Source organism: Cyprinus carpio, chromosome B17 (genome assembly GCF_018340385.1).
Source record: "Cyprinus carpio isolate SPL01 chromosome B17, ASM1834038v1, whole genome shotgun sequence".
NCBI classification, from domain to species: Eukaryota; Metazoa; Chordata; class Actinopteri; order Cypriniformes; family Cyprinidae; genus Cyprinus; species Cyprinus carpio.
In genome coordinates this window covers 7,132,866-7,419,063 of record NC_056613.1, presented here as the reverse complement: position 1 = coordinate 7,419,063, position 286,198 = coordinate 7,132,866, and the positions used below count along the sequence as shown (strand labels likewise).

Sequence of the window (286,198 nt, the reverse complement as noted above, 5' to 3'; positions counted from 1 at the left end):
TATCCCACAGTGCAATGTGGTTGACATGACTTTCTTTTAATGGATGAGTGGGACAAAATATCCACACAATCTTTTGTGTTATGATTGAATATTTGATTGAAATTACAAGAGATATTTATATACAAGTATATACCTGCTCTCTAACTGCTCGATCTCTGAGCTTACGCTCTCTCCTCTCCTGGACTGTGGTCAGATAGTTGACTGCTGCATACTCCAAGACAGACAGGAACACAAACACAAAACTGACCCACAGGTAAATGTCCACAGCTTTGATGTAGGAGACTCTGGGCATGGAGGCATTCACCCCAGTGATGATGGTGGACATGGTGAGCACCGTGGTGATACCTTGATAAAATCAGCACATCCTGTTAAAATCTGCAGGTGCGTAACTTAACATAGGAAGCAACAGTGACGCCTGAGGCAAAAATTTTGATTTGTGATAATCTTACCTAATGAAACTCTGGCTGGAACAGCCCTGCGATCAATCCAGAACGATACCCATGACAACATAACCATAAGAGTGGCAGGGAAATAAGTCTGCAGCAGGAAGAAGAAAATGTGGCGGCGAAGAGTAAAGTTTATATACAGGCGGTTGTACCACCCTAAAGAGAGAGAGATAAAAATACAGATGGAGTCAAATATTAACCTAGTACAGGGTTTTTCAAATACAGGATTCTTTGATTAATAGAAAGTACAGCATTTATTTTAAACAGAAATTACTACATTACAACAAATCTATCAAAAGTCTTACTGACTCTAAACTTTTGAACAGTACTATATTTTAAAACAAGACAGCACAAGCTATATATATAAATATTATATATATGAATATAATTTATATAGTATATATATATATCATATCTATATATAATATATATATATCTATGTATATGTATATGTATATGTGTGTATATATATATATATATATCTGATAAACCAGTGGCACCAGTTGATTAAATGTTACTGCAAAACCAGCTCAGAGAATTAAAGCTAGTTCTGAGGAAAGCATCATATGCTTGCAGTGAGATGCCACTTGCTTTGATATTTAATGTAATACCATTCATAAACTTTTAAGTGTGACTTAAGTGTCCAAATCTGTCTTGGGGCCACACTACTTGAAATAAATCAACTTGACAAATAATCCCCCAATACCTGTGCTGCTGTAGAAAGCCAGCCGAGAGGTAGTGTGAAACTTCTGTATGAGGAACTGAGAGAGAGATATTTTGTCATCTATACTCACCGAATGGGTACGTGTTTTATTCACTCAAGACCAATTTCTCCACTTTTTTCCAAGTAAAAATACAGCATACAGTTTTAACCCAGATCTGTCTCATTTTTACCGTAGTTATGTGTAGGCGTCTAGAAAAATACTAATGGACAATTCTTCTAATCTGGTCTTCTTCATCATCACCTTCTAGAGACTATGATCCATGTTCAGGAAAAACTAACTATGGCAGAGTGGGTGAAACTATGAAGCAATGTGCAAGACGCACTTAATATAATATTAAGTATGTATATTCATTCTAAATACAAGTCACTCCATAACATTAAAAACAAAAAAAAAAAAACAAAAAAAAACTCATAACATTATCATTTTAAAATAAAAAATAAAAAAACACGCATTCAGGGACGGGCATTTATTGTGGCCTGATTTTCTAGATGCCCTTTTGTGATTAGTTTATTGTATCTAAAAACGGCTGAAGGTCTCATGTATCAAGCACAAACTGCTGTAACGTCCTGTATGTGACAAGGTGGTTGACAGACTTTCTTTTAGTCCCTGAGTGGACAAACTATCCACCAGAGATGTGTTATGAAGAAGGAGCACAAAATAATCTTAACACTTGATGTATAACGGATAGGACTGAAAGATACAAATCTGAAAATCACCCACTCGGGCAGTCTATAGATCTTTAAGACCTTTCATCATATCAGTAACTTACTCCTCACAGATGCCTTACATAATGAAACTCTTTCACGCCCTGCGATCACTTTTGTCAAACCCAAAGGGAAATAAGTTCATGGAATATCAGGCGGTTGTACTTTCAAGAGAGATATGTGGTATTCAAGTGCATTAAACCTAGTTTTAGGTAACTGAGTTTCAAGAAAGTACAGCATTTATTTAAACGAATAGTTTACCCAAATCTACAAAAATGAAAATTCTGTCATCATTTTCTCACCTTTATATGTATTATTATCATATATATTAATATACTTGTATGACTTGTAGGGCTGGGCAATATGTCCAAAAATTATCACAATATTTTTTTCATATCATACATTGATATTTATCATAAATCTTAATTTACAGTTACTAAAAAAAAAAATGCTTTCCATATGTTTGTTAAACCTTAAGAATGAATGTAACAAACTCCACAGAGTAAGACGCCTTTTAATTTAGAGCCCGCGCTTCGTGAAACATTTGAATCTCAAAGCGCGCTCCCCCGGCGCGGGCGTGGTCGCATATAGAAGATAATGAAGAGAGACGTGAAAAACCAGGACATCGCGTTGTTTTCATATGGATTACTTATCACAGAATATTTGTTTTTCAGCAGCACTTGTTTTTAGTTTTAACGTAGACATGTCAGTCTTTCTATAGATTTCTCTCATGTCTCTTCGTTGATGTATATTCACTGAGTTGCAGTTCATTTTAATAATGACTCATTTGTATCTTAAGATCAGCGCAGACAAAGGCTGCAGACAGCACTCCTTGTTGTATTATCTTTATTTTAATAAGTGCACAAAGTTTTTGTTGTTATTATGGTCTGTATAACAAAAAAAAGTCGAACCCCTTTAACAGATTCGATCGTGATGTATTGCACCTTACATCTGTACGATCAAAACTGTTAAAACAATAATCAAAAATTTAAAAAAAAAAAAAAAAAAAAAAAAATAAATAATAAAAAATAAAAAATATTCTTTGTCAATTAAAATGTAATTAAATGAAAATAAAATAATTAATTTATAATAAAAAATATTCTTTGTCAAATAAGGTGCTGCACTATAGAACTATATAAATTAAAACATGGAAAAAAAAATATGTTGGCTGTATGATATTTCTTTAAAAAATAATATCAATATTAGTATTACTTTAAGAAGTACATTTTAGCACACAATAGCAATATGTTTCTTCATAATTTCAAATTACACCAAACATTTATTTTGGGGGTTTTGAGTTTCAGTGTTTTTGATGGTAGTTTTGTGAAACGCAAGTAGTTTCTAGCAGAGTGTCCAAGCTGCTCTTTTCCATACAATGGACGTAAAACAGCAGCTTGTACATTCTGCTAAACATCTCCTTTTATGTTCCACAAAAAAGAGAAAGTCGCATGGGCTTGGAATGACAGTAGCTTTGGTAAGAAAGCTTCTGCTAAGAATAAAAATGTAAATGTGATGTAAATGTGCTTAGTAATGCTAGTCAAGAATGGTACACTAGCTCCATTTACTGAACTGACACTAAGGCCATCTCATTTTTCGCTCCGTATTTCTCTCCTCTGTTCTCTACAGTGGTGTCCATCATTTGTCGGACAACGGAAATAATCTGGGCCAGTCCCATCAATAATGACACTTTCCCTGGAGCCAGAACAGTGTCTGAAATTTGACTTTGAACTCAGCGCTAGCCCTTGATTATAGCCTGCACGCAGGTAGCTTGGCCTAATTTTTAACTCACAGCACAAAAGACACAGCAAAAACATCACAGGCCAGAAGCGTCGTTCTAATTTTAACACCGCAGCAATATGCAAATGCTTAAGCCCAGCGACATGCTTTTGTTTTCAAACCACATTTAAATGAAACCACATGCAGTAGTTGAGTTGCTTGAAGGTGAAATGTAGTAACAGCTGAACAGCTGAAAAAATATTAACTTTTTCTTACATTGTACAAAATAAACAGGAATTATAATAAATATGTATAAGTACATTTACATAAATACATTTAAACTCAATACATATATACATAACTTACAAATAATTGGAATTATAATGGCTCACTTAAAAGTCAGAAATGCCGGTGTAGATAATCTGCTTTTTTACCTCAGGCTGTAAAGAACGTGACCATCAGGGAACACTCTCAGCATGATATTTTCTGTGGTGGTGTCATGAATAAAAGATCTTTTAGAGTGGACGAAGAAGACGTCAGGAACCCAGATCTTCTTCACCAAACGCCCGTCGAAAGTCATGCTTTTATTTGTGGTGCTGGTGAAAGACAAGCGCTCATCCTTCCAGTAGTGTCTCAGGTATAATGTCATAGTGAAGTCCTATACAGATTAAGAAAAATAAAATTTTCACAGTTTTTAGTTAAAGCACAATGACGTTTAGAGGATGTTCTATCATTCTTGTTTTTTGAACTGTTTAAACGTTTGGGATAAATTTTTCAAAGAAATTAATACTTATATTCAGCAAGGATGCATTAAATTGATCAACACTGACAATGAAGACATTTATAATGTTACAAACATTTCTATTTCAAATAAATTATGTTCTTTTAAACAGTATATTTGGGATAATCTCGTGGGAACTTGACACATTTGACCCCGAAATCATAGAAAAAAAGTAATAAATTATTTTTTACATTAATAAGATAAAGCCTTTTAATGATCATTAAGATTTTGTTTGATTAGGACATTATCTTGAGGCAAAATAAACATATCTCCCTCAAAGCCTCTAACTGTGAGGTGAAAAATATTTGATTCTTATGCATGTAATGTGGAAGAAAAATATATGATTTTAAAGGAATAGTTTATCAGAAATTAAAATTCTGTCGTCATTTACACATGTTATTTACTCATGTTTTGATCAAGTCATTCTCACCTTGTTCATGCTGTTATTCCAAACCTGTATGAATGCCTTTTTCCTTGGAACACAAAATGAGACATTTGGAGACTGTGCATGTCACAAGAACTAGAACTTCTGTGCCCTTTTTGAAGTATCATAAAAGTGTTTCCCTATCTGTCAGTCACTACGAGTTATGTTGTGACAACATAGGGGGGTTTACTTGAGAGTCCCAATCCGCTCTGACTTTCAGAGAAAACGCCAATGAATTTTGGCTAGTGGATTTTGCATACCTGAGCCACTCCCCATGCATACGGGTATAAATAGGCAACAGGTGCATCCACTCATTCAGATTTTTGCTTCGGAGCTGAGTGGGTGAATGATTTCTTCTGCACAAAGCCTTTTTGTTCTGACTGGAAGAAAGAAGCTGTTCCTGGTTAGCATGACGGCACAAACAGGATTCCACTTAGCTGTCATGGCTGTCATCCGAAAAGAGCAAAGTGGGGAAATGCGCCAGGTTCCAAAACAACAGGCCAGGTGTGAAAGCAACCTAAAAGAAAAGTTTCTCATCATGGACAGCTCGCGTCTTTTTAAAGATGCCATTCCGTCCATGTTCTCTTGGTTGCAGTTGTTACCTGTCCTCTGTCGAAGGCCACAAGCGTTGCCTTCAGTGTCTGGGCATCCAACACGCTGAAGCTGCGTTCGTGGATGACTCATGCATTCATTGCAAGCGTATGAGCATGGCTTCACTGCGATCTTTCCTCTCTTTCCTCACAGGGAACGGAGCTGCACCCTCTGTTTCTACCCATCCCGGTTTCCCTGGCAGGAGCAGGGGACCACCGGGTAGAGCTCTTGGAGATCTGAAGGTCACAGTGAGAGCTTCTGAGGTCGTCCACGTGGACCTCTCACCCCTCCCGCAGTGAATTTCCCATGCAGCTCCCAAGTGATTTTGCTTGCCCAGCTCGTGACAGTCCCAGCATTTCATTCGGTGCATCATAATAATTGGGAGATGGGCTATCGTCCTTAGAGGTGCATAAAGAGCTGATGAAGTCGGGAACAGCCCCTTTTTCGGCCAGAAGCCGCTCGTCTCCCTCCTCTGTCCTCACTAAGCAGCTGGGGGTACGTAGACATTCCCCAGGTGGAGAGAGCGGTTGTGGTGCACCTGTGCCCGCAAAACGCCACCACTTGGAGGAATCATCCATGTCTCCCATCCAAAGCCTGTAAGCTGTCGGCTGCTCTCGCGGCCAAAGCTGACAGTGCTGCAGGCCAGGCCGCCTCTGCCCTGCATGCCATGGCTATCCTGCAGGTCCACCAAGCCAAGGCACTCAAACAAATGCATGAGGGTAGTTTCGACCCGGAGTTGATGAAGGAACTACGCATGGCGACAGACTTCACCCTCTGTCGTGGCCCTTACAGCCCTTACTTCATCGTGCCCAAGAAATCGGTGGCCTTCAGCCAATCCTGGATCTGCGAGTCTTGAGTCGGGCCCTTCACAAGCTTCCGTTCAAGATGTCGCCGCTCATTCAGCCCCTGGACAGACCTTGCCTTTCTACGGGCCAGGTTGACTTGAGAACAAGTGTCCCGGCATGTGGTTGTCACAATGGATGCTTCTTGTATGGGCTGGAGCACTACATGCAATGGCCAGGCAGCCTCAGGGCTCTGGACGGGGCCTCGACTGCTTTGGCACATCAACTGCCTAGAGCTGTTGGCAGTGCATCTTGCCTTACAGCAGTTCTGGCCACTGCTAGAGGACAAGCCTGTATTGGTCCACACAAACAACACTGCGGCTGTGACTTACATCAACCGGCAGGACAGTCTACGGTCACGTCGCATGTTACAGCTCGCCCGTCATCTCCTCCTCTGGAGTCATACACGGCTCAAGTTGCTGCACACCATCCGCATTCCAGGGAAGCTCAATTGTGCAGCTGATGCGCTCTCACGACAGCTCACATTCCCTGGGGGTCTGGAGTCTGGAGTCGATTTGGGGAAGCCAAGGTAGACCTGTTTGCTTCCTGCGAGTCCTCCCACTGCCAACTATACTACTCCCTGACCGAGGCCCCCTCAGAACAGACACGCTGGCACACAGCTGGCATCGGGCTCTACGCAAGTATGCATTTCCCCAAGTGAGCCTTCTCGCACAGACACTGTACAAGGTCAGGGAGGACGAGGAACAGGTCTTTCTGGTTGCGCTGTACTGGCCCACCTGGGACCTGGTTTTCAGAATTCATGGTCCTCACAACAGCCCCTCCCTGGCGCATCCCTCTGAGGTCCCTGGGAAAGCACAATCTCATTGTCAGGTTCCTGAGAGGTGCCAGAAGGTTAAATCCTCCTAGGCCATCCCTGGTGCCCTCCTGGGGTCTCTCTACCTTTAGAGGGCTCTCTTTGAGCCACTGGACACAGTTGAGCTTAAGTTCCTGTATGCTAAGACAGTGTTCCTGACCACGCTCACTTCCATCAAGAGAGTGGGGGACCTCCAAGCAGTTTTGGTGAGCAAAGAGTGTCACTGTTTTCAGGCCGGCCTACTCTCACATTGTCCTGAGACCCCCGCCTGGATACGTGCCCAAGGTTCCCACCACACCTTTTCGCAATCAGGTGGTGAACCTTTAAGCACTGCCTTCAGAGGAGGCAGATCCAGCCTTGGCATTGCTGTGTCCCGTAAGGTCGTTGTGCATATGTGTGGACCGCACCCAGAGCTTCAGAAGCTCTGAGCATCTCTTTGTCTGCTATGGAAGTCAGCAAAAAGGGAAGGCTGTCTCCAAGCAGAGGTTGGTCCACTGGATGGTGGATGCCATCGCCTTGGTGTACCAATCCCAAGGCGAGCTGTGCCCCCTGGGGGTGATGGCTCACTCCACACAGAATTCGTTGGTGTTTTTTCTGAAAGTCAAAGCGGATTAGGGATTTTAAATAAACCCCCTATGTGGTCACGACATAACGTCTCCGTTCCCTCCATCAGGGAACGAGGGTTACGTATGTAACCGAGACGTTCATATGACTTGTGTGGAATATCCCAAATCTTAAGGCCTCTGAAGACAGAAGAACATAGCGCACAAGTCATATGAACCACTTTAATGGGTATCCTTTTGAAGCTTGAAAGCTTTTGTGATCCAAGGAAGGAACTCTTTGTGTTTGCAACAACATAAATTATGGCATTAATAATATTTATAGTAATTAGAATGGGATATTCTTTGGATTACAGTAATAAGAATTGAGAGGTGGGGATATGATCAATGGTCATGAAAATAATGCCCAATGATAAAAACATTACGTAGGCTTTATTTCCTAAGCAAAATATAGTTTCTTTCGTTTGATGTCAGGGTGAAATGAGCTAGACATGTTCTTCAAAGGTTATGTGACAATACTGGAATGTACACACTGCAAAGTTTTGGGAGTGGCAACTGTTTTATTGCTGCAGCAAGTTCAAGGCCAATTTCACATCTTACATGAATTCCTTACAAGTCTCTTCTTTGCAGTTTGTTTTAAATACAAAGTCGATGTAACTCTCAATCCTCCATATGATGCCTCTCTAAATCACTCAAGCAGATCATCCCTTCTCTTTTCTTTCTTTTGGTTATATAACCATAAACATTTCAAATGGCCAGCAATTATATGGTCAATAAAAGCACCACACAGTTTCTTTGTTGCATCGCACAAAGGCTTCTACCAAAACCCAAAACATGAGAACAGAATGGCAGAATGGGTGTCACATTCTGTTAAAACAAAAGTAAAAAGAAGATCCATGATCAAAGTTTTTGACATCAGAGACGCAGCAGCTCTTTTTTAGGAATACCCTTGTGGGACTCAGTAACTGCAAAACAGCCAGTAATAAATGGGCAAAAAGCTAGAGAATTATGAAATTGAGAGTGATTCTTACAAAACTTGTCTAGAACATGTCAAAGTCATTTTTTATCAAAATCAAAAGAAATAAATTAGATATAAGAATTAATGTTTTATTATAATAAATATTTTGTTTCTTATTTTTCTTATTATAAATCTTATTTTCTTAATATTTGTCTTATAAATAAAAAAAAATAGTAATATATTTTACATCGTGGTAGTTCTTTTTTACTGGATTTGTTTTTATTGTATTTAAATCTATTTTTTTTATATTTAAATTTAATCAAAAATTTCAAAAGACATCTGGACGTATCCGAAAATTTGAGGACGAAATGTACTAAACTGTAGTGAAAATAATGTCACAATGCCAAAAATCCTAAAAATGGGCTTCATTTTTGTCAAATTAAAATTCAACCTTTAATGTGTCCTCATATGTTGTATAATTTAGAGTCAAATTGTTATGTAAAACAACACATGTGACAAGCAACTGTTTAGGATTACCTACCATGTCTACTTCTGAAATACTGTCCAAGCTTTCCACTTGTACATCAACTCCCACTGGAATAGCAGGACCTGCAAAAAAAAAAAAAAATGAATCCATTAATACAACATATACAACTGTGTTTGTCAACTGAATTACACTATCTCCTCCATCCCATTGCTATATGACCTCTTTTGTCTATGCCATGCATTAATTTTTCATAATACTCATTGTTTACTGCATTCTGACAGCTACCAGTGCAATTAGCAGGGTGTTCGCTAAGACTTCTGTGAGCATCATTAAATACGTCCTCACGGCCAGATCTGGATCTGTTTGCTTTCCACCAGATCTGTTCACAAAAGGCTTAGCATCTGCTTTGACATCTGATGGATTGTAAGCCGTCAAAGGATGGGCCTTCAACCGGAACTGCAGCTTTGATATCCTACATGGAGCTGCACTTGTAAGGTCTTTTGTAGCAAATCTAAAGCCTCGCTCTTTCCCAGGATTAGTGTAATAGGGCTATCTGTCACTCAGAAGGTAAGACATTTAGGTAAATGGGCAGTGGGTGGCCTGTACATATGGCCAGGGATCATGTAGTAACGCCAGACAGATTCAAAATGAGATTTTCAGTGCATCCCATCAGCCACTCCTAGTCCTAGTAATCCGACGAGATTATTGAAAATGGTGGATTAAACTTTGATGCTCAAAATGATACTGACACTGACTAAAACTTGCCATTATGTGTCACTTAATGTATCGCTCATAAAAACCCTTCATGAAAAGCACAAGCATTACTTTATATGCTGCAGAAAATGCATTTGAGTCCTGAAGATAAATAACTGCCAACTGTGGAGATGACTTTTACAAATTTGCTTATGTAATCCAGATTCTCATAAGTAAACTATCGCCTTGCAACACCCACTGGACCATCCTGTCAATTTCCCTGTCATGTACCATCAAGGCTTTTCATATCACACAAATAAGCCTGAATAAGGACACAGCTCCTAGGTAAAATCAATTTGTCCAAACTAATCAACCGCCCTGCTATCAGTTTGAGTCTGAAACCATTAGAATGACCTTGAGTTCAGATGTCCTATTTCTCAATAGTAGTTACCACTTGGAGGTGGGTACTTGTGTTTTTCTCATAAAAAAACAAATTTAAAGACCTCTGTGATAACTGGATATCATTAAAGGGACAGTTCATGCAAAAAAAACAAAACAAAAAAAAAACAATTTTGTTCACACAAATTGTTCCAAATCCATACGAATGTTTATCTCTCTTAAAATTAATTTTTAAAAAAATCTCCTTTTGTGTTCCACAGAAAAAAGAAAGTAAGTTTGGAACAACATGATTATGTTCCTTAAAGGGATTTCGTCATAAATAAATAAACTCTCATTGTTTACACACTCTCGTGATGTTCCAAACTCATATTACTGTTTATTGTCCTAAAATTCACTTAAAATTAAATAAAAAAGTAAAGAGAAGAAAAAAAGTAAAACGGGTTTGGAACAACATAATGATTACAATAAAATGTTCATTTAAGTTATAAAGGTATAAATGTACAGTGACAGTTAGTAAAAAAATAAATAAAAGAAACAAATAAAGAATTATTATTCATACACTCTCATGTTGTTTTAAACCCATTTGACATTTTATCTTGTTAAAATTCATTAAAAAAAATCTCCTTTTGTGTTCCACAGAAGAAAAAAAGTCATAGATGTTTAAAACAAAAGAAAGATGACGAAAAAAATTCATGAAAGCCATAGTTCGCCAATAAATAAATAAATAAATATTCAGTTTTTATCAAGTTGTTCCAAACCCATATGACTTTTTATACTTATATATATATATATATATATATATATATATATATATATATATATATATATATATATATATATATATATCATTATATATAATGACATATATCATATAGGTTTGAAATGACATAATATTGTTTATTTTAAGGTGAAGTACTTAAAATGATCAAATCATCCCTTTCCAGGGTTGATTTTATTAATAGCCCTTTTCTTTCAAAGTTCCTGAGACTATGACATTGAGCTGGTGATTGCTGGTTGATGTTTGGCCAGTGGGCGGTCTTTAAACCAGCTGTCTGCGGGGCAGGGCAGGCTGGGATTGTTGCATGTGCTAATCCATGGGTTGGCTGACCGGCCGATCAGTACAAACTTCTGCCAGATTAATCTCGTCACCAGCACCATAGCGCCTCAGTCCATAGAAGATCAAGTGATCCTCCAGATGGACCGACCCAAGTTTTTAACGGACAGATAAAAAAGTGAGAGAGGCAACAAAATGTAATGTGATTACAATAGTCCTTAGTTTTTTTATGCAGCTCGTAAGACTAACTGATCCTTTCGCCGAATGTCAGAATTCAGCCCATTTTGGCTGTACGAATAACACATAAAACGCCGCTGGCTTCGAGACATGTGGCATCCTGGCATGGAGATGTTACTTGATATCTTTTGATCTTTCATTTCATTTCGTATCTGGTTTTCAGGCGCTGCTGGCCCAGCTGGCCCAAACATTAGTATTGAAAGCAGCATTGTGCATATGCAAATCTGCAGACAGAAGTAAACAGGGATGTGTGTCATCTACAACATGATACCAATCTTTAATATGTCTAATCCTTCACATCAAGAAACACATACTGCCCTGTAATGACCCATAAACACACAGTGAGCACTATATGTTCTGTGTACATCAATGATACTCCCCTTGTGGAAGATTAGGCATAAGTTTAATGCACCATCAGATAGCCGTCTCTGAATTTAAACCAGACTGCAGTCATGCATTAGCAATTCTCTTTTGCTTCCGAAGTAAATCTCAATTATGCAGTACACAACGCACATTATACCTGCACTACCTTTTACTAATCATTGCATAGGATACTGCAACTGGTCGATGAAAGGCATGCTAAAAAGGATTGTTTAATATGATAGGATACAAGGATAGAGGCCAATGTCATTTTTCCTGGTGCAAAGTGCAGGATTTTATTCATTTATTAATAATTATTGCATATCGACTGAGCTGTGAAAAGAAATGGTTCTACAAAGCCATGGAAATACATTTGATACAGTATTATATTTTTGAGTAACATCTAAAAGCAAAACAACCCCTTGTTCTGAACCAGCCTGTTTAGTCACTGGGTAATTCACAACCTATTAAGTGTATTTTGAGAACTGTTTCTCAATTATTTTGGTTTTAATACAGTCTGGTCCATCAGGTGTTATAGAGTATTTTTGAACTGCAATGTCAGTATAGGCATATTTCACAAATGTGCTATTCATTTTTAAAGGGATAGCTCACCCAAAAATGAAAATTCTGTCATTAATTACTCACCCTCATGTCATTCCAAATCCATAAGACCTTCGTTCATCTTCAGGACACAAGTTAAGCATTTTTTGATAAAATCTGAGAGCTTTCTGACCCATAAACAGCAACGTTCAGTAGAACCACTGATGTCACATGACTATTTTAGCAATGTCCTTACTACCTTTCTGGGCCTTGAATGTAGTTGCATTGCTGTCTATGCTGCAAAAAGCGCTCAGATTTCATCAAAAATATCTTAATTTGTGTTCCTAAAATGAACAAAGGTCTTACGGGTTTGGAACGAAATGAGGGCGAGTAATTCATGACAGAATTTTAATTTTTGGGTGAACTATCCCTTTAATCCCAGAATCCTTCGAATTTACTGAAAAAAACATGACTTAATTACCTTAAAACCAATTATTACTGTTGTTAATATTATTATAAAGTATGTTATAATAGCTTGTTGCAAAATTCTACATTTTAAAATAATTTTTGAAAATTACTTAATATTGACAGAGCACGATATTTGCAGATATTCTGCAAGATATTTTTAAGAAATGACTACATGCAAAATAACCTCTTGTTCTGAACCAACCTCTTTATTTAATCACTGATATTTCATTACATTTCAGTATTTTAAAAAGGGTTTCTCAGTAATTTTGGTTTTAGTACAGTCTGGCACATATGATACAGACTTCAGTTCCAGTCCCCGGGTACCCCTGCTCTGCACATTTTGTATTTCTCTCTTATCTGACTCCCTTGATTCAGTTCATGGATCTCTCTCTTAATGAGCTGATTATCTGAATCAGGTGCCTTAAAAAAGGAAAACATACAAAAGGTGCAGAGCAGTGGTACCCCAGGACTGGAATTGAGAACCGCTGGTATAGTCATATGCACAGTCACTTCACACGTCCTTCACAACAAATCTATTGTCTCTAATAAAGGGGATAAAAAAATGAAATAATAATAATAATAATACATCTTCGTCCTTCGCCACCTCAGTGTGTTAGTGGCATTTTTTCAGTCTTTGATTTTTCATGGGCAGCTTTTAGAACCTTACTGTAGGAAGCTATTTACACCCAAAAATATCCTTTTACTTATATGACATTTACTGAAAAACGTACACACACACACACACACACACACACACACACACACACACACACACACACACACACACACACACACATATATATATATATAACATACTTTTGTTAAAGTAGCTTATTGCATAATTCTACATTTTAAAATGACTTCTTTTTTGATTGATTGCTATTTTGTGTTTTGAAAGAAAAGCAAATGAAAGTGGCATTTAACCCCTTGGTGAAAATCTATAATACTATGAGTCAATGACACTGGATGACAGTTGTGAACTCATTACATCATGTTTTGAACTAGCAGTGAGGTTTTCACCGTCAAGCAGATGCAACAATGCATCACTGTCAGAGCTGACAGATCTGTGTATGCGTCTCAGGGGTTGAATATGTTTGGGCTATTTCCATTCCCTTTGCTGTGACCCCCTGCTGAACAAAGAGCAATTCCCAAACGTACGCAGAGTCAGAGCATCCAAATGAGTGACTTTTTAGATACTCTATTCATAGGAGGAACAGCATCAAACACGGGAGTGTTTTTTTTTCTTTGCCCTATATAGGAACACATTATTAAAAAAAGAAAAGGGGGACTATATGGACTAGTAGGAGAACTTTCATTAGTTTTTAGCCTTTACTGTCATACACTTAAAGAGAAGCCTTGAGCTTCCCCTTGTATCATCCTTGAATAACATTCTAGCCATGGTAGAAAAGTCTCTTCATTAAAGAACTAGATCAAAAATGAAAATTCTGACATGATTTACTCACCTTCCAGTCATCCCAAACCCTTATGCTGGTATTTTTGTCCATAGATCACAAAAGGAAGAGTTTTTGAATGTTTAAACCATTGCAGTGACAGTTCATAGTGACCAAAAAAAGACATGAAAATAAAACCAATAAAAATAAAAAGCACCATATAAGTCTTCTGAAGCCATAAGAAGTCATTAGTCCTTAATAATCTTACATTATTGCATATCAAAAATGGCAGGTCATGTTTGTAAACAAACATTTTTCTGTTGACATGCCATTTTTGAATCTGGACGTGTTTGTATCATATTACTATGACAAAATGACTATGACTATCACTGAAATCCACTGAAAATATTACAGTATATAGATTATAAACGAAATGAGAGTGAATAAATAATGTAAATGTGCATTTTTTGTAGGGCTGCACGATTATGACAAAAATCATAATTGTCGATTATTCACTTGAACATGTAATTGCCATTAATAATTACGATTATCACAATTTACATTAAATGATGTTTATACCATTGTTTGATGCAACTGCATGCCATATTTTAATGTGAAAGTAAACAAGCTGAAAACACTCTAACTGAAAAACTTTTAGTGCTTTTCTATAGTATTAAGCCTCAAATGTCAACTATACATCGGATTGGTTTCTTCTTTAAATTAAAAAAAAAAAAATAATATATATATATATATATATATATATATATATATATATATAATATATATATATATATATATATATATATATATATATATATATATAAATGGTATATATATATATATATATATATATATATAAATGGTATTATAATGTTATAATAAAACAAAAATTAAAATAATGGGAAAAACCCTTACGATAACATGTAGAAAGAAAAAAATGCACCTTAAGCACGCAGAATAATTGCTGCTTTGAACGATTACGTAATTGTGGCATTCATAATTGTAATCACGATTAGAAATTCGATTAATTGTGCAACCCTAATTTTTTGGATAAATTATTCCTATTTTATATTCTCATCTTCCCAGAGGATCAGTCTGCACACACATCCAGCTGTTTCTATGTGATCTGATTGACTGTTAACTCTCCTAACAGTGACAATCTTATTAAAACTTCTGTAAAAAGCTTGAGTAAAGTGTACAAGGCTCCATCTGCCGAGCTAAAAGCTTAAAAAATGTCTCAATGCAATTGATCTGAACAAGTTTAATAAGATACTGCTTTGTAAAAGAAATATGTGAAATCAAGGTTTTTCAAGGCACGCTGACTTATTTCTAGAAAAAAAAAACTTCCATTATTATTCTTAACATGAAATAACAGACCAATTATATTATCACCTTAGCAATTCAAGTAGAATATTTACATGAAAAATAAGCATGAATTTCAGAAAGTAATTGGTTTCTGTCCCTTTGCCTCAATGACAGCTCTTGAACTGCACAAAACCTGATGATTATATTCTCCACTTGTGCCTCAATGGAAGCAAAAACTTATGACTATCTGTACAGAGAATCACATGATCAATAACAAAAAAAAAATTGACTGTCTTTGATTAGTGATCTATAAATAGTTTTCAGTTTCAGAATCATAAAACTTTACATTTCCGGTTTTAAATAAAAACTGATTTGGTTTCAGACTTTCTAGAATTTCATATTTAATGAATTTTAAATTCTATGTAAAATAATTGTTTGGAGAATATGCTACACAATGCAGTCAACTTTTTGGCTTAAAGGGGTCATATGATGTGATTTCAAGTTTTCCTTTCTCTTTGGAGTGTTACAAGCTGTTCGTGAATAGATAAGATCCCTAAAGTCTCAAACCCAAAGAGATATTCTTTATAAAAGTTAAGACCTGTCCACACCCTCCTAAAATGCCTTGTTTAAACACGCCCCCACATGTCTACATCATGATGTGGAAAGATTTGCAAAATGCTGCCCAAATGTTCATGCAAAGAACGAAGGCGTAACTTTTTTGCAGCTGCCACCGCCGCCATGTTCTGAAGATGCTGTGTTTTTCGTTGTGAAAGCGAAAATACTTTCTTTGGCCTTCCAAAAGAGGACACGACTAGAAATCAGTGGTTAAGTCATATTTACAACACTGTTCCAGAACAGTTCAACCCAAATATTCAGATGTATGCAGTGCATTTTATGGAGGACTGTTTCCTGATCCTGGGAGAGAAGACTACAATGCCAGCTGTTCATACACACAGTCTGTAAGTACATTTTCATATGTAAAGGATTTGCCACTGATGATTCAAACACGAGTAATGAGTAGTGTAGAGTAGCACTTGTTGTTTGTCATTTCTCTGATCACAAATGCAGACATGGTTTTATGTTTTCCTGGCGCGATGCAACAAATGCCTCGTTTATGATGGGTTTTAATGTCTCGTCGCTCCGGTCAGGACACACGGCATCACAGTATGTTAAGGGGCGTAACATTTCCGTCACACGCTTGAGGTATTCAGCCAATCACAACGCACTGGATAGCTGGCCAATCAGAACACACCTCGCTTTTCAGACCAATGAGCTTTGTAAAAATCAACACGTTTCAGAAGGCGGGGCATAGAGGAGAAACAATAATGTACAGTTTGTGGAAAATAATGTGTTTTTTGAATCTTAAACCACATAAACATTTCATTACTCCAAATACACAAAATAATGTTCTTTTTAGCAACATCATATGACCCCTTTAATATCAAATAATAATGGCTAAATTCACCTGCCTATTAAAATGCACATTAAAAACTCCAATTTTCAAAACCATATGAACTCCAGTAAAAATGAAATCCCAGTCTTAATTACCGGCCACAGCAGTGCTTAATAGTGAGGCTGTTTACCCCTCTAGAGGGAGCCAATGTAGATTTAATGCCTGCTGGAAAAATAACTGACCTGAATGTTCTCATACTGTGCATACTAAATATGTGCAATCTGTACATGAGATCAAAACAATGCAACTAAAAAAATTGTGGATTAGGTAACTAATGGAGTGAAGACATCATAATAGCACTTTATAAGCTCTGTCAACAGGACTTATGTCTTTTTTTAGACTCAAGCTAAGAATATGTGCCTTATTTTTGTCTAATCTTCAGAGGGTGTTAACATTAAACCTTTAACATTACACATACTATACATGATGTTTTTGAAGAGTTTTAAAAAAATAGGCTCCCGAGTGAGGTTGTGGCTTATAAATTAAGGCAAAAAAAAAAAAAATTACATTTACAACACAGAAGTATGATGAACTAACCTCCAAACGCGGGCCTCATGGTGAAGTCATGGTCGTCCACTTTCAACAACTGCTCTGTTTTCAGTCGCCGTGATTTTGTCACATCCGGTGGCTTCTTTGCCAGGGAGCTGCGGGTTTCAAATTCCCAAAAATCTCAGATCAGCCTCTTATATCACAAATTTAGACAATGTGCACTATTGCTATGTGGAATCTACCAGAGGTTACATGAACAATTCAGCCTGAACCCTCAAAGTCAATGGCGTTTACATAATTTCTGTGAAAATGCAGCCGCAAAAGTGTAATGATGGATTAAGATTATGCACTACGCTTGTATCAACAAATTGTTAAGGCAGCGGTAAACTAGCCGCAGCAGCCGGATCTGTTTCAAATTACAGGAGATCTAATCGACGGACGATCAGATGACTCCCGAACACTGGATTCATGAACTGTGATTGTTCTAGTCAAACAATGCATATAATTAACTCTTTATGTGACAACATAATCACTGACAGTGACTCAAAAAGTATCCAGTTAGAAGTAGACTGCCTTGTTCCTCTCAGCTTCTTGCCATTTGTAATTTATTTCCTGTTGTGAATATGAGACAGAAGGGAGCTTGCCATGACTGGCACTGTCTGCAGCGATACTGCTGGTGTTTTTAATGCAAATTTGTACTCTAACAACATGTTAATTCTGCAGATTGCATGTTTGTTTTAATTTTACAGACCCATGGAGCTGGACCCTTGTCAGCTGTTTGTCAGGACAGCTTTGTGCCAACATACTGTCCTTGGCAGATGGGCAAAATGTGCCTGTGACACGTGGCTGTTTGTCTGAGTAAGAAGCACCAGTTCGAGCACGCCAGTGATACATGTTCGGTTCAGTGGCGGTATCATCTGTCTGGGTCACGTTAATTGCGCCCCGGCCCACGGCCTCATTTATGGCACTCTGCTGTCATATAGAAATCAGGCTAATGAAGGTGGTCGAAAAATGAGTCTGCGAAAAACATCAATGAATGAATTCACACCATCACCTCAGCTCTTATGTGCAGCACTGTCATCTCTGAACACATATATCAGATGCATTATCATCAAATGTTTGTAATAAGCAACATACCGACAAAGAAATGATACATTGAAACTTTAGTTTGAAACAATTTTCACTTAGAAATTTCCAGTAAATTTCACAAATAACTACTAAGAAATGCAATTGAATTAAACATGAAATTTTAAAGTAAAAAGAATGAAATAGTATTATACTCCATAATCCTATCTACAAAAAATTATTTTTTATGGTGCATATAATACTTGACCATATGGAGAATTGGCTGATAAATGGCCACTTGATCGATTAACAGAATTGTCATACATTTTTAATGAATTTCTTGACGTTTTTTGTAATAAGTTTCCATTCAACCCTAAAATACAAATACCTTTCCCCCATAAAATTCGTATATGTGGTAAAAATGCACAGAATTATATGGATAAACTATATAACACTACTTGTTTTGTTAATAAAATTTTTTTTAATTAAAATTCAGACTTAATTGAGGCATTCCTTAATTTTCAGATGAAAAGCCCACAAGTAAAGCAAAAACTGTCACCCAGACACATGCATTTAAGGTTAATTTCTACAATTTTGTATATCTCAGTTGCTATATTTAAACTGTAATAACTGCCAATCTGCTCTGTAAATATCAGCATCGCAGACTACCCACTAAACCTTGAATTGAATTGCTGCCTTAGGTCTTTACATGCAGTGATAGAAAATCCAGTTGAACCTCAGTAGAAATCACAGTAGTTCTGTGACTAGTTAATTAGATGGAAACAAAGATGTTGCGTGTAGCCTACTTTCTGACATACATCTTCAATCATCTTCAAGTTGATAACTGCTATTCATCATCACCACAATAGTCATCAACATCAGCATTTTTTCATAATCTTTTGTGAATCCACATTATCAGCAGCATGACATGTCAATCCAAGTTCAGCTGTCAAAGACTGAAATGCCACTTACGTCCCATGCTTCTGAGTTTCCACAGCTCCTGTCCACCTCCTCTCTCTCGTGCCGTGTTTACTCCGGCATTCCCCAAACAAGCCCAGGAAGAGCACTAAAATCATGTACTGTCTCAGATAAGGCATTATGCAGCGCAGGTGAAAAATCTACAGGTGTGTCCTGAAATCCAGCTTAATCCATGAACGCGGCTGCTCGGGGAAGGCAGCATCTTTCCGTTCTCAGCGCAGAAACCGCTGCAGCTCGCATCTCTGGCATGCGCGATGTGTGGATGGTTTAAATATCAGGCTGCAGCCTCGCGCGGCGTTTTCTGCCTGTCATTGGTTATCAACTGCACAGCTGCTTTGACCACATGGCATCAGCGGTGGGCATATGCGCGTTTCCCACAGCTGTGTGTACGGTTTGAGGAAAAGACGGATTAAAAAAGACCCATATGACCTGAAAAAGCTCTGCATCCGAAACTATGCATGCTTTCAAATCTAATGCACGAGTGAAATGCATCCGCTAAATGCCAAAACATCCTCGACGGAATTCCACATAATTCTCGTGGGATCAATGCACTGCAGTTTGATTCACCTCCGATTTTACGGTTAATATTTTTGCTTACAGTAGCTACTATGTATTACATAAGCGTGGCATTTACCAGCCTATTTTTATTAAACTTTAAGACAATAAACCGAACTGAAACCAGTAAATTATTTAAGTTGCAATCTGCACGATACAGTAACGCAACTTTCTATCACTAACGCAGACAAAGCGAGAGTCATATTAACGTCATTTGTAGACGGCAGCGGTCTATGGAAGCCCATTTCCGCCACTGAATAAAAAATAAAAAAAGGTAATTGCGACTTTTTATCTCACAATTCTGACTTATTTTCTCATAATTGAGTGATACAAACTCACAATTCTGACTTTTTTTTCTCATAATTGAGTGATACAAACTCACAATTCTGACTTTTTTTTTCTCATAATTGAGTGATACAAACTCACAATTCTGACTTTTTTTCTCAATTGATATGATAAAAATTGTGAGACATAAAGTCGCAATTCTGAGAAATAAAGTCAGAACTGCGAGATATAAATGCACAATTTTTTCTCGCAATTGTGAGTTTATATCTCTTAGAATTTATCTCTTATGAGTTTATTTTTCTTAGCATTTCTTAGAATTGTGAGATATAAACTAATTTTATTAATTTATAGCTCACAATTGTGAGGTTTTTTTTTTTCAGTGATGGAAATGAGCTTCCATAGGTTCCAGTTATTTTAGTTGCACAAAACAGCTCTTTATGCATACTGGCATTTCTTATCATATCATTTAAATGTATTTTCATATTTCTAAACACATGCACTGGTCTGTAGCACAAATAGTTTTACTGTTTACTGCACACTTCTTCTAGTTATAGGCCCAATTGTAACAAATAAGGTGGATAAGGATTTATAATTCCCTTTTGAAAGTCATGACATTTGCCAAGTATGGTAACCCATACTCGGAATTGGTGCTCTGCATTTAACCCATCCAAGTGCACACACACAGCAGTGAGAAGTGAACACACCATGAACACACACCCGGAGCAGTGGGCAGCTATATCCAGCGCCCAGGGAGCAACTGGGGGTTCAGTGCCTTGATCAAGGTCACTTCAGCCATGGGTATTGAGGGTGGAAGAGAGCGCTGTTCATTAACTCCCTCCCACCTACAACTCCTGCCAGCACCGAGACTCCAACCTGCGACCTTCAGGTTACAAGTCCAACTCTCTAACCATTAGGCCACAGCTGCCCCAGTAGTTGTAGTCCTTATTTAATAACTTGTTAGCAAGTTACATAAAAAAGTTTTATCAAGTAATGTTAACCACAGACCTTTTTACTCACAAATCCAAAACCACCATTCTAAAAATACCTAAGACAATCCCAAGGGAACCCATGGCTTGAAAAAGCTTAGTCTGTTCCGGATTTTAGGACTACAACATAACAGCTCTGTTGGGTAGAAATTATTGTGCCAAGTTAAACGCAACAAAATGATGAATAGATTTTTATAGCATGCAGAATGACTGCACAACTTCTGAAAATCTACTGATATGATATTCAGTCTCTTGGTTTCAATTGCTTAAAAATGTCTTTTGAAAATCATAAACATTACATAAACCCTTCTATGAATTGCTCTTCTTACAGTCTTACAAGCATCATAATGAACTATTTATTTAATGTTATAATAAGCTCTGACAGGAACAACCTAGAGAATGAAAAAGAATCAAACAATGGTAGTCAGCATCTTTTCCCACTGTTTCTTTCCACTTGTAATTTATTTCCTTTTGAGAGAACATCAGACAGAAGGCAGTTTGCCATGACTGGCACCCTATAGTAATACTGCTGGATTTTCCTTTGTTAATTTGCATGCTTTTTGCATCCGCAACAAGACAAACTGCATCCTCTGAGTAATGGCCGCAATTCCAAATGTTTCTCTTTGAATGGTAATGATGCAGTTTAGGAATGACAAATGTTGGTATAACAACATGTAAATAATGTTGGTAAACATGCATAATGTCAGTACACCAGTAAGTATTTGGTTGCAATTATCCATTACTATAAGGTCTTATTTCTTAATGTTAGTTAATACATTGACCAAGGAGCAATGCATTTGCAGTACTTACATTACAAAGACACAATTGATGGCTTATTTGTGGATTGTTGTTTTAGCAGCTGTTTTGAGTCTCATTCTGAGTGACGTAATGCTAAAGAACTCATCTACTGTACATCTTGAACAGGCTGAGGGTGATATTTTCATCAAATTTTCATTTTTTGGGGTGAATTGCTCCTTCAATCAGTGCTTTATAAGTATTTTTCTTTAGTTCTTCACGTTAACTAAGGTAGCTCACCAATAACAAATTGAATCTCATTGTAAATCTACAAATCTGATATCAAACCAAATGGCATAGCCCATTTCACAAAAAGTCTTTGTGATGTAAAAATGACTTTGACACCAGTTGCTCAAAAGTCTGTGCAAAAACAGCATGTAAAATTGAAGTTACTTCTGAGAAAAATTTTATTTTGTTATCTAATGCAACTGAAATCTTTTCAATCTCATGAAGATTTCACAAACCCCTGGCTTTTTCTTGGTTGGGGGTGGGGGGTGTTTGGAGTGGTGTTCTCCATCCAGGGGCTTGCCTGTAGGTCTGCCTTCGTGCCACTGTCGCAGCTGCAGATGGTAAGGCTCTTTTTTTTCATGCATTTGTCCTCCCACTCACTCAGCTCCGGCTCTACTGCCACTGAAACTCAGCTTATCTAGGATTTCACAGCAATTCTGTGCTGCCACGCCCCAGCTCCGTATCCACTTGATGCCTGCCACTGAGCTGGAGCATCGCCAGTGTGTCACTAAAGGATCCGTTATGTAAAAGTTTGTCAGGCCTCTCATATTAAAGGGATAAATCTGTCCCCTGCACAGCCAGGGCTTTTGTGTTGCAGTGTTTGCAAATCAAAATGGAGAAATTCAATTGGAAATATAAACAAAGCTATCCTTGGACCTTTGTGTAAAGACGTGACTGATGGCATGTAGGAGGCTTTCCAAACGTGCCGTGTCAACCTCATGATATCCAGCCCTAACTGTGTCCAAATGAGCGCTGCCACATTGGTTCTGCGCTAACAGCCAAGTGACAAAGATTGGCAATCTGAGTGACTCTGATTGGAGGTTAGCGCTCATGCAGACAGGCGAGATCTTTTGAAGTGCGGAGCAAAGCACTGTAGGGCTCTTTTGCGTTAAATTTGCTCATCTCCTCCCTAGATGATGGGTGCTGGAATCATTCTCGCCATTCAAACTGCTGGGAACCTCAAATTGCGGACTAATGTTGCATGCATCGGTCTTACAGATTTAGATATTTAAAGCAGAGTGACAACCATGTTGTGTCTTTTTCATAGTATTCATATATAAAAATGTACATTAAAAAAGGAACATGATATATTGATTTCAATTATTGACTTAAAACTATTTTATTACGTAAAAAAAAGACCATATGGTGATGAAAGAGCTAAATAGAAAATAATTTTCCTGCATGGGAAATCAGTCAATTATGCAAAAATATTTGAATGCCATGATTTTGATTAGGATTTCTCATAGGTGAAATACGGCAAGTATAAATAAGTAAAATTAAATATATATTATGGATTTATGATGTAAGAAAAGAAAAGACCATAAGGTGACAAGATATATGGAATTTCTTGTGTAGAAAATCATTTGCTTTAGACAACTGTCAATTCTGCAAAAAACATTTGAATGTCATGATTGGCCAGTCATAATCATGTACAGTGCTCTCCACTAATATTGGCACTCTTGTTAAATATGAGCAAAGGCGGCTGTGAAAATAAATCTGCATTGTTTATCCTTTTGATTTTTTTCATTCAAAAAATTATATCATTTAAGTACACCAATTGAAAATGGTGGGGGGCTCATTGTGAAATAAATACTTCCTCTAGTACATCTTGGCCACAATTATTGGCACCCAATTATTGCAACATCCTTTTTCCCAAGATAACAGCTCTGACTTTTCTCCTATAATGCATGAATACTTTGGAGAACACCTGTTAAGAGATCAGAGACCATTACTTTATCCAGAATCTCTTCAGATTCACAGCTCCATGTTGGTGCTTCTCCTCCTCAGTTCACTGAATTCATTATAAAATTTCTAACAGAGGCAGTCAGGTTTAGATTCTTTATCTGTTGATAGAATCCATGCTTCTGAACAAGATGTCCAGGACCTCTGGCAGAAAAACAGGCCCACAACATTAAAGATCCAGCTTTTTATCCCTGTTTGTACTAAACCCATCTGGTGGGTTTGCTGCCAAAAAAGCTCTTTTTTTTAGTTTTATCTGACCATAGAAAACAGTGCCATTTGAAGTTCCAGTCATGTCTGACAACTGAATATGCTGGAGTTTGTTTTTGGATGAGTGAGGAGAATTTTTCTCCGAACATGTGGTGATGTAGAGGCTGTTTTTAGGCTTTCTGACCCAAGATTGAACTAATTTCTGCAATTCTCTAGCTGTGATCCTTGGAGAGTCTTTGGCCACTCAAATTCTCCTCCTCACTGATATATATACACACACACGTCCTCTTCCAGGCAGATTTGTACCATCTTTAGTTTATCACAACCTCTTAATTATTGGCCTGATGGTGGAAACGGGGATTCTCAATGCTTTAGCTCTTTTCTTACAGCCATTTTCTATTTTGTGAAGCTCAATAATCTTGTTCTGCACATCAGAACTATTTCTTTGGTTTTACTCCTTGTGATGGATGATTAAGGAAATTTGGCCTTTGTGTTACTCATATTTATAATCCTGTGGAACAGGAAGTCATGGCTGGACAATTTCATGCTTCTATACCCTAGTGTGCTAAAAAATTTAAATATGAATGGGAATACACTCCAGAGATATTTTACTCATAAGAATTTCTAGGGGTAACAATAATTTTGGCCAACATGCATTGGAGAAAAACATTTATTTCATCATGAGATTTTATCCCCACTTTTAATTGTTTTACTTCAATGAAAGGTTAGAATTTTTTTTTTTAATATGAAAGATCAAAAAGATCAACGATGCAGATTTATTTTCACAGCTGCCTTTGCTCATATTTACCAAGGGTGCCAGTATAAGTGGTGGGGACTGTATTCCAGAGCCATGTTGTTATAATATACATTTTGCTATGTTTTCACAGACTTGAAATAAAGTAGATATAAATAAATTACATGGAAAATTGATTTGAGTTGAAATTATTTTATTATGTAAGAAAGAAGGCCATAAGGTGATCAGAGATATGAAATTTGCTATACAGACAATCAGTTGCCTTGGTCTACAGTCAATTATGTAAAAATATTTGACTGCCTTCGGCTAATCAGAATCATAAATTCCAGAGAGCCGTGAGAAAAATTATTGTAATATTCATTTTGCTATGATTTCTCATACTTGAAATACAGTAAATAGATAAATGACATTAAATATTGATTTGAGGTAAAATTATTTTATGTGGGAAAAAAAGACCATACGATATGAGAGATATTAAACTAGCTCTGTAGAAAATCAGTTGACTGAGAAAACAGTCAATTATAAAAAAATATTTGAATGTCACGATTCTCATAACATAAAAGGTCCTAGCCTCAAAGATGATTTTAATTACAAATCAAACATTGGAGTGATGATAGATTATTAAATATGTGGGAAATGACTGCAAGCTCAGCACATTACAACCAAGACCAAAGATATACCAGTTCTAAAACTATTATTGAATACTATGGGTTAATTATTAATTCATAATTATTTCCAACTCAAGTCAAGCAAACAGACTGTTTTAAAGTACACTGAAGCCCAGTATATTGAGATTATATATTTAGTATGAAAACATTTACGTGAGTGTAATCAAACCAGCAAGCACAGCTTAATTATAAGCAATCTTGGACTTGCTGCTGGCTCAGTTGCATTAATAAATGTAATGTAGATATTTTTAGAGTGAATAGTGCATTCAAACTATTCAAAAGTTTGAAATTCCCAATATTAATAAAAAAATCTGAAATAATAAAAAATGTAACACTGCATAGTGTTTAAGCGCTGCTGCAATTCACAGAGCCAATGACACATATTGTAGGCTTAGAGAACATTTTATGTGCAGAAATCTGGACATAAGTTTTTATGTGAGCCTTTAACAAATGTTTTTTGGTGAAGAAATACGTGACATACAGTATAAGTGACTTTAATGTGTTGTTCCTCTTGAAACGCTTTAAACACTAAGAAATGAAGGAGAAACATGCAATTTTGCACAGAGCTTTATAAAGTTGCATTAAAAAAAAATTGTTCATTATTGAAGGTTAAATATAGACAAGCAATCTTTGATAGGATGTGCAGTCTGTAACGATTCACTGAAGAAAAGCCCACGTGACATATTTGTATCCGAGCTTGTTGTTTTGTGCCACATAAATGATTACTGATCTGATATTTATTCTGAACTCCAGAAACATGTGACATGCAGCATAACTAAAGAGAATAAAAAAGTAAAACATCTGTTGTCATTAACCTTTAACATTACGGCATGAAACATATGCAATCTGAAGTGAAAATGAGGCCTGTTGTTATCATTGCCAATACAAGGGAATATAAAAATGTAATTTAAAATGTACATAATTATTTTTTAATGTTTTCATCACATTTAAAAACCATTTGTTCATTTATTTATGCATACTGAACTGTTTTTTAGTGCGACCTTCATTTCCTTTTTGTGGGGTTGCAAACAAATAGTGGTATTTGAAATTTGAAAATAGGTCACAAAAATAAGATTAAATTCTTAAATTGTTAATTTATCATAAAATTGAATGTTTTCCTCAGTTCCTGAAAAATTGAAATGGTTCTTAGATTTGCTGGATGCTGTGAGCCTAAATTATAAGTTATCTTAAATGAGACACTTCTGAATTGTTAATAATAATATTCAGGCTGCATATTCAAGTGTCAGCGGGAGGTAAATTCACAAGTCAGATCTGCTGTTTTTCCTCCAACTTTTTCATTCGGTTGGGGAAATAGCGAGGTCAAAGGAACGCAGGCTGGATGCTGGGCTGTCCTCACTCGTCACAGAATCTGGGGCTGGTGATCAGGGCCAATAGTTATGCAACAACAAAGATTACTTTTAAGAGAGGTTGAAACTGAAGAGACTTCTTCTGGACTTCAGATCATCTCTTGAGACATATCTGCTCTCTCTGACTTTCATCTGAAATCTGAAATTCAAATCAACTAAAAGATCTAGTTAGTTAAGATTGTGCAAGTGGCTTTTTTAAGAAAAAAAAAATATATATATATATATATATATATAAAAATAGATAGATAGATAGATAGATAGATAGATAGATAGATAGATAGATAGATATAGTCGAGGGCATTCAAAGTGTTAGGAATGTTGTTAAACTTTTATTTATATTTTAATGACATTATTGTTCAATACAATAAAGCCTTATGATTCCCTTTTAAAAAATGGAGAAAACTAGCATTACGTCAATTGCCCGCCAATTAATCCTCTGCAGTGAATGGGTGCCGTCAGAATGAGAGTTCAAACAGCTAATAAAAACATCACAATAATCCACATGACTCCAGTCCATCAATTAATGTCTTGTGAAGCGAAAAGTTGCAAAACAGATTCAGCATTAAAACATTTTATTTTTAACCCGTCACTTCTGGTTAAAGTAATTCGGTCTGTAATTCAATATACCACTTACTCCAGTGAAAAAGTTAATCCCCCATTGTCCTCCCTCATTAAAATCCACCAGCATATTTGTTTAGAAATGTTTTAGACTTCTTTTTGCTTGTAAACAGTGCTTGATCTGTGTGTATTTCTCTCCTGATTAAGACAAGATTACTTTTTCGCTGGAGAAAGCAAGGACTCATATTTTAACCGGAAGCATTGTAACTTAAAACATGCAACTTTTCACTTCACAAGAAATTCATTGACAGACTGGAGTACTTGTGGATTATTGTGATGTTTTTATAAGCCGTTTGGACTCTCATTCTGACGGCACCCATTCACTGCAGAGGATCCATTGGTTAACAAGTGATGTAAAGCTAAATTTCTCCAAATCTGTTCCGATGAAGAAACAAACTCATTTACATCTTGGATGGCCCGAGGGTGAGTAAATTTTCAACAAATTTTAAATTTTGCGTGAACTGTTTCTTTAACAAATGAACTATTATTGTAAAGTTTTACAAAACAAACTAAAACAAAATTGTTTAAATCATGTTGCACAATAAAAAGCAATACACAAAGTAAACTAAGAAGCTTAAATATACATTGAAAATCTGTCAATTGTGTATATGTACTAGGATAAGTGAGAGCAGAAGTATCTGGATAAGTTGACATTTGTCTGATGTGTACTTCATGTCTGACATCATGAGTTACATGAAGACTGCTCTCTTTTCACCCAATCACTGAAGACCTTGTGAAGAGCCCATAAAGCCTTTTCTTAATGTGGAGTGACAGCTTAAGTCTTGAAGCTATCTAATCCTCTATGACAGCCTCTGATTGGTACGTTCACTATAGCAGCTGACTAGTTGTGACTGAGAACTACGGCTGATAGATTTAAATTACACTCGGTTTGACATGGCAACAGCAGTGCTATTTAAAATGCTGCTAGAAAAGAGTCCTTCTTAGATTCTAATATATTCACACTAAGAGAGAGAGCTTCAAGTTCAAGTTCTTCACTTCACCCATGTGCCTAAACAACACATAAGCACAAAAGGAAAAGCCCTCAGTCACAGATGCGTGCGTCCCTGCTCTCCCCGAGTAAATAGCGTTTGGCCCGCTGATAGAGATTATAATACTAAACATGAAATTGTCTTACATAACACATTGTAGTTTCACTACGGATGATTTAGTGTCCATCCAGAGAGGAGCAGCTCTTGCGTAAGCGGCTCTGACCACATGAGATTTACCCATCAGCCTTCATTGCCGAAGCAAAGGTATCCCCTGGGATTAGCGCTGGTGCTCTAACACTTCCACTGCACACGCATTACAAACCTGGCAACACACACCAACCACTAAAAATCAGTCACATGATATTAGCGCCGGGGTGAAGGCGGGACCTTGTACTTCCTGTGACGCCAAGGAAGTTAATTGTTCCTTGAGGCAAAAGCTAAGTGAGGATGGCCTAGAAAGGGAAAAGTGTTTGTGAGTCAATCAACACTTCTTGCATTTGGTTAAATGTGAGAATAAGAATCATTTTGGCAACAAGAAATTTTAAAATCTGAAATACGTCTAATATAAAGTTAGTTACGTGGTAGTGAAATAAAAAATAATATTTTTATATAGTTGTGAGTGATAAAGAAAGAGACTTTTTTTTAACAAAAGCACTTTCATTTTTTTAAACAATATAAATAAATAAATAAATAAATATGCTGAAAATTAGCATACATTTTTATGCTTAAAATGTATACAAATGTATACTGTGTATGCCAGAGGTTCTCAACCTTTTTGACTTGAAGGCCAACATATTTTTATATACAATATTTTTTTCTCCAGTATTTTTGCTATAATTAAGACAAAGATGCTTGTTTTTAATCTTTTTTAAAACAGAAACTATCAATAGTTACTGAGGGGGAAAATAATAAAATAGCACTAGTTGATTAATTATAATATTAATATTATTTTTTTATAATAATAATTCATTTGAATTATTTTAAGCCTGTTAAGAAGTTTGCTGAGGCCCTCTAATGGGTCCCGGCTCCTTGATTGAGAACCACTGGTATGTGCAAAACAACCAATCATATGCTTGTACTGTATGTTAACTTAATGTTAACTTAAATTACAATTTTAAGGAAATAAAAAGACAAAAAAAAAAATTCATGAGATCAAATAAGATCAAAAATCAAATGCAGGGGTAAATAATTATGAATTAAAAGGGGAAATTACATTTTAATTTTAAGCAATTAATTTTTATTAATATTTTTTTTTTTTTTACAAAAAAAAAAATCTTATTTTACAATGAATAAAAAAGATAATGTTTGTGCTCTAAATGTGACAAAAGTATGATCTTGCACTTGTAACTTTTAGCACAGATTTTTCTAAGGTAAAAAAATATTATTGAAAATAAAAAAAGAAAGAAGTTAGTTGTGCAATATATTTCATGTATTGCCGTCAAGCGATTTATCGCATCCAAAATAAAAGTTTTTGTTCTAATAATATATCTGTGTGTACTGTGTATTTATTTTGTATATATAAATACACACACATACAGTATATATTTTGAAAATATTTACATGTATATATTTATATTCATATAATTTATATTATATATAAATATTTTTAATATATAAACATAACACTTTTTTCTTAAATACATACATGCATCTGTGTGTATTTATATACACATAATAAATATAAATATAACACTCATATATGTTATGTAAACAAAAACTTTTATTTTGGATGCGATTAATCCCTGAAAAGGTTGCTGACAAACTTAAGTAAAGTAAATAAAGTTAAGTAAGTAATAAAGAAAAAAATATGTGAAACTGAATAGCTATTTAACCATAAATAACAAAGTAAAATCTGCAGGGGTAATAAAATAAATAATTATGGACTAAAGAGGGGAATTAATTTTTAATTTTAAGCAATTAAAATGAATTAAAAAAAAATAATTACTTTCTTGTTCTACAATGCATTTTGAAGATAAATGAGATGTTTGTGCCCTACTGTAAAAATGACAAAATTACTGTATGATCTTGCACTTGTACTTGCACTTTGGAAATGGCTTTTACCATGTATTTTGTGAGAAACAGAAGCCCAGTTGATTGATTTTGAGTAAAAAATATTATTGAAAACAACAAAAAAATTGCTTACTTTACAACTTTGCATGGACAGCTAAGTTAGCCATGCAAGATATTTAATGCACAACGGAATCTATATCACCATTTTGGATTGCTAAAGAGCAACAAGTGGCCCTGAAGAAGATTCAAAGCACAAGCGAAGTCTGTGTAAAGACTTCACTCTGGAGTCACTGTAATAGGCCAGGGAGCTTTCAATACTCTTCAGTGAGGATGCACCTGAGTCCCGTTTGGCACAGTCTGCCTGCTCCACCTCCTCTGGCTCAGAAGCTTCCGACTCCTCTGCACTTTCAAGCGCACGTCAAACACCTCCTCTATGGCTTTCTTGAAACAGTGGAAATTGTAGTCGATAAGTCCTGCATGAGCAAAGACAAGCGTAATTAGCCTGCGGGATTTTTTGACCCATTCCAAAATTGGATCACTGCATAAATGCACTTTGAATTAAGATTACGACACACATAAGATATGTCATTTAGCTTTGATCCAGAGAAAGAAAGAAAAAAATCTACATAAAACATTTACTAACACCTACATACAGATATACTTTGAAAGCTAGATGTAAAACATACAGTACCGCTTCAACTGAGGCTTTATGAAAACACAAATTAAATATTAAATTTGAACAGAAAAAAAGAACCAGCTTCCCTAGCGATTTACCTTTTTATAATTGTGTTAAAATATTAATAAGTTCAGTTAAATATAGTGTGAAAAATTGAATAAAATATATATTTCTTTATGATGCAGAACATTTATGTCATCCTACGCCTTTATAAAATGCCTTGTTTTCCCCGCTGACTAACATGATTGCTCATGATACTCTCCCTAACCCCCTTAGTAATTCCTAGCATGAATATTTCAATCTTCATTAGCCTCCCAAGGATTCCACTAATTATCCCATTCTCTCGAGTTAGTGCCGCTTTACACCAGCAGGTTCTTTTCTGACCGATTTCAGACAAATGTAGTGTAGCAGTAATTGCTAAAAACAGCTTGTAGGCAAAAGCTGATCTTTATGTCTTTATTGTAGTCCCTATTGAATCCACATGTGCTGCATGAGGATTACTAGTGGGTATTGTTAATCGTTAATAAACATTTTGCATTAAAAAGTATAGTTAATCTTACAGTTGTCACACATTTTTTACTTTTGTAAATATTTAGATTTTATTTTTTCAATTTCTGTATAGGAACAAACCTTAAAGTGTTGGCTGCAAAAAGCAACTGCCAATGGAAAAGAGATTTACTCCATTAAACACATGTGCATTTACACTACTGTTTAAAATTTTGGGATTGATGAGCTTTAGGTTTTTCAAGTCTCATATGGTCACCAAAGCTGTATTTATTTGATCAAAAACATTTTAGAATGCATTTTATTTCTGATGACAAAGCTGAATTTTCAGCATCATTACTCCAGTCTTCTGTGTCACATGATCCTTCAGAAATCATTCTAATATGCTGATCTGCTGCTCAAGAAATATTTATTATTCAGTGTTGAAAACACCAAGTGATATATTTTTTCTGAATTCTTTGATGAATAGAAAGTTCAAAAGAAGAGCATTTATTTGAAATAGTATTTTTTCTGTAACAATGTCTTAACTGCCAGTTTTGATCAAATCAATGCATCCTTACTGAGTAAAAGTATTAATAATAATAATAAAAAAAAAAAAAAAAAAAAACTTTCCAACCCCAAACTTTTGAACAGTAGTATAAACCATATTAAACAAACCAATTTCAAAACTAGATGATGGAAACCAACATACAAAACTGCTGCTAGAGAAAACAGCTATTTTATAATTGCACTTTAATAATTGACTCCAAAGTTATACTGAGACCCTATATCCCAAGCTGAAAATACATCTGCATGTGACAACAAGCCCTGGAAAAAGACAGATATAAACAATTATATCACAATAAACACTTTTGCATGATGTCCAGAAAGCTTACCTTTCCTCTCAAAACTCTCTTCCCTGAGGAAACACACCAAGGCAAGAAATTTGGTGACCTCTTTTAGGTACATGACCGTAGTGTTGTTCAAGTGGATTATGGCCATGGATTCTTTATCATACGGAGTTCCTGCCTCATCTCCAGTCAACCTATATGAAAAACCACAACTATAAAAACAAAGCACAACCATCTCTCATCATGTCTTCCCTGTTCTCTGCAGTTCCAGAGACATCTCAGCTATTTTTGTATTTTTTTTTTTGCACTTGTCCTTCAATTTGTATGATGAATGCACATAATAAACATGTCCCTGACGGGCAGCTTCCTCTGAGCATCCTGAATTACTGCTCCATCAGGAAGACACTTTCCCAATTCAGCTTAAGAACAGACTGCATACAGCTGAAAAATTGTGCAGTGTGGAACAGATGTTGATTCATATCATAATTATCAAACTGAACAGATGCCCTGTCATAATCCCCCGCTTTTATAACAAATTTATGCTTTTATGCATGGATGTTACAAATATATAAATATTTTCACACAAAAAAGAAAGTATGGAAAAGATGATGAACAAATTGAGGCGGCATAATAAAGCATGTAATTTGGAGCTTCCTGAAATGGAGAACACGAATCAATGTCAATATGATGAATAGGGAACAAATAAGCGACTTATTCATTTCAATGAGTTACAAACAAGGCTTGCGGAAATTAATTCCACAGCAGCTCGCCAAATCAAAATAAAAGCCATATACTACAAATTAATGCACAAGCTGTCAAGCCGAAATGGGCTGAACTGACATGACCATCTTGTAGCTTACAGGAATAGTTCACCCGAAAATGAACATTTTTATGATTATTTACCCCCAAGCCATTTAAGATGTGTATGACTTTCTTTCTTCATTCAAAGAGGAATTAAGGTTTTGGAGGACAACATTCCAGGATTTTTCTCCATCTAATGCAAGTGAACATGGCTCATTGTAGACCATTTTTGAATGGTCCAAAAACCATATTTAGACAGCAAGTAATCTATATGAAAAATAAGGGTCTCTAATAAAACGTTTAGTCATTTCCATTAAATAAATGAATGAATGAATGAATGAAAATGTCATACTTTTTAACTACAAATGTCTGTAGCTCGGTTTAAAATGAACCTGCAAAGATTACGTCCAGCACCCTTCACACTGTAATAAAGTCCAAAACAACTACAATATGTTGGACAATTTTGAAGTTGGAGGAGAAGAAGAGATGAAGTTTCAGACCGTTTTCGATGGTCCAAAATCCATATTCAGGCAGCTTCAAAGTAATCCACACAACCCCAGCTGACAAATAATGGCCTTCTCAAAAGTTGAACGGTCGCTGCTGTATAATAAATGTCAGTTTGTTGTTTAAAATGATTCCATGCATGTGTGTATTCTATCTTATGAGGGTCGTGCTGCCATGTCATCTTCCTCTATCATCTATGTACTCATGATCAAAGAGGTAGGGTTGAGCGATCTCTTCTTCTCCTCTAACTTCAAAATCATCTGAAATAGTTGGTTTGGCCTATTTTACAGTGTGAAGGACGCTCGACATGTAGTCTTTGAACGTTTCTCTTAAACCAAGCTGGACAAAGGCGCACATTTATAGTTAAAAAGTATGTAATTTTAAATTTTTCCTGAAAATGACTGATCGTTTCGCTAGAGAAGAGGCTTATTTGTCATGTGGATTACTTTGAAGCTGCCTAAATATGGATTTTTAATCGACAAAAATGGTCTACGATGTTGCGCAGTTCACTTGCATTAGATGTAGAAAAATCTTGAAATGATTTCCTCCAAAACCTTCCCTTCTGTTTGGCTGAAAAATAGAATTAATAATAAGTAAATAATCAGGAAATATAAATTTTTGGGTAAACTATTACAGTCCTCTCAGTTACAGACTAAGGCTACAATTTCACAGGGTTAACTGTCCTGCCTGCTCTCCTATTTATCAGAAAGTGATGAGGTGTCCCATCTGCTCTTGCAGGCCACCGCGAACTGACATATGTGGGGCCCCGGGTCAGGCCTGCATTCCTGTACCTACCCAGACCGCTGTGTCCCGTCAAATTACAGGACAAATTGGGTCAATGGCGCTGGAGGTGCCACTCTCTGCCCTTCCAATGTTTACAGCCGGTGTTTACATATCCCCTGAGTTATATACTACTAATCCACAAAAGATTAAATCCCAGTCAACAACGGCTATAGGGAAACAAAGTGGTTGCATGTGGAATGTTGCATTTTATTGTGTATTTTTTTGGATGTACTGTATGGCACGAATGAATTATAGTGGGAGAAGATGCAAGACTTGCCATTCTGCTTCATGTCTACAGGATAAGAACATGTTCTGTAGTGTAAAGTGACTGTGGAGCGATTGTCACTTGGTGTCACTCACCCATAGATGCACGAGATGTCGATAACCACATCTATCATATCACAGCACAATTCATAGGTCTGCATATCCACCGGGCTGCTGTCAGTTGCTATGTAAATCTTACTGACCACATCAAAGAGAAAAGCCTTTTCAATCCCTGAATTCTGCAATGAGAGCAAAGGACGGGGTTAGGGGTCAGCTGTTATTCTTAAGAAATGCAGCGTAACAGGACATCCTATCTAAGAACACTTTGAAGTGGAAATGAATTGCACAACCAAGTAATCAACTACATTGTAAGTATTGTTGTTAGAAAATGCATCTAATTCTATAAAAGCTGTTGAAAGACTAGAAAGCCGCTTCCCAAGTTATGTGACTCTTCCTATGGGAATTTTTCAACTGCTATTTTTAAAACATTAACAGTGTAAAAGTTTTAAATTGCAATTATATTCAATAATATTTGTACTTTTTATAAATTATTTTACAATTACATTTATTCATTTAGAAGACACTAAATGATAAATGATTAAAAAACACAACTGTTTTAAACACACATTTGAATTTATACTGTACACTACTGTACTGTTCAAAAGTTTTTTTTAATGGTCTTGAAAAAAATTATCTTATGCCCACCAAGGCTTGTTTTATTTGATTACAATACAGTAAAAACAATAATATTGTGATATATTATTACAAATTGAAGTAACTGTTTTATATTTGAAAATATATATTTTTTACTGTGATGGCAAAGCTGTCATTACTCCAGTCTTCAGTGTCACATGATACTTCAGAAATCATTTAAATATCCTGATTTGGTGCTGAAGAAAAAAATTTCTTATGATTCTCAATGTTGAAAACTGCTCAATATTTTTGTGAAAACGATGATTATTATTATTTTATTCTTTTTAGGAAATATTTTGTAACATTATAAATGTCTTTACATATCAAATTAAAACATCCTTAAACAACATAAATTCTTTTTAAATTAATTCTTACATTAATCCAAACATTTATCTAAATATATTTACCGTATAGGGACACAGATCAAGAGTAAATCTGAATCAATCTATGAAATCAGACAATGCATAAAAACAGATTAAAATCACAATGCATTGAATGGCAGATGGTTAAGAGATTTCAATCATCATAATATAAATTGCTCAGTTATTGTACTCATGTAGCAGTCTTTGTACCACGTCAATTTACCCTCTGCTACCACCTGCTGGCTAATGTAAAAAAGTATTTACGATTCTGCTAAATGTAATTACTTTCCTAATCAACATAATACATGAGCACCATAAAATTATATTATGTCTGAGAGAGATCATAATAAATAATAATGGATTTTTTGATCATAATGTTTGTAGGAATATTATTTCCATTATACCTCACTGGAAGCGCAAATCACAGGCCAGTGCTAATGTACCTATGCTAATGGCTGAATGTGACCAGATATAATTCTTAACAGGCAGAATATTATGTTTTCTGGTTTTGCATGTTTACATGAAAATAAATACCACAAAACATCAAATTTAACATTATTTTAACATGCTCTTGCATGATAGTGAGAACTCTTTTCAAGTTATTCATTATTACTGTGCCTTTAATTCTAAAGATAACTTTCCATGCATCATCGATTGCAACCCATGACATCTTAATTTAAGTATCACTACCTGAGCTCAAAAAATATTTGGATTACTAGAAATTGCTAAGTTCTAAATGATCAGTCATTGAGCAAGAACATAATTAATTCAACACTAAGTACTGATCAGAGATTCACTTTGGTTATCCATGCTGAAAATAAGAGAAAAGATATAAAGAGGTGCAGGGGTCACACAGTTAACTATTACGATTACATTTACTCACAGATATGAAAATGTTGAGCAGATTCTCAAGGGTGGGAAGTTGAGGGATGAGTTTCTGCACAACTTTACTGAAGGCCTCAAAGATTGAATGATCATAGATGCTTGTCAAGTAGAAGCTGAAAGAAATAATACATTTCACATCACAAATCTAACATCTGATGTTTTCAAAAATGCCACATAAGATCCAATCTGTTATGATACCAACCTTAAGTGTATTCTTTCTAAACCAGCATCAGCTAGATCATCATTGGCTCGTTTGTGTATGTCCCTCTGCTTCTCAATTTTGTGGTCATCTGAAAGCCCATCGACCTTGTGGATGAACACTTCGAAGTTGATGTCAGGATTGACCTTGTAGGCTCGTGTCACGGTGAGGTGAAGTCTGCTCAATGCCTCCACATAATCATCCTACACAGTAACATATTTGTAGAGTGTTTTTAGAAAACAGACAGACAGATTGATAGACAGACAGACGGACATTTCACCTGAGAGTCTATGACAAAGATGAGAGCCCCTGTGCCACGAAATATCATCTCATAGTCGAATGTGGGGTCGAAGAAATCAATCTGACCAGGAAAGTCCCAGATTTGGAAGCTGACAAAGGAACTATTGGAAACATCCTCTCGACAAATCTTATTAGTGCTCTCCAGAAAGAGAGTCTCGTTGGGTGACATCTTGTGGAATACAACTTTCTGAATGGAAGACTTGCCGCTTCGCCTCAGGCCCATGAGCAGGATCCGGGGTTTCACCTCACTGCTGAACGGATCACTGAAGCCCAGCACTGTACAACAGCCAAACACAGAAACACTGCTTGAGAATCATAAATCACCATACGCAAGCCATATTTGGTTAATGGTAAACCAAACTTAGCATTCAAACAAACTGCTAGTGACAGGTATAATAGAACTTGCACTATTGTTCAAAAGTTTAGAGTATATATATATGTATATGTATATATATATATATATATATATATATATATATATATATATATATATATACATACACACACACACACACACTATATATGATTCTATTCAGTCTCTCTGGTTGTCTTGAATGTATGTCACATCTGTCAGGTGGTTAGCAACTACCAGTAACCAGCACATTGTGCCCTCGAGAGCGGCATGTCCTGCAGGTACTGACTACAGAGGTACACAATAACACCTGATTAACATGTCGTCATCAGCCAACAAAAATTATTAATCACTTTATTCAGTGTGCTGCAGATTTGGACAAAACAGTTAGATGTGAGGTCCCACCCTTGAAAAGAAAAATCATGTGTTCAACTGAATAATAACTAGCCTAGTCCAAAATTAAAGTACACCTAATGTTTAATAGAAGGAGCGCTGCATGAGGTCTCTTCTAAATGGAACAGCTCTGATGTTTACTGAAAATAATTGCAGCTGGCGCTAATGTTTACACAAACCTGAAAATGTCATTTAAATGACAACAAAAATGATGGCTAAACAAGTTTTTTCTTTCATATGAGACAGAACATTTTGACATAAAATGTCATAAGGGAAGCTTTAGAATAACTCATTTTTATTTAATTTCAAAGCAGTATCATTCTACGTCAATGTATTGTACATACTTTAACATCTAAAAGAGGTATGAACATGGCCACAGACTTCCATGTTACAAGTTCATATACTTCCAATTAGACATGTAGCAAAGTGTAAAAGAGAAATGGCTTACTAATCCCCTCGGTTTGAATCGTATTACCAGTATGTCTGCTGGAGAGCATGAGTGTGGAGTTGTGGGCAAAGCCTACGCTGGCATTCCACTCCTTCATATCACATGCTGCAGCTGATTTGATGACTGTGACCTTGCTAGCTCTCAGCTGAGGAATGTCAACTGCTTTTGGTGAGACTGAGGGACACTTCTAGTCTCAAAATATAGCTTCAGGAATCCTGCAGTGTTTATCGAAGTGTCCAACCGCGGCACCACAGAGTGAAGGAATACTAGTGTGTTTGTTAAACTGGTAAACAATGGTAAAAAATCGAGTCAAGGAAAACTTCAGTTGACAAGTTGACAATCATAGATTGTGTCGAAACAATGAGCTGTAAGCAACGCCTAACTTATAAATCTACCCGCTTTTTAAGAAATCTTGCCGTAAGGTGAATCTTGAAGGTACTATGAAAGTCAAATAGCCATTGTAAAAGCCACAAATCCATACAGACTTATATATCTTTTAGACATTTTTAAATAAAACCAAATGTGTGCACCCTTATTAATAAACCCCTTGTAAATTTTACAATAGTATTTCCACCAAACGTACAGTTTCCAAAGTACCATACTTTAAAAACCGTAACTGTTTTCAAGTAGCTGTATTTTTATGATATTGGTGGCTATTGGCAAGTTGGCAAAGTTTTACTGTACCATTATTAATAAATCCCTCATAAATATTTACCAGTTTCCACCAAAACACCTTAGTTCCCAAAGTTATCAGTGTTACTTTCAAAACCATAATACATTTTATGAGTTCTCAGAATATTTCATTGAATATTTACTTGTATTTATTTATTAATGACACTGGCGGACATACAGTTACAACAGTTTATTAATAAATCCCTCATAAATCAACGGAGTTTCCAACCAAAAACTTAAATTATTGAGGTTACTTTCAAAACCATAATAAATTGATATCGGATCTCAAACAGTGTAAGAAGCTTATATAATTTAATGGAATATTTTGTTACACTTTATTTTAAGGTGTTCATGTTACAGTGTAATTTTACATTTAAGTACTGAGTAATATTAATTAACTAGCCTAACTTACATGTACTTACTAACGTTATAACGTTAGGGTAACTTTTATGTAATTATGCCAATTTACTGTTATTATAAGTACATGTAACGTGTAACAAGGACACTTTAAAATAAAGTGTTACCGAAAATGTATTTATGACATTGCTGGCTATCAAGTTACCACAGTTTTGTTGTAAGTTAGTTACAAATTTACTTTTTTAAGTCTATTTTAAGAGGAAACCGCGGTTACCATGGTAATTGTTTTTGCAACGGATTTATACTTTGCGCTCATTCAGAAACATGTAAAATACGCACAAGCCCTTATTTATGGGTGATAAATTAAAACAACCCCCTAACCTCCTTCATCACAGCCGCAGTCTCCGTCAGTGAATGTGTCGAAAACATCATCATCGTCATAATAATCGAACGACAGCGCTTCGTTTTCTCCGTCCGCTTCATTGTATTTCCGTTCGCTTGTCATTCTCCGAGTTTGAGAAATTTAATCTGAGGCGGCAGCCAAACTTTTCCACATTGTCACCTGATATGGCCAAGCCATGGTGAACTTTCACCTCCCCCCTCGCTCTTCAGCTCTGTGACACACACACAGCAGCCGCCTGCGTGAGGAATCACAGCACACTGTGACTATTCATCGCTATCATCACAGAACGAAGAGCTGCGCTGCAGAAGAACTTCGTGAGAGAAGAAGACGCCTCCCTTCCCCAAACAAACAGGCCATGCATGGACTCCAGCGCGGGCTGTGGATCTCGGGAGATGTAGTCTTTTGTTCGCATAAGGACTCATTTAGAGAACGTTATCTATCTATAATAGACATTAAAAGCTCAATTGAACAAAATAGTAATTGATAATGATGATGATAATAATAACACTTTGCTATATATTATAATATTTTTCTTATTTATAAAATGTAAATAATTTATGATAGTCATTTAGCATACACTTTTATTCAAAGCGACTTACAAATGATGGCAATGATATATGTAAGTGCTGTGACAAGTCTCGGTTAGTCCAATGCAGTACACGAAGCAAGTTATATATATACACACACACACACATATATATATATATATATATATATATATATATATATATATATATATATATATATATATATATATATACTTGTTTCCTTTTAATAATTTTGCTATTATAATTATGTTAAAATGAATTTAAATTATTTTAAAATTATTTAATTATTATCAAAAATGTTCTGTGACCTTAATTGATATTTTATTTAATTCAAATATTGATTTTGTAGCCAAGATGACCTCCTACGTTTAAGTAAAAGCTGGAATATATATATATATCTGTCCGCGCCGCTGGATGGCGCTGTAAGGTCTGTTATGTTAGCACTCTATTCATAGAGAAGATTAAAGCACGATTATGAGAGAGGAGTCTAATTTTCTCTTCATTTTCATTTCATTTTCATTATATATATATATATATATATATATATATATATATATATATATATATATATATATATATATATATATATATATATATATATATCGTACTCTGCATTTAACCCATCCAAAGTGCACACACACAGCAGTGAACACACACACACCGTGAACACACACCCGGAGCAGTGGGCAGCTATTTATGCTGCTGCACCCGGGGAGCAGTTGGGGGTTCAATGCCTTGCTCAAGGGCACCTCAGTCGTGGTACTGCCGGCCCGAGACTCGAACCCACAACCTTAGGGTTAGGAGTCAAACTCTCTAACCACTATTTCTCAGGGTCATAAACAGTCTGTTTATTTTCAAAGGATTAACTGACTCTTTTTTTTTTTACAGCCAATAATCTGAAAATGTTTAAGATCTTCTCATCAGAGAGTTTGTATGCAGGTTTGAAGTTTGAAAACTCAAAGATGCTTCAAAGGCAAAATAAAGAACAGGTAAACATACAGTGACTGCAGTTTGAACTCAAGCTAATCTTCTCTTGATAGCCGTCGTATTGTGGTCTCACAGGATTTGGCCTACTGCAATACCTCTGCTTCTGTGCAGCCACAAAGCCAGCAGACTCTTCTGGGATCACAGTCGGTGAGTGTGGTGTAGTACAGATTAGTGTGTGCACTGCTGTAAGTGTGTGAACCTCTAAAAAGGTAATATATACATTTTATTATTATCATTAAATCATCTTTGATCACCTTATTATTTGTAATTTAAAAATGTAAAAATTATCATTTTAAAAACATTTTTGTTAATGCCCACAACTACACACAACTAAACTACATAAATATAAACTATATTGCACTGGTACAGTATATTATACTCGGAGCCTATTGAAATAAATTAATGTAGACCTGCTGTTGTCAGATGCTATTGTTGCTTAGTGACATCCAATTATTGAGTGATTTCAACAGCCTGATTTGAATGTGCTATATTTTGTTTTGTTCTTAGCAGAATGTGGTTCAGTTTAAGCTTGGAGATCAGTTGATCATTTTAATAAAGATCAGCTTAGAAATTATCCACGAGACTCGAGTTATAAGCAGAAAGACTCAATAACAGGAGCTTTACATCTGTATTGATTCTAATTTATATATAAAATAAGATATAATATACTATAAAAGAACTACAATATATGCTGAAACAATACATTGATTTATTAAATGCTGCATTAAAATAATAATAATAATATATTAAAATGACACAAAATGTTGAGTTAAACATTTATTATTCTTATTATTGGAATGTCTGGAGAGCATTTCCTGGTTGTGTTCCTTAGATGAGCACAGATTGTATATTCTTGTGAATTATTTCATGATACCTAATATGGATCCACCCACCTGGCCTTCAAACACTTTTCATTTTTGTGTTATTTTAATTTCCCTGTGGACGGAGTAATGCAATATTCATGAAACCACATGAAGAATGTGGCCTTGATGACAAACTGCATAAGCAGAACACAGATCCAGAAATGCTGTATTTTTGTGATTGCATGCAACATTTCGACCCACTTTAAAATCCCAGATGTTGCTTTTACATTTTTCATGATGACTTCAAAGGAGATACATTGATAGTAGAAGGCCATTAATACAGCACTGCTGTGTTGAGAGTCGATGTCTTTATTCTAGGATCTGAGAGAAGTTGAAGATATTGACATCTCTGTCTTCTTGACATCCAGACTTAATCAGATTATTTTATCGTAAAAGATTTCTGTTCCCAATTTATGGCTTCTTTTTCGAATGCAATAATAAGCCTTCCTAAAACACCTGCTTTATTTTGCGTAAAGGAGCAGATTTAGAGAAATTTAAATCTGCATTACATCATTTACTCACCAATGGATCCTCTTTATTTAATTGTAATTTGTGAGCTATTTCTGATATGGACCATTTCAAAACAGTCTCATAACTTTATTTTTTATATATATATATATTTAAGTACAAAGGTTTTACAATGCAGCATACCATTTATAATTCATGAACTTGACTAAAAGAGGTTATCAGAACCAAGAGTTTCATGAACTGCTGAGCAGCATGCAACAGTAGTATCGCTTTTTCTATATGACTAGTAAAAGAGACACCGGAGCTCTTTTCCATCTGTGCTACTATGTCCCAGCTGTAGCTTTTAGGACTCACATCTGGAACATCTTGCTAAACCCATGAGATCAAACTCTGCAACTCTTCAATCTTGCTCTCTAGCACATTTGGTCCAGGCTATTAATGTGTCCTTTGTTTAATGCATATTTGTAAGCTGTTTTCACCAATCTCTCTAATGCCTCAATGTTGCTGTATGCAATCGAAATAACTCTTCAGCTCTTTTCTGAGAAATACTGAAGCCAATTCAATTCAGAGAATCAGTGCTGATTCTTGAGACATGGTACAAAAAGGATTCATTTTCATTTTGTTATTATACACTATTATAGCATTTATAATTTTTATAGCATTATTATTTTTACATATTCAGTTTTCATTTTAATTTAGTTGCAAGTTTTAGTAATTTTGTTATTTTTTATATCTAGCTTCCATTTTTATTTTACAGTTTTAGTTATTTTAGTACTTCAAGTTATTTCAGTTCTAATGTGTGTGTGTGTGTGTGTATAATTTTATTTCAGCTTTTCAATTAAGTCATTTTTAATAGTTTAGTGAATTTAGTAAAATTTTTTATTTTTTTTATTTTACAATAACAACTAATAAGAGATGACCACTATAGGTTTATTTTATTGAAGATTTAAATAAAAAAAAACTCCATTAATGACCACTAATTAATGCAGATTAATATATATTGAATAAAAATAAGAAATATCAAGTAATCATCATTGCCATCATTCTAATATATATATTAGAAAGGAAACAAATAGACAGAATAGAGAATGGTAGTGTTAGAGGGTCACAATATTTTACTAACACAACCATAATTATAATACTGCAGTAGCCTATAGAGAGAAAGAGAAAGAGAGAGAGAGGGAGAGAGGCTATATATTTATACATATTTATTACATATTGTATATGTAATACAAATAATAGACATCCAACACTAACAAAATAATTGACAATAATAATGATAATAATAATTTTGCTATTATAATTATGTAAAAATGAAATTAAATTATTTTAAAATTATTTAATGATTATCAAAACTGTTCTGTGACCTTAATTGATATTTTATTTAATATATTGAATAAATATAAGAAATATCAAGTAATCATCATTGCCAGGCATTTATAAAAAATATTACTATAAATATAATAAAACTTATATTTATAAAAATCTGGTAATCTCAGAGTCAGCTTTTTGATGATTAGATTATTAGTCTTTAGTCAAAGATTTTCAGTTGGACTGTGGTGAAAATTCAATATATGGAGCTAAAAATCTGTTTATTACCATCCTGTAGTCTCAATATTTTTTTTAATTAGGCAAATGCTTGGGTTGCAATTATTTACTATATTTTACATTACCATACACATTATCTTCCTGCTGTGTTGACACTAAAAGACAGAAACTAAAAACATACATTTAGTGAAAAAACTGAAGAAAATAATGTATATTTTCTCAATTCTACCTATTTTTTTGTCCTTATTTAACCATTCGGTTCTTAATTGGCTTTATAAAAGAGAAGCATATTGCCACACACAAAATTTACAGAGACAGGCCAGAAATCAAAGCAAGAGCTTAAAACACAGAGATCTTAAGTTTCATTCTTATCCAGAAATATTCCCTCTTATGCTAGACCTATGGAAAGACTACAATGAATCTCTCTCTGTTCCTGTGCGAGGGATTACCCACGTCACTCTTTTAATGTCAGTAAAGCCAGCTGGTCCTACGCTCTTGGTCTGTAAGTCCCTGTGTGCGGGATTGTGCTGCATCTGCGTGTGATTTCTTTTTTGTGAGCATGCGTGCCTTTTTTTTGCAAAGCACAGTTGCAGTGAGTTCACCTGGTCTCACATAACAGTCACACAGAGGCAGGGGCCGGACGGCGGTTACAACAGTGGCCTGGAAGATGTAAACTCATGGTCTATCTCTTTTACTTTTCGTTTTGACTATTACTCCCTTGAGCGAATAATAAGAAGGCTTAAGCCAATATTCTTGAGATTTTTGCCAAGGCCACAATTTGTAATCTTCTAGGAAAGTTTTTTATGTGGCTGATGTATGACCTCTGGTGGCCTTTGAGCTTAGATTGAACATAAAGCCAAACAGCAGTGCTAATGGATGTGTTTTTGTTTTTTCCAGGGTCATCAGACAGCCCTGCACCGGGCAGCTGTTGTGGGAAACCATGACGCCATCTCTGCCCTCATCCATGGAGGCTGTGCACTTGATTTACAAGACAAGGTCTGTTCATTTGCATTACAAAAATCCTTATGTTGTTTCCTAATAATCATTATAATATCAGAATTGTTATAATTTATATGAATCAAGATTCAGATGTAAAAATCCAGGCTATTGTTCATATCACTGCACAGGGAAGGATTTGTTTTGTTAACTGAAAACTGGTAAAATCAATGCTATAGAATCTGATCTTTTTTTCATCAGGAAGGAAACACTGCTTTGCATGAGGTATCATGGCATGGATTCAGTTCATGTGTAAAGCTACTGGTCAAAGCTGGGGCAAATGTCCAAGTGAAGAACAAAGTAAGACATTTTCATGTGCATTATTTTCCATTTACTTTGAGATTAAACCAGATTTTTTTTATAATATATAAATATATCTATAACATTTCTTACAAAAGAAGTTTCTTTAAAGACCCCAACAAATATTTTGAAAAGAAAAGTTTTCTTTCTTGTCTTTAAGTATTTCATTTTGAAGCAGGAGATTCAAAAGCTATCAGTTTTGATTTAAATTATTATTTAAAAAAACTTTTAATGGGCTTATCATTTAAAAATGTACATGCCCATATAATAGTTTATAGGCATTATATGGAGAAAAAAAAAGTGAAAATTTTTTTATGCATTTTCCAGGATTTTTCTTTCTTAAAAAATGCATATATCATCTAAATGTTTGTCAGTTTGCTGTAGATAAACTGAAAGCTAACAGATATGGACTAAAACCCTCTAAAACCCAACATTTTCAAAACTGGCGATGTTCTGTTAAATTTAGAAACTCTGCTTTAGTGAATTCTGATGAATGATCCTTGCAATCAGTTTCTATTCCATTATTTAAACTGTATTTTTGTTTTATTTTTTTAAGCAGGAAACACACCTCTACATCTAGCATGTCAGAATGGACATTCCCAGACTGCTCGAGTACTACTACTAGGTGGAGCGATGTCTGACAGCAAAAACAATGCACGTGCACTCGTCTAAAGTCATTACAATCTATTTTAAATGATTATATTAATTGCAAACGGAAAGTAAAACATTTTTGAGATTTATAACCGTAATTTTAAATCCTGAAAAAGAAGTGCAATCATTTCTTTCCTTCCAGGCAGGGGACACATGTTTAAACATTGCTGCACGCTACAATAACTTGTCCATAATTAAGATCCTCTTGGCTTCTTTCTGCTCTGTGGCTGAGAAAAACCAGGCCAGACCCTCATTCTGATTGTTTTGAATCCAGCACCAATGTGGTTTATTTTTTGTGTCACTGCTGTGTCCTAGTTTCTAAATTATTTTGTCTAGACAATTATGCTATAAACTGCCAAAAGAAAACAAAACTACATAATTAATTATGGCTTGATAGTGTATTATTTTACACTTCAACAAACCATACTAAAGTGGCACACAATGAAAAATTCAGAGACAATTAAACAAAATTAAAATGGTCTTAGTCTGCTTTAAATTGCTAGATTGTGGTTTAGATTACAGCATCTTTTCCTGGTAATTGCTAACAATTACAGTTTATTGTGGTCATGATCTTGTGGATAATCAACATATTTTACAGATAGGAGACACTGCTCTCCATGTCGCTGCTGCCCTAAATCACAAGAAAACTGTTAATGTGTTACTGGAAGCGGGAGCTGACGCAAACATCAAAAACAATGTAAGACATGTAATCTCATGATATGCCTCTATCTCTTTATGAATGTATAGTTATTATGAAGGTAAGTTGTAATGGGGGCTGGGGTTGGATGATGCTATATAGCTCAACCTACAGTAGGCTGCACAAATTGGACTGTAAAAATGACAGCGTCTGCTAAATGAAAATTTATTTACACACTTAATCTATCAACAGACAGGCCACACTGCTCTTGATAAAGCCCGGGACAATAACAACCGAGATTTGGCTCTTCTTTTAGCAAAATCCAATCAGGTAAGTTTTCATTTAGAAGCAGTTAATTTTCCTGCTCTTTCTAGCAAAGCATTAGTAAAGCATATAAAATAAAAGTTCAAAGTTTTTAAAATTATTTTATTTCAGTTGACTTTTTTAAGGAACTATTTATTTATTGAGTTAGTTAGTTATTTACATGTATCCTGCTGTAGTTACAGAATCTACCAGCAGGTGCTAAATGAAATAACCATCCAATGGTCGATGCTTATTTTATCAGTAGCATAATTTAGGTTCTATGTCCCTGCTTAGGTGCAGCGGTTCGCTCGTGGAAGAACTGTGAGAAAACGAAGAGATGTCTTGCGGGCCCAGAGGAGAACTCAGTCCCTCCCCAGAGTTCATTCCTCCCGAGAGAAGGTGGAAATTTCTGATAAGATTCACCCATCTAGAACGACATCTGCGCTGTTGCAGATTCATCATTTGTAATATGATTGGGGTCTAGGGGCCAGTGAGAAGAAAATGTCACATGACTACTAAGCTTCCATAACCCTAAAAGAGATCAGAGGTCATGTGATTGTTTTTGCCTAAATATCCCTCTCATGCTAAGCACTCCCATCATTGTGCAGGACTATACTGAAGTGGCAGAAGACATAAACAACAGTGATCAAGTGCATCAATCTGAACGAAAAACAGCAACTCTGAGCCCCGGCACGAGGAGAAAGATCAGGAGCCCAAGAAGACAGGTAGTGATATTAAATTTATATCATTATTAATTAATACCTATTACAATATTTTATACTGTAATATTATTCTATATACCAATATACTGTGATGTACAGAGTTAATGTATTTAGAGGGTTTATTCTGCAGTAATGACATGTTGAATGCATTATTCTGCTTATTAGATGGCTTAATACCTTATAATAAATAAGATAAATAAAATAAATAAATAAATAAATAAGAACTATTGATTTATTTATTAATTTAATATTAATAAAGTAAATTTTAAAAATATTGATATTAAAACAATTTACCGATTGTTACAAAAATTTCAGAGCAACATATTAACTTGTATCCACAAAAAATAAATAAATAAATATATATATATATAAAATTAGGTAGACTCAACAATATGATTTTTTCATCTTAAATTAATTTAGATGTTAACACATTTTTAGGTGGCAATTTTTTTTAAATTATCCTTTAAATTATCCTATTATTTTGCAATAATAAAATGATGACTGTACATTATTATGCTTATTAGTAGGCTTAATAACTTAAGTTAAACTTAATAAAATCTTAATCTTAATAACAAATCTTTATAAATTATACCATTAAAGCAATTTAGCGATCATTACATGTATGTATTAAACTATATCCATTATAAATAGAAAAAAGTTTTTTTTTTTAATCATCTGAATTATAATCAGGTAAACTCATTAATTATTTTTGTCTTAAATAAAACAAGTTCATTTAGATGTTATGATGTTATGTTTATGTGAGACATTTTTTTCCTCCTAATGTGGCCTATGCTCTAATAATTCCTGCTCTAGCATGTACATTTATAAAAGTACTCTGTTCAATAATTCTAAATATGTTTTTGGTGTTAAAAGTTGGAACATGTGTTCCGGAGAGAGTATCAGCTACATGAAAGAGGATCTCCATCCCAGAAAATAATACACAGCAGCCCCAGCTCTCAGGAAAAAGAGGAAGCTCCTGGAAAAGCCTATCAGCTTTATACACTATACAGGGATAAAGATGGACAGATAAAGCAGGTAAACTCTACATTAGAGTTAGTGCAATGCATTTGTTTGTTTTAAACCTCTTAACCAGTGTCTGCAAACAGGCTCCTGTGAATGACTGTCGTTGTAAGCCCCTCATTAAAACTCTGGAGAATAAGCTGAAAGCTGCAAAGATGGAGATGCGGTCAGAAATTCACACTGTCCAAGAGGAGATCAACTGCAGGCTGGGCAGAATAGAGCAAAAAAACAAGCACCAGGTTTGTCGTCAGTGTGATATTGCAACTTTTTTGTTTAAAATTTCCTTCATGACTGAACAGAATACCTATCTAACCTCTAGATTTGGAGATGAAACCCATAATGTACATTACTTTTAAAATTTGGTCAATTTTTTACAAATATTTTTATAAAATTTCTAAGACTATTTGAAATATAAATCTTTTGTAACATTGTCTTTACTGTCACTTTTGATCAATTTTATGAATGAAAGTAGTGTTTTTCAAAAAAAAAAAAAAAATCTAAATGACCCTGAACTTTTGAATGGTAGTATAATATAAATAAAAAATAAGTTAATTTGATTATTAATAAATTTGGCATTTTAGGAATTTGAATGAAAAATGTATTTGAAAAATTTATATGAATATAAATAGTACCATTAAATAACTTTCAAGAAGAAAGAATGACTCCATAATCCCTATGGATAAAATAAATTGGAAAATCACTTTCAAAACCAATGGCAGTGAAAATGTGGGTGTTAGAGACTCATATCTCTTTATGTTCAGATAAAAGTTCTTGAGGAACTCACACAGGAGCGTGTGTCGGCTGAGAGGATGGAGTGTCATTATCGAATCAATCAGAGAGCCACCCTGGAATGCATGGAGGGCGAGAGAAAACAGGTACAACACCATAAGAGAAGAGATGCACGACCACAATCGCATCAGACTAGACATGATCGATCAAACTTATGTTGCTCTGTTTATATCTTTCAACAGGTAGCTGCTACCAATGCTGTGAAAAGCTGGTGCATGTCTAAGATTCAGGATCTTGAAGTGCGAATGCCTGCAGAGACACAAAAATACAAACTTCTGCGCTCTCCATCCGTGGATCAGTCTCTGGTGGATTCAGACCCCGAGGGTCTCCCGCTGCTGTCGCTCATCTCTGAGGAGAGCTCCAGCTCGCTGGCCACTTACGTCAATGTGTTACCCAGCCCAGGAGCAGGTCCTAACAACGGCGGGAAAAGTCTTGAATTTCGGGACTCACGTGGGAGGAGATATTTTGAGATGAAGCTGAACGGTTCTTCAGGTTTGGAAAAATGCACTGAATTTTTTTTATCAGTATTGTTATTTCCAGTAAAAATATCTAAACATCCTTAAAACAAGATGTACATTTAGCTAAAAAGCTTATTAAATACATAAGATATTAATATTAGACTTATTTTTAGAAAATGTATCTTGAAAAAAACGTATTATATATATATATATATATATATATATATATATATATATATATTTTTTTTTTTCTTCATGAGAAACAAGAACTGAACTGACCTCCCCGACCTATTTGAATGCCATAATGTGCCATATTTCTGTGTGAAATGGGATATTTAAAAAGAAGAAAGCTGAATGGTTCTTCAGGTAAAAAAAAATAAAAATAAAAATAAAATAAAAAAACCTTAAAAATTTATTTTATCAGTATCATTATTTCTAGTAAAAATAACTAAACATCCTTGAAACAGGATGTACATTTAAATAAGTATATTATTATATTAATATATTAGGTCCTGTTTTTAGAAATATCTTGACTACAATGTATTTTTATTATATTCATAATATTTCTAAATATTTTTTCACTCACGTTAAAGTGTGTGTGGGTGTGTGTGTGTGTGTGTGTGTAAATATCTAAAAATTTACTGGTACATTTAAATAAGAAGTAAATTATAAATATACGTTAAGCTGTTAAGACTTGTTTTTAGAAAATTTATATCGAATACAATGTATTTTTATTTAATTTATATTATTTTTAAGTATATTTGTTTCACTTATGTTAAAGTGAACCCATTTTATTGCCATAATGTGACATACTGTATTTCTGAGTGAACCGGGATACTCAGAATTAAGAATCACTGATTAATTGTTCATAAAGACTAAACAAAATATTTTAAGAAAGTAAATAGGGCTTGTTTTTTATTTCATGTTGACTTTTAAGTACTTTTTTATTATGTTTACTTTTTTATTATATTAATTTAAGTGATTTTTTTGTTTTTATTATGCTATACTCTAAAATAAGACCTGATTTAAATGAGTAAAATATATTTAATGAGAGTACATAATTGTATTTTTTTTTTAAATGTTTTGTTCTTCTAAAATATCTTACTACATTCACACAGGGGAATATCATAACCTGACAGCTCCTTCAATAGTCAAACACAAACCTCTATCACGGAAGCTGGCGACTGCTGACCCCAAGTGGCACCGAGCAGAAGTGCAGGAGGTTAATGTCTCAAAGTCCTGGTCAGACAAAGGGGATGAACTCTGTGACAGCAGTGGCAGCAGCAGCCTGTCAACATCCAGCAAGCGTTTCAACCACAGCAATACAGAACCAGCAAACGGCCCGGCCTGGAAACACAGCAGGCACCTGAAGGACAGGATTAAAGCATATCACGCTCAAACCCAGCAGAGCAACACCATGAAGACCCGGGAGGTGTTTTCCCAGCGGCCCGTAGAGGCCACCTTCACCCAAGAGCGGCCAAACTTGCACGCCATGGAGGTGACACAGCGTTTCTTTGAGACGGTCTCCGCACAGCTGGAACGCTGGTACGAGAGGAAGATCCAGGAAGTGCAGAAGGTGGCAGAACAGGAAGCTCTGCAGGACAGAGCCAGTCTACTGGAGAGGATCAACATTCTGGAGGAAGAGCTACAGAAGCTTCGCACTAACACTAATACAAACTCTTGACACATACCTTGCCCAGATACCTTGATTCCACCTAATATGAAAAGCATGGCCATATAAATGAGATTGGAGATTTGTAAACACTATAGTAAAACACTACAGTAAAGTTTCATTTTGAATGGCAGCAATTATTATATTTACGTTGAGGTTAAGCTAATGGTACAATGCTTATGCTATGTTAGCGAACTGAGTACTTCTTTGCTCAATGATAAGTGACCCATGGAATAGTTCACCCATGAAATTATAATTGTCATCATTTACTCACCATCTTGTCTTTCAAACAAGTTTGAGAAATATTAAGAATCGAAAATCTAGTTTCCTTACGTTGAGCTGGAATGTGAATTGAATTCGCCAGACCCTACAGGAAGTTCAACTGTAATTTGAATTGGAATGACAGGAAGAGGAATTTGCTGAACAGTGATTCAAAGAAATTCAAAACAGGCAATGCATTCTGGGAAAAGAAGTGTTGTCCCATTATTGTGAAATACATAAAATGAATACTTTGAATATTTGTTAAAACTTTAGTAAAGGGACCAATTCTCACTACTAAGTAATTGCTTATTAACATGCTAATTATTAACATATTAGCTGTATATTAGTACTTATAAAGCACATTCTGCATGACCATATTCTACATCCCTAATCCTACCCAATCTTAAACTTAACAATTATCTTACTAACTATTACTAATAACTATAACGATTACTAGCAGCAAATTAGGAGTTTATTAAGGCAAAAGTCATAGTGAGGTAATATTTTGTTTTCTATACTATAGTCAAAGTTAATGAAGACTGGTCTATCAAAATAAATACAAAATAAAATGATCATGTGACACTTAGGACTTGAGCAATGAATACTAAAAATTCAGCTTAGCATCACAGGAATAAATGATATATTTTTTAATGTATTAAAATAGAAAACCATTATGTTATATCATAATATTATTTCACAATATTAACAATTTCCCCCGTTTTTAATTACTTTTTTGATGATTTTTTTATACATGTCATTTTTTCCTAAATAACAGGAAAAATTCCTTTGTGTTCAATGGAAGAAAAACATACAATTTGGAACCGCATCATAGTAAGAACTGACAGAATTTGTATATTTTTTATAAACTATTACTTTAAATGTGAATAAAATATCTTCACTCCAACAATATGGAGTTAGCTTTTGTGGATTGAAATATTGTAAATTAGGTGATTTTCAGTCAGTCAGTTATTATTGACAAGATGAATAGTAAAGACCTTTCTTTTAATCCTAGATGGAATTACTTTAAGTTACATAGTTCTGTTCTTGTTACTGTAAAATATCTAATATATTGTTTGGTTTTTCAGTCTGTGTACCTGTACAAAATATAATTAAAATGTTTTAATTATATTGCAATTATAGTTGCTCAACTTGAGAACGAAGAGAACTGTTTAAAATGCATGCAAGAATGCTGTTTTGTTGTGATTGATAGTACATGAGAATTCATGCAATACATGTGAAATCTATTAAAAGTTTGATGAGTCAAATGTTGTATAACACTCAGTTCATGACCCACCATAATCGCTGCAGCACAGCATTTCTGTTTTTGCAGGGGTCTAAGAGGTCAGATGCATCATTCTGTATATACAGTGTCAGATTTCATTAGTGAATCATATCTTTTTAAACTATTTATATCCACTAAATGATTAATGATCATGTTAACTACTAAGTTGAAAACTATCTAATACTTTGAAACTCAAGCACAAGGTTAAAATAATTAAACTAAAAAATGCAGTCGTCAAAGTCTTAACATTATTTTTAGATGTTTTCAAGGGAATGCTTTCATGCTCTGTTCTTTACCCCGTTCACACCCTAAACCTCTTCTCAGTAAATATCCGCAGGCGTGCTGGAATCTCATTATCTCTAGAGTCAGATCAGGGCTGCACGAGTCTGTATTGATTGAAATGGATCAGCGTGAAGTAATCTATCAGCATGGTGGACATCCATCACACTGCCTCCATCCATTTTCGAACTCCCGCCCCAAACAACAAAATGTTTCTACACTACAACAAAAACAAAAGGCTGTTGCAGTGGCTAGAGTACTTTATCTGTAATACATTACTAAAGATTGAAATATTGCGATTTTTTTTTTTTTTTTTTGCAGTGATTTTTAGATAGTATTTAAATTGGTAGTAAGAATAAAACGGAAAAAAAAAAAAATATATATATATATATATATATGATTGGCACCGTAGGCTAATAGCTAAGCCTAGTAACCTATTATGTAAACATAAACCCACATAAACTTTTCTTTTTAGACAAGTTCCAGGAATGTGTCATTAAATATGTTTAATAGGAATGAATTTGTATTTAATGTGATTACAACTTGAAAAACGTTGTAAGTTACTAATAAGGCTTTCACTGCCACCATTATTCAAACAGCGAATAAATGATAGCAGATTTCAGTCTAGCACAAGTTTGCACTCTCAAAAATACTTTTGTTATAATAAATGAAGCTGTCTACTCAATTAAGTGGATCTCTTACAATACGTACATTTGCAGTTTGTTTGTTGTTTACGACTTTGTTCATGATGCTAGATTTCGCAAAAGTTCAGAATTTAGTCAGAGACTGCGCGCATTGAACATAACTCCGGTGTTTCAGCGATGAATCATTTGAACACCTCTGATTGGCCACTGCGTTTATAAGATCAAAAGAATCATGCACAGGATTAAGGCCCTGTCCCAAATGGCACACTCCAGACTTGTGGAGTCCACACTTTGGTGACGGCATGTAGTTTAGACCTATAGGGCCCTTGGCGCGAGTCCACGAGGGCGCATTGAGAGGTATTTTTGGGACAGACTCGATCATCACGCCGGAAATAACGATCTGGGGTGCGTTTCCCAAAACCATAGTTTAACAATTTCCCAAAAGCATCGTAATCCTAAATAGATTGTAGAACCAATTGTCACCAATGGAGCTACGATCAATTTAGGATTACGATGCTCTTGGGAAACGCAGCCCTGGACAACTAGTTGTCTGGCATGTCACACATTGCGAGAGCCGCTCCACCACTGTGTGAATAGGACATTTATATACTCACATCTAAAAGTAAAGCACTGACAGTGTGAACAGCTTATATCAGAGCATTGTGCCTGCTAACCAGTCTTTCACAATGTGATAGCTTTATCTCTTGTATAACTGTGCATTGACCTTTTTCTCATATAAGTAAAACTCAAATCAGTATTTAATGTAAATTTATTTACTTGGTGAACAGCCACATAACAAGTGGAATAATACAGTCCACCACTCATTACTGTAAAATAAACCCCTTCACAATGGTATAAAACTGACAGGATTTATTTTGGGATAATGACCATGTAGTTTTCAGCACATGTAGCCTATATGACTGTTTTTGCACTTGAAGTATAATTTCCCAAAGTTGCAATACCCTGTGACCTGTTCCTCAGTGCACATTTTGGCCCTAACCAAGGCAATTAGATAAAATCTAACACCGCAGAAGAAAGACCAATAGATGGTTTTTTACCATCCGCTTGGTACGGTATGAACTCATTATGTAATACGACGTCCCTGATGTGACTTCTGGCATTTGCAGTTCAAGCATCTGCAAGGGAAAATCAAATCAATCTCCCATTGACTCTGTCAGCATGTGATGGAAAGCTAATTAAAGGCCCTGAGGGAAGGCTGGTCATTTTATGAACATGTAGTGTGATTGGTGAGATGATCCAGTTGTGCAATGCCTGAAAGGTTCGTGCAGGGACGAATCAGGATAACAAAATCACGTGCATGTGCTGATTGGTGGATCACGGCTTGCCTCGTTCTTCCCAGTTGTTTTAATATAAAACCATGTTTTTTTAATTAATTGCTATTGGATTTATCGGGTAAATGCACAATATTGTGCAAATATGCTTTTAATTAGATTTGTGCCACATAAAACTAGAAAAAAGAAGATGCTAAACAAATCACTGCAGTATTGATGGATTGAGTTTAGGAGGGGGGGCCTGATGCAATCGAGTGCAAGGTCTTTCATTTGACATTGAGTGCTTGCAAACGTAAACAACATGGAAAGCTTCAGCACAAACTCAAAGAGGAACACAAAGGAAAACGGTGAAATAGAGTTGATAAATTCCACATGCATCGTTTTGTTCTAGGCACAGGGTTAGATAAAAAGATCAGCTTTTGAAAACTCCATCTAACAGACTGGGCTTGAATTGACTAGAATTATAATTACACAAAAGATGTATGGTTAAATAGGATGGACATGCATGCTTACAAAAGTTTGAAACCCATTTTCTTGTTCGAGTCAACATGGTAGTACTGGGTTTGCTTAAAAACAGTTTGCTGGAGAGCAAAATCATGAAATTTTGTGTGGCAGAATATTGTATTGACTGCATCAGGGGCATTTGGTTGGTTGGCATTGCGGGTAACTTTTTATGCGTGTGGGGGTGCTGTTTTCAGCAAATTGCTTGATAAGATCTGCCATGGGGCATTGTCCCGTCAGTTTCTGATCAATTTCTACATCCTGTGAACTCACTGCATGCAACAACTGTGGGGAGCATTCACTGTAGCCAACATTATGCAGAGAGACTGGCTGCGCTTTAATGTGCAAACTCCATGGCTGTAAAATGAAGGAATGATGTTCCTTATCAGGGAAAACATGCTTGTGTATATTCCAAGGAAACTAGACAGCAAATCCCACTGAAATGTAAGTTGATTTTATTTTGGTTTGTGCTTACAAACTATAATTTGGGCAAAATTATATAGGAACTGTTTGTGTATGACTTTCTAAACTTGAAATTTGTCAAACATGCTTTTTTGTTTGTCGAATGCATGCAAAATGCATAATAACTAATGCATGAATGCAGAAAAATAAGATTGAACCAACTTGAACAGTAGAATCAAGTTTGTTGTTCCATGTGCATGACTTTCTAGACTTGGAATTTTATGTCAAACACCGTTTTTTGCTTGTTGAATGCATGCAAAAATTTGAATGCATGAATACTGAAATCTAAATGATGTTTTATTAACAAGGTTCGGGAGGAGCACGTCAGATACTTAGCCTAATTAGCACAGGTGGAGCTCACTTAAGATAATCAACACTAGGGTATAAATACAGCTGACTTACTCCTATCCATTGACGGTTTACCAGCATCCCCCCTCCACCCCATCTCCTCCACTTAGAGTTCATTTTACACTTATGTAGGGGGGGGGTACTCTAGGTTCGGGCCATTCCCGAGCTCGGAGCCCTTCCCCGGACAGCACGCCAAATATGCATTATATACTTCAGCTAATTATATGTAAGTGTGAACTCGTGAAAGAATAAAACAACTTGAACGTTAGGCTAAACTCCTTTTTTTTGTCTTTTTTTTTAAGCACGGACATGTGGCGGTGAAGATGGGGGACTGGAACTTGTTGGGGAGCATTTTAGAGGAGGTTCATATTCACTCCACCATCGTGGGTAAAATCTGGCTGACCATCCTGTTCATATTCCGGATGTTGGTTCTCGGCGTGGCAGCCGAGGATGTTTGGGTGGATGAGCAAAGTGAGTTTGTCTGCAACACGGACCAGCCGGGATGCAAGAACGTTTGCTATGACCAAGCGTTCCCGATATCGCTCATTCGATTTTGGGTACTGCAGATCATTTTCGTTTCCTCGCCTTCGCTGGTATACATGGGACATGCTCTGTACCGACTGAGGGCTTTGGAGAAAGAACGGCACAGGAGGAAAATTCAGCTGAGAGCCGAGCTGGAAGAGACGGAAGGCCTCTTGGAGGAGCACAAGAAGTTGGAGAAGGAACTGAGGAAGCTAGAAGAGCAGAAGAAAATTAGGAAGGCTCCTCTGAGGGGCTCCTTGCTGCGCACATATATAATTCATATCCTTACCAGATCAGTGGTGGAAGTGGCGTTCATTGTAGGACAGTATATCTTATATGGGATTGGACTGGATCCTTTGTACAAGTGCGAGAGGGTGCCTTGCCCAAACAGCGTGGACTGCTACATCTCCAGGCCGACAGAGAAGACCATCTTCATGGTTTTCATGATTGTCATCGGAGGGGTTTCGTTGTTTCTGAACCTCTTAGAAATATCCCACCTGGGGGTTAGAAAAATTAAACAGACTCTAAGCGGTCTCCAGCTTGTCGAGGATGACAGTCTTTGCAAAACCAAGCACTCGACCATTCAGCAACTGTGTGTAATGACGAATATCTCGCCCCACAAAAACCCGCAGTTGAAAACTTTTATTCCGCAGGGGCAAACGGACCCTCCGTTGTTCTTAACCAGTGCTTACATTGGCTCGAGCGACAACATGCTGCGGCACAACAGTTTTGCTGCGGCCACCCTCCCGGTGTCCTGCATAACCCAGCAGCCCCGGCAAATGCGCCAGCCTAGCCAGGGAATGATCCATGAACTGCACTCCCAAGGGTCCATGGAGTTACTAGAGGACCGGGAAAACCATGACAAGCATCTAGAGAGCAGTGACGGCTCGGAGAGGGATGTCAGGCCTTTAAACTTGGGTCATCTGGGTCCTGAGGGTCATACGGAAATACCAGCCTGCCTTCGCAATCCTCTGCACAGGCCCAGCCGTGTGCCAGACCTGGGAGACGATGCTGTGGAGTCCTCCGAGAGCGACTTCTGTCCGCCCAACAGGAAAGCCAGTTTCATGGTCCGTATGCCCTCAGACAGTATTTCCGGGAGTCCGTCATGTCCCTCCACAAGGAGTTCAGAGTCCGAGCTAGGTTCCCTCAACGACCTGCCCATGAATCCACCACCAGGGGGAGGACGACGGATGTCCATGGCAAGTAGATGCAAACGACACCCAGCTACTGAGCTGGTCATATGAAAGCTTCCTTATCCAAAATTACTTTTGGGAATTTTATTGTGGATCAGAATTTTTTATATTTTTTTGAAGATGAGATTCTGCCAGCTCCATTCAAGAAATTTAATTTTATTGATTATAATAAATAATAATTGGAAAAACAATCAATGATCTTAATATATAAATAATCAATAAGATTTTATGTTTATATTTACACATTTTATGTTAATATTACGAGTAGTGAATATTGATGGATGTTGATAATTAATATAATTATATTTCATATGTGTGCCTAATTTGTAAACTGATATGAAAAATGTCTTATTTACAGAGTGTATTCTTGGATATCTCTTCCATCATGAAAAAGTGAAAGTAAGAAGGACAGAAGGACAACAGGAATGTAACAGGCCGTTCATGAGCAGAAATGAATGGAGATATCAGTGACAAAGGGTTTCCACTCTGATCGGCTCGGCTTGGAAAGCACTGGTCTAACGCAGCTTCATTGTGGTATAAGTAGTGCTGTTTTGTACTGTAAATTTTTTTATTGTAAGCACCTTCATTTACCAGTAAAGCACGGTATACATTTCCATGTCTAATTATGGAAGCCAAAAGACATCTGTGCATATTTATAAAAGCTTCAGACAGCTGGCAAAAAAGAACATTTTTAAATAATTTAGCTTGCATCCATAAAATGTGATGCAAGCTGATGGACTCTTACATCAAATTCTGAAGAAAATAAAAGTTTTCTTATTTCCAACAGTGTTTGTGTTTGAATTCAGGGTGAATACGGATCATGCAAATTTTATACTCCTCAGAGCAAATGATGCAAAACACATTCAATCTGCATAAAACATGCTCGGCAATTTATTTAACATCCTAGTAGACAAATTCAATGTGGACACATTCAAGAAATGTAACAAATACAGATTATGAACAATGAGGTCACAACTTTTCAAGATTGGATTAACAAAAGAAAGCAAAAACAATCATTTTCAAAGAATCCCACAAATATCTATAAACAGAATATGTACAATACATACAAAATCTACATAAAAGAAACGACTGTAAAACGTCTTTTAAAAAGGTTGTAAACCAGTTCTGCTACAGACCTTGTCCGAGACGAGAGGTATATCGATTTTACAGGTAGATCTGTGAATGTCAAAACTCTCCCTACTGCATGTAAACTAATAACCAATATTCATTTTTGCCCTTATTACAATGTTCATATCACAACTGTGGTGCATCATATAACAAAGGCATGATGCCTGATTTATCCAAATCCGTACTCAAAGGTCATGAGAATAAAAACACAGAATATGCACAGAATTCTGAAGAATTTACATTATGAAGACATGTTTGAAGTCTTGACAGTCAATTTTATGAGAGTCAGCTTTTATGGGGTACAAATTAACCTACATGACTATATGAGATTTTTGATTGATTTTTCCCAGTATGAACTTACTATGTGCTAACATGTTCGATCAGATTCCCAAAACTTTTGGTAAAACAAAATATTAAAAAGTCTTACATTTTATTGAAATCATGCAGTACACGATAATTTAAAGTAAACAGACTAAATTAATTAAAACATTAAAACATATACCCCATCTCACCTTTGAACTTAATTGTGTCAGTGCACATACAGTATGAGTGGCTCCTACACGCAGTAGCTTAAAGCAACAACAATGTTAGAAACAAAAATAGAAATCCAGCATTAAGCTTTTCCAACTGTTTTTACCTTAAGGCTTGAATTTTCACCATGCTATTAAAGCAAACATGTAAAAGTGTTATAAGACTAGCGGAAATTACACCGAACTGACTGAGGGAGTGAACTGAGAACTTTTAAAAGTGAAAATATTAGGACCAGAGTGGACTGTGGATAAGTATACAAACTTTTTAACATTTAAAAAATGATTAAGGTCTGCAAACCCCCCCCCCCCCCCCCTCCAAAAAATTTAAAAATTTGCTTTGATTTCTGACCCCAGTAAAATTATAATGTGCATAACACCCTGAAGTAATCAAATCAGATCTAAGAGATCTAAGTATGAGCTGCCAAAATGAACCAAGTTATATGTATAATAACTTAATTTACTAAAGTTTGCTTGGAGGGTTTTATATACAACAAACATCCCTGATCAATCATTTTAACAGTCTAGAAAACTGAGCATCCCAAAAAAAATATATGAAATTGCTTCCATATCAAATGATGCTTCATCAAAAAATGCTTGAGGGAACATTTAGGCAGCTAATCATCATTGCTTCATCATCTATTTTGTAGAAGAGCTCTCCATTGTACTATTTCAGAAAGAGATCAGATGTTGATTTTTCCATGTTGACAACCAGATTGCTTGGCTTCTTGCAAATTCAGGTGAGCAGCTGTTTAGTTTCTCCATTATTACATTTTGTAAGGAATGCTTAAATGTACAATAGATACAAAACACTTCCACCACTCAATATCACATTTGCATATGCTGATTGATTAACAATTACCAAAAAAAAAAAAAAATCCTGCAATTCCTGAGATAAATCTGAGAACCAGATACCATATAATGAATATGAAAAAAAACAAAAATGTAATGTTATAAAAACAAAATGACTTTAGCATCCTATACAACATGTATGAGAACAAATCCATAAGCACACACAAACAAAAACACATCAGGTGATGCACCATGGGCGTAACAACAGAACAGTCCCCTAAAGCAGTGACAAACAAAACTTAACACTGGCAAAAAAAACAAAAAAACAACCGTAACATTTGAGCACACAGAACCACTTGTCATGATAAAAGATATGAATGCAGTTTACCGTACTCAGTTTCTCTCAGGCAGCTCTTCTGTCGTACACTTCTCGGTCATTTCCAGGCAGAAATCAGTCGTCACACTTGAGCTGCCCATATGGGAAGGTTCTGACCTCTCAGAGGTGACAGTGTCTTGGGGTGGCACAGCCTCTCTGTCCACTCTGAGGTGTGAGTGTGGTGGTTCGACTATGGCCTGGCAGTCATTTAAGCCTGGGGACGACACCACGTTGTTGTGTGAGGTGAGAGTGATGTCTATACTGGTGGGATTGGGAGAGATTCGAGGGTCTGGACCAGGTGAAACTGGGTCTGGGTGTAAATTATACAGTGATTGAGACTGTCCTGGACTCAGCTGTTCTTCCCTACAGACCTCCTGAGACAAAAAGGAGAAGTTTTCCCACAGCTCCCCCATGCAGATCTTCAGCTGGCTGCGTTCGGTTAGGAGCTTCTGTCTCTCACAGACCTAGCAGAGGAGAAACACATGCAATAATGAAGGTGACTTAGAAAAATCTAGATTCTTGTGATGCATGCAAGCAAACGCTCTAAGGTTGTTGGCGCAGCCTACCAGTTTGTGAATCTCATGCTCCAGGTTCTGGATGCAGTCCAGCTTTCTTTTCCTGCAGCGTTGAGCTGCGACGCGGTTTTTACTGCGGCGTCTCATGTTGTGGATGAAGTCTAGCTGATCTGAGGTCAGCGTATACATCTTTATCATCAGCTGAAAGTCATTGCGTGGAAGCTCTGTGATCTGGTCTATTGAGAAAGGCAGTTTCACCTGAAAGTTTACAGCATATTAGAGTTAAGATGTATTTTTTACATATACAGGAAGAAACTTAATATTAACAAACCACAATTATATATATATATATACTTACAGTATGTATATGAGTATATTCTGCAAATTTCACACAACCTTCACAGAAAATATGGAACTTCACCACTAGATGACACTGCCGTCTAACTTGTATGAAATGTTTTATTTATTTGCATTCAGTCTTAAACTAGAAAACGAAACTTCAAAACTCATCAAATATAAAACAAATAAACAACTTAATTTTCAGTAAAAGAATAATTTTTTTTTTGTAATATTTTATATGCATATATCACACACATATATACACACACACATATATAGTTGGAGATGATAGATAGATAGATAGATAGATAGATAGATAGATAGATAGATAGATAGATAGATAGATAGATAGATAGATAGATAGATAGATAGATAGATAGATAGATAGATAGATAGATAGATAGTGCAGTATCAGATCAGTCATTCTGTCAAAATGTTTAATCGTACACAGTTTAAGATGAAAAATTAAGACTTTTATTCAGCAAGGATACTCTAAAGTCAGAGTACAGACATTTATGATAAATAAATGTTGTTCTTTTGAACTTTCAATTATTTTCTAATTCATTAATAGAAATATTAATTTCTATTTTTCTAAATTGGTCATTTCTGATGGATCATGTGGCACTGAAAACTGGAGAAATTGCTGCTGAAAATTCAGCTTTGCTATCACAGGAATAAATAATATTTTAAAAGATATTAAAATAGAAAAGTTATTTTTAAATAGGTATCAAAATATTACTGCTTTTGCTGTATTTTTTGATCAAATACATGCATAAATTCTTGACAGATTCCATAAAATTCTATATGGTATGATTATTTAAAACCAACGTAAATTTTAATTTCCTTACAGATCAGCCACTGGGTATGAACGTTGTTCTTTAACACATGCTGAAGGATTTTAGGTGGGTTGGTAATATATGCTTGTAATAAACTACTGCAAAGATCTTCAGTTTAATGTCTTTATATTGTTCAACTAATCACAGCACAGCTCTGAAAATGTCATGCAAATGAAGATGAGCACAGGACACATTATGGATCAATTACAAATTCTGCTAATAGAGTCACCGTATTCTCATTTCCATGCAATGACAAAGATGAAACCTGACTTAAAACTGCCGAGAGAGCTGGTCATAGTGATCACCATGACGAATACTCCCTCTCTCTGCTGTGACCTTGTGCCACTGCTCAGTCTGTGTAAAATGGAGGTCTATATTTAACCGCTCTACTACAGAGAGCTCTGTAATAAGGCTAGAATGACAGATTAGGCTTCCAGCAGCACAGGCACGTTTTCTCCTCTCCTTCTCTCTGAAGTCAGGTCGTTTCTGGGAGAAGGCACTCATACTGTGAAGTAGGGCTCATCTGTTAGCCAGTGAGGTGAAGCGGCCCATCATCAGATGGGAGCCTGGGGGCCGCTGCCCCACTTCTGTCTGGGGACCTGCAGCTGGGAGCTTTAAACTCAGGCAGAGTGAAGGGCAAAATAAAGACAACTATAGAAAGATTGTTTCTGAAGAGATTTCTACACTATATTGGGTTCTAATTTAGCTTTTTTTTCAGAACCAATTTTTTTTTTCTTAAATTTGTGACATAAAATAGCATGGTATTACCATGGTGCTTTGGACGTGTACTATTGTATTCTTAGAAGTCCCATCTAAAAACCATGGTTCCTTTTTTGCCATCAAATACTGTTTTCCAGTTAATATATAAAATACCTGAAACTAGATGAATGTACTTAAACGGACAGTCCACCCAAAAATGAAAATGTTCATGATTTACTCATCCTCATGTTATTCCAAACCTGTATGAGTTTCCATAGTATCTGAACTTCCCTAAAAATACTACAGTATTTTTTTCCCCTCCTATAGAACTTTCCTTTCTATGGAAGCCAATGGAGACCAGAAACGTTTTGAAGAAAGAAATCCATGCAGGTTTGTAACAATATGAGAGTGACAGAATTTTCATATTTGGGTGAACTACCACTTTCAGAAGCAATACTCCATAAGATTTTAAAAGTAGTTTTCAGAGAATGCATATATAGTACATATAATCCTACTTGTAGATGTTTTCATTTTTCTAGTACAAACAAGTTAAAAACACATTTTAAAATATCTGCCACTGCAGTTAGACAGAATATATGTTTAGACAAGATGAAATTAAGTAAGTTAAGTTTATCTTGTTTTATGTATTTTAAGAAAACAAACAAAAAGAAATAAGTAATTTTGCAGAACATTAGCCTAAGTATAATGTTTACAGTCATCAGGCAATGCAGCAACTTGATACATCATGTTCGGTCACAGGTGTGCGTATATCAGCTATTTTACAACAGAAGGAAACTCATCCAATCAGACTGTAGAATCTAAAGCTATCAGTTTCATAATGTTGCTGTGAAATATCTGGCTTTTTATGGATCTGCCTTCAAAACACATTCTAAGAATCTCACAAAAAAAATTATCTTTGTAGTCATTTGTACACTGACAACAACTCAAATGGGTCATCAAGAAAAAAAAAAAAAAAAAAAAAAAAAATCAAACGACTAAATGAGACTGATTCTTGAAGATGCAATGTGTCAGTGTTGTCAGGAGGAGGAACAATTCTATCATTGGGACCTTAGGAAGAAGAACAGCTCAGAGCTTATTGCCATGGCAACCCTCCAGTGTTTGCCAAGTTACTGCAGCTTGATTCTCAATCTCAGAAGCCTGGGAATCAAATGTGGGAATGTGTTGTAATGATAATATTTTTCATAATTATTTACGGGGATTTAGCTTTTTAATGGGATCAAGAATAGTATCAGAAAATAAACCTATAAAAATACAAAATATCTACAAAAAATAAAAAAAACAATAAAAATAACAATAATAATAACAAGAACAATAATAATAATAATAATAATAATAATAATAATAATAATAATAATAATAATAATAATAATAATAATAATAATAATAATAATAATAAATAAAATAAAAAAGTTTTTTCTGATAAAAATTGTGATTGCTATATAAAGTATTTTTTTTAAAAGCTCCAGGGTTGCTGTGCTTGTCTGTAGGGATGCACAATTTGGCAAAAAGGCTGTGATTATATATGACTATAATATAATAAATAATAAAAATTTAATTACAAATTAAAATAAGAAATACTACTATTGTAATATTTTACTGACAAACAAAATAGAATTGAAAAAAAAATTACATTTTATTTTACAGTACAACTGTTAAATTACAATACAAATAATATTTTTGGACTCATAATTTCTTCTCATAATTTCATTTTCAATCATTCAAACCACTGGGCTTTGATGTTCAGGTATAGAAAACACAGTTCTTCTCATTTCAAGTCTGGGAAGATGGTTGGCATGTGGAGGTGACCGAATGAAGCTGCTGAAAACACTGGCTGGATCATGAGCTACTCACGTGTAAATGAACACAGTGCCATGCTACACTCTGAAACATGCAGCACTGACATAAATATTTATGTAATTAAATCAAAGTCTTTGTAATATGATAATTTTAATAAGCCATACCTCGATTTCAGCTTTGCTTTGATTAATCATGCAGTGCTACACTGCAAGTTTTAATATCAACTTTGTTATTTGTTTGGGATAAATAATGTGCAACCTTCTGTATCCCAAATATCAGTGCAACTAATATTTCCAAACATATACCAACCTCTTGAGTGTGCTCTTTGGTGGGAAAGGATTCGCTATCTCCATCGGAAAAAGATTCAGATTCGTCACTGGAATTGGTGTCGTACGACTTCTCGCACTTGATCTTTGGTGGCCCTGACATGCTATGCTCCTGGTGTTCAAGGGCCAGGCATCGTGCCATGGTGGAACAAGGAGAGGTAGAGAGCTCAAACTGGGGCAGGCTGGAAGGAGATCCTCCACTGCCATCCTCAGCGTAGGAGTAGGAAGAGCAAGAGCTGGAGGTTCTGATGTGGCTCTCGGCACGAGATGAACGGGGACACATTTTAATGGGCACCGGACAGCTGCTCTTTGGCCGGCGGCGGTAGGGCAATGTGGGCTCTTGAGAGACAGAAGTTGGGGACAGTGCTTGGGAGCAGGGGAACGACTGGCTGGAACCTGCCCATAAGTCATCTGGGGTCTCCTGGCCCAAACAGCTCTCACCCGGATAAGAGTGTGCGGGTGCCGCCAGATGGTAAGGGGCTTGAGAGGAGAAGATAACACTTCTTCTGTCACTCTCCCGTTCAGATTCTTGGGAACAGATCCTCTCAAAGGAAAGTGACTTGAGTGACATACCATCGGTTAATTTCTCAGCCGTCTTTGAGGCGGTCACTCCAAGTCCCCCAACGAAGGCCTGATAGTCTTTTTGGAAGTCATTTGGAGCAACTTGTGGTTCTTGAAGTGGAGAGGTTCTGCTGGTGAGTTGCAGATCAGCGGTAAGACAATGATCTGAAGATGTGACTTCCTTTTTAACAAGGGAGCGCAGGCACACTGGTGATCGCTTGCTCACAGCCAATTCGATGGGTGTTGAACTAAGTTGTCTTCCTTCAAACTCCATTTCCATCTCCATCTCACTCCCTTTACCCCCAACCAGACCGTCCTGCTCCAACTTGGACAAGTCTAGAGGCACACATTCTTCCCCACTTGCTGGTTCTGCTTTAACCTTGGAAAGATTAAGGCCCTGGGCATCGCTGCTGGTGACGGTATCCTGCAGGGAGCCATGTAAGCTTGAGGTACTGCTGTGAGAGGAGGTGGTTGTGTTGTGCTTAGCAAGAACCTGATGGTACTTTCTATATTTGGGATAACGAGGGAGGTCAAAAGCTGGGGCTTGGTCTGATTGATGCAGGTTGGTGGTGACTTTTAATTGCTCAGTTTCAGGGTGCAGCCTTGATCCAGGCAGTGGTGGTTTGGAGTCATTTGGCTGCACATTTGCATCCTCTAATCCATTATCATGATGGTTCTGAACCAGACTCTGAGGTGATGGTGGATTCTGGCTGGTCTGCATGCCATCAGCCTCACTTTTCATCTGGGCCTGTAGGAAGCGGAAGCAGGAGTCTTCGAGGTTGTGCATTCCCAGGAATTCAGCACAACACATGACATCCTGGATGTTGTCCCTGTTGAGCAGCAGCTTGGCTGTGTAAGCAAACTGCAACAGTGGGGTAAAGCCTTTCTCCGTGATCTATAAAAAGAAAACAAAACAAGCTGATATTTCAGGGTCATTAGTGGTATTTTAATCAAATTAAAGTGGCACTTTGTGATATTTTATTTGTTTCCCCAAAAACCACTTATATTGTTACTCAAGGTTTCCTGCCATCATTTTTATACATGTTCTACCTCCTTTATGAAAATTACAAAGGGCTGTTTTACTACTGTAACTTTAAGACTTGGGTAATAGTGATGAACTTATATTTCTTATTAGAAATAGACAATAAAATTTGATACTACTGTCAGTGCCAATAGCCTCATGGTTAGTGTGGCGACCTGAGTTTGAAAACCCTTTTTGTGGTCCTTTGCTGATCCCGCTCCCGCTCAACCCAATGCTTTCCTGTCTACTCTATGCTGCTCAATTCCGATCTACTCCTGTCCAAATAAAGCCATAAAATAGCCCATAAATAAAATAAAATAAAATAAAAATAATGTGTGTGTATATATATATATATATATATATATATATATATATATATATATATATATATATATATACACACACTACTTTGTCTAAATAAATAAAAAAGGACACAAAAAATGAAAATAATTTTAAACAAGTGAATTCAGTTATAACATTAATGTACAGTATGTAAAAAATGTATGTTTATTTTGATATTTGCCAACAATGACATTTAGCAGGGTTATTAAATTATTAACATTTTTAAAGATTAAGTGAGTTTTAGATGACAAATGTCATTTTAAAGTAAAAATGTATAGAAAATTAATATAGAAATATTTATATAGAAAAAAGTAATAAAGAAATAGAATTAATATAGAAAAAGAATTCACATAAAAAAACAAATTAAATCAAAATCAAATGATATATAGATGCACATAACCGTTCAAAACTTTGAGGTCAGTAAGAATTTAAAAAGTTTGTGAAGGAAGTCAAGGCTTACCAAGGCTGCATTTATTTGATCAAAGGTTTTCTATTTGATTTTTTTTTTTTTTAAAGGCAATTCATTCCAGTGATAGTAGAGCTTAATTTTCAGTTGCCTTTACTCCAGTCTTTAGTCTCACATGATCCTTCAGAAATCATTCTAATATGTTGATTTTGCGCTCAAAAAACATTTGTTCTGGTTAATATTTTTGTGAAAACAGTGACCACAAATGACTGAGAATAATCAGCTGATCCTCAAAACACATTTTATAAATCATGCTATAAAAAAACTGCATCTATGCTACAAAGTATCTGAGCTTCCTATTCAATGTCTCACAAGCTTTACGTCAAGTAATAAAATGAAGTGAACTGCATAGTGTCAAGAACAAAAATAAACCACCCTTCTCATCACTTTCAATCACTCTATCGCTCTCGCAGGTATCCATGAATGCTCGGGGCAGCGCAACCACATCAAGAACATCACCTTTAAAATAGAAAGTCATCCTTCTGAAAATACAGCTCCCCCAGACATTCAGTCAGTCCTCCCAGAGCTGCCAATAAATAGAAAAGCTAGGGGGGAAAATGCTGAGCATTCTGTGGATCTATTTTCAGCTGGCATCAGCAGCTGCCGCCTGCAGAAGCATTTCTTTATGGAAGCCAAGCGCCATATGAGACTCCTTTAATGTTATAACCAGCAATCCTAATGAGGGCAGCAGGCAGGGACGCATGTACACACACAAAGCAGAAAGCAGAGACTCCACACAATAAAGCAAGAGGGAAGCAGCTCAGCAGGGCTCTGAGGAGAGAATGAGATATGAAGCCAATTTCCTGGTCACTCCAGAATACAATTTGACATTAAGTGTTTTGAAGATGAACGATAATTAATATATAAGCAGAGGCAAATGGAGGCCTTCTGACATATCTGGGATATTGTAATATAACTTTGAGCTTTGAGATCGCAAAGCACCTAAAGTATTACAACACAGAGAATCAGCCATGAATAAATCATACTTCCTCAAGCACAGTGAAGTTCTGAGAGGGAACTCTGCTAACACTTCTGGTAAACAACATAAGCAATTATGCCAACTCAAAGCTGCAGATGATGAACATGTTTGCTTCACTGACACATTCCTGTCGGACTTCTCTAGCAACAAGCACATTTCTTGTTGTTAGAACACAATATTCCTAAAATGAAAATATTTTTATCAAAAATACAGTAAAACAGCTATAGATTACAACAGTGCTGAGTGATATACGAGTTTGATCTGCAAAGATCGCCAGCGGCCTCAAATTATTTTTGTTTCACATTCACATTATGTTCTCAAGCTCTCGTTCAGCCTGTCTGTTGTTTTTCTTTTATGCAGATACGTTTTAAGTAGTATAGTTTCACAAAGCTTAAGCCAGACCATTCTGTTTTTGCTTTAAATTGTGAAATTATTACACAATCCAATTTCATGTATTCTGATTCATATAAAAGCCCCAGTTAGGGAAAAACCATGATTAAAAAAAAAAAAAAAAAAAAAAAAAAAAAAATTGATACAGATTTTTGATCAAACCACACCACTTCACATAGCAGAAATATTATTGAAATATTATTAACATTTTTAATAATATAACATTTATATTATAGATGTCCTTAACATCACTTTAGATCAATTTAATGTGTCCTTCTTAAAATTACCTTTATAATTTCTTTCAAAACAATCTTATCTTTATAACATTTCTTATTTTTATTAATGTTAAAACAGTTTAATATTTATAGTATAAACTGCTTAATATTTTTGTGGACACTGGGAAACACTGGGAAACAAAAATAAGGGTGTTTATATGCAGTAAATGCAATTTCAGAGATCTCCCCTCTTCTGACACAGCTGGGATTTTTGTGAGGTTTTCAGTGCAGGTCATTCAGGTGCATCCTTGCAGGTTGTTAATGTATGCTGAATCTGTACCCCTGCCAAATGAGGACACTCACCTTCTGTGGCAGGTTGATGACCGGCTCATTTTCCGTCTGGCTCCTGAGCAGCAGGGAGAAATACTGGCTACAAGCTGCCAGCACTGCCCTGTGGGCACGGATCTCCCTCCCCTCCACCAGCACTGTCACATCACACAGGACGTCCTGCTTTCGCTGTTCATTCAGGCACAGGAGGATATTGGCACAATGCACTGTCGACTCATAGACATACATGGGAGCTTCAGGCTTCTCCTCCGTAGACATTCCTTGCTCAGAGCCTGTGGACGAAAGTGACATGACATGACTGCTCCACATTATTCAGGTTTCAAAAAATATTTATTGCACATGTTTGATGGAAAGCTAGTTTAAAGGGGAAAAAATATGCTATTCATCTCAATAGGAGTTCTTCAAAACCAATAATGGACAATTGCTGATGCGAATCGCACAGATGTCTCAATTTGAGCCGATGGCCAATTAGCAGCATGTGTCAGCTTCAAAAGTGGGCTGATAATTAGGACTTTGATATGTGAATTTTCGAAGCGACACTAGTAGAGCTTCCAAGAGGCTGTAGTCCACATAAACAGCAAAAGTTTTAACATACAGTATCATGGGTATTGGTCTCAAAAATAAATGTGTCAAATTTAACTATTATTAACAAACACTATTCCTGCCGTTCCCATTTTCAAGATGATAATAACATCCCCAGCGCTTAAAAAAAACTGATGACAGAAGACCTGATCCAGATTTATTTTGCGATAATGATCAGTTGACCGTGCATCATCCCTCACATATACTTCTACAACACAAGATGTGTTTTCTACTCTATTATGTTCATTCCTAGAGGCAGTGAAAAGCTGAAAGGAACTAGTAAGGGGGATACTCCAATTATTTTGAACCAGTCTAGTGAAGATGAGCTGTTGAATAGCAATTGCTCACTCTAACACACGGCATTTCAGCATCTTGGCTTTGGTAATCTCAGCATCAGCTCGTGAATCATTAACACATCTCCCAAAAAAGGACATACAGAGCCACTCACACTGACAGAGAAATGTCTTATAGCAGCTGTCACTCGCTTGCTCTACCCACACTAATGAGATAACACCAGCATGTCAATTCATTCAGAGATGCTGCTCTGAAAAAAAAAAATACTATGCAAATAAACAGAGGGAATTACAGCATGTTTCATCATCAACACTGATGCATGACTATGTCAGACAACCATGACCATAACGCAGATGAGCATCATTACAATGGCATTTGAAATATTGTGTACTGTGAGTGTTGCACATGCAGTACAATGAACTGGGTTATCAAAAGACAAATTACTCTGAGAAAAGTGATCCACTGAAAACTCATTCAAGTGCAAAACTAGGCTTAACTGTTCGGTTGCTGTGGAAACAAACCTACTACAGAACTAGCCTATTCTGTTTCTGTTCCTCCAGGACTGAATGGAAATATAATTAGAAAGCATTTGTTAAAATGTCCACGATGCGGACCAACCCTGCAGTCTTGCTAATTTATGAATCCCTTAATTCCCCGACCTAAATCCATTGCCAACACCAATATGGCTTTATATGGAGGAGTAATAATTCCTTTGATGGAAAAGAGACTGCAATAAGCATGTACACACTCTAGTTACAAATTATAATTAGATAAATTGCATTGAACATATATACAATGTATAATTCATGATAATTAAGCTTAATTTAGCATAAACAGACATTACATATCATTTATTTTCAGCACAATTGTTTTTTTTTTAATTTTTACATTTTCTAAAGAAAATGTGAGTGAAAATGAAAAATGAAATATTCTTTATTTTTAAAAAAAAAAAAAAATTTATACAAAATTTTTAATTCTGTTATCATTTATACACCACCAAGCTGTTCAAAACCTGTATGAATTTCTTTCTTCTGTTGAACATTAAAGAAGATATTTTGAAGAATGTTGCTAACTAAATAGTTGCTGGCCCACACTGAATTCCATAGTATGGAAAAAATGATATGGAAGTCAATGGGGACCAGAAACTGTTTGGTTACCCACATTCTTTAAATATTTTCTTTAATGTTCAACAGAAAAAAGAAAAAAAAAAACTCATATAATTTTTCGGTTAACTATACCATTAAAGTTAGTTTAAACTCCTTTAAACTCAACAAAAATGTCAAAAAAAGAAGTCCATTAGATCCCACATGGACAAACATTAAATAATTGATTACACAGCACAAATGCAGTGACCCCATTTTTAACACAGTCACCAAGACATTAATTAAAAAGTACATATAATTCAAGGCCTCCTACTTCAGAGTGTAATATGGCCGTTATGACCACCAAGAGAAGCCTGGCCTAATTTCATACTGACCTGATTACAGCAGCTCTTCTTTCAGTTCCAACCACTGAAGAGCTTTCTGAGAATAAAAGTGTGCTGTATTTTAAAAGAAGCTTAAGTGAGATGGTTTAACATGCTAATAAGGAGAGACTATTAGTCAACAACTTAAATAATAAGATGAAAATAAATGTAATTTCCATGACATTTATAGAGACTGCTATAGTCCAGATTTCCATTTGTATTTCAGATATTTTTTTATATATATATATATATATATATATATATATATATATATATATATATATATATATATATGAGAGAGAGAAAGAGAGAGAGAGAGAGAGAGAGAGAGAGAGAGAGAGAAGATATATAGAGATAGATAGATAGACTACCAAACCTATATTAAATTAAAAATTATATTTGAAGAAAGAAAGAAAAAAATTAGTTAACCACTATACCACACCACTATAACTGTCATTGACCTACACATGAACTCTACGCCTGCCTAATGCTCTGGTTGTGAGAACAGTTGATGAGCATATCCTCGTAAAATATATAGTCTAACCGCTATCTTCAGATTCCATGAGCTCATGGTTTGTGTTGCAGGATGTGGCAGGCTGCTGGAGCGGTGATCCAGTGCTGCCTGATGCTTTAAGCCTGCAGGTCAAGAGAGAAAACCACACACAACCAAACAGAATGACACAACACACCTTAGATAAGAGCTCCTCTTGGGGGGATTTTCCAGCAGGAAACTCGACAATGACATCATTAGTTTCGACAATGAACTATTGTGCTCAAAATAAGGTTAGCTGTCTCTCTTTCAGAGGGTCACTGTCATATTCACAAGCCGGTATAAAGGATGTGAACAAATGGTGTTTGAAAGAATGGATCCCTTTGAAAAATGCAAGCTATTTTTTGGTACTCTGTGGGAACTGTCCCACAATGCATTCACGATGGCATTCACATCTAGCTCGCCGGACACAAAAATGGCAATGTAAATTGAACCAGTTCACTTATTCATATGAATTACAGTTCTACAAATTAGTGTTGTGTAATCAAAGGCAATCAGGTGTTAGCTAAACAGCTGAAATATCACTCCTCAAGTCAATCAGGGCATTCCTAAGCAGACTTTCCAATGTAAAGATAGGGGGTGACTCCATGCCAGAGTATTTTGGGCGCTGGTTGCTGAAACAGAGCTTGAATGAATCATGGTTTCCCAGAGACTAAAGTGAGAAGTGACTCATAACTGTCTTTAATATGGGCAGAGGCAACCGTGACACAAAAACACTGCAAGCAAGCTATAAATATACACAGAAGCTCACAGTGAGCTGGATAAACATACTTCAGTACAAGCAGTACGCTACATAATACAATCAGCAGATGGTGAGACATTAAAAACATATATTATGGATATTTTAGACTAAATTCACAAGAGAATGGGTTGATACAGTAGTGTGGGATGTCCATAGTTACATTAGATTAACTTTGAGATTAAATGTTAAAAGTCTTTTGCTCACCAAAGCTGCATTTATTTGATCAACAGTAAAAACTGAAATATTATGAAATATAAATTACATATTATTATTACAATACAAAATAATTGTTTTCTATTGAATATATTTTAAAATGTTTTTTTTTTCCCTGTGACACAAAGCTGCATTTTCAGTCTTCAATGTCACATGATCCTTCATAAATCATTTAATATGCTGATTTGTTGCTCAAGAAACATTTCTTATGGTTATCAATGTTAAAGTCATTTGTGCTGCTTAATATTTTTGTGGAAACTGTGCTAAGGTTTTTTTTAGGATTAATAGGAAAGAACAGCATTTTGACATGACAAATGTCTATACCATAATTTTGCCTTTGATCCATTTAATGCTAAAAAAAAAGTATTATTTTGCTAAATAAAAATTTTAATCTTACCATAAACCATTGATTGTTTTTTGCTTTTTGCACAAAAATATTTTATGACAAGAAAACTGTCATAAGGAATATGATGATGCAAAATTAATAACTGAAGCATTTTATTGAAGGAGATAGTTTATGCAGATTAAATGCAATTACATTAATTTGCTTTGCTATTGAAGTTTAAATTTAAGACACTATTAAATATCTTATCTTATTTTATAATCCCATACTCACAAATTGTAAGACATTGTCAAAATATTCTAATGACACAGCCCTTAAGAAACTAGCAAAATACACAAAAAGACATTAAATACATCGCAATATTGACACTGTTGCCTCCATTTTTTGCCATCAGCATAGAAGAGTTTCTGAAGTGAAGAGATTAAACAGCTGAACTGTTTTTCTCATTGCCTTTTAGAACTTATCTGCACTTGAGTATTGCCTGACAACACAACAAAACTAGAGCACTTCCGATATAATCAACGAAGCTGCCTACATTTTGTGTGCATTGCAGTTTGACTTTAAATTGTTGTGGTCTATACAGCTTGCTTGATTAAAACTGGAGCATGCTAGTTTTGTCACGTCATGTCGCCTGCGTGTAGTGTAGATGGGATGTCAGCATGACCAAGGCCTGGACATCCTTCCTAAGCAGATGGTAATTGAGGCCAGCATGGGAGGCAGTAACCGTCTGAGGGTGACTGATGATTCAGCCAGCAGGTTGCACCTGATTTTCACCATACAGTAAAATATCATGAATTTCAAATGAATATCACACAAGTACTGTGGACTCAAATAGCTTGGAAGAAATGATTAACATAATCAACTAGGAAACACTGAAAAGCTTTGAAGATCTCATTCTGCTGTGATCTCACAAACCGATTGCAAAACATCAAAAAGAAGGAATGCAAAAAAAGCGAATGCTGAAAGGTTTGAGCGCTTATTATAATTTCATCATGCTCTACAAATTTGAAGCAGAACATAAATACACATTTGAAGACAGTTTATTACTTTTTATCTATGTAAGACAACCTAAGACATGAACGAAGGCATGTCAGGACAACAAACAGTTGAGAAACGCTAAAAAGCATCTGTTATTTTGGTGGCAAGACCTCTTTCTGTACTAATGAATGGCATTTGACAAGGAAGAAACATTTGCAAGAATGATACCTCAAACCATGTTAGGTAGTTTCCTAAAAATGTATTCTGATTCTGTTGACTAATTAGGCAAAACTGTTTGATTAATTAAGGCCTTGATTTATGAGAAAGTCCTGGTTGCAGTCTCAGTTCTTGACACATTCAATTATTCTCCTTAAACTGCGGAAAGCAATATTACAATGACATTTAGAATCACCGCCCTGAAGTTGAGCTGAAGTTCACTGTTGTCATTTCAATAGATCTTTCCTAAAATAAGTACAGGTATTTCAATCCACTGGGAATGACCTTTCTTTTCTGTCACTCCATTTTCTAGGACGTTGTCTATACCTCTCTTATTTCAGCTGAACCACTGACATCACATCTCGCCTGAGGTATGTTTCCTCGGTCTTCAGCGAGAGTATAACTGGACCACTCATTTGAACTCAGTCAAAGCAAAATATAGCAACAAAAGAGGTAACCAAATTCAGTGAAATCTAGGATATTCATGGTCAAATTACACAGAGTAGAGATCCTCTACAGTAAATGGGTGCCGTCAGAATGAGAGCTCAAACTGCTGTTAAAAACACACAATAATCCACAAGTAATCCCCACCTCTTTAGTCCATCAAATGTCTTGTGAAGAGGAAAGCTGCATGTTAGAAATAAACAAATTCAAACCATTGTTTCTGGCTAAAACAAGTCTTCTATCCATTATATTGCTTTCACTAGTGAAAAAGTAATCTCGTCTGAAACGAGAGAAACATCCACAGATCAAGCAATAGAAAACAGTCTAAAACAGCTCTAAACAAATACGTTGGTGGATTTTTATGTGAGAGGACAACAAGGCATGGACTTTTTTGGAAGCATTATTACGGACTCATATTTTTACCAAAAGCAATGGTTTAAAGTAGGGATGTCAGTCAATTAAAATTTTTAATCTAATTAATTACATGGTGCGGCGATTAATTAATCTAATTAATCGCAAACTAAATTTGCCTGTGAAAATACCCACAAAAGATTAACACTATTATTGTGTTAAATGAGAAAGTATCAAATAGACATAACAAATATTAACTTTAGAAAGAAATATTTTATGATTCAACATAAAAGTTATCACACATAGGCCTAAATGTTTCTGCTACAACGGCCTACATAAGACTAACATAAACTATGAAACATAGAAGATAAACCAAAACAACTTTGTTACCAATAGTCTTCAAAATAGCGTCTTTTATCTTGCGCAAAAGTTGTGCATATTTGTCAGCAGTCAACTGTATGAAATATAAGATGATGTACAAGTCTGTGTTAAAATATTTTAACCGCATTATTTTTTCATAACTAATTCATTAAGTTAACACGTTAAACTGACAGCCCTAGTTTAAAGTTAAAATGCCTTAAATTATATAATTGTTTATTACAAAGATGCAGGTTTTAACTACACAAGATGTTAATTTATGTTTTTATCAGCTGTTTGGACTCTCTTTCTGACGGCACCCATTCACTGCAGAGGAAGCAAGTGATGTGATGCTAAATTTCTCCAATCTGTTCTGATGAAGAAACAAACTCATCTACATCTTTGATGGCCTAAGAGTGAGTACATTTCAACAAACTTTCATTTTTGGGTGAACTATTACTTTAACAATGTCCTTTAGCTGTGACTACATTCACACTACTGTATCTTGTACCTTAACTGAACTACTATTGAAACTAGAAATAAAAGCATGAACCGCATGTGTCATAGAGAGCGTGACCAAAGACCAATGTATCAGGGTTAAATGTAACCCAAATGTCATACTGAAACCCTTACGCATTTACTGCTTACTACGCAGCTGGTTTCCTGCATTCATATTCAGCTGGGTTACTTTTACCTAAGTCAGCTGATGACCTACTTCAAATAGAGGATGAGAGTCACAGCACCTCTTTCATCTGTCCGTCAAAGCAGAAGATTCCGGTAAAATACAAAAACCACAGCGGTAAGCATCATGACACTTATATTCAAAGAAATAATACCAGAATGGGGGTGTAGCTGGAGATTTGTGCAAGCTACTTCAGCATGAATGCATCTTGAGGCTATACATTTGGGTTTGCAGACTGAAGCTGCAATGGCTGAGATATGCATAATTTCATAAAACGCATGGTAACATATAAAACCGTCTTGGGAATTTTTATTGTCAAATATGCAAAATTGCACAGTCTTGAAACGTGATTCTAGCAGCTTCATCCTGCACTACTAAAATGTAACTCATACTACATAAAATACATTAACGATTTTATATATATATATATATATATATATATATATATATATATATATATATATATATATATATATATATATATATATATATATATATTTTTTTTTTTTTTTTTTTTTGACAAAATATAACTATTTTTATACTTGTTTCTACATAACTAATAACATAATAATTTAGGAATAAATCAAATTTATTTGTAAATGAAATAAAATAAAATAAATAGTATTTTTACATTATTTTCAAAGGTGACATTTTGATTGTTCAGGCCAGTCATTACAGCAACATTTCCCTTATCAGACAGTCCTTAAAAACAGTAAAAATGTCCTTCACCACTAAGGAAATCTTTTAATGGCCCCATTAGCTGTGTTTGTATTCTCTTGGATTGTGTCAATGTCTCAGACTAACTCTTCTCTAGCTGTCCAACAGGAAGTGAACCAGTACTCAACGGGTTCATCAAGTCCACATAGTTAATAAATGACAGCTGTGGCCAAGTGCATTCCAGCTCCGTTTCTCTCACCCTTTGGCCTATCTGTGGGCATTAGAGACATTTGTATCATTATATCATGACCTGGCACTTCATTATTAGTTTTAATCACAATATGTTTGTGTATAGAGGGGGTATAGAAATGACTTTGCAATATTGTGGTAAAAAAAATAAATCAAATCCTCAGTCAGCCGAACTGAAACTAAATGAGCAAAAACAAAACTCTGAACACATCAGTCAGTGATTTTATGGTGCAGAGATTGAATAAAATTGACATGCACATATACTATTGCAGTGTTTGGGCTTATTAGTGTTTGCAGCAAGCAACACTGTGTTATTAATGCTCATACTATGGGTTAGAGGTTTACATAAATGTGAACATTAAGCTACAGACATGAATTATATCTCAAATTATGACTAAGAAAAAGGTTGCCATTTCTTTTCAAAGCAACTGAACAAAATGCACTAACATGTCTCAAAGACACTGAAGGAAGTGTTTTTAAATTGGGCCAGTAACCAAATCCAGCAACTGTACGCTAAAAACACACTGAGAATACAATAGACATTGTAAAGCAGGTTAAAGCAATAATTTGGTTTCTAAAATATGCTGATGTTGATATACGTTTAGTGCAGCTCTTACATTGACAAATAAATCAGCTGCCACTGCTGAACATTAAGGTCACACATATTGTGACTCAACCACTTCATGACAGAAACAATTCAATTTGCTTCATCAAACAACTGTATTACAGAAGCAGTTTTCAGCCAATGAAGAAACATCTGTTGTGTTGCAAACACAAGCATAAGACAAACAACTGTTTCTCAACCAGCGATAAGCGACAAACCCACAACTGCTGACAAAACAGGTGCTTTCATCAGAAGAACAAACCACTGTTACATGACTAAGGAGATGTTTCTGCACAGTCCATAGTGAAGACGAAGCATTGATTACTCACAGGCCAATGATTTGACCTGCTAAACACTTTTTGAAGATAAAATCAGATTGAACACTAAAGCAGACACAAGTCGCAAGTCAAATCTTTTATGAAAAAGATCCTGAGAGCAGTGAACATCTGTAATCACTACCGCAGTGCAGTTGAACCTCATTATCACATTCAGACCATGATATTACCACACTAAGGTCACATCTCTAAATAAAGATGCATGTAAGATGTTCAAAAGTGTTAAAGAAACAACAAATTTAAGTTAAAAGGTAAATATGGATTTTCTATCTGTAATCAATATGAATATTTCTACAATGAGCACAGGAAACTTAGCTTCTCTATATGCTGCACCACAAAGACCTGTGAACATCTCATCTCACAGGATGTAAACCACAAACACCTCATCCACCCATTAACCGTATCTTTACCTTCCCTGCTTAATCTAAAACACATCAAATCTGGGTCTGTGGTGCAACGCAACTGGTTTCATAAACAGTAATAAAACAGAGAGGATAACGATGATATTTCAGAAGAGATTTTGTAGTTTTTTTAAACTGGTCCAATTCAAAATATAGTAATAAGAAAGCAACAAACACAAGCTAAATTTGGCAGGGTGACTTTAAAGATTCACAAAGCCACCAACCAATGCCCTCTCACACTTCTTCTTTCATTACAACATAGTGCTGCAATTCCTCTACTTTTTTTTTTTCTATGTTTCAACATCCCTACTTTGAAACAAATTCCAAATATAAAGAAACTTTTAGGAACAATTAAGTCTATTATTTCTAGATTTATGTTTTCATTGTGCCAAAAGCTTGGTTATCGGTTGATCTTTGGCAGCTTTACTTCCTCCAAAGTCATCACACCTCTATTTAAAGACCTGAGCATTTCTAGATAATTCATGGTTTTATAATGTCAGCATTAGCCCACTTTTAAACACAGTTTATTACTAGGCAAGTGGTCGGGCAAAACTCCTACAAAGTCAAAACTGAGTAACAACACCAACACTGAGAAAAATGACTTTTAAACTCTTTGATTGAATAATTATTGACTTAAATTTCCAGTCGTTTTTCTATGAATTTATATTTAGTGTATTGTCTAAGATGATAGCTAGATATATACTATTATAGTTTTTATTAATATATTACATTTTAAAAAATATTTATTTTGCTATATATGTATATTAATCAAAACAACTGATTTTTAATTATTTTAGATATATTAGGAGGACATCAAGATAAAGAATATGAAAATGAGAGGTATGGCCTTGGTAGTTAAGTGGTTTATATATATATATATATATATATATATATATATATATATATATATATATATATATATATATATATATATATAGTACTTTAGTTAATGCCCACTTTATTTCTAAGTAAAAAATGTTTGTGTTTTTATTTTTTCATTTTGCCTTTGCTAATTAGAATACAGATAAATAGATAGATTTTTGAGAGAAATTAACACACAAAGGCATTTAATATCGTCTTGCTGAAAACTGTTTCCCATTGTCTCAGTCAGAGTGCATCCGGTCCGACCCATAATTGTACCTGCCATCTACAGTACCAGAGCCTAAATGCAGCACTAACCTGCAGACCTAAAAATGTACAGTCAGTCAGAGGAGCTGCACTGACATCCAAAAACGTTGACGTAAGCGTTCTGTCTGCTGAGACATTGCCTCTTCTGCGCGAGGCATACAACTTACACAAACAACAAGACGTAACAACACACATAAACTGTAACGAGCGGCACCTCAGGCGGCTTGGTCACTCACCTAAACTTTCACTCGTTCCCGCACGAAGATGTTCTGCAAGACGCCTTCACATGGTCTCTTTCTTCGCGCTTCGCTAGCAGCTGGAGGAGCGTGCAGGGTTATTGTTGTCTATGAAGCCGGAGGAACGGCGGGTTCAGTCTCCGTCTGTGTTGAGTTACATTCGAGACCGCGTGCTTTTGCTTTGCTCTTTGCTGATTGTGGCATTTCCAGCACGCGCCTCCTCTAAATTGCTACATTGTTGACATTGGGGCGATGACGTCATGGCGATGCGCCCATAGTAAAGAGGGAAAAAATAGCACGAACCATTCAGTGGTTTCACAATTTGTCAGTCTAACGATCTAGCGAACTAACATCTTCACACCTGTAAATTAATCACCCTCTGAAGTGTATGAGCGGACAGGAGAGCTAATGATTTCATAGATAACGGGGTTTTGACACCTCATGCAGCATTGCCCTCTAGAAAAAAATAATTAAATAGTTTATTAAATTATGTATTATAATTTTAAATAATTTATTCTGGTTATTTTTAATTATTAATTTAATAAATCTATTTAATTTTACTAGCTGTAATAAAAATTTGTCATTCATTTAAATCCCTTTCCCTTACAGAAAAACTGTAGCAGTAACCTATTGGAAGTATTCATGTTAATATATTTTTAGTATTCATTCTGATTTATATTTATTTAGTGTCCTTTTTTGATTATTCATGTATAAATTAATTTAACTGTATTATTTTTTTTTTTAAATTGATGTCATTTATTTAAGTCCCTTTTCCACCTTTCGCAAGAAAGAAAATCTGTAACAGTAACCTATTGCAAGTTATTCAAATAAATAATCGGTTTAATTGTATTGTTTATTAAATTATTCATTATAATTTTTTATTATTTGTATTAAATTTAATGAAAATAAACCTAATTTAATTAATTTTATATTATAACCTACAGTATATTGTAAGTTATTCATGTTGCATAAAAATAATTAAATATTATAATAATTCAAATATTAATAAATTAATATTATGTGTTGGACAACATGCATCCAGTCTGTGACAATATCTAATCAGTTATATCTAATAACCTTTATTATTAATTTTTAAGTTCCAAATAAAATTAATTAATATTTTTATTTATTTTACATGTTTGTTTGTTTTTTAAAGTGCAACAGTATAACTGTAGCCTATATGGTACCAAACATTTTGAAAATGCTTTGCAACCACAGTTAAGGTTATTCATATAATAAAACTGGATAAATCAGAATAAACCGATCCAATTTTATAGAGGTTGTATGTATATTTAGATTAGAGCTAGGCTAGAGTAAGCATAACAGCACTTAATCTCACTGTACCCCAAAGGAGCTGGCAAGCAATTATATGAATTATCGGGCTGTCGCAGACGGCTCTTGCTTCTCCTTTGATTCCGATCCAAACGAGCCATAATTTCACTGTTAGGTTCAAAAATAACTGTGACAGATTCTCAAAGGCACAGAGTGGCACTGACATCAAAGTCTTCTTTATCGCAGAAAATGGAGACCTTAAGATGCGAAAAATGCCTCAGCTCTGCATTCGTCCTCACAAAGCATCAGTGCAACCTGTCACAGTGTGTGTGCATGGTGCACTTTAGAAATGATTGCTTTCCAGCTTTGTTTGAGTCACTGAAGTCATTTCAAACACCAGGGATTGATTGTCAGTTCTACAGCAGCTCACAACACCGTATATATATGTATATATATATATATATATATATATATATATATATATATATATATATATATAGTCTAAACTGCTTCCAATAAGCTAGATTTAAAAGTGGGATTGTCTAGAATGTATTGTTCCTTTTGTTTTTGAGGTGTGCAGACCCCAAAATCCATCATTTTAATTTGACTTATTAGCCAAATATTATTTTATTTCATGTTATTGATGCCATCTTGTGGAAATTTACGAGCAAGGCTGTCCTTATGTATATGCTCAATATGAACATATCAGTTTTCAAGTATGCATTCAGAAAACTGCATAAACACATCATGTAGCCCTGTAGTCTTCCAGGCGCTTCCCTCCCAAGCCGTTCATTTTAATGCAAACAGTGCCCCCTCATGGCTGCGAATGAAAATGCGACTATTGAAAATGTCAAACATCAAATTAGGCTAATTTTAATTAATAAAAATGACAAACACGAAAATTACTGTGTGTAGGGGTAAAACTACAAAGATATATTGCTGTAGGCATTTCTGTAACATATTATTCTATATGTGACAATACATGTAAGCCGCAATTGAACTTTAGGCTATATCGCGCTTATATATTTTGCTCTCAAAGAAAACGTGAGAGTAAATGAAATTTGAACTTAGCTGATGCAAACTGTAACAGACAATGACTGAAAGATGCGATGGATTACTATCAACCGCAGTCTGACAGCTGTCAGGGAGGGTTGTTTTTCACCGCTCTCCGATCTACTAAGTTACGAACGCTACTACGGAGAATGCCTGGCTCATGAATATTAATCAGGATTCGTGATTGGCCGTTCGCCGAGGAGCGTAAACGCTACCTTATTATTATTCATGAGTTGAGCCTTCGTCATAGTAGGATGTGTAAATTCGCCTCCCGTCCAGTAGATCGCAGTAAAACTCGCCCATATCTACAATTGCCGAATAAACAAGACAGAAGAAAATACTAGTCACTGATACTTCCGCGTTAGATTAAAGTGTCAGTTTTCATACAAAAGATGTGCCTATTGATGTCTTTCAACAGAGGTATGATGTTGCATATTTTTTTTGCAATAATGCAATAATTATACAGTGATGTGAATGTTTAATTTCAGTCTCAGTTACTCATGTGTCAGTGCTAAATAACTGTACCATGTACCTCTTTTCCATCAGATGTTGTGATGTGTTCAATGGTTGTCGTTTAAGCTCTAAAATTATTTGTAACAACAGTTTATTGTTTTTTATGCATAATGTGTTGATTATTTTAATAGGTTCCTTTTAATAGGTAACTATTTAAATGCTTTGTTGACTGTTTAAATAGATTCTAGCCAAAAGCAATAACAAACAATTAAGACTGACCTTTTATCTTACTGCACGTGTACTTAGTGTAAAAAGCAACGTAGCCTTAAAGTTAATGGTTAGTATAAAGTTGTGCAACTGAATGGATGTTTATTTTTTGTTTATATAAACAAATACTAGCAATATATAAAAGGCTCTCTAAAATATTATCTATTTATTTAAGTGAGCTATTTATTTATTTATTTTCTACAGCTATTCTAGTAGAAGCTTGAAGATGAAGAATGAACCTTGAGGGTTTCATTTAACACCATTATTTGTTCCACCATTGACTGAACATCTTTGGTGGAATGGACTTTAACCAACCTCCAGGGTAATGGCACGGTTTAGGCGGAAGTCATGTTGTGCACTTATTGCTTTAGCCTTGGCTGTGTTTATTATAACAGTCATCCTAAAGTCTCTGAGCCCTGAGGATAATAATTTTGGCAGTCAGTTTGCATTAAGGCTTATTCCACCTTCAAGACAAATGGAACAAGATAACAAAGCTGTTGTATCCGCTAAACCTGCGCAGATGATACCAGCAGAGAAAGCTGATAGAATGGAGAACGAAATGCAAGGTTTTCCTGAGCCAAATTACAATGTGCACGCTTTCTACTATGTGTGGTATGGGAACCCGCAGTTTAATGGAAAATATGTTCACTGGGATCATTTACTCTTACCACACTGGGACCCCAAAGTGGCCTCAGGTTATCCATCCGGACGACACCAGCCTCCTGATGACATCGGGGCCAATTTCTACCCTGCACTAGGTCCATACAGCTCCAGAGATCCAATGGTTTTAGAGGAACACATGCGACAGCTGAGAACAGCTGCTGTTGGTAAGAAGCCTCTTTAAAACATATATATTATTTTTCTCCAGCTACTGAAATATTTTTTGCCTGTTTCAGGTGTTCTAGCTGTTTCGTGGTATCCACGTAGTATGAAGGACGACAATGGTGAAGAAATTGATAATTTGCTGCCTTTGGTTCTGGATGCAGCTGACAAATATCAGTTGAAGGTGGTATAGATATAGATGGAGGCTTGAAATTCATAGTCTTTGCTTTTGTGTCTCATGCATTTTTATTGTCTCTGACAGGTTGTTTTTCATATTGAACCATACAAAGGACGAGATGATGCAAATATGCGTGAAAATATTAAATATATTGTGGAGCGGTATGTTTGGTGCCATTCATTAATCTCTTGCTATTCATACTTACAAAATATAAAAAAGAAATAACACTTTCAGTTTCTTAAGATTAGTTAAAAGTAATGTGTTTCAGCTAACAATGACTACTTTTACAACATTTATAAATTTAGATTAACATTAAAGGAATATTTCATACAAAAATTTAAATTTGCTGACAATGTACTTAACCCCAGGCCATCCAAAATGTGGATGCATTTGTTTCTTCATAAGAACAGGTTTAGCATTACATCACATGCTAATGATATGTTTAATAGCACTTATTGTTCATTGTATTTTACAGATATGGAAACCATCCTGCTTTTTATAGATACAAAACAAGCAATGGCAAATTTCTTCCCCTGTATTATGTATATGACTCCTACTTGCAAACTCCAGATGTTTGGGCACAACTTCTAAAGCCAAATGGTTTATCGACAATCAGGAACACACCGTATGATGGCATCTTCATTGCTCTTCTTGTGGAAGAAAGGCATAAGAAGGACATACAGACTGCTGGATTTGATGGACTCTACACGTATTTTGCGACCAACGGCTTTACTTATGGCTCCTCACATCACAACTGGAGATCCATTAAAACCTTCTGTGACTATAATGACTTGGTATTTGTTCCAAGTGTAGGGCCAGGTTATATCGACACTAGCATTAGACCCTGGAACTCCCAGAATACAAGGAACCGCATTAATGGCAAGTATTACGAGACCTCTTTTAATGCGGCTGTGGAGGCAAGGCCACAGATCATCTCTATAACTTCATTCAATGAATGGCATGAAGGAACCCAAATCGAAGAGGCCATCCCAAAGACATGGGGTAAAACTGTGTATCTTGACTACCTTCCTCATAAACCTACAGTTTATTTAGAGATAACACAAAAATGGGCTAGAAAATTCAGTGAGGAGCAGAAAAAATGGCTGGAGTAAAGAAAAGTTAATTACTTTATTGTTAATCCTGAAAAAGCAACGCTGCCCTAAGAAGTGCTTACAAGGACCATGATTTGTTTTTTTTTGTTCTGTTTGAGTTGTGTGCAGTTTGTATTACTTACCTTTTACCACTGTATATGACAACTTGACTGATTAAACTCGTCAAATATTAATGCTAAAATGCAATCAGAAATATTCTGCCTAGAAGCTGTAAATAAAACAGCTTTACTTTATACTAGGTGTTTTTAAATACACTGAATAAAATAATGTAGAAACAGTCTTTTACTCTGAAATTGCTAGTAAATAAATTAAAAAAATTATTTTTTGCAAATATGCATTTTAAACTACAGTTTGATGAAAAGTCTTTCAAGATTCACATATGGTATTCATAGACGGTCTTTCTCAGAATAACACAATAACACACCGAGCCATATGCTTTAAATTTTAATTAAATGCATAACATATAAAGACACCTAATATAAAGTTTGACCAACATAATTGCCTATGGTTGCTCTGGCATCACAACTGTTTAATTAATTGCTTGATTATTTATTATATTAATAGAAGTTATTAAATTAACAATAAATTATTTAAATGAAAAACATTGTGTTCTGCATTTTAATTCAACATATATGCATATATGTTAACAATATATTAAACATTTTTCCATGGAATGCAATGGATTCGAGCAGCAACAAGGAATATAAAATTTGGTCACAGTTTATTTTGTTGTTTTTGAATTGCATTTCTATCATGACAACCCTCTGAAGTTTTTACCATGGTAATGGATATGACAATGTTAATGTATTTGGTCTTTGCGGAATAGACCTGCCCACACTGCTGCTGCTGTTGGTTTCTGCTGTAGTTGTAGATTATTGCTGCTACAAGCAAGTTCAGAAACTTGCTGCTGCCAATACATATGGCATTACATGTTGTGAGTGTTTAAGACATACTGCTGCTGCATAAATATATAAAATAACCCGTAGCAGATCTACACAGGTGGAGCTGGGGAAGGTGGAAGGTTTCAAAAGGAACTCTGAAAACGTGCTGGGAAATGCTGGAGTGAATGCTAACTAGCCATTTAAACATAAAGCAGCAAACTCATTTGCTGCGTATGCAGCAAGAACCAATCAGCATATGCCAAGTCGTTTAACGATCAGTTACCCATCAGTCTGCGCCATCTAAAGTTTCATGAAGGAACTAGGCATTTTCTTTACTTGCATGCCTTTGTACTTCTTTATATGAAAATATAAATTAAAATATATAAGTCTACTGACTTATTAAACTCAACAAATTGCATTCAGAGATAAGCAAATAAGCAAATTTCCTGTGGTAATCATTTTCTCAAATAGCCTAATTGATCATATAATTGCTTATTTACTAATCTCTGAATGTGTGAATTATTGTATTAAACAGATTTTTGAAGGAAATTCATATTTATTATTTGAACCACGTTTTTTTCCCATACATCCCATGCATTTATTTATACATAACACACATCTGACTATCAAAGGCTGTAAACCACTGAATTCAGACAGCAATGATGAACAAAGGAATAATCCATGAGTAAAAACATAATCCAGTCTAACGCCACTGATATATTTTATTTCCCATTCCATGCATTGCTTTGCATTCTTGCATTTGCATGTATTAACTGCACACCCATACTCTAAATCTATGATTGCGTCCATGCATATGAACAGCACGGACACTGGAAAGGTATCCGAGCGCATGTGGGGAGGGGACATTATTCTACATCACATCACACGGCGTTACATGGCGTCCCTTCCAGCGACGCACTTGCTCGCGTTCTCCGTTTCTGACCCATAGGATCTTACATGTTTTGACTTGCAAGCACTGATTTGAGTCTGTCATCATTGCGGACACATTGCAACATGCAGTGATGCACTGACGCGAAGGCTATGGGTTCAGGTGCATCCTCTCCGAATATTGCCATCATCGGAGATTTTTTTGCACCATTCCGATATGCTAGGTGTGTGGGACGTAAATAAAAGAAGCGCATGATGTCGCTTTCCTTCGAGGATGTTTGCTGATGTACAGGTGAGACAAACGATTTACTGATATGAAGGTTACCTGTATGCTCTGCATATATTGTATGACACGAGTTCAGGCTTTAAATATCACGCACTGCGTGCATTATCATTTTTTCATTCATCTCTTGGGGGATTTTTGAGTTATAATAATTAAACATGGCACGAGCGCAGGGACGATCATTCTCGTGGGATGCTTCATGCGTCCTTTTTGGATGCGATGCGGTTTTGCTTAAAATAGACAAAGCAGTCAAGATGTTAGAGAGAGGGAGCGTGTCATATTTAAGGAATAGCCATATTTCGTGTAGTAATATGTCAGATGCGTGTGACAGTCTGTTTTAAGATGACCTTCATCATCACTGGCGAAAGCACAACACCTTGCACGATATCACGTTAATTTATGTTTTTATGAACGATTTTAGATGTGTGTTTATTAAATATATTGCCATCATGTCACTGATGGGACATACACGGATTCGTAAAGCCTGCTAAATTAACTAGACAAATGCTTCATATTTAATGCTTCTTCTTTTCATCTTCCTTTATCCACATCTTCTATTTATTAGACGTGAACACCAAAGCCAACGACCAGCATGCAACTCTGTGTCCCAAATACATCACAATACATTTAAAACAAGAAGCCTCTCTTTTCAAAGACTCCCAGAGAGACAAAAGCATGCAACATTCATCAACCTTTGTTTACTTTAATAAAATCATGCATCATATGTGTATTGCTGGCCAAAAATATAAAGTTGCCAAACACTTGCTAATTAAGAGACCCTCCCCTCAGGACCTTTAAACAGCCCGAAGTTTGTAAACCTTGAAAAATCTATCATGCATTAGCATCTTTTATATTCAGTTATGTACTGGATGTAAACAATGTTTGCTTTAGCGGGTGTATAATCTATTTCCCTGAAGCCTCATCTGTGTCCGTCTCTCTTACAGAGCTTTGCTTTGATATAAGATGATTGAGTCTCAAATGCACTGATAAACCTTTTAAACAGCTCTTTCATGTGGATTAATAGCAAATGGACACTGTAGAGATGAAACGAAGCTCATTTCTCAACCATCAGTGTTGTAGTGTAACGTGTGCGTAATCTCACTTCATTTCATTATAGACAGAAAAAATCACATTTATATTTCAAAATTCCTTCCTTCCCCCTTTTACACTCTGCATACCTGCACATGTAAAAGTGGAAACACTTCACAATAAGGTCCCAACTAATATTAACTAACCATGAGCAATGCATTTGTTCTAGTATCTATTAATCCCTGTTAAAATTACAACTATTCATTGTTAGTTCATTAAAGCTCAAGTCCATGACAATATTAACATATACAACTTTTGATGTTATTAAGTAGAAGTATTTTTCATTGTTAATTTGTTATCTAACAAATGGAACCTTACTGTGAAGTGTTACTGTCAAAGTTAATGAATGTGAAAGATATGTGGCTCACTGGTTTGTTAACTGATTTCTTCAACTGTTCATTTCTTATGTGTGAGACAAGCACATCCAGTTAAACAGAAAAGGATGTTATTAAGTGGAAGCCGTAAAAAAAAAAAAAAATTATCGGCAGATGTCTGTGTGAAATTGTACAGTTAATTGAGCTCTTTATTCAGTCCATTGAAGTTTATTGAATAAGTCAATTGAATGTTTATTTGGTATATTTTGATACTAATGGTTTTTAATAGCCTCTTGAAGTCATTGGTCTGCTTTTGAAACATTTGCATGGAATGAACAGTTTGGAATGCAGTTTTAAGAAAGACCCTTAGGAAAATAGAAATGATTACATCATTTTCAATGAAAAAAAGAAAAATAGATTAAAGAAAAAGAAAAAAGATTATGGATTCTGTTCTGGGAATGTATACAGCAGACAAAATCTAGCGCTTCTAGATCCCAAAACTGTTCACTCATTTTAACATCTTGTCATGGTGGAAATTTGGTGTAAATAGGCCTTTTGGTTCTATTATCTGTTGACATCCTGAAGATGGCAGTGTTCCCATGTGTAAAACTGATTGTCTGAATGTTCTTGGTAATGATCCAGAATTATTTTTGAGGATACAATCCTACAACAGGCCCAGGACTACCAGAAACACTGAGGGAAGCTTATCTCCCCTTATATTCTGAACAGTGATAAAATAATATTAAGTGTTCACTAACAAAATATTAAACTTCCTCATTTGGTTCCCCAGTCTAAAATGTTTGTTTCCACCCTACACAAAGTGTTATTTAATATTCAGTTTTATAGTCAGTCTGCAGCTTTAATCCTTAAAATGCTTGACATCTACCAGCTGATATTGATTGTACAGTGATGTCATCTATTTTCTGTCTTTTTCTCCGCATGAGAAGACCTATGATTTTAAGACTGACATTCTTCTGGTAATAAAGAGAAGAAACTGGGACATACAATCATTTTACCTTCTGGATATCAGCAAATTTGTCAGGTGAATTTTTAAGATGAATTACTTTGCATTTATGTTGGATTTCTCTGTGCTTGTGATTAGTTGATTAATTATACACACACACACACACACACACACACACACATTCTACTGTCTTAATAAATCGCATGACTTCAATGTGTAACCCAGCCAGCATTTTAATATCTGAAGTGTCCTTGTACAGTCAAACGTCCTAGACATGTACATGCTTCTCTATAATAAAGTCTTGGATTTTATGTTCATCTTCATTACAGCAGCATACATATAATCAGCTGATGGATGAGACACCTCAACATATGTATTGCAAAATGTCAAAGTGCTCATTCTGAAATCTGAAAAGAGATTTATGCTTTTTTAGGGCTGCGCAAACAAATTATTTCGCCTTGAATAGTCATTAACTCTCATTATGTAAATGTAATTTGTTAGATTTGTTATTAGCACAGTAATTTACTGTACATGATTTTTTTTTTTCATTTTGTAAAGAGCATGTGCTGAAAGCAGTTAAGATTACCAGCTTCAATGTCTGTCAAATTAATAGCAATACACACAACAGTTAATTCCTAAGCTAACTGATTTGCTAGTAATATAATATAATATAATATAAAGACATGCTTACATTTTTCAGTTTTTCATAATGCTGGCTATTGCATATTTACAAGCATTTATACTGTTGTTCTGAGCAAAATGAGGCATGGTATAAAACCTTTTTTTAATGCAATATATTAATATTTCCTGCATATTTATGTACATACTATATTTTGTGTTGTCATTCACCTGTGTTGGCAGTGCACTGTAGACACACCCATCATGCACAGTTACAATTAATTTACAGAAATATACCCTGTACGACTGAAACGTTGCACATACCAGGTCATTTTAGGTCAAAGAACTGTCTTTTAATGGTGGAGCCAGTGTATCGTTATTTAGCTTTAGATGGCACAGTGCAGTTCATCAGAATTTAAAGACTGAAGAATCTTAAAGAAATGACTTTAAACTGATCATGTAATTTTTGCCAACTCACAACAGTAGATTTTGTCTACTGAAAGTCTTTTTGTAAAGACATTTCATCAACCGAACAGTCGGTATGTTGTTAAACAACAGAACAATCCATTGAGTGCACTGTAATTCTGTCCGTCATAGCCTCGTTTTCATTCCTATCAAAAATTAAATATAGCTCTACCTAATAAATAACTGTTTCATGTAATGACTCATAACCTTTTTTTTATTTTTTGCCTTTCGATCTTTATCTATTTCCTTTAAAGGCCAGAGTATGCCATCTGCACCAACTTACAGAATCCTACGACCCCTCCTGCTTGGTATCTTTTTGTTAGGATGCTTTGTGACTTTGTTTTTAATGTACATCAAACCATCTACGAGCTGGTTGTCAGGCCCGGTCGAGTCAGAAACATCCACGGCCCGAGTGAAGAGCCTCCTTTCCACCCGAAGTGAGCAGAACCAGACCACCATCCTGGTCTGGCTTTGGCCTTTCGGTGAAACCTACGACCTGAACGTCTGCAGCTCTTTGTTCAGCATCGATGGCTGCTTCATCACCGCCGACCGAAACCTTTACAACAAATCTGACGCCGTGGTCATACATCACAGGGACATCACCAGCGACCTGTCCAACATGCCTTCAGCATATCGGCCCACGTTGCAGAGATGGATTTGGATGAACTTCGAATCACCTTCCCATTCATCTCAGTTACCTGGAATTGAAAACTTGTTTAATTTAACTCTAAACTATCGGCAGGATGCTGATATAGAAGTGCCTTATGGATCGATTGTCGCAGCCCAAGGAGAGGAGGACTTTGTGCCGCCAAGCAAGAACAAGCTGATTTGTTGGATCGTCAGCAATTGGAACCCAGACCACGTCAGAGTGAAATACTACAATGAACTCTACAAGCACATCGAGGTTCATGCATACGGACAAGCATTTGGTGAGTACATTTCCGACCAGGACTATTTCCCTACAATTGCAAGCTGTAAATTTTATTTGGCATTTGAGAACTCGATTCACAAAGACTATATCACTGAGAAATTGTACAACCCGCTTTCGGTTGGCACCGTTCCCATTGTGCTCGGACCACCAAGGGAGAACTATCAGAACTTTGTGCAGGGAAATGCTTTCATCCACATTGATGACTTCCCGTCTCCGAAGGAGCTGGCTGATTATCTCCTGTTCCTTGATAAAAACGAGGAGCTTTACCTGAAGTACTTTGACTGGCGTAAACACTTCAAGGTGAAAAAGGCGTATTTCTGGGCCGAGCACACGTGTCTGGCTTGTGATTACGTCAGAAGGCACAATGAGTACAAAGCAATTAACAATCTTGACAAATGGTATTGGGGTTGATTCACAACTGAACCACTGGACCAGATTAATGAAAGTGGCTTGACAATAAGACCTTCATATAACTTAATTTCAATGAGGGTCTGTTGTGAGCACTTGCAGACTTTTATTTTTGTAAAATGTCCCAAAGTAGATGTACATTTATTTCGTGTTCGGTTTCATGCGTTTATTAATCTGGATGCAAATTATGCAGTTTAGAGTTTAGTATGTATTTATTTGGAAAGCTGATTTTGACCAAAATGCATTTAAAGGGATAGTTCACTCAAAAATGAAAGTTCTGTCATCATTTGCGGACCGTCTTGTTGTTCCAACTCTGTATGACTTTCTTTCTTCCGTGGAACAGAAGTAAATTATATTTTGGATTCAAATCATGCATTTCAGAGTTAACATGGAAGGACATAAAAGGAGATATTTTGAAGAGTGTTTCAACTGTTTTTTTTTTTTTGTTTTTTTTTTTTTTTTTTTTGTTTTTTAGGGAATCCTGTTTCTACCATGGAATAAAAAAAAAAAAAATGTAACTGCAACTTTTTATGTCAAAGTTCAGAGAAGTCATAAGATACAAACTTGTAATTGCAAGGGGAAAATTCATACTTGTGAGATAAAAAAACAAACAGTTGAGAAAAAGTCAGTTTTATGTCGTGCTGAGAAACCAAGGCAGAATTGTGAGGGTTTTTTAATTCAGTGGAAATGGGCTTCCATAGTTTTTACCAATACAACAAACGTCAATAGGATCCAGAATAACACACAAAAGTAATTTTTCAAAATCTTAATTTCTGTTCTGCAGAAGAAAGTAAGTCATACAGATTTGAAATGATATGAGGTTGACTAAATGAGATAATTGTAATTTTTGTGTGAAATATCGCTTTAAAGTTCAGTTTTGGTGTTTTCATACACCTAACTACACATTATACAGGAAATCTGTTTATTTGATGAGAACCGAGCAGTTTCTGAAACTAAGATTTTTATGCTTTATTTATATCATTAGTTATTGTGTAAATGTTAGTGCTAGAGTCATCTATGCAGTGTTTACAGAACTTATGTTGTGCAAAATGTCCATGTACTGTAAATGTAATGTGTATGTATTTTGAGACAACCTGCCTTTCATTTCCATGGTTTTGGATGTTGTTTTGCGCATTCATATTTTACCATGCCATAATGGACACCTTAGTGACCAACATTGCATTTGCTACTGAAAAACAAACATGCCAGAAGTGCGTCATTGCTGATAATGTTTTACTGTACTGAATAACTGCTGATAATATCACTGTTAAGTATCTTACATGGCTTGAATATGTGATACTGTGAAGTATCAATGTGTACTGTGAAGTTCTGTCTTTGAAATATTTAAATGTCACTTTTGTTTAACAGTAAAGTGATGAATCGAGAGCAGGAGGCTAATATACATACACTCATGTGGGTGGTGCCATATTCACAGGAATGCAGAAGACTTTTTTCCAAATGTTGCCAAATGTTTAGACACGCTTTGGTGTACGAGACAAATGAAATCATAATGTGAGAAGCATAATGACTCGCTTTTCCAGATGCAAGCTTAGAACATTTGTTTGCTGCCAAAGTTTTCTTTCTGAAATATGATGCTGATCTGATATCTCTGGGATTCACATCATCCCATTTCTCAGATCGGCTTTCATTTCATGGTGAAGGACTGTTTTAGATGTGCTTACATACATGTAGTCAGTCTAATATTAGATGAGGGTGAAGAACTCTATTATTGATCAATGAGAACAGTTTCAACTGTGGATCACAGACTGAGCTGATAATACTGTCACTGCGCAAAAAAAAAAAAAGGTTATTGAAAGCTACAGTATTTTGTCTTGTTTCCAGTAGTTAAAAATTTAAACATCCTTAGATCAACATATTTTTACCTGAGAAGAAATAGTGTATGAAAATATATGATTATAGTTTTAAGCATAAATCAAGCATTATTTTGAGAAGTTAATGTTTAAAGGTGTAGTTCACCCAATAATTAAAATTTTATCATCATTTATTCACCCTCATGTCTTTCGAATTTTACATTTTAGGGTGAACTGTACCTTTAACATATTTTTCCTAATTTTTAGCATAAACTTAACTGAATTTTGCTAGCTTTATCCTTAAAGCAAAATAAATAATAATAACAAAATTAATAATTAACTGAAAAATAATTAAATAAATAAATAAATAAATAAGCATGCACTTAAGCAAGCCAATGGGTAACAAAAAAGTGAATTTATTTATATTGATGTATTTTACATTAATTTAAGGTATACATTTTATCCTGGGATTTGAACCCCTGGCTCTGTCATTGCAAACAGCATGCACTACTGTTTCAGCTAACAGAATGCATTTGGTATCTTAAAAAACTATTATATTGTCACTGAAACAGGTCTTATTTACATAAACAATTATGTATCTCAAGCAGTGCTGGGTAGTAACTGATTACATGTAATCTGGATTACACAATCAGATTCAAAAAATTAAGTACTTGTAATTAGATTATATTATGTTTTAAAATGCTCATAATCAGATTACAGTTACTTTTTATGGATTACATGATTACACATTATTCACTGTAATGTAATGTTTAATGCATCTCATGATGTCGATAACAAAGAATGGAATATATTTTCTTTCTCTTTGTTTTGTTTGTTTCTCTTTATATCAGTTTGGTACACAATAATCCCATTAAATCTATGTGATAAACAAGTTAGATCAAAAGCAATCTAAAAGTAATTCAAAAAGTAGTCAGACTAATTTATATAATATATGTAATCTGGATTATGTTTCTAACTACAATATTTCTCATGTAATTTGTAATCAGTAATGTATTACAATTTGTAAGTAATCTACCCAGCCCTGGATGTTTACATATTTTTACTGGAAACCAAGACAAAAGCAATTATGACATTGATTTTTGCTCTGCTAATATGAAAAAGCTTGGAAAAAGCACACTTTGATATTTGTGGTAAACGTTTTGTTTATAAGAATGATAATTTCCAGGCCCAGGCACTTACAAGTCATGAATCACATATATTCTTCTTGTTTTTATGCCTGAAGCACACATGATTGTGAGTTATTGTTGTTGTTGTGTTGCAGTGTCTGTCAAATTGAGCATACTGTATGAACAGTAACACCGTCATCAGCGGTTAAATAATTCATGCCTGGGATTTTAACTTTTGTATTCATGAGGGACCATCAGTTTTGAAAAAAAAGTGTGCTATTTTAACAACGTCCATCTGTATATTACTCAAAAGTGTGCACAAAGAGACAGACTTTTTTTATATGAACTCTGATGAAAATTGAGATGACGTGTAGTAACACAAGCTCCACTACACATCTCAGATCAGTGTTTGTCGAAGAGAATCGGTTTGCCGTGAATGTTCTTTATGCATTGTAAATAGCTGTATTGTTGGACGATTTCAATCCTGTAGCGAATGCCATGAGGATGAAGTGCTGAAATGAGACGGACAAAATAAGCCCTTTCTGAGCCTTTACACAGAGAAAGAAAAGTCTCCTGCTGAAGACAAAGATGGCAGTGTTACGGAGAGGCCATTTTCTGTCCCTAAAGCATCTTTTTGGGATTAGGAACTAGTCTTCTGAACACTGTTGAACTGGAAAACTTTAAAACCTAAAAGCTTCTCTCATTCTCAAGTGTGATTTATTGAACTGATGACAGTACAAAGATGTATTGTGACGAAAAATGTGAACTGTGAAAATATAATGAACTTTATGGTTTCATCTTGCTGTACAAAGTGAATCAGAGATTGCTTATTTACTTACTGAGCATAATTACTGACTTGTATTGATTTGTGGTCTCTCTCTCTCTCCCTCTCTTCACCTCTGTGTATTTATCTCCTGTGCACAAATGTTGGCTGTGAGCTCTTGGTACCCTTTAAAACAGCCTTTGCATTATGAGTGTGTTAGCGGTGTCTGACTCAGAGCCCCTGCTGACTCACACATGTAGGCTGGTCGCACTGACGCCGGCATGGAGTATGATATCTCCTCTATGCATTATGGACTCAAATGCGAAATGACCCACATTCCTATTGTGCTGAGGAACTTGAGGGTGTATAGAACTGTTCATTGCAACGTTAATTGCCAAAACATTGTTATTTGCCAAATAATTTACTGTAGATGTCTGTTAGTAAAATAAAGAGCTGAAAATAAAAATACGTTCACAGAACATTTTGCTTCGCATCTTGACTTCAAGTGTGGAAAAAAAAGTAGGAATATTTCAACAAAAATTATTTACTCACCCATACATTAAATTAATTGTTACATTTTTCTAAAACTATATATTTGCCTTTACATGAACCCATGTTTCATTGTGATTAAGACATACATAAGTAGCCTACATACAGTATAATACATAGGCCTACATAAAATACCATAAAAGACTTGTATAAATGTCTGCAAAGTCATCTGAATCCATACTATCAAAATTTAAGTTATTCTCTGGCCCTGAAATCAGTGCAACTCAAAATTAAAAAATGTAACTATAAAAGAAAAAAAGCGAGATATACACATTTGCTAAAGCAACCATGTCATTTTAGCTTTAGTCTATGAGCTGTTTGGTGTGTTCCACTGAACTCATACCAGGTGGATTACCGAGCAAGTTTACTGTCTTGGAAAAGCCATACATATGTGGCTGGTTATGTTATGCAAACAATAAGGGCCAGATTTACTAACAGCTTGCACTAGTGCAAACCGTCTTTTGGCATTAAAATAGTACGGTCAGGATTTACTAAAGATGTGCAGTGAAGAATTAGCGCAGGACAGTTATTTTTGCACCTGACCTAATTATATATTTATTTGTAGGAGTTTTCCTTTCAGACGTAAAATTTATGAGGAGAGTATTAAAATGAATCATGCAACACGATTTACTAATGTTTGCGCTCATCAGATTGCTGTTATTTGCACCATTATTTAACGACCAAAAAAACATGGCTTAAACTATTTTGCGCCTGTGTCGCAAGTAGATCACCCACACCTGATGAGCATCGGCTCTGCTTATTTGCGCCTATGCTAATTTATGCTGCGCTTGGTATATAGTGTTGGTCGATATGTAAATTAGATGTTGCATCTGTGTTCTTTATTTTGCACGCTGTCAGTAAATCACCTGCAGAAATTTCCACGCCCATCGGAGCTGTTTAGGAATTGCGGTCTCGCGCTAGTTTAGTAAATCTGGCCCTAAATGTCTTAGTTTACAAATCATGCGAGTGTTTAGCATTAATGCTTTGTATCAGGGTGTAAATACTACTTTTGTGCTCCACTAAACAAATTAACAGCAAATAGGTTTGAAAAAACAATTAAGATTAGTAAAAAATATTGGTCAACGGTTTCTTTAAAACACAACTGCAAGCCTACAAAATTGCACCACCAGCATTAGTCAAACTGCAACTTGCTTTTTCAGCAACACATCTCAGGCTGGTAAAAATAGCCCACCAAATCCACTGTACACTGAATGATGACACCAAAGGGGCAGTTTGGTGTGCAGGCCATCAAATCCCTCGCTGTTGTTGTGACCTCTCTGTGTTTATACTCTGGCATTTGGAGTTATCCTTCTGAACCCAATACGGTGATGCTGTCTTATCCTGTTCCTCAAAGCAAAAGGACTGACAGTTGTTCAGGCTATTTGCCAAATGAGGTGGTTAAGTTCATCTGGTTACTACATATTTCAGTATTAAGTTGAAGAGGGAATGTGTATGTTTCTTTGTGTGTGTGTGTGTGTATTTGCGTGGGCATATACAGAGAACCAGAATATAATCAGTGTGTAAATCCATATAGGACAGAGCTTAAGAATTAAATTCTATTCTGGACTGGGATATTTAAAGATCTGATCAACAAAATCCACGAAGAGGGAAAATAATGTAGATCACCGAGCAGATTTTAAACCATCTGACATACTGCTGCCATAGTGCATTGAAAATTACACAAAAAATAAAAGCTATTTTATTTCTCTAGAGGATCATAGAGAAGGCATATTCATGGGGAATTCATAAATAAAATAAATGTTTGATTTATCTAGACAACTGCTTCAGGCTCCTCCAAAAACACCAATTAAAAAAATTAACTAAACTAAACTAAACTAAAATAAAGGATTTCAACTGTCAGGTATTTTCAAATAATAACTGGTATCAACACAAACTAGATATTAACATAGAAACTATATATATATATATATATATATATATATATATATATAATGTTAATATATAGGTAATAGATAATACATCAACATTTCATGTCCACGTAGTTATTTATTTGGTGAGTAGCCATGTAATTTGGGCACTATGTTCATTAGCTATTCATTACCATTTTGTGTTTTTATTAATATTTTGAATTTAAATATTTGGAATAGTTATCAAATTTTATTTCAGTTTTAGTTTTAGTTATGTTGGTACATATGTTAAACTAAACAAAAAGTTTATGGTTCTAGTTTCATTAAATATAATAACCCAGCTCAAAAATAAACAAATGATACCTGAAATCATGTGGCTTATAAAACAGTCAAAAACCTGACCCAAACCTAGAGACCAGAATATTATAAAGACTTTGGGTGGGTTAAATCAGCTTTTATGGCACGTCTTGTCACCTTGTCTCGCCATTCCCGCCTGGGCATCGCTGAGATAGCGTCTCAGAATCCCTGAAGGGGTGTACGGTTCTGCAAGATCATAGGGTTTGGATTTTGCCTCTTTGTCTCTTTGTCCACCAAACCTATCTTATTTCCATCTGAGAGCTCTGCGTATCCTCGCCTGCTCAGGGCAGCTGTGAAAGGCAATCGTCAACTCTGAGAAACTGAATGGTGTGAGACCACTTATTACTGTGAAGGCCACCTGATCTCCACCCAATGACTCCACTTATGCTGTCAACACTTTGTTAAGCATCTTAGTCCTGAGTAGAATGTGTGAGAATGAAGTAGCCGAAGAGATGCCTTCCCATAATCAGTGTCAGATCAGCAGATTTTACAGCAGATATGTCACAGCAGATTATATAGACAGTTGGTAAGTATGATTGTAAGATATGGTTATTGTTTCTGCCATTTGTAAAGGAAAAGAAGCACATGTGCCAGAGACACAACAGCAGGCATGAATATTTGGCCAATTCATTGGAAGTGCACTATTCTGTTGTACACACAAGTGAGAGACCATTACTGAAAAAGCTTATATTTTGCTTTTTTTTTTTTCATTTAATAAAAAAATTTAATTGTATTATATATACTTTTTATTTCTTTTAATATATTTTTAAATATCAGATTTTCAATGTGGTCTCAGACTTGTGGACCAAACTGTCAGCATTGTTTTTGTTAACTAAAACTAAAACCAACTGTTTTTATTTATCGAAATGAAGCTGAAATAAAATATTAGATTAAAAAACGGAAACATAAGATACATATTAGCTAAAAACCTGAAACAAAATATTAGATAAAAACTTGAAATCAAAATTAAAAATGTTACCTTGGGAACTAAATTAAATAAGTTGAAGTACTAAAATAAGTAAAACTGAACTAAAAATAAAGCTAAGCAGTTGGCAGTTTTATTGGAGTATTTATTAATATACTGAATAAGTTTAATTTTTATATTTTTATTTTTCACATTAATTTTAGTTTACATTTTAGTAATTGTGTAATATATATATAAGTGTAAATTTAAATTAACATGAAAAATAAAAATATAAAAATTAAAGCTCATTCAGTGCATTAATAAATACTTAAATTACACTGCTAACTATGTTATTGCATTACTGTGACAGTAACAAACTTACTCAAAGGGCAGTAGAATTCAGTTAAAATATTTCTTCTATTAAATTGGATATGCCAATATTCAGGTAACTAGGTACAAATGTTGGGAGGCCCCGGGCTGCCCTCCTGGGAAGGTTGTAAAGGGCAACCGGAAGTACTGTGCTTTTTGTTTGTTCTGAGACGAGCTAGCTAGCTGTGCAGTTGAACTTAATCAAGTGGTCGCAACACAGGCCTCATACATTCCAAACTCTAGCATCGGTCCATGTTACAGCCTGTAAGAGGAACGAAAAGACAGACATGAATGGCTTAGGACAGATAATGAAAATACATGCTGTCGGAAGTTATGGTAGTGTGGGCCACGCCGGGTTCGCCACCGTCAACTTTTGGCATCCGACCGTCACGTTTATGCTACACTTTTGAAGAATATGACGAACTGACCTGTCAAACTGCAATAAACTGCCAAGCAATGAATAGTGTTTGTATTTTTTTTCCTCAAGTTTAAGATTCATGCCAGAAAAACTAAGGATATCATTGATCAACTACTTTCGTTTATAACTGACCCTCCCCTTTGCGCAGCGCATGATGCATAACCAACCCAACCTCATCTTCTGACTATTTTTTGCCGGAGTCATTTCACGTATCCTCTTCTAATGAATATGACTAGAACTCAGACTCTCTTTTATTCTGGATGCAATCTCCAGTGTCAGGTACATCTGCAACACATAGTTCTTTACAGTTTGAGATGGAGAGAAATTTGTGAAGTTATAAAAGAGTTTGACCTTGTGAAGAGTAGAAGGCCTTATTCTTACATTTAATTTAAACAAAACTTTTCCACCTGATACCAGTGCATTGCTGCAGTGATGAGGTTTTCTTTTCTTCATTGGTTTTTTTGAAATGTGTAATAAGCACTTACACAATTTTGTTTATCATAAGTGTTCACGAAATAAGCTAAACTTTTTTAGACTAACACCCATGGTCAAATGCATTGGATCTTTTATTTTTTATTAAAGAAAAAAAATAAAAGTTTTACGTTATAATAGGACAAGGCTTCTGTAGTCGATACCTTGGTTAGCCATTGTAGACAAAACATCTGTAGGTTAGATGTTTGTTTTGCTTCGCAACAACATTTTTCAAGACCAGTTAAAATCGTTAAAAAAGATCTCAAAGGAGTATTTACTGATCTGTGTTGTATGATTGAGAATAAAACGTGGAAAATATTGTGGAGGATTGTGTTTAAGGCATTTAAAAATCAAATGACCTATTTAAACAAAAAAAAACTCATCAACTTTGATGGAACCCCCAGAGTTTAAATGCTCGACTCTTTTCCTGGTTTTGGCCTATGGCATCCCTCCCTTGCAAGCATAATATCTCAGCTAAACACAAAAGTTACTAGGAAAGGTTTGCTAACGTTCCCCCCCATTGAGTTATCAAAAACGTTATTATGAATGTTGCTCTAAAACGGTTTCTAGAAATGTTAAAAATGATTCTTAGGGAACAGGTCCTATTTTTTATATTTTGAAAACATTATTGGGAACTTTACTTCTGATGGCTCTTTGAAGGTTCTGAAACACTTAGTAACAGTTAAAAATATATAGATTAACATCCAACCTAAAACATTTTCAGAACAAAAAAATTTAATTTTGAAAAAATGGTTCGTTTTGGAAAATTTATTTTTTGTAATAGTTTGCTGAATGTTCAAACATACCATTTTTTAGTGACTGCCTAGCATAGCAATGGTAGGAGAAAGCCATTGTTGGCTGTATGATTGGACCCAGTGATGTAGGGTATATGTAGAAGAGGGGACGGTCGAAGAACTGTCCCTTGAGGAACCCCATCGCTCAGTTGAGGTTCCTTTGAGCTACCCCATGAGTAGAATCCCATGTGATGCCCAGTGGAGGAGAGGGCAATAGGAGGATCTGATTGGATTGACACATTGTCAAAAAGCAGGCAGGATAGATCCCGCAGAAAATAAGTAATCTCTGATTTGGAAATCAGCTTTGTTGCAATCCGCAAAAGCTTGCGTTACAACCGATAAGCGCCATCATTCAGTTTGAAATGACCACTCCTGACACTGACTGCGTTCAGGGTCCAAATTGTTTGTTCTGTAAAAAAGAAAGAAAAACCATACAGCCGGCGGAATCACACACTCCTTCGCGGGTTTTTTGGCGAATGAATGGAAAGGCCGAGAGACAGAGTGCTGTAGGCGTATATGTTACGTGAAAGTGTTTAATGTAGTTTTTTGGAGCCAGTGGAATTGACCTAAGATGCTTGCATGCAGTGGGGGAAAGTGACTCTGAGGAGATATGTGTTGATGATGTGTGTGAGGTGGTGGTTAAAAGTGGTAGGCGAGATTGCCTTGGTGAAAGGTTAGTGAGCGGGACTGATTGGTATAGTGGGCCTATGTTGTACGATTGCTGCAGAGGAGAAGTGTATTTGGATACTTCGTGCCTCAGTGGAGGGGGACAGAAGGAGCGAAAGTGGAAAGTTGTACCATGGGTTTGTTGGGTTTGAATGTCCTTCTGTGTGGGGGTCTGAGAATGGGACTACTGATTGTTCTAGGTTTATGTCTGTGAGAAATGTGGCCGACAAATCATCAGCTGGTTATAGACATGGTGGGCGGTGGGTGGAGGGGGACAGGGGGGACAGAGAATAGAGAATTTAATGTTGTTTGCAGAGATTTATTGTGTGTCTGGGAGCTCGCCTGTTGACGTTGTTGTGTGGAAATAAAACGACAAAGATTTGGGACAGTATGGACCTTCAGCCAGGTAGATAGAGATGAGCCAAAGACTGGATAAATCCCTTCAGGGGTCATGACTGATCTTTTGATTTGCACCATTTTCCTCTCTGCTATCCTGAGTTTAGTCCGATGCTCAAAAAGAACATCGGATAAACAGGTGGCTATCCTGTATCACAAGTGACCAAAGCAGTTTTAAAAGTAGTCCTACAGTCCACATGTTGCCGACTACTTATTTAGAGAGTAGCCAAAAAGCCATGTCGACAGATCACCCCACAGCCCCCGTGCAAGATTGCTCAAATCGAACCTGACCGGTTGTCAGTCATTTAAAGAGCGGGGAAGAGCAGCAATGCAAAAGACAACAGGCTCCTTCTATAGCGGACTGGAAATGAGTTGTAATTACCAGGTAAGGGCAATCAAAAATACAAACTACAACGAAAAATACAAGAGTAGGAAATAGGTAGACAATTAAAATATTCCTCCGAAGCATCAAGTAACATTGTTTACAAACAACAGATCTCCAAACAAAACAGTATTGAGGCAAAACATCACGCACATGCCGTCCCATCTCTCTTCTTTAAACTACGTAACCGCTTCTACATGCCTGTTTAGCCCCCGCCGACATTTCACATGGCAGGGTAAGTAGGTCAAAGGCAACGAACGAATGAGCCGCAAAATCAGGGTGATACACAGAAACCAACCGATAAACTTTATTTGATGAAGCTTTACTTTAACGAAACCAACAAGTGCCAGAGTAGCCATCAGAAGTTCTTCCTTTGTTTCACTTTCGAGTTTTACCATTATTTCATTCCATTACAAATTTCAAGGCACTACTTTGAAGTATTTTTCGTAAAGAGTAGAACGACTATAAAGGACAATTGTGCTGTCATGCCTAGAGTTGGATTCTGATGTCACACCACAAAAGTGTGAGTAACTTTTTCATTATGTGATCCCTATTGCTTTTTCTGTTATTCTAGATCGTTTAGATTATGGTCATAACAAGTATTCTGCATTTTTTCACCTACAACCCAGCTAGCCGTCCCTCTGTGAAGGATGGTGAAGCTGTTCCGCACTACACAACTATAAGACAATTATACGCAGTGGGCGTTTACTTCTGGAGTCTAACACCCACCACAACCTACTGACCTTCTTTGAAGGACGCAGCTTTCGCTAAATTGAAAGTCTATTAAATGTTTACTGGAAGAATGTTTGCTCATGAACGTTGAGATAAACCTCACCATTGACTGTAAGCATAAGTAACTGGTAATGATAATGTTCATCTTATCTAGTTAGATTCCGTTAAATTGGTAACATGTCAAGAAATCCACCTCTAGTATGACCTTATACATTTAAAGATAGTCTAACAGGAGCCCCTTGCCCACCCCCTGTTGAAAACCTGTTAAAGCTGAGGAGACGAAATTGCTGCATATTTTTTGTAACGAGGTCAATCAACTTCCCAGGGCATTTTTCTAGTGGTTGCAGAGAAAGACTTGAGCAAGCGCTGCCCCATTTGCTTTTCAACCCTCTCTCTAAGCTTCAGCAGTTGCTTGATGGGCTCCAAACTTGAGATGGTAGCCGAAAGTACAGTAAGATCATCCAGGGTCATCTGCAGGGAACAGTATGCCCAGCCGCTGAATTGCTAACTTTTCAAACTGATAATCTAGTGGAGAGGACAATGCAGAGCTCCCACCCCCCACGCAATACTATAGGAAGATAAATGTGGTATCAGTATTATAATTTGACAACAACATTCATTTAGCTATAAAATGCTGATTTTCTAATAACGCTTACTAGGAATAAATATCGCAACAAGCGATAACGTTCTTGTCCATATACCACCTTCTCCTCAGGCGTCCAATCACTGGATTTAAGAATAACACAAAAGGACTAAAACATTTTCAGTGGCACTATTCTAGATATCATCTTGCCATCACCATTGGTTCTATTTGTGATTGGAACCCATACAAAAGGTGCGGAGAACCGATCAGCAACTGGGCCATTCTCTATCCAGGGATTTTCAACATAATAAGAGCAAAGCGTATATTATAGAATGCCTAGTTTCATGCTTCCCCTCAATCCACTGGCCCTCCTCACCCTAGCAAGCGTCTGAAGACCCATTGAGCACTGTAAGTGAGTTTACTCACTATACAGATGGCAGGCTGTTACTTTCGATACCGTAAATTGGTTTTCGATCCCACGGAAAGAGGACCTAGTTTGCCGGAGACCCTCATTTTTATAGCATGTTGTGTTCTAGTTTTAAGAGCCTTCGTATTTTTGTAGATGACACCTACCGGATTGCTTAGCTCTGCATAGTTGTAAACATTTTTACGATTCTGTTTACTGGTTTTAGACACTGAACATAACATCACATGTGCTACGGACCGGATTCGACTGCCACGTACTGACAAGGACACTTGGCTGGGAAAGATAATAACATCCTAAAAGAGGACACACCCTACTTTGTACAACGTGCTCTTAAATCGGTTTGCTAACTCGCTGCGAAGTATGTATCTTCTTGCAATTGGCTGGTGCAATACTCATACAAGAGTAGGGCATAAGACATATTGCATTGGACTCTATACCCACCTTTGATGTCTTGAAAATAAAAATGAAATTGAAAATGACAATACAAAATATATTTTTTTTCTAAAATACACAACCATAAATCAAAAAATTTTTGAATAACAATGGACACTACTTTTTGACAGAATGTGATTTTGTTTTTTTTATTAGAAAACTATACTTTTCGTGCTAATGTGTACATTGGCCTTTAGATTTCAAAAACTCTCTTCTGACCAAATGTAATCAAAATAATAGAAACGCTATCTTATTTGTTTTTCTTTTGCTGATTGTGGATCACAAATGGGAACACCACAAATTAATATTTTTGGTAGTTAGGATCACATAATGCACCACTAATAGAAGTTTACCCAACAGGACTACTTTCTGCTTGTTTTAGTAAGACCCTGGAAATGTCGAAAAAGGATCCATATAATAAAGAGTCCATGAGTTGACACACAAGTTCAGAAAAGATTTCCATCCAATCTTTAAACTAGACTTTCTCTGCAAGCATAATGAAGGATCTCGCCTTACAAGGACCGGGGCCACTTGCACTTGAATGAATATGCTTCCACACACAGTGGCCGAAATGCTCAAGGAGCGTCGATCATTTGGTGACCAAAGCCATTTGCTGCTAAACAGATGTACCGTATGCTTTTGCACCGAGTGCTATTCTCATGTATATTCTCAAAGTGTAAACACCTTGCAAGAAGTACTATCCATGCAGGTAGAACTCTTTGTATTTTAATCTTTTTCTGCAGATACGTGTTAGCCATTGTAACAGACAGCTGTAGTTAGAATGTTTTGGTAGCACACATTTTTCAAAGACAAGTACAATCTTTAAAAATAAATCTGAATAAGTTAATTTTTATATTTATTTCCCATAATTTTAGTTTACATTTCGAGTAATTGGGTAATATATATATAAGTGTAAATTTAAATTAACATGAAAAAATAAAAATATAAAAATTAAAGTCTTCATTCCGTGCATTAATAACGACTTAAATTACCCCCTGCTAACTATGTTGATTGCATTACTGCTGAACAGTAACAAACTTACGCGTCCAAGGGCAGAGAATTCAGTTAAAATATTTCTTCTATTAAATTGGATATGCCAATATTCAGGTAACTAGGTACAAATGTTGACTACTTGCTTGTTATTGCATTAATAATTGCTCTTCTATAAAGAAAGTTGACCTGAAATAAAATAACTGACTGATGAAGTAGAAGTAGAGTAGAATTTCTGAATGCACTTTCACATCAAGCATAGCTGAATGTGTTTGCGTTCAGGAACTTGTGAAGAATATGTTTCTGACTGTACCTCCCCATCATTTGCCGTCATTCCTCCACTTTATAAAAATGGCAAAACGTCTAGAAATATTAGTGAATTGACACTTAAGACATATTCACAAAAATGTAACTTTATTGTAATTCTCAATCAATCCATTATATTCCATCTTATTATACATAAATTACTCACCAATATACCCTCCTAATCTCTCTAATCAAACAAACACAAACAAACCAAACACACATAAAAATACACAACTTTTAAATCTTCACTTGTCTAGTTTCAGTCAAATGTGCGCATGCTCTGGGATCCTAGCAATCCGAAAGTCTGGTGCAGTTTGGTTTGTTCGGAGACGAGCTGCTAGCTGTGCAGTTGACATTAATCAAATGGTCGCAAACAGCCGTGCTCTGAACTAAAAACCCTGGCGATGGGATGTAATCAATTTCCAACATTAGTCAGGTCATGTTGACACCCTGGCTAAAGAGAACGAAAAGACAGACATGAATGCTTAGGACAGATGACTGAGACTCGTAAATACTGCACTCGATTCTACAAAATTGTGGCACGCGGTTCTCCAAACTGTCACTTTTGGCATCCAGGACACTTCACTTTATGAGACACTTTTGCAAAGAATAATGATACGAACTGACTGTCATCACACTGAATAAACTGCCAAGCAATGAATGTGTTTTTTTTTTTTCATTTGTTTAAGATTCTGCAGAAAATCTAAGGTAGCATTGATCACTACTTTCTTTTATAGACTGACCTCCCTTTGCGCATGCATGATGGATTAAGTTCTTTAACCACTAATCTTCTGAGCTATTTTTGCACGGAGATCATTTCACTTATCCTCTTGATAAATGATATATGACTAGAAACTCAGAGACTCTATTTTAATTAGCTGGATGCAACTCAAGTGTCAAGTGTAAAATACTGCAAACAAAATAGTTCTTTACAGTTTGAGATGGAAGAGAAAATTTGTCTGAAAGTTTAAAATAAGTTTGACTTGTGAAAGCTAGAGAAGGCCTTAAATTCTTACATTTAATTTAGAACAAAAACATTTTACAACCTGATACCAGTGCATTGCTGCAGTGATGAGGGGTTTCTTCATTGGTTTTTGAAATATTGTTAAAATAAGATTTATTCTTACACATTTTGTTTATCATAATGTTCACAAATTAAGCCTATATAAAATCGTTAACTACACCATGGTCACATGACATTGACTCTTTTATTTTTTATTAAATAAAAAAATAAAAGTTTACGTTATAATAGTGACAAGCTCTGTAGTCAGATACTTGTTAGCCATTGTAGACAACATCTGTAGTTAGATGTTTGTTAGCAACAACATTTTTCAAGACAAGTAAAATCTTTAAAAAATATATCAAAAAGTATTACTGATGTGTTTTATGATGTAGAATAAAACGTGAAAATATTGTGAGATTGTGTTTCAGGCATTTAATCAAAAACCTATTAAAAAAAAACATCAACTTTTATGGAACCAGAAGTGTTAAAATGCTAACTCGTTTCCTGGTTTTGGCCTATGCATCCTCCCTGCAGCACTAATATATCAGCTAACAAAAGTTCTAGGAATGGTTTGCTAACGTTCCCATTTAGTTATCAAAACGTTATTTCTGAATGTTCTCTAAACGTTTTAAAAGTTTTAAAAATGATTCTTAGGAACATTCCTTTTTATATTTTGGAAACATTATGGGAACTTTACTTCTGAATGCTCTTTGAATGTTCTGAAACAAGTAGTAACATTTAAAAAATATTAGATTAACATCCAACTAAAACATTTCAGAAAAAAAATTTAATTTTGAAAATGGTTAGTTTTGAAAAATTTATTTTTGAATGTTTTCTGAATGTTCAAAACATCCATTTTTTAGTGATGCATAGCATAGCAATGGTAGGAGAAGCCATGTGCCTGTATGATGGGACCCAGTGATGTAGTGTATATGGAGAAGAGGAGGGGTCTAAGAACTGATCCTTGAGGAACCCCAGCGATCAGTTGAGGTTCTTTGGCTACCCCTGAAGTAGAATCCCTGTGATGCCCAGTGATGAGAGGGCAGACAGGAGGATCTGATGATTGACAGTGTCAAAAGCAGCAGATAGATCCAGCAGAATAAGAACTCATGATTTGGAATCAGCTTTTGCAATCCGCAAAGCTTCCGTTACAGACAGTAGCGCAGTCTCAGTTGAATGACCACTCCTGAAACCTGACTGGTCAGTGTCCAGATTGTTGTTCTGTAAAAGAAACAATACCCGGCTGATCACAACTCATTCGAGGGTTTTTGCTATGAATGGAAGGAGAGAGACAGGTCTGTAGCTATCTGTAAGTGAAGTGTTTAATGTAGGTTTTTGGAGCAGTGGAATCAAATAATCCTTCTCACACACAGTGGAAAAAACCTCCTATAAGAAGAGATGTGTTGATGATGTGTGTGAGTGGTGGTAAAAGTGTAGGCGAGATTGCCTGGTGAAGGTGTGAGGGGATTGGGTCTAGTGGGCATGTTGTAGGATGGCTGCAGAGGAGAAGTTTTGATACTTCTGCCTCAGTGAGGGGACAGAAGGAGAAGATGGAAGTTTTACCAGTGGGTGTGGTTGGTTTGAGGTCCTGTGTGTGTGGGGCTGAGAATTGACTACTGATTGTTCTAGTTATGTCTGTGAAGAATGTGGCGAAATCATCAGCTGTTATAGAAATGGTGGGAGGTGGTGGAGGGGGACAGAGAATTTAATGTTTTGAAGAGATTATGTGTGTCTGGAGCGCTGTTGATCTTGTTGTGGAAATAAGAAGATTTGGACAGTATGGACTTCAGCAGAGAAAGATGAAAGCAAAGACTGATACATCCTCAGGTCTGACGGATCTTTTGATTTGCAACATTTTCTCTCTGCTATCCTGAGTTTAGTCCGATGCTCACAAAGAACATCGGATAACCAGGGCTAATCACTTATCACAGTGACCAAGCAGTTTAAGTAGTCTACAGTCACAATGGCCGCCTTCTAATTAGAGAGTAGCCAACAGCCAATAGCCTATAGCAGGGCAATTGCTCAAATCGAAACTACAGTTCGCATTTAAGAGCAGGAAGAGAGCAATGCAAATAACACAGGCTCCTTCTTAGCTGACTGTAATTATTATAATTACCAGTAAGTGCAATCAAAAATACAAACTACAACGAAAATACAAAGTAGAAATAGGTAGACAATAAAATATTCCTTCCTAGCATCAAGTAACAATTTAAACAACAGATCTCCAAACAAAGTATTGAGCAAAACATTCACGCACTGCCGTCCATCTCTTCTGTTAACTAACCGCTTCTACATGCCTGTTTAGCCCCGCCCACCATTTCATGCAGGTAGTAGGTAAATGGCAAGAGCAGCAAATGCAGGTGTACACAGAAACCAAACGATAAACTTTATTTGATGAACTTTACATTTAACGAAGTGCCAGAGAGCATCAAGAATTTCCTTTGTTCACTTCATTTTACCATGTATTCATATACAATCAAGGCATAATTTGTAAGTATTTTCGGAAAGATTGAAACTAAAAGACAATGCTGTGATGACTATATTGGATCTGATGTCACACCACAAAAGTGTGAGTAACTTTTTCATTATGTGATCACTATTGCTTTGTCTGTTATTATAGATCGTTTGATATGTCATACAAGTATTTATGCATTTTTCACCTAAAACACAGCAGCGTCCCTCTGTGAAGGATGTAGGCTGTCAAACATACACAACTATTAGACAATCATAGCAGTGGGCGTTTACTTCTGAGTCTACAACCCACCACACCTACTGACCTCTTTGAAGACCAGATTTCGCTAAATGAACATTCTATTAATGTTACTGGAAGAATGTTTGCTCATAACTTTGAGATAACCTCACCATTACATTAGCCATAGTACTGGGAATGTTCTCTGTTATCTGGGTATATGCCTTAATTGTAAATGTCAAGAACCAACTCTAGATGACATTTACATTAAAGATATCTAACAGAGCCCCCCTGTGTGAAACCTGTTAAGCTGTGGAAATTGCTGCATAGTTTTTGTAAACAGAGGTCCAATCAATCCAAGGCAATTTTAGTGGTTGCAGAGAAGCTTGGCAAGCGCTGCAACATTTGCTTTCAACACTCTCTCTAAGCCTTCAGCAGTTGCTTGAGGGCTCAGATGTGGATACAGTAAGATATCCGGTATCTGAGGACAGAGTAATTGCTAATTTCACTGATACGTGAGACATGAAGCATCATAACTATGAAGATAATGTGTTAAAGATTAATTTGACACAAATTCATTTAGCTAAAATGCTGATTTCTATAACTCTTACAGGAATAAATCGCAAGGAAAAAGTTCTTGTCCATATACATTATCCTCAGAGTCCAATCACTGATTTAAGAATACACAAAAGGAATAACATTTCAGTGGCACTATTCACATATCATCTTGACCATCATGTGTGCGTTGTGATTGGACTCCCATAAAAGGTGCAGAGATCAGCAACTGGGCCATTCTCTCCAGGGATTTCAACTAATAAGAGCAATCGTATTTATAGAAGCTCATTTTAATGCATCCCCTCAATCACTGGCCATCTCACCCTGCAGCTCCTCAGAAGCCCATTGAGCCACTGAAGGTGAGTTTACTCACTATTACAGATGGCAGGCTGTTCTTTCGATACCTTAAATTGGTTTTAGGATCCCACGGAAGAGACCTAGTTTGCAGAGACCATCATTTTAGCATGTTGTGTCTATTTTAAGAGGCATTCGTATTTTGTGGATGACACCTACCTGATTGCTTTAGCCTGATATGTTGTAACATTTTTACGATTCTGTTTACTGGTTTTAAGACATAAACAACAATGTCTACGGAACGATTCGACTGCCATTACTGCAAGGACACTTTGCTGGGAAAGAAATACATCCTAAAAGAGGACACACAATACTGTACAAAGTGCTATGAGAATCTGTTTGCTAACTGCTGCGAAGTATGTTCTTTGCCAATTGGGTGCAACTCTAAGGTAGGCATAAGCAATTAATGACATCATAATACCCACATTTATGTTTGAAAATTAAATTGAAATTGAATTAAAAATATATTTTTTTTAAAATACAACCATAAATCAAAAATTTTTTGAAAACAATGGACCCTTTTTACAGAATGTGATTTTTTTTTTATTAGAAAACTATACTTTTATGCTAATGTTACATTGGCATTATATTTCAAAACTCTCTTCTGACCAATGTAATCAAAATAATAGAAACGCTATCTTGATTTTTTTTTCTTTTGCTATTGGATCAAATGGGAACACAAATTATATTTTTGGTAGTATCCATTCACCACTATAGAAGTTTACCCAACTAGGACTACTTTTGCTTTTAAAGAACCCTGGAAATGTGAAAAGGATCCATTAATTAAAGATCAATGAGTGACAAAGTCAGAACAGATTTCCAAGCTTTTAACTAGACTTTCTCTGCATGCATAATGGGATCTCTCCTACAAGGACCGGCACTTGCATGAAAATTGCTTCAAGTGTGCCAAATGCAGTCGATCATTGGTGGACAAAGCATTTGCTGCTAAAGATGACCTTATGCTTTGCACCGAGTGCTATTCTCATGAGTATTCCTCAAAGTGTAACACCTGCAAGAAGACTATCATGCCAGGTAGAACTCTTTGTATTTTAATCTTTTCTGAAGAAATTAAATGTAACTAGATTTATTTTCCTAAAAATATCTTACTCGCACATTTTTCTTTGTATTAAAAATAGGTGGTTTATCAAGTTAAAATAAAATATTAAGGATCTTAGACTATAAAGGTTGTCTTCTTTTCATGTGTCAGGATCACGAAAAATGGAGTACAAAGGCAACAGCTGGCATGAGACGTGCTTTCTGTGTCAACGCTGTCAGCAGCCAATAGGAACAAAGTCTTTCATCCCTAAAGATAACAATTACTTCTGTGTGCCTTGTTTTGAGAAGCAATTCGCCTACCAATGCTGTGCTTGTAAAAAAGTAAGTCATATACTGTGTGTTTGTGAAGGAATCAGACATTTGAAAAACAGTATTAGTTATTCAAGTTACAGTTCAACCAAAAATGACTCACTCTCTTATTATTCTAAACCAGAATGCTTTTTTTTTTTTAATCTAATGTGGATTACAAAAGGAGAAAGTCTGTGAAGGTCTTTTTTGAGCCTTGAAAGCTTCGGCCTCCATTCAATGCACAATTGCATGAAAAAGAACAAGCAGTACATTCAGGTTTGGAATGACTCACGTCAACTCGCAACTATTTTGATGTTTTGGTGAACTGGTGGCTAAATTGTTTGAATTCATACAGTCATTTGTAGACTTACAGACGATTTGCAGAAGCAAACTGCCTCCTAATGCTGTGCTTGTAAAAAGTAAGTCAAAAATATTTGTGAAGGAATCAGACTGTATGAAAAGACTCTGAAAAACTATTTCAGTCCATTAAAGTTATAATTCACTTAAAAGTGGCTTACCCTCATGTTGTTCCAAACCAGTATGACTTTATTTTTAAATGTGGAATGCGAAAAGAGAAAATTTGTGAGAGAAAATAAATATGTAATTATGCAGTTGGAGCTTTCAAGATTCAAAAAGCATATAAAATCACCATAACCATACTAAAATCCTCAACAAAGCTATCATTTGCAATCAAAGACACAGAATATAGCTTATGAATTGAATAGACTACTTAGTCCTTTTGCATAATTTTTTTAACCTTGAAAGCTTCAGTCCCCATTTATTACAACTGCATGGTTTTGGCAAATTCGTGGGTCAATCCTATCAATTCAATTCTCATTCATGCACTTTCAGTTTATTTATAGTCAAGAAAAAAGAATGTGTATGTACAAGTCACGTCATAAAAATTAAAATGAATTTGCCACTATGTGACATATTTACATTTTTTCAAGGATTGGATTGGAATTTGCACTTTTGGGTGAACTATTTGTTTAAGTGTTGGACAATATTGAACACTTATTATAATGTACTGAGATCCACACTTTCAATTCTGTAGGCCATAACAACTGGCGGTGTCACGTATCATGATAAGCCCTGGCACCGAGAGTGTTTCACTTGCATTGGATGCAAGAGACAACTGGCAGGCCAGCGCTTTACCTCAAGAGAAAACTACCCATACTGCCTGGATTGCTTCAGCAATCTGTATGCCAAGAAATGCGTGGGCTGCACCAAACCAATTACTAGTATGTTTTCATTCTTGACATCTGGCGGCTATTTTTATACGCCTCTAAACTGAAATTAAAAATTTAATCAGCATTGTATTCGACTGTAAAACAACCATGTGTGTGTGTGTGTGTCCAGGCTTGGCAGGTGCTAAGTACATCTCCTTTGAAGAGCGGCAGTGGCATAGTGAGTGTTTCACATGTATGCAGTGCTCTGTGTCTCTTGTGGGCCGTGGATTCCTCACCCAGAGAGATGACGTCCTGTGCACTGACTGTGGCAGGGAGAAGTGAGCTCACCCGACTGGGTCAGACAACCACAGGAGCAGCACAGTCGTCCAAGTATAGTAGGAAAGCTACTGAGGGCAAAATAGATGTAGAATTGGGTTTCCGCTCATATAAATGGAATGATGAATAAACACGAACAATGAATAGATTAATTATCTGTGTAGCCTCCTGATTAGGATGCGTAATGTATTGAATAATAAGCTTTCAACAATGATTTGGAAACAATTGTCTTTATAAAGCCTGAACCAGCATAGAATAATATTCAAAATCTTTGAAGTCTGTCTCACAAAATGCAATTTCGGTCAATAAACTTTGTTTTCTTCTTGTCTTCTGCATGTTTTTTAAGTCTAAAGATACATAATCATGCACAACCCCTACCCCTAGTAAGAATATATTTAAAATACATTCATTTCAGTACAGTTCAAATCTATTAACATATTTACTGACATATTGTTTGAGACTTCCTGATATATAAAAAATGAAACCCTATTTAATTTACTACTTGTGCTCAATGCACATTTCTTAATATTAAGCCTGAAATGTGTTTTAATGTCACTACTGATGAGGACTGTTATGATCTTTGAAAAACATTAGTCTTTAAATGCAAGTTTTTTAAAGTACACCTGAAGTATACTTGCAATAGTTCCACTTCAGCACATTCAAATATACTTCTTTAGTTGGACTACAGCACTACTTCCACACAAGTAAAGTGCATTAAGCACAAAATTAGTTGTTTCAATTTAGCAGACTTCAAGTATACCAGTTTAGTATCCTAAAAGTACATATGCAGGGTATTTTTTAAGTACATAAATATTTATTTCTAGTACTTGGAATGAAATAAATGCATTTCAAATATACTAGGGACAACTACAATACATACATTAAGGGCTGCCATAAAGAAGGTAAAAGCTAATGACTCTGGGAGCAGGATGAATTATTCATATTTTTGGTTAATTTTTCCTGGAGAGAAATATTTTATATGCATGAAAACTGCTAATTTGTTGTGACATAACTAGCATAAACGATCAAAAACAAACATGATCTAAAGGCCACTAAATTCCCATTTTTATTTCATTTTTTAAAGGTACACTTAGTAATTTTCTGTTTCACTGGCGAAATAAAGTGAGTAGAGGTACGTTGACGCCAAGTCAGAATTACTGTTATTACATGATTCTGACTTGTAAAAAAATGTTCACGTCCTCATAGAACTTGTAATTACAACATGGAAACTCTGACATTTTCTAAAAAGCTCCGACTTGTATGACCTGACCGCTGTATCGTCATGTGGAAACACTCAAAATGACAGTAGCTTCAAATGTAGTGAAGTGCACACTTAAAAATAGAGGAAACTTTAACATTCATGTAACTTTCCTATGTACAAAAGGTTCATTGTAATGGGAAATGGTTCTTTAGATTATAAAAAATGTTTAAAAAAAGACTTCTTTTAAGAAAGGTTCGTTCTTGTGGCCAAAATTGTGGTTTTATGTAGTGGTTCTGTGTGAAAAAAATTTCAGTTGATAATGCAAGATGAATCTGAAAATAAACAAACATGGGTGCCATCAGAATGAGAATGTAAACATCTGATAAAAACATCACAATAATTCACAAGTAATCCACATGGCTTCAGTCCATCTGGTAATGTTTTATAAAGTCAAATGCTGTGTGTTTGTATTAAACTAATTCATCATTAAAGAATTTGATGGAGTTGTGTGGAAAATGAGGATGAATTACAGCATTTGACTTTATAAAACATTACCAGATGGACTGAAGTTATGTGGATTACTTGTAGATTACTGTGATTTTTTTTTTATCAGCTGTTTGGACTCTTGTTCTGACGGCACCCATTCACTGCAGAGGATCCATTGCCGAGCAAGTGATGAAATGCTACATTTTTCCAAATCTGTTCCGATGAAGAAGCAAACTCATCTACATCTTGGATGGTCTGAGGGTGAGTAAATGTTCAGCAAAGTTTCATTACTGAGTGATCTTTTCCTTTAATGCTCTTTTGCATTTCAAAAGGACATACTCCTAAACTAAACCCTACCCTTATACCAACTGATAGCATGAGCAAAAGTGCATGTGAGATAAAAATGCATTTGCTGAAGCAAGCATGCTGTTTTAACTTCCTTTTATACACTTTAAAAGAAATATTTAACTAAAGGTTTTATGTCTCTAGCCTTTCTTAGGCATTTGGCATTGTGCAACCAGCCATCCATTCAGAGCCAGTGTAAAACTGCTGACACCAACTTCCTCTCAGGATGAGAGTCACATGGCAAGGTCAAAATACACTTGAGTAAAAAATAAATGTCCATAACGCTGACAGCTTCTACGCTAATGAGGTGAGACCGTTCTTTACTCGTTCTATTTAGCTTTACCGCATGTAGATATCTGAGCTAATGAAGGCTGTTTTCCTTCTCTGCCCAATGTACTAAGTTTCTCATTTATTTTTAGGTGTATTTTTGCAACTGAGGCCTAAATTAAGAGTAAATAACCATGAAAGTCTTCACCCCTGTGCTAGTCTTTCAAAAAATGCCCTCTGGGAAAGGCAGAGACAAATTCAGCATTCAGTGTTTGGAGTGTTTTGGCAAAAACCTCTATATAGGGACCAAAGAGGGAGTCGTTGAGTACCTCACTGTAAATAACACGAGCGCTGAAGAAAGCCTTTCAGTGCGGGAGGTGGGGAAGAGACAGATGGGCCGAAGCGGAGCAATCAGCCAGCTGACAGCGGTCCCTGTTCTGAATCATCTCTTAGTTCTCTGGGACGGTTCGGTCACGGTGCTTAACATGTTCTCCCTGGAACTCCTTCCTGCCCTGAAGAAAATACAGAACGTGTCACTCTTCTATGTCAGTGAGTCAGTGGTTCAGACTGATTCTGTCGAGCTCATTGCAGCTTCGACCAAGAGGAAAACAGTGAGCGTTTATAAGGTGTGTGTGGACAGATGGGAGTGTGTGAGACAGGTGGCTCTGCCGCAGGAACCTGTGGTTTTGGCTGCGCATGGGACGTGTCTGTGTGTGGCCACTTGTGACAGATATTTTCTCCATGATTATCAGAGCCAAACCACCCTAGATCTCTTCCCACATAACCTGGGAAAGCAAAATATCATTGCCAACAAATGCGGAAAAGGAGAATTCATTTTGAATGGGCCTGGATGTTTGGGTAAGAATTTTTATAATTCTAAAATAAAAATACAATTATAATAGACTAAATAAAAGATTAATAAAATTACAATTATAAAATACATTTTTAACTTTAAGTGGCAAAACAAGGTAAACAAAAAGGTGTGAAAAATATGCCAGTGCAATAGAAAAAAAGCATGCTTAATATGACATTACATTTTATTTCATGTACACACAATAATAATAGGTCCCCATAAGGAAAGACATTTTATTTTAAATATTTTTTTATTTAATATGTGTCTCCTATGAAGTTTTTAGAAGAGATTTAAACAGAAGAGATTTATTAACATGATTACATTTTTCCAAGACTGGATAATCTAAGCTACAGTATTATGCCAGTTAATTTACCTTTAATATACTTTTGATATATTTTTGTTCATCGTTTTGTAGCTGTAATTAAATTATTGCCTAATTGAATTCTATTTTTATTTATTTTTAATTCCCCTTTTTTCAATTATTTAATTCTGGGAATTTTAGGATAAATAATTCACATTTAATTGACCAAACTGAAAACTCCATTAATGCCTGTCTATAAAGTAAGCAAATACATAAATAAATACATACATACATACATTTACATTTCAATAATAATTAGTGCAAATTATTTATTTGCTTTATAAAGTTACAAGTAAAAGTATTCTATATGACATGCAGGCATGTTTGTGATGAAGAATGGCACTTCCCAGCATCCTCCAGTACAGTGGCCTGTTGGAGTGGTGGACGCTGCAGTTCATTTCCCATATGTGCTAGCACTACAGAATCAGACTGTTCATATCTACAGCATTCTGGACCAGCAGCTGAAGCAAACTGTCCCTTTACAAAGTGCCAAATCTCTTGTCTCAACAGAAGGTTTGTTTTACAATCCAACATCAATCTTTCAAAAATCATTCATCAGAAGTCATAGTAAATTCAGAGGCAATATTGCCGTTCTCAATTGCTTATATATTGTATCTTTACTTCTTTATTAAAAAAAATAATAATAATAATAATAAAAATTATAATATTTTTTTTTTAATCAACAAATACTAAAAATATGTTTCAGACAAAATATGCCACGTTAACACTGACTCTAAACCAGTAGTTCTCAACAGGACCCACTGCTCTGGGTAAGCTATAGTATATCGTAGACCCATTAAAATCAATGGAGCTACGATCAACTTTAGCTTACGATGCTTTTGGGAAATGCAGCCCTGCACATTTTGTATGTTTCTGAATCTCAAACACTCAGTTCAGTTCATGGATCTCTCTTCTAACAAGCTGATGTTTTGAATCAGGTGTGTTAAATAAGGGGAGACATACAAAATGTACAGACAAGTGAGTCGAGAACCACTGCTTTGAAATCAGAATCAGATTTGAGTATGCAAACTAAGATTGTTGCCATCATTTTTAATGGCACATTTTTAACTATATCCTATCTTTTTCTGTTATAGAAAGTGTTTTTGTTGTCGCTGACAAAGAGATTCATCGGCTGTCACCTGTTCCTTTGAAGGATCAAATTGAAGACCTGGTTATGAGTCAGAGAGTTGATGAAGCCCTGATGCTGCTGGACAGACTTCAAGATCTCCTGCCAAAAGATTCATACAAGGTAAGACCGATGAAAAATGACTAAGTAATTACTAATTACAAAGTGGACGTTTGTCTTACCTTTTTTTAATATGTATGTATTTATAGTCTAACTTCACAATTGGAGTGAAAACTGATATATTTATCAACTGCATAACATATATCCTGATTTATGCCATTCATCACTTTACTTTTAGGATCTACATAAAAATGTAATCTGTACATCAGGAATGATAAAGTTCTATAGAGAGGCTTTTGTGGAGGCAAAAGAGCTTTTTATGTAAGTAATGCTATAATGTGTTTTACAAGAAAGTAATTTTTCAGTTTTTCTGCTTTATAATTTCATGTAATCTGTGAAGTTTACTAGTTTCAACATCCTACAACTTTTCACTATAATCCTTTCTTTTCCAGTAAAGGTGAACTAGACCCAAGGGAAATCATTAGCCTTTATCCAGCTATGCCTGTTATGAGTGAAGACTTTACACCTCAGACAACAGCAGTGAGCAATGCCAAGGACCTGTGGACGTTAAGTCGAGATGATTGGCCGACATTTCAACAGTACCTAATCTTTTTGGATGACTTCTTGAGAGAAGTCAGGCCAACAGGACAGGGCCAAATGTGTCCTCAGGACATCGACTCAGCACTTTTTAAGCTGTATTTGGAACAAGGTGAATACGGAAAACTGGACCAGCTTGTGTCGTCACAGAATAACTGTAACCTCCAAATGTGTGTGCCTGACTTGGAACAGCACAAAAGGTTTGTGCTCATCAATTAAGGCTACTTCAGCGTTCACAGGTTATTTTCTATTTTCAAGTGAGAAGCCAAACTAATTTGCTGCCATTTCAGGTTTTTCACACTTGGATTGCTCTATCAAAGTCAAGGCCAGCATTTCAATGCAATTCAGGTATATTTTAATCTTCGAAAGATCCTCAGAGCAATGATTAAAGATGGATCAGAAAGGAAAGTAAATTTCTTTCCTTTTGTTTTTTTTTAGACCTGGGTTAAAATTGTGGAAGAGCAGAATGAGGACCCCTCACACATCAGCGTATTCCAGCATATAGTTAATACTCTCTCAAATCTGGAACATAAACCCATCATCTGGAAATTTGTAGACTGGGTTCTTCAGAGAGACCAAGAGGCAAGCATTTTAACTGTACTGTTCATCAACAGCAGAGGGCAGAGTTACACAGATGTCATCAAGTCTAGTTTACTCTTTTGCCCTTGGCAGTAGAAGAAACACTATTATGTATCTAGAAGTTGCTCTAAGAACAACCTTGCTATAATACACTATTCATCAAAAGTTTGAGTTTATTAAGATTTTGGAATATCTTTGAAAGAAGTGTCTTATGACCCCAAAGGCAGCATTTATTTAATCAAAAATACAGTAAAACCAGTAATATTTTGAAATAATATTAAAATAAATTATTGTCCAACTTAATACATTTTAAAATATAATTTATTGCTGTGTCAGTAAGGCTGATTTTTTTTTTAGCTCAGCCTTCAGAGTCACATGATCCTTTAGAAATCTTTCTAATATGCTGATTTGGTGAACAAGGGACATTTATTATGATCAATGTTGAAGACAGTTAACATTTTGTGAAAACCGTGATGCATTTTGATGAATACAACATTCAAAAAATGTTTATATATATCTTACTACTAAACTTTTGAATGTCAGAGTTATTGCATTTTAAGCTACAGTATGTGTTTTTTCTAAAACATGCTCTTTATTTTAATATAGGCTGGAATACTGATCTTTACAAAGACGCATACAAGCAGCTGTGTTACATTTGCGCCAGAAGAAGTCCTTACCATTCTCACCAGCTACCCACTTGCTATGACTCTCTACTTGGAATATTTAGTCAATGAATTACACAGCAAGGTGACTTATCCATTTGTAATTAATGACTGTTTATAGCATAATACATGCAGATAAAGACTTTAATGGGTTAATTACACTAATATACCTGAAATACAAACTTAAATGTGTTTGATACGGTTACAAGTGTTCAAGGATGGTCACCAGGAATTAAATTTAAACTTTAGCTGATCTGTATAGAACAGTGTTATTTTAGTATCACTGATATACTGTTATAGTTTTATTAAAATTTTGCCTTTATTTTTTTATTTGAGTTTTAGTTTCATTTTTAGTCATTTTGTTAGGTACTTTAACATTTTTGTTCATGTCATAAGTAGTTTTTTGGGGATGTAGTTTTATTTCAGTTAATAACTACTTAAATTCAGATTTATCATTTTCATTAAGTTTTCTCATCTAATATTAGAGATTTTATTCAGCTTAATTTTAATGGCCAATTTTAAAATCAAACATAACAACTCTGGTGTGAAAAGATTTGTAACATTCATAACAGAACACTTCCTCATCACTCAAAAATATCTTTTAGTGAAACTTGATTATAAAAACTGACTCGCTCTGAACTTCTGCAATTTTATGGCATTGCATCAACACATGACCGTCCACGTTTACACATCAGAACTGGACGATCAGAAACTTTACCCAGCCATTCACAGTGATGTAATAAAGAGAAAGCAGGATAAATGCTATTATTTCTATATCTCATGGGCCTATTACAGAAAGTTAAGTCTCAAATTAAGCCCTAACAAGCTTCAAACAGAAATCATCACCATGGTTACTAAACAGATAGGATTCTAGAATCGGGATGTTTCTGTAATATGGTCCCAGAGAACCAAAGTTAAGTGTAAAATCTGTGTGTAAAACTACTTATTGCACAGCAGCAAAAAAGAAATGGTCAGAGAGAGTATAATGATTTAGAAAAACTAAAAAAAAAAAAAAAAAAAAAAAACATTAAAAAAAATAAGTGACAAAAGATTATGTAAAAATGACCCCTTCAATGCCAGTTTTCCATGACTGAACACTGCATTTAAGAAGCCATATGTCTATTCACAGGAAGAAAAGCATCATACCATGCTCATCACATCATATGTCAAATGGATACTGCAGTCAATCGAGGATGACTACAACAATAAAACAAGCAAGGAAGAGATGAGACATAAACTTCAGCATTTACTTTGGCAATCTCCTTTCTATAATGCGGACGCCATATATGGTGAGCATAATACATGCAGATAAAGACTTTGATAGGTTAATTATACTTATATACCTGAAATTCAAACTTAAATGTGTTTGATACTGTTGCAAGTGTTCATGGATGAAACAAATCACTATACCCTTTATTGCCACAGACCAAATAACACCCTCGTTTCTTCATGTGGAGAGAGCAATTTTACTTGGGAAGTCTGGCAAACACAAAAAGGCCCTGCAGGTTTTGGTCCACGAAGAAAAAGACCAGCAGGCTGCTGAAAGCTACTGTTTGAGGACCTCTGCTGGACGAGACAGGAAGTTCACACAGGAAATGTTTCTCTCCCTGCTTCAAATCTACCTCGAGTCCTGTCAACATGTTATCACGGCAGTGGATCTGCTGAACAAAAATGCAGCGTCTTTTGATTTAGTCAGTGTGTTGAGGGTGCTGCCGGACTCCTGGTCTCTTAAACTGATTCTGCGGTTCCTCTGTGCATCACTGAGAGGAACAGTGCATGACAAAAGAATGAGAGGTCTGGAGATGAGCCTAGTCAAGGTGGAAACCCTAAGACACAAGCATGTCTGGGTGAGATGTACTATGAATGAAACCATTTATGTGAGGGAAAAAAACTCAAATATTCAATTTAACCTAAACATGCAACGCTAATGTTATTCTTTATGCTCCCAGATGGAAGCAACGCATGAAAAAATCCGAGTTGACAGGGGATGTGTTTGCCATTCATGCCAGAAACGTCTTACAGGACCCGAGTTCCTGCGCAGGCCGACAGGAGAGCTGACACACATATCCTGTCACGGTGGAGAAAGCGGACACTGAACAACAAAGACACTATTATTCACACCTATTCACAGTTTTACTTTACGTGTATACTCTCAGCAGATGCTGTTTTACTAGGCTGCCTACAATAAAGACAGTAATTACTTGGACAGTAAAGCAATTACTAGCACAAATTGCTGAGAATAGATGACGCATGCTAAGACACCAACAAAGCAAGACACAAATACAAGCAGGAAACCCACAACAACTGCACATATACTCCACCACAATATAGCGGGGATGATATTGTACAATTTAATGCATACTGGACAAATGTGATCCTGGACAACAAAACCATCATAAGGGTTCATTTTTTGAAATTGAGATTTACAGTACACATCATCTGAAAGCTGAACAAATAAGCTTTCCATTGATGTATGGTTTGTTAGGATAGCACAATATTTGGCTGAGAGAAATTACCTTTAAAAATGTATATACAGTATTAACGGTAGGAAATGTACAAAATATCTTCATGGAACAGGATCTTTACTAAATATCTAATTACCTAATTATTTTTGGCATAAAAGGAAAATCGATCATTTTGACCCATACAATGTATTGTTGGCTTTTGCTACAAATATACCCGTGCTACTTATGACTGGTTTTGAGGTCCAGGGTAACAAATTACAATATTCTTATGCACATTAATTTTTTATTTTTTATTTTATTAGAATAATGTATTATTGTGCAAGATATAGATTCAGAATTGCAAAAAACTGTTCAGATTTCTGAGTGTACATCCCACTTTTTATTTTCTGTGTTTATATTATACTTTTTTTTCAGCATTGCAAAAGTCTAAATTGTTTTTGAAAGAAGTCTCTTATTTGATCAAAAATGACAAAAAAACGTTAAGGTTGTGAAATATTATTACAATTTAAAATAACTTAAAATGGTTCTATTTTAATCTATTTTAAAATGTATTCATTTGATGGGAAAGTTTAATTTTCAGCATCCAGTCCACTTCTCCAGTCTTCTTGTATGATCCTTCAGAAATCATTGTAATATGCTGATATGTTATAATCAGTTATGCTGCTTACTATTTCTGTGGAAAATATGATACATATTTTTTATAGATATAGATTTTAAATGAAAAAAAAAAAAATTTTGTAACACTTTTGATCAATTTAATGCATCCTAGGTGAATAAAAGTATTACTATCTTTCAAATGAACTCAGCTACAGTATTTTGCATTATTTTACAGTATTTTTCTCTTTTTGCAACTTTCTATGAAAATAACACGCATACAATTCAAGTACAAGCCAAAGCCTAGGCATGCCCATATAAATAATAATAAATTATTCTTTCAGCCATGTTCATTCATGCTTCATGTAGATTCATTGAGGCTGTATTTCTTCTGACTTGGCTGAAATTGACCTTTGCATACTATGAGCCTTGACATGGGTTTCAGAGAACAAACTATATTATAAACAAGTCGACATCTCTTTTACACCCACTGGACTAGGTTGGCTCAGTGCTGACTGCTTCTAGCCCAAGCATGGTGAGGAACTGGCAGCCTGACAAACCCAGGCTGTATACCACTTCAGGACATGGTGCTCTCCAGACAAGCCACCTTATGTGGACAAATTCTCAGACCAGACTGTTTAGTTTGTGGACATGAAAATAAAAATCACAAAACGCCTCAAATATGTAATCCACGTGAATCAGAATATACCAAACAGACTGTGATATGTCAAAGTGATTCACTGTTGCATAAAGTCTTATGCCTCCATTCCTGTAATAAATAAATCTCTTGCCACTCTTGTCCTATTGTACAACTGGCTTTCATTTTATTGTGTTTACATTTTAAAAATGCTTTAATATAGTTGTGCCGGATTATTTGTATGTATTTATCTAATATCGGTATAGGTGGTATTCATAAGCTGCATTCATAAGGCAAATTAGCTAAATGGATGCATTTTGAGAGCATATGGGGCATATCCCACAAAAATATGTCTATGTCAAAAATTTAATAATTTTTATAAATTAAAATAAAAATATATTAAAAAAAAATAAAAAAAAAAAAAAAAAAAAAAAAAAATATATTAAATATATATATATATATATATATATATATATATATATATATATATATACATATAAAAAAATACATAAATTATTGTCATGATGGATAAAAAAAGTACCAAAATAAATAGGTTAATAAATAGGTTTAAGTAAAACAACTATTTTTTAACAAATAAAATTGAGGCAAAAACTAACCCAGACAGGTTGTGTGTAATTCTACTTTGCATTTGCTGTGCATGAAGTATTCTGTAAATAATGTGCATATTGTGCAATTGTTCATTAGGGCAAAAAAGTGATTATGCATAAAGTACATCCATATGGGTCCATTTTCAACAAAGATGGTTTAATATTCAATATGCACTTACAGTATGTGTTGACCACACTGACAGTGACTCATTCTGCCTCCAGTTAAAGCCGACTGCTTGTGTGCAGGGCCGGGCCGATGGTCATTTGGGTGGACTCTGAGTTTACTTTAGGATCCCTCCCATCTCTGATAGATGCCTCTTGGGACCTTCAGTGTTTTGACATTTCAGGGCTAAAGAGACTACAAACACACAAGCTTGCAGTATTGCAGCAGTTTTAGTAGGTTTGATTTAAACTAGCTTCACTTGAACTTTCAGCTGTTGTTTATGCTCACCAATACTCAAATAATAAAGCAATCTGGTGCAGATACTTGCTTATATGGCCAGTCAGCATGTCCCCTGGAGAGAAGCCCAGGATCTTTAAAGGCTTCGGCACAGATGGTCATTTTACACATGAAGAAACAGGATGGATGCAAAAATCAAGTTACAGAACAAATTGTGGAAGAGAACCAGTCATCTTTATAAATATCTACACCACAGACAGAGGAAAAGAATAAAAACAAAAAACATCTCGTGCTTCTAAATATAAAGGTAGACATCTAAAAGGCCTGCGTTTACTTCAAAACATTTTTTATTTAGAAATGAATTGGAAACATACCCTGTTCTTCCAATTGGAATCGGTTATATACTTTGTTTGTGTTATGGCTGAAATTAATGGGGATATAAAGTGCTACCATTTTATGATTTAAGACTCATGACAAAATGTGTCATGAGAGTAATCATTATATAGGTTGAGTTAGTAAAAGGTGATTTTTTTTTTGTAAGATGCACGTTTTGGTAATAGTAAAAATTATCATAATTTTTACTATTACCAAAACATACTGGTCATTTTTTACTATTACCAAAACATACAAGTAGAAATTTTAAAATGTATAATTTAATTATGCATTTTAAATTTCTAATTTCAGTATGTTTCTCACAAACCATTGGTTTGGCTTGAAGACGTGCAATGCAAGAGACAACCCACAAGTCAAGGCACAAATTTTTCTTTCCTTTTTGTCTGACAGCTCCTCAACACTATAACGCTTGCGTAACAATTCTTTAAAAGCATCTACTTGTGTTCCTCCAGAAAAATGAAATTCGTGAGGGTGAATTAATATTGACAATAGATATTCTAGGTGAGCTATTTCTTTAAATAAAACACAAAGACGCTCAGTCAGCTGTTGGTGCCAGCAATGCCAAGATGCAAAAATCCTGAGACATCTGTTGGACATTTGAACAAGAAGACATCACACTTTGAGCGTCAGGTAGCTGCTTAAATACAGTACAACCATGAGAACTGGTATGGTATATAAGAGGAAGTCCATCTCCGCCAGTTTTAGCAAATAAGCCACAAACGATTGCAACATATTCTTTATGACGCATTTTTCTGGCCTCGGTGGTTGCTGAGACACAAGGAGAATCTTAATTTGCAACCTTTGGATAGCAGTAATGGTAAGGTACCAAAGAAACATAAAGATAGAACCATCCCTAATTTGCAGTTTCCTTGAAGTAGCTAATGGTATAGTGAGGAAATCCGAGAATAAACACCCCAAAGGATGATCAAAACATATCTATTTTTCAACCCCTATAAGCAACGCTTTCATTTCCATAGCTTTCTTTACCTTCGGTTTTGGAGCCAGGCCACCAGGGTATAGTCACAGCGTAGACCACTGGAGACACCGGGGGAGAGGCAAAGACCACAGGCTCCTACCATGCATCCTGGCTCCCAGACATGGCCTGTAGTGTGGCGTGTAGAATAATCCCACAGCAGGGCATATGGGATTTGCTCATTCCCAGCACCCATCTTTCTTTGCTTTGTCTAGCCGTCGTACCGTCACACAAAGGACTGAATGCTCATTGTTAGCATGTCTGACGGCCATGCAGTCAGTCTAATTAACATGTAACAATGCCAGTGTCAAACTTCAGCTGCCTTCCAATTTGTCATCAGTGTGCTATTCAAGGGCTAAAATTAATTTGTTTAGTATGCAAAAGAGCTATGCAAGCTGGCAAGGTGAACTGGCTTTGAAACTTGAAGTAAATGGGGCCTTTTGCATGCAGATGTTTTTGAGAAGTAAATATAGATTCATGAACACGCCATACTAGGAAACCTGTTTATCTTCTACTTATGGGTTATTAACATAATGAGCCGGACTATAAAGACTAATGACTTTGTGAAATTGGTCGACATCCATAGAAAACTCTTGGCTCAAATGTGTTAATTAAGGGAAAATTCAAATATTGAGTTTAAATATGATATAACCAGCCATGAAATATGGAAATTTACAGATCTTTGAATCATAAAACAATATTGCCATGCTGGCACTAAACCGAGTGTATGCTCAAGGGTGGTTCCCTTGACTTGGTTTTGAACTTGAGGACCCGAGTGTAATATACATTTAAAGTAGTTTTCCTAGCCCTACTGTATCCCTGCTTCTGAGAAGGACAGTAATTGCTTTTGCTGACTCATGGAAGTTCACATTACGGCATTGTTATCCTTGTTTTCAGTGTGTTAACCCTCAACCTCTCTGTTACAGTTAAAAGTCATTTTTAACTTTTGAGGGTGGTTAAAACAACCACTATTTACCCATACCCATAATTCTGTATAATTGTCTTTTTTATGTCATTGAATTTATTTTATGTATGACAGCAGAAATTCAGCAAAAAAGTAGTCAAGAACAAAGTACTTCTAAAATATCAGGAATGGTCAGTAGAGTAGGACCTAAGAAAAAAAATATTTAGCCAATTTCATTTGTTGCAGTTTAGTTGATTTAACTGAAAAAAAAAAAAAAAAATCTGCTCATATAAAATTTTATGTGCAAAACCGGTCATTCCAATAGTTTATGTCATGTCAAAGTTTCACTTATTTTAAAGTTGGTCACATGAATCTCCTGTGTTGCGAAAGAAAAAAAAAAAAAAAAAAGGTTACGCATATTTCATGCATTTAAAGAGGGCATTCATTTCAGCTCAAGTACAAATTGTTAAAAAAAAAATAAAAAAAACATAACTATTCATGCAAAACAATGGTAACGCAAATTTACTTTTACAATTGAGATCAGGACCTGGAAGCCGCTCCTTAATCTAAAAGAGAAATTTCTGATAGTTCAGACAATAAAGCACTATTATGATTATAATAATCAATATGACTTTTAAAATAGTGTGTACTCTTCATGAGAAAAAGTTAGACATGTTCTGACCAACAATATTTACTCTTTACCTCTTTTACAGCAACTATGTGGATTCATCTGGAATATAACGCTGCTGATTAAAGACTATTCCTTTACATACACTTTACAAACTACAAACAGCATCAGCCCTGCAGTAATTAGAAATGAACACACCCAAACAAATCATGCTTGGTGGGAGAGAAACTACGCACAAGCAATTCCCAGTGGCACATGCTGAGAAATTACGAGACCACCAATCATAGTTGCACAGTGAACATTATGCATGCCATCAATTTTCATAAAGTTAACATCAAGACACCTGTTAAACCACAATGTACAGTTTTACATCACATCCTCTCTGGCACCCTCTAGCTTTATATTGAAGTGTAAAAAAATAACCATTTATTTTACTATGGCTGATGAGTAATTTAAAGGATTTTACCATTTTAAAATGATAAAAAAAAAAAAAGTGAATTAAAAACTTGTTTTTGTGTTTATGCAGAAGCGGTTAAATCAGTATAGCTATTGAACATTGTCCAAAAGGTGGATCTCTCATAATAATTTTCCTCCTCATCTACAATACATCAATCTGGTTTTAATTAAGCACAGTGGGCGAGTGTGTTTTAATTCAGCCGGGCTATTGTAAAGAGTTTGTTGGCTGAGAAGAGATGTGACCTTATAAAAAGCAAGGTACATCTCTATATAAATGTCAGAGGCACTATCAAGATTTATTAGTGGCATAAAAACTATGCACTACAATATCCAAGCATATTAATGTTAGAATTTGTCTTTGCAAGTATGCAAAGGTTTTAACCTGTAGTAACCTGTCACAGTTTAGGAATATCAAAAATAGCTTTTGCATATTCACAATAATGAGCACTTGGCGTGAAGTTGACTGTCAGACGCTTATCTCACATTAAGATAGATGGGGATTGAGTAGGCGCTGCTTTAAAAAGCACACACGGCTCATAATGTAGGGCTCTGGTGCATTTCTGTCCTTTAATTTGGAAAGGGCGTTTCAGAAATGTCACGGAACTTAGAAAGATAATGGAGGATAAATGTATAGATTACAGTGGATTTCCAAGGTCCAACGATATAATTTGGCTAATTTCAATGGAACAAACCCACAGGCATAAACCTGTAAATGTAGTTTAACCCTGATAAAAATCTTCAATTGACTTTAAATGTTCAACTTTGTGTGAAAAAACAAAAGGCACTTCACTATGGGTCTTTAAAGTGATGAGTTTATTCCCAGTCAAACAAGAGGATCATTTCTGAATTCTACTAAAAAGCATGACAAAATTTATATTTATATAACATGTACCATTCATAAGTAGTTTATGCAAGGATGCCATGTTTAGAAAGTAAGTAAAGTCTAGTTTATTTCTGAGCAAAACTGCCTCTTAAGTGGTGATGAAGGATAAAGAAAACCTGTCCAGATGAAAATGTTTGGAGTTTGGCTGTCTGCTTTGGTTTGTGGATGAATGAGCGGATAGCATGGGCAAATCTATAAGGAAAAGCAAATCAAACAAAGTAAGAAAATCTTCTGAAGGTAATTTGTCTGCAATTGTCAGTTCTAAATTGGAACATCTGTAGAAGAGGAAATTTGAAGTTTTATTTCTACCACTAATAGCTGAATTTCAACCAAACACAACTTACCAAAGGCTCTAAACCCACGTTTCTGGCATGTTTAGCCCTGTGGTTTCAGCTGTTCTATTTGTACACCATAAAACCACAAACTGCCCTCTCTGAATTTATTCATATATAACTACAAATAGCTTACATGTCCCCTTAAATCAACATAAACACCTTAAAAAACAAAAATGCAACACTTCTTGCAAAGTATATCGCATTTCAAAGCTACCAAAAAATTTACTTAAATATATAGCTTATTCTCAAGAATCTGTTATCACACAACCCCAGGGCTATAGCATATGGGGAAAAAACTTAACAAAAAGGAATTTTGCTCGTTCTGGAACAGTAAACCTCATAGTGTTCACTTCTGTTCTGAGGCCGGAAAGTTGCTATTGAGGAAAAAACCTCAGAAGAGATCATTATGTGGGGCAGAAAGACCATCTTACATGTGGTTCTTAAAAGTCAACAGGTCATCAGTTGTGGCTCCTGAAGAGCAACTTTGGCACATGCTGAAATTACAGAGATCACTGCAGCTCTCACAGTCAAATGCTCTTGAGGTTGTCTCATAGTTTGGTGCCAAGCTCCTATATTAGCCCAGACTTTCCACTGAGGACCTGTCTACTCATTCGGGCTCCAACTGTTTATGACTGGCGTAGTTTATAAATGCATTAGCCCACAAATATACGTTACTATAACTGTCTGGAAATGTAGGTCTTTCTTCAACAAGATTATTTAAACAGGATCTAGGCCTACTGTTTACTCAAAGAGGAAAAGCAAGGTGTAACACTTTAGCTACACATCATCTAAGGATTTACTGACCATTTAAAAAAAAAAGAACACTAACTTTTCTAACCTTTTCCAATAAACAGCTATTGGAAATGTCCAAGTATCATACCAGAAGCTCTAAATGATCATATTTGGAAGAAAATTATCATACACGAGACAAATGAACAGAATACAGCTATTTCTACCAAAAGCTTTTTGAAACGACCTGCAAATTACCACAATAAATAAATAACTAAGACCAGGGTTGCCAACTCCCACGCTCTCAATCTCATGCCAGAGGAGCAACCTTGTGATATGAAACAAAGTCTTGTAAGCTATAAAAAACTAATTTTGTAAGTTATAAAAAAATTCAAACAATAAATACAGTTGCAGCGCCTTGGTTAAAGCCAGGGCAATTGAAAAACAGAGTTGCGACATGCTGCTCTGATCTCGCTGGCGCCGCCGCCTTGCGGTCATTTGGTTCATGGAGCTCTAGTTTCAAACAAAATAGCGCTGTCAACACATTTGAATGGTTTTAAGCAGACCATACAGAAGTCACATAGATTGAAATATATTAATAATACATTTTCATATATTTTAAAGGGGTCATATGATGCTGCTAAAAAGAACATTATTTTGTGTATTTGGTGTAATGAAATGTTTTTATGCGGTTTAACGTTCAAAAAACACATTATTTTCCACATACTGTACATTATTGTTTCTCCACTACGCCCCGCCTTCTGAAACGCATCGATTTTTATAAAGCTCAACATTCAGAAAAGTGAGTTGTGCTCTGATTGGCCAGCTATCCAGTGCGTTGTGATTGGCCGAATACCTCAAGCGTGTGATGGAAATGTTACACCCTTTGTCATACTGTGATGCCATGTGTTCCGGTGTTCTGACGATTTGTGCTACCCTGTCAGATTTTGCTACCTCCCATTAAAACAGATGGTAGCATAATTCGATAGCGAAAAGCACTACCTATCAGATTTTGCTTCCAGCATGATATTAATACGGTGTGAGGCTTTATTAATATGTAAATAGGGCTGTGCGATATGGACAAAAAAAACCTATCACGATTTTTTGATCAATTTTGCAATTTCGATTTTAATCACGATTTTTACACAGACATGCTTTACAGTCATAAATACATTCAGTGTGAATTTGAAACATATTTCCACAAGAAAACCAATTAGAGCTTTATCAAAAAGTTGTAACATGCCTCTAGAACAGACATAAGTCAAAATAATCACTAAGTAAAGATGTCAAACAAAAGGTCTAGACATATGGCAAAAAAAAATAAAAAAAAATAAAATAAAACCCGTGTCCAGGGCTTTTTTTTTTTCTCCATGCATTGGTCATAGAGCTCATTGTAGCGGTGCCTCAGGTGCTGAAATATATTTATTGCCCAAGGTTCACACGTACTCTGTCTGCAGTGCGTATACAGTATGTGTATGCGGTGCAGAAGCAGCAGCGAGAGCTCATTAATGTAACGCGAAAGCACATTAAAATAATGTGCGAGCGCGAATCTCTCCGCTCAAAACCAGACACGCGTGCTCAGATACACGCTGCTCTCATCCGGGGAGAGTGCGCGCAATTAAAACACGTCTCCTCTCACTCACATGCGCTAGATATTAATTCTTTTCGCACCTTTCTATTTCTAACCTTTTCTGTTCACATCTTTTAACGCGTGCAGTGTGAACGTTCTGATACAATAACATGGGCTCGGAAAAAATACGCATCACAGACAGAGTGTGTGAACCTGGAGTTAGGCATATGCCCAGTCTGTTCTGTTCTCGCGCTCAACTTAGGCGCGCTGCATTCTGATTGGATCGGATAGTACAGGTCCTTCTCAAAAAATTAGCATACTGTGAAAAAGTTCATTATTTTCCATAATGTAATGATAAAAATTAAACTTTCATATATTTTAGATTCATTGCACACCAACTGAAATATTTCAGGTCTTTTATTGTTTTAATACTGATGATTTTGGCATACAGCTCATGAAAACCCAAAATTCCTATCTCAAAAAATTAGCATATTCATCCGACCAATAAAAGAAAAGTGTTTTTAATACAAAAAAAAAGTCAACCTTCAAATAATTATGTTCAGTTATGCACTCAATACTTGGTCGGGAATCCTTTTGCAGAAATGACTGCTTCAATGCGGCGTGGCATGGAGGCAATCAGCCTGTGGCACTGCTGAGGTGTTATGGAGGCCCAGGATGCTTCAATAGCGGCCTTAAGCTCATCCAGAGTGTTTGCGTCTTGCGTCTCTCAACTTTCTCTTCACAATATCCCACAGATTTTCTATGGGGTTCAGGTCAGGAGAGTTGGCAGGCCAATTGAGCACAGTAATACCATGGTCAGTAAACCATTTACCAGTGGTTTTGGCACTGTGAGCAGGTGCCAAGTCGTGTTGAAAAACAAAATCTTCATCTCCATAAAGCTTTTCAGCAGATTCATTACGATTTTGATTAATCGCACAGCCCTACATGTAAACCTACCTCAACCCTAAACCTGTAGTGTTGGTAGCATAATCTGATAGGTAGCATTATTTGTCAGAACACTGGCGCGACAATAAAACCCATTACAAATGAGACATAATTACTGATTATAATGACTTATACTGTCTTTTTACGTGTTGCGTTGCGTATCGCGCTCCATAAACATAAAACTATGTCTGCATTTGTGATCTGAGAAACAACAAACAACAAGCTTTACTCTACACTACTTAAAACTCGTGTTTGAATCATCATTGGCAAATTCTTTAAATATGTTAATGTACTTACAGGCTGTGAGTCAGAAGCGCCAGACTGTCCTTGCAAAGTTGGAACTTTGCCTAACTTAATAAAAACAGCCTTTGTGCCACAGACGCATTGTAGGCTACTGGTTCAGGAAACAGTCCTCCTTAAAATGTGCTGCACACATCTGACTATTTGGGTTGAACTGTTCTGGAACAGTGTTGTAAATACATCTTAACCGCTGATTTCTAGTTGTGTCCTCTTTTGGAAAACCAAACAAAGTAGTTTCGCTTTCATGGCGAAACACACACCGTCTCCATGATATGGCAGTGGTGGCAACAGCGAGAATAAAAGTTACGCCTTCTTTCTTTGCGTGAACATTTGGGTGCAGTTATGCAAATGTAGACATGTGGGGGCGTGTTTAAACGAGTCGTTTTAGGAGGGCGTGGACAAGTCTTAACTTTTATAAAGAATATCTCTTTGGGTTTGAGACTTTATTCTTTGCAACTTTACAGATCTTATCCATTCACAAACAGCTTGTAACACTCCAAAGAGAAAGGAAAACTTGAAATCGCATCATATGACCCCTTTAAACATTTGCTCATTCTGTGTATTTATGTTTTTAAATTGGGTATATTTTTTTGCTAATCTTACAGCACAAGGAAGCTTGATTTCAAATTTGATTTCAAACTGAAGTGAATTTACAAAAAAAGACATACACAGTAATAAAATTATAAAATTGTTGAAACTTTCTTGTGCATTTCACTTACAGCCAATAAAATTTCTATTAGCATTTTTTATCAATCAGGCGTGATCTATTCTGAATGGCTGACAAAGTTTAATCCAGGAGCAAAGAGAAATGATTTTATAGAGATTAAAAATAGAGATCGCGACTGAACAGTCTGCGCACAAGCAGTATCGGAGTGAAAGGACAGGCGGTTCATTTGTATAAGTTAAGCTTGTTTGAGAGCTCGCATCCAGTTTTCTGAGATTACATGACAGTGTTCTCATGTTACAATAAAGCGCTCGCCACATTTGCGCGGGAATGATTAAAATTATGCGGAGTGCCTGCAATCCCGCGCGGACATTCAGACTGTAATTGACAGCAGGCGATGCGTGTCAAATTTACTGAGAGGAGAGAGAGGCTTGTATCGGTGTATAGTCGGTAGATACTGTGGAAAATGAGTAATGAAACCGTGTCAGATATTTCAGTATCGGAATGAAAATATATAGATATTTATGATAACACTACCATGTAGACTGTTTCTCCGAGCTTTGAGTCCATAAATTACGCTGAGTTCCCTCACTGTCTGATCAACTCTTCACCTGCTGCAGCGACGCGTCGCTTTTCCCGGTTCAGATATCAGCGCTTTTATTGGTCCCTTTACGATCGGATATTTTTATTGGCTACTGAAGTGCCTTCAAACTCATTAACATAAAATCAAACTGTGGGCGTACTCAGTAACGAACTATGATTTAAAAATAAACGAAGTAAAATTATTTTGCTTAATTTGTACTTAAGTACAAGTAAAAGTACAGCTTTAAAAATATACTCAAAAAAGTACAACTACTTAAAGCGATAGTTCGCCCAAAAATGAAAATTTGATGTTTATCTGCTTAGCCCCAGGGCATCCAAGATGTAGGTGACTTTGTTTCTTCAGTAGAACACATTATGATTTTTAGCTTCAGGCGTTGCAGTCTCTCAGTCGTACAATGCATGGCAAATGGAAACAGAATCAATGGAAGGGAAAAAAAAACATGCACAGAAAAATCCAAATTAAACGCTGCGACTCGTGAGGATACGTTGATGTGTAAAGACACAAAACGATCGGTCTGTGCAAGAAACGGAACAGTATTTATCTCGGTTTTTTTTTTTTTTACCTCTGTTTCACGCAATGTCCGAACTGTTAGCCTGCATCATCTTCTTCTTGCTTGCTTTATGGCGGATCGCAGACTTATAAGTGACGGTCACCTATCTCTGAACTGGACACTGACACTCCTAATTGAGATTGTAGATCAAGTGTTAATGGGCCATTTGAGAGATAGGTGGCGGTAATGCACTTATAAGTCTGCGATTTGCCATAAAGTATCCGCCACACACAATTCATTAACTAATCACATGCTCCCACAATAATACACCTGTATACACCAATAATGCAAATAATTAATTGAAAATCTTATGCAAAATCTTTTTTTGTCAATTCACCATTTAATATATATATATATATATATATATATATATATATATATATATATATATATATATATATATATATATATATATATATACACATCATGCCTGGGCTTCTTTCATTGCAGGTTACATTGTTATGCCAGTAGGTGGCAATCAGTTAGTTAACCACTGAAAGAATACTATGACAAAGATATCACTTTATGGATATACAGCAAATGTGTGGGGAATTGTGCTTCACACTGGTGCACTTATGAATAGATGTATTGTAGCAAACCAAGTTTAATGAATCTCACACCTAACATACAGCATTATGGTCAGTTCACACTGCCACAAAAACTATTAAAAAAAAAAAAAAACATGCTTATGCCGGGTTTCCACCGAAATTACCCGGAACAACTGTACCAGGAACTTTTTTCCCCAGGAACTATTTCCCCCCCAGATCTGTTGCTTTCTGTGTTTCCACCACGGTCTAAAGTACCGGGAAGATTAGGCAAATAGTCTGGTGACGTAGGTCTGCGCGCGTTTCTCAATACAAAGTACGCAAATTTTGCACTTGCATCCTCGGTAGTTTGTGAGTTAGACTCGGGAGTGTGATGACCGCGTTGACGCAAATCCGGTAATTCTGCAAACAGCGGCGTACTTGATAACATCAGTCAGCTCGCCTCGGCTACTGCAATTTTCCTCACTGTATATTTACAATAAAACAAAATATGATATAAAATACCACTGCCTCCTTTCGTTTTTCATTTAAAAATAATAATAGCAGCAGAAATGTACTTAGTTCAGGGAAATGTTTATATATACAGCCATTACAATGAAATGAAATATTATATCAATTGCTTCTTTTTATTTTCATTATAACATATAGATAAATTAAATACAGACCAAAGATAACCTGTTAGATATACCCAAAATGAATTATATTTTATGTTTAACCACTAAGGAGACATCAGAGCCAGCGGCAAATGTCAGAAGGACTAGCCGAGTTGAGACTGCTCTAGGTCGGATACATGAGCTCTGAGCTCCTGCTGATCGCGTGGAGCTGACAGTCTCCGAAATATGCGAAACACATTTTTAAATAGGCGCTCTCTTTATAAATAAAGATTTGAGTTTTAAACAACTACATACTCGCCTGAAATACTTTTAAAATTACATTTCATGACACAATAACAGTAATATTTTGAAAATGATCCGAATAAATGGTGGTTGAAATCACAAGCTGCGTGAACTTAACCAATCAGCATGTTTAGCGCCCAAGTCCCGCCCCCAAAATTTCCGGAACTTTGAAAAAGTACTACCTCGCCAGCAGGGACTTTCTAAGGGGCTTTTTTACATAACCTAAACCCTATTTACTTCATTGTAAACAGACTCAAAAACACCAAGTACCAGCCCAAAGTCCCTAGTTCCTGGGTAAAGTTCCAGCGGTGGAAACGCGGCTTTATTTTATTTTCTTTGGACAGTTTGTTCACCCTGTTGGAGTATGATAGTGCGGCTTTTAGTTGCAAACAAAACAAAAAAACAGCAAAATAAATTTTAATGTTTAAGCAATTAACATTAAATTCTTAAATAAGGTACTTTCCCTATTCTTACAATATTCAAGTGTTCATGTGCCTGCGTAATATCTGCATGCACCTAAGCCTGAAGAGAACGCATAATATGCTAGTAGACATATATCCATATGAGGCCTGGTGTGGAGGGTGGATCTGGAACTAACTTCTGTCCAGGTTGTCACAACATCTCTTGATTATTTGTTTTCATGAACTGCCCTGAAATACAATTCAAAGATTAACAATGTTTGTTATAAATGTAACGTGAGGCTCTTACATTCACAATGCTAATTTTGGCCTCTACAGCTTATTTTGGTGGTGAAGTGTGCAGGAAATTCTTCCAGACTCAAATTTAGTCTTTGGTGAACATTCTTTAAGAGTGCAAATAAAACTTTAAGTTTTAAGTAACTTTCAGGCTCGCGTGTGGTTTCCACGAGCAACAAAGTCTACTTGAACAAACACTTCACTGCATTTTAAGTTTAGAAAATAATATTTAAAAAACTAAACCAATCTTTATAATTTTAGCTCAGACTGTAACCCAGACTGCCTCACGTGCTAATTAACTAACAGGAACTTAATAACTTTACAATACAAAACATTATAAGTCTATAATTAATTATATTGTCTTAATTTCCAGCGATATCGTTGACTTGATTGCACAGATATTATTTAAACTGAACTGAGCTGGATGATGACATCCCTTACGAAAAAGAAGTTTATTCAAGTGTGCTATTAGTATACTTCTTTTAAACTAAAAATAGGAAAGTATGCTTTTAGTTTACTTTTTATGTACTTCTCAGAAATGGGCTTTATGTACTTCTCAGAAATATACTTAAAATGACATTTAAGTATACTTGACTTATACTTACAAAAAGTCTAAATATACTTGAACTTTACTTAAGTATACTTAATAAAATAAACTTGAAGTATACTACTTTTTGGTAAGGGATCACTGAATTCAACTATGAACTGCCTTTAACTGAAAATTGAGTGTTTACTATTGTCATTTGATACTGTAATGCTGCTTTGACACAGTCTGTATGGTTAAAAGCGCTATATAAATAAAGGTGACTTGACTTGACTTGACTTGAGTAATTGCCCATTGGCCCCTGTGGCCATTTTACCCCGCAGACTATGTTTGAGAAAAAAATTCTGTAATTCTGAAAATAAAATTACATTTTTCTTAAATAACACGTATACCCTATCTACAGGCCCTACTGTTCTCATATCACATATAACTGGGATTTTCTACAAAACAAGTTTTTAAAAAAATGTTCTTACTGCTGAAAATTAGATAATTTAATCCGTTTTCCTTCAGGTACATCACCAGTGTAAGCTTCATGGTGAATATTTCTACATCACTCTTGTCAATATTGTCCATAGTTACAATAAAAAATGTTCCCACTCCACCCCTTCCAAATAAATTGTTTTTAATTGACAAAACAATGTTTAATTGAACTCCATCTTCCAGTGAAAATGTCAGACTTCTCTTTAGTGATGTATTCCAGACTTCTCTAATCATTTACATGTCACAATACAGAAGATCTGATGCTACTGTACTTCCATTTTATCGCAACTTTACTGTAAATTGTATCAATTGACATTTTTCAAGATCAAGGAAATAGTCTAGTTTTTTGTAACAAGAATGGCAGCTGTAAAATATACTGTTTTTTAAACAATATCATCAAATTAGTCTTTCAAACTAACATCAATTTTGCATCAAGTGCTTTTCAGATACAAGTTTATGAAGTGTGTATGTTTTGTGATCCATGTTACTCTTGCATCTTGTGTTAACAACTGATCCACTTGATAAAGCCATGTCTTTTTTGTGTGTCTATTATAATATTTCACAATTCCTTGACTCTTGCATTTCAGAACACTTTCCTAAACTCCAAAGTGTTCTTCAGGCTTTTAGATGTTTGTCGTGTTTTATTCTAAAACCGCTTAAATTGTTTCTTGCAGACAGAAAACCTGCAATTATCTTTGGAAGACACTCTTGGATCAGTTATTATCTTTAAATACAGGACTTAACCAGCAAAATTTATGTTCTGAAAAAGTCATTAGGTAGCTTTATTTAACCAATTCCTTTAAGTGATTCTGATTCCCTGAACCAAAGGATATATTTTTTTCTCCCATGCTGTCATAAAAGAGTAAAAGGCGAGACATGTCTGAAAGGTAGAGGATCAGACATACCAACTCCAAAGAAAGTGTTTTTTGTTGCCGATGCTTTTAGAAGACCCACCTATAGGTTGAGATGAAAAGCGAGTGAAGCCAGTAATGCATTTAACTCAGAGTTGCGCACTTGACACCATCAACACACCTTTCACTTTCAAGTTTTTCAAGTATTTGTGATCTTTATATTGCCACTTGAGACAAATAACAATGGTGGTATCAGCGTTCGCTTGACGTTTCATGCTTGATGAATAACGTCCCAGAGACCGGTTTCAGAGTATCTATTTCCAAGACCCTATAATTTCACCAACAATCTCGTTGAGTAGTTCCAATCCACCCTTCCATTCATAAAACTCAAAGTAGCTTTTAGTGGTACAGTTAGTTTATTGAAATCTCAAATTTGTGTCCCAATCCAGATGGGGTATCTTTAGCTCTCACTCAAAGGCAGCTCCCTGTTGCGTCAACCAATAATTATTATATAGCATGTTCTTCTCCTGGGTGAGGAAGTGCTCTGGTCACTGGAAAGTGAGCCAGAAACACTTTTTGTGTATCTTCAAATAGCACATTGCTAAAGCTAATGAATGTTGGAGGTTCAAACCTGCACTATACCATTGTAGCCCAAACACCTGACCCCAGGTTGATCCAGGGTGATTGTCCTGTGTACTGTTTAATTTCACAAAAAAAACTTTGCCTATTTGCAAATATATATATATATATATATATATATATATTTATATATATATATATATATATATATATATATATATATATATATTTTTTTTTTTTTTTTTTTTTTTTTTTTCAGTCAGAATGCACAGATGTGTCTGAATGGCAAAACATCTGCAATGTGATTAAATATTTGTGATTTCCATATTAATAGGTGTTTTTTTTTTTCAAAACATCTATGTAATAAAATTTCATCTATGAAAATAAAAACATCTATGTAAAAATTTTTTTTTTTTTTTTTTTTTTTTTTTTTGTCAGAATACACAGGTGCTTTTAAATGGCAAAACATCTATATTGTAATGAAATGTATTACAAAATAGATTGCCATTCAAAAGTAGCCATGTAATGAAATTCAATGCATTATAGGTGCTTTACTATTAAAAGTAGCTGTATATTTAAAAAGTAGCTACCAACGTATTATTGTAATGAAGTAGGCGTCATGACAACGGAGTGGGAATCCACTCGCTGCAGGCTTTTATTGTAGAGCGTAGTCAAACAGGCAAGGTCAAACACCAGCAAAACAGTACATACAAGGTAGTCCAAAACAGTAATTCACTAAACAGGCGAAGGTCAGGGCAGGCAGCAAACAATCATAAAACAGATAAATACTCAGAGACAAGGCAGGGCAAGAAAACCTGGGAATGACACTCAGGGAAAACAGGAGAATGTTACAGGCTAAACATTCAATCACCAGTGATGTGAGCATGTGTGTCCTGTTCTTATAGTGTGAGACTGATGAGGTGATGAGAGACAAGTAATTGCAATTGATAAGTCCGGGCAAAGGATTATGGGAAATGGAGTCCAGGATGAAGCTGCAAGAGTCTGAAATGGAGTGCCCTCTAGCGAAGCTCACGGGCACTCCAGCTAGAGATCATGACAATTATCATGATTAGCTACCAGTATAATGAAAAAAAAATTATTTTTTTTGCACCAGGGATGGTGTAGTTACAATATCCACCAGGGGCTCAGTGATTTAGAATACAGAATACTGTAGTTCACACAATTTTGTCACCAAATTTGTCATCAATTAAACCTGTATGACTTTCTGCTTTGGCACACAAAAGAAGCTATTTTGAAAAAAGTTTATTTATTTATTATTTATTGTCCATAATCAAAGTCAATGGATTAGATTGTTTCTTGTATTATGCAGAAGAAAGTCAGTAAAACTTGAAATGACATGAGGATGCTAAAATGGTGACAGAATTAAAATTTTTGGGTCAACTGTCCCTTTTAAAAATCATTATATTTGAATGTTAGTGTATTGGCACTGAATACACATATTCACCAGAGGCTAATTAATTTAGATGTACAGTATCTTGTTACTTTTATTAATGCCTACAATTCAGGCATAATAGTTATTATAAAGTAAGACAGTAACCACAACAAGAGGGTCAGAGAGTGTAATGAGTTTAACAGAGGCCTGCATGGCTGAAAGACAGTGTATTTCTTTCATTCTCCATCTTTTCCTCTGTTACTGCAAAGTGAAGTCACCGTAACTTAAGTGCTGTGCCATTTTATGGCCCTATCACACAGCTCATAAAAAGAAAACTAAATCACTCACATGACAATACAGACTTTTAATGACCTATACAGCAAACACAAGCATGATTTCATCAGGTGGACACATCTTGAGCCCTCAGGTTTTGAGATGAGGGATGAAAAACCCTCCATGCTGCTCTTTTTGACAATTCTTAAAAGGAGGACATAAATTAACTGATTCTGAAAATGTTACAAAAAGACAGACTCCACCCATACTTGCTCTGTCATTAAACTAAATGTTAGTAGCATTTTAAGTCACTTGCGAGGCGCAAGTGACTCAAAATGCTACTAACATTTAGTTAGTGGGTTGTAAACACAAACATAGTTTGCAAAAATGAATGTTTGCTGGAGACTTCATGCAGGAGGTGCAAAGACACATTTAGAAAGAACTGTTGTCAGCAGCAGAGAGGAAAGTGTTCATGGCGTTAAAACACTTAAAAGGATAGTTCACTCAAAAATGTAAATTCTTTCACTGTTTACTCATCCTCATGTCATTCCTAACCCATGTGCTGTTATTCTATCGTACACAGACGGAGAAATTTCAGCTGTTTTTCCTCTGATATTCTTGCCTTCCAGTCAGCTGTTAAATAAAGATCTGATCACAGAGTCAGTGAGTTGAACTCATGAACCAGATTAGTTCCTTTTACGAATAATTACTTTACATTTGCATTTATTAATTTAGCTTATATCCAAAATGGCTTATAAATGAGGAGCATCACAAGCAATTTGTCATAGAGTCAAGTTTAATATAAACTTTTGTTAAGTTGTTTTAGGATGATTCTTTTAAATGATTTCATCCTTCAAATCAACTCAGTGACTCACTTCAACTAACACAACAAATTCAACTCAATTAGCTAATTCAATTTTAGTTCATAACACAAAGCTTTCAAGCTAGTGAGCTTGACTTATACTAGTTTAGTGTCAGAGTTGTTGTTTTTTAAAGCAATTAGGCTGCTTCTTTTACTTTCAGCAAGGATGCATTAAACTCTTTAGAAACAAATATAAAGACTTCTACATTGTCACAAATGTGTATTTCAATTAGAACCCTGCACAGGCCTCAAATTTAGGCCCTAGCCCGGCCCTGACCTGAGACGCTCAGGCCGTAGCCTGGCCCGTGTCCGACAGCTTATCAGAATTACCGACCCAAGCCCGCCTTTTTTCCCCCTTCTCCAAAAACAGCTTATACTACAGTTTGAGCTATTAGTTCAGTTTTGTATGTAATGGCAAAGTGATTATATTTTGTTTCATTCTGTTATTAAGTTAATTTCGAAAAACATTTGGAGCATTTTTTGTTCGTTAAATATGGGAATGACCAAGCGGCCAGCGGCAAACAGTGAGCTGATCATAGCCTGTTTGATCAATTTAGCCTTCTCAAATCATCATGACTTGCCTAAAATAAAATCTATAGATATACTAAAACAGTTCAAGCATATAACAATGTCTAAACTTTAAACCCAGATAAATGTGCGCTATATCCAATAGTTTGTGCGGAGAGCGGAAGCTTAAGCTCGCTTTGCAGAACATGGAGGCACCAGCACAATCACTTGCATGTTTTCCGTGGATACGCTGTCATTTTTTCTCATAAGGTATGAGTAATTCTGCTGATTCTGAAGACTGGAGTAATGATGCTGAAAATTCAGCTTTGCCATCACAGGAATAAATTACATTTTAAAATATATTAGTATAGTTATTTTACAGTTTAGAGTTATAATAGTTATTTTGTAAAATTTTACATTGTATTATACAAAACTATTGCATTTACTGTATTTTTGATCATATAAATGCAGCCTTGGTGAGCATAAGACTTCTTTCAAAAACATAAAAAATCTTACTGACCCCAAACTTTTAAACAGTAGTGTACCTGGTCACTGTAAATGATCAATATAAGAATCCTTTCACCTTTTTCACACTTTTTCATGAAATAACATACAGGTTTGAAGCAACACAAGAGTGAATAAATTATCAGAATTAAAGGAAGAGGAAAAATCCTGTCTTGGAAGACATTAAATGTCTGAGTGTACTGTAATCAAACACATGCTGCTGACAGCTGAGACTGAGATCTTTCTTTTAGATGTCATTCCACATCTATAAAGCAGCATGTCTCCATTTTCTCAGCAATGCCGTATTTTACCAGGTCAAAGAAGTTGTTTTTTTCAGGAGCAGAACATGTTAAAACAATGCTTGTCAAATGCAATTATTCAAAACTATTTAGTATGTTAAGCCACCACTTTGGAAAATTATATGATTGAGACTAATTCTGAAAATTGGAGATGTTGAAACAAACTTTGTGTTCAAGGAACACTTAATGATATGCTATGTGGCAAAAAATCTTCCATCATGTGTGCAAGGGGATCTTCCATTCAACCTGGTCTTCCTGCTTCAGTAAACAGGAGTAGGCCTACATCATATATAAAATCATATGTGGGCTGAACCATATATGTTATTATGTAAAGATTTGGGAGCTGTTGACTGCCGCACATAGCTCATCGTGATCATACCTCAAGACCACTCTTGTGTTGCAGAGGGTATGATTAATTGGGTGTGCACGTTTCCCATGCACCCAAAAATAAATTGGGAAAAAATCCAGCAGCAGCAGCCTCAGAAAGTGAGGTAGAGCTGTGTGAGAAGACCTAATTTAAGGAAATAATACATGATGAAAGGACCATAATGGCAGAACTGCTTAGTGATGAAGATGCTGACAAATACAAAAATATTCACAGACATGCTCTTAAAGACTACTGTACACAATCTGCGCCCCCTTCTGGACGCTTCGTGAATTTCTCAGCGTTACCCCCACACAAGTGGGTAAAAAATTCAAAGTCAGATGTATTTTCCAGAGAGTCTTTTTATATATTCTTTATTAGCTGTTTCTGGGTGAAGCACTTACAAAAATACACACGTAAAGAACCATAAACTTGTTTGGCCTGAAATAGTAAATTTTATGAAAGCCTCACACACTCTCTGAACAGACACGCTGAACAAACAGAGTCAAAGTGGCCTGTGTATGTGCATTTCTCAAGGAAAAGAGTTAAATATGTTCTCTAATGGTCAGGCACATTTGGATCCATCATGTTTGTTGTTATGGACAGCAGGAGGTTTTCCGTTACCACACCAACCTGCTGGATCTGTCTTCCCCCTAATGTTTTTGTATATGTTTTTCTGGGAGAAATTCAAATGCACCAGACAGTCCAAAAAACTAAGGAATTTGTAAAGACAACCAGACAAGTCTGAAATTGGAAAAGTGATTTTCAATAGCAGTTCTGTGATGGCTTAAAAACATTTTGAAATCATTCTATTTAGAAATTTGCAATTATAGACACTTTTATCTGTCTGAAAACAGAAACATGATGTAGATAATTATCTATCTATCTATCTATCTATCTATCTATCTATCTATCTATCTATCTATATATCTATCTATATATCTGTCTGTCTGTCTGTCTGTCTGTCTGTAGATATAGTCAAAATATTACACAAAACATTTGCAATGCTAACAGCAAAAAACAACAAAAGGATAGAAAGATAGATAGATAGATAGACAGATAGATAGATAGATAGATAGATAGATAGATAGATAGATAGATAGATAGATAGATAGATAGATAGATAGATAGACAGATAGATGATGAAAAAATAGATAGATAGATAGATAGATAGATAGATAGATAGATAGATAGATAGATAGATAGATAGATAGATAGACAGATATATAGATAGATAGATAGATAGATAGATAGATAGACAGATAGATAGATAGACAGATAGATAGATAGATAGATAGACAGATAGATAGACAGACAGATAGATAGATAGATAGATAGATAGACAGATAGATACATAGATAGATAGATAGATAGATAGATAATTATCTACATCATGTTTCTGTTTTCAGACAGATAAAAGTGTCTATAATTGCAAATTTCTAAATAGAATGATTTCAAAATGTTTTTTGAAGATCACACTGTTAGAAAGTCAAACTAACTTGTGTGTGAATTATTGTTTACATCATATTACTAAAGATAACAACATTACATAGGGAAGTCCACATCATACAGGCTATCCATACCCTAAAAATTACATTGTTCGATCCAAATTTAGGACTAAAGTGCATCTTTTGCAGCTTTGAGAGGAGCTTAACAAGATCTAATCTTGGGTCTAAACACTCAAAGAAAAAGCCATCCTGAAGTGACATGCCAACAGTGGGCAAATCTGCTTGGTAATTACAGCCTTGCGATGAGAGGGGAGGTACTAGTGTGGTAGGTGCTTTTTTAATGATGCAAGGGCCAGATATGGTATAAAAACCCTCATCATTGTGCTAGGCAGCAGCAGATCCTGTCTGGCTCCTACCACGAGGATATTCAGAAGCTGGAGCCACAGCTGTGTTAAACTTCTTATTTATTTGGAACCCAAGTATGCCGGTAGGTGTGCATTTTTTTTTCTTCTTTTCCTTTGGCTTTAGTAAAACTAGGCCCTTATATTGAATGACATCTATCAGCAGGTGCAGAAGGGAGGGTGCTCTTATTACTACTTTGAGTTATGGTTTAAACAAAGTTATTATGAATGGATTGGAAGATGAAATCATAGCTAATGGTTATCAGCTGTTGTTTACTTTAAAAATGGCTTAACCAATTGTTCCATTATAATGTTTCAGCCTTCACCACCAGCAGTTTTCTTTACATTATCACATGTAACTCTTTTGATTCCATTGTAGATTTGACCTCAGAAAATGGAACTACGAGTAGCAAGCATTCTTCTTCTCCTGGTTGCCTTGACGGCTGCCCATGGTGAGAGATATGTTGTCAAGAAGGTGATGAAGGCCCCTCAGTACCACTCAGTGAAAAGCCATGGTATGTTTAAAAATGAAAAAATGCTTTCCTTTGCATTCTACAGCATGCTGAAAATCTGCTTTTGTCTGTGGTACTTGATCTAAATGAGGCAAAACAAATTTTAGGTAAAAATTAGGTATGCACATAGCAAAGCTGCATGAGTAGAACCCAGCACACTGATTGGTTGCTGATACACGGTGCTTCCTCCAATAGTGTGATGCAACTTGTCTAAGGTTTTAAATATTTAAATTTTAGATTCTGTAGGCTAAAACATGTCATGCCTTTAAAGATGCATCATACTATGAAGTCTGTTCTGCTGTCTCTGATTATATTACGGACGTCATTTTTAAAATCATTTTTGTTTAGGTAGCAAAAATGCATTTTACATAAAACTGATTCTTTAGTTCTATGTAAAATTCATACATCTTTGTCCAATAATATATTTCACTAAATTATAAACTAAATGAAGGATAAACTATAAAAAATTTCAGTATGTTGAATCTGTTTTCTTGTGTTTAACTGTATGGTTCGATGAAATCTGCAAAGTTCAAATATATTCATAGAAGTCATACTTAGATTGGTATTACTGTACAGATTTATATGATTTGTTTGAGCAGAAGCAATTCAGTGTTGTTTTAGACTTGAAAGTATATGCACATTAAAACCAACCAACTTTTGAAAGTTAGCTATTTAAAATGAGCTTCTTAGAAACATGTTGAAAAGTGATTTGTCTGGGTGTGTCACAGCAAAATCTAGACACATCTGTTTTGTTTCATAAAAGCTGTGCCTAGAAGATTGACCTTTGGTATGATGCAATTTACAAACCAATAGATTTGACCACATGAAAGCAATCATAAAACTAAAGCCCCAGCCACATAAATATATATTTTTAAAACAGGGATTATATTCTAAAGTGGAATTACAAAATGCACAAAAAAGAATAGATACTGTAATGTAAAACTGATCGTTATGAATATATGAATATAAAAACTTTTTTTTTTTTAAATGTAGTATGAATACAAAATATGTAAAATACATTTAATACTGAAATACCTCGGATTTTAAGTTAAAATCACAATACAATATTTAAGAAAGAGTTATATCCCTTAAGTCTCTGGATAAATATTCTGGATTGCCTTTGTCCAGTCAAGTTTATTTATCAACAATACATCAAAACAATGCAGCATGCAATTGCAGGAAGTGAACGTTTTCTGAAATTAAATAAAATAGAATCACAGATATAAGATTTAAAGTTAAAATATAACATTTGAAACAAGTACTTTATTCACAAATATTTTAAAAATAAGAAATATATAAATAATTTAACATACAAATGTATGTATAAATGTATATGTATAGATTTGCCATCCATCAATGATACACAAGGGTTGAAATTTTAAAATGTGTTATTTGAAGTTTTAAAATGAATTATTTCTGATATATGAACATTGTTTTTATAAAAGGATCTTGAGTAAAAAAGGACTTTATAGAAGATCTGTAGAGCATACTTACATACTCATACTCAACTTGATACTGACTTCCTGCATCTTAGGAAAACAGCTCTATTTTAAAAAGCCTGTAGTTATATCTGTGAACCATTCTTTAGTCAAACAATTACTAACACGGCACTATATGGTTATAGGACCACTTTTAATCAAACATTTCTAAAATCTGTCCAGATCTTTAGAAACACTGTATATTATAATTTTTATACTGGTATATTGTACTCATAGTGTATTGTCAACATCAAATTGCATGAACTCAATTCCAAAGTGGCAATTCCATCTATAACTGATTATTGCCACTGATGTACATAATGACTATGAATATTGCCACTGATATGCTTTTTGTTTTATTACAGTGGTATCCGTAGCAGGAGAACCAGGCACCCCTGGTGAGCCAGGCCCCCCTGGACCTCCTGGCCCCCCTGGAGAACGAGGAGAAGATGGTGAAGGACTGCCAGGGCCACAGGGACCCCCTGGACCACCTGGTCCTGCTGGTTACTCAGCACCTGGAAAACCTGGTACTCCAGGTGGACCCGGCAAACCTGGAGCCACAGGTGCACCTGGACTTAAAGGAGATACTGGTGCACCTGGTCATCAAGGCCCCAGAGGAATGCCTGGTCCTGTTGGTAGCCCTGGACCAGCAGGCATTTCCGCAACAGGCAAACCTGGACCAGCAGGTCTGCCAGGAGCAGTGGGACCACAGGGTGCACCAGGTATTAAAGGACATCCAGGTATTCCTGGTGCGCCAGGACAAAAAGGAGAAAGGGGTATTGGGGTTCAGGGGCCACCAGGTGAGAGAGGTCCAGCAGGACCAGTGGGCGCTACCGGAAAGTCTGGTGAGCCTGGTGTTGGAAGACCTGGCAAATCTGGACTTCCTGGTGAACCAGGTAAATCAGGCTCACCTGGCCGTGATGGGGAACCTGGACCCATGGGTGCACCAGGTCCAAAAGGTCAAACGGGTGCTCCTGGAATTGGAATTCCAGGCAAGCCAGGTGAGAATGGTGCTCCGGGTATGCCTGGCCCTGCTGGCCCCAAAGGTCCACAAGGTGCAGCTGGTGCTCCTGGTGCTCCTGGTGTTTCAGGTTATGGCAAACCAGGTGAACCTGGTGCAAAAGGTGAGAGGGGAGTAGCTGGTAGCCCAGGTACAACAGGTCAGAAAGGTGAGCCAGGTGCTAAAGGGCACACTGGTTATACAGGTGCCACTGGTCCTGTGGGTCCAGCTGGTCCTCAAGGGGCAAGAGGTTTCCCAGGTGAGAGGGGAGCAACAGGTGATAAGGGTGATCAAGGTCCAATGGGACCTCCAGGGCTGAAGGGGCACACAGGAGAACAGGGACCCCAAGGCATTGAAGGCAAGCAGGGTTATCCAGGCGCCACAGGCCAACCTGGTCCAAGGGGAGCTACTGGTGCTCCTGGCAACAAAGGAGATGCTGGCCAAACAGGTGCTCCTGGTGCCCCTGGAACACCTGGGCCTGTCGGACCAAAGGGTCATACAGGATATCCTGGAGCAGCAGGTGAAAAAGGAGAAGCAGGTGCTCCTGGAGCAAGAGGTCCCGCTGGCCCAGCAGGTCCTTCAGGCCTACCTGGCCTTAAAGGTCACCCAGGTATTCCTGGCGCACCTGGCCCAGCTGGTTTGGCTGCCAAAGGAATTCCTGGACCTCAGGGTCCACCTGGACTTCCTGGATCTGATGGACCTGCTGGACTTCCAGGTCCTGCTGGACCTCCCGGCCCTCCTGGTCCTCCTGGTGAGGTCATGTTTGAGAAGGCCCAAACTGAAACTTCATACCCAGTTCTTGTCAAAAGTCCTGTGTCTGCATTCACTGTTGCAACTGTGACACCTTATCCCCCATCTGGCACCCCAATTAAGTTTGATCAGATTGTGTATAATGCAGAGCAGCATTATGATCCCGAGACAGGTCTGTTCACCTGCCAGATTCCAGGAATTTATTATTTCTCCTATAGCATGCATGTGAATGGTGCTAATGCTTTAGTGGCACTTTATAAAAATAGTGATCCAGTCATGTTCACCTATGATGAGTACAACAAGGGATTTGTGGACCAGATGTCTGGTAGTTCTGTCCTACAACTCAATGAGCAGGACACTGTTTATATCCAGATCCCTGATGATGAGGCTAATGGTGTTTTTGCCGCTGATAATGTCCATTGCTCTTTCTCTGGGTTCCTGATTGCCTCTACGTGATAAGGTGATCAACAACATCACTTCTAAAACATCACTATTTCTCAAACAAAATATCCTGTTCTGCAAACCTTCATGCATAACAGACTGTGCTGTTGTTCTGAGAAATACAAGCATCTCAACTTGAAAATTCCAAGCAGTGGTGCCAATAAGAAGGAAGTAATTTATGTAACACGTTATCAGGGGTAGAAAGGCAGTTAAAACCTTAACAATTTCATTTTTTTTGTGTGTGTGGATCAAGCATGTGAAGTTGTGTCCTGATAATTTTGTGTCTTTTCCTCTATTTTTTTTTTTTTAGTTTTTTGTTTTGTCTTTTTGTTTTCTTGTTGCTGATCACAGTGGCTAATTCAAATCTTTGTCTTATTTTACTGTTATTGTTGTCCTTATATCCTTACTGATTATACAGAGAGAATGCTCTTCCTGACATCCTTATATTTGACTTGAATATTGTGAGATGGTGAAAAATGATGAAAAACAAACTCACTAGTAAACAAATAAACATCTATAAATGTTATGCTGAATGATTAATTTTGCTCTGTAAGCCATAATGATTTAAATAAAATTTTTCCTAAAGAGTTCTTGTCTGTGTTTGTGTTTTAGTATGCTGAATAATTTCATGAGTCATTTGCTGTGATTTTAGAAACAAGGGAAACTACAAAGTGGTATTCGATGCAACAAGAATTACAACAGCACACATATCTAAAGGGATATATTTCTATTTTGTATTGGTGGTACAAATATTATGATAATAATAAATTCTGAAGTTTCAAGAGTAGTGCCTTTAAAAACAGGAAAGGGAAGTAAAAAGTATTCTTTGATGACTGTGTCAAGTTCACCCAGTCATCCAAAAGATGTGGGTTAAGTGGAGAGACAATTCAAACAGAAGATGCTGGGTGGAGGCAGTCAGAAGCTGGGAGCCACAAGCCGCAGGCAGGCACTGCATTTGGAGGGTTTGAGGGATGTGGTTGTATAAAAAAATAAAGACAAGAGCACCTGGAGGGTAGTCGTCACCATCTGTTAGAGCAGCGATGGGAGCCACGAGTTTAACATTGCCATATATGAATATCCAGCATCTAAACTAGGAACAGGAATATTGGGTGAAAACACACCCATCTTGTGGTTGCTAGATTAGTGGTGGGGTTCATCTTGGAGCACAGAAAATCCACGGTTCTAAATTTTTTTTAGCTTCTGTGGTAGGCTAAAAACATCTGAGCAGTTTCTGTTTACATTCATTTTATACTTAAAAAAAGCATTCTGCTTTTCTTGGGATTTAGAAGAACAGTATTTACCAGTGAGGATAAATACACAAAACAATGAAAAGTATTTCATACCTCAGGGTCTTTGTGATTTGAGAAAGAGGTGGAGTAAAGCCTAAACCCTCATATAATCACATGATTACAAGTTTTTATCATGGTGCTGTTGCTCGATATATGTTGGCACAATGGGAAGAATATAAGACCTCAACCATAATAACATTTGACTATTCTCTTGTAAAATTCTCAAAATTGCTCAATCACATAAATTTAAGGCAAATGCATTTATATTATAAAGAGAATATTGCAAAATCAAAACTCAAAACTCATGTTGTCTGTCTAAATCCTTTATTTTTGTTTTGAGTGCCCCTAAAATGAAGGGGTAAAAGAAGCATTGTGAATGATTTGCACGCAGTTACATTCCATTTAAAAATCAAGTAGAGATGGTGCTGAAGTATTTACACGAAAGAAAAAAATAATAATCTACTTGACGATTGCACCGGCAATTTTTCAAACATTTGTGGAACACCGCTGGAATAAAAACCACTTGGACTGCATTACACATGACAGATCAAATGTTTTGATGTTAAACATTTTAGAACATCGTTCTCATTGAAACAAAAAAAACTTCAAATGATACCATTTATATTAAGAAAGAAAACATGATAAAGCCATTTTCAACATCGCAAAATCCAGCAATGACAAAAGCCAATACCAATACATAATGCTGTGGTATTGCACAATGCAGCTGCTGAGGTTTTGAGCACCTGTTTTAGTGATTCATGTAATGATTACAGTAAAATCAAATGAGAACTGACCAATAACATCTGTAAATTGTTTAATTGCATTGTTTCTGATAGCTCCTTTTTCCACATGCTTGATTTACCCAATTGTATGGCACCAGTACCTTCAACTAACATTTCAACTCAATGTCCTTACGACACTAACATAGTTCACCTACAAAAGAAAATTAAAAAAAAAAAAAAAATTGAAACAAGCAATGCTCTATTAATCTCACTCATCCACACACACGCACCCACACAACTTACACAACTGCTACAAAAAATTATGAAAAACATGGGGGAAAATTTGCCTTTCACTTCCAATCATTCCATCCAACTTCCTTCCTTCAAAATGCCATATACAATGTAGTGGATGGAACAGGAATGGATGAAAGTATGGGAGAAAACAGAAGGTTTGAAATGTCATTGGTTTTTGTACAAATTTTCCATGTTTGTGCTCCTTGGACTTCATCTAAAACTGGCTTTTCACCTCCATCTTACTCTGTGGCAGCGGCTGGGACATCTGAGCTCTCTGCGGCCGCTGGCTCCTGAGGAGCAGCCTCTGCTTGCTTCTCCTCAGCTGGCTTCTCTTCGGCTACCTCACTGGATGTTTTTTCCTCTTTGTTTTCTGCTGGTTCCTCAGCTTTCGGTTCCTCAGCCGGAGCCTCCGTCTTGTTCTCTTCGCTGGAGGCCTCAGGCTTGGCCTCCACAGATTCAGGTTCAACATCCTTCTTCTGCTCACCATTCTCCACAGCTGCTGCTGCCGCCTCTCCACCTTCAGCATCCTTTTTGGCACTCTTCTTAAAGGAGAAACCGCTAAGTTTGAACGGTTTCTTAAAGGAGAAACGCTTTTTGGTTTTGGCAGGCTCACTGCTTGCCGAAGCAGAACCGTTTTCTTCTGTTTTGGCCGTGTCTTCGCCATTCGCAACAGTGGAACTCTCCGCTTCGCCCTCAGGAGCGGCCTTCTCTGCACCTCCTTCCTCGGCCTTAGCTTCCTCTGCTTTTACCTCCCCATCTGCAGAGTGCTTTCCATTGGCCTGCGCATCCTCCGTGGCTGCTTCTGCATTTGGAGAGGCATTCCCATTGGTTTTAGCATGGCCATTCTCCTGTGGGAATAAGAAAATGCTTCATATGAGTTGTGTTTTTGCACTTTGTAAAAAAATCAAAACCCAAATGTTTGCATTCATTTCGCATTTTTACAACCTTCAAAATGCTGTATGAAAACACTATCTGGAGTCTATAGGTTCGCCACGTGGGTGAAGTCTCATGCACTTTGTCTGGCTGATGCTGTTGCCATTTAAGTGAAAGCGTTGCAAGATGGACGAGTAGATCCACCAGCGCTGATCGTACCGTGGAGATCATCGTTTTGAGTGCACAGATAGTCTTGCAGGGCCACTTCTCATATTAAAGCCATTTCTCATATTAAATCCACGGATTGCGTCTCAAAGCTTAGTTGTACTTCCATTTTATCAACAAGATGCGATAAAGGCGTGGTAATTTTACCCAAATGGCTTTGCTCGACGGAAAATCTTGATAAAGCTACGATGATGCTCCTATTTAACTTGTTTTTAAAAATCGGAATGAAATCACAGAATTTTATGATTATATGATTTTTAAAAGAAAAAAATAACTTGCCGTTCAAACGCACTGGTTACATTGGGGTCCATTCCAATCAACGTGCAAATGAGAAAAATGTAATTTACACTAAATCTAAGAAATTTATGCTCATCATTTAGTTGTATACAACAATAACGTCGATATTTAATAAAAAAGTGCTGATTTTCAATGGAAAGTGCAAAGTCCCTTTGTTGAACGGCTCATTGTTCATTTGAACCGACTTGGTTTTTGGTACTGCACACCCCCTCAAAACATCACACGCCTGTACAAAGATAATAATTAAAGTTATTACCTGCCCGTTTGATTTATTCGCAGCCTCGGCTGGCTTTTCAGCAACAGTCTCGTCTTTTGCTCCGTTTTTGGAGATTTGCGCTCCCATGCTTTCACACGCAACAAAGAATCGCAGATCAAATGAATGAACAAAGAGCGCGAGCTTCTCCCTCAGACGCGTCGCGTGCTCGCTCTCAAGAGCGTCTGTTTTCAAATAAAACCGCGGAAAAAAACAGATAACGAGAGGTCAAGCTGTGATCAACTGATCGGGAAAAACCACTAATTATAGCACTCTCTCAAATAAAATATATTATTTTGGGATACGAGATGGAGATAATGAAATTGTTCTCTTTTGATAATGAGATGCTGGATACAACGCCCAAATACCCCTGACGTCACAGAAGAGCTGCGTGAGCCAATCAGTGGCATGCGTGAAGCGGGGAGGAGGGACTACACTCACGCACTGGAGGGGGAGGAAGGGCGCGCAACCAGCAACTGGTGATTCAGAACCAATGAATCCAGTCACAAAGGTTTTGCTTTTCTTTTTAATTGCTGTTTTTAATTCTTTTCTCAGTTGGTCTTTGCTGTTGTCTTAAACCTGTCTCTCAAACAACCTTTCTTTCGTTTTCTTCAAAATAGGAAGGGTGAAAGCAAACAGCATAGATGGCTGAGAATGCATAGGCCACCACTTTGTCTAAACAGACACTACATTGGCCAACACATAGATTTGTGAGCATTTCATTTCCAACGTTCCAACCGTGGATTACAATTCTCCAATATAAACATCCAGTCACACATTGCATGCATGATGAATTCATTCTGAGGAATCCTGGTGACCTAGATTCAGTCACAGTTTATTGTCAGCCTAGACGAAGCTGTTTTGAATGCACTGAAATAGTCTAAAGTGTGCTTCACACCATCATACTAACTCACGTCACCATGGCAACTGCTCAACATCACAGCAGATTGCTCATAAACAATAATAATATTGTAAATCTGCAGTGCTGAAATATTTGTTTACGTCTGAATGAGTGAATGATCTGCCTGAGTAATCCAGGAAATATAAGGGAAGATTTATATTGCGGACTAAGCTGATGGATGTTTTGTTAAACAGAGAAGCCCTGAAACGTTAAAGCTAATTCACTACACCAAACCGGTTTGTGCAGTCTGGACATTTATCTTTAAAAACATGGCCTAATGGTTAGAGAGTCGGACTTATAACCCGAAGGATGTAGGTTCGAGTCTCAGTGACGTCAGGAGTTGTAGGTTTGGGGGGAGTGAATGAACAGTGCTCTCTTCCTCCCTCAATACCCATGGCTGGAGTGCCCTTGAGCAAGGCACTGAACCCCCAATTGCTCCAGGTGTGTGTGTTCCCCACTCACTGCTGTGTGTGTGCACTTGGATGGGTTAAATGCAGAGCACCAATTCCGAGTATGGGTTACCATACTTGACAAATGTCACGACTTTCACTTTCAAAAGGTTACAAAAAAACGAATCGCCATATCTTTAATAGAATTTAACAAGTGAAGCCTCACAAAACATTTTGAAAAGTCAGCTATACATAGCGTGAAGTGACTCATCAAAATCTTGATGAGTATAAATAGTAAAATATCACAAAATCTCACTACTGTTGGCCGACGCTGCAGTAACAGATGTTGATTTAGAGCGAGAGTCCTCTGGCAGAGTTTCATTTTCTAAGATTAAAACTAATAACAATAAAAATGCTTGCAAGTCAGCCCAAACCTTGATCTGTTTTTGCTGATTACTGATTTTGAATACATCTGTAACATTGCATATCATATACACGCTTTGCCATTTTTTGGCAGTATAACATTGACATGGCAGTACAGTTGGTTTTTGGCATGTACCAGTAGACCCTTTTCATATTTCGTAGGTTTTCAAAAGTCATCATAGTTGGGTAAAGTTCTGGTGAATGGAAACTACAAGTCTATATTTTGCATTTGTGTTTGCCCCAATAGCAAAACAAAAACATTTCTATGACTTTCTTAAAAAAAAGGGGGTGAATGAAGAAAAATCTAGAGATTTACCCTATAACATTGGTCGAATGAAAGAAAGATAAATAAATTTGCCATCACTCCCTTAGGCCATTCTAGTAGAGTTAATTAGTTTTATGCAATTTAAAGAAAACACAAAGTATAGTGTTAGAAATGTACATTAAATATAAAATGTATAAATATAAAATATACAAAAATTAAAACAAAACAAATTTTAAAAACTTGATGATGAACTGTGCAAATGCATCATCAGTCTATGAAAAGGGCCCGTAGTGATATATATGATCATTCAAAAGAGGAGACTGGGGCTAGTTGTCAGTTTTAGTAGGCACAATCGCATTCCCATGTTCTTCAAAACCTGTATGATTTTCTTTGTTCACACCATAGACTTTAAAAAGAGGAGATGCTGGGGAGAATTTTAGGAGAATTTTCACCAACCGAGGCTGTCATTCTGTCAAACATCTTCTTTTGTTTTCCACAGAAGAAAGAAAGTAATACAGGTTTCAAACAACATGAGGCTGGGTAAATGTTCACGAATCACAGAATATAAATGTATGGCCAAACAATCCTTTTAAGTGATTTGAATATTTCCAACATTAGCCTACTGAAAGAGAGAGAAAAAATACAGCTGAACACACATTGTCCTAATATTTATCAGGGTATGCTGCTTAATGGAACCTGATTTTTTAGGCTTTTCAGTTAATAATAATAATAATAATAATAATAATAATAATAATAATGAAACAGTAAAAAAGGTAAAATGTCAAACCAAGGTATCAAACGATGAAAATATTATAATTAATAAGCAAAAATGTGATGACTTTCCCCAACCTGACATTTATGAAAAGTACCCTCCTCCTGAGAACACCATGCAACCTTTCAGTTAAAAGATTTGCATGAGGGTGCATTTACTTTGATGATAACGAGATTTACTTTTGGCAGGCTAAACTGAAAAGTTTCACACCCAAAACGTTTCTAACTTAACGAAATTCTCAGGAGTGTCTAGAAAAGTAGGTGTGCCTCACAACATGCGTGGATTAAAAAAAAAAAAAAAGAAATTATTTTTTAACTCAGAATACACACCAAATGATTGGTGTCACAGGTTGGCTACGATTACAGAGAGATTTGTGGAGCATGACCAGACAGTCCTTGTTTTCCTATAGTAACCACAGCTGAGCCCACGCTGCATAGTAGACGCAAGAAAGGACCATAGAGGAGGCAAAATATGCGCACGCACGCACGCACGCAGGCGTCTTCTGCGCCACCCGATTGGCTGAGCGCCCTGTCAATCACACCCTCACTCCCCAGAGAATCCGCCTCAGCAACGCCATCATCTGTTACACTCGGCGACAGGAGCAGCCTGAGCCGTCAGGGCCAATGTTGTTATTTTCATAATTCACCGAGATTTTATTAATAGAAAAAGCTGTCTGCAAATGACCTATTTTCGATTGTTTCTTTGCGGTGAAATACAAAACACTTCAGGCGACCCCTCTCTTGGTAAGCATTTTTTGATGGTCTGGCGTTTTTGATACACTTGGTGCAGCCGATTCGTATCCAGTGGATATTGTGGTTAATGGAAATGATGGGAGATGGAGGCTTTATAATGCTGGAGCGGGCGGACTAATCATAATGCTTTCGCTTTATCAGCCGCATGATATTTAGGGACGTTTAACATCGAGAACGAATGTATTTTGTGTAGGTATGGTGTGATGCTTTTGCTCCTAAGCGCTCGTCTCTGGCAGCAGGATTGATGCGCAGAAGAAAAAGCCTTATGTACACCATTGAATGGAAGAATAAGGCCTCTGTCACTGGACAGTAGTCATCTTATAATAGAATGAAATCATACAATACCCTTTATCAGCGTTTACAGTCTCAACACAAGTATTTGTGGGACTTGACGGATTTTATTTTATTTTAGTACAATTTGTACAATCTACTATTGATTTTTCTAGTTGTTTTATCACTGTTCGAATGTATAGGCAGTGGACATAAGGCACAAAAACCTTTTCTCCTCTTATTGCTTTCTTTATGCATGCAGAATGATAAATACAGTTGTAGCACGGTCATGGAAAACGTGGAAAAATCTGGGAAATTTGAAATAGTCTGGGAAAGTAATAAAACGTCAAAAGTCATGGAAATGTTTCTATGTTTTGAGTCTCAGAATGTCAAATCCTCCATCTAGCAGCATTCAAATCTTTTTGAGACTTATAACATTATATAAATCTCTTAATTTAAGGGACTGGTTCCTGAAATTCCCCCAGCAATCTCTGTAAATATATTTACGCAGTAATCATGAACAAAAAGTCTTGAGTGAAGAAAATGATCGGTTATTACTGACATAATTAACATGTCTCCTATATATTTTTGTCATAATGAGTATAAAATTATATAACTTTTATGTTTTCAACAATATAGGTAAATCTGTATTCCTTAGAGTATATTTTCTATAATGTCTGTGGTCGAGACACTTCTTCTTGTACAACAAAAGCATGAATGGCCCTTTCTTCTGAATTCTTTGTTTTCTGCAGAATAATTAATGTATGTTAAAGAATGTTTAACTTATACAGACATCAGACTTTAAGTATTCTTCAGCACAATGTGTTATAGTTCCCCAGAAGTTGTTTGCTAATAAAAAAGTGTCTTTGGCTTTTGTTTGGCCCACTCAGGCAAAGGAGCAAATCGTATGTTTTCACATCATCTTTAATTGAATGGAATGCGAATACTCCACTGTGGTAGCCCAGTGCTTGCCTTGGTATGTTTATTGAATATATGTTTTCATTTGCTGTCTGCATGTGTTACATTTCAAGTCTTGTCTAAATCTGCCACTTCTATTAACATTTTTTAATATTAACATAATGTTCTACAGAATAGAATACTTGCTTTGGTTGGATAATAACCACATTAAAGGAATAGTTCAACCAACAAGGAAATTTTGCTGAAAATTCATTCATTAAATCACTTGCTCACCAATGGATCCTATGCAGTGAATGGGTGCCATTAGAATGAGAGTCCAAACAGATGATAAAAACATCACAGTAATCCACAAGTAATCAACACCAATTAATGTCTTGTGAAGTGAAAAGCTGCATGTTTGTAACAGATCCGTCATAAAGATGTTTTTACCTTAAAACCACTGCTTCTGGCTATGATACTGTACGAGTCCACTATCCATAATATTGCTTTCTCCAGTGAAAAAGTAAACTTGTCTGAATCAGGAGAGAAGTATGCATGGATCAAGCACCGTTTATAAGGGCAAACAGTCCAAAATAGTTTATTATTAAAAGCAAATTACAAAAAAACTGAAGTAGTTTAGTTTAGTTTATTAATTTATAAAGCACATTTCAAAACAACAGAAGTTGCAACCAAAGTGCTGTACAGAGGTATTAAAACAAAAATGAAGATGTGTGCAGAGGAAACTAGAGGAAATGTTATTATGGTTTAAAGTTAATGTTTAAAGTTGATGGTTTTCATTTCTTAGTAACACAGCTTTTCACTTCACAAGAAATTCATTAATAGACTGGAGTGGTGTGGATTACATGTGGATTATAGTGATGTTTATATTAGTTGTTTGGACTCTCATTCTCACGGCACCCATTTACCACAGAGGATCCATTGTTGAGCAAGTGACGTAATGCAAATTTCTCCAAATCCGTTCCGATGAAGAAACAAACTCATCTACAACTTGGATGGCCTGAGGGTGAATATGTTTTCAGCAAATTTTCATTTTTGGGTGAACTATTTCTTTAACTAACTCAATTATCCAAATCATGCTCTTTGCAAATAAGATGAAATGAATCACATATTCAGTGACACATCCATTTGTTTTCACTGTAATTACAGACTGTTTAATTAAAACCAAATGTCTTTCTGAATCACTTGTTGAATTAATTATTGATTTATGTCCATTTCAAGTAATCACTTGGGGGTATTTACTTCCAGTCAGTTGTTCTGAATCTGTAATTTGATTAGATTCAAAATGATAAATAAATAAATATCAAGTCATTTTGTATGAATGTTAATTCATGCCTTTCTTCACCACAAAGAATATAGATAATGGGCTGTGTGCAATGCAAGGACAAAGAGGCAACCAAACTCACAGACGACAGAGAAACTAGCGTCTCACAGCATGCAGGATATCGATATGGGTCTGATCCTACACCTCAGCACTACCCCAGCTTTGGAGTCACTACTATACCCAACTACAACAACTTCCATGCACCTGTCAGTCAAGGAGTGACTGTGTTTGGTGGTGTGAACTCTTCTTCACACTCTGGAACACTACGATCCCGGGGTGGAACAGGTAGAACAACTGAGGGATTTGCTGTTCTTGCACTCGAACAGAAAGTGAAATATCTTTAAACTGGCCTGAATCATGTGACATAAAAATCACCTTTATTAACTTTCATAGCACTCATTCCTATTTTTATTAAGCCCGTTGGATTGGTCCTCATCATTACAAAAAAAAATAAAAAATTAAAAAAAATGTTTGTCTTTGTTAAGTCTTCGGAAAAAACTTTCCTTTTTGGCTGACATCGCCAAGACCCACTTATTTTTAGCCCCTTCCCTCTTTGCTCCTTTGTGGTATTGTGATTTAATCAAATCTGATTGATAAAATCAAGTCATGGCCTACTTTTTTTCTAATTGAATATCCTATTTTATTTGAAAATATTTAATAAAATTAAAATGAGTTGTGTATACCTTGTAATGTTGACCGTTTAAAACGGTCTTTTAATCTTTCTAAAAATATCCCAACAATTTCTGCTTTGGATCACATTGTACTGCACATTGTGGAGACTTTGTAATATTTCTATAAAACTGCATTGTTTTAGTAAGCTGGTGTTATCTGCTATTTTATTTTGCAGGAGTAACACTCTTTGTAGCACTTTATGATTATGAAGCAAGGTCAGAGGATGACCTCAGCTTCAGGAAAGGGGAAAAGTTCCAGATTCTAAATAGCACGTAAGTTCACAGAACATATTTTAAGAGACAATCAAAAACAATGTTTCATATTCCAATCCAAAAGTATTCTTTCTGAATATTTTTTTGTAATTCATTTTTTCAGTAGGATGCTGTCTGAAATATTAACTAACACTTTTGATGTACACTACTGTTCTAAAGTTTGTGGTCAGTAAGAACGGTGATGTTTTCAAAGGATGCCTCTTTTGTTCATCAAGGCTGCATTTATTTGATCAATAATACAGTAAAATAATAATATTGTGCTTTTTTTCAAGTACATTTCAAGTAACTGTCTTCTACTTCAATATATTTTAAAATTTAATTTATTCTTGTGATGTCAAAGCCATCAAAAAGTCTTCAGTGTCACATTATTCTTCAGAAATTATTTTAATATACTAGTATGGTATTCAAGAAACTTTTAATATTATTATTATCAATATTTTGACATGTTTTTCATCATTGTGCTGCGTAATAGTTTTGTGGAAACCGTAATACATTTTTTCTAGGATTCTTTGATGAACAGAAAGTTCAAAAGAACAACATTTATATGAAATATAAACCTTTTGTTACATTATAAATTTAATGCATCCTTGCTGAATAAAAATAATTTAATTTCTTTAAGAAAAAATCTTTCTAACCCCAAATGAATGGTTGTGAATCTGAACTTGGCCTTTTAAATTAGATTTTATATGTGCATTATGGTACAGTCAGTTTCCTTCTCAATAACTGAAACTTGACCCAATAGAAATGTATTCATTGTTTATTTGTTCTCTTGCTCCTGTTGCTGTATTTCAGGGAAGGAGACTGGTGGGAGGCGCGCTCTCTCACTACAGGTGGAACAGGATACATACCCAGTAATTATGTGGCTCCAGTAGACTCCATACAGGCAGAAGAGTAAGTTCGGTTTTAGTTCTAAAATAGGCGAAAGTTAAATTTAAGTAAGAAGACTATCCAGAAGAACAATGTCTGTTATTTGCGTTACTCCTAGTAGTATTTTCATTGGGACAAGGGCAGTAACATAACTTTGTCATGTGGTCATACTGTTAACCAAACCAAACACTGTATATTCCTTTGTAGTTGGTATTTTGGAAAACTTGGCCGTAAAGATGCAGAACGGCAACTCTTGTCAAATGGAAATCCCAGAGGCACTTTCCTTATAAGGGAGAGTGAGACCACGAAAGGTAATTTGCAGTTAAGCTACCATTCACAAGTGTGGGCTCAGTAAAATATTTTGTTGTGTTCAAAATAAGTCTTTTATTTGATCAAAAATACAGTATTTATACAGTATTACTACAATTCCAAATAACTATTTTTTATGTTAATGTGTTTAAAAATGTCACTTGTTTTAATGATGGCAAAGCTAAATTTTCATCTGCCATTCAGTGTCACATAATTCTTTCAAAATCACTCTAATATTCTGATTTGGTGTTCAAGAAACATTTCATATTATCATCAAATTTAAAAACAGTCGTGCTGCTTATTTTTTTTGTGGAACTTGTGATAGGATTCTTTGACGAATAGAAAGTTTAAAAGAGCAGCATTTGAAATAGAAACCTTTTGTAACATTATAAAATTCGTTACTGTCACTTTTGATCAATTTAATGCAACAAAAGTACTGATTTCTTTCCAAAAAAAAACAACAACCTTCTAATCTAATTTTCTGGTCGCTCATGTTTATTCTAGGAGCATATTCATTGTCCATACAGGACTGGGATGAAACTAAAGGCGACCATGTGAAGCACTACAAGATCCGCAAATTGGACAGTGGAGGATATTACATCACCACTAGAGCTCAGTTTGAAACTCTGCAGCAGCTTGTGCACCATTATTCTGGTAAATCTGCACTGAATGCAAAATGCAAAAATTAATCCATTTTAAATGATTAACTAACAGTATAATCCGTTAACCTATCTGCATTCAGCCCGGGCTGCAGGACTTTGTTGCCGTTTAATAGTCCCGTGCCATAAAGGCATGCCCCGCCTTGCTGACCTTTCTGTCAAAACCAAAGATGTATGGGAGATCCCACGGGAGTCACTTCAGCTCATCAAACGATTGGGGAATGGACAGTTCGGAGAGGTCTGGATGGGTAAGAGATTAGCTTAACCACATGCCTAATAAAAGAGTTTGATATCCATACATTACTTATAATTCCAGGGGTGTAAATCTAGGCTTGTCAGTGAGGCAGAGAACATTTCCTCTCGTCAAAAGAAAGCCAGCTGTCTTGGAAGGATTTATGTGTGATTCCTTTCAAGCGCTGTGTGACTCACTATGAAATCTCGTTTCTGAATGGCAGGCACTTGGAATGGCAATACTAAAGTGGCAGTGAAGACCTTGAAACCAGGCACAATGTCCCCAGAGTCGTTCCTGGAGGAGGCTCAGATAATGAAGAAACTGAGGCATGACAAGCTAGTGCAGCTTTATGCGGTCGTCTCTGAAGAACCCATCTACATTGTGACAGAATATATGAGCAAAGGTAGGAACAGATTTTGCAAACAGAAGTGCTAAATAAATGCTGCTCTTTTGAACTTTCTTTTCATCAATGAAACCTGACAAATGTATTAAACAGCGCAACTGTTTTCAACACTGATTATGAAACGTGTCTTGAACACCAAATCAGCATATTAGATTAATAATGCTGGAAATTCATTTGCATTTTAAAATGTGTTTAAAAAATGATTTTATTACATTACTGTTCATTAATGTTGTACATCCAAAGAAATAAAACAGGTTTGTTAACATGTATACTGATTGTCTTTCAGGAAGCCTGCTGGATTTCTTGAAGGATGGTGAAGGACGTGGGCTTAAATTGCCAAATTTAGTGGACATGGCCGCTCAGGTTAGTAAAATGTTTTGATACCCATAATAGATTAAGGTATCTGGTTTCAGTAAGCACTTATTTGACCATAGGATATTTAAATATTAATTATAAACATTTAAATCATTGCTCCCGCACTTGTCTTCTAGGTTGCGGCAGGCATGGCTTACATTGAAAGGATGAACTACATCCACAGAGATCTGCGGTCTGCCAATATACTTGTTGGTGACAGCTTAGTGTGCAAGATTGCAGATTTTGGACTGGCCAGACTAATAGAGGACAATGAATACACAGCACGACAAGGTGAGAGTTACACTCCCAAATCAGGCTTAGCTGCTGTCTTCATAGGTTTAATCAGCCCTCTATGGTACAGTGTCGCCATATGGCAACATAATTTTTACAGTATCAGTTTACAGTTTACCCTGTCAATTCAGAAAAAAGTACATTGCATTATTGGAGTTAAAAGATCAGAGTTAGTCAAAATTAATAATATGTGACCCTAGACCACAAAACCAAAATTTTTCAAAATTAAGATTTATATATCATCTGAAAGCTGAATGAATAAGCTTTCCATTGATGTATGGTTTATTAGGATCGGACAATATTTGGCCGAGATACAACTATTTGAAAATCTGGAAACTATGGGTGCAAAAAAAATCAAAATACTGAGAAAATCACCTTTGAATTTGTCCAAATGAATTCCTAACGATGCATATTAATAAAAAATTAAGTTTTGATATTTACGGTAGGAAATTTACTAAATATCTTCATGGAACATGATCTTTACTTAATATCCTAATGAATTTTGGCATAAAAGAAAAATCAATAATTTTGACCAATACAATGTTTTTTTGGCTATTGCTAAAAATATACCCCAGTGACTTAAGACTGGTTTTGTGCTCCAGGGTCACATATGTTGTGTGTTGCTCAGATTTCTGTACATTTCCTTCTGTGTCTGTATATTTTGCGGCATTGTTTATTATTAAAATTTATTATTAGGATCACAGTCTAGCGTAGTTTTACAGAAAATATGAATGTTACCATATGGCAAGTGTTTAACATTTGAACTGCAAAAATGGATTTGTTCACATTTCCTCCACATGGCATTTCCTCGTTTTAATATTGGCATCACCTGTATTACTGTGTTTATATTATTTATTTATTATAAGTGTTTATAGTAAAATGAGGAGTTGCATATAAAATATTTCAACAGGGCAGCCTCCCAAATGGGGATGACGTTGCTATGTTTTATCTGTGTTTTATCTTCTTATGTTTGTTTTCTTTATGCACATATTTAAATCTGTAATTTCCCTAGGAACGTTGCCCAATTCACAAGTAGGCCACATTTCGAGATCAGATCCATAAATCCAGTGTTCTGTTGTAGGTGCCAAGTTCCCAATCAAGTGGACAGCTCCAGAGGCAGCACTCTATGGAAGGTTTACCATCAAGTCAGATGTGTGGTCATTTGGAATACTTCTCACAGAGCTGGTCACTAAAGGACGTGTGCCCTATCCAGGTGAGATCTGATGGTGGAGGGTACATTTTTAGGCCTTCTTAGTTCCACACCCGCCATGACAGAATTAAAGTTGTGCTGTCAAATGATTAATCGTGATTAATCGCATCCAAAATAAAAGTTTTTGTTTACATAATATATGTGTGTGTAATGTGTATTTTATTATGTATATATATATATAAAATCACACACACCATATATATTTTGAAAATATGTACATTTATATTCATATAATATATATTATATATAAATATATTTAATATATAAACATAACGTATTTTTCTTTAATATATAAGTGCAAGTGTGTGTATTTATAAATATACACAGTACACAAACATATATTATATAAACAAAAACATTTATTTTGGATGCGATTGAACACGATTAATCATTTGACAGCACTAAATTAAAGGGATAGTTTACCCGAAAAGTTCCAAACCTGTAAGATTATCTTCCTTCTGATGAACACAAAAGAAGATATTTTGAATGTTTAAACTGTTTTTGTCCTTACAATGTAAGTCTATGGGGTCCAAAACAACACTGGATCCCACTGACTTTTCACTTTCCCGTTTTGGTTGAACTATCCCTTTAAGAGCTTGAATAAATGAATGAAGTACAACTCAGCATCATACAGGAATTTAAGGGCCCCACAGCCTTTTTTTTTCAGTTAAAGAACACATGCTTTGCATTTGTCCCTTAGGCATGAACAACCGAGAAGTCTTGGAGCAAGTAGAGCGTGGTTACAGGATGCCCTGCCCCCAGGACTGTCCCAGCTCCCTGCACGAGCTCATGCTCCAATGCTGGAAGAGGGACCCCGAGGAGCGGCCCACCTTTGAGTATCTACAAGCCTTCCTGGAGGATTACTTCACTGCCACTGAACCACAATACCAACCCGGGGACAACCTCTAAACATGGAGCTCCTGCAGAGTACAGAGTATGCCACAACAGACTGCCCTTCAAAAGACTGATTTAAAGAGCGTTTGATGAGAAAAGCTTCCAAGTTTTGTGCCATCTCGACCCAATGTCTGACACAATTCATCTTCCATTGAAAAAAGGACATGCCGTCGCATTATATCTGTCAGTAAAGCCAAAAATAGTGTTCTGGGGAGACACATCAGTCACGATTAATGATGAGAATGGCTTGTTTGTATGTAGTGTAAATAGTGTGTTTAGTTTTCCCTCGTATTCGGCTTGTTTTATTACTTTTTATAATGCTGTTTTGCGTTCTTATCCAGGCCGAGAAAGTCGACGCTGTGAGGAAAGCATGATCAACAGAGGCGGCATCAACCGTTTTAAGATTTACAATGATTCTGGAAATCATTCCTAGACACTTCCAGTAGGATGTTGACCAGCCTCTTTTAAATATTAAAGGAATTCTGTCAATCGTATATTAAATTAATTGTACGCGTCAAAACACTCCCTTTTAGCCGAGACATACAGCAGTGCATAGGTAGCATTTCTGACACATTATTGTGACTTTCACAGAAGGTCATGATGTCTGCACTGGTTTAATGATTTTTCTGGGCCTAATTATTTTGCACCTGCTTTTAGCAAGCGCTTAATGTTTTTCTTTTGTTTTCTGCTTCTTAGAATGAGTGCATTTTCTATTTAGTCACTTTGGATTAACAATAGAGCAATGTATGTATCAGAATAGTTTGAGACCAAGTGGGCATTACGCTTGACCATACTTGCATCTTTCCTGCAAATAAGATAAAATGACTGCTAACATCCTTACTGTTGTAAGAGAAAATAAAACGAGTCCATTAAATGTATCTCACAATATCATGCATTATAAAATAACATGACTAAATGCATAGAGAAATATTATGAAATGGTAGAATTTCACTCAAGGTAACTCATAGCTGGTCTGCCTTGTTTTTTGCCCCTCATTTTGTCCTTCATGATAAAATGACATGCCTGAATATTCATTATTGGGTCATTCTTTACTTTTTATGAGCCATATTTCAGGAGCAGTTACTCACCTACTCTTCACACCTATATTGTTGATTTCAGTCTATTTTTTTGGGTTCAGTTGAAAATCTGCTTTTATCTGGGCCTATAATTTAAAGTATGTGCTGCATTTGTGTTAAAATCCAACCTCATGTTTTTCACATTTATTTTTGTACCATCTATATTTGGATTAATTCATAAATATTGTGTTTATTTAATTGCTTTGTTTCATTTATGCACAAACATTTTTAGAATAAAGTGTCATTCAAATACATTTCTTTCAACCTTTGGTTTTTTGATCTATCATCAAATTTTAATTGATTATCTTTTGTGTTAAGATCATTTTGCAGGTACCTCAAGATTTAACATTTCTGTCAAAATTGAAAACTACTAGATTTACCATTTGCAAAGGTGGTCTTAAACAAATTAATGTTTATGCATTAATACACATTTTAGATTTTAAATGATCAAAAGATAAAATGTTGAAAAAGAAAAAGTACTTGGAAACTTTCTGGCTGTAAAACATAAGTGGTCATTTTGATTTCATTATTCAATGCAGAGAGCATTAAAAAGTTTGGGGTTGGTAAGATTGTAATGTTTTTGAAAGTACGGTTTAAAGCAACTGTTTTCTATTTTAATGTATTTTAAAATGTAATTTATTCTCGTGATGGCAAGTTTGGCAACCTGAATTTTCAGCAGCCATTCCTCCAGTCTTCAGTGTCACATGATCCTTCAGAAATCATTCTAATATGCTCAAGAAAGATTTCTTATTATAATCAATGTTGAAATGTTAATATTTTAGTGGAAACAGTGATAGTTTTTTTTTCCAACATTCTTTGAGGAATAGAAAATTCAAAAGGACAGCATTTGTCATTAATTAATTATATCTGCATTATATTTATATAAATATTTAAATAAAATTTAAATAAATATTTAGTACAGTTCTGTAATTCCCTGCATGTCCAGCGGAGGGCCACTGCATTCCGGCCAAAACATGTTGTTCCGTGCCACATAGATGTCCACATCTCACGTCTCTTCTCAGCTAGTTTGTTCCCTAGTTAAAAATAGGAGCCGTGCTTCTATATTCTGTTCAACGAAATCACCAGTGAAACCATAGGCAGTGAGCTTTGATAAAGAGTGCTAATTAGAAGCATGATTAACTTGAAATAGAATGTAATAGATCCTAATACCAATGATTCGTTTAATCTAAATCATGATTTATTTTGAAAACATGGTTACTTTGGCAATGCAATATTACATAATATGATGTAATACGACTGATGGTACATGCATTAAAATTTAAAATTTATTAAGAGGATAAGCTCCTTGAGATGAATTGAATCATCTCATCTCATCGCATTAAATTAATGACATTAACTGAAACACCAAAAACCAAAGACATTAGAGTCTGTGAACATGCAACTCCTTTTCCTTTGCTTCCAGTAGATCACACCCCCTACCGCCTAAAAAGGCAAGAGAGAGTGCAGCTGCTAAATGCTATACTGTCTAAGAATAAACCAGGCTTGCAATGGATAAGGTTACCTTGAAGCACCCCAGCACTTTTCTCGTCCCACACCCATGTGAGGCACCAATAACATGGGCTAAATTACCAGCACCTATTTGCTGCATCCCCTGCCAGAGCCTGTACTCCCCTGTTTATGGCCCTGACCTAACATCCCATTCTCCCCCAGCCATGATCCCAAATCCGGCACTTTGAAAACCCTCATCCCGCTTTTCTCACGAGACTGTGGAGCTTCACCCGTGGATTGGATGGGGACGACAAAGAGGAACATCTTTTCCTGAGTGGGATTTAAGATCACCTGGGTGAAACCGTCCAAATAAGATTACACAAGCAAAATCAAAGGACATTCGGCTGAAGTACCACCATGGCTCAGGCAACTAAAGGTACTGCAGGTTTTGTAGTCATGATTGACAGACAGAGCTTAATACATGAAAAAAATGAAAATGAGATGTTATGATATTTCATCATAATAAAATATTTGAAAAATAAAAGCTTGAATCACAATAAATGCTGGTACCATATAAAACAGCTCAGCTGATCTGTGAAGCCTATGTCACAAACAGATTTTAATCTGTTGAAACAAATGATATGCTGTACTAATAACAGTTATGTACCTTAGAATGTTTTTTATGTTTTCGAGATTAATACAGAGAAGTCCATAATTAACTTAAAATAATTCATAACCTTAGAAGTGTATAATTTATTTAGATTTATTAATGCAATGAAATTTATCTTCAAAAATTACAAAAAATATGTATCGCGGATTCCACAAAAAACATTAAACAGACAGCACAACTGTTTTTAATACTGATAATAAAAATAAATGTTATTTGAGTACCAAATCAGCATATTGCTATATGATGACGACAGGATGATTTCTGAAGGATCATCATGTGACATTGAGGACTGGAGTAATGGCTGCTCAAAATTCAACTTTGCCATCACAGGGATAAACAATTTAAAATATATTAAATTATAAATCACTTATTTAACATTGTAATAATATATCACAATATTCCTGTTTTTATTGTAATTTTGATCAAATAAATGTAGCCTTGTTGAGCTTAAGAAACTTTTTCAAAAAACATTATAAATACCGACCTCAATTTTTTAACTTGTCACATTTTAGTGAATCTAGCAAACGTGATCAATATTTGCAATATTAAGACTTTGTTAATAATAAGCTTCTTTGTTTAGTTCATGATGTCATTAAACTTGAGCAGCAGGGAAAAAATAACACAAGCTGGAGAAGCAGATTATTCTTGCAAGTGTGAAGTCAGGCATGCATCTTGCTTTTAATGTAAGAGAACAGCTGCAACAAATATCATGTTGTTATATGGTGCTGTATTTATATAGAAATGAACAATGTAGAAATATGGAAAGATTTAGAATATATTAACACAAGTAATTAAAAAGAGCACAGTACTTTAGCAAACAACCTTTGGGTAACATTTTCCACTTTTTTGATATTTAGAAGCAAGGTTTGCTATACTGGTATATGTGTAAATTAATCAAAATTTTCAGGTCCCGCAGTGAAGCCCATCTCTCCCACCTCTGTAGATGACCCGACTAGGGCAGCACACCCAGACTCACTTACAGCCCGGAGCCATGGAATTTTACGAATCATGAATCGCCCGGCACAATGGGTGGTCATCATCACACTTCTGATCTCTTGGTCAATAGCAGGTGTTGTCATGTTTGACTTTGTCAGTGACGATCAGATTGCAAGTAAGTTTTAAATAGGCCAGAATTCATTTTCACAGTTTCTTTTTTTATTTACTCTTGTGCTGTTGTTGGATTTGTTGGGTTCACTCTGAATTGTTTTTATAGGCATCCAAGATTTCGGCTCTGATCCAGTGCTAGCAGTGAACAAAGCCATTGAAGTCATTGAAAACAGGATAAATCATATGAATGACATGTTTAATGATGCTCAAGGTGTGCTTTCACAACACACAAATAGTTTCTTTTAGTAGCTGAAAGTAATAAGTAGCTTTGAAATATCACTATGCTTTTCTGTGCAATTACAATTAGCTGCTAAATCTTTCAGTCTTCAAAAAAGGCAGCAAAATGTATCATAGCTACAAGTAGTATAAACAACTAACGTGCTATATTATAGTTTTGTGTGAAAAAATACCATCGTTATTAAACAAATATCCTTAATATCCTTATATTAAACTTAATATCCTGTGAGTTGTCTGGGACCGGATCATTGAATCTGTGAGTTGGACTCGAGAACTGGATCAATCCGATTTGTGAACAATTCAGACCTTATCAACCGATTCGCAAAAAGATTAAACTCATGATGATTCATTCATGAATCGCTCATTCACAGGAACGTGGCTGTGAGCTAAATCTAAATGATTTTGATTTTGATCTCTTCCTCACACAAAACTATTACGTGGCTTGGAATATATGGAATAAGAGTATTATTGACCAATTTTTGATACTTTTATAATTCTCTTTGTATTTTTTGAAAGCCAGTTTCATTATAATTGAATATACTTGTGTTTTGCAGAAGAATGGTGAGTAAATTAAAGGGTTACTCCACCCCAAAATTAAAATTTTGTCATTAATTACTCACCCTTATGTCATTACAAACACGTAAGACCACCGTTCATCTTTGGAACACAAATTAATATATTTTTGATCTTTTCTGAATCAAACAGCTGCACCACACGGATACGTTGTTTTTGTTCAAATCAAAGCATAAATAAACATAGAAAATGCTCCGGTTACTGATGTAACCTCGTTTTCCTGAGATAAGGGAACAAGCGTTGCGTGAGACGCTAAGGGGAAATAGCGATTTAGCCTGCCAGAAAGGGCAGAGCCAACTCTTATATAAGCTCAGAGCACTATTGATCAGATCATTCGACTGAAGCGACAGTCATCAATTTGCGCGCAGCTTATAGTGCAGCAAGTGACGCAAGGCTCGTTCCCTTATCTCAGGGAATCAAGGTTACGTCCATAAACACAGCACCACCATCAGAAAAATACATCCCACTCCACGAGACCATAATCGGAACACAAACAATCACCCCTCACAATGAGCAGATACAGGACATCCTGCTCTACGAGCCCAGTCTTGGATCACTAATAAGGACCCCTGAGAACATAAGCACATTGTGCCCCAAGCTAGTAGCTGAGAAACACTAATATAACAACTTCGCACAAGGGGGAAGAGTGGTACATTAAACTGAAAGAGCTCACACCTGTAAAGCAGGGTTATAAAATCTGGCAAATGTGGACAGCGACGACCAGCTGGTGGCTGCACCGATCTCACCAATAGAAATTCCGCTGGACCACACCCAGGGGGAGGCCATCCCTCTTGTGGAATGGGCCTTCACACCTATAGGCCACTGCAAGCCTTCTGAGGTGTAAGCCAAGGCTATCGCATCAACGATCCAGTGAGAAAGTCGCTGTTTTGTGGCCAGCAATCCTTTAAGGCGGCCTCCAAAGCAAACTAAAAGCTGCTCTGACTGTCTAAACAGGCTAGAGGGCTCTGGGTATACTCTCAGAGCCCTAACTGGACAGAGCATGTTCGGACCCAGCTCACCATCTGTAACGGGGAGCGGGGAGATCATCTCAGCTCTAAATGGATTGGAGAGAACCTTAGGAACATAACCATGTCTTGGTTTTAGAATGACTTTACAGTTATAAGGCCCAAACTCAAGACAGAAGGCAGTGATTGACAGCACTTGCAAGTTACCCACTTGCTTAACCAATGCCAAAGCAAGGAGGAGGGCCATTTTAAGCGATAAGGGCCGCAAATTGGCCGGACTGTGCACCCTTTCAAGAACTCAACGATCAGGTCGTTTCTGCCAATCGATTGGCCAGCTTCGAGAGAATGGTTTGCTGCGATAGCTGGCAAATACACTTTGAGCGTGGAGGGGCGTGCCCCTTATCCAACAGCTCTTGCAAAAAGGTAAACACATGGGACACGTCACATGATATCAGGTCCAAACTTCGTGCAGAACACCAGTTAAGGAAGACCGACCATTTTAGGCTGTAAAGTCATCTTGTAGACGGTGCTCTCATATGCTGTTTGCGTTTAGTGGATACTCTCCAAAATGGTGCTACGGTGACATGGAGGAGACGAATTGTTGAATAAAGTTGTTATTTTTTCTTTGTGTACAAAAAGTATTCTCATAGCTTTGTAAAATTACTGTTGAAACCCTGATGTCACATGGATTATTTTACCGATCTCCTTGCTACATTTCTGGACGTTGATCGTGTTACTGACATTGCTGTCTATGGGAGGGTCAGAAAGCTCTCAGAATGCATCAAAATATCTTAATTTATGTTCCAAAGATGAACAGAGGTTTTACAGGTTTGGAACGACATGAGGGTGAGTAAATAATGACAACATTTTCATTTTGGGGTGGAGTAACCCTTTAAGACAGAATTGTAATTTTTGACTAAGCCTGTCCTTTAAGAAGTAGCCTATTACATTTTGACATACATAACTTGTTGCAATTCTCTTTGCTTTTATTTGGAATACAGAGTACGTCACTGAAATAATATTTAATCCGGTGGAAGCTATTAGTTCAACTGCTGACTCATCTGTGTCTTATCTGTCAGGAATATTTAGTGCCGATGGTATGTACATATGTTCATTAATGGCATTTAAAAATAATTTATAAGAAGTTAAAAACATTATTTAGTTTTGACTTGCATTATATTGTTGTTTTTCAATCCAGGAGATTTAGGAATCACTGAAACAGTGAAATATGGGGGCACTGTATTGGATGAGGCTACAGAATGGATCAGATCCCCAGTGAGCTACGTATTCCACTTATTTGAAGGTACCTGCTTTACTAATCATGCTGAAATAATTGGTCGATGTTGTTCTGGGAGCTGACATGCAATTAGAGACTCATTATGTACAATAACTTATGACCATGATAAAAAGAAAGTATTAGTCTAATTAGCACTAATACCTGTTTAATGCTTTCTGTGCTTCAGACATTTTGGATATAGTGGTTGCTCCAGTGGATATGGTCAGTGAAGCTCTTGTGCAAATGTTAAGTGGGATCAAGACTGTTATACTTTATATTTCCTCCATGTTTGGGGGCATTGAAGGTACTGCAAAGCACCAACATTGTATATATACACTCACAGAATCTATTGCATCTATATAGGTGCATGCATCTTGTCAATAATTCCCAAAATAAGCATTGATCCTGTATAAAGATCTGCTTTTTGGACTTATTTTTACACTTAACAGGGTACACAGGCATCACTGAAACAGTGAACCTTGGTGGCACTGTACTGGATGAGGTTACTGACTGGATTAGATTCCCAGTGGCCTACTTATTCCATTTATTTGAAGGTACCTACATTACAGAAATAATTGGCTGTTGTTGTTTTGCAGATTGACAGGCAATCAAAGACTCATGATCTGCTCTAACTCAAGAAAATATTTCAATCAACATTTGAAATTCCCATGTATAAAGAAAAAGTCATATTTTGAGCATTTCAGTAAAACATTATTTCAGCTGCTCACTGACTTCTGTTTAATGCTGCATAGATATCCTGGATGTAGCAATCATTTATCCAGCAGACATTGCCAGTGAAGCAGCTCTGCAAATTTTAAGTGGGATCAAGAACATTTCTTCAACCATATTCGGGAACCTTGAAGGTATTTATTTCTTGCAACATTTTAGACATTCAGTGATATAATTTACACAAAGTTACTGCATTTTTACTCAAATAAATGCAGCGTTGGTGAGCCTAAGAAATGTTAAAAAAATTGCACTGACCCCACACATTTAGTAGTGCATAAATATCAAAAGAGTTCAAATAAATGCACTGTTTCAGCTTGGTTTCCCAAAACGAGCACTGATCCTGCGGGGCTGGCTGAAATAGTTGTAGAGGAGGCTGCAGAAGTAAAGACCACTGTTTCTAATTACCTATCAAGTCTGTTTGCAGCGGATGAAGGTATTGTTCATTTATCAGCTCAAAACATTGTGTTTAATTAATATTCAATATTTGATTAGTAAAAGAGTATTCAGTTGCATTATATTATTTCATTTTTTCCAGGTGGTATTTCTGACATTAGCTTTGATCCCATGAAAGTTGTCACAGACACTGTTGAGGAGTTTGCTGACAGGAGGGATATGTTCTTGGCTTATCTCTCAAACATGCTCATGGAAGACAAAGGTATTCATCCAATCAAGTATATCACAAATGTATACTTGTGTATTAAAATACAGTTCTTTTTTTAAATATCCGTGTCATTCTCTGTTTCAGATGACACACCGCAAGTGGTAAGACGAAAAGGTTTGTGTCAATATTCATTCATTCACTACTCAATACCTCTGTTAAGATATAATATAATATGTTGATCTATCAATATTCCTAAATCTTCTCCAGGAGAATTTCTGCCCCCTATGGAAAAAGGTTAGTAAATGCAAATTCTTTAATTTACATAAACGCTCTATATTAACACAAAACTAACACTAGTACTCAAACCTCAAGCATATATAATGCAAGATGTTGAATTGACAAAATGATAGTTTTCTGCTTTGTTGTCATCCCATATCTATTCATATTTATGCACAGTTATGTTGTTTCTTACCCTGTTTCAGTCCATTTGATAATTAGAACATTTAGAAAACAGTGATAGAGGTTATGTGGTGCATGAAAAGGACCTGCCTGACTGTATAATGGATGATTGTCATTTATATTTTCTGTCTGTACTATAGTGTTCATTTTAATGTCCTGCATTCTCCATCTCACACAGTACTGCCCATGTTTCTTCACACTATGTAAAAATGTGTGCGTTTAATTTTTCTAGAATGGTTTAAAAGAAGGTGCATGTCATATTTACCAAATACAAAAATAAAAAGTTTATGTCAAATGCATTTCTTGCTGTTTGTTTTCCTGCCCCCTTCTTGCGGTGTAGTGCAATGTCTAACCTTCTCTGATACATTTGTCAGTTGATATTCTTGACAAACATACAGCATGTAGGAATTCTTACCACAGTTATGGCACATGTTACAAGAATATTGTGAATGTCACAATATTAATGCCCTGAGATTTTAAGCTGAGGTTGTGGAAAGAAATAGAGGGTTTCATTTCAAATCGCTGCACTCCTGATGCATAAAGTGTTTATTTAAAAATCTTCAGACAGCTCAAACAGTAGAGAATTGTGCTATCAAGGTCATTCCTGAACTGATAAAATGTATACGTTGAATGCAGTGCAATTCACTTTGGATAAAAGTGCATAAATGTACACAAAAGATCTCAACATCTCAGAGTCACAAAATATAACCCTGGGTTTTGATAAAACTGTTAAAATTGGTTCAACTGAAGTTTTTTGTCAGGGTGTAACATGTGCATACTGTTAAGGTCATTGTGATTTAATTATGTGTTTCCAATCTGAACAAACTGGTAAATGTGTTTTTATCTGTAAAATGAGCTCAGTTCTGTCATGAACCTGAAATGAAAAATGACTTCATGAAACAGTTGCAGAAATACTAGGCAAAACACAGGACCCTGCCTATGCTGCCTACATTGCTGTGAGATCCACACACAGTACTAAACAGGAAATAAAAGAGGTAGAAGCCGCTGAAGATACAACTGAAAAAGCTCAAGATGTTGTGGACGTTCCAAAGGATGAAGGGATGGTTGAAACGGCTTTGGGCAGCTCTGATGTCACAATTGAAGACGATGAGGTTGCCTCCGATGACATGGAGGAGGATAAAACTGCTGGAACAGTTGAAGATATTGCAGATGTCACAGAAGAGGAACCTTCTGTTATGCAAGAAGACATAGATGGGGAAACAGAACCTGAAAAGTTTGAGGTTATCTCTGATTTTGCAGAGGACGACTCAACTGATATGACTTCTGATGCTACAGATGTGAAGGACATGGATGATACCTCAGATTTTGCAACAGCAGGTGATGAAGTTACTGAAACAGTTGAAGATATTTTGGATGTTACAGAAGAGGAACTTTCTGTTATGGCAGAAGTCATGGGTGAGGAAAAAACAACTGAAAAGGCTGAAGATATCTCAGATTTTGTAGATGATAAATCAACTGAAATGACATCTGATGCTACAGATGTTGACGCTGCCTCAGATGATATTAAAGAGGAGGAAGAAGTTACTGAAACAGCTGAAGATGCAGATGTAACAGAGGAGGAACCATCAGATATACCAGAAGTCATAGATGAGGAAACAGCGACTGAAAAGGTTGACGATATCTCAGATTTTGCAGAGGACAAATCAACTGAAATTACTGAATCTGATGAATTTGATGCTACAGATATGAAAGACACTGACAATACCTCAGATGTTGTTACAGAGGAAGAAGTTACTGAAACAGTTGAAGATGTAGATGTTACAGTGGAGGAAACATCTGATATTCCAAAAGTAATAGATGAGGAAATAACAACAGAAAAGTTTGAAGATATCTCTGATTTTAAAGAGGACGAATCAGCTGAAATGACCTCCGATGTGACAGAAGACACTGATGCTCTTACAGAGGAGGAAGTAGTTACTAAAACAGCTGAAGATATTCCAGATGTTACAGAGGAGGAAACATATGACATTCCAGAAGTCATAGATGAGGAATTAGCAACTGAAAAGCCTGATGATATCTTTGAATCCATAGAGGACGAGTCAACTATGATGACTTCTGATGTGACAGAAGACACTGATTATGCCTCAGATGTTGTTACAGAGGAAGAAGTTATAAAATCAGTTGAAGATATTGCAGATGCTACAGAGAACAAACCATCTGATATGCCAGAAGTCATTGACATTGATGATACCTCAGATCAAGATACCTCTGCAGTTATAGAGGAGAAAGAATCAACTGAAACAATTGAAGAAGCAGCAATTGAAACAGCAGAAGGTACTTCCTATGTTACAACCAAAACAGAATTAGATAATACAGATGAAAATGAAATTCAGAAATACCCCAGTGTTACAGAGGAGGAGGAAGAACCTGAAAAAGTTAAAGATACTTTTGATTTCATAAGTGAGGAAGAAAAACCTAAGACAGATGAAGATGCCAGCACTGAAGAAACAGCCAAAGAGTCACTAGAAAAAGACCCTTTATTGGCTGAAGCTACTCCAGATGCCATCTGTGTAAAGGAAAAGACTGAAGCAACAGAACTTGATGATCTTGAAGTCCTGGGTGAGGATGACATGAAAGTGGAAGGCAAGGAGGAGAAGGTAGATGTGGCAATTGCTGATGCTGAAAGTGGTACAAAGAACCTGGAGATTGATTTAGATGAAGATGAGGTTGAGGTTTTAAAAGAGGAGACTAAAGATCAAACTATCTTGGGAACCACTGCTGGTGAAGATGACAATGATGATGAAGAGAAGCTTCTCCTTTCTCCTGTCCAGCAGGACCTAACAAACAGAGATGATGAAAATAACAATAACAATGACAGAAAGAAAGATGCCATAAAAAGAGGCCTGAGCGGGAGAAAAACATCAAAGAGTCATTCCACTGAAACAGATGACCAAGAAGCGCACACGCATCTTCATGAAGGTATAGAAACATTTTGTATCCTTAACAAAGAGGGAAAAGTGTTAGTTCAGTTGACAGATGGCAACCAACATGTCAATAGATGAGCTTAATAACAAATTATAATTCACTTACCATGGGAAAATTGATCACTAAATTAAGACTGTTCATTATTAACAATTTAATAAAAATAACTGTGCAGGATCTTAACATAGCTAACTACCTTAAAAATATGCCTTCATATTTCCCTTATGATTGCACATTAAACAATAAATATTTATTAATTGTTGTTGTATAAATAACATTATATGTATTATAACTGACAATGTATTAATAGTACCAGCTATACAATAGTTCTAGACCAATAATTTGATTGCCCAAGCAGTGTTTGAATTCTATGGGCCACAACTAAACTGTTTGTATAGGCTAAGTACAAATGAACTAATCAGGTGGCCATGATGCATCTGAAATGTCAGTTATTCCATATTAACTTTGTTTATAGAATATAACATAGTTGTAAGCTGTATATCTATAGGTAGCCTATATCTATACATGACGGTGATATTGCATGAGTTTTGAAGAACGCTGTTATCACTCGTCTCTTACAATTTGGACTTGGAAGAAAAAGAAATTGATGGATGAAGATGAAGTTTCATTCACTGTTGCTTCTACTTCACCTCTGCTGCTGGAAAGAAAGATGCTTAAAAGAGGAGCAAAAACACAGCTGGAGGATTCTCTAAAGGACTCTGCTGCTGTACAAGTTTCTTTATATAAAACTGGAGAGAGCTATTTCATGTTATTGATTGATTATTGACACATTGCTCACTGTAAGAATTTTAGCATCTTTTGTTCAATATTTTTTCTTAGAAAAAGTCCACAAAAATGGTGTTTACTTTTATGTAATGTTATATACATATAGGGTGTTTTTCTTTTTTGTGTGTGTAATTTAGATTAACTTTCTCAAATCAAATCATTAGGAAAAATTAAAACCATACAAAATACTTCACATTTTGTGTACAATTTCAGTGTATTGATTATTTGCAAAGCTGTTTATGTTGCTTTATTGAATGATTCCATTAAGAGAATTAATTCATTTATCCATTATACATTATCAAGTTTAGTTTACCATCTAACACAATGACATGGCTGAAAACCACTTTGCTGCTTTACAAGTACTATTAATGTTAAATTAACATACTTATAGTGCACTAATTCATGCTCTAATTCTCATTGTTCATTAATCATGTAGATGTTAAAACATGTAACTTTCATTTAACATTTACTCATGATTTCAGTTCTTGAACAAGTGAAAGAAGCCAAAGAGAAAAAAGCTAGAGAGGAGATATACAAAATCATTCAAGGTGAATGGTTTGTTGTTTTCTTCAGTGCTTGCACACAGTAAAATACTGTGCTTGTGTAGAATGAAAACTGCAATTTAAGAGAAAAATGATAGAACTGTGACTCATTATCTTTTCTGTTCTTCCAGATATGAGGGAGAAGAAGGCTGATGGTGAAGAGGAAGAGATAACACTACAACAAATAAACATAACAGTAGAAAAAGTCAAGAAGAGAAAAGAACACGAGAAAAAGGAGATAGAAAATGCTAAAAGAAAAGAAAAATCCAAAGAGGACAAGACTCGAGAACCAACAAGTAAGACTAATAAAACATACTGAACTTAATGTAGGATATGTCATTTCTCTTTTGTGAAAAGCTAAACATCCACGTTTGTGGATTGCTCTGTTCTTCACGATGAAGGTTGAAGGTTATGGTCAAGACCTACAGTTGCTTATAGATTACATGTAAAACCCCACACCTCTGTTTCAATAGATAATATATGTGTACTATGTATATGAAATGTGTTCTAGAAAAGGACACCAAGAAAAAACCTGACAAAAAGGTCAAGGTGACTAAAGTGGATGAGGAACCTCCTCTAAAAAAGAAGAAATCTGGTACATGATAGATAAATAAAGCTTTGCTTGCTCATTGCGCTGTGTGAGGGTTAGTGTAACTGAAACACTATATATTTCAGCTTTAGTCCATTATAATGTTTGTTTTGATATTTTATTTTTTGTAATAGAAAATATTGCAATAGTAGTTTTTATATGGACTCCCACATGATCAGTATGCATTTTTTACAAAGCTGTCTAAAAAAATGTACCTCAAAATGTACAAATATTACAAAATTCTAATGTATACAATTTCGTATGCGCAGGACCTGAGAAAAAGGTTAAACCAGCAAAGAAAGGTATGCAACACATCCTGTTCATGGACAATATATTTCAATGTTGTTGTTGTTTTTTTGGAAATAAAAATTCCCATAAAGTCCACAAACATTCTTAAATTTAATATATCGCACAGAAGCCAAAACTGTGAAACAAAATTATGTATTTTATGCATGTACAGCCAGCTCACTGCCAACTATGGTTTCTATCATAGATGTTGAGATGTCCAAAGACAAAGCATTACCTTTAAAGAAAGGTATGTATCTTGTGTGATAAGTGATGTTCCGTTTAGTAAATTCTGAATTAACAGGAAATAAATTTAATGCTTATTTTTCAGAAGCTGAAGTGGCCAAAAAAGAGACCAAACTAGCACCATCTAAGAAAGGTACTGTATGTGTGTTCTTGATTTACTGAGCACTTATAATAAAGCAAATTCATAATTAAAGCACAATATGTGTACACTACCTTTTTAAAGTTTGGGGTCTGTTAGACTATTTATTAATACTTTTAAATTGATCAAATTTTACTGTAAAGACTTTTATATTGTCTTAATTTTTCTCCATTCGTTTGCAGAGCCTAACGTTACAAAAGAAAAGGCCAAACCAGCTCTTTCAAAGAAAGGTATCACAGTGCATATTTAAAGTCCCATTTTGGATGCTTTCTTTCGTTTAGAAATAAATCACATTCTGCAAAGAAAGTGAGTTTCCTGTCTGAAGTATTCACATTTTTGTAGAAAAAGCTGAAGTTATCAAAGAAAAGGCAAAACCAGCTCCAAAAGGAAAAGGTATGCTTGTGCTGTAAAAATAAAGATCAAGTTTATCATACAAAGTCTAGTTTGGATCAGAGATAACATATTTTGTCTTTTAGATGCTGAGGTTGTCAAGGAAAAAGCTAAACCAGTAAAGAAAGGTACTTTGTATTGTATGTATTACTATTTATGAAGCTTTGCATAAGATAACAGATTATATGAACATTTTGTTTCAAATGTTAACAGAACCTCAGGTTATTAAAGAAAAGGTCCAGCCTGCACCTTCAAAGAAATGTACAAAGCTTGCATTTAGGCTGAAATATGTGTTCTTTAAGGGTTAGAGATCCCTTTCTCAATAACTTTGAGGTTGATGATCACACTGTAACTTTCCTCACCTTATGCATGCTTATTCAGTTCTAAAATCCATAAGGCCTACATGGATGACGCAAACCAAACAACATATTTAACTAGTATATATTTTTTTGTAATACAACTGAAGATTCATTGAAACATTTTACGTCTTCTTATTTCATATTACAGCTAAAACTCCCAAGGAAAAATCTAAACCTGTGAAGAAAGGTATGTTCTTTTCCCCGTTTCTCCTTAAGTATTTTCTAATCAGTTTATGATGTAATTTATGCCATGCATTGCTGCAACCTCAAGCTGCAAAAACAAAAGTGTTAAAGCAAAAAGAGTTACTATATTTAAGATTTTAACCCCTGACCTTTAAAAAAAGTTTACTAAATATGCATTGAAAGTACATTATTTTTTTAATACTGTGATTACAGTATTATTGCTATACAACATTAAGGAAATGTTAAACTGAACCTGGAAATCTAGGAGAATGATTTTAATAATTATTGAAATAATAATCAATTCAATGTTAATATATTAATAACAATTAGACATACAAGCAATACATAATCTGAATGATTTGCAGAACCTGCTGTTGCAGTTGAAGTACATTATTTTTTTTATTATTGCAAGCTGAAGCCAAGGATAAACCACCAGCACCTGTTAAAAAAGGGTAGTGTGCTGTTTACATTTGTTTTGAGGTAATCTTTGCTTATGTACAGTAATTATATTTACTTCTAGAAGCTGAACTCGCTGTCAAAAAAGCTAAACTTGCTCCTGTAAAGAAGGGTAAGACATTCCACAGACAATCAATGCCATTCTAAACCAAAATGCAGTGTTTTTCTATGTGTCATAAACTGCTGATGTTGATGAAATTACAGAGCCTGAGGTTCCCAAAGAGAAGGCCAAACAGGAGCCCTCAAAGAAAGGTAAAAATAGAAGGCAAAACCAGCTCTTTTAAGATCCAAAAACCTGAACTATAAAATTGCAGCAGTTAAATTTTTTATGCATTTAATTCTTGCTTCTATTCTATGGTATGGTATTATCTACTATTTTAGCTAACATTGAATTTTGAAGAAATCAGTAACAATAACATATTGATGCATTTTAGCAGCTGAAGAGAAAGAAAAGCCTGTCCCTGTGAAGAAAGGTATGACTCCTGCTATTAAACTTATATTAAAAATATTTTTTTCATTGTATAATGTGTTATTTGAAATTGTTTATACAGCCTTTCTCTTACATACAGTATATAGATTCAAATGAAAATATCATGTCTTTTGTGATGACCTGTTACTGTTAATGTAAAAAAAAAAAAAAAAAAAAAAAAAACACCACAAAAGAAAGGTGCTTGACTTTTAGATAGACAACCTGTTATCTACTAAATTCAAATCTAAACAAATAATTTAATTCCATACTTTTAGCTGAAGCCCCCAAAGAGAAAGAGAAAGCTGTTCCAGTAAAGAAAGGTATCACGTTTTAAACTCTAGAATATTTTTATTTTATTGGAAAACATTTTCACAGATTTACCTGCCCATATCCACTCAGTCAGTTAAAGAGCCTCAGAGGAAAAATTGAAATCAGCAAGTTTAATTGTTTTTTCTTTTCTCATTTATTCAGAGGCTAAAGCTCCCAAGGACAAAATTAAACCAGCCCTTTTGAAGAAGGGTAGGATGCACTTAAAGTAACAGAAATTCATTTAAAAGCAATTTTTATGCATGACATTAACTGAACCTGCTGACTCATTTTCAGAGCCTGATGTTTCTAAAGGGAAAGAAAAACCACCGACTGCCAAAAAAGGTAATATGGAAATATGTGGCCTTGATCAATTTTTTGTCAGTCTTATATATATTTTATTGAATATGTACCTCTATCTTTTTCAGAAGGGAAGCCAACAACTGCTCCTGTTAAAAAAGGTAATTAGTCATTTTCCTTTCTTAAATTTATAGATGAGTGCATTGTTCCACTCTTAAACCTACTTTTCCTTGAATTGTAGAGCCTGCAGTTGCAGAAGAGAAAGTCAAACCAGTACCTTCAAAGAAAGGTTAAAAAACTCTTTTCAAGTATTAACATTTTAACTAGTTGTTAAGCATAACTTCACTTTCTAATGCATGCAATTATGATCATTTCAGATACTGAAGCTACTAAGGAGAAAGTGAAACCAGCCCCAGTTAAGAAAGGTACAGACTGATTTTATTGGACATATTTTTCAGTGTTAATGATGCTAACTGCTTTCATCCACTAATGTACAGAGCCTGAGGTTTCCAAAGAAAAAGCCAAGCCAGTACCTTCAAAGAAAGGTAAAATGAGTGCAGTTGTTTTTATATTTCAACATGCATATCTCAAATGGTTATTACATACAGAAAAATCATTGAATCTTGTATAGAGGCTGAAGCTGTTGAAGAGAAGGCAAAACCTTCTAAAAAAGGTATAGTGCTCATGCTCTGAATTTGAGAGGTTAGTAGTAAAAGATCATGATAGTTTAATTAATTTCATGAGATTGATTTTCTGAAATATAATCCTGTAAATGTAGGATAATAAGGTGCAGGTTTGTTCGATAAGAAAACTTTCTGAATATTTTACATTACTTAAGCATGCATATTAGATCTACATAAATATTTTACCAAGCAGTTTGACTTGATTTTTAGAGCCTGAAATTATAAAAGAGAAGGAGAAACCTCCAAAGAAAGGTAATCATTTTCAAATGTGAATGATGCACAAGGTAATTTAGAAATAAATGTTGATGTTAAACTTTTTATTCTTTTAGAGGCTGTAGAAAAGCCCAAACCTGCTTCTGTAAAGAAAGGTATTTATACTACTTAACAAGTGTTTATTTCTGGCCAGTACCTGTTTATGTCAAGACAAAGAGCGGATCTTTAATAATTGTTTTATCTGAATATGAGCACATGAAACATCCCACTGAATATGTTGTTGATTTTCCATTTTTCACAGAACCTGAAGTTCCAAAAGAAAAAGAAAAACCTGAACCTACCAAAAAAGGTTAATTAATTGTCTACATAGTTTATCGTGTTTTTGAAGTGGTTCAGTGTTTTGGGCATTGTTTTTTTCTTTTTTTGTGTAAAAATATATTCTGTATAATATTATATATTTCAGAGGCAGAAGTTGCCAAGGACAAACTTAAACCTGTCGCTGTGAAGAAAGGTATGGATCAGTCTTTGATTAAAGTATAATTGCTATACAACATTAAAAAAAAGATAAGGAAATGTTAAACTGAACCTGGAAATCTAGGAGAATGATTTTAATAATTATTGAAATAATAATTAATTCAATGTTAATATATTAAAAACAATTAGACATACAAGCAATACATAATCTGAATGATTTGCAGAACCTGCTGTTGCAGTTGAAAAGGCAAAACTTAAACCTGCACCAAAGAAAGGTATACAATTATTTGACAGTTTGTATGGCAAAATTACAGCATCGGTAAGCATATAGTTTCAGAGTCTGAAGCAGCTATAAGGGAATGTCTTTGCTGAACTGGTTTAAAACTGAAATATCATTCTGTTTGTAGAACCTGAAGTTACCAAAGAGAAAGCTAAACCAGAACCTGCCAAGAAAGGTATCAGATAAGGATGCAATATATGCAGTAAATGTCTGCAAAATGTAGGCAAGACTAATGTATGTTGTATTCCAAGATATTTTTATGTTTCATAAAATCCTTAATTTGCAGAACCTGAGATAACCAAAGAAAAACCCAGGGCACCAAAGAAAGGTATGTAACATTATTTGTGAGAACAATAATATTGTATTGATTGTTTTCATCATCACAATTTAAGAGGCTGAAGCCATCAAGCAGAAATCACATATTCTACAAACACAATTTAAAAATTATGTTAAAGAAAGGTATTGTTGTTAAGCTAAATTAACATTTCCCCCAAAAAATTAAAGAACATGTATGCTAAAAAGCCATTTTGTTTCCTCTTTTTTATCATTTTTATCTATTGTTAAATATCAATTTTAGAATTATCCAAGGATGTTTAAACATAATGCTAAAGAAAACCTTTTACAATCTCTAAATATTTTCACATCATTGCCATTTCAGAGATCATCAAGGAGAAAGTTAAACCAGCTCCTGAAAAGAAAGGTATGGATGTCAATGAAATCATCCTGTATATGCTGTTGTTTTCTACTAATGATCATTTTTTTGCATTAAAACTACTTTACAGAGCCTGAAGTTGCTAAAGAAAAGACACCTGAACCAAAACCCAAAAAAGGTTAGTGCCTGAACCTTTAAAAACAATTACTGAATATTTTCCATTTCATCAACAGTAAGTTTAATTGATACTTTATCCTACCATTTCAAGTTGCTTGACATTGTTGAGTAAATTATTCATCTGTTTTATAGAGCCTGAAGTTATCAAAGAGAAACCAGCACCTCCAAAGAAAGGTAATAAGATATAGTACTGTATATGCCTTATCGGTATTTACAGCAATGAATACTAGATTAGACTAAATCTCATACAGATATCATACAGAAGTTTTCCAACTTATCCTTGTAACCCCTTACAGCTGAGGTTCCAAAGGAAAAGGCAAAACCAGTCCCAGAAAAGAAAGGTATATATATCCAGTTAGCCTTAAAGGGATACTCCACCCCAAAATGAAAATTTTGTCATTAATCACTTACCCCCATGTCGTTCCAAACCCGTAAAAGCTTTGTTCGTCTTCGGAACACAATTGAAGATATTTTGGATGAAAACCGGGAGGCCTGTGACTGTCCCATAGACTGCCAAATAAATAACAGTGTCAAGGTCCATAAAAGGTATGAAAGTCGTCATCAGAATACTCCATCTACCATCAGACGTGCAATCTGGGTTATATGAAGCGACGGGAACACTTTTTGTAAAAGAAAACAAAAATAATGACTTTATTCAACAATTCCTTTGTCAGCGGTCTCTTCTGTGTCTCTCCATATCACCGTATGCTGCATATGCTCTTCTGTGTCATCCGCGCCACAAGGATGCACTGTTTTCTTAAAATTCAAAGCTAAATACACGTAGAAACAGCTCTCCCTTGGGTAGAGTATCCCTTTAAATAAAAAATTGCTTTAATTTATTATGTATCACTGATAAAATAACACATCTGCTAATGTAAAAAAGCCAATTTTGACTGTTCTTTACTGCTGTGCTTTCCAGCACCTGAAATAATCAAAGAAAAACCAAAGCCAGCTCCAAAGAAAGGTATCCAAGTTAATTTAAGTAAAATGACAAAATCTTTTGCCTGGCCAGTTTCAAGACAATGCTAATGCTATATATTTATATAAACTTCATTTTAGAAGCTGAAGTCATCAAAGAAAAAGTAAAACCAGCCCCTGAGAAGAAAGGTTTGAAACTTTTTATATTTTTATTATCCATTTCATGTATGCTTCCATTTCCTCAGATTTACATTTTACCCAAGCTAATCACATTTCAAATTGCCTATTTACAATCACTCTACTACATTATTTTAGAGGCTGAAGTCATTAAGGAGAAAGTAGCTCCTGTAAAGAAAGGTATTAATATGAATGAAATAATCATATACTTTAGATTTCAGCTGTATGATGATCATTCATCACATAACATGTTATTGTCTCATAGTGCCTGAAGTTGCAAAAGAAAAGGCACCTGAACCAAAACCGAAACCCACAGAGAAAGGTGTTATTATGCTGTATTTACTGTTTATATTATAAAATTTGCAGTTTTGAAAAAATACCTCATATGCATATTTTCATATAAGGTTTTTCTAGAAGCTAATATCAATTAACCTAGTGATGTCTTTTCAGTTGAGGTTCCAAAGGAAAAGGAAAAAGCAGTCCCTGAAAAGAAAGGTGCATATCTAATATATACCTGTCGATTCAAAATCCCTTTTACTAATTAAGTAATGCAGCCCCTTATTGATTGAGATCTGTACATCTGCAAATTCTAAAGTGAAACACTCTTTCTTTTGCAGCAACAGCAGCAGAACCTGAAATAACCAAAGAAAAACCCAAAGCTGTGCCAAAGAAGGGTAAATAAACAGTTTTTCCACTGGCCTTTTGTAAGATAATTCATATATTATTCATTTATTTTTATTTTTTTATATTTTAGAAGCTGAAGTCATCAAAGAGAAAATTAAACCAGCTCCCGAGAAGAAAGGTTTGATTTGCTGTATTAAGAATTAAATTACCATTTTCTGGAACAACATGTATGATTAAACTTTATGATAATTTTAGAGCCTGAAGGCATTAAGGAAAAAGTTAAACCAGCTCTTGAGAAAAAAGGTGAGTTCATTTTGATATTTTATCTCAGCAGTTTTAAAGATAATAATAAAAATAAAAATTATAGTAAATAGAATATAGTAAATAGTAAATAAAAAATAACCACATTGCCATTTCAGAGGCTGAAGTCAAGGAGAAAGCAAAACCAGCTCCTGTAAAGAAAGGTATGGATGTGAAATGCTTTTGTTCGTCACATTAAAATAATTTTCTCATTGAACAAGTTTCATGTCAGTTGTTTTAATTAATGTTTTATATTTTCACAATTTCAGAAACTGAAGTTATCAAAGAAAAAGCCAAACCAGCCCCTGAGAAGAAAGGTTTCATTTATTGTTAAGAAACATTTTACACAAGTTATTACTATTAAAATATTTAAACTTCTAAATATTGTATATCATTGCTATTTCAGAGGCTGAAGTCATCAAGGAAAAAGCTAAACCAGCCCCTAAGAAGAAAGGTATGAAGTTAATATTTTTAGCTAGATTTTAATATAACACTGTTTTGGTTTCTCTTACTATTTTTTAAAACCAGTTCCTCTAAAGAAGGGTGTTTGTGCTTTAAGTATGTGTTTGTATGCTTAAATTACATAAACATACAGTATTAAACACATTATTTATTTATAAGAACAGCTTTAGTTTTTTAACGCAAAATAGAGTTGTTTTTTCTTGATATTTTAGAGGCTGACATCATCAAAGAGAAAGCTAAACCAGCCCCTGAGAAGAAAGGTTTGATTTATTATGTTAATATTTAAAAATGTCCTCTAAGCAAAATTTTTAATTACACAAAAGGATGTCTTTGAATTCCTCTAAATATTTTTGCATGATCATCATTTCAGAGGCTGTAGTCGTTAAGGAGAAAGCTAAACCAGCCCCTGAGAAGAAAGGTAAGATCTATTGTCTTAGCTTCAGATGTGATTTCACTTTGTGGTAAAGATAAAGCTAATAAACACATTTTACGATATTGCGAAAAAGACATGAACTATCTCTAAATATCTTTTAAATATTGCCATTTCAGGGGCTGAAGTCATCAAGGAGAAAGTTCAGCCAACTCCTTTAAAGAAAGGTGAATGAATTTAACTGAAATCCTCCTGCATATGCTGATACTTTCTGCTGTATGATGAATCGCATGAATTAAATCAGATTAATTTTAAACACTTTATAGAGCCCAAAAAAGCTGAGATGTCTTCTCACAATTCTTTTTTGAGACATCGGTCAATCAAATAAAAACAAAAATTAAATAAAGTGATTTGTTGTGCTTAGATTAAATATGTGCATTTAATTGCATTATTTGACATGATTAAAATAGCTCTGTTTTGCTTTATAGAGCCTGAAGTTACTAAAGAGAAAGCTAAAGGGACCCCTGGGAAGAAAGGTTTGATTTACTTTGTTGTGTTCAATTTTCATTGTAGTTATCAGAATGTAATTCTTCCTCTAAACATATTTGCAATATGAATATTATAGAGGCTGAAGTCATCAAGGAGAAAATTAAACCAGCCTCTGTAAAGAAAGGTATGGATATGAAATCATCCTATGTATACTGTTGTTTTCAATTATTCATAACACAAAACCATGTTTGCATCTTAAATGACCTGTTAATTTGTGAATGCATAGCAAGTAGTCAATTTATTGACTCTAGTCACTTGGCTTTTATAAATATTGCAAATCATATTATGATAATTCATTCCATGAGAAGTCTCAACTCAAGTTCTCCTTTTTTTACATTAAACTCTTCTGTTTTGCAGAACTTGAGATAATTAAAGAAAAACCCAAGCCAGCACCAAAGAAAGGTATGCCTACTTACATTTATTTGTGTTTACACTATCTTTTAGATAAATGTAATGTTTAAATGTTTTGCCATTTTAGAGGCTGAAGTCATCAAAGAGAAAGCTAAACCAGCTCCTGAAAAGAAAGGTAGAAGTTATCATTTCATGCATGCTTCATCCAAACTTAAAAATCAAGTTAATATGTTGCCTTAAAAATTAAAATATAAAATAGAATCTTTCACATTCTCTAAATATTTTCTCATCATTTGATTTTTCAGAAGCTGAAGTCAAGGAGAAAGCTAAACCAGCTCCTGTAAAGAAAGGTATGGATGTCAGTGACATTATCTTGCATTGCTGATTTTGACATTATAATGATCAAATATCACATGCATAAATACTGTTTTATAGAGCCTGAAGTTGCTAAAGAAAAGGCTCCTGAACCAAAACCCCAAAAAGGTGAGTTTTTCCCATAGGCCCTCTAGAACATTTTACATATGTATCAGAAATATGTTTGGTCTAATTATATAAAAAAAAGCTTAATTGTTTGACATAATGAAACTTAAGTATCCTTCTGTTTTGTGTTTTATAGAACCTGAAGTTGTTAAAGAGAAAGCTAAACCGGTCCCTAAGTTCAAAGGTTTGGTTTACTGTGTTAACAATTAAATGAACAATGTCTGTAAGCAATATTTTGCCAATAATATGTTACAATTTTTTATATTATCAATATTTTAGAAGCTGATATCATCAAGGTAAAATCTAAACCAGCCACTGAGAAGAAAGGTATAAAATTATCATGTGTGCTTTTACCTCAAGTTAAAGTTAATATTTTCCCTCAAAAAATATGTTTTTTAAATGTTCACATACTTTTCTTTCAGAGGCTGAAGCCATCAAGGAAAAAGCTAAACCAGCTCCTGTAAAGAAAGGTGCGGATATCAACAACATTTTCTTGCACTGCTGATTTTAACATTATAATGATTTATATTTTATAATTTATTACATATACAAACACTGTTTTAAAGAGCCTGATGCTGTTAGAGAAAAGGCTCCTGAACGGAAACACAAAATAGGTGAGTTTTTTTTTCCCTCTCAGTTCTTTTTGCATTGTAAACTTTTACCCAAAAAATATGGTCAATCTATAGCAACAACAAAAAAAAAACTTTAACTGGTTAACATGAAACTGAAATATTCTTCTGTTTTCTGTTTTGTAGAGGCTGAAGTCATCAAAGAGAAAGCTAAACCTGTCCCTAAGAAGAAAGGTCTGATTAACTGTTAACTATCAGTTTGAATTTTAATAAGCAAAATGTGATAGAAATAATATATAAATATTTGTATATTATCATCATTGTAGAGGTGGAAATTATTGAGGAGAAAGTTAAACCAGCTCCTATAAAGAAAGGTAAGGATTCAGTTAAAAAATCTGCACAAATTGATGATTTGATAATGTATGATGATCATTTATCACAACAAACCATTCGGTTTTACAGAGCCAGAGGTTCCTAAAGAAAAGACACTTGAAGCAACACCAGAACCTGCAAAGAGAGGTATTATATGTGTGTTTTTCTGGTAATCTGTGTGATTTTAATCTGTTTAAGTTTTTAAGGGTTTTGCTCTGAAACATTTTATTTTATCTTCTAAAACCTTTCAGTTGAAGCTCCAAAAGAAAGGGCGAAACTAGTCCCTAAAGAAAAAGGTACACATTTAGTATATGACCTAATACTGCTGATTTATCAACATATCAATAGATGTTGGCAAAAACAGTCAATCATGGCTCGTTTATATGCTTGCTTTGCTAGTATTACAGAAATGTGTATTACAGGATATTTGACAACTTATGTGTTAACTTATAACATCACAGCTGCTATTTTAAAGATAACATCTGAAGTTAAACCTTCATGCTTTGCAGCACCTGAGATAACTAAAGAAAAACCAAAACCAGCACCAAAGAAAGGTACTGCAATTTTTCATAAGAATAAAGCCATAAAAGTCCCTGATTTTAAGTAAATGCTAATGCTTTTATGTTATCATCATGTTAGAGCCTGAAGTCAAGGAAAAGGCTAAACCAGCCCCTGAGAAAAAAGGTAAGAGTTCAATCTTTTTAGTGGTGTTAAAGATGACGTTATAATTTTCTCATAAATATATTTACAATCTCTTATATTATCTCTCATTATCATTGCTATTTCAGAGGCTGAAGTCATCAAGGAGAAAGTTAAACCAGCTCCTGTTAAGAAAGGTATGGCTGTCAATGAAATCGCAATGTGTTACTGTTGCCTTCCTGTTACCGCTGTATAATGACACAGTTATCACATGGAAAAAATACTGTTTTATAGAGCCTGAAGTTCCTAAAGAAAAAGCTCCTGAACCAAAACCCAAAAGAGGTGAGTTTGCACATAATATTAATGTAAACTTTCCCCCTTGCGGATTAGTATAAAACTCTAATATATGCATTTTGTTTTCTCTAAATGTTTTTTTTTTTTTTTTACAATTTTAGTCCCTGAAGTCATCAAGGAGAAAGTAAAACCAGCCCCTGAGAAGAAAGGTTTGATTATGTTTGATTTTAAATGAACACTATCAATGAGAAAAAGGTTTATGCTAAAAAAAGTTTATCTTTTCAGAGGCTGAAGTCAAGGAGAAAGCTAAACCAGCCCCTGAAAAGAAAGGTACAGTAAGAGTTTTTTATTTATTTTTTACATGGTGTAATTTTATCCCGTGTTAAGGATCTCTAAATATTACCATTGCCATTTCAGAGACTGAAGTCATCAAGGAGAAAGTTAAACCAGCTCCTGTAAAGAAAGGTAAGAAAATCTTTTAATTCAATCATTCTGCATATGTTGTCATTTTCCCCTGTATAATGATTGAATTATCACATGAAAAAAATACTGTTTTGTAGAGCCTGAAGTTCCTAAAGAAAAGGCTCCTGAATCAAGACCCAAAAAAGGTGAGCTTATTTCCCAACCCAGGAAGATAATGTCATTTTTTAAAAAAAGTAATGTAAACTTTTTATCCTGGCAGTTTAGAGTAATATTGTAATACTTTCCCCCTTGAAGATTAGTATAAAACTCTAATATATGTATATTGTTTTCTCCAAATATTTGTATTTTCAAATTTTTTGAAGCAGAAGTCATCAAAAAGAAAGTAAAATCCGCCCCTGAGAAGAAGATTTACTGATAACAATTAAATTAACATTATCAATGAGGAAAAAACTAAGATTGTTTAAAAAAATAGTCCCCACTAAATATTTCTCCATTATTAATTTTTTTAGAGGCTGAAGTCATCAAGGACAAAGTTAAACCAGCTCCTGTAAAGAAAGGTATGTGTGTTTGTGAAATCAGCGTGTGTTGCTGTTACACAACTCTATACTGATAAAATGTTTTATAGAGCCTAAAGTTCCTAAAGCGAAGGGACCTGAACCAAAACCCAAAAGAGGTGATTTCTTTTTCTCAACACAGGTTGATAATATGTGCTTCATGTAAACTTTTTGCCCAGTTTAGTACATTAAAAGTGTAGTATATATATTTTATCATCTCTGAATATGTTTATATTTTTTACATTTCAGAAGTCATCAAGGAGAAACCTAAACCAGCGCCTGAAAAGAAAGGTAAGGGTTATGATATTGTGGCTTGATTTGTGCTCAAATTAAAAACTAATCTCAAATTTACTCAAACTCAATTATTATACTACACTCATTCTGTAAATATTTTCATTATTTCAGAGGATGAAGTCATCAAGGAGAAAATTACACCAGTTTCTGTAAAGAAAGGTATGAATATCAGTGAAATCCTCCTGCATATGTTGCTACTTTCCACTGTATAGTGATAAAATTATCACATTAAAAAAAATTGTTTTATAATGCCTGAAGTTCCTAAAGAAAAGGCCCATGAACCAAAACCTCAAAAAGTTTTTTTTTCAACACAGACGATAATGTGTGCTTTCATTGTTAACTTTTTAAAGGTTTATTGGAGTACATTGATACTGTATTATACTGTATGTATTTAGACATATGAGAATATGTTTATATTTTGAAAATTAGAAGTCATAAAGGAGAAACCTAAACCAGCGCCTGAAAAGAAAGGTAAGAGTTAATGATATCGTGGTTTGATATGTGCTCAAATTAAAGACTAATCTCAAATTTACTCAAATTCAATGATGATACTAAAGTTTTCTCATTCTGTAAATATTTTCATTATTTCAGAGGCAGAAGTCATCAAGGAGAAAGTTACAACAGTTTCTGTAAAGAAAGGTATGAATATCAGTGAAATAATCTTGCATATGTTGTCACTTTCTACTCTATAGTGATAAAATTATCACATGAAAAAAATATTGTTTTATAAAGCCTGAATTTCCTAAAGAAAAAGCCCATGAACCAAAACTCCAAAAAGTTTTTTTTTCAACACAGACCGATAATGAGTGCTTTCATTGTTAACTTTTTAAACGTTTATTGGAGTACATTGATATTATATTATACTGTATGTATTTTTTTCATCTCTGAATATGTTTATTTAAAAAAAAAATTCAGAAGTCATCAAGGAGAAACCTAAACCAGCCCCTGAAAAGAAAGGTAAGAGGTTACCGATATTGTGGCTTGATTTGTGCTCAAATTGAAAAATAATCTGAAATCTACTCAAACTCGATGATACTAAAGTTTTCTCATTCTGTAAATATTTTCATTATTTCAGAGGCTGAAGTCATCAAGGAGAAAGTTACACCAGTTTCTGTAAAGAAAGGTATGAATATCAGTGAAATCCTCATGCATATGTTGTTACTTTCCACTGTATAGTGATAAAATTATACATGAAAAAAATATTGTTTTATAAAGCCTGAAGTTCCTAAAGAAAAGGCCCATGAACCAAAACCTCAAAAAGTTTTTTTTTCAACACAGACGATAATGTGTGCTTTCATTGTTAACTTTTTACAGGTTTATTGGAGTACATTGATACTGTATTATACTGTATGTATTTAGACATGTAAGAATATGTTTATATTTTGAAAATTTCAGAAGTCGTAAAGGAGAAACCTAAACCAGCGCCTGAAAAGAAAGGTAAGAGTTAATGACATCGTGGTTTGATATGTGCTCAAATTAAAGACTAATCTCAAATTTACTCAAATTCAATGATGATACTAAAGTTTTCTCATTCTGTAAATATTTTTCATTATTTCAGAGGCAGAAGTCATCAAGGAGAAAGTTACACCAGTTTCTGTAAAGAAAGGTATGAATATCAGTGAAATAATCTTGCATATGTTGTCACTTTCTACTGAATAGTGATAAAATTATCACATGAAAAAAATATTGTTTTATAAAGCCTGAATTTCCTAAAGAAAAAGCCCATGAACCAAAACTCCAAAAAGTTTTTTTGTAACACAGACCGATAATGAGTGCTTTCATTGTTAACTTTTTAAAGGTTTATTGGAGTACATTGATACTGTATTATACTGTATGTATTTAGACATATGAGAATATGTTTATATTTTGAAAATTTCAGAAGTCGTAAAGGAGAAACCTAAACCAGCGCCTGAAAAGAAAGGTAAGAGTTAATGATATCGTGGTTTGATATGTGCTCAAATTAAAGACTAATCTCAAATTTACTCAAATTCAATGATGATACTAAAGTTTTCTCATTCTGTAAATATTTTCATTATTTCAGAGGCAGAAGTCATCAAGGAGAAAGTTACACCAGTTTCTGTAAAGAAAGGTATGAATATCAGTGAAATAATCTTGCATATGTTGTCACTTTCTACTGAATAGTGATAAAATTATCACATGAAAAAAATATTGTTTTATAAAGCCTGAATTTCCTAAAGAAAAAAGCCCATGAACCAAAACTCCAAAAAGTTTTTTTGTAACACAGACCGATAATGAGTGCTTTCATTGTTAACTTTTTAAACGTTTAATGGAGTACATTGATACTATATTATATGTATTTTTTTCATCTCTGAATATGTTTATTTTTTAAAAAATTCAGAAGTCATCAAGGAGAAACCTAAACCAGCCCCTGAAAAGAAAGGTAAGCGTTACCAATATTGTTGCTTGATTTGTGCTCAAATTAAAAACTAATCTGAAATCTACTCAAACTCGATGATACTAAAGTTTTCTCATTCTGTAAATATTTTCATTATTTCAGAGGCTGAAGTCATCAAGGAGAAAGTTACACCAGTTTCTGTAAAGAAAGGTATGAATATCAGTGAAATCCTCATGCATATGTTGTTACTTTCCACTGTATAGTAATAAAATTATACATGAAAAAAACATTGTTTTATAAAGCCTGAAGTTCCTAAAGAAGAGGCCCATTAACCAAAACTCCAAAAAGGTGTTATTGTTTTTTCAACACAGACCGATAATGTGTGCTTTCACTGTAAACTTTTTAGAGGTTTATTGGAGTACATTGTTACTGTATTATATGTATTTAGACATCTCTGAATATGTTTACATTTTAAAAATTTTAGAAGTCATAAGGAGAAACCTAAACCTGCCCCTGAAAAGAAAGGTAAGAGTTACCGATATTGTGGGGCTTGATATGTGCTCAAATTAAAGACTAATCACAAATTTACTCAAATTTAATGATGATGCTAAAGTTCTCTCATTCTGTAAATATTTTCATTATTTCAGAGGCTGAAGTCATCAAGGAGAAAGTTAAACCGGCTCCTGTAAAGAAAGGTATGAATATCAGTGAAATCCTCCTCCATATGTTGTCACTTTACACAGTATAGTGATAAAATGATCACATGAAAAAATATTGTTTTATAGAGCCTGAAGTTCCTAAAAGAAAAGGCCCTTGAACCAAAACCCCAAAATGTTTTTATTTTTTCAACACAGACCGATAATGTGTGCTTTCATTGCAAACTTTTTAGAGGTTTATTGGAGTACTGTATATTGATACTGTATTATATGTATTTTATCATCTCTGAATATGTTTATTTTTTAGAAATTTCAGAAGTCATCAAGGAGAAACCTAAATCAGCCTCTGAAAAGAAAGGTAAGAGTTACCGATATTGTGGCATGATATGTCCTCAAATTAAAGACTAATCTCAAATTTACTCAAACTCAATGATGATACTAAAGTTTTCTCATTCTGTAAATATTTTCATTTTATATTAGAGGCTGAAGTCCTCAAGGAAAAAGTTACACCTGTTTCTGTAAAGAAAGGTATGAATATCAATTAAATCTTCCTGCATATGTTGTCACCTTCCACTGTATAGTGATAAAATTATCACATAAAAAAATATTGTTTTATAGAGCCTGAAGAAAAGGCTCATGAAGCAAAAACCCCAAACAGTTGTTGTTGTTTTTCAATACAGACCAATAATGTGTGCTTTTATTGTAAACTTTTTAGAGGTTTATAGAAGTACATTGATACTGTATTATATGTATTTAGACATCTCTGAATATGTTTATTTTTTAAAAAATTTCAGAAGTCATCAAGGAGAAACCTAAACCAGCGCCTGAAAAGAAAGGTAAGAGTTACCGATATTGTGGCTTGATATGTGCTCAAATTAAAGACTAATCTCAACTTTACTCAAACTCAATGATACTAAAGTTTTCTTATTCTGTAAATATTTTCATTATTTCAGAGGCTGAAGTCATCAAGGAGAAAGTAACACCAGTTTCTGTAAAGAAAGGTATGAATATCAGTGAAATCCTCCTGCATATGTTGTCACCTTCCACTGTATAGTGATAAAATTATCACTTGAAAAAATTTTTATTATAGAGTCTGAAGTTCTTAAAGAAAATGCCCATGAAACAAACCCCCCCCCCCCCCCCCCCCCAAAAAAAAAAATTTTCAACACAGACCAATAATATGTCCTTTCATTATAAACTTTTTAGAGGTTTATAGGAGTATATTGATAATGTATTATATGTATTTAGACATCTCTGAATAAGTTTATATTTTAACAATTTCAGAAGTCATAAGGAGAAACCTAAACCAGCGCCTGAAAAGAAAGGTAAGAGTTACTGATATTGTGGCTTGATATGTCCTCAAATTAAAGACTAATCTCAAATTTACTCAAACTCAATGATGATACTAAAGTTTTCTCATTCTGTAAATATTTTCATTATTTCAGAGGCTGAAGTCATCAAGGAGAAAGTTAAACCAGCTCCTGTAAAGAGAGGTATGAATATCAGTGAAATCCTCCTCAATATGTTGTCACTCTCCACAGTATAGTGATAAAAAAATAACACAAAAAAAAATATTTTTATATAGACCCAAAATCCCAAAAAAAAAAACCCCCTAAAAAAAAACCCAAAAATGTTTTTTTTTCAACACAGACCGATAATGTGTGCTTTCATTGTAAACTTTTTAGTGGTTTATTGGAGTACTGTATATTGATACTGTTTTATATGTATTTTATCATCTCTGAATATGTTTATTGTTTAGAAATTTCAGAAGTCATCAAGGAGAAACCTAAATCAGCCCCTGAAAAGAAAGGTAAGAGTTACCGATATTGTGGCTTGATATGTCCTCAAATTAAAGACTAATCTCAAATTTACTCAAACTCAATGATGATACTAAAGTTTTCTCACTCTGTAAATATTTTCATTATTTCAGAGGCTGAAGTCATCAAGGAGAAAGTTAAACCAGCTCCTGTAAAGAAAGGTATGAATATCAGTGAAATCCTCCTGCATATGTTGTCACTTTCCACTGTATAATGATAAAATGATCACATGAAAAAATATTGTTTTATAGAGCCTGAAGTTCCTAAAGAAAAGGCTCATGAACCAAAACCCCAAACAGTTGTTGTTGTTTTTCAATACAGACCGATAATTTGTGCTTTCATTGTTAAGTTTTAGAGGTTTATTGGAGTACATTGATACTGTATTATATGTATTTTATCATCTCTGAATATGTTTATATTTTTAAAAATTCAGAAGTCATCAAGGAGAAACCTAAACCAGCGCCTGAAAAGAAAGGTAAGAGTTACCGATATTGTGGCTTGATATGTGCTCAAATTAAAAACTAATCTCAAATTTACTCAAACTCGATGATGATACTAATGTTTTCTCATTCTGTAAATATTTTCATTATTTCAGAGGCTGAAGTCATCAAGGAGAAAATTACACCAGTTTCTGTAAAGAAAGGTATGAATATCAGTGAAATCCTCCTGCATATGTTGCTACTTTCCACTGTATAGTGATAAAATTATCACATTAAAAAAAATTGTTTTATAATGCCTGAAGTTCCTAAAGAAAAGGCCCATGAACCAAAACCTCAAAATGTTTTTTTTTCAACACAGACGATAATGTGTGCTTTCATTGTTAACTTTTTAAAGGTTTATTGGAGTACATTGATACTGTATTATACTGTATGTATTTAGACATATGAGAATATGTTTATATTTTTTGAAAATTTTCAGAAGTCATAAAGGAGAAACCTAAACCAGCGCCTGAAAAGAAAGGTAAGAGTTAATGATATCGTGGTTTGATATGTGCTCAAATTAAAGACTAATCTCGAATTTACTCAAATTCAATGATGATACTAAAGTTTTCTCATTCTGTAAATATTTTCATTATTTCAGAGGCTGAAGTTATCAAGGAGAAAGTTAAACCAGTTTCTGTAAAGAAAGGTATGAATATCAGTGAAATAATCTTGCATATGTTGTCACTTTCTACTGTATAGTGATAAAATTATCACATGAAAAAAATATTGTTTTATAAAGCCTGAATTTCCTAAAGAAAAAGCCCATGAACCAAAACTCCAAAAAAAAAATTTTTTCAACACAGACCGATAATGAGTGCTTTCATTGTTAACTTTTTAAACGTTTATTGGAGTACATTGATATTATATTATACTGTATGTATTTTTTTCATCTCTGAATATGTTTATTTAAAAAAAAATTCAGAAGTCATCAAGGAGAAACCTAAACCAGCCCCTGAAAAGAAAGGTAAGAGTTACCGATATTGTGGCTTGATTTGTGCTCAAATTGAAAACTAATCTGAAATCTACTCAAACTCGATGATACTAAAGTTTTCTCATTCTGTAAATATTTTCATTATTTCAGAGGCTGAAGTCATCAAGGAGAAAGTTACACCAATGTAAAGAAAGGTATGAATATCAGTGAAATCCTCATGCATATGTTGTTACTTTCCACTGTATAGTGATAAAATTATACATGAAAAAAATATTGTTTTATAAAGCCTGAAGTTCCTAAAGAAAAGGCCCATGAACCAAAACCTCAAAAAGTTTTTTTTTCAACACAAACGATAATGTGTGCTTTCATTGTTAACTTTTTACAGGTTTATTGGAGTACATTGATACTGTATTATACTGTATGTATTTTAGACATATAAGAATATGTTTATATTTTGAAAATTTCAGAAGTCGTAAAGGAGAAACCTAAACCAGCGCCTGAAAAGAAAGGTAAGAGTTAATGACATCGTGGCTTTGATATGTGCTCAAATTAAAGACTAATCTCAAATTTACTCAAATTCAATGATGATACTAAAGTTTTCTCATTCTGTAAATATTTTCATTATTTCAGAGGCAGAAGTCATCAAGGAGAAAGTTACACCTGTTTCTGTAAAGAAAGGTATGAATATCAGTGAAATAATCTTGCATATGTTGTCACTTTCTACTGTATAGTGATAAAATTATCACATGAAAAAAATATTGTTTTATAAAGCCTGAATTTCCTAAAGAAAAAGCCCATGAACCAAAACTCCAAAAAGTTTTTTTGTAACACAGACCGATAATGAGTGCTTTCATTGTTAACTTTTTAAACGTTTATTGGAGTACATTGATACTATATTATATGTATTTTTTTCATCTCTGAATATGTTTATTTTTTTAAAAATTCAGAAGTCATCAAGGAGAAACCTAAACCAGCCCCTGAAAAGAAAGGTAAGCGTTACCAATATTGTGGCTTGATTTGTGCTCAAATTAAAAACTAATCTGAAATCTACTCAAACTCGATGATACTAAAGTTTTCTCATTCTGTAAATATTTCATTATTTCAGAGGCTGAAGTCATCAAGGAGAAAGTTACACCAGTTTTCTGTAAAGAAATGTATGAATATCAGTGAAATCCTCATGCATATGTTGTTACTTTCCACTGTATAGTAATAAAATTATACATGAAAAAAATTTGTTTTATAAAGCCTGAAGTTCCTAAAGAAGAGGCCCATTAACCAAAACTCCAAAAAGGTGTTATTGTTTTTTCAACACAGACCGATAATGTGTGCTTTCACTGTAAACTTTTTAGAGGTTTATTGGAGTACATTGTTACTGTATTATATGTATTTAGACATCTCTGAATATGTTTACATTTTAAAAATTTTAGAAGTCATCAAGGAGAAACCTAAACCTGCCCCTGAAAAGAAAGGTAAGAGTTACCGATATTGTGGCTTGATATGTGCTCAAATTAAAGACTAATCACAAATTTACTCAAATTTAATGATGATGCTAAAGTTCTCTCATTCTGTAAATATTTTCATTATTTCAGAGGCTGAAGTCATCAAGGACAAAGTTAAACCGGCTCCTGTAAAGAAAGGTATGAATATCAGTGAAATCCTCCTCCATATGTTGTCACTTTACACTGTATAGTGATAAAATGATCACATGAAAAAATATTGTTTTATAGAGCCTGAAGTTCCTAAAAGAAAAGGCCCTTGAACCAAAACCCCAAAATGTTTTTATTTTTTCAACACAGACCGATAATGTGTGCTTTCATTGTAAACTTTTTAGAGGTTTATTGGAGTACTGTATATTGATACTGTATTATATGTATTTTATCATCTCTGAATATGTTTATTTTTTTAGAAATTTCAGAAGTCATCAAGGAGAAACCTAAATCAGCCCCTGAAAAGAAAGGTAAGAGTTACCGATATTGTGGCATGATATGTCCTCAAATTAAAGACTAATCTCAAATTTACTCAAACTCAATGATGATACTAAAGTTTTCTCATTCTGTAAATATTTTCATTATTTCAGAGGCTGAAGTTATCAAGGAGAAAGTTAAACCAGTTTCTGTAAAGAAAGGTATGAATATCAGTGAAATAATATGTTGTCACTTTCTACTGTATAGTGATAAAATTATCACATGAAAAAAATATTGTTTTATAAAGCCTGAATTTCCTAAAGAAAAAGCCCATGAACCAAAACTCCAAAAAAAATTTTTTTCAACACAGACCGATAATGAGTGCTTTCATTGTTAACTTTTTAAACGTTTATTGGAGTACATTGATATTATATTATACTGTATGTATTTTTTTCATCTCTGAATATGTTTATTTTTTTAAAAATTCAGAAGTCATCAAGGAGAAACCTAAACCAGCCCCTGAAAAGAAAGGTAAGAGTTACCGATATTGTGGCTTGATTTGTGCTCAAATTGAAAAATAATCTGAAATCTACTCAAACTCGATGATACTAAAGTTTTCTCATTCTGTAAATATTTTCATTATTTCAGAGGCTGAAGTCATCAAGGAGAAAGTTACACCTTTTAAATTAAAGAAAGGTATGAATATCAGTAAAATCGGCATGCATATGTTGTTACTTTCCACTGTATAGTGATAAAATTATACATGAAAAAAATATTGTTTTATAAAGCCTGAAGTTCCTAAAGAAAAGGCCCATGAACCAAAACCTCAAAAAGTTTTTTTTTCAACACAGACGATAATGTGTGCTTTCATTGTTAACTTTTTACAGGTTTATTGGAGTACTGTATATTGATACTGTATTATATGTATTTTATCATCTCTGAATATGTTTATTTTCTAGAAATTTCGGAAGTCATCATGGAGAAACCTAAATCAGCCCCTGAAAAGAAAGGTAAGAGTTACCGATATTGTGGCATGATATGTCCTCAAATTAAAGACTAATCTCAAATTTACTCAAACTCAATGATGATACTAAAGTTTTCTCATTCTGTAAATATTTTCATTATTTCAGAGGCTGAAGTCCTCAAGGAAAAAGTTACACCTGTTTCTGTAAAGAAAGGTATGAATATCAGTGAAATCTTCATGCATATGTTGTCACTTTCCACTGTATAATGATAAAATTATCACATAAAAAAATATTGTTTTATAGAGCCTGAAGAAAAGGCTCATGAACCAAAACCCCAAACAGTTGTTGTTGTTTTTCAATACAGACCAATAATGTGTGCTTTTATTGTAAACTTTTTAGAGGTTTATAGAAGTACATTGATACTGTATTATATGTATTTAGACATCTCTGAATATGTTTATTTTTTAAAAATTTCAGAAGTCATCAAGGAGAAACCTAAACCAGCCCCTGAAAAGAAAGGTAAGAGTTACCGATATTGTGGCTTGATATGTGCTCAAATTAAAGACTAATCTCAACTTTACTCAAACTCAATGATACTAAAGTTTTCTTATTCTGTAAATATTTTCATTATTTCAGAGGCTGAAGTCATCAAGGAGAAAGTAACACCAGTTTCTGTAAAGAAAGGTATGAATATCAGTGAAATCCTCCTGCATATGTTGTCACCTTCCACTGTATAGTGATAAAATTATACATGAAAAAAATATTGTTTTATAGAGCCTGAAGTTCCTAAAGAAAATGCTCATGAACCAAAACCCCAAACAGTTGTTGTAGTTTTTCAATACAGACCGATAATGTGTGCTTTCTGTAAGCCTTTTAGAGGTTTATAGGAGTATATTGATACTGTATTATATGTATTTAGACATCTCTGAAAATGTTTATATTTTAAAAATTTCAGAAGTCATCAAGGAGAAACCTAAACCAGCCCCTGAAAAGAAAGGTAAGAGTTACCGATATTGTGGCTTGATATGTGCTCAAATTAAAGACTAATCTCAAATTTACTCAAACTCAATGATAATACTAAAGTTTTCTCATTCTGTAAATATTTTCATTATTTCAGAGTCTGAAGTCATCAAAGAGAAAGTAACACCAGTTTCTGTAAAGAAAGGTATGAATATCAGTGAAATGCTCCTGCATATGTTGTCACTTTCCACTGTATAGTGATAAAATTATACATGAAAAAAATATTGTTTTAAAGAGCCTGAAGTTCCTAAAGAAAAGACTTATGAACCAAAACCCCAAACAGTTGTTGTTGTTTTTCAATACAGACTGATAATGTGTGCTTTCATTGTAAGCCTTTTAGAGGTTTATAGGAGTATATTGATACTATATCATATGTATTTAGACATCTCTAAATATGTTTATATTTTGAAAATTTCAGAAGTTATCAAGGAGAAACCTAAACCAGCCCCTGAAAAGAAAGGTAAGAGTTACCGATATTGTGGCTTGATATGTGCTCAAATTAAAGACTAATCTCAAATTTACTCAAACTCAATGATGATACTAAAGTTTTCTTATTCTGTAAATATTTTCATTATTTCAGAGGCTGAAGTCCTCAAGGAAAAAGTTACACCTGTTTCTGTAAAGAAAGGTATGAATATCAGTGAAATCCTCCTGCATATGTTGTCACTTTCCACTGTTTAATGATAAAATTATACATGGAAAAAATATTGTTTTTTAGAGCATGAAGTTCCTAAAGAAAAGGCTCATTAGCCAAGACCTCGAACAGTTGTTGTTGTTTTTCAATGCAGACCAATAATGTGTTCTTTTATCGTAAACTTTTTAGTGGTTTATAGGAGTACATTGTTACTGTATTATATGTATTTTATCATCTCTAAATATGTTTATATTTTGAAAATTTCAGAAGTTATCAAGGAGAAACCTAAACCAGCCCCTGAAAAGAAAGGTAAGAGTTACCGATATTGTGGCTTGATATGTGCTCAAATTAAAGACTAATCTCAAATTTACTCAAACTCGATGATACTAAAGTTTTCTCATTCTGTAAATATTTTCATTATTTCAGAGACTGAAGTCATCAAGGAAAAAGTTACACCTGTTTCTTTAAAGAAAGGTATGAATATCAGTGAAATCCTCCTGCATATGTTGTTACTTTCCACTGTATAGTGATAAAATTATACATGAAAAAAATATTGTTTTATAGAGCCTGAAGTTCCTAAAGAAAAGGCTCATTAACCAAAACCCCAAACAGTTGTTGTTGTTTTTCAAAGCAGACCAATAATGTGTTCTTTTATCGTAAAGTTTTTAGAGGTTTATAGGAGTAAATTGTTACTGTATTATATGTATTTTATCATCTCTAAATATGTTTATATTTTGAAAATTTCAGAAGTTATCAAGGAGAAACCTAAACCCGCCCCTGAAAAGAAAGGTAAGAGTTACCGATATTGTGGCTTGATATGTGCTCAAATTAAAGACTAATCTCAAATTTACTCAAACTCAATGATGATACTAAAGTTTTCTCATTCTGTAAATATTTTCATTATTTCAGAGGCTGAAGTCATCAAGGAGAAAGTTAAACCAGCTCCTGTAAAGAGAGGTATGAATATCAGTGAAATCCTCCTCCATATGTTGTCACTTTCCACAGTATAGTGATAAAATTATCACATGAAAAAATATTGTTTTATAGAGCCTGAAGTTCCTAAAGAAAAGGCTCATGAACCAAAACCCCAAACAGTTGTTGTTGTTTTTCAATACAGACCGATAATTTGTGCTTTCATTGTAAGCTTTTTAGAGGTTTATAGGAGTATATTGATACTGTATTATATGTATTTAGACATCTCTGAATATGTTTATATTTTAAAAATTTCAGAAGTCATCAAGGAGAAACCTAAACCAGCCCCTGATAAGAAAGGTAAGAGTTACCGATATTGTGGCTTGATATGTGCTCAAATTAAAGACTAATCTCAAATTTACTCAAACTCAATGATGATACTAAAGTTTTTCTCATTCTGTAAATATTTTCATTATTTCAGAAGCTGAAGTCCTCAAGGAAAAAGTTACACCTGTTTCTGTAAAGAAAGGTATGAATATCAGTGAAATGCTCCTGCATATGTTGTCACTTTCCACTGTATAGTGATAAAATTATACATGAAAAAATATTGTTTTATAGAGCCTGAAGCTCCTAAAGAAAAGGCTCATTAACCAAAACCCCAAACAGTTGTTGTTGTTTTTCAATGCAGACCAATAATGTGTGCTTTTATTGTAAACTTTTTAGAGGTTTATAGGAGTACATTGTTACTGTATTATATGTATTTTATCATCTCTGAATGTTTATATTTTAAAAATTTCAGAAGTCATCAAGGAGAAACCTAAACCAGCCCCTGAAAAGAAAGGTAAGAGTTACCAATATTGTGGCTTGATATGTGCTCAAATTAAAGACTAATCTCAACTTTACTCAAACTCAATGATGATACTAATGTTTTCTCATTCTGTAAATATTTTCATTATTTCAGAGGCTGAAGTCATCAAGGAGAAAGTAACACCAGTTTCTTTAAAGAAAGGTATGAATATCAGTGAAATCCTCCTGCTTATGTTGTCCCTTTCCACTGTATAGTGATAAAATTATACATGAAAAAAATATTGTTTTATAGAGCCTGAAGTTCCTAACGAAAAGGCTCATGAACCAAAACCCCAAACAGTTGTTGTTGTTTTTCATTACTGACCGATAATGTGTGCTTTCATTTTAAACGTTTTAGAGGTTTATAGGAGTATATTGATACTGTATTATATGTATTTAGACATCTCTGAATGTTTATATTTTAAAAATTTCAGAAGTCATCAAGGAGAAACCTAAACCAGCCCCTAAAAAGAAAGGTAAGAGTTACCGATATTGTGGCTTGATATGTGCTCAAATTAAAGACTAATCTCAAATTTACTCAAACTCAACTATGATACTAAAGTTTTCTAATTCTGTAAATATTTTCATTATTTCAGAGGCTGAAGTCCTCAAGGAAAAAGTTACACCTGTTTCTGTAAAGAAAGGTATGAATATCAGTGAAATCCTCCTGCATATGTTGTCACTTTCCACTGTTTAGTGATAAAATTATACATGGAAAAATATAGTTTTTTAGAGCCTGAAGTTCCTAAAGAAAAGGCTCATTAACCAAAACCCCAAACATTTGTTGTTGTTTTTCAATGCAGACCAATAATGTGTTTTTTTATCGTAAACTTTTTAGAGGTTTATAGGAGTACATTGTTACTGTATTATATGTATTTTATCATCTCTAAATATGTTTATATTTTGAAAATTTCAGAAGTTATCAAGGAGAAAACCTAAACCAGCCCCTGAAAAGAAAGGTAAGAGTTACCGATATTGTGGCTTGATATGTGCTCAAATTAAAGACTAATCTCAAATTTACTCAAACTCGATGATACTAAAGTTTTCTCATTCTGTAAATATTTTCATTATTTCAGAGGCTGAAGTCATCAAGGAGAAAGTTAAACCAGCTCCTGTAAAGAAAGGTATGAATATCAGTGAAATCCTCCTGCATATGTTGTCACTTTCCACAGTATAGTGATAAAATTATACATGAAAAAATATTGTTTTATACCAGACCAATAATGTGTTCTTTTATCGTAAACTTTTTAGAGGTTTATAGCAGTACATTGTTACTGTATTATATGTATTTTATCATCTCTGAATATGTTTATATTTTAAAAATTTCAGAAGTTATCAAGGAGAAACCTAAACCAGCCCCTGAAAAGAAAGGTAAATTAAGGCTAATCTCAAATTTACTCAAACTCGATGATACTAAAGTTTTCTCATTCTGTAAATATTTTCATTATTTCAGAGGCTGAAGTCATCAAGGAGAAAGTTAAACCGGCTCCTGTAAAGAAAGGTATGAATATCAGTGAATGTCAAAACATATTTCTATTTTGCCAGTTTAAAGATAATGATAAAGCTTTAAATATATTATCATGATTTTAGAGGCTGAAGTCATTAAAGAGAAACCCAAACCAGCTCCTGAGAAGAAAGGTTTGATTTACTGTTATAAAATTGCCATTATTCTTTAGACAAATTAAGAAATAAAATGATAAATAATAAAATAATAAAATGTTTGCTTTCTCTAAACATTCTCATGTTGTCATAACTGCAGAGGCTAAAGTCATCAAGGAGAAAGTTAAGCCAGCTCCTGTAAAGAAAGGTATTGATGTGAATAAAACCATCCTGTAATGATGTTGCTTCCCAATGTATGATCATTCCTCACTGGATTTTTATAGAGCCTGAGGTTCATAAAGAAAAGGCACCTGAACTAGTGCCAGAACCTACAAAGAAAGGTATTAATATTTAGTGTCATCAATCATTATCTTTTTACATTTGCACATTGCGCATCTGAATACTATATGCATGTTTCAAGATTTTCTCAAAAACGAATACGTTTTTATGTTTCGCTCCTTTTCAGTTGAGGTTCCAAAGGAAAAGACAAAACCAGTTCTTAAAGAAAAGGGTACTTATCTAGTTCACATTACAGAATTGTCAATTTTTTTGCTATTTGTTATTTGCTATTTTAAAGTGCTACTATCAATGTTTTATAGAACCCACAATCACCAAAGAAAAGCCAAAGCCAGCACCAAAGAAAGGTACTTTTTGTTGTGAGATTAATGCCATTTAACATCTGATAAAATAAAGTTTAAGCTATATTAAACTATTTAATAATGTTCAATTAAAAGTTTTCCTTATCTGTGTTTTACATTTTATAAATGATTTTCATTGTCTCTAATTCAGAAGCTGTAGCCATCAAAGAAGCTAAAGCAGCCCCTGTGAAGGAAGGTATGTGTTTATTTGCTTCTATTTTTAGTGTGATATCCTGTAAGGCAAATCAGGTTTCAGCCTCTTAATATAATCAGGTTATTTTAGGCGAGTCATCAATTTTTAGCCAAGCCATAGGGCTTTTTTCAATGTTTTTTTATTACTCTTACTATTTTAGAGGCTGAAATTGTCAAAGAGAAAGCTAAACCAACCCCTGTGAAGAAAGGTTTGATTTACGTACTATGCTCACAATCCCAAGCAGAATATTATATCATGCTATATTAAGTCTTTTATTTGCTCTAAATGTTATTTTATAAATGTTTCAGAGGCTGAAATCATCAAGGAGAAAGCTAAACCAGCTCATGAGAAGAAAGGTTAGAATTACCAATATTTTACCTCCAATTAAAAGAAATTATTAAAAAATAATTAAAAGAAAAAAATCTTCATATTTTTTCCTTTTCAGTGGCTGAAGTCTTCAAGGAGAAAGTTAAGCAAGCGCCTGTAAAGAAAAGTATGGATGTCAATGAAATCATCTTGCATGTAGTATTGCTTTCTTTTGTATGATTATTATATAAAATGATTATCACATGAAACCATACTGTTTTATAGAGCCTGAAGTCTCAAAAGAAAAGTTATTAGAGCCAACACCTAAAAAAGGTGAGAACTTCCCACATCTTTTACAAAATGTACAAAATACTGTGGTTGTTTTTTTTTGTTGTGTGTGTATGTGTGTGTGTGTGTGTGTGTGTGTGTGTGTGTGTGTGTGTGTGGTGTGTGTGTGTGTGTGTGTGTGTGTGTGTGTGTGTGTGTGTGTGTGTGTGTGTGTGTGTGTGTGTGTGTTTCCCATTTCACCAAGTTTCAAAACACTTCTGAATACACAGATGATGTTGGTCTTTTTGGTTTGGACTTGGAACTCCTGAACTCTATCAACCAAAAACTGTCTCTTCTGGACTTGATGAGGAAGGACATTGGTGAAATGAAGAGTGATCTGGAGTCCACTCAAAATCAAATCACACTTTTACGGATGGACAACAGAACAATCAAAGGTATTTTGTCCGTATTAGACATACGGTGGATTTTGACATTATCAGGCTGGAAAAAAATTCTTAAAATTTCTAGACTTACATTAAACCACATGCTGCTTGTGTCTCTTACAGAGCCAGAGACTGTCGGTGTAAAGGTAAAACCAGCGGTTTTCAAGGAAAGGCTGAAAACAGCAAAAAAAGGTATTAAAACTTTTCAATTACACAAGCTACTCATGAATTGTAGATATAAGGAGCTACAACTAAAGAAGAGCTTATTGCCCCTTTAATATTCATATGCGAGTTAGTGAAAGATTTTTCTTTTCTAGGCCGCGAAACTCTGATGAACATTACTAAGACAGCACATATTAAAGCAGGTAATGCTCTTACACAGCCTATTATTTTACTCGTTTATTCTCAGGATTTTTTCTTTTCTTTTAAAAACTTTCCAGATACAGTTTATTATATATTATATTATCATAAAAGCAATATTAGAATATGCTACATGATGCACTTTCAGACAGATTGGCTCTTCTGCTTGTAATGTATAATGTGTATATATGTATAATTAATTTTATGTCTTACTGATTTCGTCTTTTTACCCACTCTGTACTTTAAATATATAAGGTACCAAATTAATCTAAATTATATCCAGCTCTCATTGTCCTATTATCATGCAATTAAAATTTGCATTTGTCTTCTCCACAACACAGAACGTGACGCACTGAAAAACATCACTAAACCAGCACCTGCAAAGAGAGGTATGTCGGAAAGCTATGTAACAGCAGCAATATTATACAAATATGCATATGTTAATTGACAGCATCTATTGAAGTGTGATTTTTGTGGGCAATTAAGACCATAAAAACCTAAATCAGAATTCTTTTTGTGAAAATACTAGTTTATATTCCTTTTATTCTTATTTCTTTGTGAATCACTTTGAACTGTTATTTAGATTATCACAACAAATATGCATTATATCCAAGAAATGATTAACTTTTCTATTCTAGATAAAGAGGCTCCAAAAGCTAAGATCAGACCAGAGCCCAAAAAGAAAGGTAAAATATATATTTACTGTTAACAATTGAAATCACCTACCCATATCATTTTCTTCTAGTTTTGTAAGGGGGTGCTGAGTAAAAAGATTCTTATTGTTGTATCAGTTACTAAAAATATCTCTCCTGATGCTAGAAATCACCTGTGAGAAGGTCAAAGAAGAAAAAGAACCTTTAAAGAAAGGTACTATGGATGATTGCATAAAGTGATTTACTAACACAGACTTTTCATAATCATTTTAGCAATAGTTCTTAGTTTATATATTCATCAACAGGCTTGACATTAATGATCATGTGATGTTTGGCTAGTATATACTGGTTGACTCGTGAATATAGAAAACTTTTCATCTACACACAGTACTTGCTAAAAATGCATGTGTAGACATTAACTGGAATCTGATACTCCTTAAGAAGAAATACTGAAAACAAGTCTAAGAAAATCAGAGCTGTTTTTGATGTTTTAGAACCTGAGCAGGTCAAAGAAAGAGGTATGCTTTTTTGAAGTTTAACAGTAATAAAGTAGTATAAAGAAATATTCTGATGTAAAGTGCAGTCCATGTATTATGATACTATATACGTAACATGTAAAATGTAACATTTACCTGATATTTTGTGAATGCTCTGTTATCAGTAGTCAAGCCAACTGAGAAGGTACCTGTTGTGGACAAGGAAGTAAAAAGTAAGATATTTATGTGTGTGTGTATATATGGTTGAAATACTTAAATAAAACTGATCAAAATTATAATAAATTTCAGTTTTAGTTTAAGTTGTCATTTTAGTTTGTTATAATAACCATGATGTATTGTAATATAATTTGATTAAGATCATAAATTAAAGGAAATCTGTATTACCATTCTGTAGGAGAAGAACCTGATGTCACTAAAGATATTCCAGAGATAGAGGAGGGTAAGTTTTGTCACTATATCAAGTGTGGACTTCAGATCATGTTGAACCTTTATTTGCTTTAAGATCACACCACACAAGCTATAAATGCACCTATTTAAATGCCATCCTGTAGTAATGCAAAAACCATCTTGACAATAGAAACATTTCAAAGTTGGAGACAAAGGTCAAATGACAAGCCTGTTTTCCCTGAAATATTCCTAAAACAATCTCTAATGTCTTTTGCACTACAGAGGACGTTCCCTACTTCCAGTGTTTCTTTGTGGATGAGGATGATACTCAGTATCCGTTCTTCCCCTTTTCACCACCGCTGTGGTGAGTCCAGACAAACCTCTCAGTCTGATGTTAAACAACATGGCAAAGTGAAGACGGACCTGTGAACGCTGAAGAACCTGCTGCTCTGATGCAGTGGAGAGCTTCACAGTAGGTCCTACAGCACTACACCAGCAACGACTTCCTGGATTTTAAAACTGGAAAACTTCCTTCTCAAATAATTTGTCATTTTGAAGAACAGAGGTTGCAAATGTTGCACTATTTATTATATAATCTTAAGGCTATCCCTCTTTTTATTAATACCATGGATTTGCCTTTTGTTTCAGAATGATTAATATCTATTTATGTCTAAGAAGGAATGTGTGTATTGTTTGTCCAGACAGTGGACAAAGAGTTCCTTTCTGAACACTGCAGTGGGTTCAGAATCGTAATATTTTATGCATACAAGGTACATAACCTCGTTTTGATGGGGTGCTAATTCAAAGCATTCCACTGTGTTTTCTGTCAGAATGGGGTTTGAAAGTTGTTCACTGTTCGCACAACTGGAAGGGAGGATATAATTAATCAAGAAATAACTATTTCATGTATCTTTTCTTAGTAAAACTGTTTACTAAACCGTTTACAGAAGTAACAACTGCACTGACAAATAAGAGCTTTCCACAGTTAGATCAGTTCCTCTGAATGTATACATTATTTTATTTATTTATTATTTTTTTTACTTTATTTATGTTTTTTTTCTCTACTTTCCATACATTTTATTTAATAAAACTTATCTAACTAATCTATACTTCACAGAGGAAACAAATATGTTTTATTCAGTGCTCTTTATAAATGAACACACTGGATTTTGCATAACAAAATTAAACTGAAATGTGGTGCTAAATCCAAGAAAATGCATTAAACATCAATGCAAACTGCATTGTTTTAATATATTACATTGCAAACGCTACTGTTTTTACATTTCTACGCATAACAATGGTTTATGTACGATAATGTCTGTAAAAATGTGGATGTGTTTTTGCAATATAACATGGATAGTCCTACCTAATATAGAGCAGCCAATTAAATGGCATTCTGAATTGTCTATTGCACATTATACTTATACAGAAGATAAAATTATGTGCCAGATGAAATGTACTGCATGCAACAACAGTGTTTCTCAGCACTACCCCTGGTACTGTAGCTAGCTGGCTCATTACTTCATTTCTTGATTTAATGATGTTAGTGAGTGTTTAATGGTGTGTACTAGTGAGACACACCATTAAACTAGTGCGCCGGTGGGCTGCCCCAGAGACATTTCATTTATTGCTGCTGTCTTTTCTGCGGGAGTTCAGCATGTGGCTCCATCGAGGTTAAACTCATGTCAGTACAAAGAGCTTTTTTTCTCTGATGTACAGTAACTTAGGGTGACTGTAGATTCTATTTTTCCCAGACATGTCCTGGCTAGGATTTCTAAATGGCCTAAAATGTCTGGGTTTTGGCTTTGTTTTTGTACTTGCTGAAGGTAATGACTGAAACGTAGTTTGTGCAGGCATTGTGCTTAATTGACCAATTGTGGCATGCAAGAAGGTGGGATCTACAGAGAACGTTTAAAGTAATGCAAATACATGTACATATAATGTATGAGGACTGTAAAAAGCATGCCAGTAAGAAAACAAAGCCAAAATCTAGACATTTTAGGCAAAGTATCAATCCTGGCCAGGACATGTCTGGGAAAGAGAAGACGTATAGTCTCCTGTACAAATGCATAAAGCAATGCTCACTTGTAACAGAAATAGGTCTCTTTTGGACTTTTTAAAAAAGATAGTTACTTTAACCATGGTAGATTATAAACGTGTTGGTGTGTTTACATGCAAACTGTGAAGCAATGAATAACAGCATTTTACAATAGTTCATATAATTCTTTAAAATTTGCGTAGTGTTATTTTTAAATCTAATTTACAGTTCATATTTGAAAAATATGTTCCTCAAAGATAGTTTTGCATGATTTTTGCATGATTTTTGTTTAAAAGTGTATCTAAACCAGATTTAATTTGTGTTTTGTAACACACTAAAAATGTATAATGTAATATTGTATTCATGATTTTTTTTTTCTTTGCATGGTGTTGCGGTCAGATATTCAAAATCATTCTCTTTACAATGTATAGCCATAAACTGAAATCATATTATAAAGCTCTCCACAAAGTCAACAATATGGTCTGTATGCAGAATCAAACCAGCCTGTATGCAGCTGTAAATGCTACTGGAACTGTAATGCAGCTGTAACTTTAATTCAGACTTGAATTCTGCTTAAGGTCTGATTTACGTTTTAGAAGAAATAAATGTTTGCAATAATCACAACAGTTGATTGAGGGCTCTCTTATTACTTATTTTATATGTCCGTTTGTCTTTTCAGTATTTTTCTATTTTCTTTTTTGGTAAGGTCTTTTTGAAGAAATATTGTATTTCAGTATCACCCAGGCCATTATGTTAACATCCACTGTCACCAGTAGGTGGCATTACTGCAATATGCTCTCATGTAACCTTTCTGGTCCTTGTGTAATTTTTGTGAAAAGGTTTTGTTAGATAAATTACTCAAATGCATCTATCTTACTTTCACAATCTTACCAGTAAGTCTTATCAAAACCTACATTTAAATACATTTCATGTCAAATTAAACAGCTACATCTAAATACCTATTTAAAATAAAATTAATTGAGATGCATCAAAAAGATTAGGCATTCAGAAATATGCCCATATCTACAGTTTTTGTAATCATCACTCTCACAATACTACAAAAAGCTGCCAATAGTGCCAAGTGTTAACTGCATTGGTATGCAGACCCTGCTTTGAGCTATTCAATGTTCCTGCCAGACTGCTATTCAAGCATCCAAAAAAAAAAAACATCTCCAAGCCAACAGAGACTATTCCTAACTGAACCTACTCTAAAACGTTAGATAAATTTGTTAATTAGATATTTTTTCTTTTTTAATATATATTAAATTAGGAATTTAATTTAAAATAAAATATTAAAATATTTTCATAAGGCATTGATTTTGGCAGACATCAGGCATTAATACTGAAAAAGAAATTACAACTATTAATACTAAGCATTACTAATTTCCGTTTTCCTATGCAAGTTTGTGACATTAGACTAGTATGTAATTTTGAATTGTGCTCATTGGCTCAGTAAGGACATGGAAATCAATATTGGGACACATGTACCATAGATGGCTGTTGATTTTCAGTCATGAACGGATGTCTGAGCTCAATTTACACATAGACATCTCTCCATGACTGAAAATGTGAAACTGACACCAAATGAAGACACATTAGTTTGAATCACTCTCTCACACTTAACATAACTAGCCATTATGCAACAAGACTGGCCTAAAATTTGATGCAGTCCCAGAGTGAACCGTGGTCTGGTCCTGGAACGGTGCCTGATTACAATCTGTGCATTGTCGACTGAAATATTTTCTCTTCTGTGTTAACAGTTCCCATGACAGGCAAGGAGGAGTGTCAGGGTTTCCCAGAGCCTCTTTGCCTCTTTTCTTTTCATTGGGGAACAACGGGGAGAGTTTCTTTCATGACACTTGGCAAGAGCATAATCTGGCAGTGATGTCACTCCTAAACTTATAGGCTATTGGCCCATGGAAGAACGGACTACTCTCGGCCCACAAAGAAGCGAGGCAAAATCAGCTTAAAGCTGAACTGTGGTTGGCCTAGAGAAGAAAAAAAAGGGAGAAGATGAAGGCAAGCATTCATGCTTCCTGACAAATGGCCACAGAGACTTGACATAGACTGAGAGGCTGAATAGACCCCCCATATCCTCTCGATTTTTTTCTCTTGCTCAGTCACTTTGTAGACAAAATTAGTCTACACAGTAGTCTTGGCACTTTTGAAAACACCTGTGGTGATCTAAAAGAAATAAAAACTTTACTTTACTATAGGTTTTTGTATTCAGTTTATGAATTAAGTAACTATGTCTTTTCACCTACACTGCCACACTATCAACCAAATTGTAAATGTAGCCTATATATATATTCGTCACAAAAGTTTGATCAAATGCAAAGTTCCTTGAGGGAATGCAAATGTTTTGCGACAGTACGTCATAGCTAACAGAGAACGTTCTCAAAACTTCGGCTAACACTCTGGTAAGGTTTTCTTAAAGTTATGAACAAATGTTTTTGCAGTAGTCTGGTGTTAACAGAATATTCTTTCAAAGTTATCTGGTCTTTAATAATGTTCTTAAAACATTAGAACAAAAATATTATGTATACATCTATTATTTGTACAATTTTTTTTTTTTTTGAATGTTATGTGTTTTAGAATGTTCAGAGTACATTTAAAAATAATGTTTCCATAATGTTTGCAAAATTATAAAATTGAATATTCCCTTAATGTTTGCATAACCAGGAAAAATGTTAAAAAAAATGAACATTTTCAATGTTCACATAACAAAAATATCATTTTTAATAGCAAAACGTTCTTAGACCATGTTTTGTTAGTATTTCCATCACAACAATTTTGTAAATTAAGTTGTAGGCTAACGACCGAGTTTTGCTCATTAATTGTTAATATTGACTAGGCTAGCTTATGTTTCAGACACAATATTCTTCCAGTTATTACTTTAATCATATGTTTTTGTTCTGCCAACAAAAATAGTTCCAAACAAATCCACAGCAGAACTGCTCAACACCAAGAATTGCGAGAAATGACATTAAGTGATTTGTTCCTGAATTAATTAGCATGATTGATCATTGGATGGATGAATGATTCAGTGACTCACTCATAAACTGCATTTGTATTTTTTTTTAATGAATCAGCATTTTTTTAAATGAATTATTTGATGACTCACTCATAAAGACAGTCACTTACCGCCACCTAGAGTCACACTAATGTTAATAAATAATAAATAAATAAATAAAAAAATAAAAATAATAGTCTTATCAACCTTTAAATTTAAAGAAAGCACTTCCCATATCCTTCAATGTTGACACAAATGCTGCACGTTCAATGAAACTTTATATGACATTAAGGTCGCAAATTAGTCTTAACTATATTGATTTCTTTATATGAAGAATTAAGCTCGAATGAACCTCGAAAACCATTATTCAAACTCTGCGAGATAACAGAAAATGCAACCCAGCTGGATCCGATAAAGTTCACAGGTTTGATTTGGGTCATTACTTTTTACATTGGGTAAAACCAAAACCAAAACTGGTTCTCATCTCACTGTAAAGCTGCTTGTGTTTGTCCTGTCAAAACTGTGTTGTGATGTGTGGTTAAACATTTGTTTCATTAATCAGAGCAAGTTGCTCATGAGTCTCATGCTTTTAGGTCAGCCGTGAGTGTAGAGAACAATGCCTGATTACTTTCCACTCCAATTACGACGCTTTTGTTACCGAAACAGTCCATTCACAATCTGCTGCTAGACTGAAGCTATCGTGACAGTCCTGGGTCACACTAAACTGTCACTATGCAATCTGGAACACATTGGATTTTGCAAAATATTTTTTTGAGCAATAGCAGCCAGTTTCTCTGCAAGAATCAAACCAGACTATTACAAAGTGTGTTGAAGTTCATGATATATTTGGTAACAGTCCATTTTCTGCTGTTTTGCACTGTAAACTCCAAAATTAAGTGAACTGCTGTTTACTTTTTAATTACACTAACAGTAAAAAGTTTGAATAATTAAGATTTTTTTAATGTTTTTGATAACCAAATTTGATCAAAATACAGTTAAAACAGTAATATTATGAAATATTATTATTTAAAAAATGTTTTCTATTTGAATACATTTTAACAATTTATGTTATGGTAAAGCTGAATTTTCAGCAGCCATACTTCAGTCTTCAGTGTCACATGATCCTTCAGATATCATTGTAATATGCTGATTTGGTGCTTAAGAAACATTTCATATTCTTATCAATCTTGAAAACACTTTTTACCTCTTAATATTTTTGTGGAAACGGTGATACACTACCCTTCATCGTTCTTTTTTTTCCCAGTAAAAACTTGTTACAATGTTACAAAAGATTTCTATTTCAAATAAATGCTGTTCTTTTGAACTTTCAATTGAACTTTTTCAATTGAACTTTCAATTTATCAAATAAATATCAACCAGCAAAGTGCTGATAATAATACGAACCATTATTAATAACTGAGCACCAATTCAACATAAAATAATTATTTTTATTGTGACACTGAAGACTGGAATAATGGCTGTTAAAAAATCAACTTTGCATCACAGGAATAAATGATATTTTCAGAATATTCAAATAGAAAACGATACATTTAAATTGTAATAATATTTCACAATATAACAGTTCTTATTTTTTATTTATTTATTTTTTTAAATGCAGCCTTGGTGAGCATAAGATAGGTCTTTCAAAAACATTAAAAATTTTAATTATTCCAATCTTTTGTGTACATATGTGTACATATCATAATTTAACGTACAAGTGGTTGTGACAAATTTGGGCCAATAATGTAACACTACAGGCTATACAGCATCTGAATATGGTTGGTCAAACTGATCGAATGATGCTCCTACGTAAAGGCAACACGGATTACAGGATTAACTTTGACCCAGTGACAACGTGTCCCCTCCTGGCAGGTTCAAGTTATTGAGGGTTTACTACAGGTCATTTTCAAAGGGATTCGTGATCCTTCATTCCACCATTATGTTAAACAAACTGAGGACTGTTCCTCTCCCAGACTGGCATTTTCAGTCCAAAAGCAGATATCTGTGGCCTGCACTAAAGAGTCTTTTAAATAGTCAGTCGCCTGTGTTCAAACGGCTCCAGAAGTAAAACAAACAGGCATTCAGGACTTCAGACAGCCTTTTTCTCATGATGCACAACTGTGCAAGTCATTGAGTTCTCAGTCTGAAGTGGGCGCTTGAAACTCTAGCACAGTGAAATAGTTAATAATAATGGCGACAGGTTAAGTTCAGTCTTCTCAGATATGACTCGAGTGTGTTGGATTAAAGCGGCCCAGCATCGACACTCAAAGTCAAAATCTAATTAGCATCTAAAGCACAGAAATGGCTCATCATTAATACCTTATGGTCATCATCCCAGTACTTCAGGATTCAGTCCGTAATCGGATTGGATTATGTGTAATGAAACTAAATTGCATGTAAACCCAGGTCTGTGCAGTACCTTATGGTTATAGAACAAATTATATTTATTATTAATATATTGTTTGTTTGGTTTCTTAAGTTTTATGTGGGTCTATGGCACAAATTCAAGTATCTTTGAGCAAATAGAAGGCAAAACTTACAGCAATGGTGCTTCGGAACAGAAGTCTTATAGTGGCTGGGTTCATTAGATTAACTACAGTGCAAATTTCTCATCTGTGAAAAAAACCCAACCTTTTAACATCTGCAAAAGATTCCTCAACTGTGAATTACTCAGTAGCACTGGATGAAATGATATAATTTACTATAAAAGAGCAATAAGATCTTCTATTAGGAACAATGTAAGCCAACTAGGCATTGTTCACTTCAGAGAAAATCATTTAAATGCATTATTTTATTCTGTTTGCATTTAGTTTCATGTAAGTTTAATTTAATTTAATTTTTTTAATACAAATTATTTTGAAACTGTATAAAATTCTTTAAATAAATGTAAAGTTCTTTGCTCTCAATTCTGTTTCAGGAAATTATGTATGTGTGCATAAATAAACTGCTATGTATTGTCTTATTCAAGTGACAGATATTAAGACTAGACTTCCTTTATTATCAGACTACTGAGAAAACTAAAGTGTTTGCATAAAAAAGGAAGAAACAGAGTCAGTTTTTGATCAAATGTGTGTATTTCATTCAATTTGACACAAAGGCAGGCTTCAATTATACAATCCACCAACATTAAAGACATTCTGCAATGTTCACAAAAACGTCACAATGTGCATTTTATATAAAAGGTCTCACAAATAATGTCTTAAAAAGGGGAAAACTCAGTTGAGAATACAATGTAAAAATTCCCTTGTAATACTGTCAAATTGCCAGGGTAATACTGAAGCGTTAGTTCGTGTGACATTATGCCTTTTCATATGTGCGGACAGCTTGCACACCCTCAAAGTTCAAGGTCTGGAAACAGCAGAGACGAGGAGAGGACATTTAGGAACATGAAATATCCATAACACTGATTAAAAAGAACATTTGACTTAAAATTCTAAATTAATATTAATAATGCTACTTACCATAATCATTTTACCGTCCTTGATTTCTCTAACAAACTTAGTCTCCTTGCCGTCCCACCTCTGAACGTGGACAAGATTATCTCCTTCCAAGGTTACAGTGGACTGAAATGAGATAAAAAGATGAAAGTCAGTTTTTTAGTAGGGGTTTATGATGAAAGTCAGTTTTTTAGTAGGGGTTTATGATTATTATATCATATATGGTCAATTCATGTTAGATTAGGTAAAAAAAGACCTAACCTGCCAAAAGTACTTTAAATTGTTTTGTAAAATTTTTGACTTTAGATTTGCTGTTGACACTGCATGCATCAGTGAATTAAAAAAAGAAATAAAAAAACACAAACCTTTACGTGTCTGTCATCTGCTGTGGTTTCGTCAAACTCCTCTCCAAGTTTGAAAGAAATCTCAGTGTTTTTGAAGGTGCTCAGCGTCTTTATCACAACTTTGTCATCCTCGTGACTGATGACAATTGTGGGTTTGGTAACATTGCCTACTTGCCTGGTGGCAAAACCAACACCTGTGGAATAAAATTAAAAAAGAAAAAAATCAGAAAACATTACAGACAGAACAAAACTATTATTATTATTATATAAACTGTACAGAAAATGTCATGCGATTAAACAGCAGACTGTGCTGTTGCACCTTGCACGTGCAAAGTGTTAAGAGGAATTCTGTCTTTCTGCAAAATAATATCTTATTTTTACTTACCCAGTGCTTTCATGTATTCATCAAAGTTCTGGCTGTCAACCAGTTTCCAAGTTGCAGAAAATGCATCAACCATATTGACAGTTTAAATCAAACGCACAGTGGTCCTTGTACAGTCACAGAGTTCACAGTCTCCTTAGTGTGTGAGGACAGCAAAGCCCAAACTAATTAATACTGTCAGGGAGGTGGGGCTTCAGGGGAAGCTTGTGCTGATTGGATGGATTTTTATCTACCGAAGCTGTGATTTGTTGAAATACATGGCGAGAAGTGACACTGTAATTTCAATAGTATTGAGTATATAGTAGTACTCCAATAATGGGTCTGGAACTTTGCATTTGAGCAAAGATTAAAATGTTAATAATTAAATAACTTTTTATATATATATATATTTTATAGTATATATATTTTTTCATCTAATTAATAAAGATTCCACATTTCACAGTGAAAAAAAAAAAGATAAATAAAATGTTTATGCAATTTAGGTCTGTGTAAAACTCTTATCTTGGAATAACAGGATTCCAACTGGATATCCACTATTTCAAAGCTGGGCATCTCTCTTGCTCTCTCTCTCTCTATCTCTCTCGAGCAGATGCAATCGCTTATTTTATAGAAATGCATTTGCATTGGTTTCATTAATGCACAAACAAAATAACAAATTAAAAATAAATCCATTCAAAGCATCACTGCACAAGTGACCTGTAGTACAGAGACGTAAACTTTTGCTTGACTGTAGATTAGAATAAAATGATGCACAGCACTGTAAAAACAGTAGTTAACTGCTATCACAAGTAAGATAAATTATATAGAAATAAATGACCACATATTACGCATATGAAGCATTTGGCGGGTCTTCCTCTAGGGGGCGCAGAAAGGCTCAGAAAGCAGAATTTAAAATGTCAGGGCGTGATTGAATTGCTGGGTCGTTTGTACTGTTTGTGCCATTTAAATACGATATTTTCTTTTAATATAATGATTCGTGTGATAGCCTGTTACAGGCGCCCCAGCAGTCTCTATACAAAATCGTTTTATATAACATTAACATAACATCCTTCAGTAATTAAAAATGACTGTGATTGGTTCATCCTTATCAGCGCTGATAACAGCAACAAGTACCATATCACAGCTGCTACTGCACACGAGATCTAATAACTTACACTTGAAGAAAAATATAAGAACTACCACTACATTAAAAAATACCTTGACTTGACATTAAAAACCGGAGGAAAAGGCAATAAATTATTAAAACTCATCGTGCCCGACCAATCCGTCCATTTTATATACTGTACTTGCTTCGGGGGTAACAGCCATTCTACCCTATAATGTACAGACACCTTGTACTTTGTGCGGAATGACTCGCGCTTCTTAAAGTCGCCCGCTGGATGGCAGGCGTGTTCCATTATACACATACGATTACAGTTTTCCTCAGAAATTCCATGTATAATTCATTTAGTACATTTCCGCCGACATTACTGTGAATTGTACTTTAATAAGTCACAGAATGCGTAACTTAAATTTTTCCAGCATTAGCACGATGTCCATTGTCATATCGCTATCTAATGCTTCTCATGAATTAATCAGACCATAGGGCTGGCTCACAGAAATAATAATAATAATAATAATAATAATAATAATAATAATAATAATAATAATAATAATAAATAATAAATAATAGTTCCTAATTCGTATCTTGTCTTTTGTTTCAGTGGAGCACACACACACACACACACACACACACACACACGCACACACACAAACAAACACAAATAAAGTAGGAAGAATCTTCATGAAAGCATATGGACAACCAGCAAAGGACCAGCTTAAACCAGCAAAGGACCAACTTAAACCAGCAAATGACCAACTTAAACCAGCAAAGGACCAACATAAACCAGCAACCCAGCGTCAAAACATACCTAGCCAGCATATGCTGTTTTTTTCAACAGGGTTTTTTGTTGCTTTAGATATTAAGTTAAGTAGTAACTTAACTTAAGTCATCTACAAAATTTGCGTCTCTCATTTCGTTAAAAACTAGCCAAGAGCCCAAAAACAGTTTAAACATAGTTTTGTTAGCCTACGTAAAAAGTGATGTGTCACGAATCCTGTCCATGTACTTCTGTCCGCTTGCCACCAGAGGTCGCCCTCCCATTATATTGACTCTCACTCCACACAGACTGTTACACATCACCCTGAACTACATTTCCCATGCTCCATTGCACTAATCACAAGCTCACCTGAAACCAATCACACACAGCTGCTACCAATAACACACACTGTATAATCAGTATAAATCAGTCTCATGGCACATTCAAAACTGAGTATTGTTTAAGTGTTTATGCTGTTTAGAGTAGTTACTTTACAGAGCCAATTCCCTGTCTTTGTTTGAGGTTTCCATAGTCTAGTCATAATCTTGCCTTGCCTGTTTTCTCGTGTTCTGATTCTTGCATGTGCATCCTGGATTACCCCTTTCGTCTCCCCCTGTTTCGATACTGATTACCTCTCGCCTGGACCATCGCCTGTGTTTGATTTAACCCTTTGGATTACCCTGTTTGGACATTGTTCACCGGAGATCAACCAGACCCATTTACTGGATTATTCTTGTGTCTTGCCCTCTATAGCCCTGTTGAAATTGTCTGACCCTCGCCTGTGTCTGACCACGCCTTTGAATAAAAGCTTTGCAAATGGATCCGTACGTCTCTCGTCCCTGTCGCACAAGGATTCAGCAGGTTTTTTTTAATGGAAATGGACAATGGCTAGGTATGGACACTACAAGATTACTATTGTCCCTTAAACAAGGTACACAATCACTGGAGAGGTATATTAGAGTTTTTAGCCATCACTCACTATTAGGATTTACCGGACATTATTTTGGAGTTTTTCTGTGACATAAATCAACCTCTGAAGTCTAAGCTTAGATGCAAGGGTCCCCGTTCGTCACTTTGCTTTGCTGTCCCTTGGATCTCCGTTCACAGTGGGTGTCGTGGAGGACCATGTAATGGCAGTCACGGAGCGTACTCACAAGATGGTGGCGACAACCGTCCAGTCATGCCTCAACTGATCTTCCAGAGCCTCGTCATGCCTCAACTGATCTTCCAGAGCCTCGTCACGTCTCGGCTGTTCGTCCAGAGCCTCGTCACATCTCGGCTGATCATCCAGAGGCACATCAAGACCTGTCTGTTAACACCCTGATTATCAAGGTCAGCCATTCGGTATCCCAGTCTGGTATCCAGTGTGAGGGATACACCGCTGGTATCTGCACGTGCAGCTGATCTCCCCAAACCCACTCACTCCAGCCCTCCTGTTCCTGAACTGATTACCCTGTCTGAAGCACTTCCCATGATGGAGATCGCTTTTTGGTGTATTTGGGCTGCATACACCACCACAGAACTTCCAGAGATGGTGGTGCTCACTCCAGGTCCTCCAGAGGTGGCGGCTGAGGCTGCAGAACCCTCCGTCTCTGACCCGGTCTCAGTTTTTGGGGCCATAAAAGCTCCTGCTCTGTGTGTCTCAGTGTTCCATACGTTCCAGTCCCTGCCGTGGTGGTCTTCTGTCTGGCTGTAGTGGTCTTCTGCTCCGCCTTGGTGGTCTTCTACTCCAACTTCTTCGCCTTTGTGGTCTTCTACTCCATCTGCTCTGCCCTGGAGGGCTTCTGCTCTGTCCTGGAGGGCTTCTCCTCCATCTGTTCCGCCCTGGTGGGCTTCTGCCCTGTCTGCTCTGCCCTGGTGGGCTTCTGCCCTGTCTGCTCTGCCCTGGTGGGCTTCTGCACTGTCTGCTCTGTAGAGGTCTTCTGCTCCATCCTGGCTCCCTGCTCTGCCAGTTCCATCCTGGTTCTCTGCTCCGCCCTGGCTTCCTGCTTCACTGGTTCGGCCTGGGTGCCCTGCTCTGCTTCAGTTCCCAGTCTCTCCACTTCCACATGGACTTTGCCAACTTTAATCTCATTGTTTTCTTCATTTGTTAGTTATTTGACTTAAAATCAAACTTATGAAAGCTTTAGCCATGCCCTTTGCCTTTGTTTCTCAACAATTGGAGTCTCTTCACAGTTCTTTCCTACAGTAGAAGATGAATTCATCTTCAAAAGTATTTCAAAACTTTTGGAGCGGCTTAAAATGCTGGAGGAAATCACATGATGCCGCTTAATGTCGAGCTGACTTCATTCTGTACTGCTGCTGCTGAATAAACCTCACCACAAACCATAAGGCCTATAACCAGTACCTTGTTTGTCCAAATACATCGCCAAGAAGAAAGCTTGAATGTAACCATGGAGCTTTGTGTGTAGTGTGACTATTTAATGTTATTAAAATGGTTGATGTTAATGCCATGTAAAGTTCACCTAATAGATCAAGACAATCTATTTCTACAAATCCTTATAAGCACTACTTCAAAAATGCTCCCCATGGCACTAAGAATAAAACGTTTATTTTTGGACACAGTTTGTGGTTCTGCTATGTATGCAAGTAGGATATTAAATGTGCTATTCCATAAGTCACACACAATTAGACACAGCAAATTTATACTATGGCACACTATAATGTAATCGTTATGGTAGAACGTTCTGAACTAACAGAACTAGACCCTGCTGTTTTCAATTAAACTGGCATGCTGAAAGGTATGTCCGGCCGCCTCACATCTTACAGTCAACCAAGCGAGAGTAAAAGATGAGCTTGGCTGCACTTACCTTTTATATGCGTACTTTATACGTTTCTGTTTTGAACCTAAAATGGAATTAAAACAAAAATAGGTTTTAAAGTTTCTCAAGACAGTCTCACTGGAAAATCGTGACATTTGAAGATCATATAGGTATAACAATGTTTGAAAACATGGGCGATTTTTGATTTAGATAAACATATAGGTAATCTGAATAACATAACCAGAATAACATAATCTGAATAATATAAACCAGAATTCCTGATGACAAACTGTGATGCATTTATCAGTTTCTATTGTTCAATAAACAATGTAGAACAATTATGCTAAACACTTTTGAAACACTTAATTTTTGGTGGTGTGGGTTTATCCAGGCTATAAATCTGAAAACTGAGTTATTAAACCTCCTTCAAAGTCTCATTTCATGACTGAAGAACATTCAGGTTTACAAGAGGCACATTTCATTATAGTAGGTCACATTTGATCATCCAAATGAGCAATGCGAGAAATGCCAACATTTTTACCTTGTAAGATATTTTAAAGCTTGAAATCAGCCTTTGATAATGTATGTTTACTTATGATAGTAAATACTTTAATTCCTTTTATGCTATACGTAACTGCACCATGTCCTTGATGCAGATAGCCCAGACTTTACTAAAACCTATTTCAGAGTAAAGTGCACATACACAGTTCACAGGGTTTTTTGCTTTTTTGCTCAGCCACATGTGGCTGGCAGACTTGAGTGAAAGCATGTGTTTTCATTTAGTCTTTCGAATAAATAAGAAACTCTGAGAACAGAGTAAAAAGTTTCATCTAATTAACTCGTTTTAATTTCAGGCTTGTCTTAGAGCTTTCATTTGTCAGTCAGAGGAAGTTAATTTGCCACTTGGGAATTATGTGAATATGTTAACTAACATTTATGTCAACACTTTACACTTAGCTCTGATAAGCAGTAAGGTGGTTTGACATTGGTCTTCACTGGTCCAGAGCAGAAGACTATGTACAGTTACTGTAAAGATTCCAGAAAACAGTGCTCAATTTATATGCTCTGGCTAACTTCCCACAATGGAAAAATGCTGTCGGAAAAAGAGGAATGGAAAAAAGAATGTTCATGTTAAGTTCCTGCTGGAGTAGAATGAATGAGCTTAATTTATTCCAGTAGGGTTAAACTAGATAGATTTATGTGTGCTGAAAAACAACAGACATCTAACTTGATTTACCCTTTTTTTCTAAAAAAATATAAAAGATATGCTGTACTTAAAATACATGTGGTTAATTGACATTAAATAATTTTGGAAATAATTTTTTTTAATTATCATTGAAATACTATTAGAGTTTTTGTTAGTATTTTTTATTTTTTAATATTTTTCCTTTTTAAAGTTTTTGTAATTTTGATGTTTTTTGGTCAGTTTTATAATTTTTTAATGTCTAAATAGTTTTTATCCCCCCAGTTTCAGTTATTTTGACATATCAAGTAATAAAATATGTATATTTCATTTCAGTTAAAAAAATTAAAAGTTAAAAGAATATTTTAATTTTTAGTATTTTAGTTTTAGTTTAAGTTAACAATAATAACCTGATCAACTCCATCTAAAGCCCTTTAATAAGATAGATAGATAGATAGATAGATAGATAGATAGATACAATTTTCATTATACATTTTACCTTAAAAACTTGACGTTGATGTAAAAAAAAGTTAATGGATACATATGCATAAACTACCCATATACTGTATTAAACATTTATTTTAGAGCAAACCTGTGAAATTATTTACATTTTCACAATTATAGCTCATAAATGCAGTTCACTTAACAAAAACTGTTTGGCATGAGTTACAATAGCAAAAACAAATAAAATAAATATAAATGCTGAAATAATATTCTTTGGATGTCAGTGACCAGTGTCCTTTTTCACAGTTTTTTTTTTAATATTCACCACTTGTGAAAGATAGGAATTGTCCATGGGGTCTGTGTTTAAGGCTTCTGCTAGATGTCAAGATCATCCGGCCGGGCCCGACTGCTTGTTCGACTACTGGGTCGAGGTTCAAGCTCTTTGAGCAGCAGAAGATCCTTCCCCAGAGCCACTTTCTCTGAATATGGAAAGCGCTGGGTGTGACCCAGCTGGTTCTGTTCTGTACTGTAATTAGTCCAGTTTTGCTCATTAGCTTGCTTGTCGTAATTGTCAGAGGAGTTGGACTTGTCGCCCGTATTTAGGTTGTAACCCAAATTAGGAATGGGTGCCAAGCAGTCATTGTAATACTCGTAACTGGACAAGTTCCTTGGGCAAGGCTTGATATTGCAGGCCCTATCAAAGTTTTTCTCTGACTCTTTGAATCGATCCTTCATCCTCTTGAAAATCACGTAAAAAAACTCAAAGACGTTGAGGGCCAGAGAGACCAGCGAAACGACCAACATAAAGATGATAAAAACCGTCTTCTCGGTGGGACGAGACAAAAAGCAGTCCACTTTATGTGGACAGGGGAACTTTTGGCATGTATAAACGGCCGACAGCGTGAATCCATAAAGGTACCACTGAATCAACAGGAAAACAATTTCAAATATGGACTTCAAGACGATGCTCACTATATATGTGTAAAATATCCCTCCTCTCATTTTGATCTTCCCGTGATCTTCCAGGCCGTACTTGAACTTCCTCATTTCAATTTTTCTCAAGAGTGCATCCACATCTCCTCCTTTGCTCTGGATGTCTCGTAATATCGCCTCCTTTTTATTCAATTTCTCTTCCTTGTGCATGAGGAACATGATGTGGCTGAGGAACAAGAGGGTTGGCATGGACACAAATATGATCTGAAGCACCCAGAAGCGCACATGGGAGATGGGGAACGACTTGTCATAGCACACATTCTCGCAGCCGGGCTGCAGCGTGTTGCACTTGAACGCCGACTGCTCATCTCCCCAGGCGGACTCCACTGCCGTCCCCAAGACCAGGATCCTGAAGATGAAGAGGATGGAGAGCCAGACTTTGCCTCCTGCCGTAGAGTATGCCTGGACCTTGTCAAGAAGTTTCCCCAGCGCGCTCCAGTCACCCATGATGAAAGATGTTCTGGATTAGACAGGAGATGAACAACCTTCAAGCTGACAAAGACAGTAAATTCGATGAGTATTATAAACACAGATGAAGCCCAGTGTTAAACACATCCGAGTGGTCTCCTCGCTCCCCATATTACTGCCAAATACAATAACATAAATCCTTGGCTCATCTTCAGAAATGTTCCTGGGTCAGTTCCTGCTCTGAATGAATGCTCTGGGGTTTTCTGACTTTTCAACAGATATTTAACCTAAAAAAAAATGATTTTTTTAACTATATAAAATTCAGAACAAGTAAAAAGGCTAAAACACAAATACTAAAGGATAAAATATTTAAAAACATATTTACATACATAGTATTTTTTTTAATCACAAAAATACACTATTTCTGGAAAACAAACTGCTGAGACTTAACATTTTTTTAATCACAGATTTAACCTACTAAAACATTTTTAAACTATATACTTTGAAAATTAAGAAACCAGACTATAAACGAACGACCGCCATTTTTTTAATTCGCCTAATAAAACATGCATAAATACACACATAAAGGCATATACCATTTGTATCATGTTAACTTTTAAGTTTTAACATATCTCCAATACATGTTGACTATGTTGTCTTGTATTTCTTACCTGGAAAGTCGTTAAAAACGCCAAACTTCTTGATAACATTTGTAGCACATGTCAGTGATAAATTCAAAAATAAGCAGTTTCGATAGAAAATGATTTTCCCTACGGCGAACGTTCTCTCATCCCATCGGTTGGAGGGACTGAGTCAGAAGGCGGGGGGGAAGTTAAATGTCAGCTAACTCAAACTTGTGGACTTCCAGAACTTCTCAGTATCCGTTATTTTTGGGAGGAAATGTCTTGGAAAAAGGGAGTGCAATGAAAGTGTGAAATACCGCCATCTGCAGTAGAAGTAGCAACTTGCCACAGATTCAACAAGACCTTCAAAATGCTGAGGCATGCTACAGTTCATCTGTTACCATGACGACAGAAGATTCGAAAAGTTCTCTTGGAACGAATAAAACATTCCGATCAGATCAGTTCTTAAAAATTACAAATACACACACACACAAATCTGAATGCTTTTTTTTTTTAATTAACAATCAAAACATCAATGTTTTCTTTAACTTTTTTATTTTGGAATGAATCACTGTAATCACATATCTTAACACATATCAATTTATGTATGGATAAGTTATTTAATATGATTAAGCATGATTGACTACATATACTTTTAACAGCAAATAGGCATATCTGATGTTCAAACTATGTTCTCAACATATTTCATATACTCTTTATAAGTTGCAGAAAAATATTTTTTTGTTGAGAGAAGGGCTGAAATTAAGAAACTGATCTGGTAACTGAAAATGCTTGGTTAGTTTTTGGAACCAACAATTGTTTTTCTTTCGCAACTAAACATTCATGACCACAACTTCAGGAGGTTAATTTCCTTGGAGTCATGGAGGACCTCAGGGGAAGCTCTCCTTCAACCCAGCTGTTTGGATTGGCCAGCATTCTTTTCCATATTTGAATTTCCTCATCCATCGAATCCATCCAATCAACTTTTTTGCCATAGCTCTGTCCTGCAAGTGAAGAGAGACACTGTTAAAGGAATAGCTTCGAGAAACCTTCCATCATCTTTTAGATCAGGAGTAACACAAAAATCAGGTTAAATATAGATTAGGTACAAAATACAGCTGCAATGAAGAAAAGATTTTGTTACCTGTTCCGAGACTGAGACGCAGGCCTCCCAGAAACTGATTGGCGAGTGTGTTGTGATCCCAAACAGTCAATTCGCAGCAGGCCTCACTGACTTCCCCAGTTTTAAACCCATCATACACCATGGCATGGTTATACACAGGGTCCTGAGTCTTTTTTATAACGCGAGTCTTCTGGCGGCTTTTCTTTCTGGTATCTGGTAAAATGTAGCTAAGAAACAAAAAAATAATAATTAGTGAATCTCACCTGTAAAGATTATGTCCAGGTCATAATTCACCCCAAAATCAAACTAAAGAAATAAAAAATTTTTTTTTTTTTTTTAACAGTTAAATTTTTTTAAATTTATAACATAAATTTATAGATTTATAACATAAATAAATGTATATTAAATATATTTCCTAAATATATACATGTACTGTATGTGTGTATTTATATATGCAGTACATATATACAGAGTACACACGCATATATTATGTAAACTCATAATTCATGATTAATTGATTTGACAGCAACATAAAAAATACATTATTTTTATAATGTAATCTCAAAATAAGTTTTACTTAAAACAACTGGTGGAGGCATTACAGTAATGATAATTCCTGACACACAATTACATTTCTTTTTATCCCTTCTTTTGATTCAGGAGTGAAATAAGAAAAAAACAACAACACTGTATTAAAACATTTGGTGTGACCATGTGTAAAATGAGTTACGGTGAAGTTAGTTCCGTATTTACTTTTGTCCTCTAAACCAAACAAAATGAATGAAATGGGTCATCTGGGTTATTTCCTTTCTTCTCGTGTCATTTTGATAGTTAACAAAAAAAAAACAGAAAAAAAACATGACACTTCAAACATGACAATGAGGAAGCGTGAGAGAGGGAGAAAACAATGGCTATAGCTGCTTTGAAAGTGATGTCCGTAACAGATGACAGGCACACCCTCACCACTTAACAAAAGAATCGACTCCCTGAGGCTTCAGGCGACGTAATTCTTTTGCCTCCCGCAGCCACACATGAATCTCCCCAGTGCTGTTCTTCGACCCACCTGAAATCAAATGACATGTTTTAGAGCAAATACAGCTTGTTTGTCAAGAGCTGCATGTTTATACTTAGGTTTACAAAATGATATGAAATACACAGACACAACATCAATATTTGAAACTGTACCAGACACCGGAGGAACATATTTCAGTGAAACTGATAACAATCCATTAGACTCTTGAGATTCTTGATTTTCGGAGGTCTATAATCAAAAGAATATATAATATACTGTTACAACAGAGAACTAGGTAGAACTGAGATATTACTTTATATGAAAGAACCTACAGGCTCTGTTCCAAAACACAAAATCATTTAAAAGTATGTTTTTTCATCTAATCACACAATAATTTTAGGCAGTGTACCTTTGGCTGTAGGTTGTACCATGTGAGGGCCTCATGTCCCCAGTCCCAGGTCTTAAACCTGATCTCAACCTGCCCCAGGAACACATTTCGGCCCCTGGAGTCATTGTGCCACACGGACAGATTCAGAGTCTTATCCGGCAGCTCTTCACGCTTCACTTTGTACTAATTAGAGAGTTACAGTACAGATAAAATGCAAGGTTATATTAAATATAAATACGATATTGTATTTTAGTGTCACAGAGAGAAACATACTCTCAGAGATTCAACATAAACTGGATTCACGGTCCGTTTCTTAATGGAAGTTTTCCTTTTGCTGCGACGTGACTTGTCTGGATAAAGGTAGGTCTTCACATAACTGAAGATAGATAGATAGATATGCAGAAAGTCAAATAGTCAGATAGATAGATAGATAGATAGATAGATAGATAGATAGATAGATAGATAGATAGATAGATGGATAGATGGATAGATAGATGGATAGATTATTTTTAGGTTGAGAACTCACGGGTCAGTGCGTTGTTTACGTGGATTAGCTATGGCCAGATCCTGGCACTGTTCAATCATGATAATGAGCTCTCCAACAGGGCTGTACATTACTGCAAACTCCACAGAGCCCTGCACTTCAACATTCCCAAAATCCCCTGCGTCGCTGTACACACTCAGCAAACTACCGGTGCGTATGGGGGGAAAAAAAAAAAAGAGCAAGATAAATCTCTGGAACACCATCTTTTTTTAATTGTGGACTTGTATTGCCTTGTACTTGGATAGGGAAGTGAATGATGACAGGAAAGGGTGGGAGAGAGAGAGGGGTATATGGGATTGGGAAATGACGCAGTCTGTACTTGAACCTGCACCCCACTGGAGCACAACGGCCTTTATGTGTCTAAGCACGTGCTAGACAGCAAAAAATAACAACATTCAACGACATTATGTAATGCAGATATTTTACACCACTTAAGGGCTAATTTTTAGATGTTTAGATTAATTTCAGAAGCTTAATATCCAGATTCATTCTCTGATTTACTTTAACTGCTACTGCTTTATGGTGCCTCCCAAACAGGTCAATTATGGCTCAACCATAAATTTATTATAAGGCCGGAATTACTTATAATAAACTGTTTATCAGATAACTGACAAGTTCAGACAAGCAATGGCAAACCGGCCTTTAAACATCTTTAAAAATAAAAAGGTCCAGCTCACATCAGTAAGAGACAATGCGCTAGCCGAATAGCCTTTTCTGCTAGAGAGATCCGACCCATAGCTGGACAGTGAAGTATCATCCTCATCTGAATCAACTCCTTCATCCTGTAACATAGAAGACAACATAAACAAAAACAGCAAAGCAAAACATAAGGTTACTTTTGACAGTCAAGCAACTTACTCTGATCATCACTGCAGTGGATGATAAAAGGAATGATGAAATGATATTTCAAGGGCTGCAACAGTATAAATTATATTTGCAGGATGAACAGTAGCTCACCTCCCAAGCATCTGCAGTGTTGGAAGGAGTTTTAGAAGTGGATCCCTTAAGTAAAGCCTCTAGATCTGACACTCCATGTTTTTGACCTAAAGAAATCAAAGAATAAAGCTCAGATAAGATATAAATCCATGTACATCTACCAGGAGAAATCTAACAGGTTAAACCTCCGCTTAAGTGAACAGACACACAATACAGGGAGTGTCTCTCTCTCAAATATCAGGCCTTGAGGGCACTTCAGAAATCAGATACGCCATTTTCAAACTTTAAGCTAACAGGGTGAATCAGCCTCTCATTTACCTTTCATTTCTGTTGGACCTGGAGATTCAGAGGGCATAATGACTATTGTAGGAACCGTATCATCTCTAGTCTCCTGCTTTGGCTCCTGAACGGTGATCTTCTGCAGGACAGGTGGTCTTGCCTTTTGAGCTCTTGTCAGAACACTTAGTAGAATACCTGATTCTGTCCTCTGCTTGGTTTCAGCATCATCCTCCTCTTCCTTTATCTTTGAAGAACCTTCACCCAGTCCAGCAACATCTTCATTTGTAGGTTTAGCAGGTTGAATTGGTTCAACAACAGTTATGTCAATATCTTTAGTGTTAACTTGTACTCCAGCATTTCCAATGTGCACTAGTTTCCCATCATCTGTCATTGAAAGATAGTCTTGGCTTAATTCTGCTAAATCTTGACTCTTATTGTTAGTGTCTTTTGGTAAGTTCTGATCATTTGAGGACTTTATCTTTATTTTTTCTTTCTCTTCATGCGCATCAAGATATCTTTGCACAGTTTTGTCACTGACACTTGGTTTTGAGGGTGGTGATGACATTTTGGAATCTTCTACTACACTTGTATCAGCTGTTTTATTCTGCAACAGCTCATTTTTATTAGGTGCTTTCTTTTCCATTTCCACTGGTCGGTCACTGCCAGAATCACCGGAAGCATCTTTCCCCTGCAGAGTGTCAGAGGGAAATTCATGAGAATCTATTTCAATCCCCCATTTTAATGACTGACTTTGGGATGCTTTTTCTGCAGAAGAATGCTTATCGATTTGTTCCTCACCAGCTACACACTCAACTACTTGATCTGTATCAGTCTCAGCAAGTAAACCAGCGCTTACATTTTTGCCTTCACCTCCCTTCCTGTCTGAACTTGCCTCATCATTAAGAATATCTCTGGAGACCATCTTTCTCTTATCATGCTCATTAGCAGAGTCTGAGGGACCCAGTTTATTGCTCTTAGACTCTCTTAACGTATATTCAGCTGAACACTGCTGATCTCTGCATGTACTATCTTGGAATGCATTAGTATACTTGCTAACCTTGTCTGAAGCTTTGTGATCTGAGTGTGTAGTCAATTCTGGCCCATCACTCGTGAAAACTAAGGAAGTCTGTGGTTGATTCTGAAACTCAGTTGATGAACATCTTTCTAAGTAAACATCTATAGGTTCAGCTTGAGATACAATTTGAAACGATGTTTGATCCGTGAAATTTAAAGATGGAGGCTCTGTGTTTGGACTTGATGTGTCCTGCTTCTTTAAGGCCTCTGTATTCTCAACATGCAATTTTACCTCTTTTTGATTAGGCCCAACACTATTGCTTTCATCATCCACAGGTTTCACTGTGTTTGGTTCGAGGGAGATCTTCACCCAGTTCTCTTCAAATGATTGTTCTTTTCGTAGTGCTGGAGGGAGTGAAACTTTTCTCCTCGGCTCTGGATTTGTTGCATGTTTTGTGGTGCCTCTTTCAGGTTTAGTGTCTTGAGCTGCACTGAAGAAGGGAAAAACAGTTGTTGTTTGGTCACCAGAGAGCTCTTTGGGTTGTGCTTCTGGTGAATTGCATTGTGGGTCAGTGCCATTGAGGACACGGTTGCCATCAAGTTCTGCTCGTAGTTTTTCTTTTCTTCCAGCTATTTGCGGAACAGATGAAGTTTCTGTAAACACACATCATTTGTACTGAAAAGTATGACCAAACATCACCAAATCAAATTTTTTTTTTGGTTGATGTTGTTGTTTTGTTTTTTCAAATATAAACTACCATTCAAAAGTTTGACTAATTTATATTAAAAATTAAATCCATGTTAATTCATGTGAATGAAACTCACCACTATCCTTAAAGTCCTTATCAGTATATTGATGATAAGTCTGTAAATAAATAAAGATAAAATGAAATTAAATAATAAAAAATTAAATCAAGTAAAAAATAAAATTCTGGTCTTACATTCTAAATATTCACAGAAAAATAAAATATATAAAATGAGACAAACCTCTTTACTAAAGGCTGGATGAATTAATCTAGGGTCAGGTGACGGTCTACAGTGGACAGAAAACAATATATATATCATCACAGACATTCATTGTCTGTCTTGGATTAATCTATATACTAATAATGTGCATGTTGAAAATCAATCTAAAATTCATTTGGTTGGCATGTCAATGCAGTAAAATAAAGGCCATTACTTTGAAAGTGTGCCGTGATCCTCCTTTCCATGTGCTTTGTTCTCATCCAGTGTATCATTCAGGAATGGGTTGGGTTTATGAGCTGAGTTTAAAAAGAAATGGTGAATATAATCAGTTCTGACATATTCAAAACTGCTTGATTCAAACCTAGATGCAAAGTAGTTCATATTCACTTAACAGTGAAATCAAGTTGCACAGTTACAGTAGCTAAGGGTAATATGTATATATGACTCAGTCAGAATACAAAAGAAATTTGAAATGACAGACAGGTGTGGTGTATGTACTCAAAGATAACAGCATGAGCTCAATAAGGAAGGCATGAACTCCTGCATACCTGCTGTTTTCTTCCATCTCATGGAGGACCTCACCACTGCTGTGACATCCGTCTGCTGTCCATATCGCTTGACCTTGAGCTCTTCAAACCACTCACCTGATAAGGTCTTCAGCTGCGTAAGGTCAGGGACGGACTGCCTCAGTTTCCTGATATGACATAAAAAGCACAAACAGGGTTCACCCGAAATTAATTTCTGTCAATACCTTTTAAGTTGAACAGAAGAAAGAAACTATATTATAGGTTTGGAACAAACTGAGGTGGAGTAAATGATGAAAGAATTTACATTTTTGGATGAACTATCCTTTTATGTAAGCACAGTTAACTCTCAGAGGCCGACTGTAGCAAATGCAGAACACATGTTATTTTCACTAAATATGGGTCAACAGATGCTCACACTTGGTTTATCATAACAACAAGCTGAAATGTGGCAGCAACATATTTACAATTTTAATGTGCCACCATGCCAAGTGCCAAATGACACCACTGCTGACAGTTTTGGATCAAATTTAGCAATTTTAACTGTAGTATTTTTCTCAAATATCAACGTGTTTGGATATACATAAATGCCAACATTCAAATAAATACATACATATATAATTTGTTTTAAATTATTACATTAAAATACTTTAAAATTAAATAAAATTAAAAATAAATTCAATTAAAATTTATTTTAAATAAATAAATAACCAGTAACTTCCTTAAAACTTTCATGGGGGAAAACAGGAATGCATCATCAGTGCTTGTGTTTCTGTGGTATGCATGCGTACTTGTACACTCCAGCTCCACATGAACTGTCCTGCAGACCGCAGTGAAGGTCAAACAACCATTTCCTACCTGACTCGTCCACTCTCCAGTCGTTTTAAATCTTCATCCCTCAGAAGCACTTGACGGATGGCTGCCTCTTCCTCAGCAGACAGAAAGCTCAAGTCAATCACTTCCAGTGCACTTTTTGATTGTTTCATCCTGGTCAATAAAAACAAACGCCTTCCAGCAGCCGAGAACTTTTCCCCAAGGTAAGCTGCCACCAAACCGCTGCGTTTACCTCAAATCAGAAATGTGTCAACCCACGTTCAATCCTCATGAATCCGCGACTGCACACGTAACCTCAGCTCCCTCTGAGGTGTTCAACTGCTTTCGCGTGATTGAGGAAGCGGGTTTATGCAGCTTTTAACGCGCGTGTCACAATCATTCACATTCACACGGTGAAAAAAAAAAAAGCACGACGTGACGTCATATGTCAACATTCGGTTTGAGAATAAAGTTAATGTTTCCCTACCCATGTCCTTCATGAGTAACCTGGTTTCCTAAAGCACAACAAATAGAAGTGAAAATAATGTTTTAATAATGAAATTTAAGCTTAAAAACAGACATAAAACTTACAAAATATCAGTAAGAATTATGCTTTGACATTTACTCATGAAGTCTGAATGTTTATTTTTCCTCATCCAGACATAAAACTATTAAGCAATGTGCTGTTTGTGCTGAAAGACACACCTAATTCATGTCCCAACATGCTTTTCTGCTGTAACATTGTATGAAAATGACAGACCAAATAAGAAGTAGAAGGGTTGGAGACCATCAACGTCAAGAAGGAAGATGAGAAGATTATATCATCTTTCTTCTGATGATAATGTTTGTGGTTTCCTGTTACTTGGTTTTGTGAGTTTACACACAGGATATTGAGACATAATAATGTATGCTTTGTGATTTTGGAGGCCATTTTGTAAAGGCAACTAAGATTTCAGAGCTCAGAATTTATATCCCTAGGATCCTTTATAGGTGTGCATTAGCAGTTGACTTTGGTGTGTTGCTGAAAGCACAATGTTGACCCACACCACACCTTTTAGATAAATCTTTTGCAATGTCTTGTAATAATTTCCTGAATATCATACAGATATTAAGAGCCCAGAAAAAACAAAAACATTTTTTTTTTCCTTATTTAAAATGGGTTGGCTGTAGTAAACATCAGTAGATGGCCATATCACTCAAACACCAGTAGATGGCAGTAATTACTCATCAAAAGCACAAAAGGATTGTGTGTTACTTGAGTTTTCATTAATAAATCAATTCTGTCTGCAGATCATTCTGAGTGTGTGTGTGTGTGTGTGTGTGTGTGTGTGTGTGTGTGTGTGTGTGTGTGTGTGTGTGTGTGTGTGTGTGTGTGTGTGAAATAATACATTAATAATTAATATAATAATTTATATAACGTGTTTAGATACATACTTTTAATCAAAATATATTGAAAAAAATAAAGATAATATACTCCATATAAACCCTAATATTTCATATAATAATATAGCCAGATAATTTTATATAAAACGACAAAATCAAATAAATATCAAAATATATATTATACACCAGAATATTATATTTATATTACTGCGTGTACTGCGTTAATCTGAGACTTGTTATAGCACTTGCATATGATTGCTCTTTTGTTGATTTTGATTGCTTGCATTGTCCTCATTTGTAAGATGAAAGCGTCTGCTTAGTGACTTAATGTACATGTTAAATTATATTATACAAATATAAAATATATTGTATTATATTAATGCCTATATACACACAACTAACAACGTATCGCTCCTAACATGAGCAAACTACACTTGTTGGTGTGTCTTAGGTCGCGTTGCTCTTTGTTTTGTGGTTTGTATTTACATCACGTATCTGCAGCAGAAAAGCAGTGTGTGAGGAAACCGTACTGCTCTGACGTCATTTACAACTCTCTCTCTCCTCGCGCCGCATCCGCCACAGTGCATGAATGTGAAGGATGCTCGAATGTTACATTTTAGCGCTCAGTTAGTTCATTGTCTTCGGTCACTGACTGATGTAAACCAATAACGACCACATCTGTCACAATATCAGACGCTAAGAATAATATTGATTGTGTGGAGATTCAGGTGAACAGTCGTAGCTCGACACGTATAGAGAAAGAGCATGATGGGTTTACATGAATTCATATGGATGACAGGTATACTGATGGCGCAGGATCATCCTTAACCTGTTTGCGAAGTTTGGGATCGTGGCAGTACTTGAAGATGGCGACGGGGACGGGCTGGCAGCCGCCGTACAGCGCTGCTCCGGGCATCAATCCTCCCGCCGCTGCTGCTGCTGCTTCTGGACCAGGCACCAGTCCATCCACCACATCCAGCCATTTACTCTACGAATCTGCGCTGACTATGGAATACACTCAAGATCTGCACCTGAAGATGAGTAAAAAAATAGCACAACTCACTAAGGTAGGTAATATCACATTGCGTGTATTTTGATAACAGAGTCTCAACTTTAATATGAATACACTGTAAGCAGGATTCTGCATGATGTTTAATCCTTATCCCCCATAGAGATGATGCCCTACATATTGCAATTTTTGCACCGTAGTGTTCTTTTTTTTCTTGCAAAAATCTGTTTAAAATCCCAGACAAGGTTTGCAAGATGCATTTAATCTGTGATTAATTTCTGCAAAAATAATTCAGCACGGCATCTTACATAACAAGACTCTAATGCAAAAATAATCAGCCTAGTTTATTCACATTCACATTTATTAAAAGTGCATATGCCTTAGTTTTTACCTCTGATTTCATTTAGCTGTGTAATTTATGCCCAACACGAGAGCAATATTTGCTTTGGATTCTAGATTGCGTATTCACTGTTTTTATGTTTAGTGTCCCAGACCTAGATGTGTGAAAACAATAACAATATTTAACCTCTTAATTTCCCTTTCAGATGCTTTTAATATGCTCTTTCGACGTAAACAAAATCCAACAGACAGATTTTTTTTTAAAGATTTTACTAAAAAGTAGGCATGCATTTCACAGGAATGTGACCTTTATTCATTCTAGTATTCCAGTAGTGTTTCTGCCTGGGGTCTGTTTAAACACAACAAAAACAAATTGCAAAAAAAAAAAAAAAATGTATGTATGTATATATATATATATATATATATATATATATATATATATATATGTATAATGAAATAAACAATACTGTGTACACCAGGGTTATTAAGGTTATTATACTACAGTATTATAGTAAACCATAAAAAGGTCACAAATAAAATACATATTAATTGAAATAAATTTAAATATAAAAACTATATTGCTATATATAAAAACGTCAAAAACACAACAAAATTACTAAAATTTAACTAAAATTAAAATGAGAACATAAAATATATTTTAAAAAAATTGTTCAGAATATTAATAAAATTACAATACTATCTCAATTGTACCAAACTAACACTAGTGTGCACTAATCAGAAGATGTGAAAATTGCATTTATTTATGAGACCCCATATGAAGTACTGCAAAGTATTTTGGAGCATGTTATGTAGTTGAAATTGTGTTTATATGTTCTCATAAGATTATCTTAAAAGTGCAGTAGGAGATCTTAGAAAATGCTAACTTTAGCCTGATAGCACTGAAAGCGAAAGTCCCACCCTCCCTGCATTTGCTGTCCAAAGCCACGCCCCCTGAACTCATTTATGCTCACAGACCAAAATACCAGAAACAACATTACTACAATATGCTACATCAGCAGTTCCTAATCCCAGCCCATGTTCCGAAGTGAAGTAAACCCCTGCTTTGGGAGTAGGGAGCAATGAACTGACTGCACAGCATGCATGAACGAGCTGATGACGTATCCTGTCTGCACGAACCGGGTGCGCAGAGGTATGCAGATACACACACTGACAGGCAGATAGGAAAGCCAATTAAAAAACTCTGAACGAGCGTTTTAATTGGACGAGCATTTCATGGTCCTACGCCTTCCACACAATATATAAATTCAAATACATTTAGACCACTTAACTTAATGATTGCTATCAGGATGTGAAGAGACTTCCAACCAGCATAACAAAAAATGTTTCTGAAGACAGTCACCTATTACGCCTTTAAGTCATTGAGTATAAACATGATAATTAAATGGTATGTTTTCAAGCTATTAAAGTACCCTTGAGGTTTCTCAGACTCCAGCCAAATAATTGTATTTAAATGCACATTTAATCCATTTCTTCAATATGGTAAGTTATGTTAATAAAAGCTTTGTTCAGGAAAATCAAGTTTCATGGGTTTGAAACTGGCATGGACCGTATTAATACACTAATTAGACTAGGTAGAGCTACTTTGCATAACTACAGTTGTGCAGAATAGGGCGTCCTTACAGTTTGTTAATAACATGGATGCGACAGAAAGGAATCAATTAAAGATGAAAAGGAGAACAGCAGCGCGAGAGCAGCAAGTGAAGGTGGCTTGCTTTGATGTGCAACTCTTAAGCACAACGAAAGACAGTGATGATTATGAAATGCTTGGCTGGAAAAACTCTTGGCTCCAAAAGCAAATTTTTAATACTGACTCTTGTTTATTAAATCAAGAGTTTGGTCCAGATCAGAAAGAGTTTTATAGAAATACAAGGAATTTGATTTGGTTTACAGGAGCTTTGAGCACTCTAAATATATATTATGTATGCAAAAAGATGCATAGAGAAGAAGATGCATAACTTCTAGTCTAAAAATAAATACACATTTAAATATTTGTACAAGGGTGTGCAAAGTGGATATAGTGTATTGAAACAGCATAAAATGAATATATGCTTGCATAATGTACATCTTTATTGCCTTATAATGCTTAAGAGAATATTTCACTATATTAAAAGGGCCAGTGGAAAGAAACTGTTTTGGTTGCCAGTGCTCTGTGATGCCTGCCAGAGGTGAAAAGAGGTTGTGTCCTTGGTCTGATAGATCCATAATGATTTTTCCTCCCTTTTATGTTGCTTTTTTCCTTTCGTTGCAGTTTTCTTATATGTCTGATTTACTGGCTGAACCAAACCAGACAGTTATAGAGGTGTGCAAGATTGACACACGTGGCTTGGAGGAGTATTGCTTGGCTTTAAGCAAGACACTATGGGCAAAACCATTGTTTTTTGTCATGCATTGAGATTTTATGTTATTTTGCTTCCATAACTTGACTTCTTTTGGGCTAGTGGAAAGAAAACATCCAAAATAAACATTTAAGTGTTAATTTTATGATATTTAATCTGTTTGCATCCATGGATTTCAAATACAATGGTTACACTTTAGAACAGGGAGCACACATTCATTATTAACTAAGAGTTTTCCCTTGATAAACTGCTAATTCGCTGCTTATTAATAGTTAGTTAGGTTGCTGTTAGGTTTAGGTAGGATTAAGGGATCTAAAATATGGTCATGCAGAATAAGGCATTAAAATGTGCTTAATAAGTACTAATAAACAGCTAATATGCTAGTAATATGCATGCTAATAACTACGTAATAAGCAACTAGTTAATAGTGAGAACTGGTCCTTTAAATAAAGTGTTACCAATGCCATTTTCTCAAAATGATTTTTTTCTTGCACTGGGAAATCTCCACTTCAGCAGCACTTACATACAGCAAATTTTCCAATTTTATTCCTGTCTACTGTACATTCTGAAGGTGTTCAGAGGGGTTTGTTTATATATCATTCACGTGATATTTAATTTACCTTTTATACCTAAATTATTATTATTATTTTTTTTTTTTACAGCTGTTGACAGCTTTTTCTGATTTACAGTTTTTACTCAGGGGTTTATTCATATATCATTCACCTGATGTATATTTAACATTTTATGCCTAAAAATTTATTTTTTATGGCTGGTGACTATATTTTTTTGATATATAGAGAGTTAAAAAGAGATATCCAAAAAAACCCTGTGTATTTAACACTATCTACAAAATAAAACAAGAATTTTGAACTTGGCTTTATCCAGTATTCAGATTTCTATTCTGCAAATCTATGCAAATCAGTGCATATTGAATTAGACAATACCTTATTTGCATATTTAAACATAACATATCCAAAAACTTGTAATACAAAACAATTGTGTTAATTATTTGTGCTTAATCAACTGCGGAAAGTATAATTTACAGTACTCACCCTCATGTACTTCCAAACCTGTTTGTCCGCTCTGGAACACAATAGAAGATATTTTAATGAATGCTTCAACTGTTTTATATACAATGGATGTCAATGGGGTCAGCTTTCATTGTATGGACAAATAAAACACTGAGAAATTTTTCTAAATATCTTTTGTGTTTGTCTGTTCCACAGAAGAAATTACCATGGTCTCCATACACTTGCCTAAGGGCAAGTTATTTATTTTTCATTGGTTCAAGTTAAAAAATATAGATGTGAATCATGACCCTAAATTTTTTTAACTGGATGAATGATTTTTTCAGTTTACCACACCTTGCTGCCATGTGTTGCCTTGTGATTGGATCTGCCAAGACTTAAAGTTTTAAAATGACTCATAAGTGGATTATTCTATATGAAATAATCTTCAAAATCTTACTACAGCTGCTGTTTTCAGTAAACATGAAGACTGATCAAATAATCACAGATTTTAAGGGTGCTGACAGCTGACTTAATCACAGATATTTAGAGGGAATGAAATGAAAGACAGACAGGCTGTCTAAAAATGATGTCACATTTCCAATTTTCTGCATCTGTATAAAAACTGATTCTTCATCATCCATGTTTCTCACAGGTCATTTATGCCCTCAACACGAAAAACGACGAGCACGAAGATGCCATCCAATCTCTGAAAGATGTCCACGATGAGGAGGTTCAGCACATCCTGACAGAGGCTCGGGAGAAGATCCTTCACTACAAGAGCAAGATCGGGGATGAGGCTGACCTGAAACGGCGCCTGCAGTCCCTGGAGGAATCTGTGGAGCTGCACGAACACATGAAGCGCCAAGCGCTGGCCGAGTTCGAGATGTACCGGCAGCGCGTGGAGGACACACAGCTGTGCACAGAGGCCCAGCACACACAACGTGTGGTGTCCATGTCCCGTGAAGTGGAGGAGATGCGGCACGAGTTCGAAGAGAAGCTGCGCTCCTTCAGTCAGGTGCAAGCCCAGTTTGAACAGGAGAAATGGCGGGCATTGGAGGAGCTCAAGTCGGTCCACCGGCAAGAAGTCCAGGAGCTACTGGAAAGCCAGCAGAACCAGAGTGCGTCTTCCAGCGTGGAACAGGAGAAACTGGCTGAGCTGCACCGTACGGAGCTGGAGTCACTCATGGAGCGCGTGGAGGAGCTGACGCAGAGCAAAGTCAGGCTGGTGGAGGAATATGAGGCCAAGCTGAGCAAGGCTCAAGGGTTCTATGAACGCGAGCTGGAGGCCATGAGACGAACACAGCAGCTCACCACAGAGAACTTATTGGCCTGGAGGAGGACGGAGGTGGAACTGAGGAAGGAGTTTCAGGCGCAGGAGTCGGCGCTTCAGAGGACCCTTTGTAAACTCCGTGCTGAACTCCACAGAGCTCAGGACGAGGCACGAGAAAGCAGGGACAAGACCAACAGACTGCAGGCATCTCTTAACAATGCAGAAGTCACAATTAAGGTAATGATTTGAACATTTTCAGTACATGGAGATTCATTGAAGGGTGTTGCTTTAACTCTAGACACTTTTATTAGGTTGATTATTAAAACTGTCAGAACTTTTTTATTTCTGTTATGTAACAGTCATATTGAAAATGTCTTGGAAATGTCTACATAATTTAATTTTTATTACTTTTAATATACCTTTTATTGTAGTTTTTATTGTTTTACCCTTTTCCCAGACATAGAATTTCAATCTTAATATGGAAATCTTTCATAAGTATTAAACATTTTTAATATCTATAATCTAAACAATAAGCAAAGTGAACCATTTCAATGTACACTACCATTCAAAAGTTTGTGGTCGGTAAGATTCTTTTATGGTTTTGAAAGAAATCATTTTACTCACCAAGGGCTTCATTTATTTAATTAAAAATACAGTAAAAATTTTAATATTTTGAAATATTATTGCAATTTTAAAAAAGTTTTATATTTTAAAATGCAGTTTATTCCTGTGATGGCAAAGATGAAATTTCAGCAAATTATTAGTATTTTTTATCAAAAGTGCCCTTGTCTACAAGAAGAAGAAATGTCATGAGACAAAATACGAAAATGTGACGGATAAAATAAAAAGATATTGTGAATTTTCAAACTACAATTTCACAAAAAGTGTGAAATTAATATTTAACTGTGTTTATTTGGAATACATAAAATTCTAGCTATTAGTGTTAGTAAGACAAAAGAGGCGGTTTATGTATTTTGATATGTTTACAATGTGATTTCCATTACAGAATGCTTTTGATCACAGTACATAGTCTGAGATGTGTTGGAAATTAGGCAGTTATGAAAATATTTGTGATAGTTCACAATTCTGACAGAATTCTCGTGTAATGCATGTATGTACTTTGTTCATGGGCAAATTGCATCAGTGTATAAGTGTAAAAACTGTGTTTAGAGTAAATAGTTCCAAAATAAGCCATAGCCGAAGAAACACAAAATGTCTTAGGTACTTACAATTTACAATAAATAATGAAATGAAGTAAAGATCATTGAGATGAGTTTGTAAGTTTTGATGCTTTCTAAAAATAATAATGCATCTCAAAAAAGCAATTTTTTTCCCCATTTACAGGAGTTACACAAGCAGCTGGAAGAGGCCATACAGGATGGAGAGATTTGGGTGATGCAGCTGAAAGATACGGAATATGAGCTGGAGGGAAGCAGAGATCGAGTTCAGCAGCAGGCCAATGAAATCCTTCACAAAGCCAGTGAGAATAATGTCATGACCAAATTACATTTTTTTCAGCGTATGACACTGAATCACTCAACTGCAGTGTGAGAGGTTTTTTTTAGAGAGGTTACAGTTTTGTGATAGCTTGGCAGAGATGAATTTAACTCTGTTGTGCCTGAATTTACACTCAATTCTACATGGTTTTTGTGTTTGCGATTGACTCCTTCATGTTCACAAATAATATATCATATTTATTTTTTGAGGACGCGTTAATCTAACAAAACATCCATGTATTTAATTAACAGGTCAGATAGGCTCTCTTCAAGCAACCCAAATGAGCCACGAGGCCACTATCAGGGATCTGGGCTCCGAGCAGAACCGCCTGAAGGAGAAGATCCTACAGCTGGAGGAGGAGAGAGAAAGACTTCAGAAACAGATTCAAACAGTGGAAGAACAACAGCATCAGAAGATCCTCAACTTGGAGAAGGTCAATCAGTTTTCACCTCTTCTTTTTTCTTAAAATAGGCAGATGGGAGGCAGGACTAAAAACCTGTTTGGAAGCAATTATTGATTTAGCAAGTGTTGCAGAAAGTGTTGCCACTGTTCAAAAGTTTGCAGTTAGTAAGTAATAGTTTTATTACATAAATGCTGTTCTTCTGATTTTTCCTGAATCCAGAGAATCCTGAAAAAAATTATCACCATTTCCACAAAAATATTAAACAGCACAACTGTTTTGGACACTGATAATAATAAGAAATGTTTCTTGAGCACCAAATCAGCATATTAGAATGATTTCTGTAGGATCATGTGGCAATGAAGACTGGAATAATGATGCTGAAAATTCAGCTTTGCCATCACTGGAAAAAAAACTCTTTTTTTTTTTTATAAAATATATTAAAATAGAAAACATTATTGTAAATTGTAACACTATTTCACAATATTACTGTAATTGTGATCAAATGTCCTTAAATGTCCTAACATCTTATATTGATCGCCAAAGGAAATTAAGGTGTTACAGCATCAACAGAAAAAAAAACATTACATAACAATAACAGTACATTCAATCAATAATCACAGTAATTATAGAGTTCCATGCCATGATAGGCTACATTGATGAAACACCAAAGACATCCAGAGGGACACATTCCCTCCATTATTCATTTTATTGCATGATAATAAGTATGGGTTTTCTATAGACCGATTATTTGATTTTTACATTTAGCCCCCCACACCAATCTTGAATATTTGGTTATATCCTTGGGACTGGGACTATAGACTCATACATGGCAAATGTGGTGTACACAAACTCTTGCTAAATAGCATTTTGTGATCGGTCACTGCTAATTGGAAACAATTATCATGGTATTCAAAACAAGGCATCAAGATTTGACGAAGTGTAAATGAAGCTGTGTTGTTTTGGCAGTCGCTTTGTGAGGAAAAGCAGAACTATGAGATGGAGCTGGCGCGAATCAGGGCCAAATACGAGGAGGAAACGGCCTGTCTGAAAGAAAGCCAAGCAGAATCCTTAGAAGAACTCAAGGAGAAACACCGAGTCCAGCAGGAAAGTGCTCGCAATGCTGCTGAGAGAGAGAAGAACCAGTTGCTTAGTGTAAGTGCTTAAAGGAATAGTTCACCCAAAAATGGAAATATAACGAAAATGTTCTCACTTTCAGGCCATCCAAGATGTGAGTTTGTTTCTTGATCAGAACAGAATTTGGAGAAATTTTGCATTAGATAACTTGCTCACAAACACGCAGCTTTTCACTTCATAAGATGTTAACTGATGGTCTGAGTCACGTGGAGTACTTGTGGATTATTGTGCTGTTTTTATCAGTTGTTTGGACTCTCATTCTGACAGCAGAATCCACTGGTGAGCAAGTGATGCTAAATTTCTCCAAATTTGTTCTGATGAAGAAGCTCATCTACATCTTGGTTGGACTAAGGGTGAACAAATTTTATTTTTGGTTGGACCTCTAAGTTAATATGAATATTTGTTCATATGAATTTAGATCTATAATAAGCTCTATATTTTTGCTTTATTAGCATTTTCACACTAGATATTTATTCGCGTTCTCTTTTTGTTGTTGTTATTCTCTGTGTTCTGTTTAATAAAAATAAACTGCAACGTCTTAGTGCAAAACAAATTAAAAATATGAATATTTAGTCCTATTAAACACAACTGGTGGATTATCACTGTTCCCAAATCATCTATTGAAAATTACATTTTCTGCTCCTCGTTGAGTGGTGTTGATTATGCAAACAGCCGTTTCTTATTGCAGTGATGACAGTGATATTATTCCCACTGTTTTTGTGGCAATCCATAAAAATAGCTCTCAATCACGACAAGTATTGAGTCTAATCTTCTTGTCATCTCATGACAATCATGTCAGTTTATTTTTGAAAATCTCTCTGCTCAACAAAGCTCTTTTACAGCTCCTGTGTAATTAAATTGAAAAAGGCTCCATCTGTCAGCAGCAGATTGTCCTACTGTCTGGTTTCACCTCTCATTTCTTTGGCCTGCTATGGTTTTTCTGATGTTTTCTCTTTATTTTTACTTTCCCAGGAGATGAGACAGCAGTTTGATATCCGCCGTCTGTCATTGGAAGATCAGAAAAACCACCTGCAACAGCAACTGGAGACCATACGAGAGGAACTCACTACCAAGCTCAACATGGCCAACCAAGAGGTTTAGATGAACAACTATTTATTTTTGTTTAGATTAACTTTTAATATATAATATATATTTTCTATTATATTGATTTTTGTCATTTAATCTGACATGATGGAATGGTAAAGTGAGAAAGCCAAAACACCTATAAAGGATGTCACTTTCTGAAGAAAATTTGAAATATTTAACTAAAGTAATGAATTGTATTATATATATATACATACACACACACACACACACATATTTATACAATGTAATGTAAATGTAGTATTGTGAACTAACGTAATTTCCATCTTTAAAAGTTGTGAGTTTATTATTTTATACTATATGATACTATATGATACTATATGACTATATAATATACTATATGTAAGAGAATCTACTGCATTGTAAGAAAGACCTCCATTTTGTAACTTTATACATGTGTTTGACTGTCTTTGTGGCTTTTCTCAGGTGTCTCATTTGAAGGATCTTGTGAAGGAGAGTGAAAAAAATCTGGATACTGCTGAGAACCACATCTCCTGTCTTAAAGACAGCCAGGAAAAGCTTCTCATGGAGCTGGACGCCACCAGGGCGAGAGTGAGAGAGACGAGCAACCTGCTCACGGATCTACAAGTAAAGTGCTCCGCTGTTTTTACTCCATTTATTATAAATTCTGTGCATTTTGAGTCAGTCTCTCATTCTGATAGAAAAATAGAAGAAGCGTTTAGAGATGTTATAAAATGCTTTTAGAAGCGTGAAAACCACTGACGCATCTCATCGTTTAGAGGGAGAAGCGGGAATTTAGCTAGCAATCACTGCAATAGGAGATGGATAATGGAGCGTGGCAGAGATGTTAAAAGAAAAATTAAGCCTCATTCAATTTTTAAGACATTGCTTTTGTTCTGCGCTAAAGCCTGCGAAGTGCAGGAAGAGCTTGCATGCCTAAAGACGACATTTGTGTAATCAGCTCTACAGGAAACTGCTCTCTCCTTGCTTTTCACATGATGAGTCATTATCTGCTCACAGGAGGAGATAGAAACCCAGAAACAGCAACATGAAGCTAGGGTCATCGCTATCAAAACAGAGGAAAAACAGAAAATGGACAAAATCACAGAGGAGCTGGATCTCAAGTGGACCGATGCTCTGAGGTGCTGCATGAAACATATGAGTCATGCATTACTGTAGAGAAGACAAGGCTAAAAACAGAATAAGATTTGTCGGTGCACAGTGCATTAAATTGAATAAACTGTGACTGTACACAGTGTTTGGTTTTCAGAGAGTGCACACGGCAAATCAAATCTAAAAAAGGTTCTAAAAGAGGTGCAGTCTGTCCTGCATCAAAGCCTGTGACAAATCCTCTTACACAGGCATGCATTTGAATTAAAATATGCTAATTACAAGAGTATAAGGTTAACATCTAATCTGCACAGTGGTACAGCAGCACACAGTATACAGTGAGCTGAAGGTTATGGAGACATCTGTGTCGTTCCTATTAACATTTTAATATCTCACTTTCAGAGTCACTTCCATGCTGTTTAAGTAATGCGTCCTTGTATCTGTTTCAGTCAGTCTCACCCTCTGTTTCTCTGTTTGCTCTCAGGGCTGAGCTGAAGGGTCTTCGAGAAGAGCTCACAGCTGAACATCAGGCGGAGAAACAGGTGGCCCTGACACAACTTTCCCAGCAGAGAGACCTGGAGATGATGGCAGCCAGGGAGAGCTGGCAGAGGAAGGTGGAGGACCTCCTGGAACAGGTAACGGAAGGTCACAGGGGTGACATTTTTTCATTTATACCCGTTTGTCCACATTTTAGAGGTGTATTCTACATTTTTGTAACATTTTTTTCCCAGGAGTAAGCTTGTTTTCAGGATTCTCGTTATCAAAACTGCAACAAAACAAACAATTGTAAGAAAATAAACAAAAAATGCAACAAATAAATAAAACTTTTTTTAAAGTAGCAAATGTTTGTAAAAATCAAACAAAAATGTAACAATTCAAAACAAATGTTTTTAAAAACAAAAATGCCTTGTATTTTACAGTTGTTAAATTTTTTCCCCTAGTATACTTTTGTTATTGGTTTCTCACATAACACACATAGCAAAAAAACAATTTTCCACAAAAAAAAAAAAAAACTGTACAAAACAAATATTGTTAAAACAAACAAAAAAGAAAACCAAAGAAATATCTATAAAAAAGCAAATGTTTGAAAAAAAAATGTCGGAATTCAAACAAATGTTTGTAAAAACAGAAATGTAAGAACAAAAATTGATTGTATTCTACACTCTTGTAACTTTTTTCCCAGAAGTACTATTAGCATAAACAATCATATAAACAATTGTGTTCGAAAAACAAACAGAAGTGTAACAAAACAAACATTTGTAAAGACAAACAAAACATGTAACCAAACAAAGCAAACATCTGTTAAAAGTAGCAAATGTTTGTAAAATTCATACAAAAAGGTAGCAAATCAAGAGACAAAAACAATAAAACCCATTACAAATGAGGCATTTGTTGCATTTAGTGGGGACATAATTACTGATTATAATGACTTGTATTGTCTTTTTACGCATTGCGTTGCTTATCGCGCTGCGTAAACATAAAACCATGTCTGCATTTGTGATCAGAGAAATTACAAACAACAAGCGCTACTCTACACTGCTCAAAACTCGCGTTTGAATCATCATTGCCAAGCTGTAACACTCCAATAAAAGTCAAAGGAGTAAAGGGAGAGACCAACATGTTCCTGACTGCACAAGATAATTTATTTTGGGCATCAATAGCCAAGGAGACTCAAGCACACAACCTTAAATACAAATATGGGTTTTATTCTTATACAATAATACAAATCATATTAAAAACTCAAAAGGGCAAAGCAGCATGTTAAGATGGGTGTCACATATAATTAATAGTGTGTTTAACCAATCAGAAGATACCTAGAATAAGTAAGCAATCAACGAGCAGAAAGGTACTGTATTCAGCAGAGGGTTTCAACACCTTAAAATTAGTTCATGTGCCGCCAATTATACACAATTTCATTACACATCAAACACCAAAGGCATCAAAATCCATATGTGCATCAGTTAAATCACACACTTCAATACACACCAAAAGGCCACTCAATAGTGCCAAAACCCCTCTGGCCAACTACTTAGCCGTTGTCAATATAAAACACTATGAAAAATGGCACATGAAGGATAATAACCTGCCCTAATACGCCCTATACACACACTCACAATTACGCATCCAGAAGTCAGAGATCCACTAGTGAGCGACGCCTCATGGTACCATCACAGAGAGGCTCAAAATCACTTTCCAGAACATTCTCGTTCACCATTCCTGGCTGGTAGAATGATCTTCCCACCCCTATCCGGAATGCAGAATTCCTGTCAATTTTCAAGCCACAGCTGAAAACTCATCTTTTTCGAAGCTACTTGACTTCGTCGTAAAAAAAAAAAATTGTCTTTCTCTTTATTTATTTCTTCTCTTTCTAGCTTGTACTGATTTGAACGATGAACTTGGTATTACAAGCACTTCCTGTGTCTGTTTACCTCTTTAAGAAGAATCACTTTATGTATCCCACAATTATAAGTCACTTTGGATAAAAACTTTTGCAAAATGACTAAATGTTAATGTAAATCAGTGACAAATCCTTTACATATGAAAACGTACTTATAGACTGTGAGTCAGAAGCGCCAGACTGTCCTTGCAAAGATGGAACTGCCTAACTTTATAGAAACAGACACCGGCATTGTAGGCTACTCTCACAGGAAACAGTCCTCGTCCTCCGTAAAATGCGTTGCACACATATGAATATTTGGGTTCAACTGTTCTGGAACAGTGTTGTAAATACAACTTAACCACTGATTTCTAGTTGTGTCCTCTTTTGGAAGGCCAAACAAAGTAGTTTCGCTTTCACAATGAAACACACAGCATCTCCACGACATGGCAGCAGTGGCAACAGTAAGAATAAAAGTTACACCCTATTTCTTCGCGTGCACATTTGGGCAGTGTTATGCAAATCTTCCCACATCGTGATGTAGAGATGTGGGGGCGTGTTAGCACAAGCTGTTTTAGGAGGGCGTGGTTGACTCTTAACTTTTATCAAGAATATCTCTTTGGATTTGAGACTTTAATCTTTGCAACTTTACAGATCTTCTTTATGCACCAAGAGCTTGTAACACTCCAAAGAGGAAGGAAAAATTTTAATCGCATCATATGACCCCTTTAAAAAAAGTCAAATCAAAGTCTTCTGTATTTAAAAGACCTCTGTTAACTTCTGTGTAACTGGATCATTCATTAGAGCAAAATAATTTGCTGAATATCAAATATATATGTTCAAATGCACATTAATGATCATATGTTAATAGGACACCAAATACCATGAAAATTTCAAAATGATTTGTTTTTGCAGCTTAATTTGAAGTCTGTCTGGACTGCTTTTTGAATATATTAGTATTATCTACATACCTTGTTTTATATTAAAAGAGCAAGGAAATTGATGTTTTCCATCAAATGTCTTCCTGAATATATTAATTTGGAATAGTATGACTTCTAAGACCATAATAAGTCCCATAGCTGCGATTCTTATTTGAGTAACTGTCAGCGGTGTATCTTTCAACATCTTTCATCCGCCATTTACTTTAAACTGACATGATGTTCTATTTGAAGTTCTGATGCTGTCAAGGCTTTTCTGGTCTTGTGCAATATCAGGAAAACTTCTGAAAATTCTAGATACTTAGTCAAGGTTTTTAGGCAGAATACACACAGTCTATAGTGTGTGCATCCTTATTTACCATTATGCTCTGCATGTTTGGCACTTTCGGTAATGTGACAGCCTGCCTCCTGTAGTCTGTCTCTCTAGAGTCCCGTCACTGTCGCTTATGTCAAGAGCCTCTAAAAGCTGCTGTGTCAGACATCTGTCAGCATCTCTTGATGTTAGTTGTCTATCTTTAGTGCTTTCTCAGGTCAGTGCCCTTGATCTCATGTGAATCTAGGGATCTATACTGTATTTCAATGATTGTATATCAATATTGTCCAAAATTTGCATTTTGTTGTTGCAGGCTGACTATATTAGTATAATTGCTTTTTTCGATTCAAACTGTGTTCTGTGTCAGGTTACTAAACAGTTATCAATCTTTGTAATACACATTCAAATCAACACCGTCAAATTAACACCTTTTTCTAGTATGATTAATGATATTTAAAGAACACAATTAATCATTGTGTCCTTGCTCATTTATGAATGGCCCCTACGTCTAATTCAGACAGATTGACAAATGGATTGCCAGTGATAGGCTTATGTTCTAAAAAAATATGAAATAAATTAAATATATATTGACCCAATGGTGAAGGCAACTGTTTGTAATATATTTGATGCTTTTCTCAGCCATAATAAATTATTATCTTATAATTATCTTTATTTGTTGCATTTTCTCAAAATTGTACTATGTGATTTAACTATGATTCATCAGAATAATTGATTTATTGCATAACATTATTTTAATTGATTGACAGATGTTTTGATGCCTGTTTTTTTTTTTAAGTATAGATTCCTACTATAGACTATTATTGCAGTAATTTTGAAAACGATAATTATATAAATTCAGTATTTAATTAATTATATAAAATCTGTATGTAAAAAATAGTAATTATCAGCCACAATTTCCATGTAGGTACATCCCAAAGCAATGAAGGGTCTGTGAAATACTATTTCCTTCACACTTCATCAAGGCGGATATACTTTGGTCTGTAGGGAGGTTACAGATTGGTTTTAAAATCAACTCCAGCGTGGTTCCTCAACCTTGAATAATCCCAGATTTTAAGTCCCTCAACAGTTTGTTGAGACAAATCTGCGAGTGAATTCAAATGCATTGTGGTCCAGGTACTGAAGTCTGCCATGAAACACTCTCCTCTTGTTTTGCCCTCATTTTATTGCGTCAGTTTCTATTTTAGGCCCACCATTTGCTGCATGCAGAGATTTGCTCACCATTGCCTGTTTATTTATTTCGCAAGATTTTCCTTTATTTCTTTATCTTAGGCCTCATCTCTTTTTATGTATTGAATCGTATGAAGATTAAGAACATTATTCTTTTAGTGGATTAGCAGTTTGAATTACATAACTTTTCTCATTTAGAGTATCCTGGGGTAGTTCAGGAAATGCTGCTGAGCATATCTGAATTAATGTGTTTTACTTGCATAAAACTGATGATAATGCTCAACGGAAAGACAACAGTCAAAATTATTGTAACAGCATGTTGCATGCAGTTGATGTCATATTTCATCTCTAATACAGGGCTATTTCTGAAAGGATTACATTTCAGATTGGCTGTGGCATTGTCATTTTTTATTTTCAGCATAATGACTCATTTCCCATGCTGGTTGATGCAATAACGTTCTTGTTTTTGCAGTGACTTTAAATCTAAATCCCAATGCTCCAGTTTTCTCTTTTGGCTTCAAAATATCTGCTACTTTTTTCCTGACTGATGCCTGTTTTACATTCACCCAAATATAAGTCATCCACAGTTCACAATTTCCATCTATCTGAGGGTTCGGTATTCTGTACGAGTCGTTTGAACCTGTTTTCGTGTTTCTGTTGTGTCAGATCTCTCTGCTGAAGCAGAGCCTGGAGCTACAGATGTCGCAGTCGAAAAGTGCGCTGCAGCAGTTGCAGGCGCAGTTCAGCCAAGAGCGCGAGCACCTGGCGCAGCAGTTGCAGGAGCTGGCGCTGGAGCATCAGCACAGAGAGTGCCACCTACAGGAAGCCCACTGCTGCGCCATACAGGACATGGATGAAGCGCAACAAATTGAGCTTAGGGTACCTTCACCTTACATACACAGACATGCACAAATGCAGAGTCACTCATAGTGACATAAACGTGAAGATATGCTTCCCTCTCCCAAATGCCTCTGATGTAGATGCATGTTTCATCAATTATGGACACTTTTGGCCCTGTGGACTTTTTGAAAATAAAATTTCGTAAAACATAGTTTTCATATTTTTTCAATAGTATTTAGTATTCAAATATTTAAGTATGTCCAATATGCATCACAGGAGAATTATGTCATTATTTTCCTTTCTAGAATTGTTATTTTTCTTTTCTGAAAGTATTTCCTTTACTTTCCACATATTATTGGAACGTTTTCAGAAATATCTTTGAACATCCTTTGTTTTGCTAAGACTAATTTTATAGCTAGTATTTTATGCATTCTAAATATACATGGTTAAATAATATTGTTCACACTTTGTATAATTTAACAAAATTAGTGCTTGATTGGAAATGCTTGTGATATTTATTTTTTTGTTTACTTCACACATCACATCTCACAATGTTATTAGTTTTTGTTTGTTCAAATAGTTTAACATTTCATTTTTATATTTTAAAGTTTTCATTCAATTTATATTTTTATGGAAGATTTTTATTGTTTATAGTTAAATTATTTAAATATTTATTTAATATAACATAAATACGTTTTTGACCGTTCAGACGTTTGGGGGTGCATTAAAGTTTTACAAAATGCTTACCAAGGCTTTATTTAATTAGAAATAGAAAAACAGTTTAATATTAATAAATAATATATTTTCACATGTAATGTATTCCTGTGATGCAAAGCTGAATTTTCAGCAGCCATTACTGCAGTCTTCATTGTGACATTAATGTTAAAATGTTCAAATGTCAATGTTAAAAACCGTTGTGCTGATTTTTTAAATGGAAACCGTAGTTTGTTTTCAAGATTATTTTTTGAATAGTATTTTCAAAAGAACAGAATTTCTTTGAAATATAAATCTTGGGTAACTTTATAAATGTTTTTACTGTCACTATTGATCAATTTCATGCATCCTTGCTGAATAAAAGTGTCTATTCCTTTAAAAAATCTTACCGACCCCAAACCTTTGAACGGTAGTGTATGTGTAACTTGTTTTTCATAGTCGTGATGCCTCCTGCCTGTCATCCTGTATTGATCATCACCTTCACTGTCTCCTTTTCCCCTTCATAGTACTGTACATGTCTGTTTCCTTTACTCTCTGGATTTGTCACCCCTGCATTATCACCCCACACTGAGAATCTCCACTGTGCATGACATCCATATGGTAAATTACCCTCCTTCTTGTCCTTCCTTGTCTACAGTCTACTCCTCAAAGACAATATGCATATGAAAACATGTTTCTAATCCATCTCAATGCGCAGCTGTTGTTTCATTTCAGAATTGTGCGTTACACAGAATATTTTAAGATAGCAAGCCCAGACATTTGAAGCAGACACGTGATGCAGAGTCTGACAGGCTTTTCTCCATCTCGCTCAGCCTTGTGCTGCGGCCAGGAAAGAAGCTTCTTTAAGCTGATTTGGCCACATTTCGGATTACTAAATAATGAAAAAAAAACATAATAGTTGCTTTCATCTCCATTCTTTTATGTCAACCCTTGAATGCGGTTGTTGGCACTGCATGCTAGAGTGGCTCTGTGGGTGGACTGTTTAAAATGTGCTCTCGTTCCTCCCAAACATGGGGTAGCATGGAAACAGCAGGATAAAGAGAAACTATCCACAAAATGGTGGAGTGTCAACAGTAAAACGGAATGATTCTCTAATTAGATGATACTGTACAGCTTCATCTAATTAGTAACTAACCCCCTGTATTGAAAAACCTCTTAATTCTTATTCTTATTCCCAAGTTTCTGCAGTTAATCAAAGACTATAGAATACCCAAGACATGTCACTCATATAGTTTTGAATGGGGAAAAATGCAATGCTCAATATGGCTGCTCAATCGCAGGAAGCCCCGCCTTCTGAATGAAGGAGCCAATCGCTAATCGGTAAAGTCAGCGCGTCACTGCTCCTGCTGTTAGAAGTTCTGGTTGCTATAGAAACAGTCAGCATTCTGAGACGTGCGCTCAGGACTGCGCATGCACACTGGCTGATCTAGCCTGAATAATAAGCTTTTTATAACGCTGTTTGAGCAGATTAAACAACATTTATGACACAGTTGTTATCAGATTTCTTTGGTGATTTATTTAATTGCAAGCCTAGTGAACAGCTTTGTAGAATTTGATGTTTCCCAATTCAAAGAGATGGGAGTTGCACTTGCCCGAGAGACGTTTCAAAGATGGCCGCCGAGTGACATGACTTGTCTTAAAGGGACTTTGAGTTAATTCAGTCCAATGGCTTAATGCAGAGGTTTAGATTTTCTGATATGAAGGCTACTCTAATACTAATATGATGTTCTCCTTCCTGAGTCAGCTATACTGTATAGGCTACTATATTTAAAGGCGTATTTATGCTGTGTGAAAAAATGTACATGTTTAAATATTAAATAATTGGCATTCATGTTGTCATTTGTTTTTATATTTTAGTGTTAAAGCTATGGCTCAAAAAAGTATAAAACAATCATAATTAATCTCGAAATTTCCAAATTATGATCCACACTTATTTGTTTTTGAATTTGAATTTGTCTTAAACAAAATTTTAAAATTTAAAAGAAAATGTTATTTTTCTTAAATGAATGTTCAGCCTTCAAAACGTAACAGCCACAATTATGACATCATAACATTCTAAACTGTGATTGGGTTTCATTTTAACATTCATTTGCATACTTTACTGTGATTGGTCTTTTCTTTGTTTCATATATTTAGGCTTTCAAAATGAGTAATCGCGATTAATCGCATCTAAAATAAAAGTTTGGTTTGCATAATGTATGTATTTATTTCAAGCGGCAACCTCCCGCTCTCTCTCGTGAGGCCAACATGGAAATGACTTGATAGACTCCCAATCCCATAGACTCCCCATGTTAAAATGCCCAACTTTACAGCAGAAGAAAACATGTTTACAGCCTGGTTCAAAAAATGATTTTAGTCTATATAGCTAATTTTGCCCTTCATGACAACTGTGAGGGGGTGAATTTTTTTATAACTCATCCGTTCAAATTAAATTAAGCCTTAAAGTTCTGCATAATTAAGGGAGTGGCCACTTGAGTGACAGGTGGATTGCCGCTGCTGTCACCACCGTCGAGCTAGGTGGGTGTGGTTTCAGCAACCAGCTCCCTCATCTTTGCCTATTTTCGATTATCTGGGAGTGACGTGCGGTGACGCACTTCCCACTTTCAGCAAGGATACATTAAATTGATCCGTTTTCCACATTTATTATGCTACAAAAGTTTTTTTTTTTTTTATAAATGCTGTATGACTTTCTATTCATCACAGAATCCTGAACCAAAAGTATCAGTTTCCACAGAAAGTTTAGCAGCACAAAAGTTTTCAACATTGAAATGTTTCCTGAGCATTAAATCAAATAATAGAATGATTTCTGAAGGATCATGTGACACTAAAGCTTTACATCACAGGAATAAATGACATTTTACAATATATTAGAATTGAAAAAGCTTTTTTAAATTGTAAGAATAATATTAAATAATAGAGACAAAGCAGTGCTCCATTTATGCACAATCAAAAAACCTAAGCTTACCTAAAACTTGAACATTGTTTTTTTTGTTTGTTTGTTTTTTGCTGCCTTGCAAGCTATGCCATTTCCTTCATTAAATGCAAATCTAGTTTTCTCATTGACACCTTTTGTTCCAATCGCATCATGTTGCATTCAGATGCAAATGTGGTCTTTTGTTTTATGCATTGGATGTGTGCTTCTGTATTTTTATGTCTTTATTCTCCTCTGCATCTGTGCGTGTGCATTTGTGTAGGAGCTTGAGGAGCGTCTAAAACAGGAACAGAGAGAGGAGTTACAAGCTTTGAGAGATGCCCACAGACAGACCCTGGAAATCCTTCGGCAGCAGTCTGACCAGGAGCTGCAGACGCTGCGCTTTGAGCTGGAGGATGAGGGCAAAGCCATGCTGGGTGAGTCATACGCTCACATTAACTACAGCACCACACACCAGCCTACAAGATTAGAGCCTTCAGTGAGGTCATTAAAGTCTTGTAGTATATTCATATACACTGTTATCATGACAGTAAATAGTCATTTTCACAGCTGTTTTTATCCTAAAGAACTCACAGTACATTTATTACAGAGAAAATCTTTTCACTTAAAGGTATGTTGATAATAGCTCATGGTTGTTCAACTTACAGCCCTCTAGTCACCTAGAGTGATTATACCACAATTAGGTTCTTAGTAGGCTCTTAATATAAGAAAATAAGTGTGTTTAAGTTGATTTTGTTTTGCATTGGGTTTTTTTAATGTTGTGTAGCTTCCCTGCGGTCTGAGCTCAATCATCTCCATGCCAGTGCCATTGAACACCTGCGACAAGTCCATTTGAAGGAAAACAATGCTGCCAAACGAGAACTGGATGACACTATTGAGCGCTGCAAAGAACATGTGAGCATTTATGAAAGTTACAAAGCATGATACCACACTGTATCTCAACACTAAACCCAACAGAAATGGCAGTTATCAGCAGACTTGCCATTTTGGGTTGGTGGTGGATGCAGACTCTTGATTAATTCTAAAAAAGAATGGCATTTTGATTCATTTTGTTCAAGCTTACACTGGTTACTGGTGATAGCCTACATTTTCTTCATATTTGCATTTGGTAAGAAGCTTTTTCTCTCATGGGAACCATGACATCGCATGCATTGCAGATAAGAACATTTGAGCCTTAGCAAATCAGACAGTCACGCATGATATGCTTCATTATTCATCATTATTATTATCTTTTTCATTCATTGAAGTAAAGATGAAATAAAATAAAATATAAATATTAGAAATGCTGCCTTGGCAACAGTTGAAGTACTAAAACTAACTGAAAGTAAAGTTAAAGCTGAATAGAAATATAAAAAAAAGAAAAATCAAAATATTAATCAATATTGTAGTAGTATTGAAATAAAACTAAAATAACACTGCTCAGATTTAGTGGTTTGTTCAGATTTGTCTTTTTTCTTCGGAAAATATTTTGAAAAATGTATCAGTGCTTTTTTTGTCTATATGGTGTAAAAATTACTGGGGCCTAATATTTTTTTGATTTTCAGTGATCTTCAAAATATCACGTTTGACAGATGAAGGAAGGTCATAAACCAACATGAGGGTTAATAAATGATGACAGAATTTGAATTTTTTATGAACTTCCTTTTTTAAGGATGATCAATACAAATAGTGACCATAAATGAAACCAAACAGAATACCAAAAAAATCCCACATTTTCAGTGGGAGATTCAGTGTGAGGTCCAGAAATTTGCTTCCTGTCTGGACAAAACCTGATTCCACATACGTGCCCTTAGTTTCAAGACATGGTTGTGGTTTCACAATAGAAAGGCTTGAATTTGACTGAGCGGTCAAATGAGTGCCAGGCTATTATAAAATGTCTCTAAGCTAAGCTGCACTTTACAGAAGTTTGAAGAATAACCACGATGAATAAAAAATGAGGTACTGAATTGTGAATTATGGGAGAGCTCTTACCGTGACTTGCACTCCTTTCCCATTTTCATATTTGATTTATAATCCCCCTCTCTGTCTTTCTCTATAACACACACTCATAGTCTCATTCTCTCTTGTTCGTTTCACTTCAGTTATTACTTCAGCACAATTGAATCTCTTTTAATGTGACCTATATACATATTTTGAAAGCTTCACAAAATCTTCTAATGCTTTTTTAAGCGAATCATTCCAATGTAATGAAATCATAAAAACTGCATTTGCCGCCTCGTTTAGACACGCGGTCATCCATCTGTTAAAGTCGATATATATATGTATATGTTTTAATGTTTTTGTGGATTTCTCTCTCAAGAACAAGACCTCCTAGGGCGTATATCTGACCTGAGGCAGGAGGTGAGCTGCAGGAAGAACCGGATCGCCGATCTGGACCATGAAATCCACTCGCTCAATGAGACCATCAGCACCTTGACCAAGGAGTTGGAGCTCAAAGGGAAAGAAGTTCTGAGGGTGCGCAGTGAGGCCAATATGCAGATCAGGTACCAACTTATCAACATCTGTGAGGATGTATTAACCTTTTATGATGCTGTTTTAGCTTCTAGAACTTATTGGACTTAGCACTCAGTCAAGCAATCGAATATCTTGCTTCACTTTTTGATCCCATTCCTCTCTATTTCAGCTTTGTCAATAAAATGGCACAAAAAGAAACATAAAGAAATGGGAAATTGCCATGCTCACAGTAATACTTTCATGTTAAGGTTAGAGTACAAATGGTGAACAATGCCGTTATCCTGGTTTTGATAGCCTCATTTTATGCAAAAAAAAACTGACATCTTATGTGTGTGTAGAATCTTTTTTGGCATTCATGAGCTATTAAATTATAAAATCCTAAAGGTCAGTCTAGCTGAACCAGAAGCTAATTTAATGTGAGCAGAAAGCAGACGGAGCTATTTCCCACGCAGAAGCCCACCGCCTTCAGGCAGAGCTCTCTGGTTCAGTATCATTTCAGTTGCATTCTGTTCTGTTCTGATGATATAAATGTATCAAGGTCAATGTGAAGTGTCTGGCAGATATAAACAAACAAATTTCATTTGGTTTTATTCAAATGGGCTAATTCCTGGCTCATTAAAAAAATGATATTCTTTGGGGACATGAGGGAATTTTTTTCTTATAAGAAAATAAGCTTCTCCAAGCAAAATAAATGTGAATGTGTTTGTTGTCCAGAGTATTTGCTCTATTTGTTGACACTATAAAAATAAAAGTTCCAAAAGAGGGTTTTCGTGCAGTGCCACAAAATAACTATTTTGGGAAACTCTCAGTATACAGTTCTTAAAATAACCACTTTTTTTAGTGTGAAGAACATTTTAATATTTCTCCAGTTTTTGTGCAGTGGAATGGTTTTATAGATGCCAAAGGTTCTTCATGGATTTTTAATAGTGTATGTAAATGGACAAACTGTTTTGCATATGTTAAATGATTTGATTTTATGTAGGGCTCGTGAACAGGATCTCTCTAAGCGCCTCGAGAGGGAGATTGACGAGCTGAGCGCTTCTCATAACAGAGAGACACAGATCATGCTGTCAGATTTTAACAAAGCTCAGGAGCTGCTAAAAGACAAGATCTCTGCTCTGCAGATTCTGTGAGTCCCTTTATCTCATTGAATATCAAATTGAATTGAAAATCAAAACACATCATTTTAATGTAATATCCTCGTGAATATTTCAGAAGACAGCTAGATGAATCACATTAGCTCTGGTTCAGAACCTAGTGAGCTGCCTTGATTTCTAATACAGTATCCTAACAAATAGGTCTTCTAAGGTTAAAATGGTACCTCAATGTAATTTCTTCTCATGAGATCACGGCCATGCTCCACACATAAAGAATTTTTGATGTTTATTAAAGTATTGCAGTAGAGTCTGATGTTAGCATGTTGCTTTGCAAACAAAATTGCATAACATATATTAGGTGACAGTTTTAATTAGATAACTATTTTTAACAAAACTTTTTGTTGTAGGACTTCTTTAATGCACAGTTTCGCTGAGATGGTTGCAATTCTGGGATTAAACATGAAGGATATATGTGATTATGCCTAAAGGAGCATTCACACTGACTGCAATTTGAAGCAGGAAAAAAGTCATACATTTTTGGTGAAAATACCATTTGAAGCAACATAAGTGACAGAAATTGCTAGCAATGATAATTAGCATAAACAGTTTACATTTTGCAAAACCAAGAAGTCTGGTTCTACTAGCAACCAACAGTACAGCAACATGGCACTTTGATGGTTTATAAATCACTTTGGTAGTCTATAAAACTTTACGGTAAAAGCATGCCAAAGCAGTGTTGTTATTGGTAAATACTAAAACTATTACAATTGTTTTTGTAATTGAAATAAAGATGAATTATAATATACATTTTATACAAAAACCTTAAAAATCAGAAATAGAAATAAGTAACTACAAAAATAACTAGAAATAAAACCGAGATAAAAATCAGTTAACGCTAAATACAAATATATATATATATATATATATATATATATATATTAAAAAAAAATAACAAATAACAAAAGCACATTAAAAATGTCTAAAACTTTAAAATTTAAATATAAATACCTTTTTATAATCAGGATGGATTTACTAAAGATGTGCAGTGAAGAATTAGCGCTGAAAAGGCATGGACACAGTTATTTTTTACTGAATATGCATTTGTAGGAGTTTCCCTTTCAGACGCAAAATTTACGGAAGGACTGTATTAAAATTAATCACACAACACAATTGGCTAACGTTTGTGCTCGTCAAATTTCTGGTATTTGTGCCATTAATTAACTCCTGAAAAAACATGCCTTAAAGCAGTCGGTAATTTGCACTTTTATATTCAGTAAATCTGGCACTAAAATAACACTGTGCCTATGATGCATACACATGTTGACTAGTTTGTACTTTTTATGACAGAGCCATTGTTTTTACTGCAATATAATTGTTAATATGTATGTGTGTGGGATGAGCAGGTTGGAAGGTACGGAGGAGAAGTTCAGGAATAGAGAAAGTCGACCAGAGGACCTCCAGGCGATAGCAGAGCTCAGAGAAATGGTGTCCGAGAGAGAAGCTTTGGTCAAGAAGCTTGTGGTAAGTGTGCACCGCAACGGTCTGTAGAGGGGCAGCATCCCGTTAAAAGAGATATGTGTACTACTGTTCTTTTACATTTATTTTTGTCCCAAAGGATTACATGTCTTAAGACAAAAGTCAATATCAGTTCATTGATTTTTCTGCACAGGGCCTTTCGGTCTGACTGTGCTTCCTTTGTTCCAGGATGACAAGAAGTTTTATCAATTGGAGCTGGTGAATCGAGAGCCTGGATTCAACAAGGTGTTCAACACCAATCCCAATGTTGGGGTCATAAACCCCCTTATAAAGGTTAGAGAGACACAGCCACACTGATCAAAGAGTACCTCTGCAGTCCACATAAATTGGATTTGATCTGATCGTAAAAAAAAAAAAAAGCACAAACCATAAACCTTTTTAAAAGCACTCCATCTCTACAGTTCATGGAATCCATGAATATAATAAAAGAATACTTCAAAGGTTATGCCTTATGGGAAGTGTGTTTTACAGAGGTACCGCTGGAATGGGATGTTCTGCAGAGACTATTAATAGTCTTCTACTGTTCTTTTAGTTGGTCTAACTTTTTCTTTGTGTTGCGTAAGTTGTGTTTGTGCAATTTGCCATTGTCTGTGTCTTATATCCATGTTCAAACATCAAGTTCTACCCTGCTTTCCAAATCATAAGTTCTGTTCTGAAACCTTATGTGCTGCTTACATAGGACATTCTGTGAAACCTCAAAATTGACCCATATGGTGGTTTCAATAGAATCTAACATGTTTTTGAAGTCTGTTATGCTCACCAAAGCAGCATTTATTTATTAGATCAAAAATACAGACAAAAGTATTTTTTGTGAAATATAACAAATATTTCAATTTAAAATAAATGTTTTCTTTTTGAATGTGTTTTAAAATGTAATGTATTCCCGTGATGCAAAGCTGAATTTTCAGCATCATTACGCCAGTCTCCAATGTCACATGATCCTTCAGAAATCTTTCTAATATGCTGATTTGGTGCTGTCAAAATAAAAGTTTTGTTTACATTATATATGTATGTGTACTGTACTTATTATGTATATATAAATACACACACAATTAGTATATATTTTGAAAATATTTAGCTTTATACTTTTATATATTCATATTATTATATTTTATATTATATATAAAATATATTTAATATATAAACAACATTTTTCTTAAATATATACAAGCACATGTTTGTATTTCTATATACATAATAAATATACACAGTATACACATATTATGTAAATAAAAAACTTTGGATGCGATTAATCATGATTAATCGTTTGACAGCACTAATTTATATATATATATATATATATATATATATATATATATATATATATATATATATATATATATATATATATATATATATAATGCTATATAATATAAGATAAACATTTGGTGATACAGTAAATTTTTTATTTGATTGGACTATTTTTATATCATCATTATTAAATTAAATAAAAGTGTATAATAAACATTTCTCTCACCTTTATTTTTTTTACTTTTGGCACACACTTAAGCCATATGTGTGGATATAAAGGATACATGCTGCCGAAACTTTTTATAATTAATTTAATAGCAAAATTAGGTATTATACCTTTTTAAACAGGCATTGCTTCAGGACGGCACCTATGAGAGTCAGCTCACTAGGTTTTGTAACAGAGCTGTAATCTGTCATTTCTGTTCCCTGTCCACATTCAAAATAATGTTCATTACCTTGTCATCGTTTAGCTTGAAGCTACAATTCACCATCATCTCCGACTTCCCACAATCCCTTTCTGTGTGTGTCCTTTTAATGTAGCATAAGAGTAGAAAACCTGCGAACACTTTCGCCAGCTCTCCGAACCTAAGCGTTGTTGCGGCGGAAGGGATGGCGTGCGGCTCGGTTCCGCCTACTTGCCTAGAGTCTGTCCCCAACTCCCCCATTCACCACCATGAGCTCAGGTCTAACAAACCTCCGCCCCCTCCAACCCCTCCGCCTCAGGCCGACTCCACCCGGAGGTGAGATTGTCCGAGACGTCCTTGTCCTCACAAGAGACATGCTTAAAACCACAGAACTGTCTTGCCATTGGTCGGATCACACGGTCTCAGTCCTAACGGTAGAAAAACCGTCAGTCTGTCTGTTGATTGGACGTATTGATACGAGAACACAGCCATGTCTGTCCTAGTGAATTGTGGGTATGCTCGTCTCACACTTTAATGCATCTTGCCGGCGAACGGCACACATTAAAATGTTTGTATTTCATGCTACTTTGATGTGCATGATAAATTGTACGTACCGATGTCCTTAAAGGGTTAGTTCACCCAAAAATGAAAATTAGTTCATAAATTACTCACCCTCAAGTCATCCTAGGTGATATGGCTTTCTTCTTTCAGACGAATCCATTCGGAGTTATATTAAAAATTGTCTTTAATCTTTCAAACTGTGTAATGCCACTCAGTGGGTGTTGCATGCATCAGTCCAAAAGAAGTTAAATAAAAATCACCCATCCATAAAAAAAGTGTCTCACACAGCTCCGGCGGGAGAACAAAGGCCTCCTGTAGCGAATTGATGTGTTTTTGTAAGAAAAATATCCATATTCAAAACGTAATAAACACTTTAATGTAGCTTGCGCTCACTGTTGTAAATGAAGCAGTTCTGGGCGGATGACGTATGGAGGTCGGTTTCACGCATGTATTAGAAGTACAAAACGAGGATTTGTAAAGAAGAATGTCAGAGGATTTCGATATAAGCCAAGAGGAGACTGGTTTTGCTTTGCTAAAGTAAGGAAACTTTGCTTCCTTTGTTCACGAGACTCATGCGCAGCGCTGACCTCCATACGTCATGCTCCCGGAGCTTCTTCCGTGTACAACTGTTGGCGCAAGCTACATTTAAGTGATTATTAAATTTTGAATATGGATATTTTTTTTTACAAAAACACATCGATTTGTTACAGGAGGCCTTTGTTCAACCACCCCCACCCCCCGAAGCGATGTGAGACACTTTTATTTATGGATGGGCGATTTTTATTTAACTTCTATTGGACTGATGCATGCAACAGCCACTGAGTGGCATTAAACAATTTGAAAGATTAAAGACAATTTTTAATATAACTCCGACTGGATTCGTCTGAAAGAAGAAAGCCATATCACCTAGGATGACTTGAGGGTGAGTAATTTATGAACTATTTTTCATTTTTTAGTGAACTTACCCTTTAAATCAGACTGAAAGTTCACCTAAACAGTGTGTGATCACACAATGGCATTGGAATGCCGAAGCGAGCATGCGGTTGATGTCATCACATCATCACATAGCAGTCACGAGTATGGCTCCGCCCTCCACATTTCATGCATTTGTTGTTTTGTGGTTTTAAAATGAGCTATTCAAATGATGAGCAGCTATTCCTGGTATTTCTTGCCTAGTGAAAATCAAGCACAGGAACATGTTATACGCAGCTTTGGGCTGGGAGATAATATTAGACTGTTTCTGGTTGAGGGGCATATTTTATTTATCACTTAAAAGGAAATAGTTCAGCATGGTGCCTGTGATTTATTTGATGCTTGAACAAGGAGGGCAGCTTCCTATTGGTCAAGAGACACTGCACTTTGTGGTAGTTAGACATCTAATTTAAGGATCATTTTTACTGCTGCCAAAAAGCAAAGGTTACTTGAATATAGTAATGACTACTATTGGGAAATAATGTAAATACACATGAACAGTGGCCACAAAAAATATTTAGACACTCATAAGAATTGCATATATTTCCATATTTTTTACTTTTTAACTTTTTATCTGATTAATGAACAGATTAAAAATCAAAATATAAATATACTTTCCTAAAACAGTGTGAAATTACTTTTATCCAACAGTTGAGGTAATATTAATAAATAAATTTACTGATATTTGCACATTAATTCATATTTTGTTAAGTTTAGGTGAGTTTATATCTGTTTTCCAAATGAATCGCTCAGGATCACATCAGAAATTACAAAATTATGTATTTAGTGTGTTTTATTTGCTGCAAAAATGATGTAGGAGTACATTGAAACTATTTTCCCTCAGAAATTGCTTGAGAATTTTACAAATAATAATAAAGAACCGGCAAGTAATGCATTAAAGGAAATGGAAATGTGTAAAAATGAATGAACAGTATTTAGAGTGGAAATTTCTAATCATCCTTAAATCAACATGAATTTACTTGAGATGCAAAATAAGCAAGTCTTGTTTGTCAATGGGATGTGAGAACTTTCAGTTAAGTTGATTTTTCTGAGCACATTGGCAGATATATGTTCTTGTTTTAATCATAAACTCAATTTTGATCAGCTGCTCATGAAACAAGACTTCATATGTCCTTTTGCTTCTCAGGTACATTTATCTTGAAATAAAAAACATTACACATTCACATTGGAAAACAATAAAAATACTGATGAAAAAGTTCCATATTCTAGTGGTTGAGGGCAGAGGTATTTGTATTCTTTTTTCTTTTTGTAAAATTAATTAAAAAGTAATGAAGATATGCTGGAAGTATTTTCAAATTATGCGTTGCTAATATATTTACATTTAGAGACTTTAAAAAACGTATCTTCAAAAAGCCTGCAGAAACCCTGATCTTCAAAAAAAAAAAAAAAAATTTAATGTATGTACACTCTGTCATTCATTCTGTTCATTTGCCTTCGAGTAGTGACCCCTTCCAACAAAGCACAAAAATTCTGATCCAAATACATTCAGTCTCAATTTTAAGCAGTATGTCTGCTTTTTGTGACATATTTTGCTTGAAACGTGTTTGCGCTATCTTTCTTTAACATAAATGCCACTTCTGATCTATTGCAATGACATTCAAAGAGTTGCCTAAGTCTACATACTTTTTGCGGCCACTGTTAATTTTTTAGATAGTATCATCATGCAATAAAGTAGCAACTCAGCGTGGAAGTGTTTGATTAGGATGTGTTAATTCTCTTTCCTTTAATGTTGCTGCAGCATAACTGGTTGTGTTTAACTTCTCTGTGTTTTGTGCAGCCCTCGTAAGACTGAGGATTCAACTGTAGCACCAAAAGAACAGCAACCACAAGAGCTATTTTCACAGTACTTCTCCTTTTAAATTTTTCAAGACACCCAACTGAAGAGCATGCGAAACTGCAGTTTTCAATAGCCCATTTGTCTGTTCTTGATATCTCACTGTGAGTTTGTTATTTTCCCTTTTGATATGGGCATTTACTTGATTTAAAATGAGATGCACATTCATTTCATATAATATTCATAAATATGTCTTTTCTGGATGGACTAAAACTGTTGGAATACCAATGTCTTGCCAGTTTTGAAATAAATTGCACAGACACATATTTGTATTATATTGTCTTCTTACAAACTATAAACCATCAATATAATAAATAAAATTAATAAATTAAACATCTTAAAATCTTAAATCTATACTTTATGAGCATTGTCAAAGGACGGCATGTCTTTAAAAGAATCGTTTACCCAAATATGCTGTCATTATTTACTCACCCTCATGTCAGTCCAAACCATCTGTTATTTTGCTGATAAAAACAACAAAAACTGTTTTTAAAAATATTAAAATACTTGTTGTAGTAATAATAACAAGCTGTCAAATTGGGCAAAATGCATTATATTGTGAGATATTTGAAGTCTTCTAAAGTCATAGGAACAGAACTAGTCTGAAAAAAAAAAAGTTGGTGTAGAAACAATTTTCACTCAGAAATTGCTAGTAACTTTTACAAATAATTACAAAGAAATGTTCCCCAGTAATCATTGTTTTATTTACAACTTTGTATAAACTATGAAACAAATAGATTCTTTACATTTGTATGTGTATTTTATTAAAAAATGCATATAGGTTTGGAACAAGGGGAAGTTTAGTATTCTTATTTGTAGCTGAAATAAACCTTTAAATGCACTTTAAGTGCTTTTTACGGTGCTTTTTATGGTTTTCCGCTTCAGTGCCTTGAACAGGATCTACACATGGTTTATTTCTTGCTTCTTTTGTTTGAAAAATTCAGTCAGTTGGATCATTTAAAACAAACTTTCTCTTTATTGGTTGTCCACATTTAAAAACATCCTTAAATTACCCATTTTAGCTCTCTCTTTCTCAGATCGTGTCCAAAGGAAGTGTAAACAGACATTAATATGTTAAGTGTACAAGCGTAATTTACCTTAGTGCCAACATGCTCTGTTCCTCTGTGAATAATATATGATTTCTGGGACTGACCTATAAATTTTGCATTTCAACACAACAATTATGAGATTTTTTGAGGGGAATATTTACATAAATGACTTGGCACTTAAAGGAATTGCTGTTTGCTGATGGGAGTTACTTTTGCCAGAAATTACAGGCATTTTGATGTTCATTCTTTGTGTCTTTGTGAACTATCATATGACCAATTCCTTCTGTGTGGTCTTCATTCATATACAAAACATATCTGAATTTACCTAACATGCAATTTTGTATGTTTTATGTATATCCCGATACAAAATATATATGAACAATATGAGATTTGTACTCATCCAAAGGTCAAAAATATGCTTATTGTTGTAAGAATAATGCAACAAACATAAATGAAGAAAAATTAGTGCAGCCCTCGAATCATTTCAGGAAATTAACATGCATTGCATCATCAGTAGGACATTTTCAATTCCCAGAAATTGTCCAAGGTCTTGTACAGTGCATCTTGCGATTGGCCGGTTGTAGCCTTTTGCTGTCACATGAGCAAGACGATGATGTAGATGAGCAGCAGGCAGATGAGGATGAGGGAGAAGTTGATGATGAGATCTTGTAGGTTGCGTTTGGTCTGCGGGTTCACTTCGATGTTGGACGCCCTCCGGATGGCTGAGCGTGCCATGTGCTGCACCCTCTCCATCCTGATGAAGACTGCAGACTAGTGGCAGTGAGAGGAATGGACGGATGGAGATAGGGGTGCTGTTACGTTCTTGTGGTGCCTTATGGTGAAAATGAGAGAAATTATTATTTTTTAAGATGTCTTAGAAATAAAAATATAACAGATGATCACACTTGGATTTATTTATAGTAAATCTGTTCTGATTCTGGTGTGCACGGCTCAGTCTTTATTTAAACCTCTGATGTAGGCTATGTTGCCCACTACAGTGGGCTGCATTTTTTAACCTTTCAGGTTGTGATGTTGCATCCTTGCCCATAATTCTGTATTACTGTCCTTATTTTTTTGTATTTATTACAACATAAAATTAAAATACCTGATGAAAGTGATGCATCAAGTACCACAAAAATATTTAAAACTATTCTCTGTTTGCTATAGAGAGATGTATGGAAGCCCATTTCCGCTTTTAAATAAAAATTAAAATAAGGTAATTGCGACTTTTTATCTCACAATTCTGACTTTTTTTATGCAATTACAAGATATAAAGTCAAAATTGCAAGTTATAATGTCAGAATTGCAGGTTATAAAGTCAGAATTGCAAGTTATAAAGTCAAAATTGCGCGTTACAATTCTGACTTTATAACTCGCAATTGCGAGTTGTAACGCACAATTTTGACTATATATCTCGCAATTGTGAGTTTAAATCTCGCGATTCTGATTTCATAACTCGCAATTTTGACTATAACTCACAATTGCATGTTATAAAGTCAGAATTGCAAGATATGAATAAAGATATGTTTTGAGATTAAAAAAAGTATTTGAGAAAAGATAAAAAAGTCACAATTACCTTTTATTTTTTATTCAGTGGCAGAAACGGGCTTCCATAGTGATGTGTAATAGTCTAAAAGTACATAATTTATCATATATAAACATTAAGCTGTTTTCTCCTATAAGCCATAATAAAATATATAATTTTGGGTCGTATTGTTTAAAAATCGTATTGTTTATATTTATCTATTTTTTTATACAATTATAGGCCTGTTTACACAGGGCTTAGACTAAGCCAGGATTTGGCCATAGTTCAATTAGGACATAAGTTTTATAAATGTGCCTTTTCTAAAAAACATCACCTATGTGCATCTTGAAACAAAACAAAGGCAATGATATATTTTAAGATCAGTCTGTGCAAGTTTCTTTCAGTTGAACAAGCTCAGACTTACATTTTAGTCTGGGACTAGCTTAAACCTTGTCTGTGAAGCCAGGGCATGATGTTTTAAATTATATAATATATTTTATTAACATTATTTATTGGACTATATAAATGTACTATATATAATTATTTATTTATTTGTGCATGTGTTTGTATATATATATATATATATATATATATATATATATATATATATATATATATATTAAAATGCTTAATGTTTATATGTATTTATTAAATTACATATGTATTTTGTTTATTTATTTATTTATTTAACATATAAAGCAATTTTTCCCTTCCCTTTTCGTAATTCACATATCGGGAGTTCATGTAATTGATTAACAAATATATGCAGCATAATTAAAAATACTACATGAAAATACCATGTTCAGTAGATATTGTGCAAATTCACAGTTTTCTTTATTAGGGATTCTTTAATAACAACAACAACAACAACAACAAGAATCTTACAATTGTTATTGTTATTAAATTCTTTTTATTCATAGTATGCATTTGTCTTGCATATTTGCCATTTTCCAAAGTGATGTGATTAGCATGAACACTCTGTAGTGGCACTCAAAGTTCAGACAGTACTGACTGTCATACTCTTACCCTCTTTAGGGCACTCGTGTTAAAAGCTGTGAATGACATGCATTTGTGAGTGATGGCCACTTGTCTAACAGCTAAAGCTATTCTCTTATCAGCTGTCTGCAGATATATGTGCTCAGTATTTCCAGACTGCGCCAAAAGTTCATGTACAGTCAGTCGAATCACTCTAAATGTCAACACAAGTTCAAGTAATTCCAAGCAGGACATTATTTGATTATTTTCAAGGAACAGCATTCCTATTAACTGAGTTAATTGACCGAGAGACAAGAAGTCTTTGTTTATCTGTCTCTCTATCTTGCTTATCTGGCCTCAGGAAAAGAGCATTTTAAATGAGAAATTTCAGCAAATCGTAGTTCTGTATAGTGTATTGGGATTGAACTAGATTTAAGAGACCCCATATCGCTATTAGCCCCTCGAGCACGACACTTGCTCCATGTGGACAGGATAAACAAACATCAGCAAGATGATAAAAATAAAAATATCTCAGCAGAAGCAGAGACTTGTGAACTTGATTTCATTTTAAAGCCTCCAAAAGCCAGTGTTTATCAGGAGTGGCCCTGCATTCCAGTCCTGTGATCCAATGACAATTATAACTGCTTAGCTGGAAAGTAAACACTAGCATCTGTGATCAGCTGTATTGAAATTTAACAAAAGCCAACTAGTTTTGCCTTTTATTCCATTTCAAAAGACTATACAGTGTTACTCTGTACTGGTTGTATAGTAAAAATAAATAAAACATCAAAGCACATTTTTATTCCTGTGAATGTATGCTACAGTTCATCAAATTATTGTTTGACTTTGACCGACTGTTTTCAGTTCACTGATTTGCATGGAAGCAAATTTTATGAAAGTGGTATTTCAGTGATGGATGCAAATGTGCTTTTGGTGTTCTTTCTAGACAGCTCATCGTCTATGTCCTCTGTGTCCTTTAAGTTTGATGTTTTTAATTCTCTTTCACTATTTTCTGATGTAAACTGCATGCAATGTCTAGGAAATCTTAATGTTTTAATATTAATTTTGATACTATTTTACTCAAGTAGCTGCGATAATTCCATTTCGAGGGCTGTTAAACTTAAGATTTAATTGATTGAAAACATTTTTCTTACCCGTTAAATGTCAGCCTGAGGTGGAAGCAGTCCTTTCAGATAAAAGGTAAAGTGTGAAGCAGCAGGAGAATGTTGGATGTGGACACACAGGCTCTCAGGACACGCTACAAAGTTTATAGGAGGAACTGAAAGGGGTGGGGAAAACAAACGGGAGGGCGGTATGCAAAGGGAGTGCATCCCCATCTCAAGATCACAGGACGGCCTGTTTGTATCTGCACCTCCATCCAGAGTTTGTTGTGATGTCACACGACTGATGAAGGAAGCCAATGCTGGATCATTATCCTTCCAAACTCTAGTTTATAGTAAATAGGGAGGAGTGATAGAGCAGGATTGTTAGATTTTGCAATGAAACAAAAATGCATATGTAAAATACAAATATTTCCCACTCATAACATTATCACTGTCTATAAAACAAAAATATTATTTTTTTAACCATACAAGAAGTGAAAAATGCTTACTTTTCTATAAAAAGCAATAAATGTATATATTAAATAAATATTATGTATGTATTTATTCATTTATTTTTATAAACACTTTTTTTATATTATTTTTGGAAGATAAAATCTCATGGTTGTTATTATTTGCTAATATTGTTATTAAATTATTATTAGTATTATATTTTATTAACAAAGCTCTAAGTGGTTTTAATTTATTCATTAATTTAATAATCCATTTATTTGTTTACTTTTGTATTTATTAACTATTCACTATTAAAAAATATTTTTAAACAGACATCACCAAAATATGAATAATCAATAAATAAATTATTTAGTGTATCAGTTACTTTGCCTAATTTATAAAGTATGTGGTATATCAATATGATATGGCATCCTGAATTAAATATCTTAATTTATATTTTTTCGATTTATAAAAATGTATTGGCATTTAGTGGTCATTTCAGATATACAATATGAATATATTTAATCAAAATACTAACAGATTTACAGTGAAAAATATGTATTTTTCACCTGTAGAAATATTGGTTTTCATTAACAATGTGAATGTTATTAATGTCACAAACATAATGAAAGTTTCTCATCTATGTAAATAGTGATGTTTTTGTCACATTTACTGTGGGTTTGTAGGTTTGCATAAGTGATTTTAGGCAAATCATCTGGGACTCCTGTGCCGATTTCAACAGCAAAAATAATTTTAAAATTCTTTTTAAGAAATGTTGTAGGATTTAAATTGAGGTGTTTTTGCAAATAATTACAGAGAAAGAGCAAGTAACACATTGATTTTTCATGGAATTATGAAAAAGTAGAATGTGTGAAATAGTAAAACATACCTTTAGTTATAACTTGAAAAAAATCTTTTTTTTACAGAGTTGTTATATGAGATATGAAACAAAGACTGTTGATGCTGAGAAAAACAACAGGCCCGTGCAGAGACTCCTTTGTGTTAAGGAGCTTTATACTGGCTTTGGAAACCTAAATCAAGCACGGAGTAAACATTTGAAAAGCACACCGCTCTTATCTAACAGCCAAGGATGCGTGGAGGAATGTGAGCTGGATGTGTTTTCTCTGGACTGGACTGGCTTTGGCGTGCCTCCACGTATCCTGCTGTCCTGCAGCTATGCGCGACGCAAGTATGCAATTCCACATCGTAAGCCCCGGTAGCACTGCCGCCTCTTCTACAATGAAAGAACAGTAATGAACGAGAAGGTGACAGTGCAATGATCTGTCATCACAGATGGATGAATTAAGCTCCGGATGAGGCCAGGTTTTATCCCATTCTGCGTGACGCACTATAAACCCCGAAACACATTTACTAGAGTATTTATCAATCACTCTCTGTGGATTTACTTGCCTCTTGGTATAAATTTAGGAAATGCTTGGCAGTTACACACTCTTTGAGAAGGGAACCGGGATGCTCAAGCGATCATGTGGTAGTTTATTCGTTGTTTGTTTTTGCTCTCCATTTTCAAAGCTTCATCTGTTTTCTCACAGCTGCAGAGAGAAAATTGTGCCAGTCGACAGGGAAGATGCAGAGGGCCGGTCAGACCGCGCTGTCAACACCTCTTGCTTATGGCAGATGGATGGCTCTGAACAGAAATGTCAGGTCAGGGAAGGTGCAGCTTTTCCACAGGATAAGGAACGGAGCCCGCGTGTCTGACACGTAGCAATTGCATTCTGTAAAGGTGGCGGCTGCTGCAGAGTGGCAGAAGAGGCCAAATGATTAAGTTGTTTACGTGGGTTATTTCAGCAGGGATTCACAGCTTTGGTCAGGAAGCATTTTATAAAATGCTGAAATGCCCATTTATTAGACCTTAGCTGGCATGCATGCAAAATCAGAATAATGCTTTTCAACTTGCTTCAAATGTTTGTTTGTTTTTTATAAAATTAATCAAAAATTTCCTTGTATTGGCTGTGACAAAAATAGTGTATGTAATTAGTAACCTTTTTAATATATACTGTATACTATACACTATTGTACTTGGTCATGGTTGGTCACAATGTTTTTTGAAAAAATGACCTGTTAATTAAACTTTTCATTCATCAAAGAGTCCTGAAAAAACATTGTCATGTTAAGCAGCACAAAAATATTAAACAGCACAACTATTTCAACATTGATAAGAATAATATATATATATATATATTTTTTTTTTTTTTGAAGGATCATATCATGTGACACTGAAGGCTGGGGTTTTATGATGACTGAAAAATCAGCTTTGCATCACAGGATAAAATAACATTTTAAAATGTATTAAAATAGAAAACAGTTGTATTACATTGTAATTATATTTTAACATGGTACTGCATTTTGGTCAAATAAATGATAATAGAAAGATATTTATTTCAAAAACAAACTTTTGAATGGTAGTGTATAATATAATACTTTATATAATAATACTATTTAATGTTTTCTTAGTTTCATTACATTGTTATTTTCTGTTTTACGTTTTGTATATTTTTCTTGGAAACTGGGCCAATTTAAGGGATAAAATGTAGCCATAAACTGCATCCATGCATCAAAATACATAACAAGAACATTTTTGCAATTTTAAAGGTTTCTGAAAGGTTGCTTAAAATATAATAATTTCATCCTTTCGCCAACCATTAATTAAATGCGTAAAACCAACTGTAGTTGACACAAACCTGTTTATTTTCACTACATGTTTGAGTTTAATTTAGCCTGGGTCATTTTTCTACACAGTGCAATAACTAGTTATGTTTATAGATTTAAAGGATGAGGGTATGTCATGAAACCTGTCCTATTTCAGCTAACTTCCACCAGGTTAAAGTTGATGTCTAGCCAAAACAGAGGCACAGCCTTTGTCATCATCAGCATCATAAGATATGAGAAACATTCTTGTCCCTTTTAAATTTTTGATGAGCCTTTTTACTTTGCATCCCTCTACATAATTATATGGTTTATTTGTTTCATCTGGCATTGTTTTTCCCTGCTGTTTCATCTTGTAGTGGTACTAGAAATTAATTCTTCTATCCCAGCTGAAATTGGAAATAGAAGAAGCTGTGATATGCGATGAACATGCAGAATATCTACCTATTGGTGAGTTAATAGCAAGGGTTTCAGGAACACTCGCACACAAGCAGATACACACCTATCAACTGAAGACAGACGCTTCCCTCAGCTCTGTAAATTAAAAAGCTCTCCGGAGGGATTTGAAGCGATGGGCTGTGGAGAATGCCTTGAACTATTTTTATACACACACATTCGCATCTGCCCTAATATGGGAACCGAGACACATCAGCCGGACACAATATTTCTGAAGAAATAAGCTTCAGCATTTCTTCATTATTATATTGCTCATTGCTTACTTTTAATCAGTTTCAGTGAGAAGGATCTGTCAGTCGTGGTCATGCTAGGGATTTTCTTGTTGGATATTGTCAATGAGGTTCTCCCAGAATAAATTTCCTTTGTTCCCACAAATCCTCAGCAGCACTCGAAATAAAACTTGCACAGCAATCTTTGCATGGTTGTGGTGGGCTGATCCTAGGAGAATCCCCCTAACCAAACTTTCACTGCAGTCCCACAGCTATTACATGTTAAAGCAGGTGTAAGGGATTTTCAAACATTTGCAGAAGGATGACAAAACTTGTGTTAAACATGTTTAGAAAATGACCTCACGGGGGCCTGATTACAGCAGATTCCAAAAAAGGCTGTGCTGGTGGTGCATTGTTGTTTGTTACATCAAAATGCGTTTTGTTTTGCTATTTGTGATTCTAGGATGGCCTCAGATGACACATCCGCCGGTCAAAAAGCAGGGGTGGAAGACCCTGTATAGTATATCCCAGTCCTGTGCTGCCCATAAAACATGTTTTCCCAGACCTCATGAATTTAAGCAGCATTGTGGAATGAGTGTTATGCTGTATGGATTGTCTTTGGCTCAGAGTAAATCCAAATGATTAATCCTTTGATACTCAGTCTGGACAGTGCTGTCGTCGTCCTGTCTTGGATTGGTAAAGAAGGGGCAGCAGACAAATTACTCCATTTGATTAATTCTGATGAATTATAAAATGTAATTTTTAATAATTTTAGTTATATACTTTTATGTGTGTGTGTGTGTGTGTGTGTGTGTGTGTGTGTGTGTGTGTGTGAGCACCAAATTGGCATATCAGCATAGTTTCTGATGGATTGATGACTGGAGGCATCAATTACATTTTAAAATATATTTAAATATATATCCTTTGTTTTAAATTGTAATAATATTTACTGCATTTTTATCGAACACAGTTAGCATTAGCATGAGAAGCTTGTTTCAAAACGTTAAAAAATCTTATATAAAATATGTTGAAGTCAACATGAAACAGCATTTGCACCCTATATATTTCACTATCATAATGCAATGTTTATATATATATATATATATATATATATATATATATATATATATATATATATATATATATATATATATATATAAAGAAAGGTGTAGGATCTTGATGTTATCCATCAGAAACTGATTGGATTAGGAAAAATAATGATGTTAGATAACAAAATGAAGTTTGTGGATTTTGGAGGACTACTCAACTTCTGAATCACATGGCTAATGGTTAATGTTATTTTCTCTATAGGTGACATCAGCTAAAAAAACACTGTATTAAAGTAAAGAGGGTCAATTCTTATTGACTTATTGGCTTATAAGTCACACTCAGCTAGCTATATGCGTAAATCTTACCTGGAATTGACATCAAATAACCTCTGCTTATAGCATTATTGGGGTCCCAAATACCAAGCGAATAATACACCATAACTCTAACTCTAATATTCATGCTGTGCTCTTTTGAACTGACCGTGTGATATTTTAAGCCTGGCGAGGAGACAACTTGGACAAAGACAGTGGAAAAACATTTCTGCTATTTTTAAGGTCTGATTGAAGTGTCAGAGCTTCTCATGTGATAAATACATAAACAAGTACATCTAGTTCATTGTCACATCACAGGGTCAATCGCAGTGGGGTTGTGGATTTAAGAGCACCCCCTTCACATCAAGACCTGTAGCTTAATTAGACACATCACTGAAAGTCCTCTCGTTTGAGAAGTGAGCAGACATTGTGGTCCTCCTGCCGCATGGATGTTTTGCATGCCGCATGCATGCATTAACTCACAAAAGGCAAATGATCAACACCACTATCTCTGGTTTAATCAAAATGAAGGGAGTCCTGGTCCTCAGTAAATGTCAGCTTGTTTTTACAGGTTTTATAAGAAAATGTGTAAACATGCAGTGTTTTGAAATTGTTAATGTTCTGTAACAAGGAACATGCGTGAATATTCTTAAAGGGATAGTTCACCCAAATGAAAATGCTGTCATTATTTACTTACACTCATGTGGTACAAAATATGTAAAGTGTAAAACATGGTTGAAATAGATAGTATTTCTAATTTATCTGCATTCTGGGAGAGACTAATCTGTATTTACTTAAAAAAAAAAGGGTGTATTTGGTGGGGCACAGAAAGGAGCATATTATAAACTGCATGCATGTGTTGTGTTCAATTCAGCAAGTTTTCACAAGTAATGTACTAACAAGGACTTATGGAGAGGTACTCTTTAGCAGATCACTATTACTCTGAGAAATTATACTATAAATATAGATAAACATGTCTTATCATGCATAAAATGTTTATATAAGCTACACATAATTCATCTCTGACATTACTGAGATCAAAGGTTTTGTGAAGCATCGCCACCTAGAGGGGAAGCCAGGTAAAACTTACAAAACATGAATGAACAACATGATGTTGACTACATTAACTGTCATTGGTTGTGATTTTTGTTTGGTTTTACAAACCTACGTAGAAACGAGTTGAAATTTTTTTGGGGGGCATTATGTGACATGATAGGGATAGGAAACCAGTTCGACCTTAGTCAGGTTTAATTTTTGACAGGAATGAAAGGATAGAAGTGGCGAAAATAACATGATCTGGGACCTTCATACTGTGCGTGCCATTTTAAAAAACTACATTTTTCCCTCACAGCCTCGTTTTCATCTGTGTTAAATTCAAAACGCCATCTAACGGCGTCTATTTTTTTTTTTTTTTTCAGTTGAATGAACCTCTTGCTGTTTACTCTTGCTATTCTCAATCTAAAACTGTCTGGATGGTTATGTACATGATATGCTGAATCTGACACTAAATACCTTTACATACTATAGTGAGCACTTTGGTATTGATAAAATTCACACTTTTCCTTCATTGGAACTGATAGCAATTACATTTTAACCATTATATAAACACTGCCTTGAATCTATGACAACTGTAAGGATAAGAACTTCTACACTTTACAATCAAGTGGCCATAGTTTAGTCTGCTTAATCTGGTTATATATGACACATAATTGGCGAGTCTTCTTACGAAACGCCTGTTTCCGTCTGGTTTCTGGTCAGACACACCTGATCCACACGGAACAGGTGACCACAAACTTTGAGGGACTGTTAAAGGGACAGTGTCCCGCCATGGATGTGTTTTACAGATCAATAATTAAGTCATTGGGGAGATTTGCTTCTGTTATGTGAACATTAACACTGTATTTCTGTGCAGGGTGTGTTTAGAATCCAGAAGTTCGGTGCATGTGAAATGGAAAAGATTTGTTGGAAATGGAAGGAAATTACAGGTTTACAAATTCTGTCAGCGCTACTATTTCTGCTTATTTCTCTCAAAGCTTCATCATGTGACAAATGGCTTCTTGATGCCTCGGTGCATCCCATGGTAAGACTTTTGAGATTTGTTAATATGCAATCTGGACTAGTATTGATTTTTTTTTTTTTTTTTTTTTTTTTCTAATTTACTTGAGATGATGTCTGAAATATTGTAATTCTAGACAGCCAAAAGTGGCTTCAGACAGTGTATGGATGTCATTTGCCAAAGTGAGTAGGATACTGCAGAGGATTTGTAATACAATTTATTCGCTTCTTTCACTTCGGTGTCTGTTTACTGATTGGTTTACAAACATTTATGTTCTTTCTGTCCAGATGTTGCATGTTGCAACTTTGACCTGGGATTCTCTGAATCAATCTGATGTGGTGTATATTCTTCAGTGGACCGGTCCTAGTCTGTGATTTGTAAATCCTAAATTATTGCGTCAAATTCAGCAATATGCATTTGGGTACAAGTAATTTCCAGGTCATACTTAATTTCATAAAATGAAAAGGAAAGAATATTTTTTTCAAAGAAAATATAAATGTAATTATAATGACTAGTAACTAGGATGTTTTTTATTATAACATTATTTTCAAACACGTTTTTCTCCCAAATCTCATATTACTGTATGCAAAAACAATGCTTTTTAAATCAATAAAATAAGCTTAAATCCAATTCAGTATAAAGATATTACCGTGATGTTGTACTTTACAAATATACACTACCAACAAATGTTTGGGGTCAGTAAGACTTTTTAATGTTTTTGCTCACCAAGGCTGAATTCATCTGATCAAAATACAGTAAAACAGTAAAATTGTGAAATATTATTATAATTTAAAATGTAATTTATTCCTGTGATGGAAAATCTGAATTTTTAGCATCATTACTCCAGTCTTCACTGTCACATGATCCTTCAGAAATCAATCTAATATGCTGATTTAGTTCTCAAGAAACATTTCTAATTATTATCAATGTGGAAAACAGTTGTGCTGCTTAATATTTTTGTGGAAACCATGGTCTATTTTGCAACATTATAAATGTCTTTACTTTCACTTTTGATCAGTTTATGCATCATTACTGAATAAAAGTATAAATTTTTTATTGGACTTTTTAACAGCAGTTGTACAAATTTAATTCACTTACCATTTATATAATATATAATAATAATAATATAAATGTTAATTTTGGAAAGAATTATCACCCGAACATTTCTTGACATTTTTTTTTTCCTCATAGAATGTGACAGAATCAACATACACCGTCAAACAGTTGGAACATTTTACCTGCTATAAATTCAGGGTCTGGGCCCTGATCGCAGAAACACACGCTTGCTCTCCAGCGAGCCCTTGGTACCAAACAAAACCAATTGGACGTAGGTTAAATCAACAGATGCTCAACAGTCTTTTTACATCATGTTTCAAAATCAGTTGTTTGAAGCTGTTTAACGTGTTTCCCTTCCAAAACGTGCCCTCCAGCCCATCCATTAAGAGTATTGAGAGCGTGTCTGGTAAGAGTGTGGAGGTTCGCTGGTCTCTACCTGAAAAACCAGGAGGACCCATCTTGGGCTTCAACCTCAATCTCACATCCAACAAACACGTCATCAGTGTAGCAACTGGAGGAAATGTATTCTTCAACACATTCTACCCGACATTCCATAACACTACATATAGGTAGTATACATACACAGTCTTCCAGTTTTTATATTTCTGCAATTTTATGCAACATCAAATGCATTATTTAATGTATTCAGTGTATACATTGTTCATTTTTACACTGTACTAATCTGACGTTATTATTTTTTGTTGACATATAACATTGATTGTACTGACTGCATCTCATACAGGATCTCTGTTGCTGCTGTTAATGAAGAGGGCCAGGGTTCAACTGCTGAAGCCAGCATAACAGCACCAGCACAAGTTGGTTAGTTTAAGCTCACAGTGAAACTTTTACTCTATCCTACAAAAATGACCCTAATTTGCTAAGTAGAACATGTTCCTGGATCTTTTGTTGGTCCTAGAACAACACTGTGAACCTAATTGTGTTCTAAAATATTTTAGTGTTATTTTAGTTTTTACAGATTTGTGTATTATAGTCAATTCTATATATATATTTTTATAATTTGTATAATAATAATAAAACATTATAATGAAGTATCATTTCATTCTATCCATTCTATCCATTCTAAATTTAGGGCACTATAATACTTTTAAAGAAAAAAATGCTATTATTCATTAAACTGAGCAAAAGTAACAGTAGAGACATGAAAAAAGTCCTGAAAAAAGTATCACGGTTTCAACAAAAATATTAAGCAGCACAATTTATTTCAACATTAATAATAATGAGAAATGTTTCTTAAGCAGAATATCAGCATATTCAAATGATTTCTGAAGGATCATGTGATACTAAGACTGGAGTAACGATGCTGAAAATTCAGCTTTACTGTCACAGAAATAAATAACATTTTAAAGTACATTAAAATAGTTATTTAAATTGTAAAAATAGTTCACAAATTTTTTTATTTAAAAAAAATGCAACCTTGGTGAGTATAAGAAACTTTTTTCAAAAACATAAAAAATCATATGAGCCTCAAACTTTAGAAATATTTACATCAACACTGCAAAACCATGCCATTAAACCTAACCTAAAATCTGAGGTTGTTGATTCAAACATTTGTCCTACTTGATGAAATCATGGTAAGCTTCATGCAACCACAGTACTTCAGCATTCTGCTAATATTTCTCAATGCATTGTGTTTGCAATGCCTTGAAATAAACAATAATCGTATTGCTCCATCTGTAATGACTTTCAGAGCAGAATGGAGGCCGGTGGGTCTTTGCATCCAGATGGAACTCATTAAGGATGAGAGAAGAGGATGCCGATTTCTTTACTACAGCACAATGTCTCTCAGACAGTCTAATCGAGAGTAACATCGCAGATCCGTTCTTCCTCAAATCAATAAATATAAAACATTTCCACCACATAAGAGTGCCCACAGGAAAGAGAATCACAAATGAGAGTACTTCAATATCTCAGTTATTTCTCTAAGACAGTAAGAAAATTAAATGGAGAGCAAAATTGTCTCCTAAGAAAAAATCCCTAGTAAATGAAATCCCAAAACCAAGTTATAGTCCTACCAAACACATTATTTTTTATAGCTCCATACTTTATGCCAGTAGTTATCATGTTAATTTATTGTAAGGAATTTTAGGAATTTGAGAATTTTTGATACTTACAGTAAGTTTGAAAGATCAACCTTTGAGCAATAAGATGTACCTTTTGGTGTACGGTGCTAATCTTACTTTAAACTTCTATAAACTGCTGGATGAATGGGTTGGTGGTGATGAATTTTAGTGGACTAACTGGCACACATGTAACAGTCCCGGATCTGGAGAGTTGAATGTGGAAAAAAAAGTGAAAGTGACATGACATACAGCCAATTATGGTGACCCATACTCAGAATTCATGCTATGCATTTAACCCATCCAAAGTGCACACACACAGCAGTGAACACAAACACACCGTGAAAACACACCCGAAGCAGTGGGCAGCCATTTATGCTGCGGCGCCCTGGGAGCAGTTGGGGGTTTGGTACCTTGCTCAAGGGCACCTCAGTCGTGGTATTGCCGGCCTGAGACTCGAACCCACAACCTTAGGGTAAGGAGTCAAACTCTCTTACCATTAGGCCACGACTTCCCCACGAGTTCACAGCAGTACAGTGTCACTCTCAGGGCTTGTTCCCCTGGTGGATGCTCCAAATCAGTCTCATAGCCTGGTGATTATATTGATTCATTTCATCATTTACCTTAATGTTTATAAACTGGCTACTATTAAAAAGTCGTTAAAAAGAACATAACAGTGACTCTAAAAGGTATTTACTTCTAAGTCAAACTAAAAAAAAAAAATGATTTTCACTGTATTCAATACAGAAATATCAGACCAAGTGGCATCAGCAAACAAATTGTTATATATTTTAAAATAGTAATAATGTTAAAATTATTTAATATTTCATTTGAAATAGAAATCTTTTGTAACATTATGTGTTATTACGGTCACTTTTTATCAATTTAATGCATCCTTGTTGAATAAAGGTATTTCTTTCTTTCAAAAAAAATGAATCAAATAAATAAATGAATAAATTACTAACACAAGCACTGGAATGATTTATTTAAAATGCATTGCACTTGTTTTGATATTTTAGTTATATAATGCAAAAAAAAAATTGCTTTAACATCATTTTGAAACTGATTGTATATTTTACAATTCTTCTCAGTATATAACAAGGTATATAGCATGTTGTCCTTTCTTCATCAACAGATATAGACTTGTATACAGTTTATTGGTTTACAGTCCAGGTCACATTAACCGGGTTGATCTGAGTGATCAGTCATTGAGTGTGATGACAATGCCATCAATCATGAATGCTGAAGCACTGGCCTTTGACTGGCTGGAACAGTATCTATACTGGAGCTGTAACACAAATCAAGTATCTTTATACTAAATAATGCTTGAATGAATGAAAACTGAAAAACATAAATAAAACTAAAAATAAAAAGAAGCTACTAATACTTTACTGACATTTTTTGACTGTGGCAGTAGCAACTAATTATGAGATATCTTGCATCTCTTATCAGATATGCCAAGGGTCTGTATCTGCTCGTGGGGTTGAGATATTTTTCCAAGCAGAGCAGAAGATTCTCAGTTTGGTGGTTGATTCATTGAATGCTGCCATCTACTGGAGCACTGAAACATCAGTAGAAGGTTGTAGATTGGATGGAGAAGACTACCAACTCCTGGAAAAACTGAGTGTGTTCTCTGGGAAAGAGGTGACGACATAAATATACACATAAAACATCAAATACGCTAATATTCAAAGCTTTGGGATCTTGGGGTATTTTAAAACGTAACTTATTCCTGTGATGTCAAAGGTAAATTTTCAGCATCATTACTCCAGTCTTCAGAGTCACAATGCATTCTAAAATGCTGATTTGATGCTTAAAGGGATACTCCACCCCAAAATAAAAATTTTGTCATTAATCACTTACCCCCATGTCGCGCCAAAAGTATGCAAACAACTTTGATTACTCCAGGTAAGAATCCTGAATTAATCATTAAATAAAAATATAACAAAAAACAAAAAGTAAACATGAAAAGCAGCTTATTTTAGAA

General features: G+C 35.2%; 19 protein-coding genes and 1 long non-coding RNA gene across 28 annotated transcripts in view; 12 read left to right on the top strand and 8 right to left on the bottom strand.

The window, feature by feature from the left end:
- LOC109050044 (gamma-aminobutyric acid receptor subunit rho-2-like) overlaps window positions 1–20,216 on the bottom strand; it is a 20,261-nt gene extending 45 nt beyond the window's left edge. Inside the window, exons 1-7 of the mRNA XM_042743102.1 lie at window positions 19,475–20,216; window positions 17,486–17,592; window positions 9,103–9,170; window positions 4,026–4,249; window positions 1,153–1,235; window positions 450–602; window positions 1–345 (exon numbers count right to left, since the gene is read on the bottom strand). The exon at window positions 1–345 is cut by the window's left edge and continues 45 nt beyond it. Of these exons, the coding sequence (XP_042599036.1) occupies window positions 116–345; window positions 450–602; window positions 1,153–1,235; window positions 4,026–4,249; window positions 9,103–9,170; window positions 17,486–17,592; window positions 19,475–19,599 (990 nt within the window). The 5' untranslated portion in view covers window positions 19,600–20,216 and the 3' untranslated portion in view covers window positions 1–115. The remainder of the gene's footprint in view (window positions 346–449; window positions 603–1,152; window positions 1,236–4,025; window positions 4,250–9,102; window positions 9,171–17,485; window positions 17,593–19,474) is intronic.
- Window positions 20,217–28,090: 7,874 nt separating this feature from the next.
- Window positions 28,091–40,491, bottom strand: LOC109054441 (ras-related GTP-binding protein D). 2 transcript variants are annotated; one of them, XM_042741973.1, is made up of 8 exons: window positions 40,090–40,490; window positions 37,467–37,762; window positions 37,190–37,389; window positions 36,986–37,100; window positions 35,144–35,286; window positions 32,741–32,889; window positions 31,022–31,158; window positions 28,091–29,127 (listed from the first exon to the last, which is right to left on the bottom strand). In XM_042741973.1, the coding sequence occupies exons 1-8, from the start codon at window positions 40,211–40,213 to the stop codon at window positions 29,113–29,115; spliced, it is 1,179 nt and encodes a 392-aa protein (XP_042597907.1). In that variant the 5' UTR covers window positions 40,214–40,490; the 3' UTR covers window positions 28,091–29,112. The 2 variants fall into 2 exon arrangements, with proteins under 2 accessions (XP_042597907.1, XP_042597908.1); XM_042741974.1 differs by lacking the exon at window positions 28,091–29,127 and having other exon boundaries at window positions 30,405–31,158; window positions 40,271–40,491.
- A 4,556-nt stretch (window positions 40,492–45,047) lies between these two features.
- LOC122134244 lies at window positions 45,048–45,923 on the top strand. Its single transcript, XR_006156830.1, has 3 exons — window positions 45,048–45,205; window positions 45,423–45,521; window positions 45,723–45,923. It is a non-coding gene; the product is annotated as an uncharacterized LOC122134244 (long non-coding RNA).
- Window positions 45,924–47,025: 1,102 nt separating this feature from the next.
- On the top strand, window positions 47,026–53,007 carry LOC109054474 (ankyrin repeat domain-containing protein 6-like; the record flags this gene model as incomplete). The annotated part of the gene is made up of 8 exons (XM_042741971.1): window positions 47,026–47,169; window positions 47,362–47,439; window positions 47,707–47,811; window positions 48,021–48,137; window positions 49,008–49,169; window positions 49,241–49,393; window positions 49,916–50,435; window positions 51,520–53,007. Coding segments are annotated over 8 exons (1,845 nt in total), but the record flags the coding sequence as incomplete, so codon positions are not given.
- A 3,512-nt stretch (window positions 53,008–56,519) lies between these two features.
- Window positions 56,520–58,908, top strand: LOC109054475 (gap junction alpha-10 protein-like). The gene is made up of 2 exons (XM_019071730.2): window positions 56,520–56,776; window positions 57,445–58,908. Exon 2 carries the CDS (start codon window positions 57,466–57,468, stop codon window positions 58,906–58,908), a length of 1,443 nt encoding a protein of 480 aa, XP_018927275.1. The 5' UTR covers window positions 56,520–56,776; window positions 57,445–57,465.
- Window positions 58,909–59,724: 816 nt separating this feature from the next.
- Window positions 59,725–81,730, bottom strand: LOC109054476 (transcription regulator protein BACH2-like). Its single transcript, XM_042741970.1, has 5 exons — window positions 81,363–81,730; window positions 70,551–70,807; window positions 66,197–67,669; window positions 62,247–62,453; window positions 59,725–62,144 (listed from the first exon to the last, which is right to left on the bottom strand). The coding sequence occupies exons 2-5, from the start codon at window positions 70,791–70,793 to the stop codon at window positions 61,698–61,700; spliced, it is 2,370 nt and encodes a 789-aa protein (XP_042597904.1). The 5' UTR covers window positions 70,794–70,807; window positions 81,363–81,730; the 3' UTR covers window positions 59,725–61,697.
- Window positions 81,731–83,982: 2,252 nt separating this feature from the next.
- On the top strand, window positions 83,983–87,121 carry LOC109069171 (glycoprotein endo-alpha-1,2-mannosidase-like). Its single transcript, XM_019085842.2, has 5 exons — window positions 83,983–84,107; window positions 84,612–85,234; window positions 85,304–85,413; window positions 85,492–85,568; window positions 85,883–87,121. Exons 2-5 carry the CDS (start codon window positions 84,733–84,735, stop codon window positions 86,517–86,519), a joined length of 1,326 nt encoding a protein of 441 aa, XP_018941387.1. The 5' UTR covers window positions 83,983–84,107; window positions 84,612–84,732; the 3' UTR covers window positions 86,520–87,121.
- Window positions 87,122–88,228: 1,107 nt separating this feature from the next.
- On the top strand, window positions 88,229–97,540 carry LOC109069172 (4-galactosyl-N-acetylglucosaminide 3-alpha-L-fucosyltransferase 9-like). Of its 2 annotated transcripts, none has more exons than XM_042741969.1 (3): window positions 88,229–88,579; window positions 90,912–91,016; window positions 92,276–97,540. In XM_042741969.1, the coding sequence occupies exon 3, from the start codon at window positions 92,284–92,286 to the stop codon at window positions 93,361–93,363; it is 1,080 nt and encodes a 359-aa protein (XP_042597903.1). In that variant the 5' UTR covers window positions 88,229–88,579; window positions 90,912–91,016; window positions 92,276–92,283; the 3' UTR covers window positions 93,364–97,540. The 2 variants fall into 2 exon arrangements, with proteins under 2 accessions (XP_042597903.1, XP_042597902.1); XM_042741968.1 differs by having other exon boundaries at window positions 88,229–88,580; window positions 90,922–91,016.
- Window positions 97,541–112,130: 14,590 nt separating this feature from the next.
- Window positions 112,131–115,481, top strand: LOC109069154 (four and a half LIM domains protein 2-like). Its single transcript, XM_019085824.2, has 6 exons — window positions 112,131–112,311; window positions 112,525–112,695; window positions 113,164–113,338; window positions 113,514–113,683; window positions 114,705–114,891; window positions 115,010–115,481. Exons 2-6 carry the CDS (start codon window positions 112,537–112,539, stop codon window positions 115,159–115,161), a joined length of 843 nt encoding a protein of 280 aa, XP_018941369.1. The 5' UTR covers window positions 112,131–112,311; window positions 112,525–112,536; the 3' UTR covers window positions 115,162–115,481.
- Window positions 115,482–117,648: 2,167 nt separating this feature from the next.
- On the top strand, window positions 117,649–124,838 carry si:ch211-266g18.9 (transforming growth factor-beta receptor-associated protein 1). The gene is made up of 11 exons (XM_042741966.1): window positions 117,649–118,312; window positions 118,987–119,181; window positions 119,763–119,917; window positions 120,093–120,175; window positions 120,307–120,651; window positions 120,742–120,799; window positions 120,890–121,033; window positions 121,637–121,777; window positions 122,822–122,981; window positions 123,118–123,539; window positions 123,642–124,838. Exons 1-11 carry the CDS (start codon window positions 117,649–117,651, stop codon window positions 123,786–123,788), a joined length of 2,514 nt encoding a protein of 837 aa, XP_042597900.1. The 3' UTR covers window positions 123,789–124,838.
- A 22,106-nt stretch (window positions 124,839–146,944) lies between these two features.
- On the top strand, window positions 146,945–151,739 carry col10a1a (collagen, type X, alpha 1a). The gene is made up of 3 exons (XM_042741964.1): window positions 146,945–147,057; window positions 147,351–147,486; window positions 149,327–151,739. The coding sequence occupies exons 2-3, from the start codon at window positions 147,366–147,368 to the stop codon at window positions 151,165–151,167; spliced, it is 1,962 nt and encodes a 653-aa protein (XP_042597898.1). The 5' UTR covers window positions 146,945–147,057; window positions 147,351–147,365; the 3' UTR covers window positions 151,168–151,739.
- A 1,009-nt stretch (window positions 151,740–152,748) lies between these two features.
- On the bottom strand, window positions 152,749–155,461 carry LOC109107921 (myristoylated alanine-rich C-kinase substrate-like). Its single transcript, XM_042741965.1, has 2 exons — window positions 155,109–155,461; window positions 152,749–154,305 (listed from the first exon to the last, which is right to left on the bottom strand). The coding sequence occupies exons 1-2, from the start codon at window positions 155,193–155,195 to the stop codon at window positions 153,697–153,699; spliced, it is 696 nt and encodes a 231-aa protein (XP_042597899.1). The 5' UTR covers window positions 155,196–155,461; the 3' UTR covers window positions 152,749–153,696.
- Window positions 155,462–158,403: 2,942 nt separating this feature from the next.
- Window positions 158,404–168,609, top strand: fyna (FYN proto-oncogene, Src family tyrosine kinase a). 2 transcript variants are annotated; one of them, XM_019121090.2, is made up of 13 exons: window positions 158,404–158,598; window positions 159,768–159,853; window positions 161,145–161,401; window positions 161,964–162,060; window positions 162,853–162,951; window positions 163,135–163,238; window positions 163,741–163,890; window positions 163,979–164,143; window positions 164,351–164,530; window positions 164,817–164,893; window positions 165,022–165,175; window positions 166,257–166,388; window positions 167,086–168,609. In XM_019121090.2, exons 3-13 carry the CDS (start codon window positions 161,155–161,157, stop codon window positions 167,292–167,294), a joined length of 1,614 nt encoding a protein of 537 aa, XP_018976635.1. In that variant the 5' UTR covers window positions 158,404–158,598; window positions 159,768–159,853; window positions 161,145–161,154; the 3' UTR covers window positions 167,295–168,609. The 2 variants fall into 2 exon arrangements, with proteins under 2 accessions (XP_018976635.1, XP_018976637.1); XM_019121092.2 differs by lacking the exon at window positions 159,768–159,853 and having other exon boundaries at window positions 158,408–158,598.
- A 1,281-nt stretch (window positions 168,610–169,890) lies between these two features.
- On the top strand, window positions 169,891–214,799 carry LOC109064296 (titin-like). The gene is made up of 154 exons (XM_042741963.1): window positions 169,891–170,240; window positions 171,382–171,585; window positions 171,688–171,792; window positions 174,358–174,453; window positions 174,555–174,659; window positions 174,820–174,936; window positions 175,082–175,186; window positions 175,385–175,495; window positions 175,675–175,794; window positions 175,897–176,016; window positions 176,107–176,136; window positions 176,230–176,256; window positions 177,325–179,361; window positions 180,633–180,698; window positions 180,824–180,988; window positions 181,204–181,287; window positions 181,551–181,583; window positions 181,775–181,816; window positions 181,898–181,945; window positions 182,134–182,181; window positions 182,294–182,344; window positions 182,428–182,469; window positions 182,555–182,602; window positions 182,849–182,887; window positions 183,404–183,451; window positions 183,544–183,591; window positions 183,774–183,812; window positions 184,084–184,128; window positions 184,280–184,327; window positions 184,412–184,459; window positions 184,543–184,575; window positions 184,656–184,703; window positions 184,792–184,839; window positions 184,912–184,959; window positions 185,046–185,087; window positions 185,308–185,349; window positions 185,427–185,465; window positions 185,612–185,659; window positions 185,774–185,821; window positions 186,009–186,059; window positions 186,192–186,239; window positions 186,351–186,392; window positions 186,723–186,764; window positions 186,847–186,894; window positions 187,026–187,067; window positions 187,190–187,234; window positions 187,813–187,857; window positions 187,953–188,000; window positions 188,127–188,168; window positions 188,254–188,310; window positions 188,439–188,483; window positions 188,606–188,662; window positions 188,743–188,790; window positions 188,868–188,915; window positions 189,032–189,076; window positions 189,182–189,229; window positions 189,319–189,366; window positions 189,587–189,634; window positions 189,745–189,792; window positions 189,924–189,971; window positions 190,233–190,280; window positions 190,370–190,417; window positions 190,651–190,695; window positions 190,772–190,819; window positions 190,950–190,994; window positions 191,080–191,127; window positions 191,261–191,308; window positions 191,404–191,451; window positions 191,547–191,594; window positions 191,691–191,738; window positions 191,880–191,927; window positions 192,020–192,067; window positions 192,156–192,212; window positions 192,317–192,361; window positions 192,575–192,619; window positions 192,705–192,749; window positions 192,854–192,901; window positions 192,999–193,046; window positions 193,160–193,207; window positions 193,284–193,328; window positions 193,416–193,463; window positions 193,559–193,606; window positions 193,931–193,978; window positions 194,047–194,094; window positions 194,225–194,266; window positions 194,381–194,428; window positions 194,699–194,740; window positions 194,861–194,908; window positions 195,185–195,226; window positions 195,345–195,392; window positions 195,665–195,706; window positions 195,828–195,875; window positions 196,149–196,190; window positions 196,311–196,358; window positions 196,629–196,670; window positions 196,788–196,835; window positions 197,273–197,320; window positions 197,589–197,639; window positions 197,762–197,809; window positions 198,076–198,117; window positions 198,235–198,282; window positions 199,041–199,091; window positions 199,212–199,259; window positions 199,532–199,573; window positions 199,694–199,741; window positions 200,017–200,058; window positions 200,179–200,226; window positions 200,979–201,020; window positions 201,142–201,189; window positions 201,459–201,500; window positions 201,939–201,980; window positions 202,101–202,148; window positions 202,418–202,468; window positions 202,589–202,636; window positions 202,905–202,946; window positions 203,546–203,593; window positions 203,858–203,899; window positions 204,017–204,064; window positions 204,336–204,377; window positions 204,498–204,545; window positions 204,819–204,860; window positions 204,981–205,028; window positions 205,302–205,343; window positions 205,461–205,508; window positions 205,782–205,823; window positions 205,944–205,991; window positions 206,256–206,306; window positions 206,428–206,475; window positions 206,746–206,787; window positions 206,908–206,955; window positions 207,227–207,268; window positions 207,389–207,436; window positions 208,122–208,163; window positions 208,246–208,293; window positions 208,383–208,430; window positions 208,552–208,599; window positions 208,676–208,732; window positions 208,858–208,902; window positions 208,991–209,035; window positions 209,181–209,225; window positions 209,383–209,430; window positions 209,531–209,578; window positions 209,668–209,715; window positions 209,814–209,861; window positions 210,086–210,250; window positions 210,362–210,430; window positions 210,556–210,603; window positions 210,940–210,987; window positions 211,237–211,284; window positions 211,418–211,465; window positions 211,746–211,769; window positions 211,913–211,960; window positions 212,143–212,187; window positions 212,418–214,799. The coding sequence occupies exons 1-154, from the start codon at window positions 170,222–170,224 to the stop codon at window positions 212,501–212,503; spliced, it is 10,065 nt and encodes a 3,354-aa protein (XP_042597897.1). The 5' UTR covers window positions 169,891–170,221; the 3' UTR covers window positions 212,504–214,799.
- A 5,442-nt stretch (window positions 214,800–220,241) lies between these two features.
- On the bottom strand, window positions 220,242–221,514 carry LOC109064295 (fatty acid-binding protein, brain-like). The gene is made up of 4 exons (XM_042741962.1): window positions 221,353–221,514; window positions 220,989–221,161; window positions 220,648–220,749; window positions 220,242–220,534 (listed from the first exon to the last, which is right to left on the bottom strand). The coding sequence occupies exons 1-4, from the start codon at window positions 221,423–221,425 to the stop codon at window positions 220,484–220,486; spliced, it is 399 nt and encodes a 132-aa protein (XP_042597896.1). The 5' UTR covers window positions 221,426–221,514; the 3' UTR covers window positions 220,242–220,483.
- Window positions 221,515–227,679: 6,165 nt separating this feature from the next.
- Window positions 227,680–230,014, bottom strand: LOC109064294 (gap junction alpha-1 protein-like). 2 transcript variants are annotated; one of them, XM_042741959.1, is made up of 2 exons: window positions 229,670–230,014; window positions 227,680–229,285 (listed from the first exon to the last, which is right to left on the bottom strand). In XM_042741959.1, the coding sequence occupies exon 2, from the start codon at window positions 229,035–229,037 to the stop codon at window positions 227,973–227,975; it is 1,065 nt and encodes a 354-aa protein (XP_042597893.1). In that variant the 5' UTR covers window positions 229,038–229,285; window positions 229,670–230,014; the 3' UTR covers window positions 227,680–227,972. The 2 variants fall into 2 exon arrangements, with proteins under 2 accessions (XP_042597893.1, XP_018936840.1); XM_019081295.2 differs by having other exon boundaries at window positions 227,681–229,082.
- A 154-nt stretch (window positions 230,015–230,168) lies between these two features.
- Window positions 230,169–237,638, bottom strand: si:ch211-266g18.6 (synaptotagmin-like protein 1). Of its 3 annotated transcripts, none has more exons than XM_042741958.1 (16): window positions 237,266–237,637; window positions 236,432–236,577; window positions 236,098–236,179; window positions 235,905–235,950; window positions 235,743–235,782; window positions 235,210–235,571; window positions 233,943–234,591; window positions 233,646–233,731; window positions 233,366–233,470; window positions 232,671–232,843; window positions 232,418–232,520; window positions 232,166–232,327; window positions 231,930–232,005; window positions 231,708–231,807; window positions 230,766–230,971; window positions 230,169–230,625 (listed from the first exon to the last, which is right to left on the bottom strand). In XM_042741958.1, exons 1-16 carry the CDS (start codon window positions 237,391–237,393, stop codon window positions 230,477–230,479), a joined length of 2,613 nt encoding a protein of 870 aa, XP_042597892.1. In that variant the 5' UTR covers window positions 237,394–237,637; the 3' UTR covers window positions 230,169–230,476. The 3 variants fall into 3 exon arrangements, with proteins under 3 accessions (XP_042597892.1, XP_042597891.1, XP_042597890.1); XM_042741957.1 differs by having other exon boundaries at window positions 233,943–235,571; window positions 237,266–237,394; window positions 237,474–237,632; XM_042741956.1 differs by having other exon boundaries at window positions 233,943–235,571; window positions 237,266–237,638.
- Window positions 237,639–239,141: 1,503 nt separating this feature from the next.
- Window positions 239,142–269,493, top strand: fam184aa (family with sequence similarity 184 member Aa). 2 transcript variants are annotated; one of them, XM_042741954.1, is made up of 18 exons: window positions 239,142–239,670; window positions 243,971–244,825; window positions 245,933–246,068; window positions 246,337–246,518; window positions 247,455–247,640; window positions 248,595–248,717; window positions 249,153–249,314; window positions 249,708–249,829; window positions 250,282–250,432; window positions 255,280–255,492; window positions 259,362–259,515; window positions 259,866–259,993; window positions 261,398–261,582; window positions 262,536–262,682; window positions 264,054–264,171; window positions 264,355–264,459; window positions 265,978–266,177; window positions 269,173–269,493. In XM_042741954.1, the coding sequence occupies exons 1-18, from the start codon at window positions 239,392–239,394 to the stop codon at window positions 269,252–269,254; spliced, it is 3,528 nt and encodes a 1,175-aa protein (XP_042597888.1). In that variant the 5' UTR covers window positions 239,142–239,391; the 3' UTR covers window positions 269,255–269,493. The 2 variants fall into 2 exon arrangements, with proteins under 2 accessions (XP_042597888.1, XP_042597889.1); XM_042741955.1 differs by lacking the exon at window positions 265,978–266,177 and having other exon boundaries at window positions 239,144–239,670.
- A 689-nt stretch (window positions 269,494–270,182) lies between these two features.
- On the bottom strand, window positions 270,183–271,110 carry LOC109049730 (cardiac phospholamban-like). The gene has a single exon (XM_019067391.2). The coding sequence runs from the start codon at window positions 271,029–271,031 to the stop codon at window positions 270,873–270,875; it is 159 nt and encodes a 52-aa protein (XP_018922936.1). The 5' UTR covers window positions 271,032–271,110; the 3' UTR covers window positions 270,183–270,872.
- An 11,157-nt stretch (window positions 271,111–282,267) lies between these two features.
- Window positions 282,268–282,987, top strand: LOC122140158 (proto-oncogene tyrosine-protein kinase ROS-like). 2 transcript variants are annotated; one of them, XR_006156857.1, is made up of 3 exons: window positions 282,268–282,404; window positions 282,521–282,702; window positions 282,876–282,987. XR_006156857.1 is itself a non-coding variant. In XM_042742241.1 (2 exons), the coding sequence occupies exons 1-2, from the start codon at window positions 282,422–282,424 to the stop codon at window positions 282,955–282,957; spliced, it is 363 nt and encodes a 120-aa protein (XP_042598175.1). In that variant the 5' UTR covers window positions 282,274–282,421; the 3' UTR covers window positions 282,958–282,987. The 2 variants fall into 2 exon arrangements, 1 of the variants encoding a protein (XP_042598175.1); XM_042742241.1 differs by having other exon boundaries at window positions 282,274–282,702.
- Window positions 282,988–286,198: the final 3,211 nt, after the last annotated feature.

What these genes read in the sequence shown, in the direction of transcription:
- LOC109054441 (XM_042741973.1), bottom strand. Translation starts at nt 40,213, where the DNA reads ATGACAAGCGAACGGAAATACAATGAAGCGGACGGAGAAAACGAAGCG. An exon ending in TCTTTGTCATAGACTCTCAG is followed by an intron (nt 37,390 to 37,466) that starts GTGAAATGTCCG and finishes GTTACTGTGTAG; the next exon opens with GATGATTATGTGGAGGCATT. An exon ending in TTAGAAAGAATACACTTAAG is followed by an intron (nt 37,101 to 37,189) that starts GTTGGTATCATA and finishes TATTTCTTTCAG; the next exon opens with CTTCTACTTGACAAGCATCT.
- LOC109054475 (XM_019071730.2), top strand. Translation starts at nt 57,466, where the DNA reads ATGGGGGACTGGAACTTGTTGGGGAGCATTTTAGAGGAGGTTCATATT.
- LOC109054476 (XM_042741970.1), bottom strand. Translation starts at nt 70,793, where the DNA reads ATGTCTACGGAGGAGAAGCCTGAAGCTCCCATGTATGTCTATGAGTCG. An exon ending in TCATCAACCTGCCACAGAAG is followed by an intron (nt 67,670 to 70,550) that starts GTGAGTGTCCTC and finishes TTCTTTTTATAG; the next exon opens with ATCACGGAGAAAGGCTTTAC. An exon ending in AGCATGAGATTCACAAACTG is followed by an intron (nt 62,145 to 62,246) that starts GTAGGCTGCGCC and finishes CTCCTCTGCTAG; the next exon opens with GTCTGTGAGAGACAGAAGCT.
- LOC109069171 (XM_019085842.2), top strand. Translation starts at nt 84,733, where the DNA reads ATGGCACGGTTTAGGCGGAAGTCATGTTGTGCACTTATTGCTTTAGCC. An exon ending in GCTGAGAACAGCTGCTGTTG is followed by an intron (nt 85,235 to 85,303) that starts GTAAGAAGCCTC and finishes TGCCTGTTTCAG; the next exon opens with GTGTTCTAGCTGTTTCGTGG. An exon ending in ATTAAATATATTGTGGAGCG is followed by an intron (nt 85,569 to 85,882) that starts GTATGTTTGGTG and finishes TGTATTTTACAG; the next exon opens with ATATGGAAACCATCCTGCTT.
- LOC109069172 (XM_042741969.1), top strand. Translation starts at nt 92,284, where the DNA reads ATGCCATCTGCACCAACTTACAGAATCCTACGACCCCTCCTGCTTGGT.
- LOC109069154 (XM_019085824.2), top strand. Translation starts at nt 112,537, where the DNA reads ATGTCTACGGAACGATTCGACTGCCATTACTGCAAGGACACTTTGCTG. An exon ending in CAATTGGGTGCAACTCTAAG is followed by an intron (nt 112,696 to 113,163) that starts GTAGGCATAAGC and finishes CATGCATAATGG; the next exon opens with GATCTCTCCTACAAGGACCG. An exon ending in AATGCTGTGCTTGTAAAAAA is followed by an intron (nt 113,684 to 114,704) that starts GTAAGTCATATA and finishes TCAATTCTGTAG; the next exon opens with GCCATAACAACTGGCGGTGT.
- si:ch211-266g18.9 (XM_042741966.1), top strand. Translation starts at nt 117,649, where the DNA reads ATGAAAGTCTTCACCCCTGTGCTAGTCTTTCAAAAAATGCCCTCTGGG. An exon ending in TGCCAAAAGATTCATACAAG is followed by an intron (nt 119,918 to 120,092) that starts GTAAGACCGATG and finishes CTTTACTTTTAG; the next exon opens with GATCTACATAAAAATGTAAT. An exon ending in AGCATTTCAATGCAATTCAG is followed by an intron (nt 120,800 to 120,889) that starts GTATATTTTAAT and finishes GTTTTTTTTTAG; the next exon opens with ACCTGGGTTAAAATTGTGGA.
- col10a1a (XM_042741964.1), top strand. Translation starts at nt 147,366, where the DNA reads ATGGAACTACGAGTAGCAAGCATTCTTCTTCTCCTGGTTGCCTTGACG. An exon ending in CCACTCAGTGAAAAGCCATG is followed by an intron (nt 147,487 to 149,326) that starts GTATGTTTAAAA and finishes GTTTTATTACAG; the next exon opens with TGGTATCCGTAGCAGGAGAA.
- LOC109107921 (XM_042741965.1), bottom strand. Translation starts at nt 155,195, where the DNA reads ATGGGAGCGCAAATCTCCAAAAACGGAGCAAAAGACGAGACTGTTGCT. An exon ending in CGAATAAATCAAACGGGCAG is followed by an intron (nt 154,306 to 155,108) that starts GTAATAACTTTA and finishes TTATTCCCACAG; the next exon opens with GAGAATGGCCATGCTAAAAC.
- fyna (XM_019121090.2), top strand. Translation starts at nt 161,155, where the DNA reads ATGGGCTGTGTGCAATGCAAGGACAAAGAGGCAACCAAACTCACAGAC. An exon ending in GTTCGGAGAGGTCTGGATGG is followed by an intron (nt 164,144 to 164,350) that starts GTAAGAGATTAG and finishes TCTGAATGGCAG; the next exon opens with GCACTTGGAATGGCAATACT. An exon ending in TAGTGGACATGGCCGCTCAG is followed by an intron (nt 164,894 to 165,021) that starts GTTAGTAAAATG and finishes CTTGTCTTCTAG; the next exon opens with GTTGCGGCAGGCATGGCTTA.
- LOC109064296 (XM_042741963.1), top strand. An exon ending in ACCAGCCCTTTTGAAGAAGG is followed by an intron (nt 184,328 to 184,411) that starts GTAGGATGCACT and finishes ACTCATTTTCAG; the next exon opens with AGCCTGATGTTTCTAAAGGG. An exon ending in ACCAGCTCCTGTAAAGAGAG is followed by an intron (nt 205,992 to 206,255) that starts GTATGAATATCA and finishes TTTATATTTTAA; the next exon opens with AAATTTCAGAAGTCATCAAG.
- LOC109064295 (XM_042741962.1), bottom strand. Translation starts at nt 221,425, where the DNA reads ATGGTTGATGCATTTTCTGCAACTTGGAAACTGGTTGACAGCCAGAAC. An exon ending in CAGATGACAGACACGTAAAG is followed by an intron (nt 220,750 to 220,988) that starts GTTTGTGTTTTT and finishes ATCTCATTTCAG; the next exon opens with TCCACTGTAACCTTGGAAGG. An exon ending in AGGACGGTAAAATGATTATG is followed by an intron (nt 220,535 to 220,647) that starts GTAAGTAGCATT and finishes TGCTGTTTCCAG; the next exon opens with ACCTTGAACTTTGAGGGTGT.
- LOC109064294 (XM_042741959.1), bottom strand. Translation starts at nt 229,037, where the DNA reads ATGGGTGACTGGAGCGCGCTGGGGAAACTTCTTGACAAGGTCCAGGCA.
- si:ch211-266g18.6 (XM_042741956.1), bottom strand. Translation starts at nt 237,393, where the DNA reads ATGAAACAATCAAAAAGTGCACTGGAAGTGATTGACTTGAGCTTTCTG. An exon ending in GGTACAACCTACAGCCAAAG is followed by an intron (nt 232,006 to 232,165) that starts GTACACTGCCTA and finishes TTTTGATTATAG; the next exon opens with ACCTCCGAAAATCAAGAATC. An exon ending in ATATGTTCCTCCGGTGTCTG is followed by an intron (nt 231,808 to 231,929) that starts GTACAGTTTCAA and finishes ATTTGATTTCAG; the next exon opens with GTGGGTCGAAGAACAGCACT.
- fam184aa (XM_042741954.1), top strand. Translation starts at nt 239,392, where the DNA reads ATGGATGACAGGTATACTGATGGCGCAGGATCATCCTTAACCTGTTTG. An exon ending in TGAAATCCTTCACAAAGCCA is followed by an intron (nt 246,069 to 246,336) that starts GTGAGAATAATG and finishes TTTAATTAACAG; the next exon opens with GTCAGATAGGCTCTCTTCAA. An exon ending in CAGGCCGACTCCACCCGGAG is followed by an intron (nt 266,178 to 269,172) that starts GTGAGATTGTCC and finishes TGTTTTGTGCAG; the next exon opens with CCCTCGTAAGACTGAGGATT.
- LOC109049730 (XM_019067391.2), bottom strand. Translation starts at nt 271,031, where the DNA reads ATGGAGAGGGTGCAGCACATGGCACGCTCAGCCATCCGGAGGGCGTCC.
- LOC122140158 (XM_042742241.1), top strand. Translation starts at nt 282,422, where the DNA reads ATGCTCAACAGTCTTTTTACATCATGTTTCAAAATCAGTTGTTTGAAG. An exon ending in TTCCATAACACTACATATAG is followed by an intron (nt 282,703 to 282,875) that starts GTAGTATACATA and finishes CATCTCATACAG; the next exon opens with GATCTCTGTTGCTGCTGTTA.